This window comes from Myxocyprinus asiaticus, chromosome 13, assembly GCF_019703515.2.
Source record: "Myxocyprinus asiaticus isolate MX2 ecotype Aquarium Trade chromosome 13, UBuf_Myxa_2, whole genome shotgun sequence".
Classification (NCBI taxonomy): Eukaryota; Metazoa; Chordata; class Actinopteri; order Cypriniformes; family Catostomidae; genus Myxocyprinus; species Myxocyprinus asiaticus.
The window spans coordinates 24894262-25135095 of NC_059356.1; the positions used below are offsets into that span (position 1 = coordinate 24894262).

The 240834-nt window shown below is 38.9% G+C and overlaps 6 protein-coding genes and 2 pseudogenes across 11 annotated transcripts; 6 read left to right on the top strand and 2 right to left on the bottom strand.

Moving 5' to 3' along the window:
* Window positions 1–22528: 22528 nt before the first annotated feature.
* LOC127450843 (COP9 signalosome complex subunit 1) lies at window positions 22529–34529 on the top strand. Its single transcript, XM_051715252.1, has 14 exons — window positions 22529–22616; window positions 26611–26703; window positions 26927–27108; window positions 27210–27374; window positions 27561–27696; window positions 27911–27988; window positions 28080–28140; window positions 28355–28440; window positions 28556–28650; window positions 28762–28867; window positions 28992–29072; window positions 30387–30524; window positions 30964–31098; window positions 34082–34529. The coding sequence occupies exons 1-14, from the start codon at window positions 22584–22586 to the stop codon at window positions 34154–34156; spliced, it is 1464 nt and encodes a 487-aa protein (XP_051571212.1). The 5' UTR covers window positions 22529–22583; the 3' UTR covers window positions 34157–34529.
* Window positions 34530–46016: 11487 nt separating this feature from the next.
* LOC127450946 (tRNA-dihydrouridine(16/17) synthase [NAD(P)(+)]-like) lies at window positions 46017–57384 on the bottom strand (annotated as a pseudogene).
* Window positions 57385–61144: 3760 nt separating this feature from the next.
* On the top strand, window positions 61145–116234 carry LOC127450847 (casein kinase I). Of its 4 annotated transcripts, none has more exons than XM_051715260.1 (10): window positions 61145–61630; window positions 78288–78368; window positions 98134–98244; window positions 104321–104469; window positions 104832–105060; window positions 107484–107654; window positions 107750–107898; window positions 108264–108435; window positions 109087–109199; window positions 114163–116234. In XM_051715260.1, the coding sequence occupies exons 3-10, from the start codon at window positions 98229–98231 to the stop codon at window positions 114211–114213; spliced, it is 1050 nt and encodes a 349-aa protein (XP_051571220.1). In that variant the 5' UTR covers window positions 61145–61630; window positions 78288–78368; window positions 98134–98228; the 3' UTR covers window positions 114214–116234. The 4 variants fall into 4 exon arrangements, with proteins under 4 accessions (XP_051571220.1, XP_051571219.1, XP_051571218.1 ...); XM_051715259.1 differs by lacking the exon at window positions 78288–78368 and adding an exon at window positions 97740–97826; XM_051715258.1 differs by lacking the exon at window positions 78288–78368 and adding an exon at window positions 109729–109797.
* Window positions 78409–85570, top strand: LOC127450852 (zinc finger BED domain-containing protein 4-like). Its single transcript, XM_051715271.1, has 2 exons — window positions 78409–84609; window positions 84857–85570. Exons 1-2 carry the CDS (start codon window positions 84191–84193, stop codon window positions 85350–85352), a joined length of 915 nt encoding a protein of 304 aa, XP_051571231.1. The 5' UTR covers window positions 78409–84190; the 3' UTR covers window positions 85353–85570.
* Window positions 116235–120896: 4662 nt separating the features above from the next.
* Window positions 120897–127713, top strand: LOC127450947 (cytosolic endo-beta-N-acetylglucosaminidase-like; annotated as a pseudogene).
* Window positions 127714–129552: 1839 nt separating this feature from the next.
* Window positions 129553–143859, bottom strand: LOC127450846 (retinoid-inducible serine carboxypeptidase-like). The gene is made up of 13 exons (XM_051715256.1): window positions 143683–143859; window positions 142596–142735; window positions 142208–142297; window positions 141934–142089; window positions 141776–141850; window positions 140891–140963; window positions 138879–138916; window positions 138495–138623; window positions 131216–131309; window positions 130989–131102; window positions 130375–130512; window positions 130006–130169; window positions 129553–129806 (listed from the first exon to the last, which is right to left on the bottom strand). The coding sequence occupies exons 1-13, from the start codon at window positions 143744–143746 to the stop codon at window positions 129744–129746; spliced, it is 1338 nt and encodes a 445-aa protein (XP_051571216.1). The 5' UTR covers window positions 143747–143859; the 3' UTR covers window positions 129553–129743.
* Window positions 143860–145127: 1268 nt separating this feature from the next.
* LOC127450842 (coilin-like) lies at window positions 145128–149528 on the top strand. The gene is made up of 7 exons (XM_051715251.1): window positions 145128–145416; window positions 145514–146567; window positions 147434–147523; window positions 148023–148070; window positions 148175–148244; window positions 148339–148427; window positions 149389–149528. Exons 1-7 carry the CDS (start codon window positions 145166–145168, stop codon window positions 149446–149448), a joined length of 1662 nt encoding a protein of 553 aa, XP_051571211.1. The 5' UTR covers window positions 145128–145165; the 3' UTR covers window positions 149449–149528.
* Window positions 149529–151318: 1790 nt separating this feature from the next.
* LOC127450841 (rab11 family-interacting protein 4A-like) lies at window positions 151319–233544 on the top strand. 3 transcript variants are annotated; one of them, XM_051715247.1, is made up of 15 exons: window positions 151319–151716; window positions 166079–166166; window positions 172855–172940; window positions 211086–211297; window positions 214467–214637; window positions 215457–215591; window positions 226464–226499; window positions 227058–227157; window positions 227349–227452; window positions 227600–227740; window positions 227955–228036; window positions 229063–229200; window positions 229293–229448; window positions 230117–230260; window positions 230598–233544. In XM_051715247.1, the coding sequence occupies exons 1-15, from the start codon at window positions 151564–151566 to the stop codon at window positions 230712–230714; spliced, it is 1863 nt and encodes a 620-aa protein (XP_051571207.1). In that variant the 5' UTR covers window positions 151319–151563; the 3' UTR covers window positions 230715–233544. The 3 variants fall into 3 exon arrangements, with proteins under 3 accessions (XP_051571207.1, XP_051571208.1, XP_051571209.1); XM_051715248.1 differs by having other exon boundaries at window positions 151320–151716; window positions 214470–214637; XM_051715249.1 differs by lacking the exons at window positions 151319–151716; window positions 166079–166166; window positions 172855–172940 and adding an exon at window positions 192621–192946.
* The last annotated feature ends 7290 nt before the right edge of the window (window positions 233545–240834 follow it).

Here is a 240834-nt window from a genome sequence, read left to right on the forward strand (position 1 = left end):
GTAAATGCATACAGCAAAATATGCTGTCTGACATAGGTATTAAATGTCTGTTATATAAGCAGCAATATTTGTGCACACAACTTTTTCATATGGGCTCTTCTAAAAATCATGTTGATACCTGCTTTAGCATCCCTTATTAAGTTCTTAAATTGTAGGCTATACAGTATAAATTAAGTTTGCTGGCCAACTCTTATGTTTAATAGTTTTATTCAAATTATAAACAATGGGATGGTCCTACCTGAAATCTTTGTATGATCTTTCTATGTAGAACTGTATCACAGAAAATACAATGGTGAAGACTGCTTAAAGATGCATTTAAAAATGTAAAAAATAAAATGTAAAACAAATCCTCATTAAAAACTGTTAGCTCTTAAAGGAATACTTCAACCAAAAATGAAAAGTCTCTTATAATTTACTTAACCCCATGCCATCCCAGCTAGCAACTACTTGCATTATCACACCAGTGAGGTTTTGCGGGATTAGTGGCATGTTAAAAGAATAATGTCTGTACATTCACTGTATTCATTACGTCATTAAAATCATACCCAACAAAAACAACAAATGTTAACGGAGTATAACGACTCTCAAGAGCCGTTAGACTTTCGCAAGCTTACAGCGGGAAACTCTTGAGGGAAAACAACAATAAACACCCTTCGTCTGTCACCATAGTACCAGGTTCTTGCCCACAAGTCACCATCCAATGCATCCTCGATATTTGGCCTGATCGAGAACACATCCGGGTAATTTTATGGATTCTCTGTACTTGTGTTCTTAAGTATTGGAATTGAACATTTGGCAGTGGATGATGACATTGAACAAGAACGAAAGAACGGAAAAGAACGCACACTGAGAAACAGCTGAAGACAACATGCATAGAAATTTACTAAGTGCACCTTTAAGACAGATAGGCCTATGTGTTATAATTTATATTCCAATAGCTGGTCTTACTAAATCATTTGTGGTCATGTGAATTAATGGCCAGACATTGCCAAATATTTTTGTAACATGTCAGCTTAAATGTAATGTATCTAAATTCTTGCTGTCCTATAAGAATAGTTTCACACACTCGCACTTCACTGTGCCATTTGTTCAACACTGGAATGACAGTTGTTTTCTTATCCATGTCACTTGTGTAAAGCTCAGTTATGTCTGCCTCATGCACGCCTCCATGAGTTCACATAATATCTCAATATGTCAATGTCTCTTTCATCAGCATGTAGGAAACAATAATATTTTCACACAACGTCTCAACCTAATTGGAATGAGAAAGATACAGAGGCAATAAGGGGCACCTCACAAGTCCTCAGAGAAAGAACAAACACTTTGTTCATCTTTTTCCCAAAGTATCGTGAAATGCCTTCGACTATGGAAGGCCAAATTATCTTTTAATGTTTTGAAGTCATAATTGGATTTCCAATTACAGAGCTCTATATTTGAATTTTTACACTAAGAATTCTAATTAGAGAACTCTCCATTGAATTTTTTTTAGTCCAAATGCAATTACATGGAATAATGCTGGGAGCATGGGCAGCGCCAGAGCTGAGCTTCTGGGGCTTGAGCCATGAATGTTTTCTTGAAGTGATGTCAGTACCAGTGCTTGTATCCAGTTAATACTAAAACATATTATCTTTCCTTCTTCTTCCTAACGATGTTTCCACCATAGTGCAGGGTCTGTTATTTTGCATGCAGCTCACCACTTTTTCCGATCCAGTGCATATTCCGAGTTTATTTCGACAGCACGCATATCTTCTCTGATGGTATCCATCCACCGTTTCTTTGGTCAGTCTCTTGGTCGCTGGCCAGCAGGGTCTAGTCTCATCACTGTCTACACCACAGAGGCCTCGTGGCTTCTGAGTACATGTCTATACCACTGCAGTCAGGCCTCTCGCATCTTGTCCTGGATTGAAGTCATGCCGAATGTCTTCCGTACATCGGTGTTGGCGATTCGGTCCAACCTTGTTAGTCCTAACGTCCACCTGAGCATCGTCATTTCCATGGTGTTGATCGCTGCTTGTTACCTCTTTGTGGCTGCCCTGTTCCATACAGTGTGATTGGCTTGATGACTGATTTGTAGATCTTTGACTTCAGGTGCAGTACGATCTTGTGGTCGCACAGGGCACCAGTGACCTAGCGCCACTTCATCCAGGCCGCATTGACGCGATGGCGGGTGTCATGGAGTGATTTGCCGTCTGCTGAGACACGCAAACCAAGATACTTGAAGGTGGTGACTTTACTGAGGTCTTGACCATGAACTGTGATCGATCCATACACTTGGTCTCCACACTCAAGGTATTCTGTCTTCACGATGTTTAGGCGAAGTCCAAAACTGGCCAGGCATTCGAGTCCACAGATGTGGAGTTTGGATGTCGTTCATCACTGAATCCATGCATAGGATGAAAAGTAGTGGTGATACGGCCATTCCTTGATGGATGCCCACCTTGATGTCAAATGGCAGCGATGTCCCAACAGCGGCTTGAACCACACTTATTGCTCCTTGGTAGAGTAGCTGGACCCATCAGACGTAGGCTTCAGATCTGCCGTGCAAGGGGAGGGAGTACCAGATCAGGTGAGGTGCACAGTTCTTCTCGCAGTGTTTCTCTATCATCAAGCATGCAGCGTGGATAGCATCTGTTGTGCCACATTCCCTCACAAAGCCGCATTGTTTCGGATGTGGGTACTCCTCGTTGCACACATGGGCGAAGTAGTCTTTCCATCGTTGGAGGATGTCGGGCGGGTTCTTCAGGAGATGACCATTTTCGTCCTTGATGTGCTTGACATGTCCAATGTCCTGCGTCGCCCAGTGCCGCACACTGGCTAGCCTTTAGATCTTATTAGCCCACTCAGTGGTGTCCAGTTGGTCATATATACGTCTTGGAGATACATGGCACTAGCCTGAACCACCACGTGCTTCGCCGCCGATTTGAGGACGCGATATCGCTGCAGGTCTTCTTCTCTTCTTGATTTCTTCCATGTCTTTTATGTCTCCTTGATGGTGCGATGGACATCTTCATTCCACCACCAGACTTGCTTGTCGATGAAGTAGGCATTGGTCTTTGTTGTCCTGAGGATATCCCTGGCGCAGGCAGTGACGTGCATGGCGATCGATTCCTACACAGCCACTGGCGACGCAGCACCCACTTCCAGCTGGCTGAGTGCTTCCACCATGCTGGCTCGATGTTCGGCCAGTTTCCACCACTTAATCCATTCTTGCCATGCATGTCGAGCACGAGTATCCAGTGTTCTGGAGCTACATTGTCCGATGGAATGTCTTTGGTGTTGGTTGCCAGCTTCAAGTCTCACTGCCAGAAGAGCCAGAAGTCAATCTGTGTTGCGTGGTCGCCGCTGCTGTACATGACCAGATGTGATGGCTGCTTCTTGAAGAAGGTGTTAGTAATTGCCAGGTCGTGTGCTTCAGCACACTCAAGAACTCGCTCTCCTTCCTCATTTTGAGTTTCAAGTCTGCAGTTTATCTCTTCGAACCCATCCCGGGTGCTCCTGTCTTGTCCGTTTAGGTCGCCGCCGACCAGGAGCGACTCTTCATCGCCGTTTCAGAAGTCATCTTTCTCTTGATCAGTGCAGCCGGACTGGGGTGCATAGCATGACAGGACCTGCAGGACATTGCTCTCTGTTTGGATCTTAAGCGAAATGAGACGATCCGATATCCACTCCACGGCCAAGATGCAATCTCGTTAATTCTGGCTAACAGCCACGGCGACGCCATTCTTCTTTGTACTTGAAACCTTCTCTAATGTCCCTTGACTTGGCCCCTTTTCATTTCGTCTCTTGCACACAGGCGATGTCTACAGAGCGGTGTTTTAATACATCAGCTAATTCTCTGCTCCGGCCAGTCATTGTTCCGATGTTGATGGAGCCTAATCATAATTGCCTGTACATGAGTGGGTAGCCCTTGTCGACTTTTTGCATTGCTCGGGCGAGGGTGATGTGCGTTGCCTCTGGGGGAGGCCCTAGCAAATCATTCCATGTTGAGAGCTGCTTGCAAATGGATGTGATATAGATTACCACCAACTGGCTCGTTGATCTGTCTGATGTCAGGGAGCCATCACCATTAGTCAGGGGTCCAAACCCTGTCCAGCCGGCACCACGTGGAGGTTGGTAATAGGAATTTACCAGCCTACTAAAACATAATATATTTTAATATTTTATAAGCATAATATAATCTGTACATTAATGATACATTTCTTTCTACAGAATCAATAACACCAAATGACACCATATCATGTTGGCTTTCCAGTTTTCAGTTCTCGCGACCTGCATTTGTGTCTTTGTATCTCGGCCACTTCTGTAAATGATTCGGCTTGGATTGACCTTTATTAGGCTGCATTATATGTCTATCATAAAAATCAACATCATTCACCAGTAATGTCTGATCATTTGTTAACCACATGTTTAATGTTGTGAACTCATGAAAACATTAAATATGCCTATTATGTCTAAAATATAAATAAATACTACAGTATAGGGAATTCACAAATATTTATATATAGTAAGACAAACATGGCAACGTGACTACATAATACATTCTTTTTTGCGATTTGCTTTTTAAAAGCGCACTAATGTGCTTAATTTTGTGCGTTCAGGTAAATTTTATTCACGGCAGTGGGAGGAGTTATATATTTTAAAAAAAATAGGCTTTCAGAAGAAATTCAGAAGAAAACTATTTGGTTAAGTATCGATGCACATTTACATTTAGTGTATTTATTTAGCAGATGCTCTTAAAGGGGAAAAAGCGCTTTAATTTCACGCACAAGACTACCACGCTCAATTAGCTTAGCGACTCATTTCTGCACTACCTACAGTCAATAAACAGGATATTTTTCATGTTTAATCTATGAATTGTTGAAAGTGATGTGTTTTGAGCACTCTATGCTGCGCTGCACTGAAACTTTGACGAGAAACACTTTGATTATAAGGAGGAGGAGGAGGAGGATGAAGACGATGGTGCAGTGTATCAGAAAAAAACAGCAAATATGTTTATATTTGTATGTTTTTGATTCTGCCATCTGTAATTATTCTTATTTCATCAAGGCTTTTGTATTAAGATAAAGTGTTTTTTCCCTATTTCTTGTGGTAAGTGGTAAGTATTTGGAAAGAGTCTTTATAGGAGTCGCGTGGCGCCATGTGAGGGTCGGACCTGTGAACGGCGAGCTCTGTGCACTTTGCTAGTTTTTTTTTTGTTATTACATTTTTTTATTGATTCATAAATTAACACAAGAAATACAACAACATCTATGTAATGAATCAAAAACTTTTAACATTAAACCCCCACTATATCCCCTCCCCCTACCAAACTCTCAAAACACCCTGACCCCCCCACGAACACCCCTGTGGTCAATAGAATATAGACACACACACACAGAAAACTAAAACAACAACATAAAATAACATACAATAATCAAGTATAATAATAATAAATAAAAAAATAAATAAAAAAAAACTTTAAATTACTCCCTCTACCGCCCCACCTCGAGATTCCCTCAAAAATGCTAAATAATTGCCCCATTTCTTATTGTAAGTTTCCCTAACCCCCATCCTAATACTCGACCCCTCCTCGAAGGCAGCCACCCTCCCCATCTCCGCGCACCACTCCGGGAATGAGGGTGCTCCATCCAACTTCCAACTCCTCAAAATAACCCGTCTACCAATCATCACACCGGTCAAAACCCAGTCCTTCATGTGCTTATCTACCAAATCCATGACCTCCCTATCACCCAAAATACAGAGTCTGGGGCAGAACAAGACCTGAGTGCCCAACACATCACACACAAAACCTTGCACCTTCAGCCAAAATTCTTGGATCTTAAGGCACCCCCAAAAAACATGGATGGTGTCTCCATCTTCAGTATGGCATCGCCAGCAGATGGGTGTGTCCTTAAGACCAAGCCTATACAATCTAGAGGGGGTCCAATAAAATCTATGTAAAATCTTAAATTGCATAAGGCGAACCCTTGCATCTCTAGATGCAGACTTTATGTTTTTTAGAATCCTTGCCCACACTCCCTCCTCCAATACCAAGTTTAAATCTTTCTCCCATAATCTTTTAAGAGAATTTAAAGCTCGGTCCCCCAGACTCTGAATTAACAAGGAGTAATACACTGATGCCTCATGACCCTTCCCAAAAGCAGCAATCACCACTTCCAGAGTATCTGCCGCTCTAGGGGGGTGTATGCTACTCCCAAAACAGAGCAGAGCAGGTGGCGCAGCTATAAATACTTATAAAACTGAGATCTGGGAATCCCAAAATGTTGAATCAAATTTTCAAAAGATCTCAATACTCCACCCTCATACAGGTCACCAAGTGTATTAACCCCCCTCACAATCCAATCTGACCAACAGAAAGGGGACTTATTAATGCATAATTTAGGGTTCTGCCATATGCTCGAGGCAACATTTAAATAAATATCAGAATTAAACACTCTGGACACTTTTGTCCATATCGAGTGTAAATGCAAAATAACGGGGTGCGACTTAACCTCTCCAGCTAGTTTAATCGAAAGGCTTTGCAGTGGCGAGATAGGGGCAAGAACTTCCTTTTCAATACAAAACCAGGGAGGAGCTCTCTCAGGTGGAAGCGACCAATGAACCAAATGTCTAAGACTGAATGCATAATAATAAAATAAAATCTTGGGTAGCCCTAACCCACCTTTGTCAATCGGCCTATGTAATTTACTGAAATTTAACCTGGGACGCTTATCATTCCAAATGAAGGACTTCACTATGCTATCAAATTGCTTAAAATAAGAGAGAGGGACATCTACAGGGAGAGATTGTAGCAGATAGTTAAATTTTGGAATGCAATTCATTTTAATAACATTAACCTTCCCAATCATCGATAAGTGTAATGAAGCCCACCTGTCCATATCATTCGAAAACCTTTTTATTAAGGGATCAAAATTAACTCTTGACTAAATCAGACAAATTTGCTGGGACTAAAATTCCCAAATACTTAATTCCCTGTTTGGGCCACATGAAGGCGCCCGGCTGGAAAGCCGTTACTGGACAGTACGCTGTCAAAGCCAAAGCTTCGGATTTAGACCAGTTGACTCTGTATCCTGAGAATTTGGAAAAGGAGTTAATAATTTTGTGGAGGCAAGGCATGGATCTAGTGGGGTCGGAGACGAATAATAAAATATCATCTGCGTAAAGCAGAAGCTTATGCGCTACACCTCCCGCCGTCACCCCTGGAAAATCATCCTCCTTTCTTATCGCGGCTGCTAATGGTTCCAGGGCAAGACAGAACAATAATGGGGAAAGAGGGCAACCCTGCCGGGTGCCCCTATCCAGAGTAAAATAATCTGAAATGAACCCATTTGTTTGTACCACTGCTACAGGGTGTCTATAAAGTAACTTAATCCAACCAATAAATGTATTCCTGAACCCATACCTTTCCAAAATCTTGAAAAGATAATCCCATTCTACCATATCAAACGCCTTGTCGGCATTAAGAGAGATGGCAGCGACTGGAGATTGTTAATTTGCTACTGACCACATGATATTGATGAAACGCCTAATATTATCAGAAGAACTACGGCCTCGAATAAACCCCACCTGATCTATATGTATATGTCATAACTTTACTTAATCGATTAGCCAGAATTTTAGACAAATTTTTACATCTAACTGGATCAGCGAAATTAGGCAGTGACTTTTACACTCGCTTGGATCTTTATCCTTTTTTAGAATCAGACTGATCCTGGCTTGTGTCATGGTTGGCGGAAGCTTTCCATTCTTTAATGAATCAGTATAAACTTCTAACAAAAGTGGTGCCAGTTCTGTAGCATAAGATTTGAAAAACTCAGCTCAAAGCCGTCAGGCCCTGGAGACTTGCCTGTAGGCAGGGACTTAATTACCTCATCAAGCTCCTCCAAGGTTATCTCAGAATCAAGAGAGTTTTTTTGAGAGTTTGAGTTCTAATGGTTCCACAAAGTTCCTAATATCTTCATCAGTAGACGAAGACGTGGACCTATAGAGATCAAGATAGAACCCTTTAAAAGCATTATTAATATCAATAGCCGAGGTAAATATTTCACCACAAGCAGATTTCACTGAGGGAATGATAGAAAAAGACTCTCTCTGCTTTATATATCTAGCCAAAAGTTTTCCTGCTTTATCACCTGACTCAAAGTATGACTGTCTTGCCCTGAATAACCAAAACTCCACTTTCTGTGACAGAATAGTATTATATCTATATTTCAGTCAGGTCAATTCTCTGAGGCCATCAGATGACATACGGCGCTTCAGCTCTGCCTCTGCACTTTTAATATTTCTTTCCAACTCCACAAGTTCTTGTGCTTTGGATTTTTTGATGAATGAGGCATACTGTATGATCCGACCCCTAAGAACCGCCTTAAGTGCCTCCCAAGCCACGCCCACAGAGGATACCGAGGAACAGTTGGTCTCCATATAAACATAGATTTCAGTCTTTAACATTTGTTGGAAATCAGGATTTTGCAAAAGGGACACATTAAGGTGCCAACTATAAGATTGATTTTTCTCTATATGTGGCATCACCTCTAAACTCACCAGGGCGTGATCTGAGACTAAGATATTTCCAATTGAGCAATCAACAACAGATGAAATAAGGGATTTGGATATTAAAAAAATATATATTCTAGAATAAATCTTGTGGACTGATGAAAAAAATGTATAGTCCCTACCAGATGGGTTCAAAAGTCTCCAAATATCTGTAAGACCAAGATTTTTACACATCCTGTGAAGCATCAATGTTGCTCTAGGGGGCTTACACACTTTTGCTTCACTGTGATCAAGGACTGAGTCCATCAAAAGATTAAAGTCTCCTCCCAATATTATATCATGAGGGGTGCCAACGGTTTGCAACATCCCTTCAAGATCTATAAAAAAGCCCTGATCATCAGCGTTAGGTGCGTAAATATTAGCCAAAATCAACCTTTGCCCTTGAATTTCAGCGAAAACAATAATTACTCTTCCTAATTTATCTTTGCTCTGTTTGAGACATTTGAATTGTAGATGTTTATTTACCAATATAATGACTCCCTTGCTCTTACTTGAGCCAACACTAAAGAAAACATGTCCACCCCATATCTTCCCAAATTTTTCAGCTTCCTGTGGGGAGAGATGTGTTTCTTGAAGAAACACTATATCATATTTCTTACGTTTAAGAAAAGTAATAACCTTCCTTCTTTTTATGGGGTGCCCCAACCCATTTACATTCCATGTGGAGAGAGATAGTACACTCATATTAACATTTGACATTTTGATATAGTAAAAAAAAGAAATTGTGTGTCAAAAACAAAATTATATAGACCACATTCCCCATTAGTGAAACAATCAACCCCTGAACAAAACAAACAGAAAAAAGAAAAACGTGCGCATTAACCCCGCACGACAATTTCTACAATTCAAATAATTCAAATAAATTAGGAAGAGTCATTATAGTTTTAGCAGAAATTCAGGGACAAAGTTTGATTTTGGCTAATATTTACGCACCCAATGTTGATGATCAGGGCTTTTTTATAGATCTTGAAGGGATGTTGCAAGCCACTGGCACCCCTCATGATATAATATTGGGAGGAGACTTTAATCTTTTGATGGACTCAGTCCTTGATCATAGTGAAGCAAATGTGTGCAAGCCCCCTAGAGCAACATTGACGCTTCACAGGATGTGTAAAAACCTTGGTTTTACAGATATTTGAAGACTTTTGAACCCATCTGGTAGGGACTATACATTTTTTTCATCAGTCCATAAGATTTATTCTTGAATAGATTTTTTTATTATATCTAAGTCCTGGTGAATTTAGAGGTGTTGCCACATACGGAGAAAAATAAATCATATATATATATATATATATATATATATATATATATATATATATATATATATTATTGCATCTTTTTATCAACATTTCAACCATTTACAACCTAAGCAAAAACCAAACAAACAACCAAACAAAAAAAGCCCAGCAATTACAGTGCAAATGAATAAATAAATAAATAAATAAATATTTTTTCAAGATCCACCAGACACAACATCAGGCCCTCCTCGAGCTGCGCACTGAACAGGAGCAGCAGTTCATTGCGCTCCTCCAGGCCCAAGCGGAGGACTGGCAGATGTTCCAGAGCTTGCTGCACCAAGAGGGTGCTGCCGACCGCCCCAGGTTCCGCTAGTCAAGATGGGCCCCCAAGACGATCCGGAGGCCTTCCTGGAGCTTTTTGAGCGGACGGCAGGGGCATGCGGATGGCCAAGCAATCAGTGAGCGTTCCGGTTAATCCCACTGTTGTCCGGGGAAGCCCAACTCACGGCGCAGCAGTTACCAGTGGAGAACCTCCTGGTGTACACTGACTTGAGGAAAGCCATCCTATAATGGATCGGCCAGACACCCAAGCAGCAGCGCCACTGCTTTCGGTCGATGACCATTGGCGAGCACGGCTGCCCATTTGCCTTCACCCAACAGCTCTGGGACGCCTGCTGGAGGCGGTTGCTCTCTGAGCAACGCGACGTCAGAGATGTCATCGATCTGGTGGTTGTTGAGGAGTTTATCGCTTGACTTCCGAGAGGGACAGCGGAGTGGGTCCAGTGCCACTGCCCAGCGTCGCTACAAACGGCCATCCAGCTGGCAGAGGACCACATGGCAGCGTATTCGGGTTCCAGCGAGACCCGAGATCCTTCTCTCTCTCTCTATCTCCTGTTTTCTGTCCTGTTCCTCCTGGCACCTCCCAAACTGGCTCCTTGGCTCTGGGGATTGCACTACCTGCCAGTTTCCACTGCCCCTCTCTGCTCTCACTCCCAGTGGTGGACCCACTGTCACGGGCATGGAGCCTGGGCCGGTTTGTTGGAGCTGCGGGGAGCCCAGGCATTTCCGGGACCAATGCCTGATGATGGAGGTGGGGACATTGGTTCAGGTCCCTGACGCGCCGCTGGCTGGGACGTACCGCAGTATGAATTATTGGGTATTAAATCGATTCAGACAAGCATGTACCACCCGCAAATGGACGGTTTGGTAGAACGGTTTAATAAAACCCTGAAAAACATGATACGTAAGTTTGTGCACGAAGATGCTCGGAATTGGGATAAGTGGCTTGAACCCCTGTTATTCGCAGTTCGAGAGGTCCCACAAGCCTCCACGGGGTTCTCCCCATTTGAATTATTGTATGGGTGTAAGCCTCACGGTGTCTTAGATGTCGTGAGGAAAAATTGGGAGGAGGGACCTCCAAACAGCAAAAATTAAATTCAATATGTTTTTGACCTGAGAGCAAAACTCCACACACTGTGGCAACTATCACAGGAGAATTAGCTACAGGCTCAAGAACATCAGACCTGGCTGTATAACAGGGGAGCTCGGCTATGGGAATGTACATAGGGAGATAAATCCTTGTATTACTACCCACTTCAAGCTCTAAATTACTTGCAAAGTGGCAAGGACCCTTTGAGGTCAAACAGCGAGTCTGGGAAGTCAATTATGAGGTTAAACGAACAGATAGGGGTGGAGCATGGCAAATTTACCACCTCAAACTCTTAAAACCATGATGGTAAGTGGTCCCTGTGGCTTTGGTGACGGCGGAACCGAAGAGGGAAGAGCTTGGGTCGGAGGTGAACTTAAAAGCCAATTGCAGCACCCCGGTCACTTGTGGAGACCACCTCTCACCGTTGCAAATCACGGATGTGGCCCAGTTGCAAAGAGAAATCTCGGACATGTTCTTACCCCTTCCTGGTCGTGCGAACCTCATAAAACACCATATTGAAACAACCCCAGAGTTAGTGGCATGCAGTCATCCCTACCGATTACCTGAGCACAAAAAAAAGGTTGTTCGAGAAGAATTAATGGCCATGCTGGATACAGGGGTAGTAGATGAATCCCACAGTGACTGGGCCAGCCCGGTGGTGCTCGGTCCGGTTCTATGTGGATTATAGAAAGGTCAATGCAGTGTCTAAATTTGACATGTATCCAATGCCTCGTATTGACGAACAGCTCAATCGGTTGGGTGTGGCTCACTTTTATTCGACACTGGATATAATGAAGGGTTATTGGCAGATCTCCTTAACACCAATGTCCCGTGAGAAAACAGCCTTCTTCACACCGTTTGGCTTACACCAATTCATGACCCTTACGTTCGGTTTGTTTGGGGCCCCTGCTACATTTCAGCACCTTATGGACCGAGTCCTCAGGCCACACTCTGCATATGCCACTGCCCATCTGGATGACATCATCATATACAGTAATGATTGGCAGTGGCATATGCAGCATCTGAGTGCGGTTCTGAGGTCACTGCGAAGGGGGTAGGTGCACCCCCAAATTGATAAGACCACAGAGATTGTGGCCTGCCCGAGACCCAAGACCAAAAAGGAGGTGAGACATTTCCTGGGTCTTGCTGGCTATTATAGGAGGTTTGTGCCTAATTATTCGGACGTCAACAGCCCGCTGACCGATCTCACAAAAAAGGGAGCCCCAGACCCGGTCCAGTGGTCGGAGCTGTGCCAGCAGGCTTTTATGCAGGTGAAAGCTGCGCTTTGTGGTGGGCCATTGTTACATGCTCCTGATTTTTCTCTCCCTTTTGTTGTACAGACCGATGCATCGGACAGGGGGTTTGGAGACGTGTTGTCCCAGGTGGTGGAGAGGGAGGAGTGCCTGGTGTTGTACATCAGCTGGAAGCTTTCGCGAGAGAGGCGATGTACAGCACCATTGAGAAGGAGTGTCTGGCCATCAAGTGGATGGTCCTTACCCTTCAGTACTACCTCCTGGGACGGGCTTTCCCTCTCTGTTCGGACCACGGCCCGCTCCGGTGGCTCCGTCACATGAAGGATACCCGCACGTGGATCACCCGTTGGTAACTGGCTCTTCAGCCTTTTAAGTTTGAGGTGGTCCACAGACCAGGGGCACAGATGGCTGTTGCAGACTTTCTCTCCAGATGGGGGGGGGGTTGAGAACTGGGCAGGCCAGATGGCCCCCTGGCCTGGTGATCGGGGTATGTGGTGGTGGGGCCGTGGTTGAGCACCAGCTTGTGAATGGAGAGCGAGATCAGGAGATGAGAACGGTAAGGATCATCACCAGGTAATGATTGTATCTAACAGCTGTTTGTCATTGCAGTGAGAGTGGAGGCAGGTTTTAAGAGTGAGCCGGATGCCAGTGAGGAGAGAGAGCTGCCACGCATACACTAAGACTGTGTTACTATTAAAATCACGCTGAAAAGCGAGTATGTTTTTGTGAAAATAAAATGTACCTTTTTGAGTTAGATCTCGCCGTCTCCCGCATCCTCCTCTCCATTACGAAGAGAACTGTTACAAACATCTTTTGTTTTTCAGTGCTGTGGGTAAGACATGCCTGCTCATCAGCTACACCACTAATGCCTTCCCAGGAGAGGATATACCCACAGTGTGAGTACAGTATGATACTTTTAATGCTTTGTGCTCTCCGTGTTTCCTTCTGAATTAACATTTATGTCAAGTTCACGATCTGATACATCATTTCAAAGTTCTTTCCTGTACCTGTGTGTGAACCTCACCACTAGTTCAACCTCCTCTTAGGTTTGACAATTACTCTGCCAGTGTTATGGTGGATGGCAAACCAGTCAACCTAGGCCTGTGGTATACAGCAGGGCAGGAGGACTATGATCATCTTAGACCACTCTCCTACCCTCAAATTGTACATAAGGTATTAGAAGTAGTAATTTGATCAATTAAAGCAATTTAACTTTAGTTTTATTTCACACTAGTTCAATTTCCCATTTGCTTTTTGAACAATGTAATGTGATATTAGTCAATTCATATCTGATCTTTGGTCTGCTCTCTTGACGCACTAATTGTTTTAGGACTGCAGTCATAACTGGAAATCTTTGTCATACTTAAGTTGAGGCAGGACTTTTCTACTGCTAATTAGAAACTATAGAATCTGTCTGTTCCCTCTCAATATTTTTGCCTTCATGCTGTGCCTGTTCTTTGCTTTGTGATCGGTGAGTCAGATAGTATAACCAATTATTTAAATTGCAGTACAGAGACAATACTAACAGTCAGAGCTTTGAAGTGGACATTGCTTTTTCATTTAGAGCATTAAGCATATAGCCAGTTGAGTTATTAACTTAATACAGTATATACAGTGTTTTCAGAAAGTGCTAATCTGAACTTTGTTTTTCCTTAGTATGAAAATGTTTATTAGTGTAATATATGTTAATGTTCTTCAAATATGACTTAAAGATGTTTAAGTGGTACCTTCATGACACCCTTCTGTCACGTTTGTAGTTGTTATGCTGTAATTAAATACTGCATACACACACACACTGACCAGTTCCAATTATAACAGTCAGTAACTTTCTCATAATTGAGAATGGCCTCTCATATGAGCTTATATCTCACACTAATTTGTTCATCTGGTTGAGTGAAGAGCTGATGAGGCTGATATAATTTATAGCATGCATCACTTCCTGAGACTTGACCATTCTCAGCATTTTCTAAGGCCTATTTTAAGACTTTCAAACTTCTCATTTTCTAATCATTGATACTCCATTTTGTGATTGAAATTTTTAGACAGGATTAGTGTAATGATGATTGACTTATTACATTGTGGAAAATGACTAAACTGATTATTATACTTTGAGATAAGACAAGATAAAAATGATACTATAGTTTTCATTTCTTTATGACATCATGTGCATTATATAGTGGAATATGATCTGAAATTAATACTTGATGACATTTATTATTACAAAGAGCCTTCTTTTGGTTTCCGCGGGATGCATTTTTGATTTGCTTCTCATTGGTGAGCCCGACATCATTTGAGAATGTAAGTGTATAGGTTAGTATTGTCACGGAGAAACTCAACGGAGGCAGAGATATGGACTCAACAGCGGGGTTTTATTGAACAGGTGAATGAAACAGTGATGTAAACAACAGGTGAGTAAATCCAGTTTGAGCAGTATTGCAAACAACATATAAGTAATTTCCAGACAGGGAAATAACACGATGTACAGATGAATAGATAACTCACAACAGTCTTTTGATACTTGCAGGTAACTTTGAAGAAACAGAAGAGTAACAACGCTGGAGGATAACCGGAGAAACACACAAACCCAGACGAGAATGACAACAAGGAGGTAATATCCACAGAATATAACATCAAGTAAGTATCATCAGGTAAGTATCATCAGGTAAGTATCAACAGGTAAGTATCATCAGGTAAGTATCAACAGGTAAGTTTGTCAATACTAGGAAGGTCCATAGTCTCTGAGAAAACATCAACGAGAACAGACAAAGGGTGTGTGTGAAAGCTGGGTATAAATGCAGTCCTTGATTATTCACTAATGATGTACAGGTGCGTGTGATCAAAACTCAGGTGGCAGTGGCGGACTGGCCATTGGGAGAACCGGGACTTTTCCCGATGGGCCGGCCGCGAAATGGGGCCGCATGGGCCACCACTATATGCAGAACGGTGCCAGTTTCTATGTAAAATCCCGGGCCGAATTTTCTTCCCTGTCCGCCCATTGGGGAGAGTGAGCTATAAACCTGTTAATTCGACATTAAATGGTGCTATACCGCATCTTTGCAAGCAAGTGACGTGATACTATACATAATTATAACAAAAAATAATATAATGTTAATACTTGTAATATACAGTACATGAATAGTATTCAAAATATCATTTTATTATCTATCTTTAAGTAAACATCATAAATGATTTAGCACCAAGGTCCTCTCTTTTAGGATTTAATCTTTTAACAGATTCAGTGCATTTAGTCTACTTTAAACTTGTCTTTGCAAACCCATGACTTTTTTCTTCTGTGGAACTCAAAAGGAGATGTTAATAGGCAGAATTTTGGTCTCAGTATTCACTTTCATTGTATGGAAAAAGTGAAAGTAAATGGTGACTTACTCTGCCTATAACATCTTTTGTGGTACGCAGAAGAAGAAATTAATGTGGGGAACAACACGAGGTTGAGTAATGATGAAAGAAATTACATTTTTGGGTGAACTTTTTTTTTAACTACCTGTTTTTGTTAAAGTTATTTGCAAAGAACAACAATATATATATGTTTGACAGCCCATGATGGCATTGTGTCTTGCTGGGTAACAAGTGGCTGAAGAGGAGGGTCGTAATGTAGGCTGTAAATCTTTCCATCTGTATAAAACTAGAGGTAAGAACTGAGAAAAGTAGCACACTGTGAGATTTAGATGAGATTGTTTGTCACGCAGTAAAACAGTTTTGGGATCATTTAGAACACAGGGAACAAACAGAGCTCTGGATGAAGTGGATATTTATCTACAATCAATTGAAACAAAAAAGCTCATTTTTGAGAGGTAACTTTGAGAAACTTAGTTCTGCATTGCTTGAACAAGTATTTTAGAAATGCTTTGTAACAAATAGTTACATGAATGACAATATACATACTGAAGAAGATGTGAAAATGCTTCTCTCAAAGTCACCAGAATTAAATGTTTTGGTGTTGTTTTTGCAAAACAATTCTCACAGGGGTGCATGCCCCCAAACCCAACAATAAGGGCAAACATTAAAGGTAAACTTCTTTACTTTGTCATGTTTCTCTATGTAACAAAGAATTCCTGCGAGCGCCCCTGATAACATGTATTTGAAATGTAAGTAAATTTATACAAATATACTTATATATATATATATATATAAGTAAGTATGCAGTGATATTATGCTTATGTAAATGAACACAAAGTTGAAAAAAACAAGCTTTTATAGCAGGTATCCTAATACGCCTTGGCATTAAAATTTGGTACTACTACTTTGACACGTGATGGCACCCCTGTACATTATATTTATTTTTGAAATCTTACATAGACCTAGTTTTTGAAAACAGTAGTTTTGCACTTTGCATTGTTTGAAAATTCTAAATTGTGTTTTACTGTGGCCTTGAGGCATTTTATCATGTATAGTCGGCTCATTGGATCCTTTGGGTTTTTCAGGTACTGTGAAGTGTCTAGAGTGCTCCGCCCTTACACAGAGGGGTTTAAAAACTGTATTTGATGAAGCCATCCATGCTGTTTTGTGCCCTCCACCTGTAAAGAAGCGGTGCAAAAAGTGTAATGTATTTTGAGGAACAAATCAACTAATTCCTTCATTGACATGTCATGTAAACAGTGGGGTCTTCCTCTTTAGCTCTGCTGTTATCTGCTTGTTATCAACAGAGTAAATACAACATGTGAGATGACACACTGCAGAGACATACATTTCCATGGTACACTATATGGACAAAAGTATTGGAACACCTACACATTACACCTACAGGAGCTTTTATGACATCCCATTCTAAATCCATAGGCATTAATATCGAGTTGGTCCCCCCTTTGCAGCTATAACAGCTTCCACTCTTCTGGGAAGGTTTCTACAAGATTTTGGAGTGTGTCTGTTGGAATTTTTGCCCATTCTTCCAGAAGAGCATTTGTGAGGTCAGACACTGATGTTGGAGGAGAGGGCCTGGCTCGCAATCTCCGTTCTAGTTCATCCCAAAGGTTTTCGATAGGGTTGAGGTCAGGACTCTGTATGGGCCAGCCAAATTCTTCCACACCAAACTCATCCAACCATGTCTTTATGGACCTTGCTTTGTGCACTGGGGCACAGTCATGCTGGAACAGAAAAGGGCCTTCCCCAAACTGTTTCCACAAAGTTGGAAGCATAGAATTTTCCAAAATGTCTTGGTAAGCTGAGGCATTAACATTTCCCTTCAGTGGAACTAAGGGGCCTAGGCCAACCCCAGAAAAACAACCCCATAGCATTATCCCTCCTCCACCAAACTTTACAGTTGGCACAACGCAGTCAGGCAGGAAACGTTCACCTGGCATTCCCCAAATCCAGACTCGTCCATCAGACTGCCAGATAGAGAAGCGTGATTTGTCACTCCACAGAACACGTTTCCACTGCTCCAGAGTCCAGTGGCGGCATGCTTTACACCACTCCATCCGATGCTTGGCATTGTGCTTGCTGACGTAAGGCTTGCATACAGCTGCTCGACGATGGAAACCCATGCCATGAAGCTCCCGGCGCACAGTTTTTGTGCTGATGTTAATGCCAGAGGAGGTTTGGAACTCTGCAGTTATTGAGTCAGCAGAGCGTTGGCGACCTTTACGCATTATGCGCCTCAGCACTCGGCGACCCCGCTCTGTAACTTTACGTGGTCTGCCACTTCGTGGCTGAGTTGCTGTGGTTCCTAAATGCTTCCACTTTGCAATAATACCACTTACAGTTGATCGTGGAATATCTAGGAGGGAAGAAATTTCACGAACTGACTTGTTGCAACGGTGGCATCCTATTACAGCACCACGCTTGAATTCAGTGAGCTCTTTAGAACGACCCATTCTTTCACAAATGTTTGTAAAGGCAGACTGCATGGCTAGGTGCTTGATTTTATACACCTTTGGCAATGGGACTGAATGAAACACCTGAATTTAGTGATTAAGAGGTGTGGCGCAACACTTTTGTCCACATAGTGTATGTTTGGTTTAACAGATATATCAACATACATATAACAAATTTGCTTTCTTTTTAAACTTTGCCTTAAATGACTGAATTAACATGCAAATGAGTTGGAAAATAAAGACTATGCCATATGCAACAGGGCAAACAACAGGTTATTAAAGAAGAAGTATATTTAACAGATGCAATCAGTTATTAAACCTGGGCACTTCAAACCCATTTATCCTGATACTTATAATTTTAAATTTTCAGAGCTTATAATGTGGATATTGTGGGAATGTGGAAATTCATATTTTATCTGCAGGTACTTTCCCTTTTGGGATTTGTGAATGTGTCATAAGATTGTGTAACTACATATTGTGAATAGCTTTTGTGAGTTAAATGTGAGGCCATTATCAACACTCACTTGAGGGGTGACAGAATATACAATTTTTAAAGTATTTTACTTTCAGCTTTTATTGCCTGTCGAGCATTTCATACGGTTCCTGTGTTTTAGTGTGACTGTTCTGTATGTGATGATTTTATATTTGAAACAAAAAAAAAATAAAAAAATAATAAAAATCAGTTGCTTAAAGGAATATTTCACCCAAAAATTTAAATTCTCTCATCATTCACTCACCCTCATGACATCCCAGATGTGTATGACATTCTTTCTTAGTTATAGAATTAGTATTGCAGGTTAAAGAAGAAGTATTTCAGCTCTGTAGGTCCATTCAATGCAAGTGAATGTTGGTCAGAACTTTGAAACTCCAAAATCACATAAAGGCAACATAAAAGTACTCCAGTGGTTAAATCCATGTCTTCAGAAATGATATGATAGGTCTGGGTGTAAAACAGATCAATATTTTATTTTATTTTTTTATACCATAAATCTCCACTTTTACTTTCACATTCTTCTTCTTTTGTTTTTTGGCGATTTGCATTCTTCATGCATATCGCCACCTACTGGTCAAAGGTATAGCTTTATAGTGAAAAAAAGGACTTAAATATTTCTCACCCACACCTATCATATTGCTTCTAAAGACATGAATTTAACCACTGGAGTTTTATGGATTAGTTTTAGGCTACCTTTATGTCCCTTTTGGAGCTTGAAAGTTCTGGTCACCATCCACTTGCATTGTACTGACCTACAGAACTGAAATATTCTTCTAAAAATCTTAATTTGTGTTCTGCAGAAGAAAGAAAGTCATACACATCTGGGATGGCATGAGGGTGAGTAAACGATGAGAGAAATTTCAATGTTGGGTGAATTATCCCTTTAAGAGTGACAGAAATATGACACAACAAAATTAAGAATGAAATATGTTTGCCTGAAACTAACTTTGATCACTATTGGCTATAATGTGTAAAAGAGTGCATAGTGCAACTTGAAGATCTTTTTTTTTTTTTTTTTTTTTTTTTTTTTTTTTGTGAACTGTGTAAATCTTGTTTAGATGCCTTTCTTTTGTCTCATATTTGTTTTTTCCACTTTTATATACAGTTTAACATGTTTGAAACATTATTAAATGTGCCATTATAGATTTTTGTGGAGGGATAACATGCCAAATTATCTTTAAATGCTCAGAATACTTCATATATATATATATACACTATATTGCCAAAAGTATTCGCTCACCCATCCAAATAATTGAATTTAGGTGTTCCAATCACTTCCATGGCCACAGGTATATAAAATGAAGCACCTAGGCATGCAGACTGCTTCTATAAACATTTGTGAAAGAATGGGCCGCTCTCAGGAGCTCAGTGAATTCCAGCGTGGTACTGTGATAGGATGCCACCTGTGCAACAAGTCCAGTCGTGAAATTTCCTCGCTACTAAATATTCCACTGTCAACTGTCAGTGGTATTATAACAAAGTGGAAGCAATTGGGAATGACAGCAACTCAGCCACGAAGTCACTTAAAATGACAGAGCGGGGTCAGCGGATGCTGAGGCGCATAGTGCGCAGAGGTCGCCAACTAGAGTCGATCGCTACAGACCTCCAAAGTTCATGTGGCCTTCAGATTAGCTCAAGAACAGTGCGTAGAGAGCTTCATGGAATGGGTTTCCATGGCTGAGCAGCTGCATCCAAGCCATACATCACCAAGTGCAATGCAAAGCGTCGGATGCAGTGGTGTAAAGCACGCCGCCACTGGACTCTAGAGCAGTGGAGACGCGTTCTCTGGAGTGACGAATCACGCTTCTCCATCTGGCAATCTGATGGACGAATCTGGGTTTGGCGGTTGCCAGGAGAACGGTACTTGCCTGACTGCATTGTGCCAACTGTGAAGTTTGGTGGAGGGGGGATTATGGTGTGGGGTTGTTTTTCAGGAGCTGGGATTGGCCCCTTAGTTCCAGTGAAAGGAACTCTGAATGCTTCAGCATACCAAGAGATTTTGGACAATTCCATGCTCCCAACTTTGTGGGAACAGTTTGGGGATGGCCCCTTCCTGTTCCAACATGACTGCGCACCAGTGCACAAAGCAAGGTCCATAAAGACATGGATGAGCGAGTTTGGTGTAGAAAAACTTGACTGGCCTGCACAGAGTCCTGACCTCAACCCGATAGAGCACCTTTGGGATGAATTAGAGCGAAGACTGCGAGCCAGGCCTTCTCGTCCAACATCAGTGTCTGACCTCACAAATGCGCTTCTGGAAGAATGGTCAAAAATTCCCATAAACACACTCCTAAACCTTGTGGAAAGCCTTCCCAGGAGAGTTGAAGCTGTTATAGCTGCAAAGGGTGGGCCGATGTCATATTAAACCCTATGGATTAAGAATGGGATGTCACTTAAGTTCATATGCGTCTAAAGGCAGATGAGCGAATACTTTTGGCAATATAGTGTATATGCTTTTGCCTTTAAATAATTAAGATTTCCATTTTACGAACATAAAAATGTGTGTATGTGTGCCATCTCAGAATGCACAACATGTCGAACCTTGAGGTGAATGGGCTACAACAATGAGTGTTTATGTTTTGTTTTTGACATTATTTTGATGTTATTGAACTAATGATTGAAAATTAAACCTAAATGCTGACAGATACATAATCTCAGTCCTCCTGTTCTATTGACAACATTTGCACATTTCAGTTCTTCCCAAAATAAATCAGCAATGCATTAAAGGAATAGTTAACCCAAAGAAATTTCTCTCATCATTTACTCACCCTCATGCCATCCCAAATGTGTATGACTTTCTTTCTTCTGCAGAACACAAATTAAGATTTTTAGAAGAGAATTTCAGCTCAATAGGTCCTCACAATGCATGTTAAAGATGACAGAACTCAGAAGGACCAAAAAGCACATAAAGGCAGCATAAAAGTAATCCATAAGGCTCCAGTGGTTAAATCCATGTCTTCGGGATATGACAGCTGTGGGTGTGAAACAGATCAATATTTTAGTTTACTTTTTTTATTGTAAATCTACACTTTCACATTCAGCCATTTACTGGCTGGGGCTGGTCAAAGGTGGAGATTTATAAAAAAAAAATAAAAATAAAAAAAAGATTTGTATATATAAACATTGATCTGTTTCTCACCCAAACTTCTCTTCTTTAGAAGATTTGGATTTAACCACTAGTCTCATGGATTACTTTTATGCTGCCTTTATGTCCTTTTTGGACCTTATGTGTTCTGGTCACCATTCACTTGCATTGTGAGGACCAACAGAGCTGAGATACTCTTCTAAAAATAAACAGAAGAAAGAAAGTTGTACACACCACATCTGGGAAAGTATGAAGGTGAGTGAATGATAAGAGAATTTTCATTTTCGGGTGAACTATCCCTTTAATAAAGAGAACACTTTGAAAGTACTAAAGAATGGGCGTGTCTCTCACATTGTATTTTAAAAGGACACGATTCAACATAAAAAAGAGACATCACCATGACCTGAACCCAAGCAATAAGTGGGTATGCAGTCTCAAGATGTCTTTTACTCCTAAATAAATAAAGTTTTAGAGGCTAAAAGAGTGCTAATGTATAAACACCAGTTGTGTATTTGTTTCTAGTCTATATTATTCTAAAGACATATAATCTGCTAGCCTTAAGCATGCAAAATAATACCCAAATGTGAATGAATGCAACGACTCGCGAAGTGAGTAATGACGTCTCTGCGCTGCAAGACGTCGATGACGCGCACTCTCATGCCCCGGATGTGTTTGTGTGCTCTGTTTCTGCAGAGGAGGAGGAGATGCCACTACCCGTGCAGGTCTTTAACTTTCAGGTAATTTCGCGCTTTTAAATGCTTTCCCGAAGTTCGCACAACATGAGAGTGGGTAAAAGAAGCATGTCAATTTGAAGTACCTCTGTTTGCAGAGTTAATTTCTCAGCGATCGCGGCCGTTTTGACCTGTTAGCTCGTCTAGCATGAGCTGTAAGTCAGAGCGGCCCACAGGACGCGACAGGCTCTTATTATTCTCAAGTTTAACGGCAGCGCGCGTTTATCTACCGGAGGTGCGAGACAAATGCCGCTACCATAGTGAATATCTCCAGTAGCGCTGTTTTGGTTTACACCCAGTCGGGCCCAACAGGGTTTCTTTCGATCGTATGCAAAACACTTGGGGAGAAACTTTCTTTATACGGCTAAGTGTAATTAGCAAGCTATCTCGTTAGTAAACTGCCTGTTTATTATTATTAGTAGTTAGCCTGTTTGCATGAAATTCAGGCTGTCTCAAAATCTAATGAAATGCGTTGCTGAAAAAGCATTTTGGGCATAATAGGACATTCGTCCTTACGTTTCAGACGTGCATATGATGCTCATGATGCTGTTTATGTAGGCAGCACGGCAGTTTTTGAGACAGTCTTGGGCAGTAGTGACTTGCTTATTTATAAGTCGATTGCTAGGGGAATTTGGAGCTTAAACTAGCCCACTTGACCGAAATCACTGTCCAGCAGCTCATAATTTATTGAGAGACTTTGAGAGTTTCCACTTTAAGAACACTGCACGCATTCAGACTGTCATTTATGAAGCTATGCATTGTAATGTAGTTAGTAAAGACTGAGAAACAGGATGAAGTCTCAAAGGCGTCGTGATGTAGTCTTGAGTATGTTGGGCGTAGTTAAAGGGACAGTAACTTTTAATTTTTAAATAACCCACAAATGAAAATTCTGTCACCATTTACTCGCCCTCATGTCACATCAAACCTGTATGTCTTCTGCAGAACTCAAAAGAAGATACAACCCCAATTCCGAAAAAGTTGGGACAGTATGAAAAATGCTAATAAAAACAAAAAGGAGTGATTTGTAAATTATATTCACCCTTTGCTATACATTATATGATGTTTTTCCTTTTGAATTTAATTGTTTTTTGAAAATGTACAGTAATTTCAAATCAGATGATTGCAACACGCTCCAAAAAAGTTGGGACAGTCGAGTTTTTACCACTGTGAAACATCACCATTTCTTTTAATAACACTTATTAAGCATTTGGGCACAAGTTTGTTAAGTTTAGAAAGTGGAATTTCCCCCCAGTAATCCATTATGTAGGTCTTTAGCTGCACAATTTTACGGGATCTTCGTTTCCATATGGTGTGCTTCATAATGCACCAAACATTCTCAATTGCAGACAGGTCAGGACTGCAGGCAGGCCAATCTAGCACCCACACTCTCTGCTTACACAGCCATGCACTTGTAATCAGGGCAGTATGTGGTTTGATGTTGTCCTGCTGGAAAATGCAGGGATGTCCCTGGAAAAGACAGTGCTGGATAGCAGTATATGTTACTCCAAAATTCGTACATATCTGTCTGCATTCATGGTGTTCTTACAGATGTGCGAGTTACCCATGCCATGGGCACTGACACACCCCTGGCCCATACAGACACTGGATTTTGGACCTGATGCTAAAAACAGCTTGGATTGCCCTTTTCCTCTTTGGCCTGGATAACACGACAGCTTTGTTTTTCAAAAACTTTTTGAAATGTGGACTCTTCAGACCAAAACACACAGTTCCAGTGTTCTACTTTCCATCTAAGATGAGACCGAGCCCAGAGAAGTCAGCAGCACTTTTGAACAGTGTTGATGTAGGGCTTCTGCTTTGCATAGTAAAGTCTTAACTTGCATCTGTGGATGCAGCGTCGAATGGTGTTGACTAACAAAGGTTTACTAAAGTTATCCCAAGCCCATGTTCATGATATCTATTACAGATGAATGCTGTTTTTTTAAGACAGTGATATCTGAGGGATTAGTGATCACATGCATTCAGAAATGGTTTTCATTTTGCCCTTTACGCACCGAGATTTGACCAGATTCCTTGAATCTTTTAACTATATTGTGCACTGTAGAGGGTGAAATGCCTCAAATCCTTCCAATTTGTCTTTGGGGAACATTGTTCTCAAAGTGCTGGATTATTTGCTGAAGCATCTGTTGGCAAATTGACAAGTCTCGAATGATCCCTGCTCTTGAAGAACTAGGCTGTTTTTGGATGCTCCTTATACAGTATACAGTACTATGACACAATTGCCTCACCTGTTTAACATCTCCTGTTTCACATTACCTTGTTATTTCAACTTTTCAAATTGTTATTAGTCTTAAACTGCCCCGTCTCAACTTTTTTGGAGCGTGTTGCAATCATCTGATTTGAAATTACTGTACATTTTCAAGAAAACTATGAAATTCTCAAGGTAAAACATCATATAATGTTTAGTTGTAGAGCTTTCAATATAGCAAAGGGTGAAAATAATTTACAAATCACTCCTTTTTATATTAGCATTTTTCATACTGTCCCAACTTTTTAGGAATTAGGGTTGTATTTTGAAAAATGTCGTCGTCTTTTTTGTCCATACAATGAAAGTCAGTGGGGTTCAGTGTTGTTTTGGATCTCATTGACTTTCATTATATGGACAAAAACAGTTTAAACATTCTTCAAAATATAATTTATTTTGTTCTGCGACAAAGTAAGTCATGCAGATTTGGAGCGAAATGAATGCGAGTAAATGATGACAGAATTTTCATTTCTGGTTGAACTAACCCTTTAAGTGCAAGTGGTAATAAATGAGGAGCCGATGGTTACAAATGTACATGTGACAATCTCCCTTGATTATAACAAATCTCTTTATATTACACTTTTAACGTTCTTCCTAATTTTTTTTTTATCACATTTAAGGTGTTTTATAATTTTATAAACTGTTTCTGTAGCTCAACAGGTAGTGCATGGCATTTGCAATGCCAATATCATGGGTTTGATTCCCAGGGAACACACAAACTAATAAAATGTATACATTGAATGCATTTTAAGCTGCTTTGGATAAAAGTGTCTGCCAAGTGCATACATGTAAATAATTGATGTGCTCATTTAAACAGTTTTGACCGTTTTTGTTCGGAGCTGCTGACACCCAGTGTAATGTTTTGGCCCTCTTGCAGGAAAGTTCTCAGTTAGGGTGGAGGGATGCTGCAGGGCAGGTTCAGGGTAGGATCAGGGATAGTATGAATTTTCCAGCCAGATCAGCCTCGTCCTCATTGGTAGAGCTGAACTTTTACCCTAGTGGTCTGACCCATTCATGGAATATACTGCAGGATACAATGTGTACAACTCAAGCTCCTCATCGTATTCTCTGGAGGTAACCAGTGTAGGCAGAAAGGACATGAAAGCCATCTGAAAACATTGGAGCTGAGACTCAGTGTTCTGGTGTTAACCTGGCCTTTCCCATCACAAAAAAATGTAACTAGCACAGATATGTTGGTAACATTTTACAGTAAGGTTCCATTCATTAACAGTAATGCATTAGGTATCATGAACAAACAATGAACAATATATTTTTTACAGCTCTTATTAATCTTTGTTAATGTTAGTTAATAAGAATACAATTGTTCTTTGTTAGTTCATGTTAGTTTTAGTGCGTTAACTAATTTTAACAAATACAACTTTTGATTTAAAAAATGTATTACTCTGTTGAAATTAACATTAAGTGTAATAAATGCTGTAAAAGTATTGTTCATTGTTGGTTCTTGTTAACTACTGTTCTTAACTAATGTTAACAAATGGAACCTTAATGTAAAGTGTTACAGATACGTTTTTTGCACGTTTTGTTGCTTAAAAAAATAATGTTGTGTAAAGGAAGAAAGATGATGCTCTGTTTCTCACATTAGGTTAATCTTCATATGATATTTATATGACTTAAGACTCTTTATTTGCCAAAAGAATTTCAGTAATCTGGAGAGAATTGTGTTGAATGTGTATGAAACCTTACAGAGTATGAAACTGAGTGTTTCTGTATTAACAGGGGTCTGTAGAGCCCATGCAGATAGATGCTGACCCTCAGGAAGACCAGCAGAATGCGCCTGACACCAACTATGTTGTGGAAAACCCGACCCTGGTATGCTGTGCATTTACTCAACATGGTTTTATCATGTCTTGCGTTTAATGGTCCACAAAATTGTATACTTGCTTCCTAAAGTAGTCGGCTATTTTAAATGATTTTTAAGCCATTTTGAACAAAATCAGAATCTAGATTCTTTGGGTATCATCTCCTGCTGGACCATTAGAGAAGCAATTGTTTGGGAATTGGGTGTGTTCTGAGAGATGAATTTTCTGTATAGGATCTTGAGCAGTATGCCTCCAGCTACAGTGGACTGATGCGGATTGAAAGGCTGCAGTTTATAGCAGACCACTGCCCCCAGTTACGTGTGGAAGCACTGAAGATGGCCCTGTCCTTTGTCCAAAGAACCTTTAACGTTGATGTCTACGAAGAAATCCATCGCAAACTCACTGAAGCCACAAGGCAAATATACTACAGCATTCTGACATATTTGTTTAGTTTCCTCATGGAAAGACAACATGCATGTTTCCCCTTGTACTTATTAAATATTTGTGTGCACATAGGGAAGTGCAAGGTGTCCCAGATGCAGTACCGGAGGGGGCAGTAGAACCCCCTCCTCTCGACACAGCCTGGGCAGAATCCACCAGGAAAAAAGCCCTGCTCAAACTGGAGAAGCTGGATACCGACCTTAAGAACTACAAGGGAAACTCCATCAAAGAAAGCATAAGGTATGGCCACACTGGCTGTGTCTTTGCTTTTGTTTATTTTTGGCGATTATGTCAATGCCTTATACATTTGGATACCTGCTGCTTTTATTCCGTGCAGGAAGTGTGACATAAAGAATACATTTTTTTAACATGCATTAGACTAGATTCTTGGTAATCAGAGTGCTTTCATTCCCTACTTGTGTTCAGGAGGGGTCACGATGACCTTGGAGATCATTATCTTGACTGTGGTGACCTCAGCAATGCCCTGAAATGCTACTCCCGAGCCAGAGACTACTGCACTAGCGCCAAGCATGTCATCAACATGTGTCTTAATGTAATCAAGGTATGGATTTATTGCCCTTGTTCAATGATGACATAATATTTATGAAATTATTTTTCAGTTTTGATTTTCGAAATGCTTAGTTTCAGGCTTAAAAAGTATGATGTGGATTGCTTATATTTATGCATATTCTTACAACTCATCTTTATGGTATAATTAATGGTATCTTTCATATTTTTTTTTTTTTATAATTAATGGTAACTTTCATATTTTATAGGTTAGCGTTTACCTCCAAAACTGGTCCCATGTACTTAGTTACGTCAGCAAGGCTGAATCCACTCCAGAGATAGCAGAGGTAATTGCAGCTTGCCATTCTGGTTTCCTTTATTTATGAGATTCCAAAGAGACTGACTCTGTTTTAACTTTGATGTGTCTTTGCAATCTAGCAACGAGGAGAGAGAGATAGTCAAAACCAAGCTGTTTTAACCAAACTAAAATGTGCTGCAGGCAAGTGTTTTTTTCTCTCTCTCAATATTACACAAATGGTGAATGAATATTTAGTATTATACATACAATCTGTAATTTCCTTTCTTAATATTGTGATTTTGTGATCAGTAATTTTGGATTAATCACATTGTTAATGGGAAGAAGTAAATTCCTATGATTTGTACAATGGCTTCTATCATTTGTCTTGATCATCTTTCTCCTATGATTATCTTAGGACTGGCAGAACTTGCCTCAAGAAAGTATAAACCGGCTGCCAAGTGCTTCCTGCAAGCCTCTTTTGACCACTGCGACTTCCCTGAGGTTGGTGTCATAATAGACCCAGTTGAGATCTTTCTAATAGCATAGCTAGTTGGGGTGAAAGACGTAATGTGTTCCTGCAGGTTGTAATAAGATGCTTTGTTTTGATTTTCTTTAGCTGCTTTCCCCCAGTAATGTAGCAGTGTATGGTGGACTGTGTGCCCTGGCTACATTCGACAGACAGGAACTGCAGCGAAACGTCATCTCAAGCAGGTAACCTTTACTGTACTTGGCCTACAGGTATCACATAAGAAAGGTAGATGGTTTCTGGTTACATTTACATGTGGATAAATCCTCATTGAATTGTCTCCACTTTATTTCTAGCTCCTTTAAATTATTTTTAGAGTTGGAACCCCAAGTACGTGATATTATCTTCAAGTTTTACGAGTCAAAGTATGCATCTTGTCTGAAAATGCTGGATGAAATGAAGGTAATTTTTGTTATGTTTATTCACTAGGTTTTGGCTTGTTCTCAAGTTCCAGACACTAAATTTTTTCTTCTTTTTTTCTGTTAAAATTTGATCCCTGAGTGTTTTTTTCTTTCTCATATTATAGGATAACCTTCTCCTAGACATGTACTTGGCCCCTCATGTAAGAACACTGTACACACAAATCAGGAACAGAGCCCTCATACAGGTACTTATAGGGATATGTGCCTTTGGTTCTGAATTTGATTTAGATGCTAACATGACCTGAATGTGATTTTTAAAAGTTTGAGAACATTTAATTCTTTCAGAATTAGATTTTTTTTTTTTGATTTTGTTGTTTGCTTTTGAGATAAAATTATGTGTTAACATTTGGTAAATGGACCGATCATAGCCAAATCAATTTTATTTAAATAATCTTGGCATAGTTTTTGTTTTTTAGATTAAATAGAGAATGTGATAAAGTTGGACTAAAATAATCAGTGGCTTATATATATATATATACACTCACTGACCACTTTATTAGGAACACCTGTGCACCTACTTATTCATGCGATTATCTATTCAGCTAATCGTGTGGCAGCAATGTATTGTATAAAATCATGCAGATATGGGTCAGGAGCTTCAGTTAATGTTCACATCAACCATCAGAATGGGGAAAACATTTTATCTCAGTGATTTCGACCGTGGCATGATTTTTGATACAAGATGGGCTGGTTTGAGTATTTCTGTAACTACTGATCTCCTGGGATTTTCACACACAACAGTCTCTAGAATTTACTCAGATTGGTGCCAAAAACAAAAATCATCCAGTGAGCAGCAGTTCTGTGGACAAAAATGCCTTGTTGAGGAGAGAGGTCAACAGAGAATGACCAGACTGTTTCGAGCTGACAGAAAGGCTATGGTAACTCAGATAACCCCTCTGTACTATTGTAGTGAGCAGAATAGCATCTCAGAATGCACGTCGAACCTTTAGGCGAATGGGCTACAACAGTAGAAAACCACGTCACGATCCACTTCTGTCAGCCAAGAACAGACAGCTGAGGCTGCAGTGGGCACAGGCTTGCCAAAACTGGACAGTTAAAGACTGGAAAAACACTAGATGTTTTTTGTTTTTGCACCATTCTGAGTAAATTCTAGAGACTGTTGTGCGTGAAAATCCCAGGAGATCAGCAGTTACAGAAATACTCAAACCAGCCCATCTGGCACCAGCAATCATACCATGGTCCATATCACTGAGATCACATTTTTTCCCCATTCTGATGGTTGATGTGAACATTAACTGAAGTTCCTTACCCATATCTGCATGACTTTATACATTGCACTGCTTCCACATGATTGACTGATTAGATAATCATATGAATAAGTAGGTACACAGGTGTTTCCTAATAAAGTAGTTGGAGTGTGTGTGTGTGTGTGTGTGTGTGTGTATACACACACACACACATACTATTTGCTTAGAAAATTAGCTTAGTAAGAGAGATAATTAAACAAATTCATTAAATCTTTTATTTCTCCCGGGCAGTACTTTAGCCCCTATGTGTCAGCAGACATGAACAAGATGGCCGTGGCCTTTAATACCACAGTGGCAGCTCTGGAGGATGAATTGACCCAGCTGATCCTGGAGGGTCTGATCAATGGCCGTATCGACTCTCACAGCAAGGCAGGGCTGCACTCTGACATGCCATTTATCCCTCATTTATCACCCTGATTCTCTTCTTAAAAAAAAAAAAAAGTACATTTTTGTAGATTCTTGGCTGTATTTAGTTCGGTCTAACACTCTTCAGTTATTTACTCTATAATCTCTACTCATGTTCTGTTCCTATTTTCAAAAATCAGTATCAGGGTTTCCACGGTCATGAAACAGCTGAACATTTTAAAATGGGGTTTCAGATTAACATTTTTATTGGTTGATTCTCAAACATAACACAGAACAAGGCAAAATATACTTGCACAGAGTCAACCATTATCTCCCTTAACCACCATTAATGTTTCTAGTTATGCTCTGCTCTAACATATTTCATAGGCTAGAAATTGCTGTTGTTTTGGGGATGAGCTGCATCTGTGAATTGAGTACCATTTTTTTCGCCCTCCGTTTGTAGATCTTGTATGCCAGGGACGTGGATCAGAGAAGCACAACTTTTGAAAAGTCTCTACAGATGGGCAAAGAGTTCCAGAGACGAGCGAAAGCCATGATCCTGCGGGCAGCTGTGCTTCGTAATCAGATACACGTCAAGGTAACAGGGTCCCCAGGGTAACGTGTCCTCGCTCTGCTTTTCACCTCACCATCCCCTTACCATCTCAGTCCCTGTCCCTTCAGTATGAATCTCTCAGAGCTCTTCATTTCAAAGTAAAATTGATAGCACTGCACTTATTAAAGCAGTAATGCATTTGAGGATGCTTCTTGAAGTGATCTATTGTGTGATGCTTAACAGAGTTCTTAATTACTTATACATCTTGCATTTTAGGCATTTAGCAAACACTTAAAATCGACTTACAGTGCATTCATACCAGAGCATGTGAGCGGAGCGCGAGCGGTGAGCGCCTTTTTGAAGATTGCGCTCCGTTCACTCAACCCAGAATGCTCTTCGTGATATGCTGGTTTGGGAATCTGCGAAATAAGCAATAGGCCTGATGTTATGGAGCTCTAACATTGTTCTTGTGAATTTGCAAACCGTATAACCTAAATAAATGCAAAGTATAAATCAAAGCTAAGAATGAGGAAATCGAAAGGGAGTGTGGAGAGACCGTGAGAATGAACAAATATTCCTTTTGGAGTCGTACCTGTCACATTGCCAGAGAGCACGAGGATGTGCTACGCAAACATGGTAGCGCAGCAAAAGGTGAGCTAGTAGACCACACTACTATTTGATATTAAATTAAGTAGATAATAAAGTATCTTATTGTTTTGCCATCATGTCAGTGCAGCTTCCAGCTAGATGCCAGCCCGGTTCTGCGGGGTTGCGAACGTTAGAACACCCTCGATTGAATATGTAAGCTTAATAATACTGTATATTGGCAAAGCATTTTGCCTTGAATCCCGGCAAACACTCACAAAAAAATCACTGCATCAAAACCAATAAACATGTATGATCTTGCAGATCAGTGTGTCCTAATTTGCAGGCACAGCGTTCTGCTTTCATGCCTCCATTGTACATTTGAGCATTTGATTAGTAAATATTTCCGCTCTCGCATAGAGAATTTCATAGAGGATCACTTAATCGACCGCAAGTTGCTTTCGATTTCTGCTTCGGGATAAAGTGGCACATAACTGCTGGTAAGTTTCCCAAAACCAAATCCACACCTAAATGAGAAGTGAAACATTAAAAAAATTATTCTAGATTAGTGGTTGCAGATAACATCTTTGACATCCCTTGCTGCATTCATGCGCAGAGAAAAAAAATATATAAATGATTGTACATAATAAAAAAAATCTTAAACGAAGGCAGTGTAATTTGTGAATTTAAATAATTTTTGTTTTAGGATCATTAAACATGACTTCATCTAATATATATATATTGGACAAAATCTCACTTTATGCAGGACAAATATTTTTTATTTGTTAAATCCATGGTTAAACCTTGCTGTACATATAAAGAGTGCATGCACAAGACATGATCGTTTGATGCATATAAAGTCCAGATTCACTTTATAATGCTTTACAAATATAAAAAAAAAACCAAGGGGGCACATGGTATCTATTAATATAATGATTATTATATAAATAACCACAGTCCTTTAGATAGCATATGATTCATACATATACAATTGTAGGGAATATTAATAAAGCAACAACACTGAAAAAGAGAAAAACATTCACTGCTGTTTTCTGGATAAATTAAAACTGAACACAAAATTAGGATGAGAAATTGCTCATTTTAATTTACAGACCCAAAGTCTGATAGCATTAAATCAGAAACATGTTAATGTATCAAATCTATAATCATTCCGTGGAGACAACTGAAAAACAATTATGAATTTCACTTACCTGCAATATTTTTCCTGGTACCAGTCCATGTTTTCATTATTGACATAAACGACTCAAACTTTTAAAGTTGAAAAGATTGTGGTTTTCTGGGTCGGTTGTTTCACTCGGGTCCAGTTTAAACTGAAAAGAGCAAATTTGCGTGTATGCGAGTTTCCGTGCCATCGCACATACTGTATGTTTTATCACTTTTAGAGGCACGTTTGATGACTTGTTTAAAGTAAATAATGGTCATTTAGAACTGAAATTTTTTAAGGCATTATTTGAAGATGTTCACGTGTGCTAACAGAAAAATATTTGACTGATTACAAATGATAAAGAAGGTCTGGTAGACCCGATTATCTACCAGCATTTGTAAACCAGTCCAAAATAAACAAGATTTTATATACTAAAACACAACAATACAATCACATAATTTCAGATGTGTACATTACTAATCATTTGATAATTTAATAAATGTTAGCCTATAGTCTATATTTCACCCAGAGGGGCACCTCAGCCCATGTGGGCAAAGGGGGAGTTGCTTGGGTCACTGTAGCTACCCCCTGTGTATGTGCTTGGAACCAATTATACTACAGAGACATTTAATGTCGGAACGGGATTTGAGCGAACGCTTTTTTACCGGTGAGTGTGAGCGGTACTTGAGCGGAGCGTCTGCTTGGGCCGTGAGCGGCTGAGCGGAGCGCACATGCATGGAGCGGGTAACTGAGTGGAGTGTCACACCGCTCTGCTCACATGCTCTGATTCATACACTTTAACAGTATGTGCATTTCTTTAGAATAGAATAGGAATTGATATAATGTACAACTGCATTAATGCTTTATAAGTGATCTGCTTGTGAATTTTAGTGACAGGTAATACTTTGTTGTTGCATACTGCATGGTACTTATCTGTAAAATTTTGTCCTGTGCATGCATTTTAAAATAAACAATTATGAGTCATTCATTTCAAATTTTGATTATCAAATTTTGTTGATTCATCCAGAATCGTTTGAGAGAATCAATGCATAATCCCCCCCCAACCCTAGTTCAATATAACTGAGGTCTCTTGATGTTCTTGTCTTGAAAAGGAACTAAACAAAAAATTCAGAGAAACAAAACTGTTTCCATTATCTCCCATCTTCATTCCCTTGCCACCCTGTCATCTTTCATAAACACCAGCATGCATCTCCCACTCAGTCTGTTTTCCTTGCTCTACATGATGCTTCTCACTGATTCCTTTCGTTTCTTTCACAGTCCCCTCCAAGAGAAGGCAGTCAAGGGGAGCTCACATCTGCCAACAGCCAAACACGAATGAGCACCAACATGTGAAGACTCGACCAGATGCCTCTTCTAGGAAAGTACATGGGGCCACTGCCGCATCTAAGGCCCCTGTTTAGAAATCAGTTATTTCCTTGCTGAAGAGAGAAAAATCACAATCTAAAGACTTTTATTTAAGTTGGGAAGAAGATATCTGTTGTCTGTGTTAAAGACAAGCACACCCTGTTGCTCAAAAATGAAAAGAACATTTAATAAAATGAAAAAGAAAAAAGATAAAAAGAGAAATGCGGCACTTAAGCTGTACGGCCTGTTGTTCTTTGTAAAGGATGCACTTTCCTCTGTATCTTGTGACAAACCTTGATTACACATTGAGAAACCTAATCACAAAACATGCTTTTAAAATAAACATACATTCAAAAAGATGCTTCAAAATGGAAAGGTTCTTTCTCCATCCAGGTGCTGGTCTTGCATAGATTAAAATACAATTAGACAACACTCTCTGCCCCATTTCGATTCAATAGTATTTAGTTACTTCTCTCTTGCAATGTATTACACTGTTTTAATGAGATTGCTACTCCAGTCAATCATGATCAAACAATGGGGACACTTGACTGCCTTTAAGGCTTTGAACTTCTATACAGTGTTATTATAGATTTTGATTTTTAATTTAGTTTTTTTTTATTTATATTCAATTTGTCATTACAATATAGTTTGTTAGTTTTAGTTTTCATTAACTATAATAACACTGCTTCTTTATATATACACAGAAAACTCAAAAAGTATAGTTTATTCAATATCTTTTTAGAAAGAAAAGGCAAAAGAAATGTTCATTTCTGAACTTAAAAAATGTATTTGAGCAAAAATTCCATCCTGCTTGATCACCACTGTAAGTGCCAGTAAAACCCATTCACACAGATCTACACTTTCCAACTACATTGAGGGCAGTAAAGGATTCATTAAAGATGACCCACAGTTTTTAGAATGAGGCACTGAACCAAAATCATTGCTTATCCTGATACTGAAAAGTAACAGTATGATTGAAATAGCCTTCTTGTGACCCAAAATGTCATATTTAACAAAAGTATTGCAAGATAAACAAATATGCTGCTACAAAATGCAACAGAAACTAACAATGCTGAACCAAAGTTTCTAATAGGATTATATTTTTAAAATAAAAGATAAATTCCTTGTAAACAAAATGCTGAAAGCAACACAAAACTATGGCAGTTGATATATGGTAATGTCTTAGTAAGGCATCTGTATCAGAATATTTTAGTGTACTTGTTCTGTCCACAGATCTAATATGAGTGTAAGACTGCAAAATCATTGCACTACATTATCATACATAATGTGGGGTCTTGACAGCCCAGGATAGTAGTCAGAACAAATCCAAACAGTAAAAATGTTTTTTTGTAAAACGTACAAATGCATCAGTCAAAGGTGTTTGATTGTGACTTCAACCTACAACTGTCAAATCTCTCAATTCGGAAGACAATAAATATTGTAAGAAAGTAAAAATGCAAAGTCCACCAGGGAACCTGCTATTATATCTCCATCAGTGTATTCCCACAGAAGGTCCCAAGATAAAAAGTCCAGCTCCTCTGAAACAATAAACATGGAACAATACAGGGCTGTTTGTTCAGAGTGGTTGCTTAATTTCAAACACAGCTTCTTCCTAGTGATTATCAGAACAGACACACTGCCTGTTACATTCGCAGGTAAAAGTATGTAATCTTAGAACATTAAGAATATGAATGTATTCACCCAACAGCAGTCTAGCGCAGCAGATCATTCAAGAGGCTAATTGAGAATTGCTGTAACAGCAGTGCCATGGTATAATCACAAGTCCTTTTACCGCAACATGGAAGGGTTAGCAGATGTACCTTAAACTTAATGTCTGGTCTAATGTATGACAGAGGCTTTGTATGTTCAGTTAATTTGGTATCATGTACATTCACAATTCCATCTGTGCAGAAATGGTCCAATTCACATTTTTAAAAAAAGGGGAGCAACCAGGTTTGGCACCAAATGCAATCGGGAGGTTCCAGTTTAGCGCAGCAGTGAGAATTATTTCAAACAAACTTTCTGAGTGGTAAATTAGTTAAGTCTTTAGATGCTGTTGGAGCAGAGTGATGTTTCTCTCTTAAGCCAGAAAGAGACACAGGACTCTGAGGATGAAGGGCTGCAAAAAGTGGCTTTTCTTAGAGCTCAAACAAGCACTCGTTGATATACAAATGAAGAGAGTAGAGCCCGACAGATATAGGATATTTGAGACCGATACTAATACCGATTTTAGAGGGGGAAAATTCACCGATTACCGATATGGTGGCCGATATAGTTAATTTTTGAGCTGGAATGAAAACAGACCTTTCCTGTGTGGATTGTTCACTGATTTTGCACCGATATGACTATGCAAAGGTACTCTAAAATATTTTTATCAAAGAATATTTGACATTATTATTATATATTGTCAACAAATTCTAGAAATGAACACTGAGAAAATAAAGAATAAAAAATTAAATAAATAGCCAAATAAACATCAGTACTGTTTAGTATGTCAAATGCAGACCATTAAAATAAAGAATAAATAAAAATAAAATACATAGCTAAACAAACATCAGTATTACTGTTTAATATCAGTCAAATGTTGACTATTTTAATACTGTCAGTCAATTATTGGCAGGTTGTAAAACAAGAAGCATTTACACCTGCTGAGTCCAGAGATAAACAGCAGCAGCGGTGTTACACTGTATTCTGCTATAAAGTTCAGGGGAAACTTTCAACGGTGGAAAACCAGACTTTTAAATATTACATTTTATAAATGCTATAACTGGAATTGTTCGGTTGAAGGGGGCACCAAACTGTGAATCCTGAACAAAACAGTTTGGTGAATACATGTTTACACACTAGCTTCCACTCAGCTGACAACAATGAAAGTAGCTACGTGGTTAGCTAGTTAGCTATAAGCTCGTTTTCATGGAGAGTAAAAGATGGACTTTATTTACTTTCCAGCATTGTGTCTCACCAACTAGGTAATAACATAGCGTGAAATCAACACTCAACAGACACAATCCACCACCTTACTGACTGCACTGACAAACTATAGCTGGCTAACAGCAAACAGACATGAGTGACATGGTTGTCAGGGACAGGGTTAACGTTATATTAGTTATATTGAAAAGGGAAAATGATGGTTATTGTTTATTAACTTTCCAGTATGTATTTCACAAACTAGTTAGCAACTTACCGCTTAACTCCGCCCTGTCTGCAGAGCCACCGTCAGCTCAGAGTCAGCTCTGTAAACAATGGAGTCGGAGCACGATCTGCTGGACAAACTACGTTATGACACCAATTATAAAGCATTGTTTTCTGCATTATATGTTCTGAAAAAGTTTTCATATCTGCGCATATCGGTAAAATATACGCCGATACCGATATATATCGGTGAAAGGCTAATATCGGCCGACCGATATATCAGTCGGGCACTAGAAGAGAGATCTGCAAAACAACAGCTGCACTTGTATACCCTCTAAATGGGTCACGGGGGTGTAACCACACAAGTCATGAGACGTCTGTTTGCACGTACACACACACACACACACACACTCAATAGTCGGCGATTTGTCACACATCAGCACTTCTTGCAGAAACACAAGTTTTCACACTTCACTTATCTCAGGCAAACACACACAGAGAATGTCATTAAAAGGTTAATGCATGGAATGACAGCAAAGTAATGAAACATTTATCAATATATTGATTATAGATCTCACATTTCCCCCCTAAGATACCCAGGTACCTGGAGTATCTACAAATATGCTTCTGTGTTGAAGCATGGCCGGAGAGTTACTTCAAAACAACCTCTGGTAAATTTTGCAATTTTAGTCCATATCGTTGAGGCTCACTCAAAGACCATGGGTGGAAAAATACAAGAGATCTATCTAACTCATGTGTTTCCCCTCCGCTTGGTGTTATCTTTCTTTTTGAAACAGTTGTGAGTTGATTCTGGGCAGTCAGCCAAGAGATCCAGTCTTTGCTCATTTGGCGCCAGCGGACGAGTCAGCCCTCCAGGGTCTGGCAGTCAGGCCTATGTCCAAACTGCCTGCACATCCAATTCCTTCCCCTTGGCGGACTCCCCGTAATTACTTAAATTTTGATGTTTTACCTGTGAACATAAGCACAAAAACATAGACAGTAATTTGTTTTACAGAGGGTTGACCAGTATATTCACTCCTTACTGCAGTAATTTGTTTCTTTTAGCACCAGCGGTGAGTGGTAGAGCAATGTAACAGAGACATGGAGTGGTTGAACATCTTCACCGTGCAGGGTGGCCCCTCAACCTCTAAGTAGGTGAGTTCTTCCTGACAGCTCTTCCATGCCTCTAGTCTCTATCCCTACCTCGGACTGGCCGGCAATGAGAGCCGTGTACCCAATGTCTCTTTCCCTGAACCTTTACCACGGTAGGAGTGATTAGCAGAATAGTATACGGTCCTTCCCACTTTGGCCCCATCGCATCTCTTAAGTATTTAACAAAAATTTGCTGTCCTGGGTAAAACCCATGAGCCGCACTCCCATCATTTGGTTTTTGTGCTGCCTTAACTTGCCCCTCAACTCCCTTCACTGCTTCTGTTGGTCGCATACAATAGTCGATTAAGGTGTCAGAGGTGAAGTGGACATCAGCTTCTCTCAGATCAATCTGTCCAGGCACATACAGGTGCATCTCAATAAATTAGAATGTCGTGGAAAAGTTCATTTATTTCAGTAATTCAACTCAAATTGTGAAACTCGTGTATTAAATAAATTCAATGCACACAGACTGAAGTAGTTTAAGTCTTTTGTTCTTTTAATTGTGATGATTTTGGTTCACATTTAACAAAAACCCACCAATTCACTATCTCAAAAAATTAGAATATGGTGACATGCCAATCAGCTAATCAACTCAAAACACCTGCAAAGGTTTCCTGAGCCTTCAAAATGGTCTCTCAGTTTGGTTCACTAGGCTACACAATCATGGGGAAGACTGCTGATCTGAAAGTTGTCCAGAAGACAATCATTGACACTCTTCACAAGGAGGGTAAGCCACAAACATTCATTGCCAAATAAGCTGTATCCAAACATGTTAACAGAAAGTTGAGTGGAAGGAAAAAGTGGGGAAGAAAAAGATGCACAACCAACTGAGAGAACCGCAGCCTTATGATTGTCAAGCAAAATCGATTCAAGAATTTGGGTGAACTTCACAAGGAATGGACTGAGGCTGGGGTCAAGGCATCAAGAGCCACCACACACAGACGTGTCAAGGAATTTGGCTACAGTTGTCGTATTCCTCTTGTTAAGTCACTCCTGAACCACAGACAACGTCAGAGGCATCTTACCTGGGCTAAGGAGAAGAAGAACTGGACTGTTGCCCAGTGTTCCAAAGTCCTCTTTTCAGATGAGAGCAATATTTGTATTTCATTTGGAAACCAAGGTCCTAGAGTCTGGAGGAAGGGTGGAGAAGCTCATAGCCCAAGTTGCTTGAAGTCCAGTGCTAAGTTTCCACAGTCTGTGATGATTTGGGGTGCAATGTCATCTGCTGGTGTTGGTCCATTGTGTTTTTTGAAAACCAAAGTCACTGCACCCGTTTACCAAGAAATTTTGGAGCACTTCATGCTTCCTTCTGCTGACCAGCTTTTTAAAAATGCTGATTTCATTTTCCAGCAGGATTTGGCACCTGCCCACACTGCCAAAAGCACCAAAAGTTGGTTAAATGACCATGGTGTTGGTGTGCTTGACTGGCCAGCAAACTCACCAGACCTGAACCCCATAGAGAATCTATGGGGTATTGTCAAGAGGAAAATGAGAAACAAGAGACAAAAAATGCAGATGAGCTGAAGGCCACTGTCAAAGAAACCTGGGCTTCCATACCACCTCAGCAGTGCCACAAACTGATCACCTCCATGCCACGCCGAATTGAGGCAGTAATTAAAGCACAATGAGCCCCTACCAAGTATTGAGTACATATACAGTAAATGAACATACTTTCCAGAAGACCAACAATTCACTAAAAATGTTTTTTTTATTGGTCTTATGATGTATTCTAATTTTTTGAGATAGTGAATTGGTGGGTTTTTGTTAAATGTGAGCCAAAATCATCACAATTAAAAGAATCAAAGACTTAAACTACTTCAGTCTGTGTGCATTGAATTTATTTAATACACGAGTTTCACAATTTGAGTTGAATTACTGAAATAAATGAACTTTTCCACGACATTCTAATTTATTGAGATGTACCTGTACATGGGCCTTTCTGTGACCACCTCACAGGGGCTAAGCCCTGTCGATTTGTTATGTGCCCCCCTCAAAGAGTATAGAACCATAGGGAGAGCTTCCGGCCATGGTATTCCGTCACTGTGCGATTTGTACAATCTATTTTTGATGATTCGATTTACTCTCTCTACCATACCACTCGACTGAGTTTGCTGAGTTTGACCAGGGCAATGAAAATCCCAGTCAAGCTTTGGCATTTGAGCTACTTCCTACACACTGTTCCTGTAAAATGCATACCCTGTTCCGATTGTATAAAAATGGTAATGCATACCATTTTTTTCTGTAAACCCCATCGTGGTATGTAGTCTTGTACCAATATTTTTGCAGTCCAAGCGGCGGTACTTCTACTTACTGGAAAGGCCTCAACCCACCAGGAGAATGTGTCTACAATCACTAACACTTCTCGCTTACCCTGGCATGGTGGCAGACTGATGTAATATACTTGTAAGTGTGTAAAAGGGCCTGGTGGTCCGGGTAGACTTATCATGATCACAGGTGTCGTGGCATCAAAGTGTTTTTGACAAATCATACATCTGTTTCAAATATCTGCTGCCCTAGCTTTTACACCAGGCGCCCATCAGGTTTGCCTGAATTGATATACCATCTGATTGCCCCTCTGTGACCTACATTGTGTATTTGTTGTAAGATGTAGGGCATTAATTCCTTTGGGCAGACTGGTTTATTGTCTTTCCTCCAAATTTTGTCATCGCTTAAACGACCCCCATTTTCCATCCAGGACCACATTTCCTCTCCATTAACCTCCTCCTGCATTCTTTGAATATCTGCTGTTGTTTTGAAATGAAACTTCTGTGTCGGTTGTAGCAAAGCTTCAGTGGTTTGTGGGTTGATCATGGCAGCTATTCTTGCTGCTAAATCGGCTCGGGCATTCCCTTTTTCTGGTACACTCTCGCCTTTTGCATGAGCTTTTAATTTTTAGAACTGCCACTTCTCGTGAGTGCAGCTAAGAGCTCATCAGTTTCTTCCCCATTTAATATGGGCATCCCTGCATCTGTTAGAAACCCTCTTTCTTTCCATCCTTTGCCAAAATACCCCCCCCCACCCTTTGCATTATTGCAAATTATTATACAATTATTATAATTATTTATTGCAGTAACCTTTGACCAATCAACCTTCCTTTTTCTCAAACCACTAAAATACAGACTCAGAGCTGTCCATCCATCCCTCTTATTATCAGAGGTGGTGTGATCTGCTAAGAAATTGTCCATAGCCGTTTTTAATTTACATTTCTGAGCCTTACTACCCCCCATTGACGTCATGGCTATGCTGTAAGCATCCCTGTATGAGTAATTATATGCGTCTCTATAGTTGAGAATCTTCTCTAGGGCTTCCCTATAGGATCAATCTCTTTAGCTAGGGTGCAGACCGTTCCGGGCTCGAGAGCTGTGCACACGTAATGCACCGTCTGTTCTTCTCAACCTTTTGCTTGACTTTGAGGGGCCTGAACTGCGTGCTAGTCCCAGGACCACCTCACTCAATACGCTCATCACCCTCCGTATCTATGTCTGTATCGGGGTCTGTGCTGATATCATCGTCAGTATTATCGTTATACCCTATGCACATCATTTGTTTTAGCTTGGTCATGGGATATAAAGGCTTGCGTGGTTGGTTTAACTGAGTTTTCACTTTCCATTTTTCATTTCGGTCATTCGCTTCTTTCAGCTTCTGTTCGAGCTCAGTGATTATATTTCTTGCCTTTTTCATTTCAGCCGACAAAGCTGTCAATTTAGTCTGCATATTTTTATTAGCCCTATTGTCACTTTCCTTCTTTTGTTCCTCTGCATGCATTCGAACCTTACTCAGAACGACCAAATCCCACTGCAATTGAGTTTTCTTACTAAAAACCCCTTTTGGCCTTTTCTTGTATGCTTGTTTAATTTCTGGAGCTGTTCACCTTTCGCCTACATTTTTACAAGACGTTATATCAACTAACATCTTTTGCTTGATTTCTTTTAAACTCATGGCTTTTTTTACCTGCTCTACACATAATGTTTGTATCTCCTGTAAGGAGAGATCTGATCCCTTCATCCCCGGACCTGATGCCTTCGGCTTCTCTGTCCCCTTTTTGCTCGTTTTGATAGAGAGAGAAGAAACTAGGTAAAACTGTCAGCAACTTACACACTGCACGCGTCGTAGACATCGTAGACCATTCAGCAACTCCAGTTCCTCAGCACCCTGGGGTCTTTGTGGCTTCCAGAACCTTCGTAGTCTTTCAGTGTGAATTCTTCCCAGATTCTGTCAGTTTACCATCTTCTACCCTGTCGACTACGCCAAGAATGTTGGAGCAGAGTGATGTTTCTCTCTTAAGCCAGAAAGAGACACAGGACACCGAGGATGAAGGGCTCCAAAGACGTCTGTTTGCACGCGCACACACACACACACACTCAAAGGTCAACGATTTGTCACACATCAGCACTTCTTGCAGAAACACAAGTTTCCACACTTCACTTATTTCAGGCAAACACACACAGAGAATGTCATGAAAAGGTCAATGCCTGGAATGATAGCAAAGTAAAATGAAAACATTTATCAATTTATTGATTATAGATCTCTCAATGCCATTGTCACCCAGATCCAGTATGTAATCCTCCTTTATGCCATTGGATGTTGATCATGGACTGCAGTGGATAGAACAGTCCGACTACTGGGTTTCCCATTTGTCAGCCCACTGCTTGTATCGGAGTTGCATTGTCTCAAGGCCTTGGTTTTGAATCTCAAGCCATGACCTACGAAACAAATTTAACACAAAGGATATACAGTAGTTACTGGTCATTATTTTCACTGGTCCAGCATCTACATGCTATGACACCATAACCTTTCAAACAGCAGTGTTGTAATTTCACTGTATACTGTGTGTTAATAAACGTTAATGTCATGAAAAAAATCAAATTTCAACACTGAACCCTAAGAAAATTTCAACACTGAACCCTAAGAATACTGAATTATGGAATATTTTAGCTGATTAACAATGAAAAACCTAATTCTTTATACTATAAATTTGAGGATCTAGACATCTCCAAACTAACTTGTTAAACTCAGTATCTCCATAACATATAACTGCTGTGTGTTACTGCAAGTATTACTGATCAAGTCACTTTTTGGTTCATATGCAGTGAAACATAACAGCAGACTGGTTGATAAACTAACCCGGACAATCAGCCACTTCCTTGAAAGCCTTTCTCTTGAAGCACCCATGGCACAAGTTGAAGACACATTTATTCCCCTGTTTGAGGAATAGAATAACAGTTCAATCAGACTTTCAAAAGAGTCATCAACACTGCTGGCGTTGCCCTGCTTCAAAAGCCAAATTAAACAAATACATTTTAAGACTAGATTTAAGTCACTACTCTGTAGTTGGTGAGGATCAAACAGTTAGAGGAAGATTGTTCCAAAGTTTAGGAGCAACAACAGAGAAGGCACAGTCACCTTTAGATTTTAATCGAGTTTGAGGGACAGACAGTAGCATTGTGCCACAGTGCTCACACAATGTATTTTGCTGAAGAATACAAAGCAGAAGCATAAAAAAATTCAGGTTACATGATATCTCATATAAACTACACCCAGTAAATCAATGGTACTTTTTTCATCATTAGCAGATTATAATGTCACAGCTTGCCATCAATTTTGCTAAAATTGATAATTCGGCAAAAAAAAAAAAGAAAAGACTTTTGGGACCCACTTCTTTTAATACTGTGTACTTTGATAGGGGGCCTGGGTAGCTCAGTGAGTAAAGATGCTGACTACCACCCCTGGAGTAGCGAGTTTGAATCCAGGGTGTGCTGAGTGACTCCAGCCAGGTTTCCTAAGCAACCAAATTGGCCCGGTTGCTAGGGAGGGTAGATTCACATGGGGTAAGCTCCTCGTGGTCGCTATAATGTGGTTCTCGCTCTCGGTGGGGCACATGGTGAGTTGTGCGTAGATGCCACGGAGACTAGCGTGAAGCCTCCACAAACGCCATGTCTTCGCGGTAACGTGCTCAACAAGCAACGTGATAAGATGCGTGGATTGAGGCGAGTCACTATGCCACCACGAGGACTAGAGCGCAGTGGGAATTGGGCATTCCAAATTGGGGATAAAAAAATAATAATACTGTGTTCTTTGATACAATGTACTTATAATATAAATATATCTTTTGCATTGTACTTACATTTAAAGGACTTGTATTTAATAACATGTAATAACACTGTAAACCTTACCCCTAACCCAACCCTGAACCCTAATCCTAAATCTGCCCGTACCTCAATCTCAGTAGCAGCAAATTGTGAATCTGTTAGAATTTTGCAGAACATGTAGTTACACAGTAAATAGATTGTATTGTATGCATTTTAATGTTAGTACACAGCAATTAAAGACACCGAATATAAAGTGGGACCAGATTCTGTCATTTACACACCCTCATGTTGTTGCTCATATTACTTTTTTCCTTCTGTGGAACACAAAAGGAGATGTTTAGTTACTATTCCTTTTCACTGCATCCTATTTGCACAACCTGGTCTCATAGAATGACATTTTTTTTTTTTTGTATAGCACTTTTCACAACACACATCATTTCAAAGCAGCTTTATAGGAAATCATGCATTAACAAAAACAAAATGAAACTGTAATATCTATAATGTCTTACAGTGATCATTGTGTAGTATGATTGTAAAATGTGTATAAAAATTTAATAATTAAATTATAATTGTATTTAGAATGGAACGGAGCTGGATCTGGCAGGCCCTGGTAAACTCGGGATATGAATGCAAACTGACTTGTACGTGCCACATTCTACTTTTTGCTGCAGTTTCCTGATGAAATGAACACTAGAACTCCCCACTATGTTATATGATATCAAAACACTTTTACTTTAACGCAGGTGCCCTTCACCTACATGATATACACACTTATTCCAGTCATTAGTTTACTTGGTAGCTCATCTGATAGAGTGTTGACTTTGAGCTCAATGCCCGCAATTCGAATCCAGCCTAAAACGCACAAAAGTGAAAGTGGCGTAGAAGTGATACAAAATGATGTGGTTGCTTCAGTGAATGAGTTTTCTTTTTTTTTATTTCGAATTTGCATTTTAAAACAGTTAGGGTTAGGTGTTGGTTAAGGGTAAGTATGTCTGTTTTGATAAACTCTCATTTATCCTTTCGGACACTATTGGTTAGGTTTAGGGTAAAGTTTTAGGTTAGGGAGGTACATCTGACTTATTAAAACCTCCATCTAAAATTCACCTTAAAAACCTCGTCTGATTACAACTTCATTTAGCTTGTTTTGGCGCCCCTCGCTGGACATTTCACTTAAACTGCAGCCAAACGTGTAACGAAGCACTTAATTTCAGTTTTGCAAAAACTTTGCCATGCTCACGTAAATTTCATGAGACTAGACTGTTTTTGCAAGCAATGAGAGTTGCAAGCAACTATCCCTTTAAAGGCCCCACCTGAACTGCAGGCCTTACACTTTGGGAAATTTTGGGTTCATCAAAACATTTATGATTCCATATTGACTACAAAGCTTCTACACAGCTAGCATTCTTACTGCATGAAATCTCAAGTAGTAATGTCTCTTTACGTTTCAGTTCTGGACAGAAGTTTTTGTGAGGGTTTCAGGCTTTCTTCTTTTGTTTGTTCTTGGACCGGGATTCATTTAAACCGTCAGTGTCTTCTAGTGCCCTCTTCACACTCACAGCTTTCGTCTCTTGCACTTTCTGCCCGTTTTCAGTGATTGGATTCTTAGGTCTGCAAAATATACCTATTTCACATATAAGTGTCCATGGGTGCACTGTAACCAGCTTTACCTTTCAAACTAGTTTATACTTTCATTTAGGGATGGGCATTTTGGTCATTTTGTCTACTCGAGTACTCTGACTAAATACTCGAGTACTTGTCGAGTATTCGAGGGGCGATTACATGTTCATAACTGTATATATAATAACAAGTCTGACAAACATCTATGGCTGGTGGATTGTGCCTTGGTGTTCCAGTGTATCATCTATCAATTATTATAGGCTGTTATAAAATAATATGTTACAAAATGTACAAAAGATTCAAAATACAATGCATCATATTTTATCATTATGTGAAGATTCGCTGTCCAACTCTGAAAGAACGTGCCCAACGCACGTCTGTCCGTTCTTCCTTCAGGTTACCATAGTAATCTTAGTAAGCATGTACCAGTTTTTTTAGTGACTGTCTGAACCGTCTATTTTCAAATAACCGGAGACACCATAACCATTTCGTTTCCAATATGCGTGTTAAATTGAAGTTTAGTTTGAAGATGCTGCATTGTGTTCCATTTAGCTGCGCTGTGTCTAGCTGTTTGAAACACTCACCTGCTGTATATGCGTTGCTTCAGCATGTTGAGTCCACTGCCACACATGCCTTGTGTGTGTGTGTGTGTCCAAATGTTCACTCTTGTGAGGAAAACCGCGATGCTCTGTATTGTTGTTGCTGTGATTCATGAAGCGTTCCATTCAACACGGAGAGTCTTAATTTCCACCTTTCAACTGGGGAAAGTGCAACGGAATGACACTTTATATTGGACATCTAACTTGGACACTCGTGCAGAAATCTTCAACTCCCATTTCGTCGAGATGCAGGTGCGTGTTACTTCACGCAGGGCAGGGAGGTTTACAGTCAGTGACAAACATTTACTTTTATTAAATAATATCCATTAACGAGTCAAAATTCTTACATGAAATGATAATAAAACGTGTTTAGCAAACGTTTTGCAGAGACAGGTGTTCAAAACACAGTTAATTACACTCTCTTTTGATTATTGTAACGATAGCATTGCAGTGTTGTATCAGTTTGGTTGCAATGAGACGTTTCTGACAATGTACCCCTCAAAACCACAACGTAATCAATCTCAAAAATTAAAAATAAGCTCCCTCTTTGTTTGTGTTTAGTTGTCAGGTAATTGTCACTGGATTTTGAATTAAGTGAAAAGTCACATCATGCGTGATCACTATCGATCATCGTTTTCATAATCAATCACTGCTGCCATGTCCAAGTACCCGAGTACTCGTGCCCATCCCTACTTTCATTAGTCCATTAAATACTTCTATTATTGACAGAACTGTTGGAAATTATGTTACATTTGTAAACAGCAGTACCCTTTGCTTTGCTTGATAAATCTTAAAAGTGACAGTGTCATCTGTAAGGTTTAGTATTAAATAGGTGTAATGCAAAAATTGTATAATTAATATTAGCTTGTCACAAAGGATCCAAGCAGTATGTATGTTCTCACGCTGGTCTGACGTAGGGTTGACAGATCCAGTGCGGAAAGTCCAGTTTGATTCCATTACGACTCATCTTTAGCCATCTACTCCTATAACAGTAAAAATCAATATGTCGATGTGATCCCTGTTCAAGAAAACTATGCTCTCCTGAACCCCATTAGGCTAGTGGGGTTTTTCCAGTAAGGCTAATATAATTTTTAGTTTAAAAAAAAAAGAAGTTTATAGTTAAATTAGATTTAAACCTGTCTTATAGGAAAATATTCTGAAGACTGAAACGTTTAAAAGTCCACTTACCTGGCAGCGATGTTTGAGCTGTCTGTTAATTTCCATTATTCCAGCTATGTTTTTTGCTTTGGCCAACTCCTCCCTCAGGTCTTGATGTATTTGTAGCCTGTTGTAATAAAAGACATAATTATTACAGAAGTGACCAGCTTTCACCTCCTAAATCTCAGAATGAAGTTTACTTAATTTTAGGGCTGTCAACCAATTAAAAATTTCAATCTAAATAATTACATGATTTGCTGAATTAACTAACTGAATTACCTGCATACCAATATTTACTAAGAAAGGCCCCAAATAAAGGTAATTTAGAATAATTAAAATAATTTGAAATATAATATATGACCCTAATAAATATTATAATTAAGATAATTCAAATATACTACATATTATTGTGGCAACAAATAAAGCATTTAGACAATAAAAAAGTGGCTTTAAATGTAAAAAAATTTGTTTGTGTTATCTCCATATCATTGAACATAACCCTATTATAGAGCTGCACGATTAATCATTAAAAGATCGCAATCTTGATTCAGACACCCACACGATTTCATTTAGAAATGACAACGATTCTGCAATGTACATTAACGTTCCAGTGGCATGCATTTGTAATTTGGTCAAATTTAAATTTAAAATTCACTTCAAGACATATTTTGAAATGTTGATAACTTTATATGGCATCTACAAAACACAGCGCTCTTGCACGAAACACTGAATCAACTAAAATGCAACGGCCAAAGACATTTGTCCAGCACAGTGCTTTACAAACTGCAGGGTGCAGTCACTATTAGCTAGGAGAGTGACATAATCTCTGTTCAGTATTTTAATAGCCATGAGACTCTGCACTGTTTTTAATCAAAATACCCCTCTTTAGGTGATATTAATGTAAACACAGCTGTTAATGAATTACCAGTGTAAACAGACGGGGTTAAATCTGTCTTGATGAGATAAACCAAACACAGCCGTTAATGTATAAACAGATTGGACAAATTCTTCAAAATGTTAGATTTATGCGATGTCTAAATGTATATAAGCTGCATGCTGTCTACTATAGGCATTCAGGCATTCTTACTGCATCAAATCAATACTAATATAGATCTATCACACAGTAAAGAGTGTCAAGTATTTAAGTAGTTTTGTTTTGCATTAAATGACCTTTTTTAATGTTTTATATTATATATTTTTTAAATGTTTACTCTGTTTGCTATTTAATTACTGGCTCTTGAATATTTCCTTTACAAGCTTGAAGCAAGTTGTACAAGAGAAACACTGAAGGCCTCATTGTTTTAATTTAAATTGATAATATTTATTTTTAAAAAAAACTTTTGTAAAATAACAGTGTTTTATTGCATATTTGCTTACAAGTGCAATACCAAGTTAACAGAAATGTTAATGAAGATTTTTACTTAGCATGTGAGAAACAGATTAAATTTTTTTTTTTTTTCAATAATCACAAGGTGCTGTTTGGTTTATAATGTATTCGTTGCACCCTCTTGTGGACTTAAACGCTGTGCTTTTAGAACACTGTATCAAGTTAAACATTGTTTGAAACTTTAAATACCAGTCTTGAGATCCTGGCATTCTGCTGTGTTCGGTCCAACTGTCATTGAGTGTGTCATCTGTGGAATGCTGTGCTGCCTACTTATTGGTTTGACATGGAGTGTTGCCTGTAAAGCTGGAGCTGTCTGTGCCCTTCTGCAGTGTTTCCCAACCTTTTTTGCCATAAATACCCCCACAGCACCATCAATTGGGCTCAAGTACCCCTTCATCGACACACACACACACACACACACACACACACACAAAAAGATGTGTTCCAAAGGCTTAATATCATTTAATGTTATCATTAATATTGTAATATCTCTGATGTACAAAATGAAAAGGAAGTTGCTGGTTATGATGCTTATTTATCAACAAAACCGGGCCATATAAGCCATTAAACTCGCAATTAGAGGTGACTAACTAGCTGTTAATTATTATACAGGGGACCTTTTAACTAGGTACACTATTTTATCTTCAAGCTTGAATTGCAAATTTACATGCAGGTTGGGGGCATGATTAATTGCGTTAATTTTTTTACACATTATTTTTCATTTAATTAATCACACTAAATTATTGTGTTAAATCGACAGCCCTACATAATTTGACCATTCTATTCAAAGAGATGAAATCTCAAAACAAAGCAAGCACACATTTTTTTCAATGCAAGAAACATTTGCATTGTATGAAGTGTTCAGTGTCATAAATCAGAAGTGCTATAAGAACATACGTGTGGTGCCATTGTTTGAAGAGGTGGGCACGGACATAAAACAGACTGCAGGGTGGATGTTTCTGTACCACTCCTCAGCCATCTCCCACACAGGTGGACTATGGCCCTCAAAAAGGGTAGGATTGTGCAGATTCCCCTCTATGGGTGTAAAGTATTCATATAAATATTAGGGTACGGTATAATATCAAAGTGTTTTGAGCACGATATAAAAAGATATGCATTTTATGTATGTGTGAGGATAATACCACCTGAACTCATGACCCCTTGTACCCCAGTCTCCTCCATGCAGCGCAGCACATCACTCAGGTGCTGGATGTTTGCATTGGCAAAAACTGGAATGTTTACATCCTCCCAAAACAGGTAAGATGCAGGTGTGCCATTTAATGAAAATCAGGACCACACATACACCAGGCTAAACTAATGAAAAAGACTAAGGGGCCATTCACGCAGAACATGTTTTTGCATTCATCTGCACATATTGTTTAAATTGTTTTTCCTATTTAAGCATGCACTAGACGGATATATTTGACCGGTGCATCACGTCTCGCTGTTTTTTCAGCATTTTGTGCATAGCATGTTTTTAAGATGCCCTGTCAAGTTAAAAGAACTTTAACTTTTAAAATCTCTTAACGGACAGCTTTGATATGCTTGCAATACCAGTCAAAGCACTCTTTTGATCTTTGGTTCTTCCATGAACTGTGAGAAGCTGTATTAAACAACTCTACATAACAAACCAATCAGCAGCTTGGTTAAGGAAGATTTTTTAAATGTAAATGCTGGATGTTTAAATGCACTCTAAAGATCGCGGACAGAGAGCACTGTATTGAACTGAATAGCATGATTGGTCACCACATTAACAATTAAGCTTCAAAATAATATTTATTGTTTGAATTTCATGATTTGAAAACTTAAAATAAAAATAACATAACATACAAAACAATCAAAAATGTGTTCAATCAATCAAAATCACATTTTTGACTCAACATGACAGAACATGTCACATTTAAAACAACCCAGTAAATTCATTAAACATCTTACCTTGAGGGATTTGAGACAACTGTGAGGTTATCCTAACTTTAAGATGTTATTCACGACGATTTTTAAGAACAGTTTTCAGAGAATCTGAATTCTTCTTAATTTATTTATTTATTTATTTATTTTTTAAGAACAATCTTTTTGGGAATACAAAATATTCGTAACTTTTTCTTAAGTTAGAAATTAAGAAGAAACTGGAAGTTAAGAAGAATTTTCTTAAGAACATTTTGTGAATCCGGCCCCTGGTCCTTTGTCACCACAGTGCAAACAAAAGCACTTTACCTGGCATCCAGCCTTTTCCATCATTTTGGCATATTTGACTGTTTTCTCAATCTCTGGGAAGACCTGAATTTTACAAGTAATGGGTATGGAGAGCTTTTCATCAGCCAACTTAACTAAAAACAACAAAACACCAAAATCAGATGAACATTCTTTGCAAGATTCACATCTTCGTCTTTCGACTTACTCATTTTCTCAAGAAGGTCCCATTCATCTTGAAGAAATACACCATAATGGCCTTGGAAAGAACTGCAAACATTAAATGAGCAATTATGTGAACACATACAATTTTATTTCCCCAGTGCAAGGACCAAACCCCATCTCTACCTCTCTCCCATTACAAAGGAAATTAATGTTGCAAGCAGCAATGAACAGGCCCTTGCACCCTGGTGCATGTTGGGGCTGCTGTGCCAGGGGAACGGCATTCAATTTTTGTAGCACTTTTTATGTTATAATGTACTTCATTCTTCAGGTCATGTAATTCTGAGAGGACAGGAGAGTTAAGTACGAGGCCTGGAAATGGCAAAACTGAGCAAAAATTGAAGAGAAAATTAAAGATGGCTGACATCCTGTTGGGTTTAGGATATGGCTCTAAGAGACTTTTTTGTACGTGTTGACATGTTACATATGCCTACCAATTTTCTTACGTGTAGGTGAAATGTGGCTTGAGGGCTGTTTCATTGAAATTTTGTAGGTGGCGCTATCCAGCCATTTTGAACACTTAATTCTAAAACCCGTATCAGATGTAAATTTTCACCACTTCTGAGGTGTGTGCAAAGTTTCATGATCTTTCAAGCATGTTTAGGTCTCAAAAATATGATTCGTTTCACATTGAACTTTGTCAGGCCACCACGGACATGTTCTTCAACAAAAACTCAAAAGCTTCGCAATTTAACATCACCAAGGCCATTGGATTAGACTGACCGAATATGATGTTGATCTGATTAAATCTCTGAGAGGAGTTTGTTAAAGTACAAGACCTGGAATTAGCTGTTGTCAGTAGGTGGCGCTACGACTATAACTGAATATTGGCATTTAGATGTATTCAGGCCGGAACTATTATCAAACATGTGACGTTTGGTGCAGATTGGACATTGAATATATGAGTTATAACAACTTCCTGTTTCATGGCGAAACATCAAACATTGTCAGACCGCAACAGCCGGGACAGTGAAAACTCAAAAGCCTCGCAATTTAGCAATACCAAGGCCTTTAGATTAGACTGACCGAATATGATGTCGATCCGATGAAATCTCTAGGAGGAGTTCGTTAAAGTACGAGGCCTGGAAATGGCAAAATCTGAGCAAAAATTGGAGAGAAAAATCAAAATGGTTGACTTTGTTAAGTTTAGGGCATGGGTCCAAGAGACTTATTTGTAGGTCTTGGCATGTTACACATGTGTACCGAGTTTCGTACATGTAGGTGAAGCGTAGCGCAAGGCACACAATGTTGACATTTTGTAGGTGGCGCTACTGAGCCATTTTGCCGCACCTCATTCTAAAACCCATATCAGATGTAAATTTTTCCCCATTCTGACGCGTGTTCAAAGTTTCGTGAGTTTTCGAGTATGTTTTTGCCCTCAAAAATGCGATTCACTTTGGAAAAGAATACGGAATAATAATAATAATAATAACAAGTTTTGGACTATTTTTCAAAGCATGTATGCCATGGAAATGCAGTTTAACAGATCAAGTATGTCTTTACAAAATAGTAGGCTGCTGGGCATTTGTGTAGGCAACTTTGAAGCAAATCGAACAAAACTTCTACTAGCGGATTAATGTGCAGAACACTTTTCCCAATACATATTATCTCGCATTGTGTGATTTAGATCAAAATCGAGATATATATTTGGTATTAGTGCTGATCACAACAGTTAGCTAAGTGTTGCTAGTGTGGTAAAATAGCAGCACTCCACTACACTAGCATGGATTAGCACTTGCTGACATATTTAACATGTTTGTAATACATTGATAGAAGTGCATCACAGTGTAAAACATGCCACTTCCTGTTGCCAGTAGGTGCCGCTATGACTATAACTGAATATTGGCACGTAGGTGTATTCAGGCCGGGACTGTTATCAAACATGTGAAGTTTTGGGCAGATTGGACATTGTATGTTTGAGTTACAACAACTTCCTGTTTAATGGCGAAACATCGAACTTTGTCAGGCCACCACGCCGCCACAGACATGCCATTCAAAGAAAACTCAAAAGCTTCGCAATTTAGCATTGCCAAGGCCTTTAGATTAGACTGACCGAATATGATGTTGATCTTATTTAATCACTAGGAGGAGTTTGTTAAAGTACGAGGCCTGGAAATGGCAAAAACTGAGCAAAAATTGAAGAGAAAAATCACAATGGCTGACTTCCTGTTGGGTTTAGGATATGGTTCTATGAGACTTTTTTGTACGTGTTGACATGTTACATATACCTACCGATTTTCTTATGTGTAGGTGAAACATGGCATGAGGGCTGCTTCATTGAAATTTTTTTAGGTGGCGCTATCGAGCCATTTTGCCACAATTAATTCTAAAACCAGTATCAAATGTAAATTTTCCCCACTTTTGAGATGTGTGCAAAGTTTCATGAGTTTTCGAGCATGTTAGGCTTAAAAAATGTGACTTGTTTCATATTGAACTTTGTCAGGCCACCACAGACACGCCCTTCAATGAAAACTCAAAAGCTTCGCAATTTAACAACAACAAGGCCTTTAGATTAAGACTGACTAAATATAATGTTGATCTGATTAAATCTCTGGGAGGAATTTGTTATAGTACAAGACCTGGAATTGGCTGTTGCCAGTAGGTGGCACTATGACTATAACTGAATATTGGCATGTAGATGTATTCAAGCCAGGACTATTATCAAACATGTGAAGTTTGGGGCAGATTGGACATTGTATGTATGAGTTATAACAACTTCCTGTTTCATGGAGAAACATCGAAATTTGTCAGACCGTCATGGCCACGCCATGCAGTGAAAACTCAAAAGCTTCGCAATTTAGCATCGCCAAGGCCTTTAGATTAGAATAACCAAATATGAAGTAGATCTGATGAAATCTCTAGGAGGAGTTTGTTAAAGTACGAGACCTGGAAATGGCAAAAACTGAGATAAATCAAAATGGCTGACTTCCTGTTGAGTTTAGGGCAGGGGTCCAAGAGACTTTTCTGTAGGTATTGGCATGTTACACATGTGTACCGATTTCCGTACGTGTAGGTGAAACATTGAAAGTTTGTAGGTGGCGCTATCGAGCCATTTTGCCACACCTAATTTTGAAACCCTTATCAGATGTAAATGTTCGCCACTTGTGATGCATGTGCAAAGTTTCATGAGTTTTCGGGTATGTTTAGGCCCTCAAAAATGCGATTCATTTGGGAAGAAAAAAAAAATAAATATAGCTGCAAGCAGCGATGAAGGGCCTGAGCACTATGGCACCATCACCACCTGGTGGCTCTAGGAAAACAATGCATGGTGGCCGCATGCGCTTTTTCAAAGTCACACAAAGTGTCACACTTCCTGTTGTCAGTTGGTGGTGCTATGGCTGTGACCCATAATAGCCATATAAATGTGATCAGCCCCCATTACCAAACATACAGCTGAATTTTCATCAAAATCATACAATTCACACAGAAGATATAAGGAAATTCCTGTTTCACATTTTTACCATTAATTTATTGCATTACCATGGCAGTTTTCGATATATCAAAACTCCGTTCGCAATTTAGCATCTTCAATGTCTTGGCATAATACTGCCTAAATTTGGTGACAGTCACATGATTCCCCTAGGAGGAGCATTCGAAAGTTCAGGGCCTGCAATTTTCAAAAAATGCACATTAAATCCAAAATGGCTGACTTTCTGTTGGGCGGAGCTAATGACTGTAATTTTGAAAGTTGTCTGGCTTGATGAGAACAATATATGTAGCAAGTTTGGTGATCGTAGAAGAAACTGACCCACACAACTTTTGTCAAAAGGTGGTGCTACAGAGCTCCCCAGCCACGCCCATGTGTTAACTTTTTCCCAGGCCTAATGGTGACAACTCTAATGTGTGTGCAAAATATCATGAAAATTCAAGCATGCCAAGTTCCTCAAAAACATGTGAATACACATAAAAAGGAATAATGATATTTAATACATTGCCATGGCAACACTATTTAAGATATCACAAATCCCTTCAGAATTTTAAATCTGCACTGTCTTGACATTATTCAAAAATTTTTTTGAAGCAATTCAGGTTAACATAATAGGGATATTTCAAAGTCTGTTAAAAGTGACACACTTCCTTCTGCCAGTTGGTGGCGCTACGGCCGTGACCCACAATAGCCACATCAATGTGATCAGCCTTTAAGGACAAACATTTGGCTAAATTTTTATGTAAAATCACACCATGCATGCAGAAGATACGAGACATTTCCTTATTCCATTTTTTTGACGTTATTTTATCGCTTCGCCATGGCAACACCATTCAATATATAAAAAATCCCTTCGCAATTTAGCATCATCAATGTCTTGGCATGATGTCGCCCACATTTGGTACCTGTAACATGAAATCCCTGGGAGAAGTATATCAAATTCCTTAACATGCATTTTTCAAACAATCCAAAATGGCCAACTTCCTTTTGGGCAGAGCTTATGACTGTCAGAGTGAAAGTTGTCCGGCTTGATGAGATCTACAGTGGTATGCAAAAGCACTTTTTCACACAGGGCCTTGTAGGTTTGGATTTTGTTTTCCCTTAATAATAACAACCTTCATTTAAAAACTGCATTTTGTGTTTATTTGTGTTATCTTTGACTAATATTTAAACTTGTTTGATGATCTGAAACATTTAAGTGTGACAAACAAGCAAAAAAATAAGAAATCAGGAAGGGGGCAAACACTTTTTCATACCACTGTATATGTGTACAAAGTTTGGTGACTGTAGCTCTAAAGGGATACCCATGTTCTAGGTGGCACCGCAGAGCCCCTCCAGCACCCCCCCACCTGTAACTCTGTCATGCCCTAATGGCCAGCGACTCTGATGTGTGTGCATACTTTCAAGAGTTTTCACGCATTTTATGTACCCCAAAAGTACTGAAAACCTTGAAAAGAAGAATAATAATAATCCTTAGAAGAACAATAGGGCCTCTGCACTTTCAGTGCTTGGGCCCTAATAAAAATAATAATAATCCTTAGAAGAACAATAGGGCCTCTGCACTTTCAGTGCTTGGGCCCTAATAAAAATAATAATAATCCTTAGAAGAACAATAGGGCCTCTGCACTTTCAGTGCTTGGGCCCTAATAAAAATAATAATAATCCTTAGAAGAACAATAGGGCCTCCGCACTTTCAGTGCTTGGGCCCTAATAATAATAATAAATGCCTAGAAGAACAATAGAGTCCTCGCACCATCGGTGCTCGGGCCCTAATTACAGTGTTTACTTATTTTGGTACCTCTTTTCGCAATCAACTGGGGGCAGCCCAAATTCGGATCAGTGGCATCACAGTTATCCTGGGTGAGCAGAGCTGCCTGGTACACCTCAGGATCGTTGGCACAGAACTGTATGGAGATCCCAAAACAAAACGAGTCTGACCCTCATTAAAGACATGTGCTTGTTTACTGATGCCTTAGTTCAAAGCAGACATTGATGACTCGAGCAGTGTATGACCCACCTGTGTGATGAGGGGTCGGTCTTCTTGGCTTACTTCGTTATACAGGTTCTCACGGCGGTAGTTTGCATCTCGGACAAACACCTGTGCGTGCAGCATGGGCGTCTAGCAAAGCTCTGCGCCATGTCTGCGGGTCAACAGCCTCGCTCTGGTCCACCATGGGCGCGACCACGTGCCGTGCGCCCTTCAGAGTCCTTCTCCAAAACTCGAACCCACGAGGTTTCGTCATCATGACAGCAGCTGCCCAAACAGGTAGATTCTACATAAAACCTACCACACAATCAAACGCAACAGATAAGTAATACATAACTGCCACGCATTCCCTACGGTTTAGCCTCATACACAGACGTGCTGTCTGAGTAGGCAGCTCTCTAGGTTTTGAGACGCAGCCTGTATGTCTATGTCAGCATAGCAACCTAGCTTAACTGTACGATTTAATCAACATTATTGTAATAAAATCAAATAAATTAAAGAGCCTTAGTCAGACGTAACACTATTTTTTTTTTTTTTTTTTTTTTTTTACAATGTTATTCCTAAAAAAAGATTAATACTGAAGAGAAGCAAAATATTCAAGATGTCTGTCAAAACTTACAATGATATAAGGGCGAGCATAAGTTAACCAGGAGATGTCACTGCTTGTAAGGGCATTAAAAAGGATTAAAATGTTGACAGCATACATACAGTAGGGAATTATGATCCAGTCTATTCGGCACATGAAGTGTTGTGTGTGTCTCAGTGAAATACATCAGTGTGGAAACCATTTCCCCGACGATGTATTCCAGGTATGTAATAAAATATTAGATCACTCTCTTTCTGGAATAGATGGTTAAAGGAATGTCCAGTTTAATAGCGTGAAAAATAAGTGTTATTCGTGGCATCTGTTAAATTTACTGTCACATATTCTTTGTATGGGGGTCGAATTGGAATAGACTTATTCGTTTGTGTTCAAGAAATGCAAAGGGAATCAGAAGAGCACGATGGGATGTAGTAGCTTAACGTAAAACAATTTTTTTTTATTTATATTATTATTTTCTAATGACTACTTTTCTACGGTAATTTACAGATTCACGCAAATAATACAATTACGCGTGCAACATAATTGACCACTAGATGTCAGTGTACAGCAATATTACATTGATACAGTTGTGTTGTGGTTTTGTGCCTTGTTTGAGGAGTCTGCATTTGGCATTTCCACTTAATGCAGTTTTGAGGAGTTATTTAACATGCACAGAATGTTTCAATTAAAGATATGAAACATTTACTTTTATGTTTCTCAAATAGTAAAAATATATATTTTTAAAAACAATTATTTCAAATATGTTTGAATATAATCAATACGATACATAATAGAAAGTTAATAGAGACTTTAATATGGCAATAAAAACAAATAAACAAAAGAAGTGCTTATCCAGTGCTTCACGGTACATTAATATAAAAAGCTAATTGAATGAGTCCTTTACTATTTAAACTAAACTGAATACATACAGTTTGTAAGTAGCCTATAATACAACAAATACTGAGAAGCACTTTGACACGTGGTGCCTGCATGGCTGTGCATCGGTTCTGTGAGTTCTGTAGAATACCTGTGACCAGTGTTCTCTCTACACTTCTCTTTATTAGCGATAGAATACACACACATCCTATTATTGTTTCCTCATGTTTCAGGACCTTTGTGATGACAGAGTACACCTGTTACAGAAACTACAGTTAAAGGAAAAGTTTACTGAAAAATAAAACACTCTCTCATCATTTACCCTCATGCAATCCCATATGTGTATGACTTTCTCTCTTCTGCTGAACACAAACAGAGATTTTTAGCTAAATTTCTCAGCTCTGTTGGTCTACACAATGCAAGTGAAAGGTGGCCAGAACTTTGAAGCTCAAAATTAAAATAAAGGCAGCATAAAAGTAATCCATAAGACTCCAGTGGTTAAATCTATATCTTTATAAGCGACATAATATGTGCGGGTGAGAAACAGATCAATATTTAATAATTTTTTTGCTGCACTGAATGGACCAACAGGGCTGAAATATTCTTCTAAAAATCTTTGTTTGTTCTGCAGAAGTCCTACAAATTTGGCATGGTGTGAGGGTGAATAAATGATAAGAGAATTTTCATTTTTGAATTAACTATCCCTTTAAGCTGTAGTAGTTATAGAAGAACTTTCACATAAGTCTCTTGTATTCCCGTTTATATCTAAAAAGTCTTGTTTATCACAGCACTAATGCAGTGTTTTGGAGAGAGACCTGCTCTTTAATAGATCTGGTAGCACTATTACACTATTAGAGTGGGCGTTCACAATCTTGGCGCATTGCTCTCAACGTGACTGAGCACATGCAATGGAAAGCTGAGTGATTCAGTCATGTGACTCTCACCTATGAGGCCTCAAGCATTCGCTGGTGCTCTGACCAATCATGGTCGATTGAATACAATATTAGCTTTTGTGGGCAATACCATAGAAAAATTATAGGGTAGCCTACTTTAAATCCTGAGAATAGCTATTTTGTAAAAAGAAAGCTTAATTATAGGTTTTTATTTGATATTTTGTAATTAATAAAAAGTATTGGTTTCTCACCCAACACATTTGGACAGCAAATGGCATTTTACATTTTACAGCTCTCTTAAAAGGGTAGAAAAAAACTGCTGATATGAAAATATGACAGACACAGATGTTACTATAAATATAAACATTTGTTAGGTATGAGTTTTATAACTTCATACTGAAATGTCATTGCTCTTGGTGCTAATTTCACAATGACGCATCAAGTAAAGCTGTCAATACAGCTTGTAATCCTGTAATATTTATGTAATATGAAATGTCATTCTATGTCAGACTATGGCTTTGCTCAAGCACAACTACTTAATTCTCTGCATAACTCTACCAACTGTGCAGTTGTTGTATAGACGTCCTTTGACAATTAAGGTTGGTTTTGCACTTCAGTGCTTTGCTTGCATATTTCAAGCCAAATTTATTGCATTTGAAGTGGTATTTTATAGCCATTTGTCCCTGTATGCATTAATTCTAAGTTGCTTTGATGAAAAAGGATCTACCAAGTAAATGGACATGTAATGATTATACATATTTTGGTTAGTGTATCAGAATTAGTGTACACTCAAAAATATATATTTTAGCCTATTTTTAAGATTTACACATTTCAATTTCATAACAAAATTCCATCAAATCGAACTGTTTAATGTTTAACCAAATTAATAAAACGTATATATATATTCTATTTTATTAAAGCTTAAATTTTGTTATGCATTTAAATGTCAATCTTAAAAATAGGCTAAAATATATTTTTGAGTGTAGTCACTAAAATTTTGTTGTTAATTTATCTTTGTTAATTTAACTTATTAGAGACCTTGCTAAATTATATGTTTTAAGCTGTTTTATAAAACACATCTTTTGCTATATTTTCTTCAAGGAAAGCAAGATTTTTTCAATGCAAAGATTTTATTTACAGTTATAAGACTCTCTATATGCATCTCTAGTCAGCATTTTAAGGTAGGGATGATAATTATGTTTAACAGTCACCAGTTTCGATTTGGATTTAGAGTATTAAAAAACTGGTTTTGCAAGTTTTTCCCCTGATGCATCATGAACACACCCAGTGAACACCTATGGATAAACTTTATAAATCTAATTCATCCATACTAATTGACAATTTAAAAAAAAAATAAATAAATAAATAAATAAAAAGAAAAAACTATTTATACATTTGTTTACATTCCTGTGCAATGTCCATAAAATCAGAAAAACACAATAAAAAAAAAAACGAGTCACTGTCTAATGAAAACATACTTAATACATTAACAAAGTTATTGTGTATCAAACCGGAGGTTATAAAGTTGTCAAAAGACTAAACAATAGACATCCAAGCATGGGTTTTGTTGTGTCGACCCGAGATTAGCCAGTGGTCTGCACGCAGTTGCTACGGGAAGTGACGTCATTGCGTGCGCTGGATTATTCAACGAATGGAGCGGCTGTTGTAGCAGCACAAGCGACCAGAGAGAGTAAATGGTAGGTGTAGGGCCAGTACAGCTAGGACGGAGTCGTTCTCAAAATCCGACTTCATCCTTTTTTAAACAAGTTATTTTCAGGGTAAAACTTACGGGAGCATAAAGTTCACACTTTACTCTTTTTAGCGAGCCTAGTATTTTGATGGTCACCGATTCGTAATGTTATAAAACGACTGGTGAAAGCGGGTAGCTTACTGTGAAGGGAATTAGCAGGATAGCAAGCTGTATAAGGGGATTCTGGCTGGGAGAGACGGAAGAATAGACGGATAACAAAGGACACATTTCCGTTGGCTTCCTGGCTTTTACCGAACAAATATAATTTAAATATCTCCCGTTAAAGCTAGCCTTATTGCTAGCTTTGTTATTTAGTCATTTATCATGGAATTGAGAGTAGGAAACCGATACAGACTGGGAAGGAAGATTGGCTCTGGATCCTTTGGTGACATTTATTTGGGTAAGTAGTCTTTCGTTTTATTTGTGTCTATTGACAGAGTCAGTACCAACTGTCCGTAAGTGAGACGAGTCAGATGAAAAATGCAACACAGCATATTTTGTTTTGAAACGTCAGATTCCCCACGTCCATCAGTCAGCTGCTATTGAAGGTCCCTTTGAGCAATACTTGGAAGCTGGAAAACCCCCACTTCAACCAACACTGTTATGATATTTGGTAAAACAGGCATTAGGCCCAATTTTGTAAGAAAATAACAATATGAAAAATATTAATTAACAAAACTCGGTGGTAACATTGAATCAGTCAGTCCAACCAAACCAGCCTGGTTCCATGGACTACAATTACAGTTTTGCTTGTTACATATTGTAGATTAACAATTTAATCTGCTCAACTGCTGTTATATCCATTTGTGTTTAAAACTAACATTGAAGAGATTTGGTAACAAATCAGTTTCTGACATGACCTACCAGTAACAACACAGTTCTGTGTTTTGGTTGATGCTTTCTCAACTGCATTTTATTTTATTTGATCCTTTTTTTTTTTTTTTTTTTTGCCATAAGTAGTTAAGGTCATGTATCTGATGATTTAATCTCACATTTGAAATGTGTAGGCTGCCTTTTAGATGAGTAATGTGAAGTGGATATGTTCAGACATATCCTGTCAAAGACGGTCTGAAGAGGAGTGGAGCCTGCATTGTCTAAAATCTAGCATTAATGTCAAGATTGAGTTCTCAGTCAACTTGTCCTGGTGATAAGTGATTTTGCCCCTTTTATTGACATTCTGTGTCTTTGTTGTTGACACAAGACACATTCTGTTGTAAAAAGCCTATAGGTTATATTATCTAGCATAACCATAAACTGATCTGACAGGAAGGTTTCCATGAAATTCAGTATACCTGACCTTTGACTGGTGGCCAGGCACAGAATGAACATGCCTCAGACAAGCTTAAGAGGAAGTGAAATTGTGCCTTGTTAAACCTCTTTATATTGCGTTTCTGTGACCAGATCTTTGCAAGCACTAGCCCGTGATTATGAGCATGTTGTACGGCAGAGTTGTTCCTACATGTTGACTGTAGTTCAGTACAACCTTTTCAAGAGTACTGTAATGGCAAGCTCCCTTTGCGTGCAAGTTTCAACTTAACATCCATGGCGTCTTGTGAAAGGCAGCAATGATGTAATATTTGCTTTTGTCATTGCTTTTGAAGGCCTTAGGCTTTAGATTCTTGTAGGTAGCTGCCTTGAATGTACCTTATGTTACTATAATGAAGATTCTGAATGCTGCCAGTAAGTCCAGGATAAAGCATCAATGAATCTTTGTGATATTTGGTTCTTTTTGAAGAATCCTGTACAGGCATTTATAGTTTGACCCATTATGCAAAGTTCAATAACTCAATTTGCAATATAGAATACATATGGCACAATAGTGCTTTGTGGTTTTATTAGCTTTGTGCTCCTGCTCAACTGTTTACCATGTCTTGTTGGAGTAGTGTGCCATGATCTCATTGCTGGCCTGAGTTCTGTGTTTATGATACTTTCTCAGCAGTACTTTGGTGGAGAAATGCTCCACACCTCCTTTCTGTACTTTTTTCCAGCAACAGCTTAAAACAACCATTAATTCCAAAGCAAAGATCCTAAATCTGAATCGAAAAGCTGCCCAGTATGTTCTTGCAAAAATTACCCAACACTTGGAGGAGTCCGTTGATGTTTGCAAACAAAGTGGGAAAAAGTTGATCAGCTGGTTTTTGTGTGGCTGTTTACATAGTTTCTGTTTGCTGCAGAAGTGCACTGTTGCAGAAGTGCACGGTCTGGGCGGCAGTCAAGCCTCAACTCTGCATGCTAGTTTTGGGTTACAGATGTTATCAGTGTTCTGTGAGATTAATTGTCATCAATACAACTCCAGTGTGTGAATTACAAATAGGGGTGGGAAGGTAAGTGACGATATGATATAATATCGATATATAGGTCACGATACAATATTATTGCAATTATTTTTGGTGTATTGCGATTCAAAACTACGATATATTGTGATATTTCACTCAATGTTTCTCATTCGTCTTCATCGAACTTAAGAAAACTGTTTCCAAATCACCAAATGCATTGTTAAATTAATATAAATGTGCCAGTTTATTTCCTAACATCTATGTACAATGTAAAGCCATAAGCATATAAGACCTTAATGGTGCACTCAGTAATTCTAATCCAATACACTTTTTGTCAAATTCTGCAAATATCTCCTCACAGTTGAACAAGCAGATAGAGCTGCCAAAGAAGCATTATAGTCAGAACCAGTAAAATGCTCTATTCCATTCACGGACCGAAAACCAACATTAAACGTATACATTAAAAATAAATGGCAGTCAGAATGGGATCAATGTTTAACCAACAAATTACGGGAAATAAATCCTGTTGTTGGGACAAGACACGTATTCCCTTTTAATAATTGTTGAGATCAAGTCAGTTACACTCAATGCTGGATAGGACATGCAAGGCTCACACACCAATTTTTACTGTCTGGAGAAAATTCACCAAAGTGCCCATCCTGTCAGAGCCCACTATTCATTAAACATGCCTTACTGGACTGTAACGCTTCTAAACACTTAAGGAACCTGCTGTTGACACTTTTGAAAAGATTTTTAACCATGTCAATTCAAATTTAGTTTTAAGGTTTTTAGAAAAAATGAATCTTAAACACCTTTTTTTGTTTTATTCTTGAATGACTAAACTGGATCTCACCATGAATATAGCCATAGAAGCTGGCATGGCATTTAAAAAAAAAAAAAAAAAAAAAAACATCTCACAGTCTGCTAGCTGTCCGTTCTGTGGGTGGGCTGAAAAAAAATCTAGTATTTGTACACAGCCCTGGCTCTGTAAATGGGACAAAAACAAAGTTGATCAGACCGATCCACACAGCACTACTCCAGCCAATCAACAACAGGGGGTGGTTCTTGCACGTGCACAGGTTGGGGGGTGGGGGCAGAGCGAGAGGGAAATTCATTAGAAGAGCGACGGCAAATCTGGCTGATGCAAACTTTCTAAACTCCGAGGACAAATGGATGAGAAACAGACCAAGAGAAAAGGTCAGACAAATATAAACTAAAAAAAGAAGGATTATGATAAGTCGAGGGCTAGGAGCCACGTCAACATTGGAGAGGCTTTTCAGCGGTGGAGAGAACTCCGAGAGGTAAAAGGCTTGAAGATGGATGCAGATGTTGCCCTTATTCTGCTCGATAGGTGGGTAAAATAAATTTAGCTGTTTCACAGAAACCATATATTCTGTTGTTGTGATGTTAGATTTAGTAGCAGGAGAATGTGAGTGTCTGGAGCTGGTGGGGCGGAGCTTTCAAAGGCGCACTGAAGGTAGGGGTGTGTTTGTTTTGGCAGTTGAGTTTGAATATCAACAGTGTTTCTCAGGAATCACTGAGTGCACCTTTAATGGCTCCCAATTTCTGTGGCTAGGTCAATGTAGCTAGTCTTTCTAAAAATAAATTATAGTACATTATAATACAATAGTTTCCCAAACACTTTAAAAACATTACAACACCGTTTCAATACACACAAGTATAATAGATTTCACCTAAATTGTTAGCCTGTTTTATATGATACAAACATTTTTGTCAAAATAACTCAATGTTACTACTGTAAACTCGTAATAAATTTGGGAGGGTGATTGTGTAAAACATGATAACTGCACCTCCTAAGGGATTGTTGTTGAATTCCTATATCGATTTGGAAAAGAGAAAATGTTTTCCCATCACCACAATATTAATGTTGAAAAATTTAAATATATAAATATTTGGCATGCAAATATCAATACAATATCACAAGGATATCACAATATCACAATATTTTAACATCTATATTTTTCTCACCTCTAATTACAAAGTGCCTAAATGTTGTTATGCAATAGTTGTGATTCAGCTGGTGTACTGGAAACAGCCGCATCCATGTACTCGGTAAGGGGCTTATGTAAAAACTCCCAATATCCCCACACCTGGGGAAGGCAGAGCACGATGAGCTCCAGCTGGGACTAAAGGGGGCCAGGCTGATCTGATCAACAACACATGCTCTCACCACCAAGCCTCTTAAAGTACAGCACTGGCCTGCCTACGTGCACTAGATAAGGGGAAATTGTACTCGTGTAGCTCTCATGAAAACACAGGCCATCTGGTTGAATATCTTGTGGCTTGTTAATGTGTAGAACCTTTATATTGAGTTAGGGTTAGTCCTAAAACATATTGAGTGTCTTTTGCCAGCTCAGCACATTGGCCCAATGTGACTACAATGTTTCCATCAGCTCCAGTAAATTTTCACTGAAATGCTGTTGGGTTTTCAAGCCTAACATCTTTGTAAAACACTTTTTCAAATGGTTTTTGACAAATGTAATTGTTTGTAAAGACAGCATGAATTTGCTTGACACACTTATTTCCTTAGCTGGCATATTTCCAAAGTTTGAGTGGGGTGTATTGAAGGGCTTGAGCCCTTCTAAATGGGCAATAGGTTTTAGTAATGTCATAGCCATGAACCATGAAAGTCCCTTTCAAGGCAAGTCAGTTCCCTGGGCGGCCAGGTTGGGAACACTTCTGGGCTGCTATTTTCTATGCATAACAGCGGCATAAAAGTTCAGCTCCTATATACCTGAATGGGAAAGACTGAAATGTCCAAAATGGTTGATCAAAATTATGATAAAGTAACATTTAAAATTTGCAGTAAAATCTGACAACAATGGTATCAATTGGAATGAGCTTTATTGCCAAGTATGCTTACACATACAAGGAATTTGTCTTGGTGACAGGAGCTTACAGTACACAACAATACAAAAACAGCAACAAGACTTTTAAAAAATAAAATTGAATAAAAAATATTGAAAAGAAAAAAGTATATATAGAATACACAATAGACTATATATATATATATATATATATATATATATATATATATATATATATATATATATATATACACACACATACATACATACATACATACACATCTAAATACAAATCGGTTATGTACAGTGCAAGGGAATGTAATGGCAGAAGAGGTAGGATGTGTTGGATAATATAAAAAGACTAAGCTGTGTATTGCACATTAATTATTGCTCAATGGGGCAATTTTAACTGTTCATGAGATGGATAGCCTGAGGGGAAAAAACTGTTCCTGTGCCTGACGGTTCTGGTGCTCAGAGCTCTGAAGCGTCGGCCAAAAGGCAACAGTTCAAAAAGGTAGTGGGCAGGGTGAGTGGGGTCCAGAGTGATTTTTCCAGCCTTTTTCCTCAATGTGGAAGTGTATAGTTCTTGAAGGGGGGGCAGGGGGCAACCAGTAATCCTCTCAGCAGTCCGAACTGTCCTTTGTAGTCTTCTGATGTCTGATTTCGTAGCTGAACCAAACCAGACAGTTATTGAAGTGCAGAGGACAGACTCAATGACCGCTGAGTAGAACTGTATCAGCAGAGCCTGTGGCAGGTTGAACTTCCTCAACTGGCAAAGGAAGTACAACCTCTGCTGGACCTTTTTCACAATGGAGTCAATGTGGGTCTCCCACTTCAGGTCCTGTGAGATGGTAGTGCCCAGGAACCTGAATGACTCCACTGCTGCCATAGTACTGTTTAGAATGGTGAGGGGGGATAATGTTGGGGGGTTCCTCCTAAAGTCCACAATCATCTCCACTGTTTTGAGCGTGTTCAGCTCAAGGTTGTTTTGACTGCACCAGACAGCCAGCTGTTTAACCTCCCTCCTGTATGCAGACTCATCGTCAAATCAGATGAGGCCAATGACAGTGGTGTCATCTGCAAACTTCAGGAGCTTGACAGAGGGATCCTTGGTGTAGAGAGAGAAGAGTAGTGGGGAGAGCACACATCCCTGGGGGGCACCAGTGCTGATTGTACAGGTGCTGGAAGTGAGTTTCCCCTGTCTCACAAGCTGCTGCCTGTCTGTCAGAAAGCTGGTAATCCACTGACAGATACAGAGAGTTGGTGTAATTTAGTCCGGAGAATAGCTGGGATGATGGTGTTGAAAGCCGAACTGAAGTCCACAAAAAGGATCCTTGCATATGTCCCTGGTCTGTCCAGATGTTGCAGGATATGATGCAATCCCATGTTGACTGCATCATCCACAGACCTGTTTGCTGTAAGCAAATTGAAGGGGATCTAGAAAGGGTCCAGTGATGTCCTTCAGGTGGGCCAACACCAGTCTCTCAAATGACTTCATGACCACAGACGTCAGGGCGACAGGTCTGTAGTCATTAAGGCCTGAGATTTTAGGTTTCTTTGGGATGGGGATGATAGTGGAACGTTTGAAGCAGCATGGGACTTCACACTGCTCCAGTGATCTATTGAAGATCTGTGTGAAGATGGGGGCCAGCTGGTTAGAATAGGATCTAAGACATGCAGGTGAAAAGCCATTTGGGCCCTGTGCTTTCCTTATCCTTTGTTTTCGAAAAGACTTGGCTCACATCATCTTCACAGATCTTAAGTGCAGGTTGAGTAGCAGGAGGAGGGAGGAGGGGGGTTGCAGGAGGTGTTGGTGTTTGTGTGAAGTGAAGGTCAGAGTGGGTGTGGGGTGTGAGATTAGGTCTTTCAAATCTACAGTAGAACACATTCAGGTCGTCAGCCAGTTGTTGGTCCACCACAGGGTTGGGGGTAGGAGTCCTGTAATTTGTAAGTTGTTTCATGCCACTCCACACTGATGCAGGGTCGTTAGCTGAAAACTTGTTTTTGATATATGATGTAACAGTATCTGTGAGCTCGTCCAGGTCTGAGGCTGCAGCCTCAAAAACACTCCAATACGTGCAATCGAAGCAGGCTTGTAGTTCCATCACTTTACAGTCCTTACTACAGGCTTAGCAAATTTTAATTTCTGTCTGTAGGTTGGAAGAAGATGAACCAGACAATGATCAGAGAGTCACAGAGCTGCTCTAGGAACAGAGCGATATGCATAATTTATTGTTTTTTAGCAGTGATCCAGTATATTTCTGTCTCTGGTTGGGCATGTAATGTGCTGTTTGTATTTGGGCAGTTCACGTGTGAGATTTGCTTTGTTAAAATCCCCAAGAATAATAATAACTGAGTCCAGGTATTGTTGTTCCATGTCTGTGATTTGATCAGCCAGCTGTTGCAGTGTGGCATTCAAACACGCGTTTGGCGCGGTATACACACCAGATTAAACGATGAAAATTTCCGCGGCGAGTAGAAAGGCTTACAGTTAATAAAGAGCGCTTCCAAATTAGGACAGCACATCCTCTTTAACGTTGTTACATCTGTACACCAACTTTCATTGATGTAAAAGCATGTTCCACCACCTCTCGTTTTCCCCGTTAACTCCGCGATGCGATCCACTCTGAACAGCTGAAAGCCCGGCATATGTAACGCGCTGTCCGGAATGGCTTCACTCAGCCAGGTTTCTGTGAAGCACAAGGCAGCAGAGGTTGAAAAGTCCTTGTTTGTGCAGGTGAGGAGATGTAGTTCGTCTGTTTTGTTAGGGAGAGCGGAGATTCGCTAGATGAATACTCGACGGAGCTTGACCAACGCGCCTGCTCGTCTCCCTCGCCTGCGTCTCCTAGCGTGTTTAAACAACACAGCTGCGCCTCCGACTAAAATGTCAAACAAAACGTCAGAATATTCAAAATCCGGAAAAAGATTGACTGGTATATGCTGTCGAATGTTCAGCAGTTCGTCTCTGGTAAAACTGACTGGAAAAAGATGACTAAACACAGGACAAACAAAAACAGCAAAACAATAGAAGCACTCCACACCGAGGCGGCCGTCTGCGGCACCATCATAATGTAAATAGTGCTTTAGCTCAGATCACACAAAAAAATGCTATTTTTCAGGCTGGTCCAACTAATGTGCATGCTCTTTCTCTAATTAACTGACAGGTGATGTCTGTATCTAGAAGGTAATTGGCTCTTTTAACTTTAAGGCAGGACTTCATTTCCTCCCATTCATTTTAACACAAGTGGTCCGTCGGGCTAAACAGTCTCTAGTCTAAATCTGCTTCATAGTTCAGTAGTCAAGGCACTGGCCAGGGAGTCAAAAATGTCTAGGGATGTCCCATTCGCTGAATCATTCCAGTGCACTGAAATATTCGCTCCCTAAAAATTCAGAGAATGCACTGTTAAAACCATGGAGCATCTTTGCTCACTATGTTCCTATAATGGAAAAGTCATCAAGTCTCAAGTCTCTCAAATTGTTGAAGGCAGTGTCATAAATATAAATGTATGAAGTCAAAGCCTTATTTACTCTTGTAAAAAAAAAAAAAAAAAAAAAAATTTGGAATTATCTTTCATCCATAATGTGCATGAAAGGGAAGCTTGTTGTTTGACTTGTTAGACGATTAGAAATGCATTCCTTTGCATTCCTTTTTTTTTTTTTTTGTAATTTATCTTTCATAATAGCACTGTATGTTTTAACATCTAGGGCTGCACAATTAATCGTATTTTTAGCACGATCACAATATCTGCTTCTCACGGTTAATTTAGCACAATAGACAGTGATATTAGTGAGCTAGCAAACAGAAGTTATTAGCCAGGTAAAGTTGCAAATTGTTGTTCTTTTTCATTATAGGCCGTTTCTGCAGATGATAGACCAAATCACAAGTTCTTTCTTAATCTGTTTTCACCTCACCTGACCAATCACGCTCTTTTTAGAGGTTCGCTACTGACCAATCACTGTTTCACTTTCGACCACGTGCTGAAACATAAAACCACGAGACGCCATAAGTGTCTTGTGTGCGCCGCACTGATCTGTAATATATTACACACACATGGAACACACATTGGGACAATGTTTTTTTTTTTTTTTTTTTTTTTCCCCCAAGGTTTATTATTTGTCACATACATGTGATGTAATGTAGTGAGATGTTTTTCCTTAGTTCCTCATCGCACAGTGCAACAACAAACAGAATCAACAACAAACTAAGGACATACACCCACATAATGATAAAAATAATAGAATAAAATATTTAGAGTATAAAGAAATATAAGGTAAATAAAATATTGTAGACAATATGCAAAATGGGGTAGGTTTAGGTTGTACAAATGCACACAATATACAGAACTACAGTCTGCAAAATGTTTAGTTAAAATTATAGTGTAAGCTGTTTTGTGTCTGTGTGATACTGGAATATACAGACTCTCAAGAATCCACATTCAGTAGCCAGATTGCCTGGGGATATAAACTCCTCCCGAGTCTCTCTGTGTTGGTCCTTAGGATCGGGTGGCGCTTCCCTGATGGGAGCACTGAAAAGAGTCTGTATCTGGGGTGGTTAAAGTCTTTGATAAATCTCCTGGCCCTTGTCCTGCATCGCTGGATGTAGGTGTCTGTGATGCAGGGGAGAGAAGTCCTGATGGCCTTCTCCGCTGTCCTCACCACTCTGGACAGTGCCTTTCAATCCTGGGCCATGGTGCCTCCGAACCAGGCGGTGATGCTCCCTGTGAGAAGACTCTCCACAGCCCCAGTTTAGAAAGCCCTCAGCACACTATGGGAGACCTTGAACCTTGCCAGGTGTCTTAGGTGGTAGAGACGCTGGCGTGCCCTTGTCACCAAGCTGTTTGTGTGTGTTGTCCAGAAGAGGTCTTCTGTGAGGTGGACCCCAAGGTATTTGAAGCTGCTCACCCTCTCAACTGTGGCCCCGTTGATCATCAGGGGGCTGTAGTTCCTCACCTGCTTCCTCCCTTAATCAATAACCATCTCCTTGGTCTTGGTGACATTCATGGGGAGGTTATTTCAACACCATGTGGAGAGGACATCCACTTCCTCCAAGTAGGCCTTATAGCGCCTTATAGGTGTTATAGTGTTCTCATAGAGTATCTGTGCTCGATGCACATGAAATTGATTCAGTCTCGTGCTTTAATGTACGAGGCTGAATCAGTTGTTTTATACAGAACAGCTGTGCTTTGAGTTCGGTTCATGCACGTCGCTAACGTGCACTAAATGGGTTATTTTAAAGTGCTACGCATTTACCTCAGTTGCACATTTGCGTCATTCCAAATATGTTTGGCCATAACAAATCTAAAGTATCCCCATGGCACCGGGGTTGTGTGGAGCGAGGAGGAAATGAGAGCATTTCATCATGTATGGAAGTAGGGATGCACCGATCCGATGCCTGGATCGGTATCGGCTCCGATACTGATGTTTTTAGACGGATCGAGTATCGGTCCGACGAGCCCGATCCAAATCCAATACTGTGTGTTAGTCATGTTCGTTACTGTCAAGCTCCAGAAATGACATAAAAGAACCATAAAAACACCATTGAAGTAGTTCATATGACTCGTGCATTTTATTCAAAGCCACTTGAAGATGTGTGATAGGTCTGTGCATCACAAAAGGCTGTGTTTAAGTAAATATATCAAATGCACGTGCAACGGCAGCGGGTTACTGAATGGCGCTGCTCCGTTTACACACACTCGCGGCTATTTTTAGCCTTCATGCGTTGTGCAACATTTGAGCGCTACTCACGAACAACATCTCGGATGTAGATGCTCAATAGTTCGGTTCGCTTATAATATGCATTTAGAATGGTGCCGAAGGTACATTTGACCAGAATTTGAATAAGAAGCGAATTAAACTACTGTGAACTTGCCTACAAACAGACATGCAGGACTTCCTGGAGAGTTCAGAATGACAAAATAAAAGCGTGAGTGTTTTAAAGTTAAAGGTGCACAAATTGAGATGTATTACTATTATAATATATTATTATTATTATTATCATTTGTTTACAAATTATAATAATATTTAAATTGAATGGGTTCCAAAAAATAACTGTGAATGAAAAGTGAACTGATATCTTACAACTAAATTGAACAAAAAAAGAGATCTGAATCCTAAAGTCCAGATACAAGTTGAATGTTTTTTGCAAAAAAAAAAAAAAAACTGCCTTTTCTACTGAACACTTAATTTTGCTGCACCATCATCCAGTAGACTAGTTAACAAAGTTTTTCTTAATAGTTTGTCAATTTATATTGAAATAATGTGTAGTTAAAGGTTTGTGTTTCTTTACATATAATTTGCATCACTCAGTGAGGTGTAGATATTCTAAACCGATTATGAAAAAATCGCTATCGGCCGATACTGAGATTTCAGATATCGGAATCGGATCAGAAGAGAAAAAGTGGTATCGGTGCATCCCTATATGGAAGGAGCACAAAACTGTTGTCACACTGTCACCTTTGCTGGTAACACACAGAAACAACGCACTGTCTTCCTTCAAATTAAAAGGCTTGATAAAATAATTAGACTTTCTTCAAAATAAATGCTTGAGACTGTATAGCAATTCTGCCAGCTCAGTTATTACAGAAAGGTATTACTATTAGCCTATATATTACTCTAGGGTATGGGAATATAGTATTGTTAATAGTAATCATTTAAAGAATGGCTCTTAAGAGGATACAAGTGTAAACACCCTACAAAGTAGCTGTTTCTATTAGCAGTAAAGAATGGGCAAAACGACTTAATTTTGGTCAAAAGGAATCATTTACTAGTTTGTAGCTCTAACAACTTGTTCAACATGAGAGCTACTGTTTAATGTAATTATTATTATTATTATTTTTTTTTTAAATGACAAAATAATCGTGATATAATAGATTAAAATTGAGCAAAATAATCGTGATTATCATTTTCATCATTATCGTGCAGCTCTAACATCTTCAATGACAATGCATGATAGTGTCTTTAATACAGCAATGTTGTTGATAGTGTTGAAATGCATGACCTCGTAATTGTGTTGCCGTTAATAGTCATCGGTGTCCCAAAGTTAAGTTAATTTAACACCTTCGCTAGTGCCCGAATTCTGTTCACGATATACTGATTCACCTCCTGGGGAGTTAAGCTCAAAATATACTTTGGGACAGGACACGTGATGCAAATCTCGTCATCGCCGGTAAATAACAAGAGACGAGACAAGACAGCACGTCAAGAGCGCATGTGTAAGGAGGTCAGGAGATAACTGCATTTGTATAACTAGAGTCTGAAGGAATATATCTTTATGGGTCTAAACTCCTGAAGAGAAATTGTCCAGCATCTCATAGCAGTTGTAGCGTGCATGCGCCAACCACCTGTGAATGCACGCACAGTCAAACGGTATATACTTTGACAGGCTCTCTTTCGACTGTATGAAGATGCTGAGCAATAGCTTCAAAATCGAAGTATGCTTTGGGCTTCAGGGAGTGAGATTAGATGCACTCCAGGATTTGTTGCTTGCTAGTTGCAGGTTACGTTATGGGGATGTCTGGATAAGTCAATTCTCATTCTAGAGGGCACTTAAGTGGACAAATATCTGTATAGTGCAGAGCTGTTAATTCTCAATGCTAAAAGTACATTTTGTTAACATTTAGGAGGACACTATTATATACAGTGGCATGCAAAAGTTTGGGCACCCCTGATCAAAATTTCTGTTGCTGTGAGTAGCTAAGCGAGCAAAAGATAAAGTTAAAGATGACACATTTCTTTAATATTTTAAGCAATTTTACTTTTTTATATTCATCTTTTACAGTTTCAAAATAACAAAAAAGGAAAAGGGCCCGAAGCAAAATTTGGGCACTCTGCATGGTCAGTACTTTTTAACACCCCCTGGCAAGTATCACAGCTTGTAAAAGCTTTTTGTAGCCAGCTAAGTGTCTTTCCATTTTTGTTTGGGGGATTTTCGCCCATTCTTCCTTGCAATAGTTCTGTGAGATTCTTGGGCCGTCTTGCATGCACTGCTCTTTTGAGGTCTATCCACAGATATTTGATGATGTATAGGTCGGGGGACTGTGAGGGCCATGGCAAAACCTTCAGCTTGCGCCTCTTGAGGTCATCCATTGTGGATTTTGAGGTGTGTTTAGGATCATTATCCTGTTGTAGAAGCAATCCTCTTTCATCTTCAGCTTTTGTACAGATGGTGTGATGTTTGCTTCCAGAATATGCTGGTATTTAGTTTAATCCATTCTTTCCTCTACCAGTGAAATGTTCCCCTGTGCCACTGGCATCAACACAAGCCCAAAGCATGATCGATCCACCCCCGTGCTTAACAGTTGGAGAGGTGTTCTTTTCATGAAATTCTGCACCCTTTTATCTACAAACTTCATCAGTCCACAGGACTTGTTTTCAAAATGCATCAGGCTTGTTTAGATGCTCATTTGCAAACTTCTGATGCTGAAATTTGTGGTGAGGATGCAGGAAAGGTTTTCTTCTTACGACTCTTCCATGAAGTTCATATTTGTGCAGGTGTCGCTGTACAGTAGAACAGTGCACCACTACTCCAGAGTCTGTTAAATCTTCCTTATGGTCTTTTGCAGTCAAACAGAGTTTTTGATTTGCCTTTCTAGCAATCCTACATTGAACTCCACCGTTCCTGTTAACTACCATTTCTTAATTACATTATGAACTGAGGAAACAGCTACCTGAAAACGCTTTGCTATCTTCTTATAGCATTCTCCCACTTTGTGGGCATCAATTATTTTAATTTTCAGAGTGCTAGGCAGCTGCTTAGAGGAGCCCATGGCTGCTGATTGTTGGGTCAAGATTTGAGGAGTCAGAGTATGTTTAATGCTTTGAAATTTGCATCACCTGGCCTTTCCAAATGATGATTGTGAACAAGCCATTGCCCTAACAAGCTAATTGAGGTCTGAGACTTTGGTAAAAGTTATCTGAGAGCTCAAATCTCTTGGGGTGCCAAAACATTTGCATGGTGCTCCTTTCCCTTTTTTCACTCTAAAATTGTTCAAAATAAAAATAATAAACTAATATTGCTCAAAATGTTGAAAAGAATGTTTCATCTTTAACTTTATGCCTTTTGGAGATCAGTTCATCTTCTACTCACTTAACTATTCACAGCAACAGAAATTCTGACCACGGGTGCCCAAACTTTTGCATGCCACTGTAGATTACCTTGAAGCTAACAAACATGTACTAAAAGCAACAAAACTCTTTAATTTTCATTTCATATAGTCATAAGTATTGTCATAAATCTCTAAAGTTCATTTGTTACTACTGGACTCTTGAAAACAGGACACTTTCACACACTATTCTCTTGTGCCAGTGATGCATATTCAGCAAATCTCGCTAATGTATTGAACCTAAAAAACTAAACGCAAGTATCCATCTGTCTTCACACTGCAGAAACCAACAATCTTGCAGTCACGCAAAATGAATTTCTGCATGTGCATATGAATGAGATGAGTGCAACCAATTTGTTCTCCAGACCTCCTAATCCTCCTTCCCTCTGGTAAGCCCTGGCTCTGGAGTGAGCGATGGGGCTGAGAATTGTGCCAGCTGCCTGCACTTGGGGGTAGCAGAGTTTTATTGATCTCCAAGATTGCATCATGGAAGGCTTCCCCAGGAATAAGGATGTAACAGTTTCACTGTATACTTCGGTTTTAAAACGGACTGTAACGAGGAGGAGTGCACGGCCGGCACTGAATCAGCTGATAACTGTAACAGTTCAAAGGTGGGCAAGGAGGCGGTGGGAACCGGCTGAACAATAAACAATCTTTAATGATATAAATGAACTTAAAACAACTTGAAACATAAGGACACAGACACACATGCAGCGCGGTCTTGTGCGTCTCTCTCTCTCTCTCTCTCTCTCTCTCTCTCTCTCTCTCTCTCTCTCTAACTGGCGCCTCCGGCTCCCCTTTATCTCGCTCTCCCGTTGATCAGCTGATTCAGTGCTGGCTGTACCATCACGGCCCGGCCAAGCCGCCCTCCTCGTCACACAGACGGTTTTCATACCGTTGACTGCTTCTCATTCCGGGATTGCATAAATATAAAGTCAGGTTTTTTTTCTGAACTTTTCTCCAATTCAAATCAGTCACATTTACACAGCATCATATAAAATTGACGTCATAAAATAAATCTCTAAATTGCAACTTCCTCATTTTTACGTTCAGCTGTCACTCAATTTTAAAGGCGACACGCGTCTCACAAGCGCAGCACACAGACATGTCGGAGCCTGAACCTTATTTCCCCCACCAAAGCAGTTGAAGTCATTGGTGTGGGAATACTTTGGGTATGTTTAAGTCGACCCACGAGCCACCATCAATGTTTCTCAGTTACCCAGTTTGTGAAGTTTGTCACAAAAAGTGCAGTTTCAGAAAACACTTCAAACCTGAAGCACCATCTCCGTGTGCATCATCCCACGGAATTTGTGGAGAGAATGTATGTGAAAATGCAGTATATAGTATTCTAAATTATAGACCCCCTTCCTTAAACCAGATACAATACAGTTTTACATGATATGTAATTACTCATTTGGTTTATAGAAAGACTGACAATATGTGTGCTGTCTGTCACACAAACACAGCAAACAAATTTAAGCACTTATATGCAACGTTACGGTGGGCCGACTGCTCTTGTGTGTATTTGCTAAGGTGCTGTGCAACAGTAGGCCCACAATGTGTTTAATCATGTTTTACGGAATATGGTTTACAGAGTGCTTTAGGCATACAGGAAATGAACAGTGGTACTGTAGCAGAAAAAAAGAGAAGAACTCTGATAAACTGCAAATGAATAATCATTCATTTTTCAGTTGGAATTGTTTGGCATAAAAATTTTTTTTTTTTTAAAAAAGCTACCTTTTACTGAATTAAATGCATATCTGAACTGTTAACCTGGGTTGTAATCTTTACGAATTTGTTTCTGCTAAAATTAATTTCATATATCTTAAAATAGTAATTCAAAAGTAAAGTTTTACAATATGTTTTACAAATAATTTGCAGTAGGGAGCATGACATTTTTAGTCTAAATTTAGCTAGAACTGAATATTAAACTACTAATAATATAAGCAGTGCACCTTAGTACCATCATACCATGGTGTTTTTTGTGACAGTTATCATACTGTATAAATCTCATATGGTCACACCCCTACCCACAAAATTGAAAGTTTATCTTCAAAATTAAATTAAGAAATCAAAATGAAAGTTTTGCTGCTTTTAGCTGTCCATATCCATTAGCTTTAAGGTAATCTGTATGATAGTGTACCTTTAAATGTTGACACAATTTGTTTTCAGAAGATAAAAGCATTTAAAATCTGCAGTCTCTCTCTTCCATCTAAACAGACCCTGAAAAGATGCTTTCTAGCACGAGAATGCACACTCCCACATCAATCTGCTCAGGGCACATGGCTGTGTTCTCATCTGCGCTGATGGTACCTGGGAGGGAGCACAATCCATGCATTAGGGTCGCTCTGAATAATAACTTAAAAAGTGAGTTGTGAATGACTGTTATCACCTTTCAGCCCTCTGACGCTCTCAGACTGGAGGGGAATTATGTTTGAAGGGAGTAGGGCAAAAAAGTTTCAACAGGCCAAATGTAAGAAAAAACTGATCATGCTTTTATAGAAACCAATATAAATGGGCCAATGAGTACTTTTTTGGAGTCTGAAGCACTTTGGATGTCAAAAGCACTTTTAAGCTGAAGAGACCTGACTGGCTGTCAAATGTGTGATGTATATGCAGTGACTAGATGGATACTTTGGGCATTATAATCAGTCCTGTTATTTGCTGTTGAATTGCATGCATGTAGATAAGGATGGGCTCCTGTGATGTTTACTGATGTATTGAAAGCATGCATCTCAACATGCCCTCTGTGCTGTCAGTATAGGGAAGAAAGGACATTCTCTCTTGTAAATGTGCCCAGGCAAATCAAATTCCACTAAACATAACTCCTGTATCTTCACTGTAATCTGCAGGTATTCACCAGGACTTGCGGTGCAACACTTTCATGGAGGCATGAAATGCATAAAGATCAAGAGAAGACATTTTTGCCCAATGTAAAGCATACCATTCACCTTAGACCTGAGTGTTGGATAAAGTGAGCAAATGTTGAAGTAATTGTAGATTTGGTAATTTCATTTATAGAAGAAAATGTCTGAATGGATCTGTTTATTTGCGTGGTCCACTGGCTGTTTGAATATGTGGACTTTGCTTGTTGTTAGAAATCTGATCAGGTTTCTGGGCTTTGCTCATTATGGTAGTATGCATTCAGTGTATCTGATGTGTAGCTGTTTCTCTTTCCCCGTGAATGCACTCAAAATGTAAGGCTAAAAAAGGCTGGCACTCACTGTTGTGTGACGGGAAGATTTTAGATGGAAATGGCTGGATTGCCTGGATTAAGAACATTTCAAATAATCACAATCTCAGGCCACAGAGGGATTTTCTCAGACTTAAACTTTTGAGGTTATTGTTACTTGTACAATAGTGACGGTAGAGATTAGGGCTGGGTGGTTAATAACATTTTATTTTCAGTTACGATTTTGACTTCCAGTGATTTATGAAAACAAGATAATCGAGATTTGAAACAGTTGTTGCAGAGATTGAATCTTCTCCCGGCTGATGTACACTCATCACTCGCACGTTTGCTGCAGCTAGATTATAACATGATGGCTCGTGACATAGTGAATCATATTATATGTGTCACATTCACTGTGTGTATCTTATCATGAAGAAAATCGGTGATATGCAGCTCTATTTAGAAGTGTTTGTTTTTTGTGAGTTAAGCATGGATCGATGTGAACAAAGGTTAGAGAGTGTAGTCTTAGCCCATTATACACTGGAACAAAATACATTTTTGATTAGTCTTTTTTTTTTTTGCTTGTTTTCCAAAATAATATCTAAAACTCCTTTAAAACAACGTACATTTACTTTAGGAGCTATACTGCAGAAGAGAAAATTGTTATTGGAGAATGTTGAATATAAGATTTAATCAGGGCTCGACATTTACAATGCTTGTCCGGGACAAGTGAATTTTTGAAGGGGCAAGTGAAAAGAATTTTACTTGCCCGACCGGATAAACAGACTGATTAAAACATCAATAATGAAAAAATAACTGGCTATATTTGTGATAGCCTAGGCCTATGTCACTTATTAGAAAGTTCATATTCTTATTCTGCTGTTGAAAGTAATCCAGAGCATGTAATTTTATAATTCGCTAGCGATCTAGTAACAGCTTCGCCCTGTTTGATTGACGAGCGGCGTGTGTGCGCTGAACATGCTCCGAAACGTGTTCCGAAAATGCACGCGCTAATGCGCGCCTGAATGGTCAAATACATTTTAAAATTTCGCCAAAGTGCCCTTCTTGGTGAGGTCTTCTTGTAAACACAGAGATTGATGTCTAAAGTGAACGTATCTATTGCGAGCTTTGGATTAAAATGTCGGACTTGTAAGTGTAAATTTAAGCTAATAGACCTGCTGCCGTCTAGTGTGTCATTATAATAACCATAACAAGAAAACACTCACTGCTCTTGACTGAATAACTTTAGTAGTTTTAAAAAGTATTAATGTATTATAATCATATAGTAAAGACCAGTAGTAGTTTTTGTATTGATTAATAGTGACTATGATTTTTGTCATAATCGAGCAGCCCTAGTAGAGATGCACCAATGTATTGGACAAGCAAATGTATCATCCGATAAAAGCAATTATCTGCGTTACTGGACATCGACCGATTGTTTAAAAACACCTGATGATCAGGGCCGATAAGGCTTTTTTCTGTCAAAACACCTGCAACCTGTGTTGTGTGAAAGAAAATTCTCTTGTACAGAATTATTTTGAATTGGGGAACAATGACAGCAGAGTTGCAATTGTAATTTTTACGCTGCTAGAATTTTCCAAGGTGGAAAAAATATTTAACAACTCATTTGATTACTCACATTAAAGCTCGACACAGCAAGCAATGTGATTGTTAAAGCTAAATCGGAGGCTGCTTCAGCTAAAAAGGGACAAGCTAAGCAATTCAGTTAATGCAAGTTATTAATGTGCTTTTTTTTTATTTTATTTTTTATAATCGAGACCAGTTAGCTATCTCTGAAACATGGAAGACACAGTCTTAGAAAATAAGGTTATTTTTACAATTTATTTTGAAGTTTTGTAATTAGCAGTGATTTGAAACAAGGTAACATAAAAAAGCAGAACCAGCAAACTATAGTCATCGGCAGATGTTTTACTAAATAATCACATATCGGTATCGGCGCACAAATTTTGTATCAGTGCATCCTTTGTGGCAGTTTATCTCTTTCGTAAAATATTTATCTTTATTTGTATAGTTGCATACTATCCAGTAGGCCCTGTGGATTGTGTCTGTTTCCCATTCCACCCGCCCCTCTCATTGAAAGTTAATTGTGACCTAGAGGGTAACTTTTCCCGAGCATCTTCCTGTGCTATACTTCTCCGTATAGTTACGGTCTGCACCGCATATATAGGGTTAACAGTCTGCTCATGAAAAGAATGAAAAAAAATTTTTTACATGCTAGAGGCCAGTGCAGGTCAAGTTGGTTATGCTATTGTTTGTTAAATGTCTCATTAGTCTGATTATTAGAGGTTGACCAATAGTGGGTTTTGCTGATACTGATAATTAAGGTGGGAAAACAGACCAATAGCCGATTAATCGGCTGACAGTTGTAAAAATGTATAATATAAATGAAAACTTTCCACTCAGTGTAAAATAATGCTGAACTTTAGTGAATATTACTTTCCATGGCCATACTTTCTCCCACACTTCAAAGCCTTTGCCATCTGAAATTAATGAAAATTTTAATTAAAATGTTAAAGGTCAAATGTGTTTATTGTTCAGCAGTAACATAAAACACTGCCTTACAAAGCCAAATATCGACTGTATGCTTCATCACTACTGACAATATTTATTATATTATTTTATCATATTAAATCTATAAATGATGTACAGGAAAGGGAGAGAGAAAAAGGGATAGCAATAAAATCAAGTCTTGTCTTTTTAAAGGTGAATTTTGAACAGCATTGTCTGTAGCAGGGGTACTTAATTTAAGTTCCAAGAGGTCCGATCTCTCCATTTCCTTCCCAGCAAAGGTCCGGATAATAATTACTTAATCTGTGTCAGTAGTCAGTATGGATATGAGTCATATATCAGACAGATAGTTCCACTTTGCTTCATTCTTGTTTTCTGCAATGTGTTTAGGCAAAAGATGCTAGTATCCATCTATATTGCTGCTCACCGTGTTTCCGCTACTGTTAACTCTACTTAACTGCACCTGCAACTCTACTTAACAGGGTTTATGTGACACCAGTTGAAGTCAGAAGTTTATATACACTTAGGTTGAAGTCATTAAAACTCATTTTTTAACCACTCCACAGATTTAATATTAGCAAACTATAGTTTTGGCAAGTCTTTTAGGACATCTACTTTGTGCATGACACAAGTAATTTTTCCAACAGTTGTTTACAGACAGATTGTTTCACATTTAATTGACTCTATCACAATTTCAGTGGGTCAGAGGTTTACATACACTAAGTTATCCGTGCCTTTAAGCAGCTTGGAAATTCCAGAAAATGATGTTAAGCCTTTAGACAATTAGCCAATTAGCTTCTGATAGGAGGTGTACTGAATTGGAGGTGTACCTGTGGATGTATTTTAAGGCCTACATTCAAACTCAGTGCCTCTTTGCTTGACATCATGGGAAAATCAAAGGAAATCAGCCAAGACCTCAGAAAACAAATTGTGGACCTCCACAAGTCTGGTTCATTTCTTGGGAGCAATTTCCAAACACTTGAAGCTACCACGTTCTAGAGGTCGACCGATAGTGGATTTTACCAATACCGATAACTAAGTTGGGCAGTAACTGCCGATAACCGATTAATCAACCGATAGTTTTTAAAATTGATACTGAATGAAAAAAGAACACTCAAAGTAAAATAGTGTTGAACTTTATTACAAAAATAAACAGTACTGACTGAACCATGGAAATGGATTGTACCTCCTTGCTCGCACATACTTTTTCAGTTCTACCCACAAATTTTCTATCGGATTGAGGTCAGGGCTTTGTGTTGGCCACTCCAGTACCTTGACTTTGTTGTACTTAAGCCATTTTGCCACAACTTTGGAGGTATGCTTGGGGTCATTGTCCGTTTGGAAGACCCATTTGTGACCAAGCTTTAACTTCCTGGCTGATTTCTTGAGATGTTGCTTCAATATATTCACATAAATTTCCTTCCTCATGATGCCATCTATTTTGTGAAGTGCACCAGTCCCTCCTGCAGCAAAGCACCCCCACAACATGATGCTGCCACCCCCATGCTTCACGGTTGGGATGGTGTTCTTCAGCTTGCAAGCCTCACCCTTTTTCCTCCAAACATAACAATGGTCATTATGGCCAAACAGTTAAATTTTTGTTTCATTAGACCAGAGGACATTTCTCCAAAAAGTAAGATCTTTGTCCCTGTGTGCACTTGCAAACTGTAGTCTATTTTTTTTTTAAATTTTTTAAATTGTGGCGGTTTGAGCTGTGGCTTCTTCCTTGCTGAGCAGCCTTTCAGGTTATGTCGATATAGGACTCGTTTTACTGTGGATATAGATACTTGTCTACCTGTTTCCTCCAGCATCTTCACAAGGTCCTTTGCTTTTGTTCTGGGATTGATTTGCCCTTTTTGCACCAAACTACGTTAATCACTAGGAGACCGAATGCATCTGCTTCCTGATCGGTATGATGGCTGCGTGGTCCCATGGCATTTATACTTGCGAACTATTTAGGGATGATCCGATCCACGTCATCGGTATCGGGCCGATACTGGCCCAGAACGCGAGATCGGAGGGGAGAAAAAAATATGATCCGATACCTATCCAACACAAACCATGGGAAAATCTAGCTTAAACCATCGCCTAAATGCTTGTATGTTAGCATTTCCTGTGCTGCGACATCCAGTTATGTGGCGCAGCCTGTCACGTGATAACAGTAGTAGCCAATTATAGTAACATCAGTATGATAGTTAGCTAACTTAAAGAATAGTCATGTCAGCGGTGTGGAAGTATTTTAACCTTAAAGAGGAAAAAAGCAATGCGTTATGCAATGGTCGAATGCAAAATTTGCAACGCAAATGTTTCGAGGGGTGGCAGTGCTGTTGGTCGGTTTAACACCACAAACTTAAGCATTTGGAAAAACACCACACGGAACAACACCAGGAATTACTGCAAGCAACAGCTGCAAAGAAGAGCAAAACGCCCCAACAGCAGACATTGTTGGAATCAATAAAAAGTCGAGAGACACTCCCCCCATGCAGCAAAAAGGCGAAATTGATAACGGAGAAACTAGTTCAGTTTATTGTCCTGGACGACCAACCCCTATCGGTGGTAGAAAATGTGGGGTTTCGACGCTTAATTGAGCATCTCGAGCCTTGCTACGCTTTGCCCAGTCGCCAATATATAACGGAAAAGGTCATCCCTCATATGCACAATGAAGTTTGCGATTTCCTCTCCAAACTCTTGGAGAATGTAGGTGCAGTTAGTCTCACAACAGACATCTGGAGCTCAGACGTGAGTTCAATGTCCTTGTTGAGTCTGACCGCGCAATGGATAGACATTGAGGAGATGCTGCGTGAAGAATGGAAGATGAATAAAAACAGTCCATGTAGTTTTAAAGGACAATGCCAAAAACATGAAGAAGGCCATGGATCAACTTGGCGTGGTGAGTTTAGGATGCTTCGCGGGCACACTGCAGCTAATTGTACATGAGTGACTGTTGTCGCAACGCAGTGTGATGCATTGCCCAATGCAAGAAAAATTGTAGGCCACTTTAAACACTCACCCCTTGCCTATTCACGGTTAGAAGACATCCAAGTAGAGCTAAATATGCAGCCTAAGCGTCTGCAGCAGGACGTCCAAACTAAATGGAACAGCACCCAGTACATGATTGAAAGCCTCATTGCGCAAAAACGGACACTATCTGCATATACAGCTGAATACGACCTGCCAGCCACACTGACAGCAAACCAGTTGGGGCTGTTGGAGAAGGCTTCCACGGTTCTGGTCCCTTTTGAGGAGATGACAAGGGAGGAGACTGCATCCTCCGCATCTGTAGCTGATGTCATCCCTATTGTGTGTGTCCTGAAACATGTTCTCAGTCAGGAAAATGAGGCTGATCAGGCGATTAAGATGATTGATTTAATGAAAAGTACCCTCCTTGACGCAGTCAACAGATGTTTTAATGACGTGGAATCTGAGCCATTATACTCGGTTGCTACTCTGCTGGATCCACATTACAAAGACAGGTAAGGGAATTTTTGTTAACTTGATTTAGCCCTATCTGATTCGTGTGTGTGTGTGTGTGTGTGTGAGAGAGTGAGTGAGTGAGTGAGTGAGAGAGAGTAACAAATCCCTCATACCTCTATGGAATTTGCACAACCATTTCATTATTTTCACAAATCACATGTCAAGTACAAGTCTTCCGAGCAGACAAATAACTTGATATTAAGGAAATATTAGACTATTAATATTTGATATATTTTATCATACCAGGTACTTCACAAATGCAGACACTTTGAGACTTGGAAAAGAATCATTAATGGCAGAGGTAGGAAAGATGGAGGAAGTGTTGAAGACTACATCTGAAACTACAGCCTCCGAGCCAGCAGACAAAACTCCACGGATGGAGGCTTTAGGCACAAGTACCAGCAGCCTTGGCAGCATCTTTGATGAAATCCTGGAGGAGAGCCAAGTATTACCTGTTCCTAAGATAACCACAAGTGCACAAATTCAAGTGGAGACCTACCTAAGTGAGGCAAATATTCCACGGTCAGACAATCCCTTGCTTTACTGGAAAGTAAACCAACCTCGACTGTCCTCCCTGGCAGCCATGGCAACTAAGTTTATCTGTGCTCCCTGCACAAGTGTAGAGAGTGAGAGGCTCTTTAGCACAGCCTCAAATGTTGTTGATGAAAGGAGCAGGCTGACATCGGAGACCACTGAAATACTTATCTTCCTAAAGAAAAATCTGCCCCTCATGGTTATGTGAGCAAATGTAAAACATGTTCAAGAGCTTTGTTACAGAGAAACGGCACCTGTGAAAGGTTTTTTTTTACTTTTTTTTTTATTTTTTTTTTTATCATTGTTAAAGCAGCTATGTCAGTAAGGTTAAGGTTTAAACTGTTTAAGGTCAAGGTAAGGTTTAAAATGTTTGTTAATGTTATGTTATTTATTTGGAATGTTATACATATGTATGTCTTACAGTGCCATTTTGTTATTACTACTGTGATTTGCGCACAGCTGCACTGTAAGGGATAGTTTTGTATTTGTTTATTTACAATGCTGAATGCTGCTGTTTAAATTGTTTTAACCTTAAACCTGTTGGTAGCTTTAAGTACTGCAGTACCTGTTTGTGTTTGAATAAAGGGTGGCAGTCTTTCATAATCAACTGTTGTTGTGGACTATATACTGGAGAAGTATTTGTTCTCCATTTGAGTGAGACATTTTTAGGTGGCTAATTGAGCAAAGTGCTTCCATATATTTTATTATTATTATTAGATCAAGAATAAAACAAAATATCGGATTGATATCGGTATCGGCAAATAGCCAAAGCTGCGGCATCTGTATCAGAAGTGAAAAAGTGGTATCGGGACATCCCTAGTACTATTGTTTATACAGATGAACATGGTACCTTCAAGCATTTGGAAATTGCTCCAAAGGATGAACCAGACTTGTGGAGGTCCACAATTTATTTTCTGAGGTCTTGGCTGATTTCTTTTGATTTTCCCATGATTTCAAGCAAAGAGGCCCTGAGTTTGAAGGTAGGCCTTAAAATATATCCACAGGTACACCTCCAATTGACTACATATACTTGGTATATGTAAACTTCTGACCCACTGGAATTGTGATATAGTCAATTAAAAATGAAACTATCTGTCTGTAAACTATTGTTGAAAAATTACTTGTCATGCCAAAGTAGATGTCCTAAAAGACTTGCCAAAACTATAGTTTGCTAAAATGAAATCTGTGTAGTGGTTAAAAAAATGAGGTTTAATGACTTAAGTGTAAACCTAAGGTTTACATGACCTAAGTGTATGTAAACTTCTGACTTCAACTGTACATACCGGGGCAAAAATCATAGTGCACTTGTCAACTTGTGCAAATACTTGAGACAACAAGATCCTTTTTATTTATTTTTTAAAAATTTTTTTTTTTTTTTTTTTACAAATTAAGATCATGCGTACTCAAAATAGCCACTTCAGAAAAGGAATGCATAATTTCTTGTTCTTTTCAATTACATTTGACATTTCATTACATCTGAAGTATTCTATAAACAAATTAATCTCCATTGTGATTGGATGAGTCAATGTGAGCCCACTGTGAAAATTTTTCATATCAAATCTATTCGTCCCACTTTAAGAAAAACAGTTAGTTTAATAGGGACCTTTCGCACCAGCAACAAGGGGGCTTTTTACCCCAAATGCCATCGTTTCACTTATTGGACAGTTATATAAAAAAATTTATCACCTTGAACAAAATTTTAAATGACAAGTATATTGTCCCAAAATAAATGTGATAATTTCCAGGATATTCATTAGCTAAATAAACGTACAACATTTAAAAATATATTAAATATTAGATAAAATTGCCTCAATCAACCGTTAGACATTACACGCAAGGATCTCATGGATGAGGAAAAATGTGCAGTTCATAGTGACAAACAGGTGTTTAGGAAATTACTTAAGTAGTTTTTGATGCTATTTAGTGTTTTGGGAGAAAATAAAATCAAAGGAGCCTTTTACCCCATGGAGCCTTTTGCCCCATTGTACCCTACTTCATAAGTACACAAAAGCCTACCTTCATGCTGTGGACATACTGATAAGTCTCTGTGCTCATGAATTTCCAAGAGACAACACAAAGTCATTAAAAATATCTCTGTAAGAAACCTCTGGATATCTCATGTCATTCACCCATCGATTGCATAATTGTTCTGGTGAGGAGATAAGTAGTGAGTGTTAAACCGGGATGGAGGAAGGGGTGTTACTATATTTATCCACACACACGTGTGTATTTTATTTTTTATTGTATTTACAACTATTTTAATCACATTTAAGCCTCATAAAAATGTGGGGTGAAAAAATTTAGAAAAATACAAATAATTTCCTTTAATGTCATGAACTTGCTTGTAAAATAATATGAGCTGTCTGATGTCAGCTACACATTTTGACAAAAATTATTAGCAAGTTGAAACCCTAAAAAATTAAGCAGAATAACACGTATAACTAAAAGCTTGTATCATGTCATAGCTGCCTAAATGTGATCTGCGAGGTCCAATTTACCTTTGCGAGTGTCAGAAAACAAACTTGTACAGTGACACAAAAACACCTCGAGCATTTTCATGTAGTAGAGAGGTGGTGTAGGCTCACACCATCAACTCTTGATGAAAAATACTTTCTGTGCTCCCACACATAATCCATTTAGATCGATTGTTCTCAGTAGCTTCAGTATAAACAGTAAGTTAAATGACAACATTCTGAAGAGCAGAATGCTGAAAAGGGGCGGGGCTGAATAAGATGATTAGCAGGGAGAGTGAGGCGGAGTGGGGAGCGGGTATGAAGCGCATTCGGCGGTAGAGAAAAATATTAATTATCGTGTGTACAGCTCCGTAGTTTTGACACATTTCTCACTTAAACTGTAGAAACGGTAAGATGGGACAACCGTTGTCATGATGCCTCGTGGTCCAAATGAAACCAAGCTGGGTCCGGACCGTGGTCCGCTAATTGGTGACCACTGGTCTATAGTATATGTTCCCTCACATAAACACTTATTATATAACAATGTGCCCTCTCATCAAAATTTATTTCAGATGGTTTTTACCATGCTCTTAAGTTTTTTGTACATAACTACATCATAAAATTAGGAAGTTTGGACAGAAGTTCATTTTGTCAGAACAGAGAAAAGTTTGGGAAACTTTATAGTCAAAAACCTGTAAAATGGAAAACTATAAAACTGTTCCTGTGCGCGTGCATTCACTCAATAAACCGTGCTCGCGCTTGGTCTTCTGAAGCAAACGAATGGCCGAGCAAAATAAAAAACTCAGGCAGCAGGGGTTAAAAGGGAAAGGAGGCGGTGAGAACCGGCTTGACAATATAAATAGTTCAATGATAAACAAACTTAAAAACACACAAACATAAACACATACAGGGCAGCTGCCCATAGTTCTCTCTCTCGAACTGCCATCTCCGGTCGCCTTTATCCCTCGCTCACCTCAGGCTGATTGGGGCGTGCATCATTCTGGCCCGGCCCCGCCCTCCTCCATGCTACAGTAACTTATTTTATTTAAAAATTTTAAGAGGAAAGATAAGCAGTTTCCATCCTTGACTTAACATTGTTCAAACCGACCATGTCGGCAATGCAGTTCTCCAGTGCAGGAATTCGTTTTTAATTATCAAACCACCTTTGGTTGTCTTAAATTACTGATTTATTGCACCATGACAAAAATAATAACATGTATTGTATACATACCTTGGCTTTTTCTCTGTCGATGTTTTAAACCCGCGTTTGAAGCGCCCATCTCTATAAATAGCCTAGTCACCTTGCACAACAGACTCCACGCGAAGTCAGTTCAATATTGTTGAACCAAGGAGTTCAGACTGTACAACCCTCCAGTGCCAGCCACAGAGAAATGAAACCAAAAATAACTATCGGAAACTATCAGAGTTTATTTTTTTCGATAGCGATAATTAAAAAAAAGAAAAAAACCGCATCTATCAGCCCCGATTAATCAGTAAATTCAATATATCAGCCAACCTCTACTGATTATGACTTTTTATGTGGTAGGAAGAGAAATATTAAATTAGAAATGAGTCATCTAAATGGGAAAATGTTTAACATTGTATGCATTAGATTAGGTCTTTTTGAGATCACGAGAAATGCTGGTCTGCTTTTAGACTTTTCTGGTAAGATGGTGACAAAACAATACATTCTGTTCTCCTTCAATCTAGTTTGATGTCCTTTATAACAAGGTATCAGAAACTCTTGGAGAATTACAGTATTTGATAGTGTGCCTATTTCAATTTTTCAAGGCTTGAAATTTAGTTCCTTGATGCCTTTGCTTGACCAACCATGTATATCTGATCATTTGTGATGTGTGTAGCTTCATCAAGCAGATTGTTTGAGAGGTCATGCATAAGCCGCATTGATGAGTTCATTGTTATTGGGAGCAGTGTTGAAGAGCACAATAATATCGACAGTTATTGATTTTTATTGATTTTTATACCACTCTTTCATGCGGCACTGCCCACAGGGTGGGTTTAAGGCTTCAGGGACTGTGGGAAAACCACTACAGCTGTGATTGAAAAGGGTCACGGTCACCACAGAGTTGTATCAGTATGAAGTCCATCTGAGCACTTGACCTGTTGATCTTGCTTGCGTTTTTCCACGAACCGTAGCAGGTGAGGGTTTGTATCAGGCTTTGTGGGACGCATTCTGTGTAGCTGGTGCTACTTGCACCTCATTGATTCTCTTTTCAAAGTGGTAATAGATTATGGTAATTCAGGGGATACAAGTTTGTTGTGGCCTGAAATATTTACACTGGACGTGAGAGTTTCAAAGGCTCGAGAACTTCAGTATGTTAGTTGCATATCTCTGCTTGTATTGCTTGTCAATGAGCGCAAGTGCTGCAACCAACTAATCAATAATTATCGATAATGACAATCATCAAAAAATTTCATTATAGATTAGTTGGATATAGGTGATGAGCACGGAAAAGCTCCGTCAGTGACGTTACTTTACTGCCTAATGAAGAATGTGTTGCATGAAACTCGTTTGAAAACGATGGAGACAAGTTGAAGCGGAAAAAACACGACTAAAATTATCCAGCACACGAGAACACTTTGTTAAACACAAAGAAGATCAAAAGCATACAGTTTAATCTCGACCGGTTGCTGCGTCAGGTGTGTTGATGATGGCCTGGTAAAACGTTTCTAAGTTTGTTTTAAAGTGACCTTTATGGAACAAGTTTGGTTTTGATAAAAAATCAACCCCATGGAAATTAAATTGCTCTAAGTTGGGGCCTTGGTAGCTCAGTGAGTAAAGACATTGTCTACCACCCCTAGAGTTTGCTAGTTAGAATCCCAGGGCATGCTGAGTGACTCCAGCCGGGTCTCCTAAGCAACCAAATTGGCCCCGTTGCTAGGGAGGGTAGAGTCATACGGGGTAACCTTCTCGTGGTCGCTATAATGTGGTTCACGCTCAGTGGGGCAAGTGGTGAGTTGTGCGTGGATGCCGCGGTGGATGACGTGAAGCCTCCACACGCGCTATGTCTCCGCGGTAACGTGCTCAACAAGCCACGTGATAAGATGTGTGGGTTGAGATTCTCTGTCTCAGACGCAGAGGCAGCTGAGATTCGTCCTCCGCCACCCGGATTGAGACGATTCACTACGCCACCACAAGGACTTAGAGCACATTGGGGATTGGGCATTCCAAATTGGAAGAAAAAGGGGCGAAAATCCAAAAAAAAACAACATTTGCTCTAAGTTGAATAAACGCGCGCGCACACACACACACACATATATATATATATATATATATATATATATATATATATATATATATATATATATGTATGTATGTATGTAGAACAAAGCAATAATTAGCGATCTATCGGAATCATCATGGCGGATGTTTGATTCTCCCATATATAGCCTCTCCATGATTTGAAATGAAGTGCCCATAACTGTCACATAACTAATGCTTTTTTATGCGTAAAAAGAAAAGAAAGGAGACCGTTTCATCAACGTGTACTCCGAGGTCAGTTACTTTCTTAAGCTGGTATATACCTGCATGATGGATGAAGCTGAGCTACAATCACCCTGTATACAATTGTACTGGGAATATTACCACTATCTTTAATATCAGCCTCTGTGTTGTTAACCTTTCACGTTCATTTGGAATGTGCCACACACGTGCAGCTGATCAGATTGGGAGCGGCATTAAGACAAGCGCTATTAATTATTTTTCTCTTCCTTATTCAACCTTTGGTGGATTTACAACTTATCTAACTTTAGCATATGCAAATTTTTTTAGCTAAATCTGGATTTAAAAAATATACAAATTGTGTCAACATGCAATTTTAATTTAATCGAAAAACCACCCAGCCCTAATTTAAATGTATCACAGTTCAATTCATCACATCAAATACAATAAGAATAACATTTTCTTTTTTCAATTAACTATTTTTATTTTTTTTTTATCATATGTATTTTTTGCACCAAACACTATTTTGCCATTTAAAAGGGAGTGTATAACTTTTTTTTGCTGAGTCTCAGGAACTTATGGAGAGATGACATCATAATAGATTGTAATGTAAAATAATGAGATATTTATAATGAAAGAGCAGGTTGCATATATGAAAATACACAGCAATATTAATTCACACTTTAAATATATCTTATAAAATGTGTCACAATTTTCAAACCTCTGATCTATAATCACAGTTTTCAAACCTGTGCGTTGGGCATGAATGTAATGTAATGGTGACTGAGAGATATACCTCAAGAGCCTGTTGTATCATATTTGATACATGTCATTTCAACTGGCTTTTTCAATAAAATAATATTTAAAAAAAATAACCAAGCACAAGTTGCTTCTATTCAGCAAAAACTAATTTTAAGTATAATATAATATAATATGTAACAATATAATATCAGTTAAAATATTAGTAACAATATAATCATTACTGCTACTTTTACTAAAATAAAATAAGCTGTCATTTATCCCAACATAAGTCACTTTTTGGTCAAGTCTGCCTCCATTTTAAATGGGTCGATATAAACATTGAAACCACTTTTTTTTTTTTTTGATACGCACAGCGTTATAGGGTTAAATTCATCTCCTTTAAAGCACTGGCACTACATACACATTCGCCAAATGTCTTTGCTTGTTGCGTGACATTTCACAAATTATTATTTTTTGAACATCATGCCAAAAGCATTGTGTATTTTAAGACACAGTGTGAAGTTAAAATTAGTCAAACTTTTAAAATCGCGTCTCCTGTGAAGACTCCTGCATTCTGTTCCATTCTGTTGTGCTCTGTCTTGCTGTGTCTTTGTTACAATGTCTAAATTATCTGTTTGTTTTTTATGACTAAGGGTATAGGCCAGGTATCACCATTCTGCTGTAGTAGAACTGGCCTGCTGCTCCCTAGCCGGAAGGGTGGCACTGGGTTCAGCTAGTACGTCACCAGACTGAGTAAAAAGGGGGGAGGGGAGTTTATGATGGCTTTTTACCAACCTATTCATCTTGCCTTTTTCACATCCCTCAGGCAAACCACATACACTAATCCTAGTACTTGGAAATGCCATGGTGTTACTGTTGTGGTCCTTATCTTTTAACTGGGTTTCTGTTACAGCAGTAGAAAGTGAATGGGTTTTTAGCATCCTCTTCTCAGGATGTTGAGGCAGATGGTGAGCCTGATAGGAGGTGGTATAGCAGTGAGTAGATAAATGTGCCCACTCCCTCACACTAGAAAGCTGTGAGTGTGAGTCAACGGTCGGATGTGCAGAATTTTTTTTTTGCCTGGAGGGCATGCATATTTATTTTATTTTTTGGTTATATTTAATTATGCCCCAATGGCTCATCATGCACTGGAAGCTAAAGCTTATTTAGACACCATAAAATTGAGTGAGATAGTTGAGTGGATTTATTGTTTTCAAGCTTGGGTATGCATGAACGGTATGTCACAGAGGTATATTAACGAATCTTATTTTTAAGGAATAGTTCACCGAAAAATTTTAATAATTTACCCACCTCAACCCACTTTTAATTATAATAATTTACCCACTTGCTGTTTCAAACCTGTATTATTTTGCTTTCCTCCGTGAACCTCAAAAGTAGATGTTTGGCAGAATGTTAGCCTCCATTCACTTTCAGTGCATCTTTTTTTCCATACAGTGAAATGGAATAGTGACTGAGAACATCTCTTAATGTGTTCCATGGAAGAAAATCATGCACGTTTTGAACAACATGAATGTAAACGGTGACAGTTTTTGTGTGAACTAGCCTATTGCTTTAAAGTAGGGGTGCACCGATTTATTGGCCACCGATCTAAATTTCCCAAATAGTGCTTAGAATCAGGGCCAGTCTTTTTTTGCAGCATGCTGGGAATCACACATACATTGCTACTCTAATGAATGAGTGCTTTCTCAGCCCTTGAAGTGTGACAGTGTGGCCTCTGGAGATTGTTGGCAATTCTAAGCATTCACAAATGTAAACTTTCAGACATGCTGTTATTCAGATGAATATGCAGGTTTGTTTTTACAAATGTGAAAGAATTACACATGTATGAATATTAAGTTGCCTGTTTTCTAGAATCATTACGGTAGTAATTCTGACTCGCTGCACGGAGACGATAAAGAGACTGCAAACGGGCAAAAATGAATTAAACAACAAATAAACTTGCTAATACAAATCTGAGTGTACGTGATGTAATGTGAGTTGTGACAATCAGATGTTGTGTTGAGCGATAGAGAATGTTTGAGCGATCATGAGCACTTTCAGCTTCACTCCCTTCAATATGTTCAATTGCGGTGTCAGTCAAACATGTGCACTCTCCAGATGCTCGCAATATCTTATCAGACACTCATGCCAGTGCTATTCTGTGAGGATCCCAATTTAAATCAGATTAATGTTGGTCACATTACCACTAATCACAGCAATTACATTTTAACCGTATCGCCACCGTGTCTTCACGCATTCACTTAATAATTTGTGTAACAGCAAAACACCAAAGACAGTAAACAAATCATAGATTTTAATGATTTCTCACTGGAGCAGTTTTAGAGCTTGTTATGGATATATTTTTCTTATTTTTGAATATATCTCTGCTGTGTGTGATGCTCTCATGGTTTTTACTGCTCACCAGAATGTCACAATTACCTTTTGATATTGACAGCAGAATTATTCATAACTGTTTAAAAACAAATAAATGTTAGCAATTCACAATTAATGTAATTTGGTAACTTTATAAAAAGGTTCCATTTGTTAACATTAGTTAATGCATTAGGTATCATGAACAATATATTTTTACAGCCTTTTTTATTTATTTCTTTTTAATTAATAAAATTACAATTGTTCATTGTTAGTTCATTTTAGTTCATAGTGCATCAACAAATGATAACTAATACAACTTTTGATTTTAGTATATGTTGTAACTAACATTTAAGTTCATTAGTTCACGTTAACTACAGTAATGTTGTTAAATAATGTTAACAAATGGAAAATTTTTGTAAAGTGTTACTATAATTTATCTGTGTGGGGCATAAAAATAACTGCACAATATAACTTGCAAAAGTGTGGCAATGGGCACTTTTTTAAAAATCGATATAGGCCGATTATAGACCAAAAAATCGGAGATTGGTATCTGCATCAAATTTCCTGATCGGTGCAACACTACTTTAAAGTAGGGATGGGCATTCATAAATAATTTGGTATTCAAATATTTAAGCTCATAAAAATGAATATTTGAATAGTCTATTATTTAAATGAAGGTAATTAATGAGAAAGAGACATAAAATATTTTTTTTTAGTCATAAAGGTTGTCACCATAAAAAAAAAAAAAAAAAAAAGCTTCTAATTATATCCAAAACTAGCTTATATTATGTCCTGTTTTTTTTTGTTGAAAATATTTAAACAAGCAATGCGTGAAAACAAAAAATTATAGAATGAAAGCATTTAAGCTCACGCAATGCGAAGATAAAGAAACCACTAATGAAGTAGACTGACGCAGTTAATGTACAGGATGAATATAAACACTCGACAAATTATAGTTATGTTTATATTGTATGTCATGTTTTTGTTGAGAAAAACAAGCATATCCACGTGCTCGGTAAACTATACTAATTTTTACACACCAGTTTAAATGATGGAATGTCCCTTACCTCAGCTAGCAAAGTCTTTCTCGGATGCCATTTTTGTTGTTTACAGAAGTGTCGCAGGGATTACGTTGCAACAGGGATGCTGCTTTCTGACGAGCTGCACATATATGAGAGTAAAGTGTACACCGCTTATCCAGTACATTTAAACAGGAACCCAGCTTTCTCGCAGTAATCCACATTATCACAATAATCTGCTTTTTTGGTGTCCATCTAAACGTACTGACAGAACGGTTTGCTCATCAAATGTGATAAAATTGTGTCCACACTCAATAGCGCCACCCAGTGCATTCTGTATAACTGCCAGTTTTAGTTTGTGTGTTCTGGATTTAACATGCATCTCACTGTATATATGGCCAGCAGAGCAAAACTTTGTGAAATTCGAATAGTATTTTTACTTTTCGAATAATTATTGCAGAACGAATACTCGAGTATTCGACTACTCGTGCACATCCCTACTTTAAAGCTTCCTGCAGACACATCAAATATTTTTGTTGGTTATCCATTAGGGCTGGGATGCAGCCTATATTTTGGTAATAATGTTCCTTTTGCATGCATATGAAAGCAGCCCTCTACATAGCGAGTAAATCACTCACATAGGCCTATACGAGCAGATTTAGCGCTAATCGACTAAAATATGTCTGTTATTAGCCACTGGCTAGTAAACATTAAAATTTTACTCACCAGTGATTGAGTTGTGTAGTGTCGAAACAGCGAGACCTTTTACTTTACTATAAAAAGCAGACGATAAGAAGCTGGACTCATCCTTTCCCTGCATGCTGTGTCTCATGAGCACGCAGGAAAACGTGTTTGTGTCTCATTATATTGAACTCTGAGCATCTCATGAAACCACACCGGGGATGTCACCCGCAGCCCTCTTTAGAGCAATGAACCGGTTTTCAAGCATTCTGATGTTCGCGCCGTATACAGATGCTCGCGCCAAACTCCTGCGAAATTATAAAGGAGGTATAAACGTATTAATAGTGAATGCAAAGCATGCCAGTTTCACTTAAACGACCATGTAATGGCAAATGTCCGTGGTCATTGTTGGTTCATTCCCACAGTGTTAATGGCGCACAGTGACGGAGGAGTAGATGCAAACCTAATCTATTTGTGTTGAGATGATAAAATGCAAGAATCTGAATCTCAGACTGTCACTTCATGAGAAATAAGGGCTTGTGAGTTAATCGGAGAGCCTTAAAAAATGTGAAGAATATAAGGCAGAAATATTTTACTATAATATAATAAAAAAATATAATATAATATAATAGCTTATAATATAATATATAATATAGGTTGGCTGGGTTAAAAAAAATAAAAAATAAAACGTAAAGTGGACCAAGACTAAATCTGATAAAAAAGAGATATGTATAATTTAGTTATTTAGAAATATTTTGATACTTTATTACTTTATTTTAAAATGTATGTTTTTATATTTGATTGTCATTCATATGTTTTTGAAGCTTGAAAAGGAAATCATATACCCTATTGTTATATGACCCAAGCTAAATTTGTATAAATGACTTTTGTGTGCATGAAGCACATATATTGACAGTTTGTATGACAACTAAACGTCATTTTCGTGGAAGACCTAAAACAGACAATTAATCATCTGCCAAATGTCATAATCGTGATAGCCCTAATTTTTATTATTAGATTCCAACCATGTGAATGTTTTGTTAAAATTGTGTATGAAATTTCAAACAGTGACAGGAGCTTGTATCATTATTAAAAATGCAATTTCATGACATCATAAATTGATTGTATTTAAAATTTGTACATTTTTAAAAAGCAAAAATGGGATTAAAATAAGGCTATATATAAAATAAAATGTACAATATTGCGTGAAGTCATATATATGAAGAGGCCCCCATTTTCAGTTGCATTACACTTGCATATCATCAAAAGTCTGACGAGTAAAAACAAAAATTTATTAGCCAATGGTGTTTTTTTTTTTTTTTTTCCTCCAACATGACTGTAGAGGGTTGGAAAGAACGTCTCTCTCAGCTAATGCTGTTAAATATACAGGGTACATTACAAAAATATTAATTGATAGAATTTGTAATTTATCATTAGTTTTTCATAATTTGTCACATTTTATTTTTTTTAATACACAAATCCATGTATTCCATCAATAAATATGATGTTTTTGCATATATTATATTGCATATATTTAGGCTATTTTGTTACATATTTGTTTACATGAATAATTTTCACATTAATAATTTGCACTATTTGCAATTTACACATGCTAAATATTTTTGTATTTGTAGAACACATGCTAAAACAGTACTGTATTTCTAAAAATACCTTTTAGAAATTCATTTTAGCGAGCGTCAGAAGTGTTTCGGTTGAGCACACATTAACAAGAGCTTCATTACCGCATCCACGCTACAGTATGTGTGATTACAATTAATTGTTTGTAAAGAACATTATTATTATTTACATTTATGTAAAAGAGACATTATTCAGTAACAAATCAATTGCATGGATCTCGTCTTTAGACACACAGAATGAGTCACACCAAACTTTTACTCAACATGCAGTGAAAGGCTAAACTTCTTCGCCACTACACTACTCAATCACTGGTGGTGAGTGAAATCTGAACATATACCAGCTAGTGGCTAATCACAGTTTTTTTAGCCGATTAGCACAAAGTTTGAAATATGAAAAGTGATTTACTTAGCTGAGGGTTGCCGCATACAGTTAAAGATCAATCTTGGGATTTAAGAATCTATTTTTAAATCGTTCAAATGAATATTGCTAGCCATCGGAAAATAAATATTTTACCCAGCCCTATTCTCTATAATATTTCTTGTTTCTGTTTAGTGATTTACAATGTAATTGACCTTCAGCTCTCATCTTTTCTCTTTCTCTCCCACCTTTCCTGATGTTCAGGCACAGACATCTCTGTGGGAGAAGAAGTAGCCATCAAGCTAGAATGTGTGAAAACAAAGCACCCACAGCTGCACATCGAGAGCAAGATCTACAAGATGATGCAAGGAGGCGGTATGTGTTTCCCCACTCAGTCACAACTCCTCGTATTCTACATCCTTCTTCTCCAATAATACAGAACTATGAGTCACACACACACTTTCCACTCTTGTCACATACAAAAGACCCTGTTTACTTGCTCATTAAAAAAAACAATTTACTTGCTCATTAAAAAAAAAAAAAAAGTCTGCAGTGCAGTCAAAATTTAATAGAAACATTGTGTAAAGTTGAAACATACCTTGTAAGTCTGAGGCGTGCGTAATAGTGTTCAAGAAATTTTTGATTGGTACAGGATAAAACAAATTAAGGTCAAATGTATCCATCCAAACCCACCTAAGCAACATGCAGCTAATTTTATGCTTAACATTATTATTTCTTTTGAGTAATTTATTTGAGGATTAGCTCCCGGGATTCTCATTTTCTGGACAGTGTCACAAAGGAAGCTATTAATCTGTAGTGTTACAGAATAATATGGGGACGGTGGGTGGTAAATCAACCGTGACTAATCGTGATCCCCTCACATCATTGGTCAGTGAATCAACATCTTTCTCATCAGAGTGGCATTACGAGATCTCAGAAAACTGTCTGCATTCTGTCAGCACCAATGAATCTCCTCATTTTATGAATATTTAGCCTATGAAAAGATGAAGTAAATGTTGGCTGTATCATTGGTGGTGCTTGTAATTTTTGCAACATATGGACCATTGTAGGTGCCAGTATGCATGAACAAAACATTGAGTTTACATACATAATATGCTAATAATAAATAAAAATCAGCTCCTCCTAAAAACATAATAATGCAAGAAAATAATTTAAATGAGGTTTAAAATAAATAAGTGCAAGATCACGTGTACATGCTACTCTCAGTGCATATTGTCTGTATGGCTCAATTCATCCAGTTACTACACAGTAATGGCTTTCATAAATGGCAGTAATTAATTTTAATTTTAATTAATTTTATTTATTTATCACACATTATACATTTTTGCACATATACAGTGAAATACTTTTTTTCATATATCCCTGCTAAGCTGGGGTCAGAGTGCAGGGTCAGCCATGATATGGCGCCCCTGGAGCAGATAGGGTCAAGGGCCATGCTCAAGGGCCCAACAGTGGCATCTTTGCAGTGCTGGAGCTTGAACCCCCAACCTTCTGATCAGTAACCCAGAGCCTTAACCGCTGAGCCACCACTGTCCCCCAGTATGAATATACATGAGGTACCCAACATGACTGAACACTGATGCCGCTCGTACAGCAGCGGCCAAACGTTGCTATGACATCGTGCCACAACAAACTGCCATTCTGAGTGAACTTCCTTCTTAGTATTTGTGCTCTTTGTGATCACATGGATCCGGGCCAGATGGTGTGTGCGGAGGGGAGTGGGTTTGAGGGGGCGGTGCGGGCCCTCTGCATTCCATTTCCTAACTGGGTTTCTTCCACCACTCCCAGCCTTATTTAGCACAGCATGAAAAAGCAAGCACACTGAGAAGAAACAAACTTTTCACAGTGAAAAGGGGTGTCCATGCCAGTGTCAGAAATTATCTTTCATTTGGATGTTGTTGATATTAAGCTGTAGCATATTTTCTTCTAACCATGTGAAACACGCAGTTTGTCATACTTTTGTCAACCAAATCACTTTATTCAATATTAATTAAATTCTGTCTGAACAATAAGATAGGCTGTTGCCTGTAAAATCAAATCAACATCAATTTGTATCTTATGCAATATACACCGATCAGCCACAACATTAAAACCACCTGCCTAATATTGTGTAGGTCCCCCTCGTGCCGCCAAAACAGCACCAACCCACATATAGCCCACAATAGTATTCTGAGATGATATTCTTCTCACCACAGTGGTTATCTGAGTTACTGTAGACTTTGTCAGTTCTAACCAGTCTGGCCATTCTCTGTTGATCTCTCTCATCAACAAGGCATTTCTGTCCACAGAACTGCCGCTCACTAGATGTTTTTTGTTTTTGGCACCATTCGCAGTAAATTCTAGAGACTGTTTTGTGTGAAAATCCCAGGTGATCAGCAGTTACAGAAATACTTAAACCAGCCCGTCTGGCACCAACAATCATCCATGCGATTATCTAATCAGCCAGTCGTGTGACTGTAGTGCATAAAATCATGCAGATATGGGTCAGAAGCTTCAGTTAATGTTCACATCAACAATCAGAATGAGGAAAAAATGTGATCTCAGTGATTTGGGTCGTGGCATGATTGTAGGTGCCAGATGGGCTGGTTTGAGTATTTCTGTAACTGCTGATCTCCTGGGATTTTCATGCACAACAGTCTCTAGAATTTACTCCGAATGGTGCCAAAAACAAAAAACATCCAATGAGCGGCAGTTCTGTGGACGGAAATGCCTTGTTGATGAGAGGGGTCAACAGAGAATGGCCAGACTAGTTCGAATTGACAAAGTCTACGGTAACTCAGATAACCACTCTGTACAATTGTGGTGAGGAGAATATCGTCTCAGAATGCTACTCTGAGATGCGAGTTGGTGCTGTTTTGGTGGCCCGTTACACAATATTAGGCTGGTGATTTTAATGTTTAGTTGTGGTGTATGACTAAAAAGTATATAATACACTGTATATGAGATGTTGCAAATAGGGAATTCATTTAAAGAGCTTTTTTCCATTACAGTTTAAATATTAGGTGCATTTTTGTCACTTTTGGTGGCATTTTGTTTTACTCCACACCCTTGTTAATTTCTGACCCTGGTGTGTATGCGTGCATAGGAGGAGGAAGAAAACCAGCCTTGTATGTTATGATTAATTTTTATTTCCAAGTATTTTATAGTTGGATTTGTATACTTGTTCATGTCCATACTTGGAGAAGCACAAGGCTGTGTTTTTTCTATTTTAATTCCTATTAATATATCCTGGAGTCCTGGAGAGTGGAAAGGCATGCTGGACTGCTTAGACCGGAGATATATTTAGTCTCCTGAGTTTGCGCAGGAATAGCTGACCTGGAAGATGTTTTCTGCAAAGTGCTGAACAGCAAAAGCACTGTGCACTTGAATGCAGTGGCCAGGATCAGGGTGCACACAACGGTAGACCCGAAAGCAGCTGCTGAGAGAACTCTGACCTTCTAGAACACTGATGAACTCTGTCTCTTCCTCTCCCAAGATAACCCTCAGTGTGCTAGCTATATGTGAAAAGACTTGTCTAAACTCTAAGAATACTAAATGAACAGTTTCACTTTAGCATAATTATAGACCAATCCTTTGGCATCGTAACCACTTGTGTCAAACACGAAAGTGGTGGCAAAAACCGTGTGCAAAAAGTAAACTTTTATCTGATTCCGTTGTTACAAAATGATTTCGAGGGCTTTTGTAGAAGGCTGTGGCTTCAAGCCATCAACAGCTGACTGTACTGAGGAGATCATTTCAGCTTACGTCTTTGCAGGAAACGTTTATAGCGAACATTATTACATGTTTTTTATCAACTCCTATAATTATAATAATTGTATAGATAAGAATATGTCTGTATTTATGATTTTGTTTCGTACTTTTGTTTAATCATCTAATCGGTCAAATCAAACACAACAGTCTACTGGTTTTCTGCCACTACTTACTGCGCATTCACTGAAATCTTTGTAAACAAGGGGATTGGTTTATATGATAGTGTGTGGAGACATGAGTTTGAATCCAGGGTGTGCTGAGTGACTCCAGCCAAGTCTCCTAAGCAACCAAATTGGCCCGGTTGCTAGGGAGGGTCACATGGGGTAACCTCCTCGTGGTCGCTATAATATGGTTCGCTCTCGGTGGGGCACGTAGCGAGTTGTGCGTGGATACTGTGGAGAACAGCGCGAAGCCTCCGCTCGGGCTATGTCTGCGCGGTAACGCGCTCAACAAGCCACATAAGATGCGTGGATTGACTGTCTCAGACGCGGAGGCAACTGAGATTCGTCCTTCCACCTGGATTGAGGTGAGTCACTACATCACCACGAGGACTTAGTGCATTGGGAATTAGGCATTCCAAATTGGGGAGAAAAATGGGAGAAGATAAAAAAAAAAAGCTTTTTAGTTAAAGCTGGTAACTGCAGCTATTTTGCTTACACTGTATAATTGAATTATATGAGAGGCTTCTTTGTGCTCCTGGATGTTTGGACTATACAAATATAATATCAGTACAAACTCAATTAAATTTCATTTAATCTGGCCAGCATGTAGCTGAATGGTGAGAGAGGCAAGAATAATGATCTTGAAGTGATCTAATTGGGTATCCGCTCTCCTTCCACAACAGCCTATATCTTTTCCTCTGTCACCTTCAAGGTCGTCTGAGAGATGTGCTTTATGGCGATACTTTGGATCCCATACTGAGGGTGACCAACCAGGACTGCTGATTTATACAAGCTGAAGCTCTCCTTGGGTTTTTATCACGAGTGCTCTATCTGAAACATTTGGGTCCCAACCCCCCACTTCTGAACCTAGCCAGCTGAGGAAATTTGTTGTAGGTCACCTTCAGTCTTTCAAAGAGACATACATGTATGACTGTCATGCTTAAGCATAAACTTATAAACTATAGACCAATGCTGAATGCTTTGGTTTGGATACCATTTCCTTCACAAACCACTTTAAATTCCCTTTCAAAAGAATAGTTCACCCAAAAATGAAATTTATCCATTTACTCCCCCTCATGATGTTCCAGGTACATTTGACACTTTTTTTTCTTCTGTGGAACACAAAAGTAGATGCAAAGCAGTATGTTACCATTCACTTTCTTTGCATCTTTTTCAATTCAGTGAATGGTGACCTATTTTGCTAACATCTCATTTTGTGTTCCATGGAAGAAAGTCAAAGGGGTTTTGAACAAGACAGTGAGTTAATGACAGAATGGTCATTTGTGGGTGAATTGTCTCTAGAGCCTGACCGATACTGATTTTAGAGAGGGGAAATTCACAGATTACCGATATGGTGGCTGATATAGTTAATTTTTGAGCTGGAATGAAAACAGACATTTCTATGTGGATTGTTCACCGATTTTGCACTGATATGACTATGCAAAGGTACTCAGAATGCTGCTTTCTTAAATATTTTTATCAAAGAACATTTGACATTATTATTATACATTGTCAACTAATTTTAGCAATGAACACTGAGAAAATAAAGAATAAATAAAAATAAAATAGCTAAATAAACATCAGTAGTACTATTTAGGATCAGTCAAATGCTGACCATTAAAATAAAGAATAAATAAAAAATAAAATTAATAGCCAAATAAACATCAGTACTGTTTAGTATCAGTCAAATGCTGACTATTTTAATACTGCCAGTCAATTATTGGCAGGTTGTAAAACAAGAAGCATTTACACCTGCCGAGACGAGAAAAACAGCGCCAGCGGTGTTACACTGTATTCTGCTATACAAGTTCAGGGGAAACTTTCAATGGTGGAAAACCAGACTTTTAAATATTACATTTTATAAATGCAACGACTGGAATTGTTCGCTTGAAGAGGGTACCAAACTGTGAACCCTGAACAAAACAGTTTGGTGAATACATTAGCTTCCACTCAGCTAACAAGCTATGAAAGTAGCTACATGGTTAGCTATAAGCTCGTTTTCACAGAGTAAAAGATGGACCAGCATTGCGTCTCACCAACTAGGTAACAGAATAGCGTGAAATCAACACCCAACAGACACAATCCACCACCGCACCGTTGTCTGCTGAGTTGCAAAAAAGATGCTCTGATGTTTACCTTTCAATCTGCTACATTACTGACTGCACTGACAAACTATAGCTGGCTGACTGCAAACAGATTAACTCCGCTTAACTCCACCCTGTCAGCAGAGCCACCCTCAGCTCAGAGTCAGCTCTGTAAACAATTGAGTCGGAGCGCGCTCTGCTAGACAAACTACGTAATGACACCAATTCTAAACATTGTTTTCTGCATTTTATGTTCTGAAAAAAGTTTTCATATCTGCGCATATTGGTAAACATTTACGCTAAAACCGATATATCGGTGAAAGGCTAATATTGGCCGACCGATATATCGGTCGGGCACTAATTGTCTCTTAAGTTTTCTACTGGAGATCTGTGGGGAAAAATGCTTCTGTAGTAATTATGTTTTTTCTTTTACAGTCGGTATACCAACAATCAAATGGTGTGGAGCAGAGGGAGATTACAATGTGATGGTGATGGAGCTGCTGGGACCCAGTCTGGAGGATCTCTTCAACTTCTGCTCTCGCAAGTTCAGCCTTAAGACTGTTCTTCTGCTGGCTGACCAGATGGTAAGGCTGCAGACATGATCATCCATGACCTTTTTCCACTTCATCCTACTTTTTGTCATAGGAAACCGAAAATGGGAAAATGACACCAGGAAGTGGTGCTCTTGTGACATGACAAGCTTTACTGTTATCCCTTCAGCTGTTTTATATAGACAAATCAGTATTCTGTTTCACTTTGTGTTTGACTCTGTGTTAAATGCCAATGGGCATCATAAAAGGCCTTCTTGTTGAACGTTGTCATGCACTCATTGCTTTATTTGAATTGGTTTGTTGGGTTTGCATGGAGTCTCTGCCTCTTGTTTTGCTCCTCCTTTTTTCTCTTTCTGTCATTCGACCTGCTGAACCTGTCCTTTGTTCATTATCAGATCAGCCGTATCGAGTACATCCACTCCAAGAACTTCATCCACAGAGACGTCAAGCCCGACAACTTCCTTATGGGCCTGGGGAAAAAGGGCAACCTTGTTTACATCATTGACTTTGGCCTGGCCAAGAAGTACAGAGATGCTCGCACCCACCAGCACATTCCTTACCGCGAGAACAAAAATTTGACTGGAACTGCTCGCTACGCTTCCATCAACACCCACTTGGGAATAGGTACTCTGACACATGTCGTATTGACCCTGTTTACACCTGGTATTAGGATGCGTCTCGGGTGATCCGTTCACATGTGGTCAGGTGAGACACATCACTGTTTACACCTGGTCGTTTAAATGCGTCTTCTGTGACCACTTGTGATCGGATTTGGAGGGGAGGGACTCTTGTTTCATGACGACATACATCAGTCACTATGTCAGTGTGTTCCTGCATGATGTTAAACCACAACAAAGTCAGAAAAGTCAAAGAAAGTGCAAAAAAAATGGCGCGATATTTCTCCCTGATGCAGCTGAAATTTAATCTAAGCACAAATGCAACATTTCGAGCAGAATTGTCCATTATTTTAGTGGATAAGTTCGTCTGCAGATGTTCGTGCTTCTCATAAGTGTCCCTACATATTGATATCAGACACACTGAAGAAGATCTGTGAAGTTCTCATGCTTGTGTATACATTAGCTTTTTTCTTTTTCCGATCAGACGGTTATTTCCTTTTAAACCGCTCATAAACATCAAAGTTTAAACACGTGTTTTAGCGCAGTGGTTGATTGACAGGTGAGGGGAGGTGCTTCGCTGCTGCCAAGACGCATACAGGATGGATTAGTTTTTACCCCTCAAATGTGAGAAATCATGCGTTTTTGTCCACATACATACACTATATTGCCAAAAGTATTCGCTCACCCATCCAAATAATTGAATTCAGGTGTTCCAATCACTTCCATGGCCACAGGTGTATAAAATGAAGCATCTAGGCATGCAGACTGCTTCTACAAACATTTGTGAAAGAATGGGCCGCTCTCAGGAGCTCAGTGAATTCCAGCATGGTACTGTGATAGGATGCCACCTGTGCAACAAGTCCAGTCGTGAAATTTCCTCGCTACTAAATATTCCACAGTCAACTGTCAGTGGTATTATAACAAAGTGGAAGCGATTGGGAATGACAGTAACTCAGCCACGAAGTGGTAGGCCACGTAAAATGACAGAGCGGGGTCAGCGGATGCTGAGGCGCATAGTGCGCAGAGGTCGCCAACTTTCTGCATAGTCAATCGCTACAGACCTCCAAAGTTCATGTGGCCTTCAGATTAGCTCAAGAACAGTGCGTAGAGAGCTTCATGGAATGGGTTTCCATGGCCGAGCAGCTGCATCCAAGCCATACATCACCAAGTGCAATGCAAAGCGTCGGATGCAGTGGTGTAAAGCACGCCGCCACTGGACTCCAGAGCAGTGGAGACGCGTTCTCTGGAGTGACGAATCACGCTTCTCCATCTGGCAATCTGATGGACGAGTCTGGGTTTGGCGGTTGCCAGGAGAACGATACTTGTCTGACTGCATTGTGCCAACTGTGAAGTTTGGTGGAGGAGGGATTATGGTGTGGGGTTGTTTTTCAGGAGCTGGGCTTGGCCCCTTAGTTCCAGTGAAAGGAACTCTGAATGCTTCAGCATACCAAGAGATTTTGGACAATTCCATGCTCCCAACTTTGTGGGAACAGTTTGGGGATGGCCCCTTCCTGTTCCAACATGACTGCACACCAATGCACAAAGCAAGGTCCATAAAGACATGGATGAGCGAGTTTGGTGTGGAAGAACTTGACTGGCCTGCACAGAGTCCTGATCTCAACCCGATAGAGCACCTTTGGGATGAATTTGAGTGAAGACTGTGAGCCAGGCCTTCTCGTCCAACATCAGTGTCTGACCTCACAAATGCGCTTCTGGAAGAATGGTCAAAAATTCCCATAAACACACTCCTAAACCTTGTGGAAAGCCTTCCCAGAATAGTTGAAGCTGTTATAGCTGCAAAGGGTGGGCTGACGTCATTTTAAACCCTATGGATTAAGAATGGGATGTCACTTAAGTTCATATGCGTCTAAAGGCAGGTGAGCGAATACTTTTGGCAATATAGTGTATGTGGGCTTTTGCGATCTGATCATAAAACGTTTTAGACACCATTTAGACCTGTATTTAGCACTGACCTCATGTGATCCAATCACCAAAAACACATCTTAATACCAGGTGGAAATGGGGTCATTGAACCAGATTTTAGAAACCACCTGTATGTTCAAATAACTTTATAATATATATGGATAACAGTAAAGCAAATCTATTTTGGCTGTCTCAATTGCTTCTGTCTCTTCATGAAATCCCAGACTGACTTGATGTTGAGATCCGGGATCTATGGGGGCCATACCATCTGTTGTAGGGCTCCTTGTTCTTCTGTTCAATTCTCTTTGCAAAGCGAATCTAAACTATCTAAAATTGATATTCCCTACTGATACACTAATAGCAGAATATATAAAATAACCGTTTTAAGACAAATGTTTTTGTGAAAAATAAAATGTGCCTAAGACTTTTGCATAGAACTGTGTGTCCTAAGAATAATATAGCCATCATACTGACCTATCTGATTATCTTTGGTGTTTTCTTTGACAGAGCAATCCAGACGAGATGACTTGGAGTCTCTTGGCTATGTGCTCATGTACTTCAACCTGGGCTCTTTGCCATGGCAGGGTCTAAAGGCAGCCACAAAGAGACAGAAGTATGAGCGTATCAGTGAGAAGAAAATGTCCACTCCCATTGAAGTCCTCTGCAAAGGATACCCATGTAAGCTACTGCCACTGTTATCATTGCTTTTTTAGCTTTTGTTTTTTTTTTGATTGTAATGAGCTGTCAGTAATAGGTTGTGGTCTCCATTTCAGCTGAGTTTGCCACGTACCTCAACTTTTGCCGCTCTCTTCGCTTTGATGACAAGCCCGATTACTCTTACCTGAGACAGCTCTTCAGGAACCTTTTTCACAGACAAGGCTTTTCATACGACTACGTTTTTGACTGGAACATGCTCAAATTCGTGAGTATTCATGCTGGTTGACTTTGCAAAGTCACTATATTTGTTCATTTGTTGTTTGTCATGTCAATCCAAACCTATATGATGTTCTTTCTTCCATGGATCACAGCAGAAGATTTTAGGCAGAATGTTTTGGACTGACAGCTTCAGTCACCATTCACTTTCATGGTATGGAATAAAGATACATTGAAAGTGATGGTGACTGAGTCTGTCAGTCCCTAACATTACACTTTTTGTGTTCCACACAAGAAAGTCAGTCATATGTGTTTGGAATTACCTGAGGGTGAGGAAATAATAACAAATATTTTTAGTTTTGGCTAAACTATCCCTTTAATGATTAACTGCTTCATTCTTGGTGTGGTGTTTAGGGTGCAAACAGAGCAGCAGAAGATCCAGAGAGAGAGCGAAGAGATCGGGAGGAAAGATTGCGGCATGGGCGGAATCCTGCTGCCCGTGGCATGATGCCTTCCGGCTCAGGTAGACCCAGAGGAACACAAGAAGTAGCACCGCCCACACCCCTCACGCCAACCTCACACACAGGTAAAGGTGTTCTGCGTGTCAGTGGTGCTCTACTGCCTGTTGGCACTTGTTTGTTTTTTGCTGTTTTCTTTTTTTAACTACAGGAAAATAAGCTAGCACATTTTTAAGCTCAAACATCCGAGGACATGTTTTTGTTTGCTTGTGCATGTGGATATTGTTTTAATTTGGAAAGTACACAAGGCTATTCTCTCTCTTCACTGCTTCGCAATAAGGCAGATTTGTATTGATCGGCTACTTTTTTTATGTCATATTGCTTGTCGTCTGAGATGAGAGGAAGTGGTTAAAGGGTTGCAGACTCTTTGCCTTAACAGGATGCTTGTTAGACATGACTGACATTGTCTGGCTTTTGAGTAGCTGTTTACACACACAAGACATTTGGGCATACAGACTCATAACCCCACCAGATGTCACATCTACCATGTAAACTTCATGTAGCATTACTGTGTCTTTAATTCAAATAACACGTATTCTCTGTGGAGCCCTGAGTTTTATGTAATGCAGTTTTTCCAGTTTGGTGTAATTACATTGTGGTGTAGAAGTTCCACATTGGAAAACAGAAGCATGTTTTGTTTTGATGGAGTCTCAGTGGCCAAACTTTTTCCATTTTCTGTGCTTTCAGTGACCGCTTCCCTCCTTTTGTCTTTTTCTCAGGAATGGAACGAGAGAGGAAAGTCAGTATGAGATTGCACCGCGGTGCCCCCGTCAACATTTCCTCCTCTGATCTAACTGGCCGACAGGACACCTCACGCATGTCCACAACACAGGTAGCAACTTTTAAGTCGAAACCAGCCTTTTTGCCCATAGTCGCCTGTGTGTTTGGCAGCGGTGCCAGTATCTGGCCCCAGGTCCACTGCTCTTAAATGGCCCTTTGTCTTTATTTCCTGTCTATTTTGAAGACAAATGGGACTCGCTTTAGTTAGAAGGGCTTCATAAACAGGCACACTCTTCTCAATCACTATTCAGAAGCGAGACAAAGAAAAAGATGATAGGGAATGTTTGCCATGTAAGAGTGCTAAGATGGAGCTTGTGTCTGCTCTGGCCTGGTCTGGTACATTGTGTAACCATTGCCATGTAGAATTGCATTTGCATAGAGTTCTTTTCTAAACTTGTACATTCCTGAAATGCCGCCCACAGTCATAATTTTGTCAACAGAATCTCTGACGATTTGAATATTTGCTATCTTACTGTAACAACACCTTTATTCAGATCCACATTTTTAGGTGATGACCACATTGTTGATTTCTTTACAAATATATTTGTTTCCCCCTCCACCAACCCACCCACCCACCTCAGAATAGCATTCCCTTTGATCACCACAGCAAGTAGATGCTCGCCATGCTCTGGCATGAAAGACAGCATTGGGTGAGTGACAGTTGGGTTCAGTGTTTTTTTTTCTTTTTTTTCTGGACTACCTCCACCTCCCTGCACTCAGTAATAGACTCCCTGTCCCACATCACTGCTGCACGGCTGTTACGCAGCACATCACTCACGCGAGGCTCAACCCCATAGAATTCCCGGCTCTAATTCAGATGAAGCGCTCTAATGTCTGTATTTCGATGAAATATAAACATGGTGAAACCACCAGCTTTTATAGCTGGGATACTTGCGTAGTTGATTCTGGTTTCATCCTGGTTTACCGCTTACGACCTCACGCACACTAATGTCTCAAACTGTATTTTTAATCCCTACAAAGAAAATAATTCATAACAACAGATGATGTGATTCGTTACACACAGATGGACAGTACTGTTATCCTCTGAGCCATTTTTAACTGAATTTAAATTGTTGGGCTATAGCTTATTTTTACAAAATGTGCTAAAACATAAGCCTCTGATGGTCCTGAAATGTTCACAGCATCATTTCAACCCCTAATGGGCCAGATGAGGTATTTGGAATATGAGATTTCCCCTTAGTCGTTTAAATGTCTCTTGGTGCTGACCAAATGCCCTCTTGACATATGAACTAAACAGTGTATTGGCTTACATATCTTAATATGTCAGTGCTTAAATTTTACATTAATTCACAGATGATAGATGACAGTGTGATCAACAAAATAACAGAAGTTCTGTCTGCCATGAAAATATTTATTGCAATGCAAAACATGGGCATATGCCCACTAAACCATCTGCCACCACCATCCAATATACTCCAGAGCAATTACTAGCAATAATTAAAGGCATAGTTCACCCAAAAATAAACATTTGTCATGATTTACTCTCCCTCATGTTATTCTAAATGTATATGACTTTCATCCATAAAACATATATGGGTATGTTAGGCAGAATGTTATAGCTTCAGTCCCCATCTACTTTCATTGCATCTTTTTCCACACAATGAAAGTGAATAATTAAAAAAAAAAAAAAAAAAAAAAATTACATTCATTAAAAAAGAATGGTGACTGATGTGCTGCCATTTTGCCTAACATCTCTTGTGTTCCACAGAAGAAAGTCATACAGGTTTGGAACAACATGAGAGTGGTTGAACTATCCCTTTAAACAATAGTTTATCAGGCTTATCTTAGTGTTCGGAGAGCTGATCTGAAATCAGTACCATAAGCTGTAAAGAATTACAAATAGAAGTGGTGCTGTGAAGCGCCCTCTGCCTGTGAGTGTGTGTTTCTACACTGTATTGTGTGACGTGCTGGTAACCTCTAGTTGCCTGGGTGTGGATGCCTCTTACTGTGTAAATCTCTTAACCCCCAGCACTTGCTGGCTCTCTGGCATGCAGTGTGATCACCCGCACTTGCTCCTGCACCTACTGAACAAAGCAGCTTTACACTGAAAGGGATCATTCACCCAAAAATTAAAATTCTATTATTTACTCACCCACATGTTGTTCCAAACCAGTATGACTTTCTGCTGTGGAACACAAAAGGAAATTCTAGGCAGAATAATAACCTTTCATTGTATGTACGGTGACTGAGACTAACATTGCCTAACATCTCCTTTTGGGTTCCACTAAAGTAAGAAAGTCATACAGTACAACATGAGAATGAGTAAATGACAGCATTTTCAATTTGGGAGAATTGCTCCTTTAATAGCCTTTTTGCTTTCTAATTATTATTTTTTAAAGTGTAAAACTGCTGCCTAATATGTTCTCTGTTTACAGAAAACGGCCCCCTTTATTTTTGAGCACAATTAAATCTGATGCTTTGTGAAGTGTAAGCTTATCTGTCTACTAGTATGTATTGTAATCTTTTTAGCAGTGTTGCTGTGAGCTTTTTCAGATTTACTGAATGGCTCACCTCTGCAGCTCTTTTGTTCCCTCTGTAACGTCAGAGATGTATTCACCCCCGCCCTTTTGGGAGGAGCAGTCACATGATTGGTTAAATTCACTGCTCCTAAGTCCTCTTGGGCCCCCTGCACTGCCTTGCCTTTGACGAGGAGTCATGAAAAATGTATTGCCACCTAGTAATTAATCACCACTAGATTTTATTGTGCATCTGAAGTTACAAGAGACAATTAGATGTTGCTCCTCCCCCACTCTTGAAATGTCAGCTATTTGTGTTCCAGTGTGGAAACAAAAATACCCTGTGTTATAAGCCTTGTGTCCCTTGATATTTCCATCCTTCTCCTGCCACACGCCCCCATGTTGTAGCAGGCCATGGGGGGGAACTTGAAGGATGGTCCTAGGACCACTTAAAATATTTAGAATAATAGAATAAAATAGGCTATTTATGATTGTCTCAAAGAAAAAGAACCTTATATTTTTGTAATGTTATGTTGCTTTATCTTGAGATTGGCTTAGTATAAGTACACTGAAAAACAGACTGGAGACATGATTTCATGTGAATGGTATCCTGCACATTGCTGTGACACTGTCAAACTGAGATGACTTGTGGGAAACAAAAGTCACAAGGGGGACAATGGACTGGGCAATGGCTCTGTTGACACAGCACTAAAATAGATGGTAGCGGTCTGGTTATAGAAGTTTAAATCCCACATCATAGGCAAATTGATTTTTAACAATAGCTTGTAAACCTTTAAAGACAGACCTACCGTGAGTTCTGAGATTGTTAATCAATGGTAGATGCTTCTGTTGAAGCCATCAGTCTGCGTTATTTCAACTTCAGTTGAATTGTAGTGTTTTAATAGCAGAATTTCTCATTAAAAATGACTCTACCCATGTAGCTGAAAAGAAAAGATCCACCAATAAGAGAATCGTGGCAAAAGAGCTCGGGTGTTGAGGTCTGCACATGACTGTTTTTCCATCCTGCTCCCACAAGTTTCTATCCTGCACCCGAACGTCCCTCTGAATTTTACTTGCATGTTCACCCGCTCTATGCCCAGTGATTTTCTTCTCGACAGCTTCCGTTCCAGTAAACCCTGCATTTGTTTTCCACATAGGGCAAAAGCCATACAAATAGACAAGTGTACACAAAGAACGTTTTATTTTGTCTGTTATTGCTATTATCAGATGACGCATGAAATGATGCCCATCTGACTTGCCTGACATTGATTTCTTAAAGGGGTTATGACATGAGGAATCCCATTTTCCTTGATTTTTTGACATGAGATCATTGTACTTTAAAAACCTACTGTAAGTTTCAGAACTCAAAACTTCCTCCTCACTGCAAAAAAAATAAAAATAAATAAAAGCATTTTTTTCAAACCAAGCTGCCAAAATGACTCTACTTTCTCCACATTGTGATGTCACACTGTGGTAGACATTTGCATCTGACCTCCTCCACAACAACACATCGCCTACTTTACCTTATCACTTCCGTAGCCCCGCCCAATAGTAGTGACCAGTCAGATGGAAAGTATAGAGCAGGTCAGTGAAGGACAGAGAGACAATCATAACAGTGGCTGTTTACGGTCAATTCTTAAAGGAGCAGCAGCACCAAAACCCAGCACTTCTGAAAGGGTCAAAATGAGGGTGGAAAATTATCATGTTTACAAATATGACTTTTGTTTGCAAAAAACTTTACTACTATTATAAGTGAACCTCAAAAAACATATTAAAATAATAAAAAAGGCGTGTACTGATCCATTTAACACTAAATTGACCATTTTCTAGTCCGAGTTTCACAACCTTTGACGCAGTGTGTCTTTGCTCTGCCATTCTTCTAAAGCGCCATTGAATACCTACATAGCCTGCTCTTAATATTAGATAACTTGATGCACGTGCTGTGTGCACATTTTTACTTTGCATTTTCTGTTTATTATCAAAAATAAATTAGTTGTAAAAGAAAATGATTATTGTTTGATGTGTGCTTTATGAACGGAACCATAGTTGACAACTAGTCCTCTGTTATGTCACTGACATGCTTATAAAGTTAAATGAATGAGTCAAGTGTTTTATTTGCTGACAATCACTAATGTTAGGGCTATTTTTCAACCTCTCTCAGTGTATGAAAAATGGCAGTAAATAGGGATATTGTTTGGTCATATAGTGAGAGACAACACCTGTTAAGTGCTTGGGCGAAGGAAGCAATACAAGAAAATAAATGGAGCTAGAGATTTTTTGATGACATATTTGAGAGGATGAATACAGCGACAGTGTTACGTAATACATTTAGTCTAAAAAAATAAATTATTAAAGATGAAATACAAAGTCTTGATGTTTATTATTGTTATCTGTCAATGTAGTCACAGGCATTACATGAGAGTCTGAGGAATTTACTCCTAGGAAGTTGTGATCGGCAACAATCTCCGTTTGGTTTGTGCCATATTGTGTTGCAATCTGAAACTAACTGGTTTATCTGGCTCTCTTCCTCCATCCCAGGCTCTTTCTCGTGTCACTCCAAGTGGCCTGCAGTCTGCAGTCCCTCGATGAGACCCTACGCTCTCCTCCAGAGCAGACCAACAGCCCTGATCTGCACTAGGACTTCTCCAGCAGCCTCTAACCATGTGAAATCAACCTCAGCAAATCAAATCTAATCAGAAATTCTTTCATCCTTCCTCTCAAAATTAAATACACTCGAGAGTCACGCAAACTCAAGAAATTGAAAAATGTTTTTTTTTTTTTTTTTTGGCACTCCACACTCAAACATGTTCACACCTACACATGCACACAACTCAAAAGACACCAAGGCACATGAATTGTGCTTTTTAACATCGCTGTGGCGAGATGGGAGGGACGGAACAGGCAGGGTGGGGGGGCTTGATACTTTGGCCATCGCTGCCTTTGCCCCGATACACCAGGAGGAGAGGGCCAACCTCCTGCCATTCAGGGGCCTCTTCACAAACAGAGCGTTTTGGCTGAAGCCACGTGCAACTGCTCTGATACTGCGGCTCACCCTCTCCTGTTGCAAAAAATTACTTTGACACAGCTTGGAATGCAGCTGTACTGATAGCCATTGACATTTTGCTTACCATTAACCTTTTTATTTGGCCTTTCGCTTGTATACAACAGATTAAATTGATTTCACACTGGCTTCAGTCTTTTGCAGGTGAATTTTTTTTTAACAGCATTAAAAAGCTTACTGAAACTGACATGCAGAATTAAATGGATTTGAAAGCCTGTTAAGATTGTGGCAGGATGAAGGCAATGTCCTTTTTATGTCTTTTTCTAGTTTATTATGTGGAAGGCCAGACTAAGAAACATACAGCAAAATAAAGGTTTGTAAAAGGCACCACAATACCACCTTCGTACTATTACACATTTTAAGATGACATTTTTTAGTTTTCTTTGCATCAAACAATCTGGCCCTCTTTAACTCAACTTGCTCATTGATTTTATTGCGTTCCTGTAAGCTTTTCATTTGTTTCTTGAAAGCTGTGAAATGCCTGTACTGTAGAGATATTGATGTTATTAATGTTGCTGTTTGTTTCTTTTTACCCCCCAAACTAAGGTTAGTGGTTTTACAACAATGTGGGTGCATATATGGTTGGATTAAGACTGTTGGACAGTGTCCACATTCACTAAAGTACATTTATAGTAGGACTTCTATAATGAGAAAAAGGGCTTCATCTTTCCAAAGGAGGGTATGAACATTGTATTAACATTTGTTCTAACCTGAGAGACTTGGGCATAAGTTGAGACAGACTTATTTGTTTAAATGTGCATTTGGATCCAGAAATGGATGTCTCGAGCCCAGCTTGTCTCATTTGAGGGTACACCAGCAATCATTGAAGCCATGCCTGATTGATTTTCTTTTGACTGACACTTTTTGAAATTGAGATGCAAGTTTTTCTTTTTCCAACTTTATTTTCAAAGTATTACAGATGCTTTTAGTACATTTCTCTTGTTTCAGAAGTGTGGTTTCTTGACTTACTGGTGCTACAAGTCACAGAGGAAGTGGATGGCAGCCTGCCTTTCCATATCATTCAGCATAGTAGAGCATAGGCTTATTCTGTAGTCATGGGGTGGGGGGGACTAGTGGTGAAACTCTTAAATTCTGTTGTCATGTGTATATAGGATGTTTCTAGTGATGGCAAAGTACCATTTTTCATAGCCACTGTCTGTGTGTGTGTATGTGTGTGTGTATTGTGAGTATGGGGAAATGGCTAGTGCTTAGAGAGGTGAGAGGGACTTTGTTCCGTTCTAGATTTGCTAAGTTAGTATTTTTTCTCTTCACTGGTGGTCTCACAGAAATAGTTGCTCCAGTACTTGTTTAAGTTTAGGCACAAGTGCACTCTTGTCTGGGATCGACTGATTATGGATTTCTCTGTTTCATTTTCTGGTTCATTCTACACATGACTGCTTGGCCAGTCCTGCTTCACACAAGCATTACACTGTGCTGTATCAGGTGGAATTATGGAAATCTTCCTTCCCTGGGGGATTTTATTTTCCTCATTTGTATTGCCACTGTATTTGTGTATTTTAAAATGTGTAAATAAATTAAGTACTTGTAAGTCTTGTTTGTTTTTCCATGCTTTTTACTCTACATCTTGGTACCCTAAACATGAACAGGGGAAAGTATTTTTATTTTTAGGTCACATCCACACTAGTCCATTTTTGTTGGAAAACTGTTTTCAATTTCCTGACGTCATCGTTTTGTAAAATATGTGGTAATGGAGAGCGTTTTTTAAACAGATGGAAAGGATTAAGTTTGCTCACCAAGGGCTCAATTAGTAGTAATAGTAATAATGTGCTTAATTAGTTTTGCTCTCTATGAATAACTCTTGTTTTGATCATGAAACAATTAGTGAATATAATATAGGACAATTATGTGTCTTCAACATTTGTTGAACAGATTTAGTTTTGTGTTTTCAGCACAGAAATATTCAATATCCAGTTATGCTCTGAAGCCAATCTGAAAACTGAAACCAATTGTACATTTAAAAGTGAAAGGTAAATAATCCCAGTACTTCTATTTACCAAAGCAAAGACCGTTTAACAGTCTGTTTTTTTTGTTGTTGTTTTGTATTTGTATGTATACCCGGAACGAATAATTAGCTGTTATATATGAATTTGGCAGGTACTCTGTTTGTGGCTGACTCAGATAGGCACAGTAGAAAGTCAGTGTGACTGATTCTGGGGCTGCAGAGTCTGTGCGTCTCTTAGCTGCACTGACAAAATCTTTGTCATTGAGGTGGTGAGTAGTTCAAAGATATTGGTCCTTAAAGTAATCCAAATGGTACAAGTAGAGCTTTTTCTTCTTGATACACATATAAAATTAGAACCAACACCACCGGGCAGTGCTATCAAATCACATTCCTTTCTCAATGAAATGCTGGGATACACTGCATACTTTTCTGTGATTGTTTTCTAATGAAAAGCAACAATTTAACCATATTTGAAAATTAGCAATTCAGTCTGGGTACTTAAAATGTTTTATATATATATATATATATATATATATATATATATATATATATATATACATACAGTGTGTGTGTGTGTGTGTATACACACACACACACACACACACACACACAGTGCATTCATAAAGTATTTAGACCCCTTCATTTTTATTTTTTTATTTTTTCTCACATTTAATGCACTCCATACCCCATAATGACAAAGCAAAAGCCAGATTTTTTTTATAACTGCAAATTTATTAAAAAGAAGAAACTGAAATATCACATTGGCATAAGTATTCAGACCCTTTGCTAGGACACTTGAAATTGAGCTCATGTGCATCCCATTTCTCTGGATCATCTTTGAGATGTTTCTACACTTTGATTGGAGTCCACCTGTGGCAAATTCAATTGATTGGACATGATTTGGAAATGCACATACCTGTCTATATAAGGTCTCAGCTGAAAATGCATATCAGAGCAAAAACCAAGCCATGAGTTTAAACCAAGCCATATTTCAGTTTTTTCTTTTTAATAAATTTGCAAAGTTATAAAAAATCTGTTTTTTGCTTTGTCATTATGTGGTGTGGAGGGTAGATTGATGTGAAAAAAATTAATTATTGAAAGCATTTTAGCAAAGGCTGCAATAACAAAATGTGAAAAAATGAACTTATTAAACGAGTTCTCATCACAAAATCCTACATGTGCAGCAATGACAGCTTTGCAGATCCTTGGCATTCCAACTGTCACTATGTCCAGATACTCAGGTGACATTTCACCTCACGCTTCCTGCAGCACTTGCCATAGATGTGGCTGACTTGTCGGGCACTTCTCATGCATCTTACAGTCTAGCTGATCCCACAAAAGCTCAATGGGGGAAATCCACAACACTCTTTTCCAATTATCTGTTGTCCAATGTCTGTTTCTTTGCTCACTCTACCCTTTTTCTGTTTCAAAAGTGTCTTTTTCTTTGCAATTCTTCCCATAAGGCCTGCACCCCTGAGTCTTCTCTTTACTGTTGAACATGAAACTGGTGTTGAGCGGGTAGAATTCAATGAAGCTGTCAGCTGAGATGTGAGGCGTCTACTTCTCAGACTAGAGACTCTGATGTACTTATCCTCTTGTTTAGTTGTACATCTGGGCCTTCCACATCTCTTTCTGTCCTTGTTAGAGCCAGTTGTCCTTTGTCTTTGAAGACTGTAGTGTACACCTTTGTATAAAATCAAACACAATGTTAAGCTTCCTTTAACAAACCAAATAGCTTTCAGCAGTGAATTTTTAGTACCAAATTAGCAATTTAACATGACTACTCAAGAATAAGTTGGAGTGATGGCAGCTGGAAATGGGGCCTGTCTAGATTTGATCAAAAATGACTTTTCAAATAGTGATGGTACTGTTTACATCAGTAATGTCCTGACTATACTTTGATCAATTGAATGCCACTTTGGTGAATTAAAGTACCAATTTCCTTCTGAAACAGCAAAATCTGTACATTATTACAAACTTTTGGCCGCCTGTGTATGTAATTATATATATATATATATATATATATATATATATAATATATACAGTTGTGCTCAAAAGTTTGCATACCCTGGCAGAAATTTTGGCATTGTTTTTGAAAATATGACTGATCATGCAAAAAAAAAAAAAAACTTTTATTTTATGGATAGTGATCATATGAAGCCATTTATTATCTCACAGTTGTTTGGCTCCTTTTTAAATCATAATGATAACAGAAATCACCCAAATGGCCCTGATCAAAAGTTTACATACCCTTGAATGTTTGGCCTTGTTACAGACACACAAGGTGACACATACAGGTTTAAATGGCGATTAAAGGTTAATTTCCCACACCTGTGGCTTTTTAAATTGCAATTAGTGTCTGTGTATAAATAGCCAATGTGTTTGTTAGCTCTCACATGGATGCACTGAGCAGGCAGATACTGAGCCATGGGGAGTAGAAAAGAACTGTCAAAAGACCTGCGTAACAAGGTAATGGAACATTATAAAGATGGAAAAGGATATAAAAAGATATCCAAAGCCTTGAAAATGCCAGTCAGTACTGTTCAATCACTTATTAAAAGTGGAAAATTTGGGGATCTCTTGATACCAAGCCAAGGTCAGGTAGACCAAGAAAGATTTCAGCCACAACTGCCAGAAGAATTGTTCGGGATACAAAGAAAACCCACAGATAACCTCAGGAGAAATACAGGCTGCTCTGAAAAAAGACGGTGTGGTTGTTTCAAGCAGCACAAAACGACGATACTTGAACAAAAATGAGCTGCATGGTCGAGTTGCCAGAAAGAAGCTTTTACTGTGCCAATGCCACAAAAAAGCCAGGTTACAATATGCCCGACAACACCTTGACACGCCTCACAGCTTCTGGTACACTGTAATTTGGGGTGAAGAGACCAAAATAGAGCTTTATGGTGACAACCATAAGCGCTGTGTTTGGAGAGGTGTCAACAAGGCCTATAGTGAAAAGAAAACCATTCCCACTGTGAAGCATGGTGGTGGCTCACTGATGTTTTGGGGGTGTGTGAGCTCTAAAGGCACGGGGAATCTTGTGAAAATTGATGGCAAAATGAATGCAGCATGTTATCAGAAAATACTGGCAGACAATTTGCATTCTTCTGCACGAAAGCTGCGCATGGGATGCTCTTGGACTTTCCAGCATGACAATGACCCTAAGCACAAGGCCAAGTTGACCCTCCAGTGGTTACAGCAGAAAAAGGTGAAGGTTCTGGAGTGGCCATCACAGTCTCCTGACCTTAATATCATCGAGCCACTCTGGGGAGATCTCAAATGTGTGATTCATGCAAGACGACCAAAGACTTTGCATGATCTGGAGGCATTTTGCCAAGACGAATGGGCAGCTATATCACCTGCAAGAATTTGGGGCCTCATAGACAACTATTACAAAAGACTGTTTGCTGTCATTGATGCTAAAGGGGGCAATACACAGTATTAAGAACTAAGGGTATCCAGACTTTTGAACAGGGGTCATTTCATTTTTCTTTGTTGCCATGTTTTGTTTTATGATTGTGCCATTCTGTTATAACCTACAGTTGAATATGAATCCCATAAGAAGTAAAAGAAATGTGTTTTGCCTGCTCACTCATGTTTTCTTTAAAAATGGTACATATATTACCAATTCTCCAAGGGTAGGCAAACTTTTGAGCACAACTGTATATAATAATTTTTTTTATGCAAATATTGCGGAAGAGCTCTAAAAAATATATGAAGTGTAAATACTTTGCTATGCTATGACAAAATTTTTGCATAATAAATTTTTTAAGGAGTATTCTGGGTTCAATACAAGTTAAGCTCAATTAACAGCATTTGTGACTGTTGATTTCCACAAAAAATAATTGCTTAAAAAAAAAAAAAAAAAAGCAGAAATCAAGGTTGAGGCACTTACAATAGAAGTGAATGGAGCAAGTACATAAATGCCAAAATACACATCGTTTCAAAAGTATAGCCGAAGGATGTAAACATTATACATGTTAACATTATTAAAATTGTAATAAAATCGCTTATTAAACATATCTGTGTAAAGTAGGCTATCCATTGTTACAACTTTGTTTATAATCCCGGTATTGGATATAACTTTACACAGATAAGGTTAGTAAGCGATTTTATCACGCTTAACTTTTTAAACAGCATTTTAGCGTTTATAGACATGCACCATTCACTTCCATTATAATGGTTCCATTATAAACAAGGGATAAGTAGAAGTAATATTTTGTGGTAATCTATATTTTGCCACAAATGATGCTGATTGACCTTAAAGGTGCTATATGTGAGATTGACAAGTGTTTGAAATGGGTACTGCAGTCCAAATTCAAAATATTGGAGAGTTGTCTGCCCCAGACTCTAAACTCATGCGGGTTGCCAGAATGAGGACACGCAACAGGAAATTTAGCCAACTCCGCATCCGTTTTAAAGGATTTCTGGGCTTTAAGCTGTCTCCATCTTCCAAAGGTATCTCCAGTATTTATCCTTGTTTTATTACGCCTCTGGTCATGGTGGTTTTTAGATGGATGGCGAGGCTTTTTAGGTCGGGTGGAATCTGTTATCTCTGATCAATTCGTTTGCTGGCTTCCATGGCTGCAGCACGCAGTGTTGTTTGCCTGCAAACTTGTTAAAATCTGGCAACCCGGCGGTGTCGAAATACTATTGGTGAGTGGGCAGTGGGCGGGATCACACAGGCCAAAACATAAACAGAAATTCCGGCCCAGAATGGAAATTTCAAAGTAAAATAAACTGGCTGTAGCATTGTTATCGGAGAAGCCAGTATTTCAACTTAGCATGTTTCCTAATTCTCTAATGACATATTATGGTCATTTTATGATTTAGTACAGTAAAAATATTACATATAGCACCTTTAACTTGTATTGAACACAGAATATTTCTTTAAAATCAAGTCACAGTTGAGAAAAGCACCAATTGAGTGACAGAAAATAAATTCACAGTACAAATAATACTGACTAGCATAAATACAATAAAATTCAAATTTTAAAGAAGAAACTAACTGTATTCTGCTGATCCATTTCTGTCCTTTAGAACTGAGATCAAAAATATACCAAACAATACAGTATAAGAGGGAAAAGGGCAGTAGGTGCCAACCAAACAGGATTACAGCTGTCAGAAGCGAAGGAATGTAACATGTAATGTCAATGTATTTATCATTGTGCAAAGAACTATGACATTTTCAGACAACTAGAAAAAAGAAATTATGATCCAACGTGAATTTTCTTGATAAAAAAAATATGATCGTGCCTGGTAAAATGTGCATGTAAAATGGCTAGAAATAGCATTTTAGCTTAGTGTAAAGCTGACAATTTACACAAGGTTTATTTCTATTTCTTCTGCTCCAAACTTACTTCAAACATACTTCTCTGTCTGCTCGTATGAATGTAACACATCATAAGAAAGTGTTTCACCGCTGTTCAAACGCTCTTTGGATCGCGTCATTTATATGTATAAATGTTTTCCATCTGAAAGGACTAAATATTCAATGAAACAAATGACAATAAAATGCAAAGTAATCTGTTCAGTAATCAAAATACTTTTTGAATGTAACTGTATTCTAATTATCAATGATTTAAATTGTAACTGTAGTGGAATACAGTTACTTATATTTTGTATTTTAAATACGAAATCCCGTTACATGTATTTCGTTACTCCCAACACTGTGTGTGTGTGTATATATATATAAATGTATAATCACACAGTATATATAGATATGTTTGTTTATATATAAATATTATATATAAAGACATTTATTTTATATTTTCTGCTTTAGTGTGTCAGTAGGATATATCAATTTTAGATTCTTAAACATTCTTTTTGCAAACAGAATTGAATAGAAGTTCAGTTCCCTACAACAGATGATATGGCTCCCACAGAGCCCGGAACTCAACATCATTGAGTCAGTATGGGATTACATGAAGAGACAGAAGTGATTGAGACAGACTAAATAGATAGAAGAACTGGGGTAAGTTCTTCTAAAGCTTGGAACATCCTATCTGCCAACAACCAAGAAAAACGGGGGCCTTGGTAGCTCAGCGAGTATTGCTACCACCCCTGGAGTCGTGAGTTCGAATCCAGGGCGTGCTGAGTGACTCCAACCAGGTCTCCTAAGCAACCAAATTGGCAGATTTTACCAGAGACCTCCAATGCATGACAAATTGTGATGTTTTGACACTTTCAATTTACTGAAATTAGGTTGTTTTTTTGTTTTTTTTACTGAAGATAACATAAAAAGTGCTTGTTTTATATGAAAATGAATGGTGTAATTTAGAGCTAAGTAAGGTCTAAATACCATAAAATCCCCCCAACTTTTGTGTTTTTACTTACGTAAAATTAGTGTTATTATATATCTTTAATAAAAAAGAAAATATATGTATGTTCGAGACATTTTTGACCTGTAAACATCACGTGTGACTGACAAACAAACAGTGCACAAGGGTTAAGTAGAGTAAACCTGTGTCATTTAGCAAACTGAACATTCTCAACTTGTTCCCCTGCTGATGTTTTCTTATTAGGCTCTGGAGCTGAATCGCAAGTATGATCTTTCAACAGCTATCTTTGCTCCTGGTTGGGTGCACCAATGCCATGAAAAGGCATATTTTCACCAAAACCAGGACAAGCATGTTCATTATAACATAGTTACCAAACGATCACTTGGTCTGCTCCCAGTTTTGCACTGAAAAATGTGCACACGCAGATCCAAACATCGTGATCATCATTGCAAATTATCTCACATCTTTTCTCAGATTTTGGAGCTTGCTGTCGGGTTACCTTTATATCCACCGTCACTCCTTCAGTCTTCCATTCATTCCCTCATTCTGTCAGGGCTTTGGCAAGAGCCTCTATCGGAAAGGACAGGTACCATATACTACACAAAAAATAATTATCTCTGTTATTCTGTTTTAATACCAGTGTGCCGCACACTCTTCACTTTAAATGCATTCCTTCCTTCTGTGGTGTCAATGAGCAAAAGTCTGAGATCCACATCTGGAGTTCCCAAGATTTTTTCTCAAATGGTTTTAAATGTTTTGAGCTCAATGAAATTAGAAGTTTTTTAGCCTCTAGAAATGTAGCCTTCGCAGCAGAATCAGGCCTGGACATTCAAATGGAAGCATTCTTGGTTATTATTCCATACTTTGATATTACTTCTGCCATATGGTCAACAATGAATTTAAATCTATTCTTTTTAAGACACCTTGTGACTTGCCTGTGCTTCACATGTATGATGCAGATGGGCAAGAACATGAGTGTAATTTCTGACCACCTGAACTGTGTAGGTGGAGATGGAGAAAAGCTGGTTCAATCTGAATGCTCAGGAGATCCAGCCTCTGTACCTCTCTGAGACAATGGAGAAAGAGGGCTGGCTGAAAACTCGTGGCTGCTCAGTGGAGGCTTGGATAGGAGGCAGCTCTCTGATAATGGAGGGTATGTTTCCATCTGGACTCCCTGAAGTCTGTGCAAGGTATGGTAGTTTACTGGAGTTCAGATGAACTTGTATCAAAAAGTGTCACCAACACTTAATTTGTGTGCCTTTTTTTGGATATTTTCTCTCCATGTTCCCTTGGCTGCCAGAACTTTTGTGTCTTATGTCTGCAAGCCACCTGTGAGGGTGAAGGTGTCCCTGGAGCTCAAAACCATAGATGCTCCTCTTTGCACTTTTAATGGGACAGAGGAAATACAATGTGAGTAATCGCTCTGGCTTTGTTCATTAGAAACTATTTGTTAGGCTTAGCCAGCAAAAGTTTGGGTATCAGACTCAAATCTGTTAACTTTTTTTGTAGTCTGAAGAGCAAAAAACCACATTAAATCCAAATTACAAATACGATACAAACCACATCTATATGTGGTTTGAAATATGATAAAAAAATTTATTTTTTGGAATGTATCTCAGTCTAAATGCTCAGATCGGATTTTAAGTAGTTTTTATTCATTTGTATGTAAGGTAGAGGTCGACTGATATGGGATTTTGCCAATAACGATAACTAAGGCGTTGGAAGAAAGCTGATAACCGATTAATCGTCCGATAGTTTTCTAAATTGATATACATTGAATGTGTGAAATAACGTTCAACATTATAATTGGGGATTATAAGAGTCTAAACCGAATAAAATCCCGGTTGCAGTTTGCTGTGCAAACAAAATCCCAATAATATCAACAACAACAAAAAATTAAGATTTTGTGCACAGGACTTTTAACTGTAAATATGCTGGAAATTCACTGGAACATTTAATTTGAAATATCAGTGCTCAAACAAACAGATAAGGGAAACAAATATGCACTTTATAGCATTATATAGCATTATTTCTTTTCTCTGAGGACACCATCAGTCAAAATTAGTGATGTCCCAATACTGATACTGGTATCGGAATTGGGTCCGATTCCGTGTTAATGTACTTGTACTCGTCCTCGTAAAAATGCTCCAATACTAATAACCGATACCATCTAACATATGAATGTCATTACGTAAACATTCAGCACACATATTTAAATCATGTCATGTCCTCCTCTGATTATTAAACCTCAAAAGCTCTAATTTAATGAGATAAATACACTGTATAGTTGCATGTGCTGCGCGCTTTTGGAGCAAGTGTTGTGCCGACGCTGGCTGCTCAAACCTTTTAGAGCTCCTTGGGTCATACATGGAAAACACCATCATGTCAGCGCACTCTGTTTGTAGCAGATGACAATGAGCAGAGCGTTTATTCACTTTGTAGCATGCAGCACATACAGACTACATATTTATGTAATTAAATAGCAGCCTTTTGTAGTTTAATGGGTCATGTTGAAATTTGATTTTCTGGAAGTGAGAAGCTACTGTCAAAACAACACAGAAACACTCCAAAATAAAAGCTCAGTTTAAATTTAAAAAAGTATGACAGAAATATATCACTACTGTAAAGTTATGTAAAATGTACTTTAATACTTCTACTACTAATAATAAATCAATTGTAATTGTATAATATTTAAGCAATATCTCACATCTGTGATGCTCTGTTTTGTAGCACTTTATTTGACCAAAAATATAACTCCAATTTTATGTTTTGGATTATGCTGTGAGGTTCTGTAGAAAAGCACTTCATTTGGAAAAAAATAACACTATAATATGTCAAAAATGAATTGTTTTATTTATATTTTATTAAAGTTTTAATAAATTAATTTAAGACACTTTTTATGATAAAATTAAAATAAACTGTAGAAATGAAATTCAGAAAAAAAATACAACAAAAAAACAGGTATTCGTATCAGCGAGTAACAAAAAGGAAGTAATGGTACTCGTACTCATTCTCAAAAAAACGGTATTGGGACATCCCCAGTCAAAATCAACATAAACTCAACAATCAGTGAAGATGATATAAATATAAGTTCAATAACGTCAATAATGTCAACATGTGTGTGTGTGTGTGTGTTTTTACATCCCGTATTAATAATTGTGCATTAGACCATAAACAGTGACAGAGATTTATACAAAGTGTGCCATAATGACTGGAGCTGTGTACAAACTCCGAACAGAATCATTTTCGCCCATTCTTTCCTTGTATAGAGAACTATGTGACATTCACTATGCAATGAATAATGATGGAGTGAATAACATTGTGTTTTGACATAGCGCTGACTCTTAGCATTACTATAGCAAGCAATGTAGATACTCTGGATATTGACTACATTGTCTGAACAAATGGATCAAATCAAATCGAATTTGTCTTCAGTGTGAACAAAGATTTAGAGACCCTGTCTATAGCTTAACATGATGTTCAGCAAAGTATAAAAACATATTTAATATAATATGTTGTGTTTGTTTGTGCTTAGCTACCAGTGTCTTTCCAGAAGCATTAACAGATGATAACCAGCTGGTTGAGCAGTTTGCACAGAGTTGTGACCAGTGGGCTTTAGATGGCTGGACTACCCGGTGAGTCCACAAAACGGTTGTAATAATACCAAACTTCTGAAATACTTTCTCAACCTCAGGTTTCTCTAATCAAACTCAATATGGTTTCATGCATAGATGTTTCCTGTTGAAAATGATTGGCTGCGCATTGTGAGGAGTGTGTATTTGTGTCTCGTGATGAAGATGTCACTTTCAGCTGCAGGATTGGAGAGATAATGGTGAGACAGACATGTACATAACTAGGGGCTAATTGGCAGTAGGGCTGGGCAATATAGTGGAAAAATTATATCTCCAATCTTAATATTTTTCAGCCTTTTGATGATATTCGATATAAATATACTGTATATCTCAATATTTGTGTATTTGTTCAGAAATGGCTTAAAAGGGGGATTTAAATTTTTTTCATTACAAGCAAACAGCCATTTCATTTATATTTTCCTACATATTTTTATAACATATAAAAAAAAATAGACTTCCATGAACATTTCTGTGTGATTATGAAATTAATTGTTTATGAATTTAAATGAAATGATGATGAAATTAATTAGTTCACAGAAATGAATTGAACTTCCCAAATCTAATGCTGGTTTTACTACTACTGATTCACTTTTAAATCAGAAATGCTTTTGATTTCCCTTTTGCGAGATGCAAGACACTTAATGGCCAAATTAAAAAGGGCATTAAAAGCATTGTTTTCATAATATCGCTTTATTTTATATCAGCAGCAAAATCATTGTGAATATTCAATATATCTCACAGTCCTAAATGGCAGCATAGATAAACTCAGCAGTGACTGAATTGTCATTTCCTGATATTTTTTTTCCACAGCTTCTGGATGCAGAGAGACTTTAACCCCATCTTGAGTCTGTTCAAGGCATCTGCGTAAATGATGTTGTGTGGCAGACGGGTGCTTTGAAGGGAGATGGACAAACATTGAATGTCCTCTTGAATGCTACCTTACGTTGGCAATGTCCTACCCAGCTGGTCCGCCTTTTCCGGATACACTGGAGGCTTCTCCGGGGTCCTGACCCTCAGATTCCTCCTGGACCCCTGACCCCGATAGGCAGATCTTGCTCCAGCCTGTATCGTGAGGTGGAGCTGGAGGTTCCTACTGCTCCAGGCCTCACTGAGCTGGTTGTAGAGCCGGTCACCAGAGAGGGACCCTAATGTCTCTAAACCTGTATGGCTTTCTTTCTTCTGCAGAACACAGAAGGTGAATTTTTAAAAAGTCTTCACAGAGTTTAATTACCACAATGCAAGTGAACAGTGACTAAAGTCTGTCAAGCTCTAATAAAAGTAAACGCAATCGATACAGCTCATGCACTCTATTCCAAGTCTTCAGAAGTGATATGATCACTTTGTGTGATGAACAGAAATAAAGCCAAAAATCAAATATGGCGGCTACATCGATAACGTGTCTAGTGACCAAATGTTCGACATGCCGTTTTGCAAATAAAGCATTTGAAGACTTTTTAAAAATGCAACTTTTTTGTTCCACACACACCAAAAAAGTAAATCTTACGAGTTTGAAGTGACATAAGGATGAGTAAATATTGACAGACTTTTGTTTGAACTGTTTTGAGTTATTTATGATTCAGTATTTCATTTCAGTATTTTAAAATGTACTAAAGTATATTCTGCAACCTACTTGAATGCAGAATACCTAAAATACTGTAAGGATTAGTAAATATGTGATTTTATTTTTATTTTTTTTTAAAGAGGACGGGATTACTCAAGAATGGGGTTGCATCACTTCCACTCACGGTTAAGGTTAGGGAAAGGGTTAGATTTTAATGGCGGTTTGGAGCTCCCACCCTTTTTGGAGTTCTGTCTGCAGCTATATCCTTCTCTAAATTTCTAAAAGTGCCTCTGGTAAGAAACCTCTTTAAGCTCTTTCACTGAAACCTGTTTGGGTGTGAAGAGACAAATTTATTAATTTTTTGCACATCAGCATGCTGTTAAATATGATGGCCACATATGTTGATTTTGAGACATTATTCCCTCAAAAGTTGAAAAACCATGTTAGTTATTTTTAATAACTTTCAACGTTAACACATCTGTGGGTCATTCGCTTCATTTGAATATAAATTTTGTTTTATTTTATCACTGTACAATACTCATTCATTAACATTAGTATATGCATTCATATATATTTACTGTGCATTTCCACATTATGAATCAATGTATTCATGCAAAAGCTGAAAAATTATGCTTTCAGAGGCTTTATATGGAGTTAGGATGAAAATAAGGTGCAGACCAGTGCAGGCAGACAGAGCACACTGGAGGTGAAGTCATTCACTAAATAGGGAGCAAAACTCCTAAAATCTGACCAGAAGTTCAGTATCAGGTTGCAGATGATGTCTGGACCACTCAACATGTTTGGCAGACATGGGACAATGATAATCAGTATATAGATTCAGAATTTATAATGTATAATTTTATTTTAACATGGCTGGCAGTGATTGGATGATGCTGGCCATTACTTTGAATAAGAATGATTTATTCAGCTTTCCAGAAAATCAGCTGTAATGTCTTTAACGTCTCAAAAACATGAATAACCAACACTCCTGGACACATAATAAACTTCAAACTTTCTTTCGCTTGGTGACATTCAAAATTTCACAACTTAGTCCCACTATCCACATGAATGGACATACATTTTTAGGAAAACGATTTGCTCTAGAAAAAAATGTTATTTTTTGCTTGTTTATCAGGTGCTACTACTTACAAATCAAAAGGGAAATGGAAAATGCACACAGCAGTCACGCTAAGGTCACAGTAGATTAAAGGTTTAGTTCGCCCAAAAATGAAAATGGTCATTTACTTAACCTCATGTTGTTCCAAACGTGTATGACTTTCTTTTTTCTGTAGATCACATAAGGTCATATAGTGAAGTCACCATTCACTATAATTATATTGGATAAAGATGCAATGAAAGTGAATAGTGACTGAGGCTGACTACTGCTTAAATCTCCTTTTCTGTTCCATGGAAGGAAAAGTCAACAATTCAGACTGTATAAAAACGACTTTATTGTCTGCACACATGAAAATTTACAAATTTTATAAGACAGCATAGACATTAAAAGCATTGATTACATAAAGATCTGTACTCAAAGGTCAAAAACAAGATTTTGGTGAATTTGTTGAGTGTTGATTGTCTAAAAGTGGATAAGTTAATCCTGGTGATATCTGATTCATTACTCTTGCTGAGTCACCATCTTCAACATCCTTAGAGCCATTGGCCCCTGGTCAGATGGGATCTATCAAGACATAATGGATAGAAATGTTCACATAAAAATGTCAAAACTGAAAATAAATACTAAGGAAATTATTTTCTCCTGACTGTTAAAGCTAAACCAATATAGTCCCTACACATTTACTGCCATAGTAAAACATTTCATTGAATATGACTGTACAAAGTAATTTGCCAAGTACAAAAAAGTGGGAAATATTTACTACCATATGTCCAGCTTTGAGGATCCAGTAGAAGGCAAAGTTCTTGTAGGTCTTATAGAAGGCTCCAGTTTGGCTCTCTGCTCGTGGGTCCTCCAGCGCTGTCCATTTCATCTTGTTAAAGTACTGGAGTCCATCCCATTTTAGCTGTTTCACCCACTGTTCCTGACCTGCCCACACACCCACAGATACAATCAGTTATCACTCCAGTGCAGAGATATTATGCAGAGATCTTCCAATAATGATGGTACTCCTAAATATCAAACCTCTGTTAACAGATTTGTCAAATGAGCTTACTGGCCAAAAGTTAGAATAAAGTTTGTTTGTCATCCATTCTGTAAGCTTTACTCATGGATGGCACATGGCAGTCCTCACCCACTGTGTCCACAATGAGATCCAGCTGGCCATTGTACACTGTGACATTGACTCCTGCAGCCAGAAGCTCATCCACAATGTTCACCACAGGCTTCATGAAATCTCCTGCCATGCTGGCAAATACAGCCTCAGATTGGCCTGATGGAACAGTAGAGCAAATGTCTTAATAAAGTGTAAGAATGGGTAAGTTAGGACTGGTACGCTAATGTTTTTGCACTATGTATACTGTGCACAGACCCGGATGACCTACTATATTTGCTAAAATGTGATAAAATATCCCACAATGATGACTGAACTGGAAGCAATATCATCCATTTAATATTTTATTTTTGACTCCATATTTGACAGTTTTTTTTAGTTTTTTTACACAAAATAAAAAAAAACACAAAAAAAAAACAACTGCATTTTGTACATAATTGGATGCCACGTACTGAATTAAACATGCAAAGTAATGAGGTAATGTGATAATGCAGCACAATGTTTGAAACATTTCTTAAAAACATTTATAAAAAAAAAAGGCAGTATGCTGTTATTCCATTCTGAACCATAGCAAGTGTTTTGTAAATATGCACACACAAAAAAAACCTTTGTAAACCATAAAAAGTTCTAATTACCTCCCCATGTGACATTCTTTGGAATTACCCCAAGCTTCTGTCTTATTGGCCCGTTCATCAACTCTGAAAGGGACTGACGGTGCAAAGGACGAATGTGACGTCGCTTCAGTGAAGCTGTAAAACAGGAAAATAAAATACCTATAACATTTTCATTTGGGTAACTTATAGAAATATGTGAACAGAAAAACTATATGAAAAGTTTTAATTGTGCATGTTGAGTTCCTTACAGAGAAATCCATCTGTGGTTTGATCTGAACTTATCTTTACAATCTCATCAAAGTTTTGAGTGAGGATGTTGTAAAAGTTCACTCCATTTGTGTTCTGTAACAAAACAAGAATAACTGAATGAAGCACATGACATGTTCATCAACCTAAATCCTTTGCTTAATCATGTGGAATGAAACAATGCATTTTAAGAATCAGGATTCCCACACCTTTTGACCAATCATTTTTTATTCAGTAATTCATGATTACTATGAGGCTTTTCTTAAAAAAAAAAAAAAAATATATATATATATACAGGTGCATCTCAATAAATTAGAATGTCGTGGAAAAGTTCATTTATTTCAGTAATTCAATTCAAATTGTGAAACTTGTGTATTAAATAAATTCAGTGCACACAGACTGAAGTAGTTTAAGTCTTTGGTTCTTTTAATTGTGATGATTTTGGCTCACATTTAACAAAAACCCACCAATTCACTATCTTAAAAAATTAGAATATGGTGACATGCCAATCAGCTAATCAACTCAAAACACCTGCAAAGGTTTCCTGAGCCTTCAAAATGGTCTCACAGTTTGGTTCACTAGGCTACACAATCATGGGGAAGACTGCTGATCTGACAGTTGTCCAGAAGACAATCATTGACACCCTTCACAAGGAGGGTAAGCCACAAACATTCATTGCCAAAGAAGCTGGCTGTTCACAGAGTGCTGTATCCAAGCATGTTAACAGAAAGTTGAGTGGAAGGAAAAAGTGTGGAAGAAAAAGATGCACAACCAACCGAGAGAACCGCAGCCTTATGAGGATTGTCAAGCAAAATCGATTCAAGAATTTGGGTGAACTTCACAAGGAATGGACTGAGGCTGGGGTCAAGGCATCAAGAGCCACCACACACAGACATGTCAAGGAATTTGGCTACAGTTGTTGTATTCCTCTTGTTAAGCCACTCCTGAAACACAGACAATGTCAGAGGCGTCTTACCTGGGCTAAGGAGAAGAAGAACTGGACTGTTGCCCAGTGGTCCAAAGTCCTCTTTTCAGATGAGAGCAAGTTTTGTATTTCATTTGGAAACCAAGGTCCTAGAGTCTGGAGGAAGGGTGGAGAAGCTCATAGCCCAAGTTGCTTGAAGTCCAGTGTTAAGTTTCCACAGTCTGTGATGATTTGGGATGCAATGTCATCTGCTGGTGTTGGTCCATTGTGTTTTTTGAAAACCAAAGTCACTGCACCCGTTTACCAAGAAATTTTGGAGCACTTCATGCTTCCTTCTGCTGACCAGCTTTTTAAAGATGCTGATTTCATTTTCCAGCAGGATTTGGCACCTGCCCACACTGCCAAAAGCACCAAAAGTTGGTTAAATGACCATGGTGTTGGTGTGCTTGACTGGCCAGCAAACTCACCAGACCTGAACCCCATAGAGAATCTATGGGGTATTGTCAAGAGGAAAATGAGAAACAAGAGACCAAAAAATGCAGATGAGCTGAAGGCCACTGTCAAAGAAACCTGGGCTTCCATACCACCTCAGCAGTGCCACAAACTGATCACCTCCATGCCACGCCGAATTGAGGCAGTAATTAAAGCAAAAGGAGCCCCTACCAAGTATTGAGTACATATACAGTAAATGAACATACTTTCCAGAAGGCCAACAATTCACTAAAAATGTTTTTTTTCTTGGTCTTATGATGTATTCTAATTTTTTGAGATAGTGAATTGGTGGGTTTTTGTTAAATGTGAGCCAAAATCATCACAATTAAAAGAACCAAAGACTTAAACTACTTCAGTCTGTGTGCACTGAATTTATTTAATACACGAGTTTCACAATTTGAGTTGAATTACTGAAATAAATGAACTTTTCCACGACATTCTAATTTATTGAGATGCACCTGTATATAAAAAAAAATATCACTTTATAGACATTGCACTAACAAACAGCAATATCTAGCCAATAAAATACTTTAAAGCTGAGCATAACTAGACACATTTCTATTAACACTAGCAATTTCCATGACTTTTTTATAGGTCTGGAAATCATAATTTTTAAATTCTCTAATATTTCCAGGGTTTCTATCAATGTGCCTCAATCAGCTCCCTATGTCGTGAATCAGTATATCGTGAACACGAATTTGGGCACTGGTTAGGGTACTGATCCACTGAACATTGGGACACTTATGACTCGATCACCTGCGACACGATAACGAGCTCATGCATTCAAAGCTGTTATTAATCAGCATCATCTCTGTATAAATAACGCTACAGTTCATTTTTGTTGAAGATATTCAAGCGTACAATGTGATTATACAGATAAACAGAGGTGGGTAGAGTAGCCAAAAACTGTACTCAAGCAAAAGTACAATTACTAACATAAATGAGTAAGAAAGTATCCAATTAAAAAAGTACTCAAGTAGTGAGTAACTTGTAACTTTCACAAATGACATAATGGATGTTAACTCCCCTATATTCCATTACATAATACACATTTAACATGTATTACAGAATTATTATTATTATTAATGGAAATTCTGTCATCATTCACCATCATGTTGTTCCAAACCCATATGACTCTCTTTCTACCATGCAACACAAGAAAGGAGATTTTAGACAGAATGTTTGCCTGAGTCAATATTTACTTTCAGTGAATGTTATTTTTCTCCATATTTTGAAAATGAATGGTGACTGAGTCTGTCAGTCCCTAACATTCTGTCTAACATCTTTTGTGTTCCACAGTATACAGAAGGTCACACAGGTTTGGAACAACATGAGGGTAGGGAAATGATGACAGAATATTAAATTATGGCTGAGCTATCACTTTAAAGGTGTAGTTCACCCAAAAATGAAAATTCTCTCATCATTTACTCACCCTCATATCATCCCAGATGTGTATGACTTTCTTTCTTCTGCAGAACACAAATTAAGATTTTCAGAAAAATATTTCAGCTCTGTAGGCCCATACAATACAAGTGAATGGGTCCCAAAATTGTAATGCTCCAAAAAGCACATAAAGACAGCATAAAAGTAATCCATAAGACTCCAGTGGTTAAATCCATATCTTCAGAAGTGATATGAGGTAAGGTGTGGGTGAGAAACAGATCAATATTTAAGTCAGTTTTTTGCTAGAAATTCTTCTCCCTGCCCAGCAGGGGGTGATATGCAGAGAAGAATGTGAAAGTGACCTGTTTCTCATCCACACCTCTCACATCGCCTCTGAAGATATTGATTTAACCACTGGAGTCTTATGGATTACTTTTATGCTGACTTATGTGATTTTTTTTTAATGTTGGCACCCATTCACTTGCATTGTATGGCCAAAAGAGCTGAGAAATTCTTCTAAAAAATCTTTATTTGTATTCAGCAGATGAAAGAAAGTCACACATCTGTGATGAAATGAGGGTGAGTAAATGATGAGAGAATTTTCATTTTTGGGTGAACTATTTCTTTAAGGGCTCTTGTCAGAGCTGGATGAATTTGTCAGTAAGAACATAGGTTTGGAAACCTTTCTAGTAATTATTACGGTGAAAACGTTAGCGCGAGCGGACAAGAGAGAGATGGCAGTTTACTGCTTCATCCACTCCTGCAATGTTTTATTTCATGCTGAATGTTTAAAATTACTTTTTGACAAATCACTACTTGATTAAAATAACAATAACATATAGAGAGGCAAAACATACAGATACATTTTAAAATGTACTCTTTATTTATATTTATACAGAATTTTGCCATTAAGCTGAAGAATTCTTCATTTACTAAATAATTCACTGAGGTGATATTATTTTAACTCAGGAGACTGCACAGAGTGGAAATGATAATTCTGTAGATTATTTAAATATTCAGTTATAACATGTAGGTTATGGTCAGATGAGAGCGCTATGCATCCAGAAACGCTACCCAGCTTGTATTGGGGGTTTAAAGATACTAAAGTAAAACAAATAAATACAATAATGTACATTTAATAAAATGTGTTTACTCTTTATTATAACATACTGTTGAAGTCAGAAGTTTACATTCACCTTAGCCAAATACATTTAAACTCAGTTTTTCACAATTCCTGACATTTAATCATGTCTTAGGTCAGTTAGGATCACTACTTTATTATAAGAATGTGAAATGTCAGAATAATAGTAAAGAGAATGATTTATTTCAGCTTTTATTTCTTTCATCACATTCCCAGTGGGTCAGCAGTTGTTAGCATTGCCTTTAAATTGTTTAACTTAGGTCAAACTTTCCACAAGCTTAATTTGCTGGAATTTTGGCCCATTCCTCCAGACAGAACTGGTGTAACTGAGTCAGGTTTGTAGGCCTCCTTGCTCGCACACCCTTTTTCAGTTCTGCCCACACATTTTCTATCAGAATGAGGTCAGGGCTTTGTGATGGCCACTTCAATACCTTGACTTTGTTGTCCTTAAGCCATTTTGTCACAACTTTGGAGGTATGCTTGGGGTCATTGTCCATTTGGAAGACCCATTTGCGACCGAGCTTTAACTTCATGGCTGATGTCTTGAGATGTTGCTTCAATATATCCACATAATTTTCCATCCTCATGATGCCATCTATTTTGTAAAGTGCACCAGTCCCTCCTGCAGCAAAGCACCCCCACAACATGATGCTGCCACCCCCATGCTTCACAGTTGGGATGGTGTTCTTCGGCTTGCAAGCCTCACCCTTTTTCCTCCAAACATAACGATGGTCATTATGGCCAAACAGTTCAATTTTTGTTTCATCAGACCAGAGGACATTTCTCCAAAAAGTAAGATCTTTGTCCCTGTGTGCACTTGCAAACTGTAGTCTGGCTTTTTTATGGCGGATTTGGAGCAGTGGCTCCTTTCTTGCTGAGCAGCCTTACAGGTTATGTTGATATAGGACTCGTTTTACTGTGGATATAGATACTTGTCTACCTGTTTCCTCCAGCATCTTCACAAGGTCCTTTGCTGTTGTTCTGGGATTGATTTGCACTTTTCACTTCAAACTACATTCATCTCTAGGAGACAGAATGTGTCTCCTTCATGAGCGGTATGATGGCTGCGTGGTCCCATGGTGTTTATACCTGCGTACTATTGCTTGTACAGATGAACGTGGTACATTCAGGCATTTGGAAATTGAACCAGACTTGTGGAGGTCCACAATTGTTTTCTGAGGTCTTGGCTGATTTCTATTAATTTTTCAATGATGTCAAGCAAAGAGGCACTGAGTTTGAAGGTAGGCCATAAAATACATCCACAAGTACACCTCCAATTCAGTACACCTCCTATCAGATGCTAATTGGCTAAATGTCTAATTGTCTAAAGGCTTGACATCATTTTCTGGAATTTTCCAAGTTGCTTAAAGGCACAGTTAACTTAGTGTATGTAAACTTCTAACCCACTGGAATTGTGATATATTCAATTAAAAGTGAAACAATCTGTCTGTAAACAATTGTTGGAAAAATTACTCATGTCATGCACAAAGTAGATGTCCTAAACAACTTGCCAAAACTATAATTTGCTAATATTAAATCTGTGGAGTGGTTAAAAATGATTTTTAATGACTTCAACCTAAGTGTATATAAACTTCTGACTTCAACTGTATATATTAAAAATGACAAACAGAATGAAGATTTATTGTATTAATATATTATTTAATAAGAATAACAAGTAAGGCCCAAGTATTTTAAAAGTTCATATGTGACGTTGTTTCTGTGACAGCCCCAGAGCTCCGACATTCGGTGTATATGGCAGCGTCCGAATTCACTCACTCATTTCGTTCACGCACTGCTGAGATATAGTGCACTCACTGCCATTCATTATATAGGAAATAGTGAATGAGTGAACAATTTCGGACACAGCCACTCTCTTCGCCATACGATCGACTCGCGCCCGCACATCTCTCATGCGCGCGCCTTCGCACCTCGCTGTGCACGCGCAGAAATGCTGTCTGAGCAAAAGGCATTTACACTTAACGTGAATGTTTACATGGATTTATACAGTTAATCAGCCCGAAGTAGCTGCGACAGTTTCCAGTACCCCCGCGAGGGTGTGGGGTAAATAATGCTCATGACATGCGGGACACGGGACAAAGCGCACTGATATACTGCTGCACTGACTTAAAAATGTACACTTAAAAACTGATGTCCCAAGAGCCCATATTTACAGAATCACCCTGAAAATGACCATCACCATGTCAAAGAAAAGCCTGCGTTATCATTAGAGCCACAACTCTCCTCAGCGTGCTGCCTTAAGTTGAAGCTGAGATTTTAATCTTGAAATATCAGCTTGTCTTGGTGTTAAATGAAGGCACTGCATGAGTTTGATGCTGCAGCAGTGATGGACTCGACTTGAGTGACAGTCTGTGTCAGCGCGTGCAGCTGTGTGAACTTCCGCTGTTGTAAAAGTCCCATTCAATAATCTCTCAATAAATTACACATTAGCTAAAATTAAACCCAGTAATGTAACGACAGGAACACCGCCCATTGTAACGAAGTAAAAGTTAAAAAGAATTCTTTAGAAATTTACTTGAGTGAGGGTAAAAGCACCCACTTTTAAACCTACTCAAAGTATTTTTTCCCCAAAAAAAGTTACTTAAGTAAATGTAACGGAGTAAATGTAGTGCATTACTACCCACCTCTGCAGATAAATGACACAAATAAAGAAATAAAATATACAGAAGTGTATTTTAAACCCTCTTTTAACAACTTAAATATTTAAAAGATTGTTTGGAGGAGTGGTGGTGGCGTAGTGGACTAAAGCACTGAACTGGTAAGCAGAAGGTTGTTGGTTCAATCCCCACAGCCACCACCATTGTGTCTTTGAGCAAGGCACTTAACTCCAGGTTGCTCCAGGGGGATTGTCCCTGTAATAAGGGCACTGTAAGTCACTTTGGATAAAAGCATCTGCCAAATGCATAAATGTAAATGTTTCACTTTCATGGTAATTATGAATGAAAGACATTACAAACAACATCTCTTTTAAAGAGAAAATAATGTTTGTACTTAATATTTTTACACTTGTGCTCGTCATCTAACGACTTGAAAGACTTAGAAGACATTATAATGTTTCCGGTAAGGAAACATAGTGAGCAATGATGCTCCCTGGTTTTTACGGTGCATTGTGGGTTTTTGTTAGGGAGTGAATGTTTCAGGCACTGGAACGATTTTGCGATTGAGACAGCCCTAAAAATGGCTGACTCCCTGATCAGTGCTGACTATTGTACTTGGAAGCTGATTGAGATGCACCCCATGACTGTGGGAAACACGAGGAACAACCATCACTTGACCCTGCTGTATTTTTAAATATAAACTTAATTTTTCATGCACCACTGACCTGTTCCACCACACTCTCTGTGATAGACCACATCTCAGTAGCTTTTTGGTACTGGCCCTGTTCCAGAGCTTGCTGCACTCCCTTTGCTGCTTTGTTCACCTCCTCCAGCCCATTGTCATCCAACAGAGACTATACACCACAACACAGAGACAATCGTAAATCAAGGACAACATGCAATAAACTGGTTCTGTACAGTGAATGGCTGAAAGGGAACATTTCACAGCCAAACCAGAACTGTTAGATCAATATCAAACAACACCATGCACTAAATAAACAAAATGCCATGATTAAATCATTACTATAGTAGTTTGATTTGATCATGCTTAATGCAATTAATTAATCCCTGTGAAGAGAAGATAGGGTCGTTTATGGTATATTACTCACTGTGCTGTAAAGATAAGGACCCCAGGTCATGACTGAATCTGCAGACAAAGAGTAAGTAGTTGGAGTTGTTGAGTGTATGGTAATGTATCATGTGGGCTAGGACTATGGAGTGCCATAAGCTGTATAACAGGGTTCATACAGATGCTTCAAAGTTAAATTCAAGGACTTTTCAAGCACATTTTTATTTGTTTTCAAGGACTATGCTCGAGATGTCATTAATACAAATTATTTTTGTTAATTTTAAATAAAAATATTTTAACCATTCAGTTAATTTATTTTTATAAAACACCACTTATTACAAGTACAACAATGAGCATCTTTAACTACATATTCTCACAGTAACAATTCTTGGTTCATTCATGACGAAATTGATGTGCAATTGTAGTGTACTCGCTTTCCAACAAAAGTGAATAACTGGGTCCGTAAACAGTAGTCCACACGACTCATGTGCTGTGTTACATGTTTTCTAAAGTCACACAACAGATTTATGTGAGGAACTGACTGAAATTGCAAATGGGTCATTCTCAAAAAGAAATTACTTTCCAATTTACAAAATATAGAAATTTTCCATTTAGTTCAGTTTTTGCCTATAAATGCTGAGGGTAAACATTTTGTAACATGTTGACATTCATTTTTATTCATAAAGGACTACTTGGCCGTTGTTCTCTTTTATTATTTAATTTTGTTTCACGAACGAAGCAAGTTAACAATAACGAAGGTTAAATGGGTTACAACACCAAATATTTTTGTGTGAAAATATTAGTTAAAATGTGAATCACTTTTTAACATGCTGGGAAAAATCACTATATGCATATTTAAGCAGCCTCTGAAATTAAACATTTTTTTTTTTTTTACGTTTTTAACATTGATAAAACCAATAACATGAAATCAAGGGACAAACATTCTTTTTAAATTAAAATTATTAATAATAATTTTGTTTTGCTTTTTTGCACACTTGTTCGGCCTTGCACTAATGCTTTTATTAAAAATAAGTACAAAATAAATACACAAATAACTTTACATGTCATAGAAGTGGTGTAGGGAACAAGGATTCATCCCAGATGAAGGGAACAAGGATTTTTTTCAGGCAATTAACAATTTCAAATATATTTTCTAAAAAATGTGCAAAACAGAGTCAAGCTATTTCATATCATTAAAGGTTAGGTTATAAAATCATAATTTTTATTTTATTTTGAAAAAAAATGTCGCTATTTGAAAGCTTTTTCATGACTAAAAAAGTCAAGGGATATGTTTGTCAACATATTTTGATATTGACCCAAATGTTGTCAGAAATAACCTATTTTGTGAGACACAAAGCTTTCCTTACAGAAGAGGGCACTAGACGGCTCACAAAACTGAATCCTCCATTGATCTGCATTCAAATCATTCAAAACATTTTACATCTCATATCATTTTGTTCACTCTGGAGAGTAAATTGTAATTACAACTGATAGTTGCAAGGATTCATACTTGTTAAATCCGCAACAGCAGCATCTATAAAATATATATTTTTTAAATCCTCCAGTAACAATTGATTGTGATTGGCCCATTCTGAACAGCGCTGCCAAAAGTAACAGGTGCCACGTGACAGCGCCGTCTATGCGCTGCTTGATTCAGCAGTGGTCTAGTGGTCAGTCGTCATGTTTTTCAGAAAATAAATAAATATATTTCATTTATTAAATGATTTAAGCAACGTATTTTAAGATTTTCTATAATTCAAGAACTTTTTAAGCACCTCTTGGTAAAAATTGCTATTTTCAAGGGTTTTCCAGGACTAAAATTTGAAAAAGCCAAATTCAAGTACTTTCAAGCACTTTAAGCACCTTGTACGAACCCTGGTATAAGGAGGACTATGATTTTACACTATAAAATACTGTAAAATGAGCATGCAACTTGAACATGCATCATGATTGGTAACAGGCGTTGTAAATGAGATTTCTTTTAAAAGTCTTAAGGTATCACACATCTCTAGCTGTACATAACCAGACTGAATATCACAAGCTTTTACAGACCTATAGGAGAGATCCAGGAGTCTCCCAATGCCACCCCAGCAAAGTTACATTTGATTGAAGCCACTTGAATTGCCTGAAGAGAGAGGAAATTCAGTATAGATTAAAATTAATTTGAGCAGTGCTTAGTAAATGCACAATAAAGAAAAACTAGATAGGTAACATTTGTCAAGACAAACTCTGATGTTGTCTTGACAAAGCCTTGTTTGAAATTTTACATTTGTTTGAAAGATTTAAGTTTGATGGTTATACAGACATTACAGTAAGACGAGACACAGACACATAGTCAGATAACCCATTAGACAGACAGGCAGACAGGCAGACAGGCAGACAGATAGATAGCAACTTAAATAAGATTAAAGGCCTTTTTTGGGTTTGTTTACATTTGAATTTTTTACAGATGGAGTTTGAATTAACGAGCATTCCGTTGGCCCATTCGAACATTCCTTCAGTGTAAGTCTATGGGATTTTTGATCATCTGCTCTGCAAAAACCGTAAGTCCAGTCAGTTAGAGAAGACAAAGCACACTATTCCAGAACAGTTTGAAGGTCTGTGCCAAGTTTGGTGGATGTAGCTTGAAAGCTCTAGGAGGGTATAAAGTGTCAGAAATCTTGGTCTTGGTTTAGGGATTTTGAAGAAAAAAAAAAACACTTAAAAAGTTTGTAGAATGACAGTCTGTTGATTTTGTCAAGCCAACATAACTAGTAAAAACTGATTTAGAAATCTAAACTGATGCCACAGTCAAAATGTACTTTTGAGGAAGTACGTACTCATTTGACTCATGCTGTTACTCTTTTAAAACAGCAGAGCACACAACTTTTATGGATTCCTTGTGCAAGATGCCTTTCAGATGATGTATAAGATGAAAGAGTAGAGAAAAAACATTACCTTTGTGAGCTCAAGAGAAATAGCTGCTGCCATTTTGCCTCCGTATGACTCAGAAAAAATATAGAATGGAATACTCTGTTGGAGAGGAAATGTCTGTTAAGGCGCTGCTAAGACAAATAATAAAGCTGTGAGCAAATTATATCTGCCAAATTACTTACCTGAAACTCTGTCTTTAGAGAGAAAAAGTTCTTGAGGAGGACCATCATGTCTGATGCCACCTTTGCAACATCCTTGGTGAGGGCATCTTCAGTGTCTGTGTAACTGTAGCCGGTACCCACTGGGTTATCCACGAATAGCACACTGGATGCATGCACCTAAACAGATACAGAAATGGCTATTTCCTGGAAAATAATGACTAAATGTTCCCATAAATTACCTCATAATCAATGTGGCAGATATGAGAGTGAAGTAATTGTATATTAGTTCACATACCCAAGAGGTTTCTCTCGGCTTCAGGTCTCTATCCAGTGGCCCAATTTCCTCAAAGTTGCCAAAACCACAGCTAGATCCCCCAGGACCTCCCTGAAATAACAATAAGCATGATCATCATGATCAAATTTATTTAGTGAGACTATGTAAGACTGGGTCTCAAAATCAAGTCACCTTGAACATTTTTGTGCATCATAGGTGCATTAGAACGATCTTCACTATAAAATGACTATGAGAAACACTTTTATATACACAATCTACTGTATATAATATATATATATATATATATATATATATATATATGTGTGTGTGTGTGTGTGTGTGTGTGTAATAATAATATTAGATATAGTGGTAGCTAGAACAGACCACACTTGTAAGAGAGGTGACAAACCTGCAGCCACATAACTAGAGGTAGTTCTTTATAACTGGCACTGGAACTGTTGGCGTAATACAGCCACCAGAACATGTGAGCTCCCTGACGGACATCCACATATCCCCATGTTTCTTTGGCTTGAACTGGAACACAACTACCTGTTGTGTGACAATAGGAACAAAAAAATTAGGCCTAAAAGAATATTCTGGGTTCAATACAAGTTAAGCTCAATCACCAGCATTTGTGGCATAATGTTGATTACCACAAAAATAAATTTCGACTCGTCCCTCCTCTTCTTTAAAAAACAAGCAAAAATCTGGGTTACAATGAGGCACTTACAATGGAAGTTAATGGGGCCAGTCCGCAAACATTCAAATATTCACTGTTTCGAAAGTTTAGCCACAAGATGTAAACAATGCATATTAAAATAATTTAAGTGTGATAAAATCGCTTACTCATGTAAAGTTATATCAAATTTTACAACTTCGTTGCCATGGTGACATAATGTTGTAAACAGTTAAACCCTAAAATTAACTTTACAGCTCAGACAATACATGAGTTTTAACAGAAGCATAATGTAAGTGCTTTTATAAAATTATAAGCTTCACATTTCTGCCTTAAAACTCAGCACAAATTGCCCCCATTCACTTCTATTGTAAGTGACTCACTGTAACCTCGAGGGACGGATCTATCTATTTTTTTCGTAACATTATGCCACAGATGCTGTCGAATATGCTTAACTTGTATTGAACCCGGAATATTCTTTTAAAAATTCACTTTGTTTTCATTCGTGCTTTTTTTTTTATTTTTTTTTTAACAAAACTACCTAATTGCAAACGAAGCTGAGATTTAGTTTGAGGCGTTCATTGCACGAGAGGAGCTCTATTACCACTTGATACTAATGTAACCACAGCCATAATTGTAGCTTTCGCTTTTTCTCTTAAGTTACAAATTATTTTAGAATCTCAGCTCATCTTGCAATTACCTCTCCTGTAAGACCACAGTGGCTGCAAAGAACTACAAAGTAACTGAGCCAAAACATATACATAATAATTAACCTCTACATTTCTAAAAGTACAGTTTCCAGCAAATATGTCTCTCATACCTTTATAAAAACTCTCAGCAAACAGCAGCGCAACAACCAGAATGCCAATCCACGACCGCGCCATTATTATTGTTCTCAAGCTCGCTCAATCAGGCTGGCACATTGGCTGTGTTTGGACCCACCGACTATACTGTATCCCAGTCCTTTGAGCTAGGTGATGTACTGTACAGTATCATATGACTTCAGTCAGCTGACGAAACGTGACAGAACAAGGAAATGTGACGTCAATTTGAAGGCGAAACCGAAAAATCATGTGTTCCGTCGTTCATTTTAATGAACATTTCTCTTTGCATTAATTGTTCTTGTTTAAAGTAATAAGAAATAATAATAGAAAAATGTTCCCTTGTTAATTTCATATGGGTTTTTAGAATAGGGATTATATAAATTCTAGTAAAATAATATTTGTGGTAAAAATTACTTTAACATACATTTTTTATTTATTTTTTGTTATAAAAAAATGCATTACACACAGTCATACCTCATTCGTGGATTTTCAAGCTGTTAAGTCTTTTAAATTGCATGTTGCTAACTCGTTGCTAAATCAGGACTACAACAGTTGTCCATTTCGAAAAGCACTCACACTCACATGATCATGGTAGTTGTAGTCCTTAATTAGCATAATAGCAACGTTCGTTTAAAAAAACTCAGCGGCTTGAAAATTTACATTTGAGGAATGACTGTGTGTAAGTTATGTTCTTGAACAAAACGTGAAAATCTCTTCAAGTAATTTTAAAGGTGCTATATGTAATATTTTTACTGTACTAAATCATAAAATGACCATAATATGTTATTAGAGAATTAGGAAACATGCTAAATTGAAATACTGGCTTCTCCGATAACAATGCTACAGCCAGTTTATTCTACTTTGAAATTTCCATTCTGGGCCGGAATTTCTGTTTATGTTTTGGCCTGTGTGATCCCGCCCACTGCCCACTCACCAGTAGTATTTCGACACTGCCGGGTTGCCAGATTTGAAAAAGTTTTCAGGCAAACAACACTGCATGTTGCAGCCATGGAAGTCAGAAAACGAACTGGATCAGAGATAACAGATTCCACCCGACCTAAAAAGCATCGCCATCCATCTAAAAACACCATGACCAGAGATGTAGTAAAACAAGGATAAATATTGGAGATACCTTTGGAAGATGGAGACAGCTTAAAGCCCAGAAATCCTTTAAAACGGATGCTGAGTTGGCTAATTTTCCCGTTGCGTCAACATTCTGGCAACCCACATGAGCTTCGAGTCTGGCGCAGACAACTCTCCAATATTTTGAATTTGGACTGCAGTACCCATTTCAAACGCTTGTTGTCAATCTCACATATAGCACCTTTAACCACAAACCTTGTTTTATTTTCCCTGGAAATAAACGACAGCTATTCTCTTCCAGACCAATAGAGGGCAGCAGAGTGTGTAATAGTGCGACCTGAGCCCCTCGTTTAAAACAGTGAGCGCCTCCGTCTTCATTGAAAGCACTGCACAGGCATGGCCACCTCCAGTCTCAATTCCATCAGGGTCCGATTGTACTTTGATTATCCTCCTCCTGCGACACCCGAGTGTCGTATGTGTTGGCTGCTGGTGGACTTAAACAAATGTCGAGTTGTCGCCGATCTGTCCAGCATCATAAAGGAAAAGTTTGGCTACAGCCGTAAAACTATTTTAGACCTGTTTATTGAGGATTGCTACCTGCTTTCCACAGAAAGCATCTATATAGTGCGTGATAATGATAGTATAAGGTAAGCACTACATTATATGATAATTTGACGGGAACTTATACTAGTTGTCGACTCCTTAAAAATATGTTGACGTGTATTTCTCCAACCCTTTTGACAGAGTGAAGGTGTCCAGTCCTGTTTATGTTAATGGGGCTGAGGCCTGCCAACAGTCTGAAACTCAAAATTCAAAGACCAAGAAGAGAGGGAGAGAAGAGGAGATGCAAATCTGTGTCACACAAGGTCATAGTAAGAAACAGAAGCATGAAGATGCACAAATCAATGGCTCTGCACCAGAAGAGGAAGGCAAAAAGAAGAAAAAGGAAGATAAACAGTCCATCAACAAACCTGCCACCCCTCAAAAGACCAAAACAGCCCTTGCTTCTAACAAGGCCAACAGAAAAAGCACTTTCACTGTCTTAACCAGTGACAAAACAAAGCATCACAAATCCATGTCAGATTCTTCAGACAGCAGTGAGGATGAGTCTCACTGTAAGGCCACTCCACTAAAACCTAAATCCAAGCAGTCAAGTGCCACCAAGAAGCCGACTGTAGCTGCACGGAAAGAAAGCACGTCATCAGACTCATCCTCTTCTGATAATGAGGCTAAACCAACCGCCTGCAAAAGCAGTGTCCCTGTCCAGCCACCTCCTGCTATGCCAAAACCATCCACCTTTACAAACTCTAAAATTCCATATAGAACACCTCGACAGAGAGAGAGCTCCACAGATGATTCTTCCTCCTCCTCATCACCACCCAGCCAAGTCAAACCTTTAGCTAAGAAATCACAAGATGCAACTCAGCCCTCCTCAACCTCACAGAGTTGTGCAGCTCAATCTACCTCTGCCCCCACCTCTAAAAAGCCCCAGGATGAGGCAGACAGCTCCGACTCAAGTGACAGTGAAATAGAGTTACTGATTAAGAAACCAAACCTACCTGGAATGGGGTTGAACACTGCCAGTTTGAGTCCTAGTGCTAGTGAGGCAGCAGGCAGGGCCAGAGGAAACACAAGAAGCCAGGAGAGGGGCAGAGGTCGGGGTGCAAACCGAAGCAGTGGGAGAGGAGGATTTGCTAGGGCCAAGGGAACGCCGTTTAAACAAGACTTTGATTACAACTATGAGAATGACGAGCCGAAACAGAGAGATTCTCTGTCTAATGAAAGTTTTATTCTAAAGGTGAATATGTAGATGGTAGTTTGCAAAAAGCCTCTATTACCAAAGTGTTTGCTGAATATTTACTTCATTAGTCCTCTCAATAAAGTGTTTTCATTTCATTTCCATCTTATGTCCAGATCCACATTTAAAAATGTTGTTAAAACAATTTTGACTTTAGCCTAAAGGTATAGTTCACCCAAAAATGAAAATTCTCTCATCATTTACTCACCATCATGCCATTCCAGATGTGTTTGACTTTCTTCTGCAGTACACAAGTGGAGATTTTTAGAAGAATATTTCAGCTCCTCACAATGTAGGTCCTCACAATTCAAGTGAATGTTGGCCAGAACTTTGAAGCACCAAAAAAGCACATAAAGGCAGAACAAAAGTAATCCATATGACACCAGTGGGCTAATCCATATCTTTTATGATAGCGATATGATAGGTATGGGTGAGAAACAGATAATTAAGTCCTTTTTTACTATATGTTTCCACTTTCACATTCTTCTTTTATTTGTTTGTTTTGGTGATTCACATTCTTCATGCATATTGCCCCCTACTGGGCGGGAAGGAGAATTTATTGTAAAAAAGCACTTAAATATTGATCTTTTTCTCACCCACACCTATCATATCGCTTCTGAAGACAAGGATTTTTACCACTGGAGTTGTATGGATTACTTTTATGTTGCTTTTATGCGATTTTTGGAGCTTCAAAGTTATGGCCAACTTTCACTTGCATTTTATGGACCTACAAAGCTGAGATATTTTTCTAGAAAGTCATACTCATCTTTGGCATGAGGGTGAGTAAATGATGAGAGAATTTTCATTTTTGAGTGAACTATCCCTTTAAGCTCTAGCCCTAGAGTTGTTTTTGTGTGTTCTTGTAGAATCCACCAGCTCCACCCCCGAAACGAGAATACACCACTTTGCCCCTACTGGCAGCTCCCCCTGCGGTGGGCCAAGCCATTGCCTTTAAGGTATGATTCTCTTTCTGTCCTTCTGTGGTAGAATATGCTTCCAATCTCCACCGGATGCTGAGACCAAACTCAACCTTCAAGAAACAGCAGAAGCCAGACCTCTTCCATGTCCCCTTGATTAATGCATAACTAAATAAAGGCATTTCCTAACAAAAGAAAGAAAAACAAAACACTCTATTTACTCTACATTTCTGCAGTTTCTGAAGGACTGTGGTTTGCTTTTGAAACTGGATTTTGTAAAACTTCATATATGGTTTGCTCCTGTATAAAAAATTGCTTGTGTTTCTCCTCAATGTTGTTGCTTTAGAGTAGAGAACCAGACATTTTTTCTGTCCACTGATAATATTATTTGTGTTATGTGATACGTAAAGTTGCAAGGATGATATTTCTTAATTTCAATGACTTGATATGCGTTATTTGTGATACGTTTTTCATGGAGATGGACTTTGAATTTCTTTATTGTATCTCTTTAAATCTCTTGATTTTTCTGTCTTTACAGCTTTTGGAGTTGACAGAAAGCTACACACCAGAGGTGTCTGAATATAAAGTAAGGTTTAAAGCCTTTTTTTCAAGCTCATTAAATTGTCTTACATCTTTGTAATGTACATGAGTATGTTATAAAATAATATTTTGTGCTATATTTTCATTTAGGAAGGAAAGATAATTGCATTCAATCCTCAAACAAAGATGATGGAGCTAGAACTGCTCTCACAACCTCAAGGTATCACAATATACCTGGAGATTGACAGCAGATTTATTAGCTACTTGATAAATTGCGTTGTTCCTTTTGCAGCAATAATTTATTTGTCTTTTAGCCCCAGTTGAGCCTGGCAAGTTTGACCTTGTATATCAGAACCCTGATGGGTCTGAGAGAGTCGAATATGCTGTCACACATGGATCTCAGGTATTGAATGTACCCCATTTATTAAGTATTAACAGAACTGTTTATTACTGGAACAGTGTAATTGAAGAGATCCAACCCAGTTCTGCATAAACGTTTGTAAAAATCATTATATGTATTGATTTCTTCAGGTTTTATAAAGTCCACTTTATAATTTTCATGAGTTATAATTGCATTGCCCACCTGATTGAGTTACATATGTCTAACACAGTAGACAGATGTCTTTAGCATATTTTGTTGGTGGGTTGTGGTTTTTCTGAAGAGATTTTAGATATTTTCAGCAGGCTCGTCAGTGATAGTCATCTGGTTAAAATGGCTTGTGGTGTGAAGAGTGTTTGTGACTAATTAGCACCATGGTTGGATTAAAAAGGGAGTGGTGAAACTGTAAACCTCCCTGTAACAAGGTTATGGATGGGAAAGGAGGAGGCGGGAACCGGCTGAACAGTCAAAATAATATTTAATTTAAACACACACGGTAGCTGCGTGTGGCTCTCTCTCTCGAACTGCCGCGTTCCGCTGCACTTATCCCTTTCCTCAGCTGATTAGCCCAATTGGCCCTCCTCCTCGTCACACTCCCGAAATATATACAGATTATATGTTCTATTTACCCCAATCTTGTCCAATCAATGTCCAAGGCATATGGTGTGAATTCAAATATAGGATCATAATACGAATACTTAATTAGGGTAACGCTTGCAACACACTTTTGTAAAAGTAAAATAGTCCGTAATCCATTTTGAACATATTCAGCATCTATCCTGAAAGCGCTAATGTGGGCGCTCTTTGGCGAAGCTCTAAACCCTCTGTTTTGTTGTTTGTATTTTAACCCCATCCCCCAATCCCACACAATTGTTGCTAACTGAATATCCCTTTTAATTGTTGAAGTGAAAGAGGGCAGTTCTTTGTACAAGTGTGTGTGCTGTGGTAGGCTAAAACAAGCCTGTCTTTGATGTTTCTACTGCAGCTGACTGAGCGTTGGGATTCTCTTCTGGAGCCCCGGCTCATTGTGGAGAACGTTGGATGAGAGTCAGACAGTACAAGCAGGATGAGCCATGTGGACAATGATCTTTGCCTGTTTTCAAATTGAAGCTGTTTATTTCCACAAGATTGTATAAAAAAAAAAAAAAAAAAAAAAAAAAAAAATATATATATATATATATATTTTTATTTATAATGTATATAATTCTCAATGTATGTTGAATAAATAGTTATTGTGTTTTTTTGTTTTTTTTTAAATAAGTGAGTAGACCTTATTTATTTTTCTGTGGACCCTGCTGGGAAAAAAACAAACAAACAGCTAAAACCAGCATAAGCTGGTTGGCTGGTTTAAAGGGTTAGTTCACCCAAAAATTAAAATTCTCTCATTATTTACTGAGAAAAGTATCTCAGCTCAGTAGGTCCTTAAAATGCAAGCGAATGGTGATCAGACCGTTGAAGCTTCAAAAATCACAGTCAGCATAAACATCATCGATACGACTCCAGCGGTTAAATGAATGTCTTCTGAAGTGATCTTATCACTTTTGGTGTGAAATATCAATATTTAAATATCTGTAATAATAAAGTTTCGCTTCCTGTCAGCAGCAGTATGCGTGTGATGTAATCGCGTCGGCATGTGAGACACATGAGTACTGACGCACTTGTGGAGGAACGCTGTACAGAAGTTTCAATGGTTTTGGTTTAGATATGTATATGTTTGTTTACTTGCAGTGTGAATATGCGTGCTTATCCTGGATGTCTCAACCAAGAGAAAAACATGAGATTATGTCTGTAACATGCCATTGTGAATACATCATGCGATGGTTTATAGTTAAAAAGTACTTCAATATTGATCTTTTCACATCAAAAGTAAACATCGTATCACTTTAGAAGACATTAATTTAAAGGTGCACTCAGTAATCTTTTTCCCCATTAAAAAAAGTTTTACTCCTAAAAAATGAATTGTAATTTTGAAACATGTATAAAATCATGACCACTCACATGAGAGGAGAACTCTAGTCATATCAGTAACCTTATAAAAGCTGTTTTATTCTACATGGGGCAGGGGTGCCCTCATGGTAGCTGACCATCTGAATATTACTCGCTTAATCTCAGTAACCGGTTTGTTATTGGACACTTTCACTCTTGGATTAAATTAATCATGGCTGATAGTGAATTTCTACAATAACATCTGTAACTGAAAACTATTGATTTTGAATGATGCTGCATCCACACCACTAGGTGTCACTAAGTCCAAGATGACAAAAACAAAAAGTTACTAAGTGCACCTTTAACCACTGGAGTCGTATGGATGAGTTTATGCTGACTGTGTGATTTTTGGAGCTTCAAAAGAGAAATATCCATTCACTTGCATTTTAAAGACCTACTGAGCTAAGATATTTTTCTATTTTTTTTTTTTTCAAATGTGTTCTGCCGAAGAAAGAAAGTCATACACATCTGGGATATCATGAGGGTGAGTAAATGATGAGAACTTTTTGGGTGAACTATCCCTTTAAGCTGGTCTCCCAGCATGAACAGCAAAAAAAGAAAAAAAAAAACGTACCCAAAACCTCACTAAAACCAGCCAGCTTAGACCAGCCCACTGGCTTAGGCTTGTTTTTTCAGAAAGGGGATAAGAATATTTGCTGTCATATTTTCCAAGTTCAGCTAGTTTGAGTAGCAGCTGCTATGATGTTAATCACTTAATTATTTGCATTGCAGTCTCATTAATAAATGTGCATCATTAATAGGCCTATAATAATAACAACTATGTTTTCGATAGCCTATGCTTTAATTCGGTGATCATCCAAAATTGTCATGGTTATTTAATTTTTTTTTAAATGTTTTTGAGTTTCTCGTCTGTCAATTGCGTGATCCAAATCATAGCGGACTAAAGGCATATGCATCATTTTTGTGACGTCAAACCAAATATCCATCGCGCTTTCCTCCAGTAACAGGTTAGCGCTATTATTCAGCGTCAGTGTGACCCCTCCGCAGGCGCGGATGGTTTGTTCCAGATGAACAAGTGGTGCTGCTGCTGATGTCAGAGCGCTGAGTGAGGCTGAGCTCCACAGCGAGCTGAGATGGTGATGATGATGGCGAGCGCGCGGATAGACGCACAGTCTCTCTAATACATTGCGTTTAGCAACGCATCATCATAACGATGGATGGCAATGTCTTCCCAGACCAAGAACAGCTTCTGGCGTTCCTGAAAAAGCTTAAAGAAGTCTTCGACGTGTGTGACGAGGATGCAGACGGCTATATTTGGGTTGAGCACTTCGTGGACCTCGGTCTACAGTTCGGCCAAGGAGATGAAGTAAGATGCTCTAATTACATAGTCAATTCCTTTATTCTTACAAGGATAAAAATGACTAGTACTAATACTGCACAACACTTATGTTGACTTCGTCACACCATGTAATCTCTGAAAATATTTCAATAAAGTATTTAACCACTGTTGTGCAAACAGGTTGGTATATTCACATATCTTCATATTCTCCAATCGTATAAATACAACTGGTCCCAGCCGTTTGTAATGCTCTGTCAGCTATGGCATACTTCTAGTTTAATAATGGCATTTCCGCCAGGTAACCAAGACAACTGTGTCCTCACACTCCATCAATTGTGATGTCATCAGGCATCATTTACAGATTCTAAGCAATTCATGTTTTATAATCTGTATATGATCTAATTTAGTTAAAAGATCAATTTGATAAAAAGTATTAATTGTACATTTAATACGAGGAATATGCCAATTAATGTCTCGATAGGCCCGTTAAAATAAGACAAATTTCTGGACTTTGTCCAGGACAAACAAAATCTGATCTTTACATTAAAGTACATGATTAACAGAATCAATTCATCATTAAAAAGTCGGTTTTATGTATTCCATTACATATAATATGTCAGTTTATAAGTTAGCTGCAAAATGAGATCACGTGTGCAAACATTAACCCGTTATCTTGAGGGGTGTTCAAGGATGCATTGAAAAACTATGTTTAAATAATTAGCATTAGGCTACCCTGTTTCTTTCTCAGTTTTGGTAATAACCATGCCTAGTTATATTTTTTAGATTTGTTCATGAGGTCATGTAGGCACTCATATTTACCAAATAATTTTTGTCTCAAGCAATAATGGCTACTGCTCTTCTTAATGGTAGGCCATGGCCTTATATTACTGGCCTTGTTGGCTAAGCTGTATACTGTAGTTTAATGTGCTTTTTTGATTGAATGTCAATAAATGCTTTTGTCTATATGGTCTAATTGAGAGCATATCTGCTTCAGCTCTATCCACTGCACTGTGTGAGTTTTGCTGGTTCTGAATATCAGTTGAGTTGAGTGTGTCTTGTGCTGAAATTGCTGTTTATTAGGGGCCAGGCCTCAAAGGTGCTGTGGCACCTATTTTATTAGTTAGTTTTCTTATTATTATTCTTCCTCCCAAATGGGTGTCTATGCTGTACGAACCATTCATAGAAAAATGCTGAAATTTGGCACACGTAAAGGAATGGGTATGAATAACCCCCAAACAAAATTTGGGGTCTGTAGGACAAACTCAATAGTGCTGCCACCACCAGTTCGAAAATGTACTTTTGCACATTTCTTTTGTACCGTTTACCCTAGAAACAAAATTATGTTTTATTTATTTATTTTTTTGTCTGATTATACTTCTCCTGATGGGTAATAATAACAGTGGCCGCCGTTTTGGATTATGATGTTTACAGCTTAACCTTTTCACATCCTTTAACCTTGGTCCAATATTTTGCCCAAACAATGGCTCAAAATAATCTTCAGACAATTTTGCACAGAAATGATAATACAGAATTTTGATTTTCATCTTTGTTTAAAAGTTACGGCACAGCAAAATTGATGAAGTTGATGTGAAACAGAAAATGAGCCTTTTTCTCTATAACAATTTGTCCTACCGAAACTAAACTTGGTGTGCTTCATCAGGACCATGATCTGAGGGCAAATGCAAAGTTTGGTGACAGCGCCACCTATGGGTCAAGAAATGTGAAAAATTACTATTTTTGCCCATAACTTTTGAACAGTATGTCCTAAAATCATGAGCTTGGTGTCTATGGATTCCATGGGTCATGAGGATTTAAATAAAACAATTCTTCTGTCATATTACCTCTATAGCGTCACAGCCAGAATCAAAATAATTTATCTTTCGTTTCTAACCTTTCAACTGTTTGACCTAGAAACAAAGTTCTTAATTCTGATTACTCTTCACATGGTGATTTTAATGCACTACTTACATTAGATCATCATTAGATTACATCTTTGTTAAAAAGTTACACCAATATGAAGTTGATTAGTATGACTGCTGTGCTTGGTTGTGCTGACTCTCAACTTGGTATGTCCCTTTGGTGGCTGTTAGTCCTATGGCAGTGTGGTTTAGTGGCTAGTGTGCAAAAATGTAAAGCGGAGAGGTACGGTGTAGATTCTGCCCTGAGGCGACTTGCAAAGGGGTGTTGGTTTGCTTTGCATGCAATATTCAGTCTGTTTTTTTGTGTTGTGCTTAGTGTGGTGCAATGCTTGCTGTTTCGGTGCTTGGTCCCATTATTTCTATTTGTAGCTATATTTCTGTATTTGTTTTAGTATTCAAGCTAGTATTTAATGACATATAGCAGGTGTTTGTGGACTTTCTTACCAATAAAGTAGATTTATCAGTGAATGAAAACTATTTAAAATGGCAACAGAATTGAATTACAATGGAAACCTGATTAAATCCCATGATTTATTTACTGTTACTCTAAAGAGTAATTGCGTTTCCCCCTCTCTTGGTAATCAATGAGTTCATCTGTTAGTTCAGCTTATCTTCTCAAGAGAACTGCCTGTATTTAGTGCGTGACCAAAACAAACAACATAATGACAGGGTAATCATAGCTACTTTGGCTAATCCTCATTATCCTTTTATGATTTACAGAGATCTATTATTCTGCCCAATTGGACCACACTGTTTGCCAGTGGGCCTTCTTTACTCTTCATGTTTTTTGTTTTGTTTTGTTTTTTAAATTTAAATTAGACACACCGGAAAACTGGACCCCTGGGACCTGCTGTGTCATGTCATAAAGCTGGTATTAAGGCACAATACAACCAGCACAAATAACAGCTGTAAAAATGCTCTTTTATTGTTACCATGGCAATCCCTGCTTAAAAATTTGAGAATGCTGAGGAGGCCTTTTACTTTCAGTAAATCTAGGGTTGTGTTTTAGGTGAAAACATGGCACAGCCAGTTTTGAATCTGTGTGGAAAAGCACACTGACAGAAATCAGTATGGCTATGTTCGGAATAGCACATTAGTACCTTACTATTGCACACAGTGTATAGTGTGCAATGTATGTGAATTTTCAGGTATGGACACCTGGATGACTACATTTGCCATTGTAACGGGAGCCAGCTGGTACATATCTGTGCAGTATGTGTAAACCTTACTCCCCTGTTATCAAGAGGTGTACTGTCGACTGACGCTAGAGGCTGTAGCGCGCCTGCCTCCCATGCCGGAGACGCCAGTTGGAATCCTGTTTGGAGCGGGCTGACCAGGTCCAGTTACATTATTATGAGCAGTATATCACAGAGCTTGCTGCCTGAAATACTGTACATGCAATGCTTTACGTGACCTTCCATTTCCAGTGTGATGAATGAACTTGGGATTAATTTCATCCACTATTTATTTATTTTGATCGGACTACAAAATGTAAGACATTTTTACGAAAAATGTGATTACAAAATGCAAATTAACTGTTCTTATTTCCAAGATTATGACTGGAAAGTAAATGTGTCTTATACCCTTAATATGACAACAATGTAGCCTTGAAATGTACTGTTTTGTTTATTATGTTTTAAAAAATAGTAGGCAGATTACAATGTATATCGTCCAGTATTTAGTAAGTAGTAAGCTTGTATTCCATATTAAACATAGCCTACATCCCAGCTGTCCGGCTGGCAAGTTTAAGTTGGTAAAATGATTAAAGACCTTTTCTGTTTTTGAAGGCTTGAGATTGTAATGCATTTTGGTGCTCTTGGTTGACCGTAGCAGAACTATTAGCTGTAAATAACAGCCAGTTTCTGCTTGGTGTACTGCTTAGTCCTGTGCAGCCATTCTTGGTTGACATGCACTCTTTTATACAGCTAATTAAGATGTTTAATTGGCTTTCTTAACACATTCAATTTAATCCATAATGAATTTGTGGTGCCTCAAGACTCTTTGACATTTAAAATGAGTCTCGATGGTCTCTGTGGATGGCAGTGATAAAAACAGAATTAGCAACCTGCTTTACTATGCTTGAATCAATGCTTGAATAGGTAGATTTTGCGATGTTGTGTGGATTTTAGTACTGGGTTGCTTATTTGGTCGCAGGTTGCTCGCGCTTACATTAGACATTTTCTTAATGTGTTGTACAGAGATCCTGATAGATTATTTATGTTGTTTTGGAATGAGTTTAGATACCCTTCTCAGAATAGTTTTGTATCAAAACCCAGTCATTTTCAATTAATCTGACACTACACAGAAAATTTTATTTTATTTCTGTAATAAACCCCGTGCCAGCTCACCCATTTGTCACAATATACTTTTACACAGCATTAGATCCTGTGACAGTTTTGCTTGCTAAACATGGTGAGCAGTATGCAGGAGTCAGCAGTGGTGACAAATTGGTTGATTTTACCCGACTTAATGCTGGCACAGAGGGGAAGGTCTCAGCAGAATCATCTCTCCAGACCTTCAGTCCTGCAGTACAGAATCAAACTCAACTCATTACCGATGCCAGTGCAGACAAATTCACAATGTTTACTGGTAAAATATGTAATATTCTTCATATAAGGATAATGTTTTATGTTTAAAATGTATATTGTAATGTGGAAGTATATAAATTACATTATTGTGTTATTTTTGTAAATTTTATGTATTAAAAGCAAGGCAGGTTATTATTTATATAGCACATTTCATACACAATGGTATTTCAAAGTGCTTTACAAAAGCATGTATTATATGAAGAACAGGGTCAGAAATTAAGGGGCAGCAGGGCAAAAATGTCTCTGAAAGTGACAAAAATGTCCTCATAATTTAAAGGCGCACTTAGTAATTTTTTCCTCATTAAAAAAAAATTTACTTTCAAAACCATGACTTATAATTTTGCAATATCTGTAGGAAATCATGACCATTCACATTAAAATGAAGAGTCATATGAGTAACCTTATAAAAGCTGTTTTATTCTACATGGAGAGGGTCCACACAGAGGGGCTGCTTTGTTAGAATCACATGACCAGCCGAATACTACTCGCTTAATCTCAGTAACCATCCTGTTATTTGACACTTTCACTCAGTGATTAAAGTAATCATGGCTGACTGTGAATACTAAATTTCTACAGTGGCATCTGAAACTGAAAACTATTGATTTTAAATTATGCTGCATCCAAGTGTCAGTGTAAGTCCAAGATGACACAAAGACAAAAGTTACTGCGTGCACCTTTAATTGGGGCAAAAATGTCCCTGTTATGAATTCCTTTTTTTGTGTGTGTGTTTATTATTATTATTATTATTATTATTATCATTATCTGACATAGGTGTAAATATTACATTTTAGGCCTATTTATGGATTTGATCTCTTGTTAATGTAGATAAACTGGTTTGATTTACTTGAAGTATATTTTTATAGAGTTAGAAACAATTGCTCTTATATATTGCCCCATAATAAAAGTTCGAGGAAAAAGTTCAAGGAAAGAAAAAGAAATGACTAAAAATAAATAAAAGCTTAATTAAAAATAAAATATGAATTAAAAGTACACAAAATATGTAAATTGAAATAAAATACTGCAGTGCAATCAGAGTACAGCCTAGTGCTTAGTTAAAGCACATTTTCAATATTTCTTTGTATGTTATTTTTGGTGAATACTTTTTTTTTTTTTTTTTTTTTTAAGAAATAAATGTTACGTTACATCATACTACTTTTTATTTTGTTATGTTTTTGTTATTTTCCCTTTGATAAGATATATTTTGACTGGATATACTCACTAACTATAGAATACAATTTTATAATAGCTTGTACCATGTAGTGCCAGTCTCAGTGAAAACTGTTCAGTGCTTTGTGCAGAAGGAAGTGATGTAACAGCCTGTTAGGGACAGTCACAGTTGACTGCTTTCTCTGGATGGTGCTAATGGATACTGAGTCATAGAAACAGTTATGATTGTGGCTCACATGTTTGTGATGTCTCCTGCCAGATCTCCTAGTCAATCCATCCTCCATTTTTTTTTCTCTAATCAAGTATTTACATTCAAATGTTAAGTCCTATTATATTTATGAATGCTGTCTTCCTCCATTTCATTTCCTGTTACCTTTTCTTTTTCTCCCTGTGTACCTCAATCTTCTCTTATCACATTCAGTTAACCTTTTCTTCATCTACTCTCATCAGATCCCTTATTCCTCCCTCTCATCTCTGTCCTCCCCTCCTCCATCTCTGTTCTCTGATGCTCTGTGAGGTGTTTGTGATTGGCATGCATGAAGAGCACGAGGATGGTTTGAGCACAGAACGTGTGGTGAACATGTGTGCCGCCCCTCAGGCTCAGCTCTCCTTCCCCTCCCACAGGCTGCACTGTCGTGGCCTTGAAGAGCAGTTGCTAACGTTGAGCCTGTGATACATCGCTCATTAACAACAGCACTGCTTCACAGGGACTCTGACAGAACACACCATGGCAAGATATACTCCGATGACAGGGTCTAACTCTTAGTCTTTAATTTGATATGGTCTTCTTTACTGTAGATGTTGAATGATCTCTCATGGCTAAAATGTACAATACATGGCCAAAAGTATGTTGTTACCCACTTCTAATGAACAGATTTAGCTATTCCAGTGATTTTAGTGAAGACAAATCTTAATGCTACAACCCCAATTCCGAAAAAGTTGGGACAGTATGAAAAATGCTAATAAAAACAAAAATTAGTGATTTTGTAAATTATAATCACCCTTTGCTATATTGAAAAATCTACAACAACACATTATGTGATATTCTACCATGTGAATTTATTTTATTTTTTTTTATTTTATTTTTTATGTACAGTAATTTCAAATCAGATGATTGCAACATGCTCCAAAAAAGTTGGGACAGTCGAGTGTTTACCACTGTGAAACATCACCATTTCTTCTAATAACACTTATTAAGCATTTGGACACTGAAGACACAAGTTTGTTAAGTTTAGAAAGTGGAATTTTCCCAAATTCATCCATTATGCAGGTCTTCAGCTACACAATTGTACAGGGTCTTTGATTCCGGATGGTGTGCTTAATAATGCACGACACATTCTCAATTGTAGACAGGTCAGGACTGCAGGCAGGCCAATCTAGCACCCACACTCTCTGCTTACACAGCCATGCACTTGTAATCAGGGCAGTATGTGGTTTGAAGTTGTCCTGCTGGAAAATGCAGGGACGTCCCTGAAAAAACAGTGCTAGATGGCAGGATATGCTGCTCCAAAATTTGTACATTACTGTCTGTATTCATGGTGTTCTCACAGATGTGCGAGTTACCCATGCCATGGGCACTGACACACCCCTGGCCCATACAGACATTGGCTTTTGGACTTGACACTGATAACAGCTTGGATGGTCCTTTTCAGCTTTGGCCCGGATAACACAATGGCTTTGTTTTTTAAAAACTTTTTGAAATGTGGACTCTTCAGACCAAAACACACAGTTCCAATGTTCTACTTTCCATCTAAGATGAGACCGAGCCCAGAGAAGTCAGCAGCACTTTTGAACAGTGTTGATGTAGGGCTTCTGCTTTGCATAGTAAAGTCTTAACTTGCATCTGTGGATGCAGCGTCGAATGGTGTTGACTAACAAAGGTTTACTAAAGTTATCCCAAGCCCATGTTCATGATATCTATTACAGATGAATGCTGTTTTTTTAAGACAGTGATGTCTGAGGGATTAGTGATCACATGCATTCAGAAGTGGTTTTCGCCTTGCCCTTTACGCACCGAGATTTGACCAGATTCCTTGAATCTTTTAACTATATTGTGCACTGTAGAGGGTGAAATGCTCAAAATGCTTCCAATTTGTCTTTGGGGAACATTGTTCTCAAAGTGCTGGATTATTTGCTGAAGCAGCTGTTGGCAAATTGACAAGTCTCAGATGATCCTTGCTCTTGAAGGACTAGGCTGTTTTTAGAGGCTCCATAAATACTATGACACAATTGCCTCACCTGTTTAACATCTCCTGTTTCACATTGCCTTGTTATTTCAACTCGTCAAATTGTTATTAGTCTTAAATTGTCCCTGTCTCAACTTTTTTGGAGTGTGTTGCAATCATCTGTAAAGTTACTGTACATTAAATAAAATTCACATGGTAAAACAGCATATTATGTGCAGTTGTGGTGCTTTTTTTCATACTTTCCCAACTTTTTCAGAATTGGGGTTCTACAATGGCTTATGACATTCAGGAGAACTGTGTGCTTCCAACATTTTGGCAACAGTTTTGGGAAGGTGCATTTTCTGTTTCAGCATGACAATGCCCTTGTGCACAAAGCAAGGTCCATTTAGAAATGGTTTACTAAGTCTCGTGTGAAAGAACTTGACTGGCCAGCACAGCGCCCAGACCTGAACCCCATTAAACACTTTTGGGATGAATTGGAATGGCCAAGACCGATCATCCAATATCAATGCCTGACCTCACTGATGTTCTTGTGTCTAAATCCCTGCACCCATGTTCCAACATCTTGTGGAAAGCCTTCCCAGAAGACCAGCTCTCTAATATCAATGGTATTGAATTTAAAGGAATATTCTGGATTCAATACAAGTTAAGCTCAATCGATAGCATTTGTGGCATAATCTTGATTCCACAAAAAATTAATTTCGGCTTGTCCCTCTTTTTTTTTTAAACCAACAAAAATCTGGGTTACAGTGAGGCACAATGGAAGTGAATGGGGCCAATCCATAAATGTTAAAATACTGCTTTAAAAGCATAGCAACAAGATGTTAAAAATATATATATATATATATATATATATATATATATATATATATATATATATATATATATATATATATATATATATATATGTGTGTGTTATCATGATTTAATGGGATAAAATTGCTTACTAAACATTATTGTGTAAAGTTATATCCAATTTTACAACTTTGTTGCTATGGCGACTTAATGCCATAAACCCTGTAATCCGGTAATTGATGGTTTAAACAATTGTACAGCTCAAATAATGCACAAGTTTTAACAGAAGAATTCATGTACACTGGCGGCCAAATGTTTGGAATAATGTACAGATTTTGCTGTTTCGGAAGGAAATTGGTACTTTAATTCACCTAAGCGGCATTCAACTGATCAAAGTATAGTCAGGACATTACTGATGTAAAAAACAGCACCACTATTTGAAAAAAGTTATTTTTGATCAAATCTAGACAGGCCCCATTTCCAGCAGCCATCACTCCAACACCTTATCCTTGAGTAATCATGCTAAATTGCTAATTTAGTTCTAGAAAATCACTTGCCATTATATCAAACACAACTGAAAGCTATTTGGTTTGTTAAATGAAGCTTAACATTGTCTTTGTGTTTGTTTTTGAGTTGCCACAGTATGCAATAGAGTGGCATGTCTTAAGGTCAATATTAGGTCAAAAATGGCAAAAAAGAAACAGCTTTCTCTAGAAAGTCAATCAGTCAATCATTGTTTTGAGGAAGGAAGGCTGTACAATGCTTGAAATTGCCAAAAAACTGAAGATTTCATTCAAAGGTGTACACTACAGTCTTCAAAGACAAAGGACAACTGGCTCTAACAAGGACAGAAAGAGATGTGGAAGGCCAGATGTACAACTAAACAAGAAGATAAGTACATCAGAGTCTCTAGTTTGAGAAATAGACACCTCACATGTCCTCAGCTAACAGCTTCATTGAATTCATAAACAGTAAATAGAAGACTCAGGGGTACAGGCCTTATGGGAAGAATTGCAAAGAAAAAGACACTTTTGAAACAGAAAAAGAAAAGGTTAGAGTGGGCAAAGAAACAGACATTGGACAACAGATAATTGGAAAAGAGTGTTATGGATCTTAACCCCATTGAGCTTTTGTGGGATCAGCTAGACTGTAAGATGCGTGAGAAGTGCCCGACAAGACAGCCACATCTATGGCAAGTGCTGCAGGAAGTGTGGGGTGAAATGTCACCTTACTATCTGGACAAACTGACAACTAGAATGCCAAGGATCTGCAAAGCTGTCATTGCTGCACATGGAGGATTTTTTGATGAGAACTCTGAAATAGTTTAAGACGTTGTGAAATTTTTTTTTCAAATTGTAATAGTAATTTTTCACGTTATTAATGTCCTGACTATACATTGTGATCAGCTGAATGCCACTTTGGTGAATAAAAGTACCAATTACTTTCCATAAGAGCAAAATCTGTACATTATTTCAAACTTTTGGCTGCCAGTGTAAGTGCTTTTATAAAATTATAAGCTTCACATTTCTGCCTTTAAACCCTCCAAAAATTAACCCCAGTAACTTCCATTTTAAGTGCCTCACTCTATAACCTCGATTTTTGCTTTTTTTAAGATAAGATGTGACGGGTCAAATTTATTTTTGTGGTAATCAGCATTGTCACAATTTAACATCACTTTGTTTTAAAAAGTGGTGGGGACAGTTTGGGGGATTGGGGTGGTATAAATATTAATTATGTTACATGCATATAATGTCAAATAATATTTGACTGTTTTGAAAGTCATTCTTGATGACTAGCCTAATTCAAGCACTACAAAAATATTTCACATTATTAATTTGATAACTTGATCTATTCAACTAACATTGTCAGTAGTGGGATTTTGTTAGTCAGTGAATAAATCCATGGATCATTTACTAGCCAGAATGACCAGTAGGTCTCATTGTAAAATTTTTGCCTCTAGTACAAGAAGTTCCAGGTTCTAATCCGCTCTTATATAAATTTTTATTTTAATAAATGAAGATTGTATCTGTACGTTGATGGATGTATAGTGGATGTATAGCATGAGCTGGGACACATCTTTTTGCATTTTGCTTTGCAATTTAACTGGTAAGGAGTTCGAGGTGCAGAGCGAGTAGGACACTTATGTGGACGCATGAGAGAACATCACACCCGCTGTCACTCAACGCCACTGATAATATCCACAACGAGCACTCATTAAAATATTTAAAATAGCAAACTTCTGCACTGGATCGCCACTTATTACAACATACACAAACCAAATGCAAACTCCTGCTCAAGAACTGGGGATATTTCTTCTGCATTACACACTTACATGACGAGAGTGTATTTCTAAATGTAGTGGGGACAAAATTGGCAAAGGCAAAATGTGGTACAGACATGTCCCACTCATAAATGATGCCTTATTGTCACAAATGCTGTTGATTGAGCTTATTGAACCTGAAATATTCCTCTAAATGCTTAACAAGCACATATAGGTGCAGTATTTGGGTTTGCTTCTTCAGCCAGAAGCAACACTGGACGTGATGTGAATTTTCTATTTCTGATGATGTAACCTGCTTTAATGATGTTTACTCAATGCAGATCTTTAAGATCAGGATGATCTGATGCACTAGTTTCTGCTGGCATTTCATGCATTCAGCTAATGGCAGGATGACAGTGTCATTTCTCTTGTATGATGGCTGGTAGCCATGTTTGTTTTAAAAGCTGAATCACTAAAATCTGTAGCATTGCAGTCATGGAATTGTGCCATTCTCTTCCATCTTCATACCTGTCTCACTTTCTCTTTCTCTAACTGGCCAGTCCTTCTCCTGCAACTCTACCTTGACCCCTGTAACCTTTCTGAATACAACAGTTCTTTCCTTTCCCCTATGTGTTTTTCTCTCTGATTCTCTCTCTACCTGCGACGTAGAAGATAAATTTGGGACAAGTGATATATTTAGCCCATGTGTGCTACCATGTGTGTGCATACACCTTTACAGAAGCTGTATGCAAATTCCCCTACTGTTGTAGTAGTACAGTATGGACTGAATTCGATGAAGAACTTACTTCTTGACCGGTATGTTCTTATGGGATGCAGGTGTGTAGTGTAAATACAGTCCTGTACATATTACATTCGCCATGTTAACTCGTTGTCCTTTGACCTGTATGTTCTTTGACCTATTACGTACTAAAACAGCTATTGCTAAATAAAGTGTTGTTAAACATGTACATTTCAATCATGAACAACAACTTTCTTGGTACCCAAAGTAAAAAGAGCCGCTCGACTCAAAGTTCTCTTCCAATGTTTTAAATTTACCCTAAAATTTTTCAGTTTAGGGTTCCTGTAGCTTAACTAGCAGGGCATGGCACTAACAATGCCAAGATAATTTTTGATTCCCAGGGAACACACAAACTGATCAGTTATATACATTGAATACACTGCAAGTCACTTAGGATAAAAGCAACTGCCAAATGCATACAGTAAATGTAATTTCAGCTTAATAAATGCGACAGCTCTGCTGTTCCAGGCCTAATGGGATAGTAAAGTGTCCACTGGCTGCACACTTCAAAACCAGATCAATTAGGTATTGTTCGCCTACTGTTTCATGAATGTTACGAAGTCAGACATTTTGCTTGGTTGACATACTGCTTATTACATGCTAGATAGTAGGGAATGATACATATTTGGATGCAGGAAGAGATAGATCACACTCATCAGCAGACTTTGATCACCTGCTTTCATGGTTGTTTGGACTAATACTTCTGCACACACTCTTTTGGTTCTCTGTTAGAGCCATTGCACTAAGCACCTGTATATTCGTGGCAGTGTTGTAAATCATTCTAGCAGGTTTTAAGGGAAAGGCTGCAAGACTGAACGATTGTCAAGAGCACTTCTCATCCTCTTGGAGGTGAGTATATTTGAAACCTAGTTACGATTTACTCTGTTACCATGGGATGTTTTCCTCATAACTTGTTGTCTGGTAGCTCTTTTGCTTGAACAAAAGGCAATGTTCATGTAGGCAAGAAAACTCACAAATGAAATTTCTCAGTTGTTTCTCCTAGATCACATTTATGCATTTGGCAAATGCTTTTATCCAAAATGAGTGCATGCAAGGTATACAATTTATCAGCATGTGTGTTCTTTGGTGATTGAGCCCAGGACATTAAAAGGTGGTATCCTGCCATTGTTTCCTTAAGGAGCTTTTTCTAATATATTTAAACCTTAAACCTAGTTCTGTTGGTGTAATATATTCTGGTTGATTTAGACATAAAATAATATTTTTGACTTAAATAAAACTTGTTAGTTTAGATGTTACTACATTTTTTAGGTAAACATTTTCAGTGTAGTGCCATGCTCTACCAGTTTAGCTACAGGAAATAGATGGCAATGAGATTAAATGAAGAGCAAAGGAAGATTTCCTTGGTTAAACATCTTCACCAGAAAGTCTATGCTGATAGACCAGCTTCACCAGCACCAAGCCAACACCAATTAGCACCGACCTGAACCAGCATGAAAATTCACAGTGGTCTAAGCTGGTATTTTCAGTAAGGTCCTGCTTCTCTGATTTTTCTCCTAAAAAAAAAGAAAAAGACACATCTCTCATCTAGAGTTTCAGTAAAGATGTCACACAATGTCACACACTTTTCTCAAACTTACCAAGACATCAAAGTCGGCAATCAAAATAAAATGTCAAGTTTCTTCAAATTCTTCCAGGCCTGAGTTATCTGAGCAATACTATCCACATACACTTTACAGTTCTAGACTGTTACTATATGTCAACAATGGTCTCATTTATGTCCTATTTTTTTATTTCTTCTGAGGAACTTACTAAGGACAACATCTGAGACAAAGTTGACACTTCACTGAAATATAACTCAATTAAGTCTCCTGAGCCAGGAAAGAGAAACCTCTTAGCAATAATATTGTTCTCTGAGGTTTTATCACTGTTTCTAGAAATGCATACATTGATGGGGGCCTGGGTAGCTCAGCGAATAAAGAAGCTGAATACCACCCCTGGAGTCACGAGTTCGAATCCAGGGCGTGCTGAGTGACTCCTAAGCAACCAAATTGGCACGGTTGCTAGGGAGGGTAGAGTCACATGGAGTAACTTTCTCGTGGTTGCCATAATGTGGTTCGTTCTTGGTGGGGCACATGGTGAGTTGTGCATGGATGCCACGGAGAATAGCATGACGCGCGCTATGTCCCCGCGATAACACGCTCAACAAGCCACGTGATAAGATGCGCAAATTGACGGTCTCAGACGCAGAGGCAAATGAGTTTCGTTCTCCACCACCCAGATTGAGGCGAGTCACTACGCCACCACGTGGACTTAGAGTGCATTGGGAATTGTGCATTCCAAATTGGGGAGAAAATTAAAATAAATAAATGCATACGTTGGTTAGAAAGATACAGTTAAGCTTGAACAGGGTGTTTGAATGTTAATTGTCTCTGAGCTGAATAAGCGCGTCTTGTCGCTCTCAGCAGTCTGTCAGGATCAGTCTGTATCACAGACACAGCTGTCTATCACAAAAATTTGCTGACAGAGGGAGAGGAGGATACCACCTACACTCCTACTGACAGCTCCTGTTCTACTGCATCATCTGTGTGAAACTGACAACTGATATTAAACACATCCTAATTTATTTATTGTAAAGCAACATCTTGAACCTGTGATCCCACTCCTTATCAAGGTGACTTTGTGGTTACCATTCTCATGACTGCCCTCTTTTTCAGGTGAAGAAGTTTGCCACATACCTGGATCCCAACGCTCACGGCAGAATTAACTTCAAAGATTTTTGCCATGGAGTGTTTGCAGTCAAAGGTAAGAGTTGGTGGTTTCCCTCTGAGCAATATTTCATGCTCATTAATACCATTGACGAACCTGATCAGATCAAAGGGATTCTGTTTTATGTGCTCTTATTTATTGTCCTCCTAAATATAAAACAAGGACTTTATATAGGAGTTCTCAGATTTTTATCCTGCATTGTTTCCACAACTGATAACTTTTTGATTATTGGTGATTTTAACATTCATGTCTGCTGCCCATCTAAGACTTTGGCAAAGGAGTTCTGTGAACTTGTTGATTCATTCAGTCTAATACAGTCAGTAAATGACTCCACACATAGACATGGCCACACACTAGACCTTGTGCTGTCATTAGGCCTTTCTGTTAATAATGTGTCAACTGAGGACATTTTTTTATGTGATCACAAAGCTGTGCTTTTTAATGCTATCTTTCCTCCTATCATTCCAAAAAGTCCCATGGGAGAGTGCTATTTTCGACATGTTAGTGAGTCCACAGTCCATCTCTTTGCTGAAGCTTATGCTGCCTCCCCTCTCACTAATGTAATTCAAACTCCCACACCCTCTTTTAAGTACAGAGGAGCTGTTTACTTTGTTTAGCACTCTATGCCTTGAAATCATGGATGAAATTGCTCCACCCAGGCCTAGAAACGTCAGGTCTCTACCACAGCCTTGGATCAATGAAAACATCTGTGCCCTTAGACAGGTCTGCAAAAATGTGGAACTAAAATGGAAAAAGGACAAGCTTCAGATCTCCCTCTAGATGTTGAGAGAATCTCTTTCTAGCTATCAGCTCGCAGTCAAAACTGCTAGGGAAAGATACTATTCAGATGTAATTCAAAGAAATGCTCACAACCCTTGAATTGTATTTAGTACTGTAAGCAAATTGCTACAACCATCAAGTACATCCTTTATTGATGCAACTTCTGAAGTTTGTGAAGACTTCCTAAATGTTTTCTTACATAAGATTGAGCTTATTAGATCACAGATTGTATCTACACAAAACCTGGTATGGTATTGCTCTGCCGCTGCTGTTTTTCCCCAATATGAGCCTATAACTCTGTCATCTCTAGCTACTATAATAGAGCATGTAAATCCTTCAACTTCCCCATCTGATCCTGTCCCCTCATGCATGTTGAAGGATCTGTTTGATATCATGGGGCTTAGTGTGCAATCTATGATTAACAGTTCTTTATCGAACAGGCAGTGGTTCAGCCGCCTATTAAAAAACCAAATCTTTATCCCGCTATTTTAAATAATTATCATCCTATTTCTAAATTACCATTTTTATAAAGATTTTAGAGAAAGTTGTTTTGTCTCAGCTTTCTTCATTTTTAGTAGAGAATGATATATTGGACAGATTCCAGTAGGGATTTAGAGCTCATCACAGCACAGAGTCTGCTCTTTTGAAAGTTTTTAATGATATTTTATTAGCCGTCGACTATTTTTATTATGTTAGAACTTAGCGCTGCTTTCGACACTATTGACCATGCTATCCTCTTGGATCGGTTGAAGTGTGAGGTTGGCATTCAGGGGACTGCGCTAAAATGGTTAAGTCTTATTTAGCAGATAGAACATTTTCTGTTAAAATTGGAAATTCAGCATCATCTTCAGCTCCTTTAAAATATGGAGTTCCGCAAGGCTCTGTACTGGGCCCCATATTATTCTCATTATATGTGCGCCTTCTTGGATCTATCTGCCGCCAACATGGAATTTCTTATCATTTGTATGCTGACGACATACAGCTTTACTTCCCACTAAAAGACTGAGAGACAGTCAGTTGCTATCATCGCTCATGAATTGTTTGAAGGATGTTAATTGTCTAATAACTTTCTTTGGTTAAACAACAATAAATCAGAAGTTGTTATATTTGGCCCATCTAAATCTAAAGAGGCATTAGCCCATACATTTGCACCACTTGCGATTTAATGTAAAGGACAATGTGAGCAATCTTGGTGTAATACTAGATTCAGCTCTTACTTTAAATAAGCAGATAAATTCTATAGTTAAAAGCAGCTACTATCATCTTAGAGTTATTTCTAAAATAAAGCCTTTTCTTGGATTTAAAGACCTGGAGGTGATAATTCATGCTTTTATTTCATCTCGCCTCGACTACTGTAATTCCTTCTACTCGGGAATTGGTCATAAACAGTTATCACGTCTACAACTTGTGCAGAATGCGGCAGCCAGGTTACTGACTGGCACCAGGAATAGGGAACATATTACTCCCATCTTGTCTTCCCTTCACTGGTTGCCAGTTAATTATTGAGTTGACTTTAAAGTTTTATTCTTTGTTTTTAAAGCACTACATGGCCAGTCTCCACAGTACATCAGTGACCTTCTTAGGCCCTAATCGTGCAACCAAATGCTGTTAGCAGTTCCAAGATCTAGACAGAAATCTAAAAGTGATCGAGCCATTTCTGTGGTTGCCCTCAAGTTATGGAATGATCTCCCTATTCACATCTGGTCCTCCCCATTCAACTGAGATTTTTAAATCAAAGTTTAAGTTTTATCTTTTTGAATTAGATTTTAAGTCTGAGTAATGAATGAATATATAAGTGAGTGAAGAAATTTTCAAGTGTTTTGTAAAGGTGTATCTCTGATGTTCTGTTGTTTTCTTCCTTTTTATTGTTTGTTCCACAAAAATTGTGAAGCACTTTGGATAACATAAACATTTAAAAAGTGCTATATAAATAAAGATGAGTTAAGAACACAGCAACATCCTTGAGCAAACATGAATATGCATTTACTTCTATTACGATTTAACCACAAGACTTTGTATTGCCTTATTTAGGATGAAAAAATCCCACAGAACATACTGTATAGTGGTCCCAAAAAGTATTTGACAATTAGGGACACTTAATTCACAGTTAAAAATATATGTATTTCATTACATTAGATACAAAATATCAAAGCAATTAAATGATAGAGATTTTCTCAGAACCAACTTCACTTTTTTCAACTATTTTTTCATTGGTTTTAACTAACAGGTAAGGTAATGTTTAGAGGATGTATGAAGTCAGTTCTCATAAGTTTACATGTATGAAGTTCACCTGTCTGATGTATGCCTCAAGTTTACGTGTTCTAGCAGAGTAACCACAGGTTTAGTTTTTTACATGACCTATGGAGATGTTCAACTAACATTTGAAAACTGCAAGTGTCTAAAGACATTTGTCTTTGAACAGTATTGTTTTACAATTTGAAACAAACTTCTTAATGTGAAATGGTTGACAAGTATGCTTGTACTGTCTTTGAAATAAATGACACTTGCTTTGATATATTGTTACACAATGCAAAGACATCCATGCATTTTTAAATGTAGCTTAAGTGTCCAAATACGTTTTGGGGCCACTGTACCTTCCTTTCAGCCCTAAATATCCACACTATAATGTCAAAAACAGAGCACATGTCTTTTGTTCTGTCACACACAGCTGTAACGTTAAGCACAAGTGTGCCAAACTGAAAAAGTCCCCAGAGATAATGGCTAGACATCTTGTTCCTTCAGACAGACACTTCATATGATGCCCCTAAATTGTTTTGCATCATTCCCAAAATAAATGCAATTTAATCTCCAGTCCAGTATTATTACTTTGTTAAACAATTAATCTGAAGAATCCAAAGACAGATAGACACGTGGGGAACTGCTCTACATGAGTTTCATGATCAATGATTTAACAGTTAACCTTTTTAGCATTTTACATCCACTCCTGATGCTGGTAGAATCCCAACAATGTTAACTCTGTATTTATCTAAATGTAAGCGATAATGAATAGACTCTGTCTGAGTGGGCAGAATGTGATTACAGATCTCTGCTTCACCGCTAAACACTCTTGATCTGCCTAATTGAAAATAACAACATTTGAACATCAAAAGTAGGAGCATCTCTCTGTGTGCCTTTGATTAACTTGTTATCAGACTTGTAATTAGCCTGTCTTTGAAACATTTCCCCATACAATGACAGTATGATAATTCAGTAGTTTGTGTGGGTTGTGCCGCTCAGTTAAAAAGTTGGGGATGTTATTCCTGATTATAGTGTCAAGCATTGCTTTTAGACATAGTGGCTGTGTGTAATCACAGGTCAGTAATCTTAGCAATCAATTTTTTCTATGAATTATAGCTGTTTTAGGACAGTATTGCTTTTCTAGATGAGCACTCTAGCTCTTCTGTAAGAGGACTATTTCACTCTCATTAAGAGCACAGTTGGCAGTACCTTTGTTAGCCATGGACTCTCATGCTGCTTGGCAGACTTGTGAAGCACAAACCTGGCAGCTGTACAGGCAGGACACCAACAGACATGGGACCAGGGTGCCACGTCTTTGTGCCAGTGCTCTACGGAAGGGGCTAAAGAGGACAGGCAGGATGCTGTTGAGAAGCAGGCAGGCCAAATGGGCTACAGGCCCACAGCCCCTAGTGCCCTGTGTTTAATGAGCCCCAATGGTCTTCCCACTCACTTCTTTGTCCCTAATGAATCACCCAATCCCTGATCCCCAGCACGCAAACCAAGAAAACACAACATGTGTCTACAAAGGAAATACAGAGGCCCCCAAAAGTTTTCGGACACTTTTGGACAATTAATTCACACATGAAAAAATATGAACGTCACTGCATTAGAAACAAAATATCAAACCAAGTGGCATCTGCACACAAATTATGCTAGAACTTTTCTTATTACTAACTGCACTTTTCAGAGCTATTTTTGCAATAACTTTTAACCAACTGGTTTCATGATGATTTTTGGTGAATGTATGAAGAATTTCACATAGGTGTCCTTGTATGTTTGTAGACATGTTCCACAAAGTTTGACAACGAGAAAGAAACTTAATTTTGAGCAATATAATCTGTCTTGTTTAGCTTGAAAAGTGTGTTTGTGCTGTATAAATGCCACTTGGTTTGACATTTTCTTATATAATGCAAAGGAGTTAAGTGTGGCTTAAGAGTCCTAATTCTTTTTGGGACCACATGTATTGTATGTCTTATTGTAGTCCATAAGAAGACTGTGTTTATGTATGTGGTTTACTTTTAATATGCAGGATTGTGCCACAATTTTTCCATCAGTCTGTCTTTGGCATCACTGTCAGTGGCGGGTGTCAGAAGCGGCATCTTGCCGGTGGCGGTACAAGGCGCCCACACAGACAAGTTGGCGCCCTGAAGTCCACCACTACATTGGGGGGGGGGGGGGGGGTTTCGCCCAGTGCGCCATACAAGCTAGAATTGCTATTGCTTACTGTTCAGCCATTTGTGCACATCTTTACATATTTATGTATTGCCCACAATATGTTCCCATTTGGGACATTCTCAGAGCCAAGCCGAGCTGTGGCCAACATGAGATGTCACACAGAGCACTGAGCCTTTGCTACACTTCACTCTTTGTTACTATAAATATGGGCCAGGCCTCAGCTGCCCTTCACTGCCTCTCTCAGCATGTTATTTATTCATGCCATTTTACTTAGCCTGTTGTATTTCTGCAGATGGGTTGGTCTGTGTTTGTGTATGTGTGAAAGCCCTCTGTGTGTGAATAAATGTAGTCAACCTTCTAAAAGAACAATTCCCCTTTCAAACATAATATCCAGTGTTTAGCTTTCACTATTTTTAAAAATGTGGATCTAGATATATGTCTGACTCTCCATCAAATGGAGCAAAGAAGGCCTAAATATATTAAAATAAAACTTCATACTTGAATTAAAAGTGACAGGGGCCGATTTATGCTCACAATGGCTGCAGTTTCTAAATGAGAAAGTCACATTCACAAACTTATATCCAACAAACAACTTTTTTCCAAATAAAAAGTAAATGGATAAATGAAAATCCTTTTAAACTAATATAGTAGCAATGATGCAAGCTTCATCAATAGCCAGATTCTAATTTGTACTTGCACAAAACACATCCTGTAACACTTTAAATTAAGGTTCCATTGGTCCCACTTTATATTAGGTGTCTTTAACTACTATGTACTTAAGCATTTGATAAGTGCACTTATTATGTACATATGTGTTGTTGCATTGCACTTACATTTAAAGTACCTGCATTTAATTACATTTGTAGTTACACTGTTAACTTTACCCCTAACCCAACCCTTACACTAAAACCTAACTCTAACCCCTAACCGCAACCCTAAGCCAACCCCTGCTTCTCAACCTACCTGTACCTCATCCTCAGTAGCACCAAATGTGAATATATGTTGTATTGTATGAATTTCAATGTTACTACATAGTAGTTAAAGGCACCTAATATAAAGTGTGACCGTTCCGTTTGTTAACATTTGTTAACAACATTAGTTATTAACATTAGTTAACATGAACGTTAGTAATGAACAATACTTTTACAGTATTTATTAATCTTAGCTAATATACTAATACATTTTTAAAATCAAAAGTTGTATTTTTAACATTAGTAAATGCACTACGAACTAACAATGAACAGTTGTATTTTTATTAACAAAGATTAACAAAGATTAATAAATGCTGTAAAAAATATTTTGTTCATTGCTTGTTCATGATACCTAATGCATTATCTAATGTTAACAAAAGGAACCTTATTGTAGTGTTATCACACATCCTATGTTCTTGAAATGTTCAAGGAAATTCTCATTACAACTCGATGATGTAGATCCTCCAGGAATATATATATATATATACACACATACACACACACACACACACACATTTGGGATTAATATCTTGCAAAATATTTCTTTCCCTGGGGTCCAGGCTGTGAGGAAATCCTGAAAACTGTTCTTGGGACACCCAACATCGGAGTACAGCCGTATCAGACAGACAATGGCTATTACTATCAGGTAAGCAGATTTTGAGTTTTTGGCTTCTTGTGTTGGTGTTTTCTTTTCAACATGTCCAATTAGACCAGTGTATTTGTTACTGATATACTGAGGTTTTCCCTTTTTTGTGAGAATCAGATATCACAATATTTTAAAAAGTAAATGTAAAAATCTAAATAAAAAATAAATATACCCTATTTATTTATATATATATATATATATATATATATATATATATATATATATATATATATATATATATATATATATATATATTTGTGTGTGGAATATTAATTGGTGCATGTTATTCAAAATAACTTTTTATCTTCTTAATCTTTAATCAAAATGTAATATCTTGCTCCTCTGCTGAAACAACTTTCCTTTTCCACTGATGTCACATACTGTAGGCTGCACACGTTATTGGATAATGTTAACCAATTGCCAAAAAGCTATTTATGCATTGTTTTAGCAAACTAACGTTGAGGTCTTGCACCATTATGATATGGAACGCCCACTTTTCACAATGCAGATGATTCACAATAGATAAAATCAGCCCCTGTCCCACATTTTGTCCTCATTGTTGACTATCCCGTTTCAATTGGTAATACTTCACATTACGGTGACTATGGTCAGCTCAGAACAGGCTGAAATGTGTGATCCATAGGTTTCAGTTCAGGCTGGATTTTGCTTTGGAATGTGCACACATGCTTGTTTTTATTGTGCTCGTGTAATTGCATTATGTAGAGGCAGTTAAAGGAACAGTTCACCCAAAAATGAAAATTCTCTCATAATTTACTCACCCTCATGCCATCCCATATGTGTATGGCTTTCTTTCATCTGCTGAACACAAAGAAGATTTTTAGAAGAATATCTCAGCTCTGTTGGTCCATACAATGCAAGTGAATGAGTGCCAAAACTTTGAAGCTTCAAAATCCACATAAGAGCAACATAAAAGTAATCCAGATGACTCCAGTGGTTAAATCAGAAGAGATATGATAGGTGTGGGTGAGAAAAAAATCAATATTTATGCTCCCTTTATGTGGATTTTGCAGCTTCAACATGTTGGCACCCATTCACTTCCACTGTGAGGACCTACAGAGCTGAAATATATATTTTTTAATTCTTAATTTGTGTTCTCAGAAGAAAGAAAGTTATATGCATCTGGGATGCTAGGAGGGTGAGAAAATTATGAGAGGATATTCATTCTTGGGTGAACTATCCCTTTAACACCACAGCTTCCCAGAACTGAAAGTATCCTTTATTTTAGAGGAACCACCAAAGCATGGTAAAAATGGCATGTCTGTATGTTTCAACCAGCCCCTTAACTGTCAATAGCTGCTTCCTCTGAAATGTTCCAAGCTCATGATCAGATTTGTGTAGCTACATTTCTGGATTGTGGGGTTTGACTTGCATTTTATTACCTGCAGTGTCAGTTCTAAAAGGATAATGTAATGTTCCATTCCAGAGAAGACTTGTGAGGTCTGTTATTCTGTTGGCAGTGTGTCTGAATGCATTAGGACACTTAACAGGGAGAGGAATCTATTGTTCTCCAGTATAACAGGGAACGACCTTCCCTTTCTTCCCAGATCAGTAGTACAGACTCAGTGCCTGGCTTGTGTGAACTTGATGGATTACAGTGAATTGTAATGCACAGCTCTCACTCACACAACACACAGCAATCCATACGGCCACTGTTATACAGGCTGCTGCTTGAGTTACTGTTAAAGCCCTGTAAAACATAACCTGACACGAGAAGTTATAATGGCTGGTGTCAACATACTGAGTATGACTCAATGGATCTGTCAGTCAAACTAACAAACAGAGTTGAGGAAATCTCTGACATACACACACCTATAAGAAACACACATGTATTATTATGTATTATTATGTTATTATTATTAAGCACTCTTTTTAATATTATTAGCACTCTTAAAGACCCAATGAAATCAAAATTAGAAATTAAAGTCTATGTCAGTTGGCTTTGAATAAATATCAATAATTAAAAATAAATTAATTAATAATTGAAAAACTTTTAGCAGATAAATTGATTTGAATTTACAATCTTTATCTTTTTAAATAACTAAAACTAAAAATCTAGTTTTAAAATCTGATAGGGGATAAATCTCAGCTCCGCTAGGGCATAAATCTCAGTTTTTACCATTTTATGGATCCGTCCAGAAACAGTGTCTGCTTTCTGTTGTACAGCTATGCTTTTTATACTGTTTGACATTTAGCAGAATGGAGGGTTATTTTCCATCCAATTTTTTATTAGAAACTTCATTCTGACTTGTTTACTTTTTGTGCAGATTGGTTGTAACACCAACTTTTGGGCTTTCACTGATGGTAGGCCTATTTATTATGTATTGTGGATTTACTCATTCTAGTCTATCAGAAGATAAATCTTTTACTGCTGTGAGTGTGCTTAACATAACAGAGCTGTTTCTAATGTTGGAATAAAGCAGCTTATTGTAACTGTATTAGCAACTTCACTAGGGGTCAGTATTTGAAAAGATATGAAATGCATTTACTGTAGATCAACACAAAGATGGAAATAGCATTTCAAACCTGCCACAACACTCTGGAGATTTTATTATATAAATGTGAGTTGTTTTTAAAAAATATTATTTTCATCAAGAATTATATTATGCACATATATTGCTAGACATGCAGTATACTGGTTTAATTCCACTCGTATCGTCCAATGTAATCTAAGACAGCTCATTAATCATTACAGTCATGCATGGAGGGTTCTGAGAGACCTTTTACAGTCAGCATCATACAGTGAATTTGAGAGAGAAGATTTTGTATTGAAGCTGGATAACAGCGTCCCAGTGGATATTCAACACTGCAGTAACAGCAAACAGACCTCTGTTAAGTGTTTGTGTGTGCACCTGCAGCTGCCTGATGCTCAGAGCTCCTCCACAATTTGAGAGAGATACAGATTCAGTGACACTGGGAATGTGACAATTAACTTCATACATCATGTGATCAATCATTTTAAGAGACAGTAATTAGATAGTAATGTTCAGACGAAAAATTTGTGAACAGTAAAAAAGAGAGAGAGAGAGAGAGAGAGAGAGAGAGATTGAGATCTAGAGATCCAGAGATCCAGAGATCTAGAGACCTGCTTTGTATGGTGCCTCCCAGCATGTCTTTCATGGTTGTTGCATAAAATGTCCCTTTTTTAAATCTACATAAATATTTAGGTTAAAATGTATATGAATGTATAAGGGAAAATGTATATCTTAGTTGCTGTAACTGGTCACCATTTGATTTAATTTATTCACCATTTAAAAAAAAAGATTCAGAGGTCCTGCAGAGTGATTAGTTAACTTTTTAAAGTGTGAATATTCCATTTAGTCTCTCAATTAATATTGGACATGATGGTACTTTCTTAATTCCCTGTGGGCAAGGTTATTTTTGTAAACTAAAACGAAAACTAAAATTATTGATTAAAAACATTTTTGTAAACTGAAATAAAATAAATACTTCAAAATAAATGAAAAACTAAAACTAAACTTAACTAACAGCAGTTATTAAAAAACTAAATGAAATAAAATAATAATTATCAAAAATAAATTATCGTTTTTGTAATCACTAATCACATGGCGGAAAAATCTGACCTGTGTGGGTGTTTGAGATATGTTCATAATCAGAGCCACAGAGTCATACACTATTGGGCTGTTTAGGTGAATACCTGCAGATGGCGTTGTGGCATGTAATGCACTTGAGGTTAGCTAAGCTGATTAGATAGATTCAACTTTATTGTCATTGTGCAGAGTACAGTACAGAGCCAATGAAATACAGAAGCATCTACCAGAAGTGCAAATAGTTATGTATGCTATTATATATATATATATATATATATATATATATATATATATATATATATATATATATATATATATATACTGTATATACAAGTCAGAATATATATGAAGTCAGAAGTATACATACACCTTAGCAAAATACATTTAAACTCAGTTTTTCACAATTCCTGACAATTAATTGTAGAAAACATTCCCTGTCTTATGTCAGTTAGGATCACTACTTTATTTTAAGAATGTGAAATGTCAGAATAATAGTAGAGAGAGTGATTTATTTCAGCTTTTATTTCTTTCATCACATTCCCAGTGGGTCAGAAGTTTACATACACTTTGAGAGTATTTGGTAGCATTGCCTTTAAATTGTTTAACTTGGGTCAAACATTTTGGGTAGCCTTCCACAAGCTTCTCACAATAAGTTGCTGGAATTTTGGCCCATTCCTCCAGACAGAACTGGTGTAACTGAGTCAGATTTGTAGGCCTCCTTGCTCGCACACGCTTTTTCAGTTTTGCCAAATTTTCTATCAGATTGAGGTCAGGGCATTGTGATGGCCACTCCAATACCTTGACGTTGTTGTCCTTATGCCATTTTGCCACAACTTTGGAGGTATGCTTGGGGTCATTGTCCATCTGGAAGACCCATTTGCGACCGAGCTTTAAATTCCTGGCTGGTGTCTTGAGATTTTGCTTCAATATATCCATATAATTTTCCGTCCTCATGATGCCATCTAGTTTGTGAAGTGCACCAGTCCCTCCTGCAGCAAAGCACCCCCACAACATGATGCTGCCACCCCATGCTTCACGGTTTGGATGGTGTTCTTCGGCTTGCAAGCCTCGCCCTTTTTCCTACATTTTTGTTTCATCAGACCAGAAGACATTTCTCCAAAAAGTAAGATCTTTTTCCCCATGTGCACTTGTAAAGTGTAGTCTGGCTTTTTTATGGCGGTTTTAGAGCATTGGCTTCCTTGCTGAGCAGCCTTTCAGGTTATGTCGATATAGGACTCGTTTCACTGTGGATATAGATACTCGTCTACCTGTTTCCTCCAGCATCTTCACAAGGTCCTTTGCTGTTGTTCTGGGATTGATTTGCACTTTTTTCACCAAACTACGTTCATCTCTAGGAGACAGAATGCATCTCCTTCCTGAGCGGTATGATGGTTACATGGTCCCATGGTGTTTATACTTGCGAAATATTGTTTGTACAGATGAACGTGGTACCTTCAGGCGTTTGGAAATTGCTCCCAAGGATGAACCAGACTTGTGGTGGTCCACAATTTTTTCTGAAGTCTTGGCTGATTTCTTTTGATTATCCCATGATCTCAAGCAAAGAGGCACTGAGTTTGAAGTTAGGCCTTAAAATACATCCACAGGTACACCTCCAATTGACTCCAATTAGCCTATCAGTAGCTAATTGTCTAATTACCTAAAGGCTTGACATAATTTTCTGGAATTTTCCAAGCTGCTTAAAGGCACAGTAAACTTAGTGTATGTAAACTTCTGACCCACTGGAATTGTGATATAGTCAATTAAAAGTGAAACAATCTGTCTGTAAACAATTGTTACTCATGTCATGCAGAAAGTAGATGTCCTAAACGACTTGCCAAAACTATAGTTTGCTAATTTGGAATCTGTGGAGTGGTTAAAAAAAATTGGTTTTAATGACTTCAACCTAAGTGTATGTAAACTTCTGACTTCAAAAAAAAAAAAAAAAAAAAAAAAAAAAAATATATATATATATATATATATATATATATATATATATATATATATATATATATATATATATATATATATATATACACACACACACAGTACTGTGTAAAAGTTTTAGGCACTTGTGAAAAATGTTGCATAGTGAGGATGTCTTCAAAAATAATGCCATAAATAGTTTTCATTTATCAATTAACATAATACAAAGTCCAGTAAACATAAAAAAGCTAAATCAATATTTGGTGTGGCCACCTTTGTCTTTAAAACAGCCCCAATTCTCCTAGGTACACCTGGACACAGTTTTTCTTGGTTGTTGGCAGATAGGATGTACCAAGTTTCTTTCACCAAAGTTCTTCAATCTATTTTGGCTGTCTCAATTGCTTCTGTCTCTTCGTGTAATCCCAGACTGACTCGATGTTCAGTGAGGGGCTCTGTGGGGGCAATGCCATCTCTTGCAGAGTGCCCTGTTCTTCTATTCTAATCTTTTCTATTTGCAAAAGTAATGTTTGGGAGTCTAAAATGTATTTTTCCTGTTGATACACTAAAGCTGAAGATATAAATAACCATCTTCAGACAAATGTTTTGTGAAACATCTTAAGTGCCTAAAACTTTTGCACAGTACTGTGTGTATATATATATATACTGTATGCATATACAGTATATGAATGTATTATAAACTTTGTTAAAGTGCATATGTAAGATTCAGATGGTAGACCAGTCAGTGCAAATAAGTAATAGTATATACAGAAGGTGATTTGGTACTGAATGAGGTAGAAATTGCAATTGTTTTTGAGTTCTGTGTTCAGCAGCCTGACAGCTGAAGGGAAAAAGCTGTTTCTGAGTCTGCTGGTTCGACAGCGGAGACTCCTTTAGCGTTTTCCAGATGGAAGAGGGGTAAACATTTTGTGGTTTGGGTGAGAGGTGTCAATGATGATACTTCTCACCCTTCGTATGCAGCGTTTATGATGACTGTCCCTGATGGAGGGAAGTTGGGCTCCAGTGATGTGCTAGGAGGTTTTCACCACTCGCCGGAGGGCTTTCTGATCCGAGACAGTGCAGTTACCATACCACACTGTTGTGCAGTTTGTTAGGATGCTTTCAGTGGTGCAGCGGTAAAAGTTTGCCAGGATCTGAGCAGACAGGTGCACTTTCCTTAGTCTCCTAAGGAAGTAAAGGTGCTGATGTTCTTTCTTGTTGAGAGTGGATGTGTTGAAGGCCCAGGAAAGATCTTTAGAGATGTGAACACCAAGGAACTTGAAGCTGGACACACACTCTACTTCGGCCCCGTTGATGTAGATGGGGGTGTGTGCGCAGCCTCGCCTTGTCCTCCCGTGGTTCACAATGAGCTCCTTGGTCATTTGAGTGTTGAGAGCGAAGTTGTTGTCAGTGCACCACTCTGCCAGGTGTTGAACCTCTTCCCTGTAAGCGGAGTGGAGTGGTGGTGGCGTAGTGGACTAAAGCACTGAACTGGTAAGCAAAAGGTTGTTGGTTCAATCCCCACAGCCACCAACATTGTGTCCTTGAGCAAGGCACTTAACTCCAGGTTGCTCCTGGGGGATTGTCCCTGTAATAAGGGCACTGTAAGTCGCTTTGGATAAAAGCATCTGCCAAATGCAGAAATATAAAAAAATATAAATGTAAGCTGTTTCGTTGTCACCACTGATCAGGCCTACCACCATGGTGTCATCTGCAAACTTTATTATGGAGTTAGACCCATGCATCGGATTGCAGTCGAAGGTGAAGATGGAGTAGGGAAGAGGGCTCAGCACGCAGCCCTGTGGTAAACCATTGTTCAGTGTGAGGATAGAGGAGGAGTGGTTATGGAGCCTAACAGACTGTTGTCTGTTTGTAAGAATGTCCAAAGTCCAATTGCATAGTGAGGTACTGATGCCAAGATGAGTGAATTTGGAAATCAGCTTGGATAGGATGACAGTGTTGAAGGCAGAACTGAAATCAATAAATAGCATCCTAACATAGGAGTTGCTATTGTCCAGGTGGGTCAGGGCAGAGTGGAAAGCTGTGGTGATGGCATCCTCTGTTGAACTGTTGTGATGATAGGCAAACTGATGTGGATCCAAAGTTTGGAGCAGGCAGGATTTCAGATGGGAGTGGACCAGCCTCTCAAAACACCGGGCCACTGCAGAAGAATTGTTTGGCACTGGTACAATGGTGGCTGTTTTTAATCGAGTGGGGACAACTGCTTGGGCCAGGCTCTGAGTACACGGTCTGGAATACCATTAGGACCTGCAACTTTGCGTATATTCACCCTTCTCAGGGTGGAATTTACATCACTGATAGAGAATGTGAGTGGTAGGTCATCAAGAAGCAGCTCAGCTTTAATTGATAGATCCGTATTCTCACGATCAAAGCAAGCGTAAATGATGTTGAGCTCGTCAGGGAGGGTGACATCAGTGTTTGAGGGGGGTGCTATTAGATGGTTTGTAGTCTGTGAGGGCGTGAATTCCTGTTCACGTGCGTTGGGATTGCTAAAGTCGTCCTCTATCCGCAGCTTATATTTATATTTGGCTTCTTTAATACTCCTCCTCAGATTGACCTTGGATGAACTGTAGGCTTCCAGGTCTCTGGTACTGAACAGTTTCTGAAAGACTGATATATGACGACGACTCATACATGAATTATGGCTGGTAGGAAAGTCTTTATTTAAAAACAAGTATGACATTTTATTTCCACTATCTTCCATAAATATTTTCAGGTCCTGCTATATGGTGAAGGCTGACATACTGGGGTAACAGATGCAATACTATGGCAAAAGCGCTAGTGTGTTAGCGTTAGCATTAGCACATGTAAACATTGCAAATTACACATATTCTACTGCTTTCAATCATCATCGAGTTGTTATAGCTTCTTTTACTGAACTCATATGGATTCCATTCATAGAATGAGGCAGAAAGCATTATGTATTTCTAGAATATGCAGCCTGAGTCCAGTGCCAGATCCAGAACTGTTCAATAAACGTATACAAAGACCAGCCATCCCTTCGGAAATATTGACAAACCATACATTTTTGTAGTCATGTATATATTCATGACATCTTTCATCATTATTATTCGCTTTATACAGAGTGTGTATGTAAAGATCCGAATGAAGAAGTCTGGTCATGTCTGATGTAATACACTTTTTTCTTCATGTCCACATTTGGATCATTTCTGTGCTGCAGCGTCCTCTGGCTTCGCTGTTGAATAAATAGCATACTATATTTAACAGATGACCATGGATTTCAAGACTATACGAGACACGTATTGTATGCAGTATTTGTAAACATACAATATATAAACAAAGTGACAGAGCACCCACCATCAGTACAGTGATCCTCAACAATTTAACAAGATTGTTTAACATGAATTTGAGTTCATTTGAACTTTTCATACGTTTAACTTTTGTACATTTGATTTGCTTTTGTTTGGTTCTTTGTGACTTTGTTGAATCTCAAACCATTATGTTATTGTTATTATGCACAAGTATGCTGAGTCTAAAGGCAAAAGCATACTCTACTTTATTATGTGAACGCAGACGCATCTTGCTACGCAAGCTTGATTTCACGTGTCGTTGTGTTGTGAAATGTGTCAGAGCGCAATTCAAAACTTAACGCAAGCACGCGCTGTATTCTCAGCATTGCCGTAAAGGGCGCTACAGCGGATTTTCTTTTCTTTTAATCAACAACTGTCATGGCAGAGCATCAATTTGAGGAGAGTCTTGCCGAACAATTTAGATTATACAAACATATTTTTCTGTCATCTTTTTAGCAAATACAAAAGCACACTACTCAACTGTCAACGTGTTGACTCCACCACATCTGGTTTCGTGGCGCCTAAAAAACATTTCACCCCCTTGTGTTCCAAGATTTGTAATCGCCAGAGCAACGCAAGTGCGCACGTAATGTATATACAATGGGACCATGTGTTGGCCATGCATTGGCGAAGCGCTCATGTCTCCATTTGCGTACTTGCGTGAAGTATGTTTGGGCTAAGTAAACTCAGAGACTATCTAGCAGAGACTTGTCACTTCTATTTAAATGAACGGGAGAAATTGGAACACCTAACTGCCAACAAATGTTGAAAGGAAGTCCCACCTCACATGTTAAATAGCCAATCAGCTTTTAGAAAGAGAGCTCAACTTGAGAACGTGCATGCACATTAGCTGAACCAGCCTGTAAAATAGCGTTTTTTAGCGTGGTCCGAGCAAAAGAAGCTAAATTAATTATACCATTGGTTACAGATTTTACTGCAGATTTGAAATATGTTCTTTAATCGCAATCTTGACCAACCTTCTTGGAGATTTCAGTGTTCCCCCATTCAAGTAGATAGAAGCTGCACTGTCTAAGACTGGAAATAGCCTCCTGAGAGCATTCCAAAAATGGCAGAGAGTAAACTGACTTGCTAGAAAGACTTTGGTAAACTGTGCAAATATTCAGCTCTTAAGGGTTGCTTTAAGTGAATTGTGTAAATTTGCCAAGCTAAATTTAAATGTCTTGCTTTGGTCTACACTCTGGAAGTGTTCTGTTAACTCTGCAAAACTATAAATTACTAAAACTAAAACTGAAACTAAAATACTGAATATAAAAACTAAATAGAAATGTGTTTACAAAATAAAAACTAAACTAAAACAAAAACAAAAAATCATTAATGAAACTAACTAAAACTAAACTGAAATTTATAGCAAATTGGAAAACAATATAAAATAAAAACTAATTTGAAAATGCAAAACTATAATAACCTTGCTGTGGGGAATTAAGAAAACAATTATAGTAAACATTTACTATCAGTGGGGTATTCCTAATATGAGGTCATAAAATCAGCATACATAATAATACATAATAATTATTAAAAAAAACTAGCAAAATACTTGTTATATGGTTTAGTATGCCACAACACATGTCAGCTTTCCATAAGTATTTCTTGTTAACAACCTTAAGATGCTCAGTGAGGATGATTTCCTGAGTATTAAGCTGATTTAGATTTGATAATTTGCTATGTGGAATATCTGGATGCGGCAAAACAAAAAAAAATCACGGTCAGGGCCATCCCAGACTCTACTGGCACCCTAGGCAAGATTTTAGATTGGCCCCCAAGAATTAAACAAAATACAAATGGGCAAAAAAAGTGCAATAAACTATAGGTACATTCCGCCACACTAAAGTGCAGCATTGTGAGGTAAGTGCCATCTACGTTTAGCTAGATCTGTTGCAGTCACTTTTTGTGCAAGAAATCAAGGATCTGTGGTTTCAAAACTGCACATGCCGGGACTTTGTGACAAAGTCATCAATGCATCATTTAATACATTTAATGAATAGTAACACTGATATGTTTAATAATGGCCATTTACTTTTCAGTCCTCCTGTGTGCAGGTACTTCCCTGAAGATCAAAATTTAATGACAAATGCACCTTTAGCTGAAGTATTGTGCTTGTCACATTCAGTAAAAGTAGTATTTTCAGTAGTTCTTTTTTTTTTTTTGCCATTGACACGCAAGTGCAAGCTTTACATAGGGTAAAGCTTGCATACACATACAGAGGTTGCCAATTTTGAAATCCCGGCCAGATGCTATTTTCAAGTCCGAAAAAAGGACCTGTCCAGGAAAAAGTGGACGTATGGTCACCCTATGTAACCATTTATCAGTACTGAAAGGATGTTAGTGGCACATTTTGCTCACCACAGGGGTAGATGGGCACATATTCGTCACATGCACAGGCTGATCACGCTAGAGTACATTTCAGCAGTTATAGGAAATGTATATGTAGAGCCGAGGAGGGCGGGGCCGGGCTGGAATGAGACACACCCGGTCCCCAATCAGCCTGATGGGGCGCGCGAGGGATAAAGGCGGCCGGGGACCGGGTGTGTCTCATTCCAGCCCGGCCCCGCCCTCCTCGGCTCTACAGTATACTATATGTCTTTCAGTTCAAATGGAAAAAGTGTGGTGCAGGTATCAGGGAAATCTGCTGCATACCTCCCACTGTGCACCACGATTTAAAAAAAGCTAACACTAGAGCTATAAAAAAATCTGTGAGATGGCTGCCGTGTGAGGAGGTGCAAATGAACTCTACATTATGCTGCTACCACACTGCTCTTTGCTCTTTATGTGCTGTGCTGCAAAGTTGTTAGATTAGCACTTCAAATGAACAGAGAGGACACAATCCTTGCATTGATCTTCTGCATATGCTCTGCAGCTCTCTCTCTCTCTCTCTCTCTCTCTCTTTCTTTTGCCTTCTCTCTATCTTTCCCTCCCTCTCCCTTTCCGCAACACCAGAGCGTCGAAATGTTAATTTTCTATGATGATTAAACTGACACCATCAGATTTATTCTTATGGCATGATTATTTCCCTGGATTGGACCAGCATGTACATTTAGTTTTTTTTAAATAATGTTATAATAGCTGCTATTCTCATACATGTGCCACATGCATTATGACGTAATGGCAGTTTTCCTCTACTTTATCCAGACTGGTCCCCGTCAATCAGATCTGTCAGTAAAGAACGGTGGTCTGATCACACAAATGAGCGCGTCAGTCGGGTTCCAGAAGTAAAAATCCTATTCATTTTTTCCATAGGGGAATTTATAACTAACAATAACTTATAAACCTTTACAGACAGACCTACGGTGAGCTCTGAAGTTGTTAATCAACGGTATATTCTTCTGATGAAGCCATCAGTCCACATTATTTCAACTTCCTTTTTTAAAAATTGTGTTTCATATTGGAATGAAGAACTATACACTCGTGATCCTGCAGAGAATTGATCCAACAATCAGAAAATTGTTGCATAAAAAGTGCACCAAAAGCTCTGCAGCGTCCTCCCACTCCATGAAGCAATAAAATTGAAGTAAACAAGTAAATCTCCCCACGCTCTCAAACTACATATATATTTGTATATATCAGAATATTTTGCAAAACTTAAAATTTACTCTTTTTATTTTCATATTCAACAACTTTAAATCAACAATATTATATTTTCCCATTGTTTTTAAATCAGTGTCATTTGTAATGCTTCATGGGATTGTAGTTCATTACCTCAGGACAGACGTTGAGTACACAGTCTTGTACCTTTTTGTCTGAATTTCAAATACTTGTCTGCTTCAAATCAAAGTTTATACATTTGTGATTCACCTTGGAATTGGCTGGTTTGGTTCATGACTTAGAACTCTTTTATAAAGCACTTCATGAAATCCCTGAAAAATGAATTTGAAAAATCCTTTTAGAACCAAGACGGTTAAAAAGGTGCAAGGCACCTGTTGCTGACTGCACTTTTAACACTGCTCTCATGAAAGTTGTATGCTTCAGGCCCATCTTGTCTAATAAGGATACAGCAAATGAAACCTCATACTTCAAAGCAACTTTACATTAGTTCGATTTAGAGCTGTGATTTGTCTGGAGACATCTGTGTTTGTGTGGACATGCGTGTATGTTTGTGGATTGTGTTCGGTACAGGTCAATCGTGATTTGAGTTTGAGCTCTGAGATGTTCCTCTGTGAGTTGAGTCAGAGCACTAATGAGCCTGTCACATTGATTATTACACTGATGGATAATCACAGCACTCAGCACTGAAAGACAGAAAGAAGACAGAGCGCGAGCAAGAATGATACTGTATGTCAAGGTCTGGTCATTGCCCTTTTTAAACTCCCCATCGTTGTTGAAATAAAGAATTGTCTACTTTAACTTTTTAGCTTTATTCTCATAATAAATTAAGGATCTCAGCCTTTTGCCTTTAGTATCAGTGTCTGTGATATCAGTGTCTATAATATATGTTGTCATATCTTTACTGTAAATTACTGTGAAGGATAGAGATACTGTGTGCTGCTGGACTGAGCTGAATTGTAAGAGAGACTTTACTGCTGGTTATTGAGAAAGTCTGGACTGAACATCCTTCACTGTCATTGAAGCAGAGGCAGAGAAAGACAGAGTTTTACTGCAGGGTTCAATGTCTGCTGATGGACAGAGCAGAAAACAGCTCCAGACACACACCTTTATCTGTGCAGCATTTACAGAATACACTCTGCTCTTTCGTCTACCTCGGTTCGGTACCAGTAATGTACAGTCAAATACAGGTACATTACTGAAGGTCCTGTGCTTGACTCTAGGTTATTCTAGGACTTAAACTATTATTGATAATTACATTCCTTTGTTAGTTATACTCAAATATGAAATTATTTCATTTTATAATTATAATTATTATAATTATTATTTAGTCATGTGTACCATTTTCACAGTCCTTCACAACTGTTTCTCCAATTCCAACATTTTCTTGTGTGCATGCAATACATGATCAATTAATTTTCATCTCCATAGTCTCTGCTTCAGAATACTGAATTAAGTAGTGAATTAATGATAACTAGAAAAGAAAGTTTGACAAAGCCTTGCCTGAAAGTTTGGTACAGCTTGAAGTTTAGTTATTTTAATTCACATGTTGACTACTTTAAGTGTTGGATAGGATTATGTGGATGGATGGATAGAAAGATAGATATATAGTTAGACAGAGAGACTGACTGACTGAAATGCTATTGGCATTTCAAGCACAGACAGATGTTGAAATGAGATGCACAGCAAACAGTGTGAGATGAAGATGTTTCAGTGTGAGTTGAAGCCCCAGGCTCTGACTGTCATGCTCTGCAGAGCTCCTTTCATCAAGATCACAGCAACACAGCTCTATGTGAGATTGAATTTCACAGCCTGTTACCTGTAGGACTAATGGAGTGAAGATGGCAGAATTGATTTTATTGTTATTTGCCCCTCCTCTGTGAAAAAGGGGCCCTTTGGAATTAGTCTAATGACTGAAACATTTATCTTTCCCAGTTTTTTTTTAGATAGAATAGCTTGTTTGATTAAAATATACTCTACATATTTCAGTCAGCATGCCCTAAAATTTCACGTTCTGACATTTTTAGAATGTCACATTGTTCTAAATGTGCTTTGCTTAACAAAAATGTTTGGGGCATTGTTAATATGGTGGATGGAAAGGACCTGCCTGTGTTGGTGTTTATGGATTCTCAAACACCTTCCTTTAGTTCAGTCATACAGGGAAGGTGTCTGGGAGTCACAGAGATTATCTATGAGGGCTAGAATAATTTAACAGCTGGAGCCTTATAGAATTTTACTCTTTAAAATTGTCTACAAAATTGATGTCAAGTTTTGTGTCCAATCTTTTGACTGGTGGTAAATTTTGTTAGAGCCATTTGTACAGCACTGCATATTGATTAATAGGGACACTGGAAAGTTGCAAAACTTGCACGTGACCTCAGTCCACTTTGTCTTATAGAAACAGATTCAACAGATATTTCTGCAAACTTCTCACCTCAATGTTACATCATCACCATGCTACTTGGCACTTCCTTCTGAAAGTCAGTTATAGTGGTCCTCTATTGTTAGATAGACACAGCCAACCACAGAGATCTTCTCATACATCAGCTGTGTAGACATTGTTGGTATTGATGTATATCGGCCTTTTTGCAGTAACTGTTTATCTTATTTGTTGTTTCTTTAGCAGATCTGATTGCTTTGGTTTGACAGTGGAGGAATACAATCATTTGTATGCACACTGTGCTCAAACTGCCAAGCCTGTTCACTGTGTTCTCTCCGGCTATTCTTTCTGCCTCTCGCTCTCCCACTTTCTTGCCTTTTCTTTTTCCAACCTGCTTTGTGCTGGTAGCTACTTGAACATTTGAAGCTTTTGTTAAGCATCTTAAACTTTATAATTATTGGCATTTGTTTGGATTTTGTTTTTACTTATTGTTAATTTGCCGTTGTCCAGTCAGCATATGTATTTGTCTCATATTTCATGCCTTTTGGCTCATTGCTTTTGCTAAAGAGTGGACTGTTTGTGACCTCAACCCCCCTCCTGCTCCCCTCTTTTATTCTCTTTTCTCCCCCTCTTTCTCCTACGAACCACATTAAGAGAATTCCAGCAGTCTCCTAATCTATGCGCTGTCAATCACGACAAGAGTGGGAAAGAGAAAAGAGAGGGTTAGAAGAGATAAAAGCCCTGCTCATATGCACACAGAGTGGGAGGCTTCACTATCTACAGTAAATTAAAGCCTGCAGTTATGTACCACTCACACATTTTAATGCAGCAAAGCAGGTTTAGTTAATAACCTAAATGTATACTGTCATACATCAATATTGGGGTACTAGACAGTAATCCTGACTGATACTGCATATTATTTATTTCCTCTCTTCAAGTCCAGCATCATCATTACTCTTGCTCATTTTACTTGGGGATTGGAATCTGAAAAAGCCCCTAAAGTATGAAACTTTAACGCAAAACTCGCCCCACATGGTTTGCACTACAGATATGTATGGCACCTCAAATTGTGTTGCTTGTTGGTGAAAGGTGTGATATTACTTTTCTAAGTGATTCGACCAACGATTTTGCCTGCAGACGATACAATGGGCAAAAAACTCCACAGACTTATAATGAATGAGGAACCAGAGCGATCTAGGGACCAGAATAATATATAGAAACAGTGGGTGGGATCTTTTGACTTGGCCAAGGGAGCAACCACCTAGCAGCCAACCAGAACCATCTAGCAGTCACCTATCAATGACCTAACAACCACCCAAAACACCCTAGCAACCAGATAGAAAGATAATAACAACCACTTATAAAACCTTAGCAACCGCACAGCAATGCTCAACACTAGCATCGTGGTGATGACTTTTGCACAGCGAAGCATGAATCACATTTTCAGTAGAAAATGTGCAACATGATCACATGGGAAATCGACATGGTGATTCCAAAAATTAATCCCCCATCAGGCATTTTTGCATCCATTTAAATATGTTCACCTTTCCCTCTAGCTCTACCGTGCAAGCAGCCTCAGAGACGCAGGTTTTTGTCCTGTGGGAACCAGGAAGTAATCGTGATAACATAAACAATGGTTAGCACAATTCGGAGGTTACATTTTCGATCTAAAATTAAATTTTTACTCTTACTGATGCTTAGGTTTAGGGTTGGGGTTTGGTTAAGTGAGTAGAGTTATTAAAAAATGCATTCCTGTTGACTGTATTGCATCATTTACAACTGAAAATAGAACTCGCTTTCAGTGCCACTCTGTGAACATTTCAACTGAACCTCACAGGTGCCCATATATTCAAGAACACTTCAACCTTCGGCCACTTGAGGCGCAGTGATTCAACTTTCGCTAAGCACAGACCAGTTTCAGCAGCAAACCTTTCGATTCATTGTGTGATCAGTCTGATCAGTCTGAAATGTAAAAATCAAGTTGACTATGTAATAATGGTCTAACAACACATTTCATGTTCAAGCAGGTACTGTGGGAAAATTGTATTCATGTTTATTTTCTATGACTGTGAGTCCATTGAGACCTGACTACAGGAAGTAGGTGGAGATCATCCACACCTGCTGAAATAACAACTGCATCTTTCTCATAGTATTTTGAAAATCTACAATCCAGTTAAAACTGTAAAACATTGCTGATATTGAATGAATATTGAATTGCTGATTCAGGACCTGAGTGCAGATTTAAACTGCAGTGATATGGCTGTTTGAAAATCTGCTCATCTGCAGCCAACACCCTCATGTTCCAAAAAACATCCTCTGTCTTTTTCCACCCTCCCTATTTCTCTCTCTGTCTTTCTCTCTTCTTCTCATAGTTAAAGCTCAGGCTGGATCAGTATCCCTACAGCATCACAGAGACAGAGATAAAGTGTAATGTATTTTGGTGCTGAGATGAGTCTGAGATGATTTGTAGCTCTTAAAGGTGAGAATGTGAGAGGTAAGAAGGTCCAGTTTTAGTTGTTGGACTGGAACTGACTGCTGGTGATGCTACTGTGCACTGAGCTCAAGGGAATCATGGGAAAGTGGGGCATCACTGATACAGACTATAAAGGTAGAACGGAGGAGGACTGCTCTTTCTTTCTTTCTTTCTTTCTTTCTTTATCACAGATGGATAACAAATCTTATACACCTGCACAAACATGCATCTCAAACCTCAATTTTCTGTTCTGTGCTTCCATCATCTCCACCATCTTTCACCATCACCATAATTTTAACTGGTAACACCCATAGCTCTGTTCATCAACCTTTAATGACAGCCACACATGGCATTTTCACACTTTCAGTACACTGTAAAAAAAATCCTGTTGTTTTTACAAAAAAAAATGTAATAAAAAAACTGCCAGCTGTGGTTGCCAGAATATTTATGTAAAAAATACAGTAAAAATTAAACAACTTTACAGTACAACCTGTACATTTTACAGTTTAAAACTGTTATAATTTACATGACCATACTGTCACTGTCAAAAAAAAAAAAAAAAAAAAATCAGTTACATTTACAATAAAAAACAAAAGTCATAAACTTGAACATTAACCTTCTGAATCTGTAAAAATCTGCTTTTCACTTTATAATGTATTGTTAATCACTGTAAAAATGACAGAAGAGCACATGATGACATGAAGTTCAGCAATAGTGGCTCTTCCAGGAGCAATGACCAATAAACATGTAGAGACAGAGCTCAGTGTCACTCACACAAACACTAAACACCATCAGGGTAACACATGTGAAATTAAAATAATGCAGTAAACATTAACTAAACTACATCAAATATAACACAGAACACACCAATGTACGTAAAAATGAGAAGAAACATAACTATTCCCATAAAATATAATGAAATATGATGGGTCATGCAGGGAATTGTGGGAACGCCCGATTTATTGTTTTTTACTGTAATTTTAACAATAATTTACTGTAAAAAGTACATGCACTCTCTTGTTAAACATGCACATTTTTACCATTAATTATAAATAAATCACTTTTTACATCTAAAAATTTTATTTTACAACATTTTATTGTAAAAACTACTGTAATGTCTTTTAAAATATATTAACAATTTTTTCTGTATATTTTACAGTTAATACTCATTAATCAATTAAAGTTTTTTTTTCTGTAGCATTTTTACAGTCTTTTACTTTTAAAATTACAGACATTTTTTACAGTGTATACACACATATGCATTCATATACAGAGTCATGCCAAAGCATGCACGTGTAAGATTTCTCACACAGCTGGGAGTGTGAATGTACGTGTTGAAATTTTCACCATTGATTAGATTTTCATGTCACCTGAATTTGCATCAAGCAAGAGCTCACTGCTGCTGTGAATTTATGAGAATTGTTAATGTTAATAATTTTATAAATTAGTAGTCACAGGAGTTCTCTTAAAACTTTAATTTCATAGGCTTTATTTTGACACTGTGCTTAACCCTGGGTTAATGCCTTTTGTAACTGTGGGTCAAGGCCACGTTTAACCCTGGGTTAATGTTATTTTTTTTTACATAACTGTGGGTCAAGGCCACTTTTAACCCTGGGTTAAAGTTTTTGTTACTGTAGGTCAAGACCACTTTTAACCCTGGCGTTAATGTATGCTTTTTTGTTGATCTGTGGGTAAAAGCCACTTTTATCCCTCAGTTAATGTTCTTTGTAACCATGAGTCAAGGCTACTTTTAGCCCTGGTTTAATATTTTTTGTAACTGCGACGCAAGGCCACTTTTAACCCTGGGTTATTTTCTATTTTTATTTTTTAACTGTGGGTGAAGGCCCTTTTAATTCTGGGTTAATGTTTGTTTGTTTAATTATTATTATTATTTGTTTTTTTGTTGCTCTGGTTCAAGGTGACTTAACCCTGGTTTAACCATGGGTTAATTAGTTGTTTGTTACTGTGGGTCTACTGACATAATTTTAGGATTTGAATTGCTTTATGTCAGGTAACAATATAAAAAAAAGGCCATAAACACTTCACAGAAAATATAAAAGTTCCCTACATCACATGATCAATCCCCTATAAATTAATGTATTTATCTGTATCTTATTCAGCATTTCATTTTATTTACAGTACAGTGCTGTTTTAGGTAGAAGGTTAATTATTTGTAATTGTGTGTAGAGACAGTATTAGCAACACAGCTGAGGTTAGACTTAAGATAACCTTGTGTGCAACAACAGAGCACTCACGCTCTGCTCGATGTCATGGCTGTGGGAAGGCTCAGCTGAATAGTTTCCTAGCAACAGCCTAGAGAATGAGGCAGAGAGAGGGAGGGAGTATGACAGGAGTAGGGGAGGTGATTTGCTGGTAGGAGTGGCCAAAACCCCAACAACTGTTGCCAGATTGGTAGCGTCTCTTTCCGTCTCTGATTGTGTGTGGCTGAACGTGGATGATCGGTTGGTGCAGGTCAGAGCATGTGTATGTGTGCATGTGTGTATGCGTGAGTGATACTCTGTGGAGGGCTGAGCCAATTTAAAGCAGCAGTGGCTAGGTGTCTCTTGCCTTGTGGATAAACCTGAAGCCACACGTCCATAGGAGCACAAATTCTGACAGCAGAGGATTCTGATTTCACAAGTTGAACTGTGGTGAGGGTGGGGAACCTGGAGGGACACGGGGACAATAAATTCTGGACGTCCTCAGCTGATGGGGGCTTAACCAGCACAGGTGGAGAGGATGGCAGAGTTGGATCTTCAGTACTGAGCAGTGGGGTAAGAGGATGCAATGCACTTTGATCAAAGCTGAGAGAGAGAGAATGATGGTGGTTACAAGGGAAACTAGCATGGGGGAATGCTTGCTGCAGCCAAGTAAAGCCTATTGTTCCTGCAAGGACTTAAAATCCATCTTTCTCTTCTTTCTCATATTCTTCTCTCATTCTCTTTTCTTTGAAGGATCAATGAAGATGCTCTGCAATAATTTCTTAGCATAGGCTACATTATCTTCTCTCTACAGTGATGGACTCTTGAAGAGCTCTCCTGGATCAGATGATTCACAATCATGGGTACATAGAAAGGTTTTGATTGGGTTCAGTTAAACCTATAAAACAGAAATTATGATTTAATAATTCAGTGCTGTCAGTAGATTAAAATAATGGACCATGCATGATCTCTCTTTTTGTATTTAACACATTTGAATTCAGTTCTTATTTAGGGAAAGAAAACAAATATGACGTGTTCGGCAATTCATTTGAATTTATTTGGAAATAGGAGTAATTTAGTATTACTGGTGGGGCTGTGGGGTACACACACACACAAATAAAGACTGGGAAACACTGTCATAGATGTTCAGGAATTTGAACTCTCCATCTCTTTTAGTCCTAATAGCTCTGGTTTAGAGAGTTTAAGATCAATGAAATTAAATGTTGAGCTCAAAGGCCTACTTAATTAGTTGAATTTTCAATATTTAAGTGTAGTATTTTAAGCTCAACTTTGATGTAGTGTGCTGGAATTCATGATCATCTCTATCCAAAAGACTACACCTGCCCTTGAATGACAAGTTCAATGAATGACTAGAGCCTGGCTGGATCGTGGGGTAATCTGTTGGAGGGGAAAGGGGTCATGCTATTGAAATGCTATTCAGACAGTGAGAGAGACTATGTGTGTGTTTAGACTGTTTGTGTGTGGTTGGACTGTGTGTATCCATGTGATGATGCATGTTTGGTGGTGTGGGTGTGTTATTGTGTGTGTGTTCGTGTCTGGCTTTGTCTTCTGAACAACCGTTGGTTACCCCATTGTCTCTATTTTACTGTGCTTCTTTAAACTGTCTTTGTAATGTATAGTTGTACCATATGATGTCTTAGTATACAATTGAAGTCAGAAGTTTACATACACTTAGCATGTCATTAAAACAAATGTTTTAACCACTCCACAGATTTAATATTAACAAACTATAGTTTTGACAAGTTGTTTAGGACATCTACTTTGTGCATGACACAAGTAATTTTTCCAACAATTGTTTACAGACAGATTGTTTCACTTTTCATTGACTATATCACAATTCCAGTGGGTCAGAAGTTTACATACACTAAGTTAGCTGTGCCTTTAAGCAGCTTGGAAAATTCCAGAAAATGATGTCAAGCCTTTAGGCAATTAGCCAATTAGCTTCTGATAGGAGGTGTACTGAATTGGAGGTGTACCTGTGGATGTATTTTAAGGCCTACCTTCAAACTCAGTGCCTCTTTGCTTGACATCATGGGAAAATCAAAAGAAATCAGCCAAGAACTCAGAAAATAAATAGTGGACCTCCAGAAGTCTGGTTCATCCTTGGGAGCAATTTCCAAACGCCTGAATGTACCACGTTCATCTGTACAAACAATAGTACGCAAGTATAAACACCATGGGACCACGCAGCCATCATACCACTCAGGAAGGAGACGCATTCTGTCTCCTAGAGTTGAACGTAGTTTGGTGCGAAAAGTGCAAATCAATCCCAGAACAACAGCAAAGGACCTTGTAATGATGCTGGAGGAAACAGGTAGACATTATCTATATCCACAGTAAAACGAGTCCTATATCGACATAACTTGAAAGGCTGCTCAGCAAGGAAGAAGCCACTGCTCCAAAACCGCCATTACAGTTTGCAAGTGCACATGGGGACAATGACCCCAAGCATACCTCCAAAATTGTGGCAAAATGGCTTAAGGGCAACAAAGTCAAGGTATTGGAGTGGCCATCACAAAGCCCTGACCTCAATCCGATAGAAAATTTGTGGGCAGAACTGAAAAAGCATGTGCGAGCAAGGAGGCCTACAAACCTGACTCAGTTACACCAGTTCTGTCTGGAGGAATGGGCAAAAATTCCAGCAACTTATTGTGAGAAGCTTGTGGAAGGCTACCTAAAATGTTTGACCCAAGTTAAACAATTTAAAGGCAATGCTACCAAATACTAACAAATTTCTGACCCACTGGGAATGTGATGAAAGAAATAAAAGCTGAAATAAATCATTCTCTCTACTATTATTCTGACATTTCACATTCTTAAAATAAAGTAGTGATCCTAACTGACCTAAGACAGGGAATTTTTTTCTACAATTAAATGTCAGGAATTGTGAAAAACTGAGTTTAAATGTATTGACTAAGGTGTATCTAAACTTCTGACTTCAACTGTATTTGAATTGGAGCTTAAACATGTCTATCCAGAATGTTAAGATACTTCAAATTGCCTATAGAGTATGTCATGAATGTCTGGTACATGGGACAGGCATGAAAAATGAAAATTAATCCCATTTTTGAAGTATAACACTTAAACATGCTTTTTAGCAACACAATACATTCTGAAGTTAATTTTATTCTTAAAGGGATAGTTCACCCAAAAATGAAAATTCCTTCTATTTTGGACCTTGTGAAGTGAAAGGGGACTAATGGTCTACATAAACCAGATGTTAGATGCTCATAATCTTCAACATTATTTCTCTTTCTCTTGGGAACAGGGCTAACGGTGTGGTGTGGATTGGGAGTTTTTGTGGGGTTGGGGGTTGTTAGTGCAGAGAGTTGTTGGTTGTCAAGGGGGAGGAAGAACTGTGGAGTTTTGAATACAGCTGATCATTAGAAGGGAGTATGTGAACATGAAAGCAGAGATTGAGGGTACTGGGGTGGTTTGGGAAGGCTTTCAGACAGTTAATGACCACCTGCTGGCAGTACTGCGACTATATTATGTTTTTATGAATGTGTGTATTTTGGTGTATCTTCAATGTTTCAGTAACATTATTCCTCTGGCAAAGGACATTTTAGAAAGGTCAAGGAACAATAGTGCAGACGACCATTGACATTCATTCCCTGGTGCTTGCCTTTACCCCTCTTGTGGTTTGTTTTGCCAAGGCATCTCAGTCAAAGTGTTGTTGGCTCCTTAAACTTTAACCACCGGGAGCTTGGCAGTTATACACTAATAAACCTTCATTGTACAGCTAAAGTTCAGTCAATACACGGGCCTGTTCCCTCTCTGTGGAGGACAGTTAGTTTCTTATATCTGCCATAAACGCATGGGTGTTTGATATGACTTTTCTTTTTATATGTCTATGGTGCCATGCATAGATAAAAACATAAACAGGATGTTATGCATTATAGTACTGTATATTGGAATGTCAGTACATGTTAAACCTACTGTCCATATTCAGAATTTAGAACATCAAATATAGTATGAATGTCTTAGTGGGACATTCATGAAAAATTTAAACAAATTCAATTTTAAGTAAAATATTTAAGCATGTATGTTTTAGCAGCATTATAAACTTCAGGGGTTCCCTATCTGTCACTCACTCAACGTTGGTGTCGATGTAGTGACACTAGGGGTCACTCTTGGGATCCCGAGACACCTCTGGTCTTTGATAAAAGGCCAATGAAAATTGGCGAGTGGTATTTGCATGCCACTCCCCCGGACATACGGGTATAAAAGGAGCTGGTATGCAACCACTCATTCAGATTTTCTCTTCGGAGCCGAACGGTCATGCTCATTGAGCTGAATAGCACTGTTCATTCACCTCTGCTGGATCTGACGGCGCATTTCAGCGGCTTCTCCCTCCTTTGCACTGGTGCACTGCAGAGAACGCCCCTGGGCGCTTCGGCAGAAAAACTAGAGAGTATATCTTCTGAAAGAGCGTTTTTCCCCTCTAAAAGAATACATTTCTCTGAAAGAGCGCACACACGGAACGTCTTTTTGAAGACGTGTCTTTCTAAAGATGCCTTTCCGATCGTGTGTTATTCCTGGTTGCGGTCGTTTTCTCTCAACTTCGGATGGTCATGATCACTGTCTTTCGTGTCTGGGCGCAACCCACATGGAGGCAGCTTTAATGAATGGTTCATGTTCTCACTGCGAGAACATGACCATGGCAACGTTGCGGTCGTGGCTTGCTTTCATAAGAATTTGGACGGAATTTGGACGCATGGCTTGCGCTTCCCAATCCATCGCGGTGGTTGGTCCGGACCGTCCGACTCAGCTACGCGATTCAGTTCGCCAGGCGCCCGCCCAGGTTCAGCGGTATTCACTTCACCTTGGTCAAGGGCGAAAACGCTGTTACCCTGCACGCGGAGATCGCTACCCTCCTACGGAAGGGCGCGATAGAACCTGTCCCTCCGGCCGAGATGAAGAAAGGATTTTACAGCCCCTACTTCATCGTACTGAAAAAAGGCGGTGGGTTGCGGCCAATCTTGGACCTGCGAGTACTGAACCGGTCTTTACACAGACTCCCGTTCAAGATGCTGACGCAAAGACGCATTCTAGCGAGCGTCTGGCATCAAGATTGGTTCGCAGAGGTAGACCTGAAGGATGCGTACTTTCACATCTCGATCCTTCCTCGACACAGACCCTTCCTGCGGTTCGCATTCGAGGGTCAGGCGTATCAGTACAAAGTCCTCCCTTTCGGCCTGTCCCTGTCTCCTCGCGTCTTTACGAAGATTGCAGAGGCAGCCCTTGCCCCATTAAGGGAGGTGGGCATTCGCATTCTCAACTATCTCGACGATTGGCTAATCTTAGCTCACTCTCGAGACATGTTATGCGCACACAGGGACCTGGTGCTCTCACACCTCAGCCGACTAGGGCTTCGGGTCAAATGGGAAAAGAGCAAGCTCCTCCCGGTTCAGAGCATCTCTTTTCTCAGTTTGGAGTTGGACTCAGTCTCCCTGATGGCGCGCCTTACGAACGAGCGCGCCCAGTTGGTGCTGGCCTGTTTGAAGGCGTTCAAACAGAAAACAGCGGTTCCACTGAAACTTTTTCAGAGGCTCCTGGGGCATATGGCATCCTCGGCGGTGGCCACCCTGCTCGGGTTGATGCATATGAGGCTGCTTCAGCACTGGCTCCAGACTCGAGTCCCGAGACGGGCATGGTGCCACGGGACACACCACGTGGCCATTTCGTCGGTCTGTCACCGTCTTTTCAGCCCTTGGACATACCTCTCGTTTCTACGAGCAGGTGTTCCTCTAGAACTGGTCTCCAGGCGCATCATGGTCACGACAGACGCCTCCAAAACGGGCTGGGGCGCTGTTTGCAACGGGCACGCAGCCACCGGCCTCTGGACAGGTCCGCGGCTGTGTTGGCACATCAACTGCCTCGAGTTACTGGCAATTCTGCTTGCCCTGCGGAGGTTCCGGCCGTTGATCCAGGGCAAGCACATGCTAGTTCGGATGGACAGCACGGCAGCGGTAGCATATGTCAACCGCCAAGGCAGTCTGCGCTCCCGCCGTATGTCACAACTCACCCGCCGTCTCCTCCTCCGGAGTCAGCAGCACCTCAAGTCGCTGCGAGCCACTCACATCCCAGGCAACCTCAACACTACAGCAGACGCGCTGTCACGGCAGGTTTCCCTCAGGGGAGAGTGGAGACTCCACCCTCAGGTTGTCCAGCTGATTTGGAGTCGATTCAGTCGGGCACAGGTGGACCTGTTCGCCTCCCAAGAATCCTCCCACTGCCCGATCTGGTACGCCCTCACCGAGGCTCCCCTCGGCATAGATGCGCTGGCACACAGCTGGCCCCCTGGTATTCGCAAATATGCGTTTCCCCCAGTGAGCCTACTTGCACAGACCCTGTGCAAGGTCAGGGAGGACGAGGAGCAGGTTGTCCTGGTAGCACCCTACTGGCCCACCCAGACGTGGTTCTCAGACCTCACGCTCCTCGCGACAGCCCCCCCCCGGCAACTTCCCCTGAGGAAGGACCTTCTTTCTCAGGGACGGTGCACCCTCTGGCACCCGCGCCCAGACCTCTGGAATCTCCATGTCTGGTCCCTGGACGGGACACGGAAGACCTAGGTGGCCTACCACCCGCGGTGGTAGACACGATCACTCAGGCTAGGGCCCCCTCTACGAGGCGCCTGTATGCCTTTAAGTGGCGTCTGTTCGCTAAGTGGTGTTCTTCTCGACACGAAGACCCCCAGAGATGCGCAGTCGGATCAGTGCTTTCCTTCCTGCAGGAGAGGTTGGAAGGGAGGCTGTCCCCTTCCACCTTGAAGGTGTACGTTGCTGCCATAGCAGCACACCACGACGCAGTTGACGGTAAGTCCTTAGGGAAGCACGACCTGATCATCAGGTTCCTAAGAGGCGCCAGGAGGCTGAATCCCTCCAGACCGCCCCTCGTTCCCTCATGGGATCTCTCCATAGTTCTTCAGGGTCTACAGAGAGCCCCCTTTGAGCCTTTGCAGTCAGCCGAGCTTAAGGCACTCTCCTTGAAGACTGCCCTCCTGACAGCGCTCACTTCCATCAAGAGGGTAGGTGACCTGCAAGTGTTCTCTGTCAGCGAAACGTGCCTGGAGTTCGGTCCAGGTTACTCTCACGTGATCCTGAGACCCTGACCGGGCTATGTGCCCAAGGTTCCCACCACCCCTTTAGGGACTAGGTGGTGAACCTGCAAGTGCTGCCCCAGGAGGAGGCAGACCCAGCCCTGTCGTCGCTGTGTCCGGTGCGTGCTTTACGCATCTATTTGGATCGCACACAGAGCTTTAGAATCTCTGAGCAGCTCTTTGTCTGCTTTTGGTGCACAGCGGAAAGGAAGCGCTGTCTCCAAGCAGAGGATCGCCCACTGGCTCGTTGATGCCATAACTATGGCATATCTCGCCCAAAACATGCCGCCCCCGGTAGGGCTACGAGCCCATTCTACCCGTGGTGTAGCGGCTTCTTGGGCCTTGGCCAGGGGTGCCTCTCTAACAGACATTTGCAGAGCAGCGGGCTGGGCAACACCCAACACCTTTGCAAGGTTCTACAACTTCCGGGTGGAACCGGTTTCGTCCCAGGTAGTGGCACGCAACAAGCGGATAAGCCCGGGATAGCCGGCCGGGTGTATCGCTTGCACATAGCGCCTTCCACCTCCTTTTGAGCTGAAGACGTGCGCTGTTAATTCCCAGTAGTGTTCACAAAATTTGTTCCCTGGTTGACTTCCTCCGAGCCCTGTGGCAGTCAAGTTTTCGGAGAGACTCGCTGCCGGCCCAGTACACGCGCTAACTAAGAGCCCGGTTCTGGGGTAGGTACTCCGCATGTGGCGGTTCCCTGTAAGGCTAACCCCGTGTGATCTATCCTTTCCCTGCTAGCAAACTGCGTCTTCCTTGGGCAGAGCCCCTCTGCCCCAGTCTCCATGTTGTAGTAACCCCTCCCCCATTGGGCAGGATCTACCTTGAAGGCTCTCCACATGGTTGGAAAGACCATGTGATGTATTCTTCCACTTAGATATCCCCCCCTCTCTTGGGGTGAGGTGTGGTCTCCGCAGTGTCCTCCCCTTGGGTGGGACACCCCCCGACTAGACCTGGCGGCCCAGTCGGATAATCCCCCTTCTTTTTTAGGGAGTGGAAAAAGAGAAGGGGAAAAGAGGCCACGACTGGGTTAAGCCTGTCTCTATCTTTGGGCAGTCAACTTGTCCCCAAAAAGGGCCGTTCGACACTCATAACTGTGTTGGGGGAGGTTACGTGTCGACCTGGTGTGCTGGCTATGAGGCACACAGCAAGTCTGCCGACCACACACCGCCAGTTCACGTAACACCGTTCAGCCTTGTGGCATTTTGTATAGGGACCCCTAGTGTCACTACCTCGACACCAACGTCGAGTGAGTGACAGATAGGGAACGTCATGGTTTACTGGTGTAACCTCCGTTCCCTGATGGAGGGAACGAGACGTTGGTCCCTCCTGCCACAACGCTGAACTACCCGCTGAAATGGCCGGACCTTATATCGGCTCCTCAGCGTAAAACCTGAATGAGTGGTTGCATACCAGCTCCTTTTATACCTGTATGTCCAGGGGAGTGGCATGCAAATACCACTCGCCAATTTTCATTGGCCTTTTATCAAAGACCAGAGGTGTCTCAGGCTCCCAAGAGTGACCCCTAGTGTCACTACATCGACACCAACATCTCGTTCCCTCCATCAGGGAACGGAGGTTACACCAGTAACCATGACGTTAGCTGTGATGAAATTAATTTAGTGTAACAGAGAGGGTTGAAGAAGGGGTATGTTGTGTCACATTGAAAGTTTATTTCCAATCATTTTGACACCTTTGTTCAAGAAGAAAAATATGCAATTTTTTATTTGTTCAGTACTATAACAAAGTATTTCATACTGTATGATACAATTCCTACAAAAGTGTTTTTTCATGGTATGACATTAAATGATAAATGACAAATTTGATTACAATTCTATTACATATACTTTTCTGAGCATTCAAGTACAAATATAGATTGTTCTGTCCTATTTTTGCAAATTCTGCGTGCTTTAATATCAGCAACCCCCACAGAGTATAAGTTGATCCAGAATAAGTACATAAATTGATCCAGGTCTCTTCTCTTCTGCAGTTAAGATGAAGCAGGTCTGACAGCTTAGATATCGTTTTGTTATGAAATGCTGTATCAGCCCTGATTATTGCGTGGGCAGCATAGAATCTGTACAAGACCAAGGGCCTATCTGCACTACCATTTCATGGACACCATAATGCAAAGCCTAGTGTTATGGTTTGGACAGGAGGTTAATTGCAGTTTGGACGGCCTAAAACACAATAATGAGGCGCATCCAGACTCTTGCTCTTTAGATCTCTGCCAAGGTGGATGATCACTTCATGACGACAGACCTCTTAAAATGTCTTTGGTGCAGAAGGTGAGCTGCATATGGCCTCTTCTAAGGCAGCTTTCTAACGGTCTTGGAACTTCTTAAGTGACTGATTTGGAGTGCTTTATATAGGCAGCAGCTTCATGCATGATACATATAGCACTCTTCAAATAAAGCACACTAGAGACTTGACTATTCTCTAATAAGCATATAGATTCATAGCACTCACTATTTGGTATAGTCAGTTTTATTATTTTATTCAATAATTTTCACTATTGAATTATTCAGAAGTATATAATCAATATTTCTCTCACTACACCCGCCATCTTGGATTATTATTTTTTTTCACAGAGCTTGTCGCAACCATGATAAAAAGATCAGCTTCACCAGCATGCTGAATGCTGGACCAGCATAGCCATGTTGTTTAGTAGCAAATCTTGGCTGGTGAAGCCAGTTGACCAGTATGGTTTGCTGGATAAGCTAGTCAAAAAACCTTTTAGGTACACCAGCATACAGTGTTGTAGATCAACACTGAAAACACAACACTGGTAACCATACTGTTTTCTTTTCTTTTTTCAACAAGGAATGCATTCTGGGATTGTCTTCTCTGTAAAGGATATATGTGTTGCTGTTTAACATTTGACTAAAATGAGGTATGTTAGGAGGCAGCATAGTTAAGTTGCCTACCTTTTGCAACAACATTCATATATGGAATGTATGATGTCTCAAAATGCTGCCTCCACAGGCTGCTTATTAGGTTTTGGAACAGAACAAATATCTCCACTTGATTCGGCATGTCTTGCTTTCAGAGGGACTCCTACACAAACTGTGGTTTAATAAAGTAATTTACCAAGTGCCCCTGCAGTATTGATTGTGTAACTGCAGCTCAGCTCTTGATGGCCTTTCTGTGTGTGTTTGTTGTGTTAACAGTTTCAAGGTCAATAAGGAGTTCAAAGGTGTTTCACTTTGATACCGTCCTGTGAAGGGCGACTGGCATTTCTAAAGCCCAGAGTGCTGGATTATGACTCATGGCTCCCTGTAAATCCACACTGTCTTTTGTCTGCTGATTGTGTTGTGTGTAGGCAGTGATCTGGCCAGCCATCCAGCTGCATTTCCACTGAGATCTCAAACAAAACCAGCCAAGCGGACTTGATATGGAAAATGAGCAGCTAGCACGAATGTTCCCTGCGTTCACAGACTTTTATACCTGTAGAGTTTATTTAGAATATTATCAAGTGTCAAAAATAGTTGTTGGCAGGAGAAGCATCATGCTTTGAGCAGATTTTGAATAAATCTCCCAAAAAGTGATTTGTATCTTTGATAATTAACTTGTATGATTACTGTAGTTAAAAAGTATGACTTTTTATGAAAAGTATAAAAGTATGATTGTATATCTTTTTTCCCGGTGGAACACAATTCCAGAAAATTACCTGCAATTTTCAATTTAAAGGTCTGTGTGAAAACGCCCCATTCGAAAATAATGGTACGTTTTGCACTGGCTATTTCCCTGAATGAGAAATTGTAACATTATCTGAAAAGTTAAGTTTTTATGCTGTGTGAACAGAGTCGTAAGATGAACAGTTTGAGCACATACAAGGTCAGGACGTGCTGACCTTAGATGTAGAGGATTCAGATGCTCTGGAATAGAAAAACATTCTAAACAAATATGAAGTCATATAATGAGCAGGCAATGGAAATCGACCCTGCGCAACCACAACAGTGGACTACGAAGAAATGGAGATGGCAAATAAGCGCTCGAAGTGGAGAAAGCATTTAACGCCACTCACTTTAACTTGTGTTGCAGTCTCCACTCTCCACTCGGCCTGTTTCTTTTGAGACTCAGAATAGAGTACCCGCCACATCAATGGGAGCATGTTTCCACGTGAGTTTGTGATTCAATCGATTTGACAGCCAGAATGATCCACATTTGTTTAGTGTGTGTTGCCCAATTTATGTCTGTGTGATGCGTAGTATTTTTAGATTCTGTTCAGATTTTAGAAGTGGTGTAGTGTAATCCATCCTAAAACTGCAAAGAAATTTGTGGACTGATAAACTACATCAAAGAGTTTAATGCCATTTTTGCTGCTGATGTGTGAATGGTCGCAAAACTGTAAAAAGACAGAAACCGTTGCATGTGTGAATAGCAGATGTGGTACATTTACCAGTAAAGGCACCAGTAATTATTTTACTGTATTTAACCAGGTAGCATATGTGAAAGGGGCTGGTATCAAAATGTCAAAGTTGCTATTTTCCATATGATGAAACTGCATCTGCAGTTGTGCTTGGATACATATTAAGTCAGGATTTGAACCTGGTCCCCTTGCATGCTAAACAAAAACTGCACTACTAGACCAACACCTTTCATACACATGACTATGTGTATATACTTCTATATTGTTAAAAGTGTTTTTCACTTTATCTGGTTATGTCTTATCTTGCCTGCCACTAGTGCCCCATAAAAAAAAAAAACCCAAAGGATGATGGTCAGGCCCTGGTTAGTACTGTGTGGGGTGGGGGGATGCCTGTTGTTTAAATTAAAATTTTACTGTCATGTATGTGAGCCAACTTGAAAAATAAAATAGAATACAATTATTATAATATTTTTTGAATTAAGTAGTAAGATTTTGAGAATAAAGTTGTCACAGTTTGAGAATAAAGTCTTAGTATTATGAAATTAAATTTGTAATATTTTGAGAATAAAGTAAAAATTACAAGAATAAGGTCGTAGAATTATGAGAATAAAGTAGTAGCTATATTGCGTGAATTAAGTAGAAATATTTTGAGAGGAAAAAATTATGCGCTAAACTTCACATCATAATCACAACCAGACCATTCGCGCAGTCCCACTCGGCGTGGGTGATGATTTGCCTGCATTTTTTTGGGTTTTGCTTTCAAAACAATACAATAACTGAGGGGAGGGGATATTACTATATACAGTTTCTTGAAATGGGCCTATATTAATCACAGCAGTTCCAATTATTTTTCACTTCACTTGAGTGTGAGCCTATATCTCGTGCATCCCTTGACAGGCGCCCACATGTTGAATACACCTGCACTAATGCACACCTGAATCATGAACAGAGAGCTCACAAAAACTTCCCACAAATTCAGCTCAGCTAACTTGAAACAAAGTTATAAAGTTGTTATCTCCCTGATTAGTGGTGTTTACTGTATCCAAAGACCCAGACATTCCACTTTGCTATTGTCCACTACATCATTTTGATGTTACTTTCCTTATGACTTATTCTTTTTTTTTTCTTTTTTTAATTCCCTTTTCTCCCCAAATTGGAATGCCCAATTCCCACTACTTAGTTGGTCCTCGTGGTGGCACGGTTACTCACTTCAATCCGGGTGGCGGAGGACAAGTCTCAGTTGCCTCCGCTTCTGAGACAGTCAGTCCATGCATCTTATCATGTGGCTCATTGTGCATGACACCGCAGAGACTCCCAGCATGTGGAGGCTTGCGCTACTATCTGCGATCCACGCACATCATACCACACGCCCCATTGAGAGCGAGAACCACTAATCGCGACCACGAGGAGGTTACCCCATGTGACTCTACCCTCCCTAGCAACTGGGCCAATTTGGTTGCTAAGGAGACCTGGCTGGAGTCACTCAGCACACCTTGGATTCGAACTCACGACTCCAGGGGTGGTAGTCAGCATCAATACTCGCTGAGCTACCCAGGCCCCCTTATGACTTATTCTTAAATATTACAATTTTATTCTTGTGATTTTTACTTTATTCTCAAAATGTGACGATTTTAATCTCATAATGAAACAACTTTATTCTCGTAATTTTTACTTTATTCTCAAAATATTGTGACTTTTTTTTCGAAATCTTAAAAAAAAAAAAAAAAATTTAAAACACTAAAACACTGTCACAGCAAAGACTATGAAAGTGCTGTATATTTTGTAGGCTGGCCAATGTTGAGTGGTGTGTTTGTTTCTCTGTGTGGGCTGATTCATGCAACATGACAGATCTGCAGAGAAAAGCTGTCCTACTCTAGATTTACACAGAAAAATTAGATGTTGTGGGTAGTTGCCATGCCATACAATGTTGTTGCTAAGGTGTTTTGGGTGGTTGCTGTGGCATTGTTGTGTGATTGCTAGGAGGTTGCTTAGAGCCAACCCTAAGTCTTTATGAAATTCTGGTTCCATATGCCTTGGGTCATTGCTTCAGTGTAAAGCTTTTAGGTTTTTTATCCTGTTTAATTATCCACCAGGTTAAAATTGTTAGTCTGATCTCTAAGAAAAGTGATGGCACTCCTCCACATGGCCACATGATGTGAGGTAACCTATTAGCCTAGTCATGTTCATAGCACACATGTGCAGGATGAATTACATTGAGGCTTATATTGGTTAAGGTCTTTTCACAAATCCCTGAGCATAAACAATAGTAATAATGATATGGGGTGGGTAAAAATATAGATTTTCCGATGCATCGTGATCCTTATTTGAACGATCCGATATTGGTTCTTAAATCCTAAGATCGATTACATCGAAGTAAAGCACATGCAAATATGACTAAATTTTGTGCTTCGGAGGGATGGAAGCTGGCGCCTGGGGCTTGATAAGCTTTAAACGCAATTGCGCGGTGCAGTTGAAGCCTGGTTTTCACGTGAGTGTGGCGAGTGATGCCCTCTGCTCTATCCAAGAGTAATTTTCATGCCTCGCTATTGATGGGATAGTGCAGAGCTGATCTACTCATGGGTACAGTCAGAATATAACAACTATAGTCCTATAGAAATAAGGTGTTAAATAAATTTAGTTTAAACTCACATGGATTCTTTAAGTAAAAATTCAGTGTCGAATTCAAAAGGTTCCTGTTGCTAAGATTATGCAAATAGTACAAATTGTACATGTAAACAATAAACATGTTACTATATATATATATATATATATATATATATATATATATATATATATATATATATATATATATATATATAATTTGTTTTCATCAAGTGTCCCATGCACCAATATTTCCTCCACCCTCACAAAGCAAAATTAACTTGTAATTTATTCAGTTCAGTCTGCCCTGCCTCATCTATTCATGTGTTATATTCTCCTGATATTCTTTGATTAGATGTTTACAGACAAAGAAATACTGCAGTATCAATCACATTTAATATACTCTCATCACTTTTCTCTGTTTCATTCACTCTATCTTGAGGTGTTATGATTAAAGTAGATACCAAGAGCTGATAGGAAGTGCACAAGGAAGGCACACAGATTTACTATGTAGATATGTAGAATAAAATTGAAAATGCTGATTTAAAAACTTTAAGCTAAGTAATAAAAGGAAATTGCTGTTATTCATTAAGGACACATAAAAGAGTGTTTGATTATACAATAAATATTGATGGAGTCTCACTTACACTCAAGATAGTGTTTGAATCAGTATGTGTTTGAATCGATACCTGGCTGTGTATTCCAGAGCCAAGTCTCTGGCTTTTTATTGGTGATCCTCCTCTCCTTGTTAAAGGCAACAGCACATTTGAAGCAATATGGACTCTTTGGTGTAGCTCTTAGTGTCTCAGATTTTGGATGTGAATTTGGGTTTGAGGCATAGCTTGATCCAACTTCTGTACTCAGTCAGCAATAATGCATAGAACACTGGAGGTTGGGATGGGTGAGCAATACTACAGCATGACAGTCCATCATGGTAACCTTAAAAAAACAGCAAAGAGCAAAATGTGCACACCACATTGAGTTAAGGCATTAAAATGCAATGGTTTTATTGCAATAATTTTGTTCCTGAAATGTGTTTTTGTATAGTGAAACTGTATCAGGGCTTTTCTTTGTTTTAAAACAACTGCTTTGAAGTGAAGCTTTCCATTAAGTATTTATTTTGGTGCAGAATCAAGCCTGTTGTAAGTTAATTAGTTACATAAAATCAGATCAATTTACTGTCACTACACCTTAAACACAGTGTAAAGGAAGGTTAAAGTCTTGGGTTCATGGTGCACAACACGTTAATATATGAAGTTCCAAACGTTGCATGTACAGGTAATAATTACAATAAGTTTTAACCGGTTACTAGTGAAATTGTGTAAAAAGTATGCGTATGTGAAGGAATGTTATTTAAATGTGTAAGTGAAGACTTAATTACTTTATGAAATGAATATGATATAACATACAGTACGTGTGTGTGAATGCATGCATGCTTAACATTAAAAGCAGTCTGTCAGTAACAGAGTGTAAATAATGAATGTTAAGTCTAGGCACTCCAGATGGTGCTGTCTAAGGGGAGCTGGCAGATTCAGTTCATGTTGGACCAAAAGGGATCTGAGTTTAGAGCTCATTTATCTGGGCTCTCACTGCAGGAGACCCCTCTTTCTCCTCTCACATTACTGCAGTCTGAGTGTATCTAAGAGGGCTGCATTTATTACAGTCTGCTCTCAGCAGGGGAGACCTCTGTTATACTGTCAAAGCTTCACATTAAGACTATGCAGATATCGGCTATCATTTATCTGCTACTGCGCCGTTATCTCCAATGCTGCAGCCATGTGTAAAAAATCAAAGCTTAGCTCACACCTGTGGCTATATGTCTGTGATGTTTAATCCTGTGGACATTATTTACATTGCGTTTCTGCAGGCATAATCTCAGATCTGACTGGATAAACTAGAAGCATTTTTCTTCTAGGACAGTTTCATACAGTAACTACAGAGTGGCTAGTGCACTAGATTAAAGCAGAGGTTGCCGGGTATCTGTCCTGGAGGTTGAGACGACATGTCTCTGCTCACAGCAATGATTCTGCACAGCAAAAAGAAAAAAGTTGCTTGTACATCAGTTCTGTCTACTTTCCCAATAAAAATATTTAAACATCCTAAAACAAGATACATTTACTTGAGAAGCAAAACGGTGTAAGACTTATTTTCTGAGATTATATATTGGGTTTTTTTCTTCTCATTTTAAATATAAATCTCATTTGATTTTGTTAGATTTACTTAGAGTTTGTTCATGCAAAAATTTAAATTTGTCATCATTTACTCACACTCGTGTTGTTCCAAACTTATATGCCTTTCTTCCATGGAACATTAAGTGATGTTATGCAGAATGACAGCCTCAGTCATTATTCACTTTCATTGTATGGGATAAAAAATAAATAAAGAGTCAATAGTTACTGAGGCTGTCAGTCCCTAAAATTCTGCCTAACATCTAAAACAAGAAAAAAAAACTATTTGCCAATGGGGTGAGACAAATAAACTTAATTCAAGATATGGCTATTTTCTGAAAAATCTCAATAGCTTATGAAATTAAATTCATCTTTGTGGGATGTTTAGATAGTTTTACTGGAAAACAAGATGAAAATTCTGATGAAAAGAAAATTACTCATTTTTGTTTTTGCAGCATATAGGTCTCCTTCCTCAGGTCTGCCATGAGTGATGCGTGTGAGCTAAGTGTGAATATGAGTGAGGTAATTTCAGATTCACACAAACAAACTCTTGCACACTGAGACTCTCAGCTGCTATAGAATTAAGTGTTTTCTATAATAAGCAGCTGAGTGTAACATTCCTTTATGTTAATCAAGTATTATTACACAGCTCTCTCTGGAATACTTGATTCTGATTGGTCAATCACTGTTCTACGGTCAAATATTTTCATATAAGGACTGCTAAACTGTACATTTGACAGTTGTTCCTAACAACCATTTTTCTACATAGCTGTGCTAGTTTTATTTCTCTTGTTTCAATTCATGGTCTCTTCTCACACGTTACAAAAATTTCAAATTACATTTTTCTGCTTTGTGTTGAGGTCTTAATCACACTATCGGTGTATAAATTATCTTGGAACCAGTTGGTAATTGCAAAAATAGCTCAAAAACATGAGAAAAGGTCTAGCACCATAAATTTGCAGATGAGGCTTGGTCTGAAATTGTTATTTAATCAATGCAATGAAATTAAAACATTTTAAAGTGTCGTTTAAATAAAATTTTGGGGCCACTGAATAACATAGGCGAGCAATTTAGTGAAATTTTGTCAAATTACACTGTACTAAAAACACCAGAAACACATTCATTTGAAATTTGAAGGAATGAGTTTGGATGGATTACCTCTGTGACTGATATCTTCAAGATCATACAATCTTATCATTATAAGTTATCTTTTGAATCCTATCCATGTTTTCATGTCATCTTTACAGTAGTGGTGGGGACGTTGATTCTAATGACTATGAAGCGCTGCAGTAGAAATAAATGTCAAGCTAAGAAAAGAGCCTCTCAGAGTCTGAGTATGATCTCTCTTATTGGTGCCATGATCATCTCTGAGGGCTGTGCTGGGATTTGAAATAATTTTATAAACCATATGGGTGTGTATTGTTGTTTACCAGAATGGTGTAAAGACTTAATAGCCAGCCATAACTCACAGCTTAAATTAAACCTGCTATATATATGTATACCACCCCAGCCACACCCATGCAACTATACTCAAAATAGAAAGACAAAGACAGAAAATACACTAAACACACACATTCCTAAAGAAGCAATAATTAAACAATCCCTCCGAGTGATAAAAATTCTGCTCTGTCTGTTGCAAATAACAGTGCCACTACAGGCAGCATCAGCTGATTCCCATTGTCCTCTTGCCATTGAGATGTGACATGAATTTTAATAAGTAAATTAATGTTTAGAGCTGCATATTGTGTGAGTAATAGAATGGATGTAAAAACCTCCCAAACCTTTGAGAAATGCTAACAGTAGAATTGACAAATGAACTGTAGAATAAAGCTTATTTCACTGTTGGAGCATCCGTTTGTCTCTGCTAGAACCACAATATAGAGATTTTAATCTTTTCTCCTCTTTGTTAGACAAACCATTCATTTGTCATCTGAAATGTTTCACACCAGTTCACCTCGATGACCTTTGTCCTTTTCTTGGTGTGATTTGTCTTTTGGGGTTGATGGTCAAAGTTGTTGTAACATTTGACCCATTATCTTTTGTGTCCCTATTGCCCTCTTCTTTGCAGAGTGGTCTCCTTAAGTTCTTAAGTCCTCTTAAGTTCCCATTTCAGTTCACTAAGTTCTATGTTTGAAGAGACCACATAGTGAGTCACAGAGTAAACAAGTCTAGTCTGAGCAGGAACAAGTGAAGAATTTCTTTACTTATTTTTATTTTAATTCAGTGCATTTTTTTCTAATTCAGTTCATTTGTATAACATGTTGTTCCAAAGCAACTTTTCAAAGAATAGTGCCTTACAAACCCCCCGGTGAGCAAGCCAAAGGCAACAGTTTCAAGGAATAACTCGCTAAAATGATTTTAAAATGACTTAAGATGATGTTAAGCTGATGATTTTTTAACTATGACTGAACATAAAATACTGTCTATGATATCTATTCGCTGCAGGGGGAAGGGAGTCTGGGACCCCCGATCATCGTGTGCACACGGCCGTGCACGGAGTGCCAGCTGTATTCTGATGAGGACGGGTTGGGAGGCCGGGATGCACAGGAGTCAGATATGGACAGTGCTGGAGACAGTGGAGCAGGATCTGAATTCTCTGAAGGAGGACGACATGATGATAAAGAAGGACTGGGAGGACTCTTTCTACGTGGAAACATGTCAGTATCATACTGTAGATGATTATATTTTCAGTCCCACCAGGATTTCGCAGCACTTTTTTCTGATTATTGTGGCCCGAAATGACTGAATTTGCTGCAGCTTTTCTGAGATATTGCGATGCAATTTTTTTGTTTGTTTGTTTGTTTGTTTTGCAAACACTCACAAATCATCATTGTATACCTGTGAAATTTGCATCAGCGACGGTGTAAATGCAATTACATGTAAATATTTTAGTGCACAATAACTGAATATGTCGTTAGCAAGCAAAAAATAATTAATTCACACAAAAATACAATACATTTAGGTGAAACTGTGATATGGATATTGGAAGACCCTTAATTGTTTTTGCATTAATATTTTCTGCAGACAATGCAAGAAAACTTCTCTAAGGTTAAAAATGTCCTACCATAAATCTGTAAACTAAAAACACAAATGAAGATTTAATAATTAGGCCTGTTGCAATTATAACTTTGTCTAATACAGAAATCTGATATATGGCCATATATTAAATTATAGTTCATATATTTGAGCATTTATGTACATATTCAAATTCCACTACATATGAAACTCCATACTGTATATGAAAATAGGGAATTTTTGTAATATTTTGAAATATATGTTGCATATACAGTATGTACATACAGTATATGTGACCTTTTTATATCAGTGAAAACCACATATGAACATACACTATATTGCCAAAAGTATTCGCTCACCCATCCAAATAATTGAATTCAGGTGTTCCAATCACTTCCATGGCCACAGGTGTATAAAATGAAGCACCTAGGCATGCAGACTGCTTCTACAAACATTTGTGAAAGAACAGGCCGCTCTCAGGAGCTCAGTGAATTCCAGCGTGGTACTGTGATAGGATGCCACCTGTGCAACAAGTCCAGTCGTGAAATTTCCTCGCTACTAAATATTCCACAGTCAACTGTCAGTGGTATTATAACAAAGTGGAAGCGATTGGGAATGACAGCAACTCAGCCACGAAGTGATAGGCCACGTAAAATGACAGAGTGGGGTCAGCGGATGCTGAGGCACATAGTGCGCAGAGGTCGCCAACTTTCTGCAGAGTCAATCGCTACAGACCTCCAGAGTTCATGTGGCCTTCAGATTAGTTCAAGAACAGTGCGTAGAGAGCTTCATGGAATGGGTTTCAATGGCCGAGCAGCTGCATCCAAGCCATACATCACCAAGTGCAATGCAAAGCGTCGGATGCAGTGGTGTAAAGCACGCCGCCACTGGACTCTAGAGCAGTGGAGACGCGTTCTCTGGAGTGACGAATCACGCTTCTCCATCTGGCAATCTGATGGACAAGTCTGGGTTTGGCTGTTGCCAGGAGAACGGTACTTGCCTGACTGCATTGTGCCAACTGTGAAGTTTGGTGGAGGGGGATTATGGTGTGGGGTTGTTTTTCAGGAGCTGGGCTTGGCCCCTTAGTTCCAGTGAAAGGAACTCTGAATGCTTCAGCATACCAAGAGATTTTGGACAATTCCATGCTCCCAACTTTGTGGGAACAGTTTGGGGATGGCCCCTTCCTGTTCCAACATGACTGCGCACCAGTGCACAAAGCAAGGTCCATAAAGACATGGATGAGCGAGTTTGGTGTGGAAGAACTTGACTGGCCTGCACAGAGTCCTGACCTCAACCCGATAGAGCACCTTTGGGATGAATTAGAGTGAAGACTGCGAGCCAGGCCTTCTCGTCCAACATCAGTGTCTGACCTCACAAATGCGCTTCTGGAAGAAAGGTCAAAAATTCCCATAAACACACTCCTAAACCTTGTGGAAAGCCTTCCCAGAAGAGTTGAAGCTGTTATAGCTGCAAAGGGTGGGCCGACATCATATTAATCCCTATGGATTAAGAATGGGATGTCACTTAAGTTCATATGCGTCTAAAGGCAGATGAGCGAATACTTTTGGCAATATAGTGTATATTTCATATAAGTGTTTAGCATAAATTGCAATTTATCAGATTTGTACTGTATTAAGCACTTCAAATTCTTATCACATTTTACCATCCAACTATTCATTTTAAGTAAATATAGAAATGCCATTAACTACGGGTCTTTGTGTCTCATTAGCCGCACTCAGAGTGAAGATTAAACACTAGCTGTGATGTACGTGCAGTGTCTGCAGTCCCAAAAAAGTTTAGACAAGGATACGTCAGAATGTTCCGGTTTCACTTTAATGATCACTCGTGTAATGGCAAATGTTCTTGGCCATTGCAGGTTCATGCATGCATGCTTAATGACACTCAGTGACCATGGAAGGAGTAGAAGAGAAGACACTTACTCTGTTACTGTGGAGATGATAGAATGGCAGCTGTGCAGTTCAATATGTCACGACTGCTTCAAGCTTTTCAAGCATTTGATTTGCAGCTGTCAAACATGAAGGAAAGTGATGGGAATATTCACGGTTTATGCTGAAAATTTGCAGAAATTATATATAATTGCAAGCTACCACAAATAATGCAGAGATTGGTAGAATTTGCAAACTTAGAGGGACTGTATTTTTGTTTAGTTAATTTGTTCGATGGTAAAATACTCTCTCCTTGTCCAGCTAAATATGCAGAGGCAACTATAAGTAAACCATTTGTAGGTTGATTCCCCACCCCCACTTGCTCAGTGGTGCTATTAAAACATTGCTCTGTTTGTTTGAGCATTCCAATCAGCCCAACATAGCAACACTGGCATAACCAGTGCATGAGTTTGGGGCGGATCCAGTTTAGGGATTTATGTGTTTTTAATCTGAAAAACAGAAGTCTAAAATGTATTTATTTATTTTATTTTTTTTAGCAACAAATCTTCTTTTTAAAGTTTCAGATTTTCTTTTCAGTGTGAAGTCTCAGTTTTCAAATTAAAATTTGTATTTTCAGTAAACAAAGATAATTTGTCAGGTTACAGTTTTAAAATTGCAAACACATTTTTGGCCCTATTTTGATGTGGGAGTGTGGATATAGATAACTAGATAACTTCACCCAACTATCCTCTTCTACTCAAGACCAGTGATCAGGGAAAACTGTGTGAAAATCATTATTTTTGCATTCCTGACTGGTGATTCTTGTGGTTCAGAAATCACACACTTCAGCTTTAATAATGTCTAAATGATTCTGTGTTGTTTAGTAGTGCATAAAGAAAGACTGACCTCTCCCTGTCTGTGGTAGTAGTTGTGGTCAGATGGTCTCATCAGCAGCAGCATCAGTGATCTCAGTGGAGGAGCAGTTTGAGGACTATGGAGAGGGAGAGGATGTGGACTTCACTCCCAGCAGCCCCATCCCTGATGATGACACACGCACTAATGGTTTCTCAGACCTTGGCTCCTCACTGCCCTCCAGGTTAATACATCCTCTTATCTAAAATACTGAAACATATACTCCATTCCAAAGCCTAGTGAGCTGTCTATGGAGGGAGAATTTTATAGCATCAATGGTGGTCACGATGAGAAGGCTGGTTCAAAAAGTTTGCAACTTAATTATGCTGCCTACTAAGATATCTCGTTTTTGCCAAATTCTAAAGCAGCACCGCATGTATTTTTATGACTATTAGAGTGTCGTGATATTAGCTTAGCAACATGCTACCATCAAAATCTATTGAAATCAAAGGCCGAATCTCCCATGAAGAACGCTATTTGTGTGAGTTGCTGCCTACTGTAGAGCGTTCCAAATCAGTTGCTTATGAGGTTCCTAAGAAGGCAGATGCCTGTAAGTAGTAGGCAGTGAGGCAGCTCACTTGGTTTTAGAACATTCTTCATGATCTGTTATATGTGACTGAATGGATGTCATAAACCTTCTTTAGAGTAATTGGAGAGTAATTATCAATAGTCTCTCAAATACACTCTCTTGCATTACTGCTGCTGTGTCGCACATCTTTGACAGCCATTAATCATCTCATTGGTGAACACAAAATCACAAAAGCCAATAATTATAGTTGTGTGCGTGTAAAACAGTTTTGAACATACCGACTAACCGCATCTAATAGTTTGATCTGTCTCATTCTGGTTAAATCAAAGAGAATTATAATATCACAACATCAATAACATATAATTAGATTTTCTTTTCAGACTATGTGGAATTTGAAATATTTCACCATATTGAGCAAGTCACTCTGAATGCTTCTACTACCAGTCATGATTGATCACTGCATTATGTTTACAGTGCTGGTCAGACCCCTCAGAAGATCAGGCACTTGTACAACAGTGAGCTGCTGGATGTTTACTGCTCTCAGTGCTGCAAGAAAGTCAACCTGCTCAATGACCTAGAGGCCAGACTCAAGAACCTCAAAGCTAACAGGTAAGAGGAGACAAACATGGCACACTGTAGCACTGTGCTTTTGGAAGGATTCTACAATATGTCTCGGTTCACTCTTGATAAAGTTGATAGTCTCTTTAATCACCCTGGTCTGCCAAAAGCTTTATCAGGAGAAAGGTCTCATCAGAGGAGTTGTTACCATAGCAACAACATTCCAGTCAAGGGCTTACAACTCTTTATGAATGTTATCAGACAGTACAGGAAAACTGAGACCCTCAAGAAAGCTTTGGGGTTTAAGTGGGTGTGTGTGGTGAAATTGAAGGGAAACTGCTGAAATAGTAATCTTTTTTTATTATGTGGATACCCAACAAACTTGCTATCATTCATCTTTAACAATGCTTTAATGTATCGCGAGGGTTCCACTTATGGTTGCTAATACACTAAGACATTATACCACAGACACAGACAGTGTGTATGGTAAGAGCTGTGTAATTTCCTGCTCTCTGGGCAGATAGGATTGACGAGGGAACAGGATCATGTGGAATTCAGTGGTCTTTGATTATTAATCCCTGGACATTTTTGTCCAAATAATTGACTGCATACACTGCTGAAGTTAAAATGCATTCGTGCAAAAAATGTTTGGCAGCAAATTAACTGCACTTTAGGAACAGCAAACATTTGGGTTATAAAGTGTCATACATGTATCAAAGAGCACTGATTAGATTTGGACAGTACAAAGTAAAATATGGCCAGGGTTTTTCAATATGTAAAAGCAATTTGGAGCAATAAAAATAATGTGAAACTATTAGTCATTTTCTGCAATCAATCAATCAATCACCCTGCATTATGAGATAATAGTGTAAATAGTTATTTGACCATTATAGTGATTAATAGGGCTTTTCACACTTGAAAACTTTAATCCCGGGTTATTCTAAACCAGGGTAAATGGAATCCTGGGTTACCTGTTTCACACTGTTCATACTTTACCCTGGATTAGTAATTAATCCTGGGTTTTCACGTTCCAATGTTTCACACTGTACATTTGTAAACCCCTGGTTAATGTTCTTTTTTGCATATTTGCTGTGTCAGTAACAATGATTGGACGAATACAGCTCGTGATGGACACGTAACCTGTCACTGGAGCTGCTTTGCTCTTCTGTGGAAATGTCGGCAAGCAAATCAGCATTGTTTGTCTTTCATCTTCTAAAATATGCCACGAAAACATGGAAAACTGTCTTCATCATGGCAGTTATCACGTTTACAGCCACTATTCGACACTTTACCAGATTCCCTCAGACGGAGAACGTAAACAGCACGTGAAAGTTTCAGCGACGGTACAAAACACATGAATATTTAATGAGGTTAAAGCCACCAGATTTTTCCCCCCACAGCTAATGTGAGAATTTCTGATTCTTCCAAAGCAATTAGGACAACAAGCTACTTTAACAGGTCATGACAGCACTTGAGATGGACTATGTGTATCTGCACAAGTACATGTACAGTATTGTATGTGTGTGTGGTTACTGGAAGTGTATCTGTCCTTATCTTCCCTTGTTAGGAGATTGTCTGTCTCTATCTTTGTAGGTGAGATTCAGTGTGTTGTGTACTGTGATGGCTGGGTTATCTATGAGGACAGGAGAGCCGGTTCGTATTTCCACAAGCTGTTTGAGCTCAGATCTTTCTGATGTAACAAGAAGGGTTTAAAGACTGACGTGGGTCTCAGTTACATTAACACAGGCTTTCATTTAGAATTAGAGTGCAGGTATTCTATTTTAGTACTAAGGTCCTTCAAAGCTGTCTGATTATCTGTGTAATCTCATGAACTCTTAGGACATATTGACTGCAGTACAGTACATTCGTGGACACTTGGGGCACTAGTGAATTAGTAATCTAAACCAGGGTTTCCCAAACTTGACTTAAATGACTTACTTGAAGTTCCACTTGATATCTTAAGTAACATTAACCATTCGAAATATCTTTCAATTTACATCTTTGCACTTTGCAGTTGCATTTTACTTATTATTGCTCTATTTTTAATAGCCCTTTATTCAGTGGCATAGCGCAAACGGCGGTGACCCACCCGCAAGGGAGGAGGCAAGGCCCCTTACCCGAAAGCCTAATCAGGGAGGATTCACCTTTTAACTCAAAATTGCATACCAGTGCTTTCACCCATGCTATTAACTAGTCTGTCTTCCATCAAAATTATTTTCGGGGCTATCTGTACAGATAGTCGAAAATAGTTTTGACAACTTGTCTGATATCAACAAATGGAGAGAAAACGAATTAATGGCAATGTTTTACATTTAGGTTATTCGTAACAAGTTAGTTTGCAGCTCAATGCAGCTTGTGATTAAGGAATGCAATAAAGCATCTGACCTTTAACAATGTTCAAAACGTCCTTTTCTCATAGTATTTTTCTGTGCAGTCTCCTTCATGATGTTTGTTATTTCCAACTGACGAGCACATTGGCTTTCAATGCTAAGTTTTGCAAGTCCAGAGAGTCTGTCCTGGCTCAATGTGCTTCTCAGGCAGTTTTTTTTTTTATGAGTTTTAATTTAGAGAAAGACCTTTTGGCACTTGCCAAGGTTACGGGGATAGTTAAAAAAAAGCTTCAGAGCAGTAGCCACATCTGTGACACTTAGTAGAACAGATGTATGCTTCAAAAGCAGCAGTTCTGTCAGATCTTTAATTGACCCCATTTCAATTGTTTTATTTCTGACCGCAGGGCACTTCGAAATGAAAGCAATTGTGATGTAAAATCTGAGGAAATATCATTGTTGTAGGTCATTGCAAGGGTTTAAGCAAATGCATGCAACACATCATTGGCTGCATGTTGTAGTTCACTACTCTGACAGCACATGTACTTCTCCCACACATCTATTAAATGTGTGTGTTTAGATCTGGAAGTAGTCTATTTTACGTTGTTTGCTTATATGTCTATCAGACGTATTTTATCCTTTTCCTTTCTTTAATAGCTGTGATATGTTTATAAGCATCATTCAACACCAAATTCAAATTATTCACAATGTATGTTAAACAATAAAATAAAAATAAAATTAATAATAAAGTTTTAATAAAATACATGGGTTACTAAATATGGTTCCCTATCTGTCACTCACTCGACGTTGTGTCGATGTAGTGACACTAGGGGTCACTCTTGGGAGCCCGAGACACCGCTGGTCTTTGATAAAAGGCCAATGAAAATTGGCGAGTTGTATTTGCATGCCACTCCCCCGGACATAAGGGTATAAAAGGAGCTGGCGTGCAACCACTCATTCAGATTTTCTCTTCGGAGCCGAACGGTCGATGTTTACTGAGCTGACTGTTCATTCACCTCTGCTTGATCTGACGCCGCATTTCAGAGGCTTCTCCCTCCTCTGCACTGGTGCACTGCAGAGAACGCCCCTGGGCGCTTTGGCAGAAAAAAGAGAGTATATTTTCCTGAAAGAGCGGCACACACGGAATGTCTTTTTAAAGACGCATCTTTATAAAGATGCCTTTCCATTTGTGTGTTATTCCTGGTTGTGGTCGTTACCTCTCAACTTCAGATGGTCACGATCGCTGTCTTTTGTGTCTGGGCGCGACCCACACGGAGACAGCGTTCATGGGTGGTTCATGTTCTCACTGTGAGAACATGACCATGGCAACGTTGCGGTCGCGGCTTGCTTTCATAAGAAAGCAAGCCACCCCAGCTGCTCCCCGCCTCGGTCCTTCTACCTACAGGTATGAGGCCAGCGCCTTCCCTGGGTCACATACCCGGTGTGCACAGTCATCATCACGACCACCGTCCACCTTTTTACCCTTGCAGGATTGGCACTCCAGCAGTGGTCTCACTGCCCCTGCGTGTCCAGCTGTGAGACACATCCGACCCCGATGTGACAGTCTCCACAGGTTGCGAGGACAGGCCTCTTCCTCCCCCATCCCAGACTGTTCCGGGGGTGGTCACAAGGAGCCAGGGAAGTGCTTCGATGTCCCTAGACTCAGCACGGCCACGACATGATGTGGCACCTTGAGCTCCGCCCCTCCGCGAGGCCCCACCTGCTGGTACGTCCGACGAGGTTGTCCCTTTGGTCCCCCTCGTGCAGAACTTGGATGCGTGGCTTGCGCTTTCCAATTCAGTTTGCCAGGCGTCCGCCCAGGTTAAGCGGTATCCACTTCACCTGAAGGACGAAAACGCTGCTACCTTGTGCACGGAGATCACCACCCTCCTACGGAAGGGTGCGATAGAACCTGTCCCTCCTGCCGAGATGAAGAAGGGGTTTTACAGCCCCTACTTCATCGTACCGAAAAAAAGGCGGTGGGTTGCGGCCAATCTTGGACCTGCGAGTACTGAACCGGGCTTTACACAGACTCCCGTTCAAGATGCTGACGCAAAAACGCATTCTGGCGAGCGTCCGGCATCAAGATTGGTTCGCGGCGGTAGACCTGAAGGACACGTATTTTCACGTCTCGATTCTACCTCGACACAGACCCTTCCTCCGGTTTGCATTCGAGGGTCGGGCGTATCAGTACAAGGTCCTCCCTTTCGGTCTGTCCTTGTCCCCTCACGTCTTCACGAAGGTCGCAGAGGCAGCTCTTGCACCATTAAGGGAGATGGGCATTCGCATTCTCAACTATCTCGACGATTGGCTAATCCTAGCTCACTCTCGGGACATGTTGTGTGCACACAGGGACTTGGTGCTCTCGCACCTCAGCCGACTAGGGCTTCAGGTCAACTGGGAAAAGAGCAAGCTCCTCCCGGTTCAGAGCATCTCTTTTCTCAGTTTGGAGTTGGACTCAGTCTCATTGACAGTGCGCCTCACGAGTCTCACATTGGGACACATCGCGTGGTCATCACGCCGGTCTGTCACCGTCTCTTCAGCCCTTGGACCGACCTCACGTTTCTATGGGCAGGCGTTCCCCTAGAGCAGGTCTCCAAGCACGTCATGGTCACGACAGACACCTCCAAAACGGGCTGGGATGCTGTTTGCAACGGGCACGCAGCCACCGGCTTATGGACGGGCCCGCGGCTGCGTTGGCACATCAACTACCTCGAGTTGCTGGCAATTCTGCTCACCCTGCAGAGGTTCCGGCCGTTGATCCAGGGCAAGCACGTGTTAGTTCGGACAGACAACACGGCAACGGTAGCATATGTTAACCGCCAAGGCGGTCTACCCTCTCGTTGTATGTCACAACTCGCCCGCCGTCTCTTCCTCTGGAGTCATCAGCACCTCATGTCGCTGTGAGCCACTCACATCCTGGGTGACCTCAACACTGCAGCGGATGCACTGTCACGGCAGGTTACCCTCAGGGGAGAGTGGAGACTCCACCCTCAGGTGGTCCAGCTGATCTGGAGTCGATTCGGACAGGCACAGGTAGAACTGTTCGCCTCCCAAGAATCCTCCCACTGCCCACTCTGGTACGCCCTGACTGAGGCACCTCTCGGCATAGATGCACTGGCACACAGCTGGCCCCCTGGCCTGCGCAAATATGCGTTTCCCCCAGTGAACCTACTTGCAAGGTCAGGGAGGTCGAGGAGCAGGTCGTCCTGGTAGCACCCTACTGGCCCACCCAGACATGGTTCTCGGACCTCACACTCCTCGCGACAGCCCCCCCAGCGAATTCCCCTGAGGAAGGACCTTCTTTCTCAGGGACGGGGAACCATCTGGCACCCATGACCAGACCTCTGGAATCTCCATGTCTGGCCCCTGGACAGGACGTGGAAGACCTAAGCAGTCTACCACCCGTGGTGGTAGACACGATCACTCAGGCTAGGGCCCCCTCTACGAGGCGCCTGTATGCCTTTAAGTGGCGTCTGTTCGCTAAGTGGTGTTCTTCCTGATGGGAAGACCCTAGAGATGCGCAGTCGGATCAGTGCTTTCCTTCCTGCAGGAGAGGTTGGAAGGGCAGCTGTCCCTTCCACCTTGAAGGTGTACATTGCTGCTATGGTAGCACACCATGACACAGTGGACGGTAAGTCCTTAGGGAAGCACGACCTGATCATCAGGTTCCTGAGAGGCACCAGGAGGCTGAACCCCTCCAGACCGCGCCTCGTTCCCTCATGGGACCTCTCTGTAGTTCTTCAGGGTCTACAGAGAGCCCCCTTTAAGCCTTTGCAGTCAGCTGAGCCTAAGGCATTCTCCTTGAAGACTGCCCTCCTGACTGCGCTCACTTCCATCAAGAAGGTAGGAGACCTGCAAGCGTTCTCTGTCAGCAAAACGTGCCTTGAGTTCGGTCCAGGCTACTCTCACGTGATCTTGAGACCCCGACCGGGCTATGTGCCCAAGGTTCCCACGACCCCTTTTAGGGACCAGGTGGTGAACCTGCGAGCGCTGCCCCAGGAGGAGGCAGACCCTGCCCTGTCATTGCTGTGTCTGGTGCGTGCTTTACGCATCTATTTGGATTGCACACAGAGCTTTAGGATCTCTGAGCAGCTCTTTGTCTGCTTTGGTGCACAGTGGAAAGGAAGCGCTGTCTCCAAGCAGAGGATCGCCCATTGGCTCATTGACGCAATAGCTATGGCATATCATGCCCAGGACGTGCCGCCCCCAGTAGGGCTATGAGCCCATTCTACCAGGGGTGTAGCAGCCTCCTGGGCCCTGGACAGGGGTGCCTCTCTAACAGACATTTGCAGAGCAGCGGGCTGGGTAACACCCAACACCTTTGCGAGGTTCTACAACCTCTGGGTGGAACCGGTTTCGTTCTGGGTAGTGGCACGCAATACAAGCGGATAAGCCCGGGATAGCTGGCCGGGTGTATCGCTTGCACATAGCGCCTTTCACCTCCTCTGAGCTGAAGACGTGTGCCATTAATTCCCAGTAGTGTTCACAAACTATGCTCCCTGGTTGACTTCCTCCGAGCCCTGTGGCAGTCGAGTTTTCGGAGAGACTCGCTGCCGGCCCAGTACACGTGCTAACTAAGAGCCCTGTTCTGGGGTAGGTGCTCCGCATGTGGCGGTTCCCTGTAAGGTAACCCCATGCGATGTATATCTTCCGCTAATTCGTTTCCCTGTTGGCAAACTGCGTCTTCCTTGGGCAGAGCCCCCTCTGCCACAGTCTCCATGTTTGTAGTAACTCCTCCCCCATTGGGTAGGATCTACCAAGAGACTTCTCCACATAACATACTTCCGACATAGTTCGGCAAGACCATGTGATGTATTTTCCACTTAAATACCCCCCCCTCCCCCCCTCTCTGGGCGAGGTGTGGTCTCCGCGGTGTCCTCCCCTTGGGAGGGACACCCCCCAACTAGACCAGGTTGGCCCAGTTGGATATTCCCCCTTTTTTTAGGGAGTGGGAAAAAAAGAAGGGGAAAAGAGGCCACGACTGGGCTAGCCTGTCTCTATCTTTTGGGTAGTCAACTTGTCCCCAAAGGGCCGTTCGACACTCATAACTATGTTGGGGGAGGTTATGTGTCGGCCTGATGCTCTGGCTACGAGGCACACAGTTGTCTGCCCGTCACACACCGCCAGTTCATGTAACACAGTTCAGCCAGTTGCGTTGTTTTGTATAGGGACCCCTAGTGTCACTACATCGACACATCGTCGAGTGAGTGACAAATAGGGAACATCATGGTTACTTGCGTAACCTCCGTTCCCTGATGGAGGGAACGAGACGTTGTGTCCCTCCTGCCACAACGCTGAACTACCCACTGAAATGGCCGGACCTTGTCTCGGCTCCTCAGCATAAAACCTGAATTTGTGGTTGCACGCCAGCTCCTTTTATACCTGTATGTCCGGGGGAGTGGCATGCAAATACCACTCGCCAATTTTCATTGGCCTTTTATCAAAGACCAGAGGTGTCTCGATCTCCTAAGAGTGACCCCTAGTGTCACAACATCGACACAACGTCTCGTTCCCTCCATCAGGGAACGGAGGTTACGCAAGTAACCATGATGATTTATTAATAGGCCTGTTTGGTACTATGTAATTCATAGAAGTTTTTCTTTCAGATGAATCTATTTGACTGGGATTCTGTTTTGATGATTTGTCTATCTTTATTTATTTAGTCATTATTCAACTTAATTGTGAAAATGCATAATTACATGAAAAATTTGGTTTAGTAGATCACAAAAAAATTAAGAATGATATCACATTTATTTTTTACATTTTATAAAAATCAGATGACAGCTAGGACAAGTTACCTTCTTGCCCATTGGGATTCATCTTATAAAACTGGCTAACTTTATATCTAATGTTAAAATTTAAAATTAAATGTACATTGTTCTTAATGGGGGAACAAACACCTTCTGCATGACTACCTTTTACTCAAATTGTTATTCTGATAATATAATTGTTAATGAAAAAATGTGCATGTTTAAAATTCTTCACTGCCTCGTGAAGAAGCATTTTCACTATAGTGAATCCCACTGTATATTTGCTAGAAAAAATAATAATAAAAATTAAAAAAAAAATGCTGAATCAAAAAACATGTGAAACAGTGTTTTACAATGTGTTGGTCGCGTGGTCTTTTATTCTCAAGTTGTAGGCCTATGATATTTTGATCTGATGTGACTTTGGATGTGACTGATTCCTGATTCAAAACACCTTTGGGTATTCAACTTTTTAACAAAACTAAGCAAATTGCTACTGCATATCAGTGGATCTAAGAAACGGGTGAGCAGTTGATTCCATATTACGTGATTTCTATGAATCAGAGATCGGACCATGGCACGATACAGAAGCGGAACACGCATCAATGCAGGGGTGCGTGGTCTGGTGCCGCTCTCGAATATACTGCCTCTGCCAGTGTCCACATCTGACTAGATTAAAGCATAATAAGCTTGAAATATTTTTGAACAAGTACACTCGCTAAATAGAGATGGTCTGTATCAAGGGGATAAAAAAAAATAAAAAATAAATAATAAAAAATAAGTAAATAAAAAAACACATTTGAGAAAACAATATATGGGATGGATCGACAAACAATCTTTTTTTTTTCTTTTTGGAATCAAAGGAGCCGGAATACCGTTCCGGACTGTACCGGCCCAATTTAACCCCTGTGTATACAGCATTGGGCTCCATGTCTAGGAGCCGTCTCTGCACCCCAGAATAAATGTCAGAGTGATGTCTGTGATTCTTGGTGTCACCTGAGTCCAAAAATTCAATAATACAATAGCTCTTGTATTCGTTGTCCAGTTGAACATCAATTGTAAGGTTGTTTTTCCACGTATCATATGTTACACAGGCTGCTAGATGAGCATGTGAAGATTCCTGTTTCTTTATTTTGCCCGAAAGACCCTGCCAATATTTAATGCCCACAGTCCAGGACGGACGGTGGGACGGACTTCTTCTGTCTGCAGAAATCCAACACGGCTCACAATAGGCACTGTCCATATTTGGCAAGTAACATTTCCGAGGAAATGTATCCATCTTAGACCATTTGAAACACTTTCTAAAAACATCTGCCATTTTTGTTGCGAGGATAGGATCCCTCTGGTTTACATGGTCCCAAGTTAAGTATAGTCCTCTTCACACTTGGATTAGTTAAATCAACTGGGATGTTGGCTCTGTTGGATAGCGTGAACCTGTTTCCTCCTCTGTAATATTTTCAGTGCTTTCATTGACATGATGGTGAGTCGTGCTTTCAGGGATGCGGTCACTGTCTGTTGGGCCAGTTGACATAGCTGTACCCATGTTAGCAGTAGCACTGTCCATGCTGGTACTCCTAGCATCCCCAGTGCTGGTGCTAGCAGCTTCCTCCCATTGATTTGGGAGAAATATGGACGATATTTTTGGTAGTTTTGCATTGAATTGCTCTTTTCAATGTTGGTTAATCCATTTTTGGGCCCCACTGAGATATTTTCTTTTATTCATTTCTGAAAGAACTTGTTATAGGCTACTAGGTTCACTCTCAAAGCTCTTGTGGGGTTAAGATGATCAAGGATTTTGAGTGGATAATTACAACAATGAAAAAAGAGATTGTGATTAGCAAACACAGGCAATCGACAATTACTACCAAAATAAATGTCCCATTGTTTTACGTAATTGTTTAACATTGTCAAATAAGCTTTGGCCTACTCATTTGCGTCCAACGTTAGGCCCCAACGCCACTCACATGTATTGTTCTTTTCTTAGAATATTTATGCATTTTATTTTATTTAATTCTTCATTGGTATTTCTATTCAAATCAGAGACTGCACTGCATGTAATCATTATTTATCACAGTAGTAAAATTTACAACAAAATTTTTCTGTTTTCATCTATCATTTCTGCTTTCATTTCCCTGATAGTTTTATGAACACTGTATGTCACTCCATTAGTGTAGCCTATGTACATTTGATTTTTTGAAATAATATAGCCAATATTTACATTTTAAATTATTAAAAATCATAGAAGTAACAAAGCCAGATCTGTAGCAACCAGTATAACCTGGGGTGGGGGACATTGCATACAGTACATTCATCACCTATTAATTTTTGGGACAACAGGGGAAACAATGTCAGGTTATTGACTCTAAGGTTACTTTTATGATTGTGCTGATGATAATGAAAGTAATTATGTTATGTCATACCTTTGTATGGATAGAAGCACATAATTTACTCTCTCACGAAACCCCCGGACTTCCCCTACAAACCCCTAGGGGTTCATGAACCCCCGTTTGGGAAACCCTGATCTAAACAAATCAGATTAGCAGAACTGAATAAACAAAACATTGTTTACAATTGCAGTATGGGTGATTTGTTTGTTTTTTTTGCATAACTGTATATGAAGAAACTCATGGAGTCATGGAGAATTTGTGCATAAAATATCCTTAGAAATGTAAGTTTTTTTTAATTATTATTATTTTATTTTTATAGGATTTATCAAATTTCACCTCTGAAAAAATTCTTCTTACTGATCAAAAAGAGTTGCAAAAGATTTAGCTGTGTTTTTGTATAGAGGTGCAAAACTCCTCTCTAATCTAACCATATTTTTCCCCTTTTGTTTCATTTTGCAGTCCAAACAGGAAAATTTCCAGCACAGCATTTGGTCGGTAAGTTTCGTCTCTCTTAGTTTCTCAAGGTCTGTAGAAAACAAGATTACAGAGTACAGTAAACTTTTTCTCTACAGTTGACTCACTCAGTGTTAATTGATTCTTGCTGAGCCAGCTTTACTGGTTAGTATATACTCACTGCTTGCCTGAAGCTGCTTACATTCTTTAGACAATCCATTCACTCACTTAACTTGGCCTTAATCTATTAACAAAACTTCTAGAAAAATTGTGATACCTGAACCAAATTCATAATAAACCTGGCTCTAACTTTTTTGCTTACAACATTTTTGCACGATCTGTCTTTCATCTCTCATTTCTCAAAAGTATTGTGGCCATATCTGAGTTAAAATCTGTTAAAAGTAAGATGTGCTCTCTTTTAAACAAAAGCTTAATTATAATTCCTCTTTGAATATTCACAGCCTTCTTAAGCATAGTGCAAACTTAGAACTTATTGCTTGCAAATGCCCAGATTCCATCAATCAAACATGCTCTGGTTAATTGCATAGTTGAGTTCATTGTCCATTTTCTGATTCTTCTGTTTCTCTGTGTGCCCCACAGTCAGCTCTTCCACCACAGTAACTTCAGCAGCAGTCAGGGCAGCACAGAAGACCTGTTCATAGACAGCATCGACTCCTGTGACATTGACATCACTGAGAAGGTCCTGGAAGATCTCATAGAAGACCAAAGTTTAACATAGAATTTACATACTGCATGAAAAATTGCTAATTTAAAATAATGTTACAGATTAAAGGAACCCGTCAGCACGCTTAAGTACACTGTAATTACAGTTTTCATGAAAATGTAATTCAGAACGACCAGTCCATAACAGACTCCTTTATTCTAATGCAGGTGAGTTATTTGGAGAAGAAAATAACAGAACTGGAGAACGACAGTCTGGCTAATGGAGATCTGAAATCCAGACTTAAACAAGAGAACACACAACTAGTACACAGGTAAATTTAAAGAGATCTCATCATTAGATACAGACACACAGTACATTATAGTATGAGCATGCTAACCAATATATTGTAAATATATGTATGTATTCGTTTTTTGCGTGTGTGTTTGTCTACACACATCTGTATTCGGTTACCCATCAGGGTACATGAGCTGGAGGAGCAGATTAAAGATCAGGAGACGCGTGCGGAGCAAAGTCTAGAAGAGGAATTGAAGAGACACAGAGAGGCCTACAGTAAGATGGAGAGAGACAAGAGCACTGAGATTGAACTGCTTAGTAACAGGTACCTTAGTTTTTAAATTAAAAAATTTATATTACATTAGAAAAAATGCAAAAATGGAGGAATTCTCACTTGTGATCACAGACTTTTGGACCCCACTGTATGTAAAATCGAAACTGTAGAAAATTACTCATGAAAGCATATGAGTTCTCTGTGTTTGACATGCTACTTTGTTTTTATGGATCTTTCTCAATGAATGGATGATTTCTGCCTCTAGGGTTCAACAACTGGAGGAGGAAAATGCAGAGGTGAAAGTGAATGTGTGCAGATTAAAGTCACAGAGTGAGAAACTGGACCAGGTAGTGATGCATCAAAACTCTAAAAATCCCTTCATCACCACAAACAAATGACCCACATGATACAGATTGTCAAATGAATAGATTTATTAATATATCAATATGAATTATTCTTAATTGAGAATATAGTTTACTATACTATACAATACATATTATTATGCCTTTAGTACAGGAATTGATACCAAATGAATAGATTTATTAATCTATCAATATGAATTATTCTTAATTGAGAATAATTCTCAAGAATTAAGAATAATTCTTAATAAACGTAATACATCTTACTGCTTTTATGATTAAAGACAAAAATATCGAAAATAGTAAACCATTAAAAAGTTACAAACATTAATAAGAATAATCGGAATATACAATTCTTCCGTCAAGTAACATAGTTCATTATCCGAGGATGTTTATGGTTGCCAGGCAACATAGCAACTTGGTGCATTAATATAAAATTTGGGTCACAGGTGTACATTTTACAACAGCTTCAAACACAGTTCATCCAGTCAGAATTTAGAGTAAGTATTATCTTAGATAATAAGATTTAGATTTAGATAATATTAATTTAACTATTAAATCTTTGATCACGCATTCTATCTCTCTCTCTCTCTCTCTCTCTCTCTCTCTCTCACTCTCTTGCTTTCAATTTCACTGACAAACACATTCACACTCGTTTTCACACCATCACATATGACCTGACTGTAGGATCCTGTGGTACATTTTAGCAGGCTTTGTAATCCCGGGAGCCCTATTATGAAGGAGACTGTCAGTGTTAACAGCACACTATCTCATACCACTTGCATTAGCTAGTGTAATAAGTGTGAAAGCTGCTGCTTGCATGATATTAGCAGCACTGTATTTAGAGTCTGAGCCAGTGGAACTTTGATCTCTTCGATGGAATGAAAAATTTTGGGCAAATGCAGAACTTGATGCTGCAGCCTTTCCATAAAGCTAAAAAACTGGGTCACTGTGTGATAAAAAATGTAAAGGCCTTTTTATATATTTCCTACTGGTGTGTGTGTTTATGCACAGGAGAAGCAGCGCATGACAGATAAGCTGGAAGACACAAGTCTTCGTTTGAAGGATGAGATGGATCTGTACAGAAAAATGATGGATAAGCTTTGGCAGAACAGACATGAGTTTCAGAAAGAGCGAGAGGCCATGCAAGAGGTAAAGCACAGAAGGTTTCATTGCTCATTACAACTACACACAAACATAAACCCATCGTTCATAAATCTTAGTCATTTTCTCAAAATTTGTAGCTGATTGAGGACCTGCGTCGTGAGCTGGAGCACCTGCAGCTCTTTAAACTCGAGACGGAAAAGCCTGGCCGCGGCCGTAACACTGCAGGACTGTCTGAGTACAATGCCAAGACTCGAGAGATTGAGCTGGAACATGAAGTCAAACGGCTTAAACAGGTACAGTGGAGAATTCTTTTGTTACCTCTCTGGCATCATCACTGAAAAACACAGGCTTCAAAAACAATGATTATGACCATGTTTACCATCCCATATGCAATATCATATTTTGCGATATCCTTGCAGATTAATTGTTTTGAGACAAATTGCATGATTGTTTATCTGATATAGTCATATATCTGTGCACACTTTAATGCACACCATTATAGTAGCGTCTATACTCTACTATACTGTATCATACAATACTATACCATATCATACCATAATAACATATAACATACTATACTACATTGTACTATACTACACTAAACTGCATCATATTATACTATATATACCATACTGTTCCATACCATTCTATACTATGCCATACCGTACTATATTATACTATATCATGCCATACTATACTATACCATAACACTGTACTGTATATTATAAAATGATAAAGTATAGTATAGTATACTCTACTAAAATATATCATACTGTACTATACTATACCATAATACATTATACTATACTATACTTTATCATACTATACTATACTAAAATATATACTATACTATACTATTCTATACTATACCATAATATATTATACTACACTATACTATACATATTATTATGCCTTTAATACAGGAATTGATACCAAATTGACTTGTTTAATCTTCTAACAGGAGAACCATAAACTCCGAGACCAGAATGATGATCTGAACGGACAGATTCTCAGCCTCAGCCTTTATGAGGCCAAAAACCTGTTCGCTTGTCACACCAAGGCCCAGTCACTGGCAGCAGAGATTGACAACGCCTCCAGAGATGAGGTGAGAAGAACATTGATAATATTTATTCTCTATATAGAAGATTTAAGAGAGAGCTACAAAAGACAGAAAGTTGTAGACTAGAAATTGCTGGTCCTATTAAGCTTGGGTTTGTACATTAGTCCACTTTATTTCATGCAATAATAGTATATTAGTCAAGTTATATTTAAAATTGGCCATCTTAACATAGTGGTATTAATAGTATGCAATTGACCATAAGCATAGTTTTTGTGCCCAATATTAATTGCTGTATTTAAATGATTATGCACCTTCACATATAGGTTTCTATCAGATCTGTTGGCATTTTTGCCACTCATTTTGACATTCTCCATCTCTGCAGCTGGTTGATGCTTTGAAAGAACAGGAGGAGATCAACTTCCGTTTAAGGCAGTACATGGACAAGATCATCCTGGCTATCCTAGACCACAACCCCTCCATCCTAGAAATAAAGCATTAGGCTCTCGGTCATTCCTCTTGAGCTGAGAGTGGATAGAGGACACATGCTTCATAAAGAGCTCTCAATTCAGGCAAAGGCTGTGAAATGTACTGACATAGGCCCTCACATCAAGTCATTTTATACTTGTATCTTGTACATCTTGTACAGAGCAAGTTGCTGTTAAAATGATTGTCTCTCATGTGCTCAGTCTCACACAGATGGGTTATAGATTCCATAGCCACTCATGTCATGATGCTGTGAATTTAAGTTGTGGAAATGACAAAAACAAAGTGATGAAACTGGAAAATAGTGTAGAAGTGTACTTTTCACTCTCAGTTATGTTTACACACTACCTCTGTGAGGTAACTCAGTGTTGTATTCTACACACGAACAAAACAAGTAGAAGTATATTAATCACAATGATCACAGCATAGAGGAGAGCTTTACATGAACTGACAGGGTACAGCATGGTTTTTTCTTTCTTTATTTTGTTGAGGATTCCAATTTAAATGTGCCAGAAGACCTCTCGACTTTCTCTAAACCTTGTTTTCATAGTACTGTTCACCTATTAAAAATTTAGCACTGATTCAACTGACAGAGCAATGGAAAGACAAGAGGTCTCTGTTTGCCTGAGACTTCATGCAACATGACGATTACAGCTATTATGTAATTATGATCAGCAAATAAGGGAGCTTCTAGACTGTTCTCTAATAATGTTGGCAAACATCATGTCAGTCTACCAAAGAGAGGAACTAGGCTCTAAAGTACATTCCTGTTAAAGACCCCATAAAATCGCTTGACGAGTACAGTATTCTGGCCTGTGTTGACATATTTCCTATTGAAACAAGGTGGGACATATCGAAGGGCTCGTCCCTCTTTTTAATAGCCAATAAGCTTTAGTTAAGTAACAACCATGACCCCTGAATTGCCACTTGCAAATTTGTTGTAAGAGATATCAGGAGGTGGGACATTCTCATTCTAGAGAGCATTTGATTGGACAAAAAATCTGTGTAGTGCAACATCAATAATTTGGTCTTTTTCCCATAAGAGAAAGTGTATTATAAGCATACATATCAACTGAAAGTTAATTATGTCATCTTTTAAGAGTACACTAGCTTATAGATGGCTTAAAAGTTAATAGACAGTGATTAAAAGCCACAAAACTCTAAATTTGATTTCATGAGGTCTTTAATGCATAACGCTCTTAGTTGCCATACTGATGGACTGAAATAATTACACAGCCTCAAACAGGCCTGTACTGGCCATCAGCTCCCTTTGACTGAGGGATCGCATACATTTATCAACAAAGAAGCACAAGAGAGGGAAACAGTTTGAGCAGAGATGACACAGTTGTACAAAATATTATATACGTATAGAAAGAAAATCTATAGAAAATGTGAAAAGAATGGTTTATTTTTCTTAGAAATATGTAAAGGTTTCGATTAAATTGATTGACTGAATTGATGTTTCAAGCTAGAGTGAATGGATCTAGTACTTAAAGAGTGAGAGGGCAAGGATTATGATATTAATAAAGTTGTCTTGTTTAACAAAGAATTACAAAAGTTCCCCCAAAAAGGATTGCCATTATAGAATCTGAATTAAAGCATTAACTAAGTTCCATCAACAGGTAAAAAAACCATCAACTGGTCTACATATTTGGATTTGCAGAAAGAAAGAAAAAATATGCAAATGCAGTACTTTATAATCCTGATAATCTTCTTGATATTGTACATCAGTGCCATGGGTAGAATAAGCTGCACATTAAATAAAAGTGCTTGAACGGACATCCCATGAATGTATCACCATGCAACTCCCAGTATTCAGTATTCCCATTTTCCCCATGAATGTATGAAATCTTATTTAGCTAGTCAAACATATGAATCACAGTATTTAAAATTATTGTGTAGTATGGGAAAGGAGCCAATACAGATACATGCTCGATAGTCACAAACTAGTTTTGCTTTGTTGCACAAATTGTACTGAATCTATTTCTTTGCATGTTCTTAATCTCTTTCTGTTTGTGCCCTTTATTTGGAATGTAACAATTAACATTTTGGTTGTTTCAATAACTTAATCTAATCAGTTAGAGGAACTTTTATGTATTTCTGTTATACCTTGTGTTATAGCATTTTTCACTCATTGTAAATGTTGTACAGAGACTAGTTCCTATTTGTATTGATGTGCCACTCATCAACCTTAATGAATAAATGAAAGGCTGTTTTTATACAGTTTTATGATAAAATGGCAAGATATCTTAGAAGTTTGACATATTACAAAGTAATGTACAGGTTTAAGACAGCTTTAATTGTTTTGTCAATATGACTGTTGAAATTAATAAGTGACATAAAAGGTAATAATAATATTCCTCGGTTTACTCATCAGTAGCTGTGATGTCATAGACGATATTCATTCATCATTATGGGTTTAAAGAAATGAAAGGTTGTTCTAAAGCAGCCGAAAAAAATCTTATGAAGAAATACCCATTTAAAACTTTACTGATTCATATAATTTCTATTTAACACATTGAAAGACCAAAACCATTTCCAGCAACCATTGTTTTTGCACATTTTAAAGAGTTGTGCTGTGTGTGTGTCCTCTGTTAAAGATGTTACACAGTTTGACATCTTTAAGGGTCAAGATTTACACACTATTTCATTGTTTACACCTACTTTCTTTTTTTTTTCTTTTTTTTTTTGTCCCATATGTAAAACAATGAATTGCTATTACTCATGTCTGTTCACACAAGTAGAGAAGGACAAAAAAAATATTTCAGAACATGAAATAATAGTGTAAAGGCCTCAAGAGTAATGGCAAATTTGAAATGTACAATAAATGACTCGTTTTGGCATGACTTGAGATGACAAGTGTATTTAATTTGGGGGGGGGGTGCGGCACGAGGCACCCACACAGACTACCACCAGGACAAAGCCTGCCCTGCACCGACAGGTGATTCGGATAGGCCACTGAAAGCGGTCATCTGAATCAAGATGCATTAACCGAATCTGTGAGAAATAGCAACAATTTGAAAAGTGAAATATTAAAAATCTGTTGTGGTTGAGGGCAGTGAGACAAAATGATCAAATTTGAATCCAGATGCGAAAATTGGGCATTTGCGAACAGAACAGAAATTGTGTAAAACCTCTTAAATGTAGCCTACTTTGTAGTAAATATATTTTATAGATAGATATATTTTAAAGATAGTCAGTTAAGATCAGTAAACATTAACACACCTATGTGCAGAGTTATTATCGAGCTGTTGCAAATTTACCTACTTTTCTTTGATCGTTCGCATAGAGACATTTTCCAAGACCATGTCATGCAATTAATTAGACTATAAAAGGAATCAAATCTACTCATATACACTTAATGCCCATTCACTCTTTTGCCACCTGAAGTCATTCACACATCTGCCCAAAGTTAGATATGCCTCTGTTATTATCATTCTTAGGGTGACCAAATTTTGAAAGTCTTAAGCCGGGACACTTGAAGGGTTCACAATAAATACTGTGTGTGTGTGTGTGTGTGTGTGTGTGTATATATATATATATATATATATATATATATATATATATATATATATATATATATATATATATATACCAGTGAACCAAAACAGCACCGACCCACCGAGACATGGACTCTACAAGACCCCTGAAGGTGTCCTGTGGTATCTGACACCAAGACATTAGCAGCAGATCCTTCAAATCCCGTAAGTTGTGAGTTGGAGTCACCGTGGATCAGACTTGTTGGTCTACCACATCCCATGGTCATGCTCAATCAGATTGAGATCTGGGTAATTTGAACTCTTCATCATGTTCCTCAAACCATTCCCGAACAATGTGTGCAGTGTGGCAGGGTGTATTATCCTGCTGAATGAGGCCACTGCCATCAGTGAATACCATTGTCATGAAGGGGTGTACCTGGTCTACAACAATGTTTAGGTAGGTGGCACGTGACAAATTGACGTCCCAGGGTTTCTCAGCAGAATATTGCCCAGAGCATCTCACTCCCTCCACCGGCTTGTTGTCTTCCCACAATGCAACCTGGTGCCATCATTTCCCCAGGTTAATGGCGCACACGTACATGGCCGTCCACGTGATGTAAAAGAAAACAGGACTCATCGGACCAGGTGACCTTCTTCCACTGCTCCAAGGTCCAGTACCGACGCTCAGGAGTCCATTATAGGCGCTTTCGATGGTGGACAGGGGTCAGCATGGTTTCAGAGATGCTCTGACCCAGTAGTCTGGCCCTTGTTAAAGTCACTAAGGTCTTTACTCCTACCCATTTCTCCTGCATTCAACTTGTTGACTATGAGAACTAATTGTTCGCTTACCATCTAATCTACCCAGATGTTATTCACTTCACTTGTGGGTGGTCATAATATTTTGGTCCAACAGTGTGTGTGTGTATATATATATATATATATATATATATATATATATATATATATATGACATATATACTGTAGTTTGTGAAAATGTATATTTTATTTTATTATATATTGTTTTATATACATTATATTTTTTTCATGATTTTAACCACATTTGAGCTTTTTATTTAAATGTATAAAAGCCATACATGTAGCCTATTCTATCCATATTCTATCATATTGCATGTGTAATAATGGTATGACTTGAAAAAAATTCACAAAATTTGCAACATTGGAACCTGAAATTTTAAATATAATTCCCACATTTCAACATTTAAGTGCTTGTACTATGAAAAAAAAATAATAATAATTAAAAAAAATCCCTGTCTGAATGTGACCTGCAATCTCTGATTTACCTCTGTGGCCATGGGAAAGCAAACATTTATTACAGTGACAGCAAAACACTTCAATTACATTTCACTAATCGTGCAAAGAAATGGATCCGCTTCTTTTAGCTTGTTGAACACACATTTTCATTTGGCCATTTCTAAGCGAGCGCCAAGTGCGTGACATTGTTGTCAGGGTAACCAGATACAATTTAAGCAGATTGCTGTAAGACTAAAATAAAAATGAATTGTCAAATCAATGTGCAATGCAAAAAAATAGCTTCTCTTCCCTGCAAACAATACCAGACACGACACCTAGAAAGAGTGGACGCAGAGGATATTTAATTTTAAAGAAAAAAATCAGTGAGCTTAAAAGCTGAAACCGGGACATAATTAAATTTGTAAGAGAATTTTCAGGACAGCGGTACACAGCTCATAAAACCGGAACTGTCTTGGGTAAAACGGGAGGTCTGGTCACCCTAATCATTATTTTGTTTGTATTCTACCCATTAACACTCTTTTATATACCCATCTTTGCAGTAGTATCAGTGTCATCATAAATGACAAAAACAGAGTGTGATCGGCACATATTATGGCCGTGTATAGCATATCATATTGTGTGTATAGCGCATTAGCGCATTATTACACAATCTACTGCATACAGTATATATTACTTTAAACCATATTCAAGTGGTTACAACAGCTTCTTTTACTGATCTTGTGTGAATTCTACTCATAGAATGAGGCATGAAGTCATTGATAACACATTTCAATGTCATATTATTTGTTGTCTCGAGCGTCCTCATATTCAAATGCTCTTCTAAACGCCTCCCCCTGCAGCGTGGCCGGTGTCTGAATGTTCACAAACAGTTTGTGATTTCTCAGCTTTTTCAAATTTTATTTTACCTCTGAATGAAGAACTTCTCTTTAAGTGTGCTGGGGCCTTAAAGGTGCACTCAGTAATTCTAATCCAATACACTTTTTGTCAAATTCTGCAAATATCTCCTAACAGTCTGCTAGCTGTCCGTTCTGTGGGTGGGCTGAAAAAAAAATCTAGTATTTGTACACAGCCCTGGCTCTGTAAATGAGACCAAAAACAAAGTGGATCAGACCGATCCACACAACACTATCAATCAGCAACAGGGGGTGGTTCTTGCACATGCACAGGATGGGGGCTGGGGGCAGAGTGAGAGGGAAATTCATTAGAAGAGCGACGGCAAATTTGGCTGATGTGAACTTTCTAAACTCCAAGGAGGACAAATGGCTGAGAAACAGACCAAGAGAAAAGGTCAGACAAATATAACCTAAAAAATTAGGATTATGATAAGTCGAGGGCTAGGAGCCACGTCAACATCGGCGAGGCTTTTCAGCGGTGGAGTGAACTTCGAGAGGTAAAAGGCTTGAAGACAGATGCAGAAGTTGCTCTTTTTCTTCTCAATAGGTGGGTAAGATAAATATAGCTGTTTCACAGAACCCATATATGCTGTTGTTGTGATGTTAGATTTAGTAGCAGGAGCTTTCAAAGGAGCACTGAAGGTAGGGGTGTGTTTGTTTTGGCAGTTGAGTTTGAATATCAACAGTGTTTCTCAGGAATCACTGAGTGCACCTTTACCTCCAGTGGTTTAATCTATATCTTCTGAAGTGATATGATAGATGTGGGTGAGGAACAGGTCAATATTAAAGAATTAAATACTTTTTTACTATAAATCTATATCTTTAGTTTGACCAGTAGTTGCACTGAAGAACCCAGTAGGTGGTCCTTTTGTACTATAAAGCTCCACCTTCGGCCAGCCCTGACCAGTAAGTGGAGATACTGAATGCACGAAGAATGCAAATCACCAAAAAATAAAACAAGAATTGAAAGTGAAGTGAAAGAGAAATTTATTGTAAAAAAGGACTTAAATATTTATCTGTTTCTTACCCACATCTATCATATCACTAAGATATTCTTCTAAAATCTTAATTTGTGTTCTGCAGAAGACAGAAATTCATACACATCTGGGATGGCATGAGGGTGAGTAAATGATGAGAGAATTTTCATTTTTGGGAAAACTATCCCTTTAAGACTCCAGTCATATGAGTAACCTTATGAAAGCTGTTTTATTCTACATGGAGAGGGTCCTGTCATAGGGGCTGCCATGTTAGGATCAAATGGCCAGTCGAATACTACTCACTCAATCTCAGTTACCGCCCTGTTATTGGACACTTTCACTAATGGATTAATTATGGCTGATTATGAAGAGTAAATTTCTACAATGGCATCAGTAACTGAAAACTATTGTTTAAATAATGCTGCATTCACCCTGCTAGGTGTCAGTGTAAGTCCAATAAAACAAATGTAAAAAAAATCACAGAGTGCATGTTTTAGTACCCCTCATAAATCAAGATTGTGGTTTATATGCTATCTGCGATATCCCTTACAAAAATGTACCATGCCAACCTTAGTTTCCACTTAAATACCACAGACAGGCCTACTACAGTTATTGTTACTTGCCTACAATGCAGCTGTGCTAATGGCATTAGCCTCCATTGTCATCAAAGTTATAAAATATCATGTTTATGTTGACAGAGTTAACAAGTGGTGATTTACAGTAAAAGGGATTATCAGTCTATTTCTCATTCACACCTATCATATCACTTCTGAAAACATACACTGTTTGGCATAATGTACAGATTTTGCTCTTATGGAAAGCAATTGGTACTTTTATTCACCAAAGTGGCATTCAACTGATCACAATGTATAGTCAGAACATTAATTCAGAACTTCTTAAACTACTACAGCTTTGCAGATCCTTGGCATTCTAGCTGTCAGACTGTCCAGATACTCAGGTGACATTTCACCCCAGGCTTCCTGTAGCACTTGCCAGAGATGTGGCTGTCTTGTCAGGCACTTCTTATACACCTTACAGTCTAGCTGATCCCACAAAAGCTCAATGGGGTTAAGATCCATAACACTCTTTTCCAATTATCTGTTGTCCAATGTCTGTTTTTCTTTGTCCACTCTAAGCTTTTCTTTTTGTTTTTCTGTTTCAAAAGTAGCTTTTTCTTTGCAATTCTTCCCATAAGGTCTGCACCCCTGAGTCTTCTCTTTACTGTTGTACATGAAACTGGTGTTGAGCGGATAGAATTCAATGAAGCTGTCAGCTGAGGACATGTGAGGCATCTATTTCTCAAACTAGAGTCTCTGATGTACTTATCCTCTTGTTTAGTTGTACATCTGGCCTTCCACATCTCTTTCTGTCCTTGTTAGAGCCAGTTGTCCTTTGTCTTTGAAGACTGTAGTGTACACCTTTGTTTTTGGCAATTTCAAGCATTATATAGCCTTCATTCCTCAAAACAGTGATTGACTGATGAGTTTCTAGAGAAAGCTGTTTCTTTTTTGCCATTTTTGACCTAATATTGACCTTAAGACATGCCACTCTATTGCATACTGTGGCAACTCAAAAACACAAAGACAATGTTAAGCTTCATTTAACGAACGAAATAGCTTTTAACAGTGTTTGATATAATGGCAAGTGATTTTCTAGTACCAAATTAGCAATTTAGCATGATTACTCAAGGATAAGTTGTTGGAGTGATGGCTGCTGGAAATGGGGCCTGTCTAGATTTGATTAAAAATGAATTTTTTCGGATGTGAATGGCGAGCTCTGTACGCTTTGCTAGTTTTAACACTTTTAATGATATAAACCTGTGAGATTCGATACACTCTGTTTCATAACTGTTCTAGGAGGACAATATGTCAAAGAGACATTAACTACCGGGTAGTCTCCAGGCTCTGGAGACATTAAAAGACACTAATGTGCTCAAGCTGATACCCCCGAGAGGGCCGCGAGCCAGGGAGTCGATTTGGTCAGAGAGATGCAGGAAATGCGGTGAGAGTTGCTGGGCATGTCGGCAAAGCTGACGAAGGTCATTATTGACCTGGAGGATCTTGCTGTAATATGTCGATCGATCACTGCCTTGGAGGCGAAGTTCTCTGAGATGGTTACAAGAGTGGGGGATGTCAAGAAATGGATCGATTATCTGGAGTCATCAGAGAGGGAATTATCTGCTAATCCGCTAGCAACCAAGGTGGATTTGGAGCGTGTCTGGGAGAGGTTGGAGGACATGGAGAACCATAACCAGCAGAATAACATCCATATTATCGAAATTCCTGAGGCTGAAGAGGGTCGGGATATGGTGAAATTCCTGGATGGGCTCCTTCCGAATCTGCTCAATATAACAGGCCATAAGCTGGAAATCGAGTGAGCTCACAGGGTTCCGGTGCGGAGATCTGCAGAGGGAGACAGGCCCCGCTCAATTCTGGCCAAATTTCTGAGATCAACCGATAAAGATCTTGTGTCTTGTGGAGTAAAGGAAGTCTTTCTTGGACAAACCACAGCATTTTCTTGTTCCCAGACTTTGCAAATTCAACAAGAGAAAAATATGATCGATTTAAGGAATGCAAGAAACGTTTACATCAACAGAAGGCCGCTTTTGCACTGATATTCCCGGCCAAATTGAGAACAGATGCTAAGGAGGGCTGTAAAACATTCACATGCACACAGCAAGCAATGTCCTTCATAAAGTTAATGGCGTAAGTCATTTTGTGACACTCATGTTGCAGCCGAGTGGACCGGCTCACTGATCATTCACTTGAGTGTTTGAGGAAACTGAGCGGTTTTTTTGGTGCTGGTTCAGACTAGCGGCTGGAGTTTATTTTGCAGAGTGGCACACCTTCGGGACAGTTTTGTGGATGAATCTACATGCTCTTTGAGTTTGTTCCGCCTATTGGGTGGTTTTATAGATTATCTTTTGCTGTGTAATTCTGTCTCACAAAATTTGTATAGAAACACTGGACTTGAGCAATCCGATGGCAAAGTTGTCGCGGGGGTCCTCATAGGCGTACATGGACTGTTTGAGTTTGGAGGGATGGACGTTAATGCGCACATTTTTCTTTGTTCCAGGGGATGTTTGGGTTTTAATGGTCACACCAAAGTTGGAATGTAGTCTTTATAATCTTGTTTTTGACACACAATCTATTTTTTCTTATATGTCAAAATGTCAAATGTTAATGAGTGGATTGGGGCCTGGGTAGCTCAGCGAGTAAAGACGCTGACTACCACCCCTGAAGTCGTGAGTTCAGATCCAGGGTGTGCTGAGTGACTCCAGACAGGTCTCCCAAGCAACCAAATTGGCCTGGTTGCTAAGGAGGGTAGAGTCATATGGGGTTACCTCCTCGTGGTCGCTATAATGTGGTTCTCGCTCTCGGTGGGGCACGTGGTGAGTTGTGTGTGGATGCCGCAGAAAACAGCGTAAAGCCTACGCACACGCTATGTCTGCGCGGTAACACACTCAACAAGCCACGTGATAAGATGTACGGATTGACAGTCTTAGATGCGGAGGC

Excerpts from the sequence above, each read along its gene's own strand:
- LOC127450841 (XM_051715247.1), top strand. The coding sequence starts at position 151,564 with ATGGATGGCAATGTCTTCCCAGACCAAGAACAGCTTCTGGCGTTCCTG. Across the intron at positions 211,298-214,466 it reads CTCTTTCTACGTGGAAACAT|TAGTTGTGGTCAGATGGTCT; the intron begins GTCAGTATCATA and ends TGTCTGTGGTAG. Across the intron at positions 230,261-230,597 it reads ACAACGCCTCCAGAGATGAG|CTGGTTGATGCTTTGAAAGA; the intron begins GTGAGAAGAACA and ends CCATCTCTGCAG.
- LOC127450852 (XM_051715271.1), top strand. The coding sequence starts at position 84,191 with ATGCAGCCTAAGCGTCTGCAGCAGGACGTCCAAACTAAATGGAACAGC. Across the intron at positions 84,610-84,856 it reads GATCCACATTACAAAGACAG|GTACTTCACAAATGCAGACA; the intron begins GTAAGGGAATTT and ends TTATCATACCAG.
- LOC127450847 (XM_051715257.1), top strand. The coding sequence starts at position 61,555 with ATGGAATTGAGAGTAGGAAACCGATACAGACTGGGAAGGAAGATTGGC. Across the intron at positions 98,245-104,320 it reads CAAGATGATGCAAGGAGGCG|TCGGTATACCAACAATCAAA; the intron begins GTATGTGTTTCC and ends TTTCTTTTACAG. Across the intron at positions 108,436-109,086 it reads CACGCCAACCTCACACACAG|GAATGGAACGAGAGAGGAAA; the intron begins GTAAAGGTGTTC and ends TCTTTTTCTCAG.
- LOC127450843 (XM_051715252.1), top strand. The coding sequence starts at position 22,584 with ATGCCACTACCCGTGCAGGTCTTTAACTTTCAG. Across the intron at positions 22,617-26,610 it reads TGCAGGTCTTTAACTTTCAG|GGGTCTGTAGAGCCCATGCA; the intron begins GTAATTTCGCGC and ends CTGTATTAACAG. Across the intron at positions 27,989-28,079 it reads CCACTCCAGAGATAGCAGAG|CAACGAGGAGAGAGAGATAG; the intron begins GTAATTGCAGCT and ends TTTGCAATCTAG.
- LOC127450842 (XM_051715251.1), top strand. The coding sequence starts at position 145,166 with ATGGCCACCTCCAGTCTCAATTCCATCAGGGTCCGATTGTACTTTGAT. Across the intron at positions 146,568-147,433 it reads ATGAAAGTTTTATTCTAAAG|AATCCACCAGCTCCACCCCC; the intron begins GTGAATATGTAG and ends GTGTTCTTGTAG. Across the intron at positions 147,524-148,022 it reads GCCAAGCCATTGCCTTTAAG|CTTTTGGAGTTGACAGAAAG; the intron begins GTATGATTCTCT and ends CTGTCTTTACAG.
- LOC127450846 (XM_051715256.1), bottom strand. The coding sequence starts at position 143,746 with ATGGCGCGGTCGTGGATTGGCATTCTGGTTGTTGCGCTGCTGTTTGCT. Across the intron at positions 140,964-141,775 it reads TTTCTCTTGAGCTCACAAAG|GCAATTCAAGTGGCTTCAAT; the intron begins GTAATGTTTTTT and ends CTCTCTCTTCAG. Across the intron at positions 129,807-130,005 it reads TCCTCAAAGCTGGACATATG|ATCCCATCTGACCAGGGGCC; the intron begins GTAGTAAATATT and ends ATGTCTTGATAG.